The 227,914-nt window shown below is 49.2% G+C and overlaps 2 protein-coding genes across 17 annotated transcripts; one reads left to right on the top strand and one right to left on the bottom strand.

The window, feature by feature from the left end:
- Positions 1 to 15,223: 15,223 nt before the first annotated feature.
- PALD1 (phosphatase domain containing paladin 1) lies at positions 15,224 to 132,175 on the top strand. Of its 15 annotated transcripts, none has more exons than XM_055353535.2 (21): positions 36,102 to 36,355; positions 40,220 to 40,365; positions 83,289 to 83,502; positions 86,587 to 86,689; positions 87,247 to 87,426; positions 88,635 to 88,799; positions 89,963 to 90,123; positions 90,337 to 90,412; positions 91,256 to 91,407; positions 91,759 to 91,858; positions 92,073 to 92,177; positions 95,190 to 95,285; positions 95,659 to 95,787; positions 96,271 to 96,387; positions 96,472 to 96,627; positions 96,961 to 97,143; positions 98,475 to 98,615; positions 98,836 to 98,907; positions 104,709 to 104,849; positions 121,893 to 122,048; positions 124,212 to 126,082. In XM_055353535.2, the coding sequence occupies exons 3-21, from the start codon at positions 83,318 to 83,320 to the stop codon at positions 124,362 to 124,364; spliced, it is 2,571 nt and encodes an 856-aa protein (XP_055209510.2). In that variant the 5' UTR covers positions 36,102 to 36,355; positions 40,220 to 40,365; positions 83,289 to 83,317; the 3' UTR covers positions 124,365 to 126,082. The 15 variants fall into 15 exon arrangements, with proteins under 15 accessions (XP_063566094.1, XP_055209511.2, XP_063566093.1 ...); XM_063710022.1 differs by lacking the exon at positions 124,212 to 126,082 and adding an exon at positions 128,432 to 132,175 and having other exon boundaries at positions 36,302 to 36,355; XM_063710024.1 differs by lacking the exons at positions 36,102 to 36,355; positions 40,220 to 40,365; positions 124,212 to 126,082 and adding exons at positions 15,224 to 15,760; positions 128,432 to 132,175.
- Positions 132,176 to 154,556: 22,381 nt separating this feature from the next.
- Positions 154,557 to 160,032, bottom strand: PRF1 (perforin 1). Of its 2 annotated transcripts, XM_004049547.5 has the most exons (3): positions 159,902 to 160,032; positions 157,582 to 158,124; positions 154,557 to 156,390 (listed from the first exon to the last, which is right to left on the bottom strand). In XM_004049547.5, exons 2-3 carry the CDS (start codon positions 158,118 to 158,120, stop codon positions 155,262 to 155,264), a joined length of 1,668 nt encoding a protein of 555 aa, XP_004049595.4. In that variant the 5' UTR covers positions 158,121 to 158,124; positions 159,902 to 160,032; the 3' UTR covers positions 154,557 to 155,261. The 2 variants fall into 2 exon arrangements, with proteins under 2 accessions (XP_004049595.4, XP_018890978.4); XM_019035433.4 differs by lacking the exon at positions 159,902 to 160,032 and having other exon boundaries at positions 157,582 to 158,212.
- Between the last annotated feature and the right edge of the window lie 67,882 nt (positions 160,033 to 227,914).

Genomic DNA, 227,914 nt, shown 5'->3' with positions numbered 1-227,914 from the left:
TTAGGGAGGATGAGGCTGGCAGATTGCCTGAGCTCAGGAGTTCAAGACCAGCCTGGTCAACATGGTGAAACCCTGTCTCTACCCAAAAATACAAAAATGAGCCAGGCATTTTTGTGGTGTGTGCCTGTAGTCCCAGCTCCTCTGGAGGCTGAAGTGGGAGGATTGCTTGAGCCTGGGAGGCGAAGGTTGCAATAAGCCAAGATCGGGCCACTGCACTCCAATCTGGGCAACCGAGTGAGACCCTGTCTCAAAAAACAAAACAACAACAACAACAACAACAACAACAACAACAACAACAAAAGAACCATAGGCTGCGACCTGAGCAGGTTGTTAGAAAATGGAGAAAGGCCCAGCAGGCTCAACTAGGAGCTCCAAGCCTTTGTCCTCTGTCTTAGGGGAGGAGGCTGTCCCATGTAGCTGGAGGCCTCATCTAAGATTCAGGAGACCTGGGCTGTCCACCACATGAGCCCTGGACAGTCTGTTAGTTTCCTAAAGCTGGAAATGTCTTGTTCATCCTGCTGTCACACAGTATATACCATCATCATCGTTGGAACTCAAAAAATCTGTGTTAAGTAAATAATTCAGGCCAGGTGTGGTGGTTCATGCCTGTAATCCCAACACATGGGAGGCCAAGGCTGGAGGATAGCTTGAGGCCAGGAGTTTGAGACCAGTCTGGTCAACATAGCAAGACCCTCTTTAAAAAAATAAAAATAAAAACAAGTAAATAATTCAGTGAGGCCAGACGCAGTGGCTCACGCCTGTAATCCTAGCACTTTGGGAGGCTGAGGTGGGAAGATCACCTGAGGTCGGGGGTTCGAGACCAGCTTGACCAACATGGAGAAACCCTGTCTCTACCAAAAATACAAAATTAGCTGGGCGTGGTGGCACATGCCTGTAATCCCAGCTACTCGGGAGGCTGAGGCAGGAGCATCGCTTGAACCCAGGAGGCGGAGGTTGCAGTGGGTCAAGATTGCGCCATTGCACTCCAGCCTGGGCAACAAGAGTGAAACTCCGTCTCAAAAAAATTAAAAAAAAATTCAGTGAATGGCACTATGTCTGAACTCGCCTGAAGATACACATCACCTTGGTGTTTGTTAAACTGTTGACTCCCTTTTTTTTTTTTTTTTTGAGATGTAGTTTTGCTCTTGTCGCCCAGGCTAGAGTGCAATGGCACGACCTTGGCTCACTGCAACCTCTGCCTCCCTGGTTCAAGCAATTCTTCTGCTTCAGCCTCCCGAGTAGGTGGGATTACAGGTCCCCACCACCATGCCCGGCTAAAATTTGTATTTTTATTAGAGATGGGGTTTTGCTATGTTGCCCAGGCTGGTCTTAAACACCTGACCTCAGGCGATCCACCCGCCTCAGCCTCCCAAAGTGCTGGGATTACAGGCGTGAGCCACTGCGCCCGGCCAAACTATTGATTCTCAAGTCCAGACCCAGACCTTCGGATTTAGAATTTGGTGAGAGGGCATGGTCATCTACATATTTCACAAGCACTCCAGTGATACTTTTTTCTTTTTTTTTTTTGAGACAGGGTCTCACTTTGTCACCCAGGCTAGAGTGCAGTTACACAATCTCGGTTCATTGCAGCCTCTACCTCCTGGGTTCAAGTGATTCTCCTGCCTCAGTAGCTGTAATTTCTGCCTCAGTAGCTGGAATTACAGGCACATGCCACCACGCCTGGCTAAATTTTTGTACTGTTAGTAGAGACAGGAGTTTCACCATCTTGGTCTCGAACTCCTGACCTCGAGTGATCTGCCTGCCTTGGCCTCCATAAGTGCTGGGATTACAGGCATGAGCCTGGCCCTCCGGTGATTCTGATCAGCCAACTTTGGGGCCCACATGGGCTAGGGTTCTTGTTGCAGTTTGTAACCCACCTCTCTACATTGTTTCCTCATCTGCAAAACATGTCTAGAGATTACTCCTCCCATGTAGACTAAACGAAATGAATGTAAAAATGCTTTACAAGCTCTAAAACCTGATGTCACCGTAGAGGATGATGCATGCGGGTATTATTGTAGGTGGTCCATGGTTGTCATCTGACTTCCCCAGCCTAGAGACTCAGCCTCAGCCCTCTGTGTCAGACCCCTCCCCAGAGGCAGAAGGCACCCTCATCCAGGTCATGCACATATAAATACAACAATGACAGGTTGTGGTTTGTGCTGTGGGAGCCTCTGACCAGGACTCAGGTTCCAAGGATGGCAGCACAGGGAAGGCACAGACAACTAGATGGAGGTGCAGGAGTCAGACTCAGTGAAGCCAATTCCAGAACCCAGGTCTACCAAATCACCATGTGGCCTAGTGTGTAGGTGGTCCCTGTTTAAACATGCTCAGCTCAGCTCAGAGCACCCTCATCCACTGAGACTGGGAAGGAACAAAAAAGATGGCATGCTTTCCATGCTGGACCAGAAGCTTCTTTTTTTAAATTTTTAATTAATTAATTTATTTTTTGAGACGGAGTCTCGCTCTGTCACCCAGACTAGAGTGCAGTGGTGCCATCTCGGCTCACTGCAAACTCCGCCTCCCGGGTTCACGCCATTCTCCTGCCTCAGCCTCCTGAATAGCTGGGACTACAGGCGCCCCCCCACCACGCCCGGCTAATTTTTTGTATTTTTTAGTAGAGACAGGGTTTCACCGTGTTAGCCAGGATGGTCTCGATCTCCTGATCTCGTGATCCGCCCGCCTCGGCCTCCCAAAGTGCTGGGATTACAGGCGTGAGCCACCGTGCCCGGCCGGCGCTCACTAACTGTTTAAGGTAAAATGAATAATAATAACCATAGCTAACATTTAGTGAGCACCTAACGCACCAGACATTCTGCTAATAATTGCATTGATTTTATCCTCAGCCCCACTTCAGAGATGATGAGAAAACAGAAGCTCAGATAATTTGCCCAAAGCCACAAATTTACAAGTGGAAACAGCCAGTATGTGAAGGGTCAGTCTGCTTGTCACCCAAACCCGTTGCTTCCCCATAGAAGAGGAGTGAAAATGTGCCTTGTACTAAGACTTTAAAAAAAACTCTCAAATAACGTCTTGCCTTTCCCAGGGTCCAACAGCTGCAGACAGTTCATTTCTGATGTGTATTGGCTTAGAGCCCTGTGGAGGCCTGGAATTTCTCTCTGACCCACAAGAGCAACTGTCTGACAAAGCTCATCCATCTCTGAACTTTCTTGGGCTCTGGCACTATCCCTGGAAGAACCTGAATCTCTGTTGCTTTTTTAGGACCGAGGCTAACAGTCACCCTCACTTTTTAAAGACATTAGTTAGTCCAGGATCTCTTTCATATAAGAAAGACCAGAAGTGCCCTTTTCCCAGGTGAGGAATGACACCTTCTCGTTTCCTCTGCCCCAGACAGACTGACCGTCAGATTCCCTGACCTGGGAGATAACCTTTGAGGCCATCCCAGCTGGCAAGAGGGTGGGGGCAAAGTCCCTTGAGGTTCTCAGATGCTTTCCATAGAGACATTTTGGACCCTCCCTTGATGTGAGCAGCAATGTGTGACATGGTTAAGTGCTTGGATCCTGAAGTTGAGCTTCCAGGAGGCAGAATCTGGATACTTCTCTGTCACTTCCTGCCTAGGGATATTAGACCAGGCACTTAGCATCCTGAAGCTTCTGCTTGCTCAGCTGTAAAATGGAGACAAATCATATCTACTGACAGGAATGCTATAAATAGTAAATGTGTGTAAAGTGTATAGTGCACGTAGCATTAAGTCATTCATTCATTCATTCATTCATTCATCGAACAAACCTGCTTGTCTAGTGAGTCTCTGGCAGGCTGACTCAGAGCTAGATTCTCAGGGAATCAAGGACATGTATTTAGTGAGCATTTCCTGTATGCCAGGGGTGACACTGGCTGCCTTTGCCTGTATATTGCCTATATAAGCAATCCTGTTCACCCCTCACTGATGTTCTGTGCGGAAAGCCTTTCAGGGATGGAGAAACTGAGGTACACAGGAATTAAAGCATAAGCTTTGTGAGGGTGGAGAGCACCTGCTTCATCATATCCCTCTGTGCCTAGCATAGCTCCTGGCACACAGGTACCAGTAAGTATTTGCTAAGTGACTGAACCCCATATTCCCAAAGCAGGGCCCCCAAACACCCTTGCCTTTCACGCATTCTTTCCTCCTGCTGTTTCTACTTTATCTCCCCTGGTAAACTCCTAAACTCCTACTCGTCTATCAAGACACAGTTTAAAAGTCTCCTCTTCCACAAACCTGTAAGTGCCCCCACAGCAATTTAGCAGAGCCCTCTTCTTCTTCTTCTTCCTTTTTTTTTTTTGAGATGGAATCTCACTCTGTCTCCAGGCTGGGGTGCAGTGGCATGATCTTGGCTCACTGCAACCTCTGCCTCCCATGTTCAAGTGATTCTCCTGCCTCAGCCTCCTGAGTAGCTGATATTACAGGTGAGTGCCACCAGGCCTGGCTAATTTTTGTATTTTTAGTAGAGATGGGGTTTCAGCATGTTGGCCAGGCTGGTCTCAAACTCCCAACCTCAGATGATCCATCCACCTCGGCCTCCCAGAGTGCTGGGATTACAGGCATGAGCCACCACGCCTGGCCAGCAGAGCCCTCTTCTAAGTAAAGCATCAGGGTGGGGTGTGGTGGCTCGTGCCTGCAATCCCAGTGCTTTGGGAGGCCAAGATGGAAGGATCGATTGAGACCAGGAGTTTGAGACCAGCCTAGGCAACATGGTGAGACCCTGTCTCTACAAAAAATTTAAAAATTAGCCAGCTTGTGCCTGTAGTCCCAGCTACTTGGGAGGCTGAGATGGCAGGAGGTCAAGGCTGCAGTGAGCCATGATCACACCACTCCACTCCAGCCTGGGTGACAGAGTGAGACCCTGTCTCAGGAAAAAAAAAAAAAAAGAAGAAGAAGAAGAAAATCAACAAGCAAAATAAAGCATCATAGAGCAGTTGTCTAAACTCTGTTCAGTGAAGGCCACCAGCCTACCAGATTGTGAGCTGCCTAGGAGTAGGGGTGACCCCTGGCTCCTTTCTCTCTGAGGCCCCAGCCCCTGGTTTATAACTGCCCACTGTTTGCTGGAATCTGCAACCTACGTGAATGAATTCAATCTCATAAAGGCAGGTCTAAGACAAGTCTCTCGCTTCTACCTTTAGTCTGTATTCCCAACTGTTGGTCTTGGAGGCTGATGCCCAGGCTGAGAGGTGCCATCCAGTGACTCTGCTGGGCATATGTGGCTCTCTGTGATCTCAAGCTAGAAATGAGCCTCCATCTCCAGCCCTGTTGTCCAGAGCCCTCCCCTGCAAACCCCTTCGAGCCCAAAAGCACGCCAGCCACATGCAAACACCTGCCCTTCCCCAAAGTTCAGAGCTGTTCTTTCTCTGCCCAAAATGATTTTGCCTCCTCTTCATTCAACAAAACATTCCTATTTCTCCCACAGAATCCAGCCCAAGAGTCTTTTCTTCCATGAAGCTTTCCTTATATGATCTCCCTCCCCTCAGGCACTCTCCCCTGAGACCCCTTCCTTATCCAGGCTCCGATCCCAGCCATTCTTTGTTTATGGGACATGATCTTCGAGCCCCTGGGAGTTTCCCACCAGCAAGCCTGGTGCTGGTTTGCACTGTATTCTTCAAAGCGCTGGGCAAAGGGCCTGGTATGCAGTAAGCGGAGGTTGCAAACCATGCCTGCAGCTGGCCCTGGCTGATGCAGTGTTTTGTCTGCCCGCCAACTATGTTTTTAAAAGTTTTTGGCTGACTGCCATGGCTTGCACCTGTAATCCCAGCACTTTCAGAGGCTGAGACAGGAGGATCACTTGAGCCCAGGAGTTTAAGACCAGCCTGGGCAACATAGCATGACCTCATCTCTAAAACAACAAAAAAGTACATCCCGGCCTACATGGTGAAACTCCGTCTCTACTAAAAATACAAAAATTAGCCGGGTGTGGTGGTGCATGCATGTAATCCTAGCTATTCGGGAGGCTGAGACAGGAGAATCGCTTGAACCACGGAGTCGGAGGTTGCAGTGAGCCGAAATGTGCCTCTGCACTCCAGCCTGGGCGACAGAGTGAGACTCCACCTCAAAAAATAAAATAAAATAAAAAAGAAAGAAAAAAGTATCTGGGCATTGTGGCCTACGCCTGTAGTTTCAGCTATGCAGGAGGCTAAAGGAGGGAAGACGGCTTGGGTACAGGAGGTTGAGGCTGCAGTGAGCCATGACTGTGCTACTGTACTCCAGCCTGGGCCACAGACTGAGACCCTGTCTCAAACACAACAAAACAAAAAACAAAAAGAAAGAAAAGTTTTTAAGATGCCAACAGTGTACATTTTTGAGATTGTTCATAAAATACGTTTTTGTTTTTTTTTCTTCATTTGAGAAATGGAAAGAAAGGTCTGGACCCTCATTTCAACATGGAAAAGTTTCCCTAAAGCCAAATAGTCACTATTTCCTTTAGGCAGGGTCTATTCTCTTAAGTGCTAGAGTCAATCCTTAACTTATTACACCCAATTTGCCTGGCCCTGGAGAACCTTGTTATATTTTATTTCATTTTAAAATTATTATTAGTTTTTTGAGATGGAGTCTCACTCTGTCACCCAGGCTGGAGTGCAGTGGACTGATCTCGTCTCACTGCAACCTCTGCCTCCCAGTTCAAGTGATTTTCATGCCTCAGCCTCCCGAGTAGCTGGGATTACAGGCATGCACCAGTATGCCTGGCTAATTTTTGTATTTTTAGTAGAGACGAGGTTTCACTATGTTGCCGGGCTGGTCTTGAACTCCTGACCTCAGGTGATCCGTCCCTCTCAGCCTACCAAAGCAGTGGGATTACAGGTGTGAGCCACTGCTCCCAGCCCCACTTGTTATATTTTAGATGAGAGAAAGACACTCTGGAGTCAGTTAGGAGTGTTTGGGTTGGGCCCATCTCATTGTCCTTCTTCAAAGGGACTAATTCATGCATTGTGGGTAGCTGGCCCAGGATGGATGAGATAGACATAATCTATTATTCTATAAAGGCTTACTATAATGTGTTTGCACTCTCCTATCAATCCTATGAAGTGGATTGGATGGTTACTCCCATTTTACAGGTGAGGAAACTGAGGCTCAGAGAGGTTAAGCAGCTTGCCCAGGTGGAGCATCTAGCAGGTGGTAATGTGAGGGGCCCTAAGTCGTTGTGACTTGAGAAGCCACACTGGATGCTCCCTTGTCCCAGCAGAGTCACTTATTATTACTTTCCTTGCACAGAGAGGTCTTTCCCAGCTTCCCCCATCTAAATTGACATCCTGCACTCTGTTATATCACTCTGTTGATTTTCTCCACAGCTCTTCCATGGTCAGAAATTACCTTGTGGCTGGGCGCAGTGGCTCACGCCTGCAATCCCAGCACTTTGGGAGGCTGAGGCAGGCAGATCACTTGAGGTCAGGAGTTCGAGACCAGCCTGGCCAACATGGCGAAACCCTGTCTCTACTAAAAATACAAAAATTAGCCAGGCATGGTGGCGCATGCCTGTAAGTCCAGCTACTCGGGAGGCTGAGGCAGGAGAATCGCTTGAACCTGGGAGGCGGAGGTTACAGTGAGCCGAGGTCGCGCCATTGCACTACAGCCTGGGCAACAAGAACAAGACTCTGCCTCAAAAAAAAAAAAAAAGAAAAGAAAAAAAGAAATTACCTTATTTTGTTTTGTACTGTATGTTTCTTTTTTATCCTTTCCCCTCCCCAGCACTAGGCTGGCTATAAGCAGCTTCTCTGTTTAGTTCACTGCTGGACCCCCACTCGTTAGCACAGTTCTTGACACATGCAAGTGTTCATAGTACACCTTTGTTGAATGAATGCATTTAACCCGGTGTCTGCATTGCAGGACACAGAGGTAAGAAGGCAAAGACAGGGAAGGTGCTTCTTGGTCCAGTGGCCACTAAAAGGACATAAGTCCCTCAGGTCAGCAGCTTCCACTGCTTTCAAGTTCTTCCACCTCACTCTCCTGAGCACACGGTTGGGTACACAGTGGGTCTCAAATACTGGGTGCACTGTCTTGGCATGCTGACGTCTGGACATCAGCAAGACAATGTCTTCTGTGTCCCCATCTCCTTATGGACATGATTCATGTTACTGCACTTTCTGTGTGCATCGCTCATGCCTCCAGTCTCTCCCGTGGTCCTTGCAGGAGTTATGTGACCTGAGCAGGGCTGGTACCACCCTCAGACAGGGTGACTGGCCCCACATCATCCAGCTGCAGGGCCTAGTCTGTCTGACTGTGAAGCTCAAGCTCCTCCTGCTCCCATGGCCCCCCAGCCTCTTGGGGTGGAGCCAAGTAGAGGCTTGTGCTTCCCACAGGGTCAGGAGGTGAAGGCACAGCCTGGCCTTGGAACCCCGCGGAATGGGAAGGTTTTGTGAAACAAACAGAGAGACCACCAGGAGGGTGCCCTCCCCTCCCACCCCGGAAGCTTCTCAGAGATTCCCACAGCCCAGCCAGCTGCCTCTGCCTCCCACCTTCCCACTTCCCCTCCACGGGGAGTCACTGGTGCTGAAGTTGAGCTGGAGATGACCTAACTCTGAGCCTGGGGGTGGGAGAAAGGCTCTGAGAGAGAGAGAGAGAGATAGAGAGAGAGAGAGAGAGAGAGAGAGAGAGAGAGAGAGAGAGAGAGAGAGAGAGAGAGAGAGAGAGACCATGAATAAGAATCAGAACTGGACGGGTGTGGTGGCTCATGCCTGTAATCCCAGCACTTTGGGAGGCCAAGGCAGGCGGATCACCTGAAATCAGGAGTTCAAGACCAGCCCGACTAACATGGTGAAACCCCTCCTTTACTAACAATGCAAAAATTAGCCGGGCCTAGTGGCACACGCTTGTAATCCCAGCTGCTAGGGAGGCTGAGGCAGGAGAATCGCTTGAACCTGGGAGGCGGAGGTTGCAGTGAGCTGAGATTGTGCCACTGCACTCCAGCCTGGGCAACAAGAGCGAAACTCCTCCCAATAATAATAAAAATAAAAAATAATAATAATAATATAAAAATAAAAATAAGCTGGGCACGGTGGCTCACGCCTGTAATCCCAGCACTTTGGGAAGCTGAGGCGAGTGGATCACGAGGTCAGGAGATCGAGACCATCCTGGCTAACACGGTGAAACCCCGTCTCTACTAAACATACAAAAAATTAGCCGGGCGTGGTGGCGGGTGCCTGTAGTCCCAGCTACTCAGGAGGCTGAGGCAGGAGAATTGCCTGAACCCAGAAGGCGGAGCTTGCAGTGAGCTGAGATCGAGCCACTGCACGCCAGCCTGGGCGACAGAGCGAGTCTCCGTCTCAAAAAAAAAAAGTCAGAACTAAGGGCCGGGCACGGTGGCTCACGCCTGTAATCCCAGCACTCTGGGAGGCTAAGGCAGGCAGATCACCTGAGATCAGGAGTTCAAGACCAGCCTGGCCAAGGTGGTGAAACCCCCTCTGTACAAAAAATACAAAAATTAGCCAGGCATGATGGTGGGTGCCTGTAATTCCAGCTACTCAGAAGGCTGAGGCAGAAGAATTGCTTGAACCCAGGAGGCAGAGGTTGCAGTAAGCCAAGATTGTGCCATTGCACTCCAGCCTGGGCAACATAGTGAGACTATGTCTCAAGAAGAAACGAGGCTGGGTGCGGTGGCTCACGCCTCTAATCCCAGCACTTTGGGAGGCTGAGGCGGGTGGGTCACCTGAGGTCAGGAGTTTGAGACCAACCTCGCCAACATGGTGAAACCTTGTCTATGCTAAAAATACAAAAATTAGCTGGGCGTGATGGTGGGCACCTGTAATCCCAGCTACTCAGAAGGCTGAGTCAGGAGAATCGCTTGAACCTGGGAGGCAGTGGTTGCAGTGAGCCGAGATAGTGCCACTGCACTCCAGCCCAGGTGACAGAGAGAGATTCTGTCTCAAAAAAAAAAAAAGGCCGGGCACGGTGGCTCACGCCTGTAATCCCAGCACTTTGGGAGGCTGGAGCGGGCGGATCACGAGGTCAGGAGATCGAGACCATCCTGGCTAACATGGTGAAACCCCATCTCCATTAAAAATACAAAAAAATTAGCCGGGCGTAATGGCGGGTGCCTGTAGTCCCAGCTACTCGGGAGGCTGAGGCAGGAGAATGGCGTGAACCCAGGAGGCAGAGCTTGCGGTGAGCCAAGATCCCGCCACTGCACTCCAGCCTGGGAGACAGAGCAAGACTCTGTCTCAAAAAAAAAAAAAAAAAAAAAAAGAATCAGAACAAAGAATAAACACTAAACAAACTAAGAATAACACTAAGCACTTAGGGAGTGCTTACTGTGTGCCAGGCACTGACTGTGCCAAAGAGATTTATATGTGCAGTTAGCTCAGTGTCTTCCAAAATTGCTTGATGACAGTAATCACTGGGAGCAATTATTAATCATAAAGAGAGCTCTAAAAGTCCTAGTGCACTATTTTAGTCATATTTAATCTTTAATAACTTCAAAATTATAAGTGATAGAAACTTACAAAACCAGCTTCTGATAATTTATTGAAATTTCTTTTATACTTGTTTGGTTTTGTGATCTTTGAGTAATCTATTTTAAATTTTATTGTTTTGTTTCCGTCAACAGTTGCTATCTTCAAAAAGCATTTATATTAAAAACATATTATTCAAAATTCAAAACCATCCAAAAAACCACGGATAATTCAAGTTCAAAGCTGAACAGATAATGACCAGGTATGGTGGCTGTGATCTCAGTACTTTGGGAGGCCAAAGCAGGAGGATCACTTGAGCCCAAGAGTTCAAGACTGCAGTGAAATATGATCACGCCACTGCACTCCAGCCTGGGTGACAGAGTGAGATCCTGTCTCTTTAAAAAAAAAAAAAAAAAAAAGTGAATGAGTAAACAAATTGTGGTATATCCATATATTGAAATACTATCTGACAATAAAAACGAATGAGCTATTGATACACATGAAGGGGATGAATCTCAAAACAATGATACAACAATGATGTTGAGTGAAAGAAGCCCAACAAAAAGTAGTATGTACTGGATAATTCCATTTCTATAAAATTCTAGAAAATGCAGACTAATGTATAGTGGCAGAAAGCAGACCAATGGGTTGCCTAGGGATGGGGGAGAGGGAGGGATAACAAAGGGCAGAAGGAAAGTTTTGGGAGTGATAAATATGTTCATTTTCGTTTCTTTTTTTTTTTTTTTTTGAGACAGAGTCTCACTCTGTCACCCAGGCTGGAGTGCAGTGGTGCAATCTCTGCTCACTGAAACCTCCACCTCTGGGGTTCAAGTGATTCTTATGCTTTAGCCTCTGGAGTAGCTGAGGTCACAGGCGCGCGCCACTGTGACTCGGTAATTTTTGTGTTTTTAGTAGAGACGGCGTTTCCCATGTTGGGCAGGCTGGTCTCAAACTCCTGACCTCAGGTGATCTGCCTGCCTTGGCCTCCCAAAGTGCTGGGATTACAGGCATGAGCCACTGTGCCTGGCCTATTCATTTTCTTAATTGTGGTGATGGTTATATATATCTCAAAGCTTATCAAAATGCACACTTTAAATATTTGCAATTGTAGCCTAGTCAACATGGTGAAACCCCGTCTCTGCAAAAAATATAAAAATTAGTCGGGCGTGGTGGTGCGTGCCTGTAGTCCCAGCAACTCCAGGGGCTGAGGCAGGAGGATCGCTTGAGCCTAGGAGGTAGAGGTTGCAGTGAGCTGAGATCATGTCACTGCATTCCAGCCTGGGTGACAGAGTGAGACCCTGCCTCAAAAAAAAAAAAAAAAGAAAATATTCACAGTTGTGTGTTGATTATACCTTACTAAAGCTGTAAAAATGAAATTAAATGTAATGAACTTTAGAACTATAAAACTTGGCTAGGCACAGTGGCTCATGCCTGTAATCCCAGCACTTTGAGAGGGTGAAGCAGGAGGATTGCTTGAGCCCAGGACTTCGAGACCAGCCTGGGCAACATGGTGACACAGCATCTCCACAAAAACTACAAAAATTACCCAAGTGTGGAGGCAAGCACCTGTAGTTTCAGCTACTCAGGAGGCTGAAGTGGGAGGATAGCTTGGGCCCAAGAGATTAAGGCTACAATGAGCCATGATCGTGCCATTGCACTCCAGCCTGGGTGACAGAGTGAGACTCTGTCTCAAAAAAATTATATCTATATATATCTTATTTGAAATTCATAAAACTAATGTGTAAAAAATTTAAATAAACTTTGATGTTCTTTGTAAGTTTGTAGCATTTATACTTCTGAAATAGAAGTATACTTAATAGAACATACTTCTATTAGAGCTTAAAAGTGCTTTAAAACTTTTAAGGATATCAGTCTTGTAGGTCTATAGCCTCAGGGGCCCTGGGGTGGGACCCGGGAATCCTTGCTCTTTCAAAGAGTAAGGTGGGAAACAGCATAATCTCTTCTCTCTCTCCATCTCTCTCTCTGTCTTTCTCTCTCCCTCTCTTTAGCTCTCTGGCTTTTCACAAACCCATGAGATAGGTATTTCTAAAGATGAGGGATCGGAGGCTCAGAGAGGCTCCGTGACTTGCCCCAGGTCACACAGCTCATTAACAACGGTGCTGGGATTGGAGTGCAGGCAGTCTGACTCCAAAGCCCACACAGGCAGGGGCTGGGGGCACTTACATCATCTCAAACTCCCCAGTCCCTGTTCCTTGTCGGCCACTGATCGCAGAGCTCTCAAGAGCCCCAGGCTGGTGCATTCCCCACTAACATCAAAGGGCCCCAGGCTTCAAAGGCAGGTGAGGAAGATGCACATACCCCATACCTGGCTGAGTATGCAGGGAAGCCTGGGAGAGCTAATACGATTAAGCAGAGACCCAGTGGGGCCGGAAGTAGCTTCCCTGAGTAGATCATTCACTGGAAGTGGCTTGCATACATTCTCACCCACCAACCACCCTCAGAGTCTTTCATTCTAGGGCTACTAGCAAAACCTCTGGACACTTGGGAATTAGGACAGCAGTGGGGGCTGTGCCAAGTGTGTGTCCATCCCATAAATGGACAAATTTGTTTGAAGCCAATTGTTACCAAATTTGTGCCAGGCATGGTGCTGAGTGCTTCAGACTTGTCTCATTTTTATTCTGAAATTAGGTATAGGGTAACTGTGTTAAATGCATGACTCCAAGGAGCTCCTTTGATGTTGCATTCTGTAGGTATAATTATTCCCATTTTACTGATGAGAAAATGAAGGCTTGGAATACCTGCCCAAGGTCAAGTTGGTACTAAGTGGCTAGAATTGGTACCCAGGACTATTTTGATTCTAAACTCCATTCCCTGCCTTGGCCATCAGGAGGGACAAACAGCTAAGACACCAGCATGTTCTCCTGGCCCTTTCCCTTTACTCTGGGTGTCAGGAGTGTCAGGGGTGGCAGGAGTGATCTGTGCCTGCTTGCCCACAGATCACCCCACATATCTTTAGGGAATGGGAAATGGGCAATCGAAAGCTGAGATCATCTCCTCATGATTCGAGATGTTACAAAACTACAAGGCCTCCCCGACCTTCTCCCATTGCTCCCATGTTCATGCCCCCATCCCCCAATCATTCTCCCACCAACCTGCGCTGCAAACACTCCCTGACCAAGGCTGCTGTTTCAGAGCCAGAAAGCGCTGGGGTTATGAGGAGTGAGGGAGGCTCCAAGCGCAGGGCCACTTCCCCCCAGCTCCTGTCTTGGCCACACCAGCCTCCCTCCCAGGGGCGTTTCCAGCCCAACCGTTCCAGCCTATTCTTGCCTACTCCCGCCCTCCCACCCCACCCCTCAGCTCCGTTTTTCTGTCCTCTCTGTCCCTGTCCGACCTTTCCTTCCCCACTGGAAGATCTAAGGTCACATACCCTTTCTCTGCCTGTACCTGCCTCAGGTCCTGAGCTGCCCCATCAGGGATGGTGGGGTCAGTAACAAAAATTTGGAGGGACCCACCCTGCTGGGAAAATCGTCCTTGATGGGAAAGTGCAGCCAAGGAAACTCCCTGAGGGCAGAGGTGGGGGAGCAGGAGGGTTGTTTAAATCAGTACCAGTTAGGCTGGGGTATGGGGGGCAGCACACCTAGGTCCTGCTCCCAGCTCAACCCTGACCAGCACATGACCTTATTGAGCCTCAGTTTCCACATCTAGGATGATTCCTAGCCCTGTCTCCGCACTTGATTGTCCTATGCTTGGTGGAGCTCTGAGGCCAGCGGGCGGAAGTGTCTCCTAACATTCAGGGCCTGCACAGTTTCTTCTCCCTCTCCTCTACCCACTCTTTGATGAAATGCAGCCAATTCCCGCACACCCCCCTGCCTCCCTCCCCTGCCTGCTTAGTTCTTATGCATTGTGCTATTGTGCTTTTTTTGTTTTGTTTTGTTTTCAGATGGAGTTTCACTCTTGTTGCCCAGGCTGGAGTGCAATGTCGCTGTCTCGGCTCACTGCAAACTCCACTTCCTGAGTTCAACCGATTCTCCTGCCTCAGCCTCCCAAGTAGCTGGGATTACAGGCGCCTGCCACCACATCGGCTAATTTTTGTATTTTTAGTAGAGACAGGGTTTCACCATGTTGGCCAGGCTGGTCTGGTCTTGAACTCCTGATCTCAGGTGATCCACCCACCTCGGCCTCCCAAAGTGCTGGGATTACAGGCGTGAGCCACCGTGCCCATCCCGTATTGTGCTTTTTAAACACAAAATGAATGCCTATTCGCTGTAGAAAATTTGCAGACTATATAACGGTATATACAGGAAGAGAAAAATCCCCTGTAACCCCATGATCTAGATATAACCATGGTTAATATTTTGGGGGTACATTCTTCCTGTCCCCTGCACTTAGGTATTTATGTGCACATGCATTTATGTGCACTTAGAAGATTCACACCATGTGAACTGTTCTGTAAACTACTTCTTTTATGAAACCAGAACATCTTTCCGGGCCATAAAGTATCCTCTCCACTACCATTTAAAAATAAACGTAGGCTGGGTGTGGTGGCTCATGTCTGTAATCTCAGCACTTTGGGAGGCCAAGGCAGGCAGATTGTTTGAGCCCAGGAGTTCGAGACCAGCCTGGCCATCATGGTGAAACCTCGTCTCTACTAACAATACAATAATTAGCCAAGTGTGGTGGCAGACACCTGTAATCCCAGCTACTCAGAAGACTGAGGCAGGAGAATCGCTTGAACCCGGGAGGCGGAGGTTGCAGTGAGCCGAGTTCTCGCTACTGCTCTCCAGCGTGGGCGACAGAGGGAGACTCCGCCTAAAAAAAAAAAAAAAAAAGTTGCTTAATTCTTTAGGCCTCCTCCTCCAGGAAGCCAGCCTGGAGGATTTCTCCAGCCCAGTCAGCCTCTCTCAGGGTCCTTACACCATGTTCCCTGTTATCCACCTTCTCTTAGACTGTGAGCTTCCAGGGGACAGAAGCCCCCTCTGGACCCTTTCACTCAGTGCCCGGTGTACGTAATAGATGTTTAATAAATGAGGCTGGAAAGGGTACTTTTCTTGATTGCTGTCAGCAGGAGAAGGCTGAGGCAGAGGAAAAGAGCACTGGACTTGGAGTCGGCGTGCCTGCCTGCCTGCCTCTAGCTTCGCATTCTTGTTTGCAGCGAAGGGGCATAGTGGTCTGTGCGGCGCGGTGCCCAGTCCCGCCCGCCCCGCCGCGCCTGGCCGGGCGCCTGGCACAGCCCAGGCACTCAGCGGAGGCCCCAGGCATGGCAGGACCTACGGAGCCCGGTGAGGTGAGCGCGCCAGGCCGGCCGGCTGGGCTGGAGGCAGAGGCCCAGGCGCCCGCCCTCGTGGGAAAGCGCGCGGAGGGCGACCCGGGTGAGTCAGCCGAAGAGCAGACGGGCTGCGGAGCAAGAGGACCGAGGCTGGAGGCGGCAGTGAGTGTTCCCGCCGGGCGGGTGGCGTTGTCGCCGCCAAAGGGGACCCGCCCCTCTCCCCTGTTCCCCGCACTGCGGGTCCCGCCGCCGGGGCCCGGACAAGAGCCAAACGAGACTGAGACGCTCCGGCGCGAGCTCCTGCCCAGGCCCCGTGGTCGGGCGGGGTGGGGGTTACCCAGGGCTCTGCCCTCAGCGGGATGTGTCCCCTCCCATCTGTCCCGTCCCCTCGCTGGGCTTCTGTCCAGTGGCCTCATTCTCTTGCTGCTGGTGGGAAGGGTGGGATGTGCCTGCTTGGTAAATTGTGGGGCGCCACCAAACGCGGGGGGCCCCCATTTGGTGCCAGGCGAGGCCTGGTGCGTGGGCAGGAGAGTCAGGATGGGCCCCGCACACCATCACCGCCTTACCACGGTGCTGCACTGCTAAACCAAGGGATTACTGCTGTTCCTGGGCTCAGGGAGAGAGCGGCTCCCCCACCTTTATCCCCCGCCATCCTCCCACCCACTGCTTCACCCTTCCCCCATCCCACCCCACCCCACTCCAAGCTCCAGGGAGCCCAGTTTATAAGAGCCACTGCCACCGTTTGTCCATCGCTCACGGGGACGCTGCTTTGTGATAAACATTTTGCACAGTTACCTCAGTTAGCCCTCCCGCTGGCACTATACTGACGGCTCCCTTTTCGGATGAGGAACCGGGGCTCGGAGAGGTGAAGTCACTTCTTCAAGGTCACTGCAGTCAGAGGCGGAGATGCCCTGAGGCTAATTTAAGCTTAAGTTTCACACCCTTGCAAGGCCCGGACCTAATTTTTGCATTTGTATTTTTGTATTCTTTTCCTTTAAAAGCCCCCTCCCCCGACAGTAGGAGGGTCAAGCCCTTTCAAAATGGATCTCTCTGACCGTGCCTGGTCTGTCTGCTGTCCTTTGTGGCACTGCCTCGGATGGGTGGGGATGGGGGGTTGCTGGGGCTGGGCAGTGCCAACTGGCATGGAGGGAAGGACGTCCAGATTTGGTCAAGGGGCCCACATGACCTTTGCATGAGTCTTGGCAGACTCCAAACAGCCTGCTGTGTGCGGAGCCAGCTTAGGCAGAGCTCCCCCCATTGTGACGTTGGGATCTTCTCTAGGACTCAGCTGTCCTCATCTGAGTTAGGGGTGGTTATTATGGGGTAACTGCAGACACGAGCTGAAAGTGGAAGGAACAGAGGCTGGAAAGCTCGGAGCCCTGCCTGTCCTCCGTTCCCCCACGTACTCCCCCTCAGCCACCCCATAGGTGAACGCCACTCTGCCCTGTGCCCTCATCTTCACAGCCAGCCCTCTCTCCTCCAGCTGCCGCACCTTCTCCACAGCAGTTGTCCGTGGTGCCGTCTCCCTGCACTCCCCGCTTCACGGTCACCCTTCACCCCGTTCCATTGTGTGCCTCCTGCCTCCACCCACCATGGCGTCTGCCCTGGCTTGGGTTGTGTAGGAGAGACTCCGTGTTACCAAATTGGCTCCAGCCCTGCCTGGCCGCACAGCAGCCTTTGACACGGTTGAAATGCTCCCCACCTCTTAGCTTTCGTGCGGCTAAGCTTCCCTTCCGCCGTCTGGGCCCCTGCTCAGTCCTCTTTGTCTTCTGAGCCTCTTCCCCCTGCCCCAGGCCTCTCCTCCCCTCGGCCCGCCCTCCAAGGCTGTGCTTCGACTTCTCTTCTCCCCTGCCGTTACCTGCCTCTCCTGGAGGGTCTCACCCATCCTGGGGCTTAAAAGGCGCCAATGCCCATGGTGCCCGGCCTTTGTCTACCCCAGACCAGTCCTCAGAACTCTGGACCCCTGCACCCACCGGCCTACCCGTGCGTCTCCCGTGGGCTCCCTCACAGTCATCTCCGGCTCCATTCATCAAGACTGAACTCCTCTGCGCCTTCTCCAGCGTTCTGTCTGCAGCCAAGCCCCTGATTCCTGATTCCTTCCTCCCTCAACACCACAACATCCAACCTCATACCAGCCCTGTGGATCCCACTTTCAAAATGGCTCTCTAGAATCCACCTGCTCCTCCCCATCTCTTCTGTCACCACCTGGTCTCAGCCACCATCATCTCTCTCCTGGACAACTGTGGAGGCCTCCCTGCCTCCACCCTGGCCCCCCAGAATCCACTCCTCTCAGGAGCTACTGTGCTAGATGGGATGGCATCACTCCCCTCACCGAAACCCTTCAGTGCCTCTCATTGCCTGTAGGATGAAATATAAGCTCCAGGCTGGGCCAGGTGGCTCACGCCTGTAATCTCAGCACTTTGGGAGGCCGAGGCGGGCAGATCACCTGAGGTCAGGAGTTCAAGACCAGCCTGGCCAACGTGGAGAACCCCGTCTCTACTAAAAATACAAAAATTAGCCGGGCGTGGTGGCATGCGCCTGTAATCCCAGCTACTTGGGAGGCTGAGGCAGGAGAATCACTTGAACCCAAGAGGCAGAGGTTGCAGTGAGCTGAGATTGTGCCATTGCACTCCAGCCTGAGCAACAAGAGCAAAACTTCGTCTCAAAAAAAAGAAAAGAAAATACAAGCTCCAGAACCCCGGCCTGCGGGCCTCAGCCCTCTGGCTCATTGCTGTGCAGCTGCAGCAACCTTCTTTCCGCTTCTAGAGTGTGACGTGAGTGTTCCCATTGCAGGGCCTTTGCCCCTGCTGTCTCCTCTGGCTGGAATGCCCTTTCTCCCACTCTTTGCCTGGCACACATCTAATTAGCCTTCAAGTCTTAGCTTAAGGGATGACCTCCTTGGAGAGGCCTTCCCCACGAACCGCTGTCACACTCCCTAGGAGTACCCCAAGTACTTACTGTCAGCTGGAATTATGTCTTTATTTCTGGGGCTATGGGTTAATGTCTGCCACCCCCACCAGACTGCAAGCTCCATGGGGCTGTCTGGTTTACTGTCTGTGTTGCTCTGCCTCTCCCGTGCCTAGCACGGTGCCAGGCACACAGTCAGCACCCAGGAAACACGTGTGAAGGAAAGGTGTGGAGGCCCAGCTGCCAAAGTTGTCCTGCTGCCATCTGTCCAGCAGGTGGCCTCCCAGACCAGAGCTTCACCTCTGTAGATGGGTACCCATAGCAGTCCTCAGATTCCGGAACAGCTCCTATGCAAATCCCGGGGCCCCCACTTGAGATCCACATGGCAGATGTGGGAGCCAGGCCATGCCCTCTTTTGTCTTCAGTCCCAGAAAGCCCTTGGCACTTGCTTTTTTGAGATTTACGACTTGGCATTGTGATTTTTTTGTTTTTTGTTTTTGTTTTCATTTTTGAGGCAGGGTCTCGCTCTGTCACCCAGGCTGGAGTGCAATGGCACAATCATGACTAATTGCAGCCTCAACCTCCCTGGCTCAAGCCATCCTCCCGCCTCAGCCTCCCGAGTAGCTGGGACTACAGGCATGTGCCATCATGCCCGGCATATTTTTGTATTATTTGTAGAGATGGAGTTTCACCATGTTGCCCAGGCTGGTCTCAAACTCCTGACCTTGAGCGATCCGCCCACCTCAGCTTCCCATAGTGCTGGGACTGCAGGTGTGAGCCACCACCCTCGGCTTGGCATCATGATTATCTACCTGCATGTCCTACAAGGAGACTAGGGGCAACTGAAGCCAGAGACCTGATCTAACCTGTCTCTTTTTCCTTGCTTGTGCAGAGCTCAGAAAACAAATGACTAGTAGGGAAACTGAGTGACTCAGTCAGTGGAGAGACTGCTCCTGGAAGTTAACATTAAGGCTTTGGAGCCCCATTCCTGGGTTCTACTCCCGGCTCTGGGGCTTCCTAGTTGTGAGGCTTAGGCGAGTTTCTTAACTAATCTATGCCTCCCCTGTAAAGTGGGAATACTACGTGCCTCACAGGATTGTTGTGAGACTTGAATGAGGAAATACATGAAAAGTCTTTTTTTTCTGGTGCCTGGCATGTAATCAATGCTCAGTAAATGGGAGCTTTTATCATTGAACAATTCTTTACCCCCTACTGGAAGTCCAGTCTCAGCTGGGGAGAGGCTGCCTACTGTTGCACTGGGCACAATTGTGCATGCTTGTGCAGGGCATGCACACACATATGCAGGAACAACACACAACTCTCCCAGCTGTGGCGTGAGCTGGCCAAGGTGCCTCCCTTGCCAGAACAGGGGAGCCTGGAAGATGCCTTGTGCCCCCCTGGCACTGTGCCTCCTGTGCCCAGTGCCATTGGCTTGGCAAGACAGGTTGCCATGGCAGCAGGTGACTGGGCCTGCAGGCGGGGACAGTGGGTAGCCTTGGCTGAGCTCTCTGGTTTTTTAGAAGGGGGTGGCTTGCTGCCAAGGCACAGGCTTTCCTGTTACTTGGCTGCATCCATGGCCACACCCAGGAGCCCCTGTGGGCTCCCAGCCCTGGGAACTGGGAGACTGAGCCAGCCACTCACTCTGGGCATTCCCCCAGGCCTGGGGACATGCCCCATTGTCCCTCACTCACATTCCACTGGAAAGATCTGGCGTGGGTCTTTTTCCTCTACCCCGTGGTGAACTCCTGGAGAGTTCAGATTGCACCCAGCACATTGTAGGTCTCTCTCGAATGTTTGTGGGGTGAATCAAAAAACAAAAAATGTGCCGGTCACAGTGGCTCACGCCTGTAATCCCGGCACTTTGGGAGGCCAAGGCGGGCAGATCACAAGGTCAGGAGATCAAGACCATCCTGGCTAACACGGTGAAAACCCATCTCTACTAAAAATACAAAAAATTAGCCGGGCATGGTGGCAGGCGCCTGTAGTCCCAGCTACCAGCTACGGGGAGGCTGAGGCAGGAGAATGGTGTGAACCCGGGAGGCGGGAGCCGAGATCGTGCCACTGCACTCCAGCCTGGGTGACAGAGCGAGACTCCATCTCAAAAAAAAAAAAAAAGAAAAAAGAACAGGTAAAGCAGGTAGAATTATGACTTTACTCTCCTCTCACCACCTAGAGGAGAAAAGGTGGTGAGAGGAGCGTAAAGTCTCCAGACATAATTCTACCTGCTCTAGAGATTAATATCTAATTAATAATATTACTTTAGTACCCACTATGTGCCAGACATTGCTCTAGGTGAAGCCAAGATTTGAACCCAGATGGATACATTCCTGCTGTCATGGAGCTAATATCCTAGTGGAGGGAGACAGACAATAAACAAACAGGCAAAAAAAAACCAGGAAAACATCAGATAAGGACTACAGGTGCTATGCTGAGAATTACAATAGGGGGATGCAGTAGGGAGGAACTGAGTGGCCACTTCAGATGTGGGGACAGGGAAGGCCTCTCCAAGGAGGAAACATTTAAGCAAAGACCTAATTGGAAGAAAGGAAGATCTGGACGGGGAGCCTTCTAGGAATATGGACAAGCTGGTTCAGAGGCCCTGAGGACAGACCACACTTGACCAGTGTGGAAAGAAGTGAGGTTGAACTTAGTAGGTGAAGGGGATGACGAAGATACACATACAGTAAAGTGTACTAATCCTAAAGTTACAACTTGATGAGTTTTCACGCATGCATTTGTCCACGTAACCCCTATCCAGATCAAGCTGTAGCACCCCAGAAAGTTCCCTCGGGCCCCTCCCAGTCAGTGTTGCCCCTCACCCACGGGCTGCTCTTCTGGCCTTGATGATTGTCATAGGCTAATTTTGCCTGTCCCTGGACTTCATATAAATGATGAGATCTTATTCTGTATTCTTGTTTGTATCTGGCTTTTTTTTTTTTTTTTTTTTGAGACAGAGTTTCACTCTTGTTGCCTAGGCTGGAGTGCCGTGGCACAATCTTGGCTCACTGCAACCTCTACCTCCCGGGTTCAAGCAATTCTTCCACCTCAGCCTCCTGAGTAGCTGGGATTACAGGTGTGTGCCACCATGCCCAGCTAATTTTTTTGTATTTTCAGTTGAGATGGGGTTTCACCATGTTGGCCAGGCTGGTCTCGAACTCCTGACCTCAGGTGATCCATCCACCTTGGCCTCCCAAAGTACTGGGAATACACGCATGAGCCACCGCACCCAGCCTGGCTTCTTTCACTCATCATTAGGTCTATGATGTTCATCCATGATGTTGCTTTGTATGGGTAGTTCACTCATTTCAGTTGCTGGGGTATTCCAGGCTAAAACTGTACCTCCTTTTTTTTTTTTTTTTTTTTGAGATGGAGTCTTGCTCTGTCGCCCAGGCTGGAGTGCAGTGGTGCAGTCTCTGCTCATTGCAGTCTCTGCCTCCCGGGTTCAAGCTATTCTCCTGCTTCAGCCTCCCGAGCAGCTGGGATTACAGGCACATACCACCACGCCTGGCTAATTTTTTTGTAATTTTAGTAGAGATGGGGTTTCACCATGTTGGCCAGGCTGGTCTCAAACTCCTGGCCTCAGGAGATCCACCCATTTTGGCCTTCCAAAGTGCTGGGATTACAGGAGTGAGCCGCCATGCCGGCCTCTACGTACACTTTTATGTATGTATGTATGTATGTATGTATGTATGTATGTATGTATGTATGTTTGAGATGGAGTCTCGCTCTGTTGCCCAGGCTGGAGTGCAGTGGCATGATCTCGGCTCACTGCAAGCTCCACCTCCCGGGTTCACATCATTCTCCTGCCTCAGCCTCCCAAGTAGCTGGGACTACAGGCACCCACCACCATGCCCAGCTAATTTTTTGTATTTTTAGTAAAGGTGGGGTTTCACCATGTTAGCCAGGATGGTCTCGATCTCCTGACCTCGTGATCCGCCCGCCTCTGCCTCCCAAAGTGCTGGGATTACAGGCGTGAGCCACCGCGCCCGGCCTTTACATACACTTTTAAGTAGCTTATATATGCTGGTGAAAGGTCCCCTGGTTCTCTTCCATTTTACAGGTGGGGAAACTGAGGCTCAGAGAAGGGAATAGACTTATCCCTGGTTACTCAGGCAGTTAGTGGCTGACAGTGGTACTGCTGACTCTGTAGAAGGCAGAGGCCCTGGGTTCCAGGGAGGGAGGAGGAGAGAATGAGTATTTACTGAGCACCTACTATATATCAGGTCCTCCATAAGTATTATGTCATTTGCCGTCATCCTCAAAATAACCCTGCCAATTAGGCGTGATTATGTTAGTTTTACAGGTGAGGGGCCTGAGTCTAAGAAACATATTTACAGAGTGGAGTCAGGACTCAGGCGGGCCAATCTGACTCCAAAGCCTGACACCCTCCAAGACATCACGCTGCCACTCAGGGAGGGGTGAAGTCTCCATACGCCAAGGCTGCACAGGCTGAATGCAGAACTCACAGGTGAATGAAGAGCTTGAGGGGGCTTGTTGGATTAGGCTGGTCCCTCCTCAGGATGGAGGACAGCAGGGAGAAAGGTCCTGGTCTTCTGCTTTGAACCCCTGCCAGGGTCCCACAGACATTTACCCCCTGAGGCCCCAGTTTCGTGGTTAACTTGCTGTTAACCTTGGGCCAGGTACTCCCTCTCTGGCTCCTTTTAGCTCTGCTCTTCTGAGTGGGGTTTGGACTGGGAGTCTCTTGGCCTTCACTGTTCTGATCCTGACTGGGAGTCTCTTGGCCTTCACTGTTCTGATCCTGCCCCATGCCCCAGGGCTGTCACCGGGGAGGCTGGAGGGGAGAGGGGCTTTGGGACCTCCAGGGTCTCTACCTCCTCCACATGCTGGTCTTCCTGATTCAGAGCTGGATCTCAGGCCCCCTTGGGACTTTGTGAGGAGGCCTTTTGTTGGAGGAGGACAATTATTTTCTCACATTCAGGGGGTTGTCTTTTAAAAAAAATTGTGGTAAAATATACATAACATAAAGTTTGCAATTTTAACCCTTTTTTTTTTCTTTTTGAGACAGAGTCTCACTCTGTCGCTCAGGCTGGAGTGTAGTGGCGCGATCTCAGCTCACTGCAACCTCTGCCTCCTAGGTTCAAGCGATTCTCCTTTCTCAGCCTCTGAGTAGTTGGGATTATAGGTGCCCGCCACCATGCCTGGCTAATTTTTGTATTTTTAGTAGAGAAGGGGTTTCACCATGTTGGCTAGGCTGCTCTTGAACTCCTGACTTCGTGATCTGTCCACCTCAGCTTCCCAAAGTGTCGGGATTACAGGTGTGAGCCACCGCGCCCAGCCATTTTAACGATTTTTAATTAAACACTATAGTGGCATTAAGTACATTCTTGTAGCTGTGCAACCATCAGCACCATCCATCTCCAGAAGCTTTACATCTTCTCAGGCTGGAACTCCTTACCCATTAAACAGTCACCGAGGCTTTTAAAATAGTGGTTTTTGGAGATGGCAGGCAGCCCTCCTTGAGAAGCGTGAGGGAAGTTGTGAGAGAATGTGAGAGAATGTGGAACACTCTGGGGAGAAGGCGCAGGAATTTGAGGGGAGAAAGCAAGGGCCCCAGGGCAGTCAGGCTTAGCAAGCTCACCTCCGGGATGCTGCCAGGGCTCCGAGAGTCCCCTGCATGGGCTCTTTCCTTCCTTCCACAGCCACCCCAGCCCCACCATCCTGGCCTCACCCTCTCTCCCTATAAGGAAATGGTGGGCATTTTAACAATTTCGCTGCCTCCTGCCAGCAGCAGCCCACTCCTGCACCCTCTTCAGAGACTTGAAGTGGGTGACAACTACTGATGCGTGGGCCTGGGGGTGCAGAAAGGGACTTGTCCACGGGTCTCTAAGTGTCAAATGTCAGGTAGGTGTGAAGTCAGAGCCAGGAGACCAGCTTCTGGGGGGTATGGGAGGTGTTGAGTGTTGAGAGAAAGCAGGGTTTCATTCTCTTCTTGACCCCCTTGGGAAAGAGGCCCCCTGGGGAGCTGGAGGTAGAATCACAGTTAAGGCCTCTTCTGGTCCTAGAGGTTCCCACCAGCCTTTGAAAGTCCTGGAATGTTTAGCTGGAGAAGCCTGGGGGTGGGGGTATGAGATGGTGTTTCTCAAATATTTCAGAGGCAGCCCCCTGGGAGGAGGTACCTGTGCTCTGGTGGTCCCAGTGGTGGAGGTGGGGGGTGGGAGGTGAGGGGAAGTCAAAGAATAGCTGGAGAGTGAGGGGAGCCACTGAGAAGTGGATGTCGGGTTCATGCGTGGAGAAGGGTGAAGGACGTCCTAACACCCCGCACAGTTCGCGGGGAAGCGGATGGCCTCTGAAGGAGTGAGATCGCCGTCACTGGGAGGATTCAAGTCAGGCAGCAGTTTAGTAGCCGTATACAAGCGCTCTGGAGTCAGAGAGGGCTGGGGAACATTGCGCAAGTTCCTCAATTGCTGTGTGCCTGAATTTCTTCATTTGTAAAATGAGGATAGCAATGGAACCTGCTCTAAGGGTTTTGTGAGGAGTGAGATCATGATTCTAACACAGTAGCCAGCACTTAGAACGCACCCAGGATAGGACAGGAGTGCATGGAGGGGATTCTTGGATGAGGTGGGGAGTTAGATTAACACCTCACTACGAGCCCCCCAGCCTGGATTTTCATGGAAGGAGTGCCCTGGGGCTCATTGTGGCAATGCCCCTGAGTTATCTGAAGTTCGCCACCTGCCACCAAATGGGCAGTTTACCCACCCACCCCCCATTGACGGGGTCTGAGGACAGTACCTTGTGATTACGCACAAGGCAGGGGTTATTTATCCCATTTTACAGATGAAGAGACTGAGGCTGAGAGGCTCCTTGGCTTCCCACACATGGGAAGACAGGAATGAGATGAGGATTCAGGTTTCCAGAAGCCTGGTCAGGGGACTTGACCTGTTGTGATGGCCCTTATGGAGCCTGGCCCCTGGGCTTCCCTCTGTCAGAGTAGTTGCCTGTCTTACTGGGAAGAAGGCAGGTGTGGTCCACCAGGTAAGGTTTTTTTTGAGATGTAGTTTTGCTCTTGTCACCCAGGCTGGAGTGCAATGGCGCGATCTCGGCTCACTGCAACCTTCACCTCCTGGGTTCAAGCGATTCTCCTGCCTCAGCTTCCTGGGTAGTGGAGATTATAGGTGCCCGACACCATGCCCAGCTAATTTTTGTATTTTTAGTAGAGAGGAGGTTTCACCACATTGGCCAGGCTGGTCTCGAACTCCTGACCTCAGGTGATCCACCCGGCTCGGCCTCCCAAAGTGCTGGGATTACAGGCTTGAGCTACTGCGCCTGGTCACCAGGCAAGGTTTTTAAGGAAACTTTCTTTCCCTAGAGCCCAAGTGTGGAGCCCCCGTTCCCTGCCTTTGCCCACAAGGAGCCCCTGCCCAGGACTTCTTATGGACGGGGTGTAGTGGGCAGAGCACAGCAGCCTCACCCTAGCCCATGAGGCAGGACTCTGTGTGTGTGTGTGTGCGTGTGTGTGTGTGTGTGTGTGTTTTGAGATGGAGTCTCGCTCTGTCACCCAGGCTGGAGTGCAGTGGTGTGATCTTGGCTCACGGCAACCTCCGCCCCCCAGGTTCAAGCGATTCTCCTGAGGAAGGACGCTTATTATGGTCCTATAGTAGATAAAGAGACTGAGACTCGGGGCACACAGCTGGTAAGGGACAGAGCTGGGATTTAAATCCAGTAGCGTGGATTTTTAAAGTTTGCCTTTATCTACCCACAGTGGAGGGGGCACGGTACCATCTCTGAATCCATTACCTCTAGCCGCGGAAGGCACCTTGGATTTAGGGACTGCATGTGTTCCTTCTGAGCCTTGGCCAGCACACCCTTAAGAGGAGCTGGCATCGCTGGGGCCTCTGCCAGTTGGAGTTGGGAACATCTCACCCCAGGCTGGCAGGCCGCTAAGGGTCAGATTGGCCTATCAGCCAGAGGATTACCTCGGAGTCCCTTGGAACATGGATTCCCAAATGTGAAACATTCTACCGTGGCCTTAAACCCTCCGAGGGGGCTTTCCCAGGCTCAGCCCTGGAGATTCTGGCTGAGGAGGGCTGGGCGGAGCCTGGGAGTCTGTCGTGTAACCCCTCCACCAGTGATTCAAATGCACACACAGGCAGGCTGGGGAACAACTGTTTACTCCTAACTGCTGGACCGTGAATGCTTGTCTCAGATTGTCTGGGGGTGTCTGGAGGGGCCTTCCAACCAGCGGAGCTCCGGCGGCTGCTAGTTGAAGTGAATGTGCATTGAATGCATTATGCTTCTGAGTTTGCTGTAGAGGTGAGCGGGCTGATAAGCTGGGCTGGGTTCCCCTGGGTCACCCCTGCCTGCTGCTGGGTGCCTGCAAGATGCAAAGGGTGGGTGGGCTGGCTGGTGTCTGTGCCTTCTGAGAAGCCTAGACCTCAGCTAGCACCACAAGAAAGGAGACTGAGTCAGGTCATGAGTTCCTCATTGCTGGGAATAGTCAAGCAGAGGCAAGGGGGTTTAGTACAGGGCTGCTCCAGGTCTGGCAGGGTGCACTGACTGGCTTCTTAGAGTCCGTTTCTTTTTTCTTTTTTTTGAGATGGAGTCTCGCTCTGTCACCCAGGCTGGAGTGCAGTGGTGCAATCTCGGCTCGCTGCAAACTCTGCCCCCTGGGTTCAAGCAATTCTCCTGCCTCAGCCTCCCGAGTAGCTGGGACTACAGGCACCCGCCACCACGCCTGGCTAATTTTTGTATTTTTAGTAGGAACAGGGTTTCACCATGTTGGCCAGGCTGGTCTCAAACTCCTGACCTCAGGTGATCTGCCCGCCTCAGCATCCCAAAGTGCTGGGATTGCAGCATGAACCACTGTGCCCGGCTCTGACTCTGTTTCTTTAAATTGCATTTATTACGTCCATTGTATTGTGATGGCGGAAGGGGTGAATGGTGTGATATTTGGGGGCTGCTTTAAAACACTCCAACAAGGAAAAGGAAAACAGTAGATGAAGCAAGTGTGGCAAAATCTTGATAACTGTCATATCTGGACAATGGGTGTATAGAATCGATTATACTATTCTCTACATTTGTGCATATGTAAGAATGTTCCAAATTAAAATGACAAACGACTTAATTATTAGAATGTCAGAAATGCATGGTGTAAAAAACTCAACTATACAGTAGGATAGTGGGAGGTCAGTCTGCTCCCCTCTCCCAGACCCCAGTCCTCTCTTAGGACTAAGTCCTCTTTTCAGCCTCTTCTACAGCCTTCCAGAGGTTGACTGTGTGTATACAAGCCTATGAGTATAAGTGTGATTTATTATTTTTATTATATAATAAATAATATTATTATTTATTATATTTTATTTTTTGACACAGGATCTTACTCTGTCACCCAAGCTGGAGTGCAGTGGCATGATCTTGGCTCACTGCAACTTCTGCCTCCTGGGTTCAAGCGATTCTCCTGCCTCAGCCTCCCAAGTAGCTGGAACTACAGGCACGCACCACCATGCCCAGGAAATTTTTGTATTTTTATTTTTATTTTATTTATGTATTTATTTTTTGAGGTGGAGTTTCACTCTTATTGCCCAGGCTGGAGTGCAATGACACGATCTCGGCTCATCGCAACCTCCGCCTCCTGGGTTCAAGTGATTCTCCTCCCTCAGCCCCCTGAGTAGCTGGGATTACAGGCATGCGCCACCACACCTGGCTAATTTAGTTTTTTTTTTTTTTTGTGGTACTTTTAGTAGAGATGGGGTTTCACCATGTTGGCCAGGCTGGCTTCAAAGTCCTGACCTCCCTCATGATCCTCCCGCCTTGGCCTCCCAAAGTGTTGGGATTATAGGCGTGAGCCACCGCGTCCGGCCTGAATTTTTGTATTTTTAGTAGAGACGAGGTTTCTCCATATTAGCCAGGCTGGTCTTGAACTCCTGACCTCAGGTGATCCATTGGCCTTGGCCTCCCAAAGTGCTTGGATTATAGGCATGAGCCAACGCGCTCAGCCTCGATAGTATTATACATTTATTACTCTTATCCCTGGATACTGGGTTTCCAAGCTCGCTGCACATTTCTGTGTGTGCATCTGGGTGGGTGTAACTGTCGGACAGGATTCTGTGGTTGGAATCCATGTGACTTATTCATCACCTTAGAGACAGATACTGAGGCTGCCTCCAGCACCCCACTGTCATGGTCAACACCACTGTGGTCATCCTTGTCCATGTCCATCTCTGAATCTTGCCCTTTACTCTAGCAAGCATTTTTTCTCAGCCCACATACATCTGCCTTGGGTTTTAAAATAGCTGCACGGTGTTCCTAGTTTTGGATGTTCCATAGTTTAGCCAATCACCTCTCTATTGACAGACCTTTCAATCTTCTCTTTCAACATCTCACTCAAACTATGAATAGCCTTGTTCAGTTGTCAGTTTGCACACATGCAAGCACATTTCTAGGCGAAAGTCCTAGTGATGGAATTGCTGAGGCAAAGGGTCTGTGCCTTTGTCATTTGCATGGATACTGCCAGAAAAGTGTGAGAATATCTGTTTCCCACCCATCAGCAAAGCTGTCTTCCAGCGCTTAGGTTCTTTGAGGCTCAGAGAGTGGTGGCCTGGCTGGGATAACACAGCCAGTGAGGGTTGGCACTGAGCCTGGCATGCAGGAAACTGAACCCTGGCCAGTGACCTTCCCAAGGCACTGCTTTGGCTTCTTCATGCCCGAAGCTTCACAGAGTCTGGGACCTTCCTAGCAAGTCTGGGGGCCTCGGCCTTTGGAATGTGCCTGGTAAGCAACCCCTCCAAGTGCCCACTAGCCCAGAGCAGTGTCAGCCTTGGAGCTCGTCACACGAAAGCCCCTGGGAGGTTGTGTCAGGCCTGGCCTCCGTAGATCCCTGACCCCTTCCTCACCCCCACCTCCCTGCAGCATCTTCATAAAGGGCTCTGTCGGAGTGAGACATCCTTGGGAGCCTGGAGTGGTGTTGCCTGGAGACAACTGGGCAACAGATCTGAGTTATTTATTTATTTATTTATTTATTTATTTATTTATTTATTGAGACGGAGTTTTGCTCTTGTTGCCTGGGCTGAAGTGCAATGACGTGATCTTGGCTCACTGCAACCTCCACCTCCCGGGTTCAAGCGATTCTCCTGCCTCAGCCTCCCCAGTAGCTGGGATTATAGGTGCCTGCCACCATGCCTGGCTAATTTTTGTATTTTTAGTAGAGATGGGGTTTCACCACGTTGGCAGGGTTGGTCTCAAACTCCTGACCTCAGGTGATCTGCCTGCCTCAGCCTCCCAAAGTGCTGGGATTACAGGTGTGAGCCACTGCGCCTGGCCAGATCTGAGTTATTTAAAGGAGGGAGAGGGTGGGACGGAAGGGGTGACAGCCTATTTATTCAGGGATGGATGGTCCTGCTGCTGCAGGGTTTGGCAGCCCCCTCCCACCCCTTGTCTTTCCCAGTGTCCAGAGCCTGGGACTCTGCAGTGAGACCCAGTAGAAGGCCACTTGGAGCACCTTTCTGACGGCAGTAGTGGTGGGGGATTCTCTGCATGCCCCAGGGGGCTCTGTACGAGTGCTGGCTGGGGGAGCGAGGAGGTGTGGGCAGAAGGACCAAGCATTGGAGAGGAATCTTCTGATGTTGATAACCACAACTCCTATTATGAACTTCCTCTCAGACAGCTATTTGCTAAGAATTTTAAATTTATTAGTTCATTTGATCTCAAAACTCGTCAAGGTAGGTATGACTATCCCCATTTTACAGATGTGGAAACTGAGGCTCAGAGAGACATTAAGTGACTTGCCTGAGGTCACACAGCTAAGTGGCAGAAAGCAAATGAAAACTCAGGTCTTGTCTGATGCAGAAGCCAGAACAAACCTCCGTACATTGCTAGAGATGGCAGGGCCCTTGAATGCACCCACGTCTCCCCACCCCTAGCTGACCCTGCCCTGCTGGGTGCTGCCAATCGTGCTTCCCCAGCACCCTGGCCCCACCCCGACTCTGCAGGAAACACAGGACTCTGAAATGATCCGTGACTTGTCTGCCTCTCCCACAGGTCTGTGAGCACCTCGAGGGCAGGGCAGGGTCTTATTCATCTCTGTGTCCTGAGCCCAGAGTCAGGCACATAGTGGGCACTTAAAGAGCATTTCCACATGGAGCTTGGATGCTTGAGCAGCTCTCCCTCAGACAGTCCCTCCATTATTCCTAGAGCCAGGTGACCTGCGACTCCTTGACGTCGACAACCGAGTAGTCCTTCCAGTTGAAGCCCCCATAGAAGGGGCCAGCTGTCTATCTATGGACCCTCACTCTCTCCCTGACAGCCCTGCAGGGACCAGAAGAAATGATCCTTCTTTTTTTTGTTGTGTACTTGTTTACTGTCCTCCCAGCCCACTAAAATATCAGTTCCATGAAGGCAGGAACTTGTCTGCCTCATTCACTTCTCAGGGGATAGAACAGTCTTGGAATATAGAAGGGGCTCCATAAATGTTTGTTGACAGACTAATTTTTTTTTTTTTAATTGAGACGGAGTCTGTCACCCAGGCTGGAGTGCAGTGGTGTGATCTCAGCTCACTGCAACCTCTGCCTCCCAGTTTCAAGCGATGCTCGTGCCTCAGCCTCCCAAGTAGCTGGGATTACAGGCGCACACCACTATGCCTGGCTAATTTTTTTGTATTTTTAGTAGAGACGGGGTTTCGCCATGTTGGCCAGGCTGGTCTCGAACTCCTGACCTCAGGTGATCCACCCCCCCTCAGCCTCCCAAAGTGTTGGGATTACAGGTGTGAGCCACAGTACCCGGCCTGACTGACTAAATAAATGAATGAAATATTCGTGGAATGAATGAGCCAGGATTCCTCCCTGCTTTTCTCTCCTGATCTGATGGAGCATCTCCCTGTAGAACCTGAAGAATGTTCTGGAGCTAGAATCACACTCCTGCCACATGTCCTGGGTGCTCTTCGGTCAGGCCCTTAAGTGGTCCTGTGGGGAGGGAGGGGAGCAAGATCTGGTCCCTGCTCTTAGGAACCTCATTGTTCTGTGCAGCATGTTCAAACTGGAGGTCACGGGCAAAATCAGTGTAGTGCCCTGCAGTCAGCAATAACAAAAAGAAATAGGATAAAATAGATTAGAGGGCCGGGCGTGGTGGCTCACACCTGTAATCCCAGCACTTTGGGCAGCCGAGGCAGGTGGATCACCTGAGGTCAGGAGTTTGAGACCAGACTGGCCAACATGGTGAAACCCTGTCTCTACTAAAAATACAAAAATTATCTGGGCGTGGAGGCGGGCGCCTGTAATTCTAGCTACTCAGGAGGCTGAGGCAGGAGAATTGCTTGAATCCAGGAGGCGGAGGCAGCAGTGAGCCGAGATTGTGCCACCACCACTGCACTCCAGCCTGAGACTCTGTCCAAGGAAGGAAGGAAGGAAGCAGGATGCATCCAATGCAGTAAGGCTAAGCATTTTTTTGTGAATAACACACATTCACATATCTGTGTAGCCGGCCCTGGTGTAAAATGTATTTCTTACTTTGGGTCTTGATAAAAAAAGGTTTGAACCTTGTGTATGAATTTGGGAGTCGGGGGACATAATCCTTAGGCTTAGACCCAAAGAAGGATATAACCAATAAAATGAATAATCCTGCCCATAATATGATGCCGATAACTGAATATGTATCCTGCGCCAGACGGGGATGCTCAGGTCCCAGGGCCTGGCAGGGAAGGGAGGGGAAGGATTCCAGAGTGGACAGAGATCCCATGGGCAGATAGGGGAGGAGTCCAAGGCAAATTGCCTGGAGGAGGAACCTGAACTCAGCCTCCGAACACCCCTCTGCCCTGGCAGGTTCAGGGCTAGGTCATGGTGTGAGCTTGGGTGGCAACAGTAATGACAGGAACAGCTGTCATCAGTAAGTACTTGCTGAGTGCCAAGCACCTTTTATCCTCCAGACTTTCCCAGGAAGCAAGAACTGCTCTTTGCATCATTTTACAAATGAGGAGACTTGGAGCAATGTGGTAACTTGTAGCATAGGGGTCACATGGTGGTAAAGTTGCTGTGGCTAGATCCAAGCCCAGGTCTGCCCTGCTTAAAGCCCTTGTCTTTAGGATTGCACACAGAAGGGGGCTGAAAAAGTGGGAGTGCTGGATGCTGGAGATGGGGCAGTGGGCCTGGAAGGGCGGATGGCCAGGGCAGACAGGGGATCCGTCTGTATTGGGATTCAGGCGTCACGGATGAGTTTGCCTGAGGCTCAGAGACCACTGGGCTCAGGGCGAAATTGCAGGCCCCAAGACTCCCACCCTGAAGGGTGCACATGATCCCTGTTCTTGGCAGTAAGGTGGTCACAAGGTGGTCACAAGGAGCAAGGCCAGCCCATGTCCTGATGTTGTCCACTCCTCAGGTCCAGTGTCCCTCAGCTGTGGCAGATGTCAGGGGAGTGGGGAGTAGAGAAGAGCAGCGAGGGCCTGTTTCCCATCTTTGATCAAGATTCATCTTTGCTGGTTTGAACCCAGCTCCTCTGCTTTCCAGCGAGTCATTTGTGCCTGTCAGGAAATCATTTCTGGCTTGAGTGTTCCCTGGAGGGAATCTGGGGTTCCCACAGCTCATGTTTCTGCCCAGGAACTGAACTTGGGAGCTCTCTCCCAAGAGCACCAGCACCTTGCTTGGGCTGATGGGGCAGTGGATGGCCACAGGCGAGTCTGTCGGGGCGTGAGTAACAGGTTACTCATATTCTTTGCAGCAGCAGCTTGTCTGGTTTTGGACGGTTGCAGGTGCTTTGTGTGTCTGCTACACGTACACACACATACACACATGCTCACTCATAAAGCCACACTCACTCCCACTAGACACTTGCACAAACATGGATCCCTGCAAATATGAGTTCACGCACGAGCAATACAAGCATGATAACATGGTGTCTTGGATGCTTGTGTGTAGGGGATGTGGGTGCTGGCAGTGCTGGTGGAGTGCTGGGTGAGTGGGGGTCAGTCCCGACCTCTCTCCTTCCTGAGATCCTGTTCTGGGACCCATGAATCTTTTCTCAGGGGATTTTGGGCTTCTGCTCTGAGCTTCCAGATTTCTCAGGAATCTTCTGCTGCAGTTTGAGAGGCTCGAATGGGCTCAACTGAGAGCTGGCTCGACTGATTCTTTCGTTCTGCCTGGGGCTGGGGAGAGAGCAGGATGCCTTCTCTTGGGTGTACCCAGGGCTGCTCTGTGGCCTTCTCTCCTTCAACATTCAGTCCTTGTTCCCCTCCCAGGCCCACGGTGGGGCAGATCTGACTGAATCTTTCTTGTGGTTGGGACTCTCCTAGCCCCACGGCCAGCAGACAGCCAGGGCTGCAGGACTTGCTATTCTGAGTAGGGACTTGGCAGGCCCTCTGGGGGGCTGGTGGTGGGCTGGTGAGGCTGGGCACTGTGGTTTGGATGCAGTCTGTGGCCTGACCCTGAGGAACCTCCAAGCCCTCAGCCCCCTACCTACCAGCTGAACCCCGAGGCTGACTGTTAGACCCAGAAGGGTTGTGACTGCAGGCTGTCCTGAGAACATCTTTGTCCTGGGCTTTTCTGCTTGGTTCAACAGAACACCTACTGTGTGTGTGGTGAGTACAAATGAATGTATGGAGACGTGCCAGGCACTGTGCTGTGGGCCAAAAGACAGGTCAGGGACAGGTAGGACATAGCTTTTGTTCTCTGGGAGCTAGAGAGGCACACCGCCATGGATCCCAGCATCTGCTGGGCAGGGAGGGTGAGGGGAAGCAAAGTGTGTGTATTTGTGTGTGTGTATGTGCATATGTGTATGTGCTATGTTTATGTATGTATATATGTGCGCATGCATACCTATAGGCATGCATGTTTATGTATATATTTGTATACATATATGTGCATGTATGTGTATACATGTGTGCATACACATGCACATGTATGTAAATGTATATTTTGCACCTGCTCACACACATGTTGCCCCTACCTTAGTCCTGGCCTAGAAGAGGACATTATCCTGGAATGCATCCTCAGGATGGCAGGCTTCAGCTGGGGAGTCTGACAGCTGGTGGGATGGGATATGGGGCTGCGGCAAGAGGAAGAAGGAAGGAAACTGTGGCCCAGGATGGAGTCCTACAGTGTGCCACACACGATGCCTGGACATTACTTGCCCAGCTCACTGGCTTCTCAAATACCTCTTTGAAGGAGGATGAAGCCATCTTATGGATGTAGAAGTTGGGAATCTGAGAACTTACGTCACTTTTCCCAGACCACACAGCCAGTAAATTGTGAGCCACTTTGAGCCTAGCTCTGCTGAACTCTGAAGGTCAAGTCTGTTTCCCAAGGCCACTACGGGATTTTCTCTGCTGCTGTCCTTTTCACACACCTTGGGTGGCGCAGGAGCAGGTATGGAGCTGAGGACAAGTCTTCCCTGGGCCTGTTTCCTCATTTGTTAAAATAGGGATCAGAAAAGTACCGACCTTATAACTTCGCGAGGCACTTAAGAGCTAGGTGCTAGGGACATGGTGAGACCACCACAATGAGTCATTTCTCTTGTCTTCAGTTATTCTTAGGGGTCATGGGGAATGTGTTCCCCTCTCCCAGCCCAGCGCTCTCCAGCCTGACAGAGGTGGGGCCTACACTGCCTGTATCCTGGGGCAACCCCAGCTCGCCCAAATCCAGCTCCAGTCCTGAATGGGGGTGAGGCAGGTGGTAACAGGTGAGAAAAAAGGATTTCCCGAGTGTGGAGCAGCGAGAGGGAGGAAGTGACTCACCAACCACAACAAAGCCTATCTCTCCGCGAGGAAGCACCAGCGAGGAGTGAACGCACGCACGTGGGTGCGTTCACCCACGTGCTCGCGGGGGCGTGCGGGGCCGTCGGAGTGGGCCGGGCTGGCTGCCGCCTAGTGCTAGTCCGCGCGTGTGGGGTGAGGAGTGGTGGTGGGGGGCAGGCCTATGGTGCGGGTCACTGCCTGGAGCCGCATGATGGGTGTGGGCGGAGGGACCCCTCTCCATCCAAAGCTCTGCTCTGCTGTTCCCCTCTCACCTCTGGGGGCCGAGGGGCGCGTTTCCTTAGGACCCCGGGGCGTGGGAGAAGCCCCTGCTTGGGGGGACCGTCTGCTGTTTAGGGGCTCCCCTTCGACACGTGGGAGGCAAAAGTGCAGAGCGCACGATCATCCAGCTCCGGCCGCACTGCACAGCGAGGCCGGCCCGGAGCCCGGATGCTGGGCTCGGTCCCGCCGAGGCTCGGCCTGGCTGTAAAGCAGAGGGGGGCGAGGGAAGCCGGGCCAGCGGTTGTCGCGGGTAGCCGGCGTCCGGGACGGGGTGTGGCGCCCAGAGCGCTGCTGCCTCTCGCAGCCAGGAGGCTGGATGTCGGGTTTGGGTGTCTTCCAGAAGGAGCCGCACTAGCGACGAGGGAAGAGGAACTGGCTTCCCGGGCAGTCTCCCCCTCCCCAAACTTTTCCTCCTCGCGGAGGGGGCGGGCGGAGGGAGGAAGCGCAGCCGGGGAACGTGGCGCCCGCGTTCCTCCCGCCCGGGGGCTGCGGCTGGGGTGAGTGTGTCTTTAAATCTGAGCCCCCCGCCCCTCGCGGTGGGGCTGGGGCTCGCGGTCCGGGCGGGGGCGGGCGCGGTGATTGGCGGCCGGGTCGGGTCCGCCCCTCGGCGTTGGGTAGCGGGGCGCTGGGGAGCAGCGCGGCGCGCACGGGCCGGGGCGCGCAGGTCCCGTCGCCGGTGAGCACGGGCTCCCTCTCGCGTGGCCTCGCCTGGTCCGCCTGGCCTGCCCACCTCCGGAGCCACCTCTGCCCCCGCATGTGCTGGCGAAGTTGGGAGGAGCGAGCTGGAGCCAGAGCGCGCGCCGGGCGCGCCCCGTCGCTGCCTGACTCGGCGCCCGCAATTCGGGCGCAGCACGCCGGCCGCAGGAGCACGGATGCCCCCCGGAGCCGCGGGCTGGCAGGTACCGAAGTGTCCTGCCCTGGGGCTGGCGAGGGGAGGGCAAATCTGGAATCCCCCGGGCACCCCCCAGCCCGAGGCTGCTCCAGACACCAACTCCCCATCCTTTGGAGAGGTGAGGTCCTGGGCCTTCACCCCACACCCGCTCAGGATTGGTCCCTGGGAGGCAAGAGGGACTCACAGGGAGCAGTTGCTGGGTGGTTGTGTGTGTTGGACCCTGGGCTACCCCCTCTCCCGAGTTCCCTGGGTTTGGTGTAGGCATGGCCTGGTGACAATTCCACTTTTCATTGCCAGACCTGGGAGCATGGCCAGGAACTAGGGTTCCCCGCGAAGTTAGGGGGAGATTGGGGAGAGGGAAGCCGCTTCATGACCGAGATGGGGTCTTGGGACTCATCTCTAGGGGGCGTGAGGCCCTCAGACCCAGGACGAGTCCAGAAGTCTCAGTGGGCACAGGCTTTGATTCTTGGCCCAGTCTGGCCCTCTTCCTCTGTAGGCCCGGGTCTCCGAGGAGAGTACATTTTTCAGTTTTCAGAGGGTTTTCCTGAAGGGGCAGTAACCTGTCAGAGAGAGAGTGGCCTATGGGAGACCGGGCTCCTGAAGGTGGCCGGGATGGTTGGAGCTCTTTCTCTTGGGTTGTCAGAGATGGGAGTAAAGCTTCATGGCCCAGGGAATCTTCTGGGCATCTCTGCTCTCCCAGCCAGAGGCCTAGGAACCAACTCCTTGGCTTCTGGGTAGAGTAACCTGAACCCAGTGGCCGAGCACCTCTTAAATGCCAGGAAGGGCACTGGGCCGTGCCCCTGGAATGTGTGGATGGGGGAGGATTTGGAGGATTCTGTCCTCAGGAGGCTCAGCCCCTGGGGGCAAGACAGGACATAAACACACAAAGTTCCCCGATACAGGGTTTCAATACCAGTCCTGGACTGGTGATAGTGGAAAGCCAAGAGGCTACACACCATTAATTGCTATGTGAGTAATGTAGGCTGCGAGAGTGCCAGGGCAGCAGAGATCCAGTTCCATGCAAGCAAGCAAATGTGCTGAAATGTTCCAGCTCCATGCCCGCCCTTCCTTATTACCTTGCTTCAAGGGCAGGGAGCAGCAGGGGCGCTGAGGAGGTTCTCCTGCATTCATCCCCACCCACTCCCAGGTTTGTTTGTTTCCTGCTGGTGGATTTCTGAAGTAACCCATTTGGTTTCTTGGCTTGGGCTGAGCACAGGACACTCCTAGTTGCCCTGTGGCTCCTGGGGTTTGGGGTCTAGAGCCAGCCTTGTAGGAGGTTCAGAGGTAAGCAGGAGGAAGTCCTCACTTCCTTTCTGAAGAGCCTCCGTCGCGGGGGGTTGGGGTAGGTCGGGAGGCTGGCAGGCACTGGGCCAGTTTCCTATGAGTGCAGACAGACCCCAGGTGGTGCATGCATCCCCCTCCCTTTCCTGGCCAGTGTTGGGGGTGGGCACAGTAGGGCCCAGGTGGCTTGAGGTGGGTGGTTCCTGGCACAGCTCTGACCTCACTTCTGTGAGGCTCTGCTGTATCTGGGGCCCTGCGCCCTCCCTCATTGTCCCTGGCAGGTTTCTGTTTTTCTGGAACACTTTGTGGAGGTGGCAGTGTGCTCATGCTCGTGGCCTTGGGTGCAGTTCTGGGAGTGGGAGTTGCTGAGCTCACCCCGAAGCCCTTGGCTGGCACTGTGAGAACTTGTGTGAACACACTTGCCTGCCTCCAAACAGGTGGTGCACAGACCTGGGTTACCCAGGCACCTGTGGGGGATGCCCCGTGTGGGCAGAGACGTGAGTGCGTGTGTGTGCTCAGGTTTACAGCTGTGTGGGCAGAGACATAGAGGAGCTGGATACATATGTACATGAGGACAGACACAGGAGGATGGTGGGGGTGAGCAAACAACGCGGGGACACAGACATGTGCGGGGACAGACATACATGAACCCATCAGCGTGGGCCACGTATGGACTGCAGACACGTACATAGAAATACACCTTCGCTGGGATCTGAATCTCCCCACATGGGAGGCAGACATGTAAGTGGACAGACATATAGGTAGACCCACCAGAGCACAGACGGGGATGGGAACCGACATTCCCAGACAAAAGACTCGGAGCCACAGGGAAGCCGCTCAAGTACCTGGGCAGAATGGAGTTGGCTGTGAGCTCCTGGGGGGCACAGACACATATGCTTGCCAGAGCCAGCTGACAGCAGAGGCCAGGAACCAGACACAGGTGGGTTCTGAGAGGTAGGCCGAGGCGCGCATTGCCTGGTTATCACTGTTTCCCTGCGTGGCACAGTGCCCGGAAGTTGTCCTGTTTGGGGTGGTGATGGTACAGGTGCTCTGTGGTGGAGCTTATTTCTAGACTCTCACTTTGGGGTTTGAGGACCCCAAAAAGCTCAGTCTCCTGTGTTTTACTCCGAGAGTCATTTGGCCTCTCCACCTCTGCATTACAAGGCTGTGTTTGTGCCTTAAGTGCCAGCAGTTGCTCTTTGAATTTTGATTCTCATCTTCCCTGGATCTCCAGAGGCTTCCTGAAGTGAGGCTGTGTGGCCTGGGTAGGGTGCTCCAACTGTTCCTTTCCTACCAGAACAGGAGAGGAACTGCCTGGGGATTCTCCTTCTGAACCCAAGCCTGCGTGTCTTTGACAGGGATCCCCCAGGTGAGAGAGAGAGCACACATGTAGCTGCGTCTGTGATGAGAGCCACTGCCCTCTGGGGCGGGCTCCTTCTCTGCTAAGCCCCGGGCTTGCACAGGGAAGGGGTCCCCTACCTGGCTATGCTCAGGTCTCCTCTGCCCAACCTGGCACCTGAGAGACAGCCCAGATTCTAGATATGCTTTGATACTCATGCACCATGCAACCTCCAGCAAGTCAATTAATGTATTGGTTTCCTCATCTTTAGAGTGGGGTCAGTAACCTCTACCTCCTTGTGGGTTCAGTGGGAGAAAATCAGTGCAAAGCATGTGGCCCAGTGCATGGCATGGAGTGAGTGCTCAGTTGATGTGGCGGTGGGGGCCTTTGATTATGAGCCATCCCCTATGGCCAGGACTCTGCAGGGCTTCCTCAGCAGCCAGGTGCATGGCCCTGGGCCTCTGGGTGAGGCCTGGAGCAGGCTGGGTGGGCCAGGCACCTCTCATGTGAAAGCTGGAGGGCTTTGTCCTCAGTCGGTGCCCACTAGTCCCTCCTTAGCCCTGTGGGACCTCCATACACGGGGTCAGGAAATGGCAGGCTGGGCGGGCGTATGGAAGCTTGGGCCTGCTGACTGCTGGGCCTCTGGGAGGGGAGCCAGTGGTTTGCTAAGAATAGTCCCAAATCATGGCTTTCGCCTCCCAGAGGGCAGCCCAGCCATGTGCTGCCCCTGTCTCGGGCCAAGGCACTTGCAGATGGACTTTTTATGTTTCCTGTAACTGGTGCTCAGCACAGGATTGAGCCTGGGAGCAGCAGGCTTAGTCTGGGAGGAGGCTCTGTTTGTCTTCCGAGGCCTTTGGCTGGGACCCGGGGAAAGAGAAGGTCTGGAAGCACTGGCCTTTATAATCCCTGAGTTCCTTTTCCACTTAGGGCTTTTCCTGACACATCTGCCTCGACCATCTTCCTACCTGCAAATAGACCTGTTGTGATTAAGAACACTGGCTCTGGAAAGAAACTACCAGGGTCTGAATTTCTGCTCCCTCCCTCATTAGCCATGTGGCCCAGGGCAAGAAACTTAACCTCTCTGTGCCTCAAGTCCCTTGTGTAACAGGGTTAAGGATAGCAACTCCCTTATGAGAATGTCACAAGGATGAAAGGAGGTAATCGCAGAGAGCTTCCGAGGCTGTCTGGCTCCTAGGAAGTACTCAGTAAACATTAGGTGCTTATGTTATTACCATGATGTTATTCTCTCAGCAGAGGCCAGGATGCTTGCACAGGACCAGATGGTGGGAAGGGACCAGCGTGGCATCTTGATGTGGGTTCCTGAGCTTTCTTGGCCCTGGGTTCAGTATGAGGTGCAGGGGCTCCGAAGGTAGATTAAACTCTGTCCCTGCCAGGAGGTGAGTGAGGTACATGCAGACACCATGTCTGGTTCTGTGATGGGGTCTGTGCTAGTTATGGTTGGAGCCTGAGGGAGGGAATGGCTGGCCTGGGGTGTGTGTGATGCTTCATGTGGGCTTTGAGGGATGGCCAGGAGTTTGCAAAGGAGGAGGGCAAGGCTTCCCCAGCAGAAAGAGCAGCGTGGCAGAGGTGTGACAGCCCTTGGGAAGCATTTTGTGTATTTCCCATAACTGGCATGTGGGCTGACTTTGGCTTTAAGGGGTGCCCCTGCCTGGGCTGAAGCTGGGGCACTGATGAGAGAGGCAGGTGGGGTGTCTGGGTCATCTGCACACCCATGGAAGGCAGTAGAGGACATCTTTGGGAACTGGGTGTGTCACTGCCAATGCTTTGGGCTCCCAGGGAGCTGGGGCTTTCAGAAATTCCCCAGGGAGGGAGGATGTGGTGCTGCGAGGGCTGTGGGTACCCTGGGAAATGGCCAACAGGCTGGGATGGGGCCCATGGGAGGGGAGAGGGGTGGGTGCCCTGAGATGACCTGGGACCCTGCCAGCTTCTGCATCCTGCTGAGCCCCAGGCCCTTCCTCTCTGTGGGCTGTGCCGGCCTCTGTCTGGCCTTCCCAGAGTGGAGGCCTGGGACGCTGGGACATTTTTCGAAGATTCTGTTTAGAAAGCACAGAGGGGACTTCTCCTCCCCTTTTCCTTTTCCTGGAATGGAGAATCTCCTGAAGGAGTTAACCCCTTTCCTGCTGGTCACAGAGTGGCCCATGGATGTGTCCCCCGCTTTTTTTAGGATCACTGTTTTATTGTTGCCCTTTCTGTTACACGGGATGTATACATCAGGTGCTGAAAGGTACAACACATTCTGCAACTGAGCGCCACCTTCCATGACTGAACAGGCAAAGAAAGTACACTGAACATCAGCATCTGGCAATATATTTTTTGTTTGTTTGTTTGTTTTGAGATGGAGTCTCACTCTGTTGCCCAGGCTGGAGTGCAGTGGCACATTCTTAGCTCACTGCAACCTCTGCGTCCCAGGTTCAAGCAATTCTCGTGCCTCAGCCTCCTGAGTAGCTGGGATTACAGGTGCCCACCACCACGCCCAGCTAATTTTTGTATTTTTAATAGAGATGGGGTTTCACCACATTGGCCAGGCTGGTCTCAAACTCCTGATCTCAGGTGGTCTGCCTGCCTTGGCCTCCCAAAGTGTTGGGATTACAGGCATGAGCCACCGTGCTCGACCCCAATATTTTTCTAAAAAGAGACTAAAATGGATTTAAATTGATTAACACTGTTAAATCACGTCTAATATTTGATACTACATGATTCAATATAGCTGAATGATGCAATGATAGAAAATGTGTTTACATCAAAGAATACAACCAAAATTAAGATAGCAAACAAAACCCATATACTTTTTTTAAACAGGAAGATACTTTTGAAGTGTACATGTAACTGCCCATTCTTTTATTTTATTTTATTGTTTTTTTTTTTTTTTTGAGACAGAGTCTCGGTCTGTCACCCAGGCTGGAGTGCAGTGGCGTGATCTCAGCTCACTCAAGCTCCGCCTCCCGGGTTCAAGCGATTCTCCTGCCTCAGCCTCCTTAGTAGCTGGGACTACAGGTGTGTGCCACTATGCCTGGCTAATTTTTGTGTTTTTAGTATAGACGGGGTTTTGCCATTTTGACCAGGTTGGTTTCGAACTCCTGACCTCAGGTGATCTGCCCGCCTCGGCCTCCCAAAATGCTGGGATTACAGGCATGAGCCACTGCGCCCAGCTGAAACTGCCCATTCTTTTAAAGAAAATTTACTGCAAGCAAAGTTATCAACCTTCAGAAAATGCACACATAGTATTGCTAAGCATCCCCCATTCCAATATGCACACTTGGAAAATACAAAGTTAAACAAATTGTAAACAATAGGTGAGCTTCATATTTTTAAGAATATGGAAAGAAATCCCATTTTTAGCAGTGTTGTACAAAGAACTGTCTTTTCATGTGAAATTCATGAATTGTCCTTCTGTTGGGATCATACTTCACAAAACCACCATGTTTTTGAAACAAGATTAGAGAGTACGAACATCTTAGCAATGTTATCTTATTAAAGTTAAATTTTTTTTTTTTTACTATTTTTCAAAACATCTCCCTTAAGTATGTAGGATTCATCTTTAAAATTCTTCCTAGAAATAATATACAAAGGAGAGGTATGTTTATTCCCTGTTATACTTCTGGAAGGCACTTCCATGGTGGAGAAGGGGCTTCTTTCTCTTCTGTTCACTGATTGTTTTTGTCCTTGGTGTGTGTTAAGATGTAAGATTTCAGGTTAGTTGTCTGAGAAAACGTCTTCTTTTTTTTTTTTTTCTTGTTTTTGAGACAGAGTTTCACTCTTGTTGCCCAGGCTGGAGTACAATGGTGTGATCTCAGCTCACTGCAACCTCTGCCTCCTGGGTTCAAGCGATTCTCCTGCCTCAGCCTCCCAAGTAGCTGGGACTACAAGTGTGCACCACCACACCCGGCTGATTTTTGCATTTTTAGTAGAGATGGGGTTTCACCATGTTGGCCAGGCTGGTCTTGAACTCCTGACCTCAAGTGATTCACCCGCCCCGGCCCCCCAAAGTGCTGGGATTACAGACGTGAGCCGCTGTGCCCAGCCACAAACTTCTTTTATTACAACCACGGAAGGGGCACACATGGGTCCTGTCTCTGGTATGGATTCACACACGCGTGCACAAATTGAAGTCCAATAAAAAGCATTTCCCACAGACCCACCATGTGCCATGAAAGAGCTTCTCTCCAGCACAGACTGGTTGGTGTTGTTCTGGTCTTGAGCTCTCAACAAGAGCTTTGCCGTGTTCTTCACAGACGAGGACTCTGGGACTGTGGCTGTGCAGATGTTTTCTCATGGCAGAGTTATCCAAGAACATCTTCGTGCTCCCTTTATGAGGGCAAGCTGTTGTTCTTGGGGCATCATCTTATTTAATTTTTCTTGGCTTCATTCTAGCAAGTTATGCCGATTGTTTAGGATTTGAGAGGTTACTGCCAGGTATTCCTCCAGGAGGAAGTTTCTTTCCTGTCATATACTCTGAAAATCAGGAGGCAGGTTCTCTTCAATGGCCAGTTCTTCAACCACTGTTGAAGTATCAAAGTCAATATCTTTTTTTTTTTTTTCCTCTGAGGACTACATGGTGACCAAAAACTTGCCCTCCAGGTTCTTGATCTGCACCTGCTTCTGCTCCCACTTGTTGTTGCCTGGGTTGGCGCCATCACCACCCACCACATTTCTGCTTTGACGTCTGTCCTGTAGTGACTGAACCCTTCATCCTGGGACCCCTGAGGTTGGTGCCAACCCCTGCACTTCCCAGGGACAGCCCTCTATCAGGGCCCCGGGACCCTGGTTGACAGGGCCTAGAAGACTTCATTAGCCAGTTGGGCACTGTGGCTCACACCTGTAATCCCAGCACTTTGGGAGGCCGGGGCAGGTGGATCACTTGAGGTCAGGAGTTCAAGACCAGCCTGGCCAACATGGTGAAACCCCATCTGTACTAATAATACAAAAATTAGCCAGGTGTGGTGGTGGGTGCCTGTAGTCCCAGCTACTCAGGAGGCTGAGACTGGAGAATAGCTTGAACCCAGGAGGCAGAAGTTGCAATGAGCTGAGGTTGCGCCACTGCACCCCAGCCTGGGCAACAGAGTGAGATTCTATCTCAAAAAACAAAACAAAACAAAACAAAAAACCTCATCAGCCTGATCTGAGTGGTGGTTTAGCTTTGCCTTGACCATCATCTGCAGGTGTGCTCCCTCCCTTCCTCCCGAGGCAGCCCTGTCTGCTGGAGCACAAGGACTTCTGGAGTCTCCTGCAGGTGTTGCCCTGCTGGCTCAGCCCAAGGCCTGGTGGGAATCTGATTTCTGAATGCCTCAAAGAGAAGGGCCCTCCCTAGAGACGAGCCCCAGAGTTGCCCTTTGGGGAGCCCTCTGGGGAGGTGTGGAGTAGTCTCTGCTCCAGGGGGCTCTGAGCTGGGCCCTAAGGCATCAGGTAAATAAGCCCTGGGCTGACATTTGACTGTCCCTCTGAGCCCAATTTTATTTTTTTCTTTCTTCTTCTTTTTTTTTTTTTTTTTTTTGAGACAGAGTCTCGCTCTGTTGCCCAGGCTGGAGTGCAGTGGCATGATCTCGGCTCACTGCAAGCTCCACCTCCCAGGTTCACGTCATTCTCCTGCCTCATCCTCCCGAGTAGCTGGGACTACAGGCGCCCGCCACCATGCCCGGCTAATTTTTTGTGTTTTTAGTAGAGACGGGGTTTCACTGTGTTAGCCAGGATGGTCTCGATCTCCTGACCTTGTGATCCGCCCGTCTTGGCCTCCCAAAGTGCTGGGATTACAGGCGTGAACCACCGCACCCGGCTGTGCCCAATTTTCTCACCTGCAGAATGGGCGTGAACATTTTCCCCTGCCTATCTTTAATGTTTTTTTTTAAAACTGAGGTGAAATCCATTTAAATACAATAAATCATTTTAAAGCCCACAATTTAGAGGCATTTAGTATAGTCACAATGTTGTACAACCACCACTTCTATCACATTCTAAAACATTTTATCACCCTAAAGGAAAACTCTACCTATTAAGCAGTTACTCACCATTCCCTTCTCCACCACAGTACTTTTTTTTCTTTAAAAAAAAAAAAACAAAAAACAGTTTTGTTGAGATATGTGTACCATAAAATACACCTGCGTGAAGTGTGCACTTTGGTGAATATCGGTAAAAGTCATGGGCATGCAGCCAACTCCTAGACAAGTCTGACAGTACTTTCCATCACCTAGAAGGGCCCTATGCTCCCTTGTAGCCGGTCACCACTCCCACCTTGGGCCCAGGCCCACTCATCTACTTTCTGTCACTATGATTTTGTTTTTTCTGGATTTTTCACATACGTGGACTCATATAACAGGTAGCTTTTAGTGACTGGCTTCTTTACTCAACATGATGTTTTTTGAGATTCATCTCTGTTATTGGATGATTTAATCAGTTCCATTCGTTTTTTTATTGGTGAGTAGTATTCCAATGTGTGGGATATGTTAAAAATAGTTTAAAATTTCTCTCTCTTTTTTTTTAAGAAGGGCCTCTTTCCTGTTGCCCAGGCTGCAGTGAAGTGGCTCAGAGTCGACTCACTGCAGCCTTAACTTCTGGCCTCAAATGATCCTCCCACCTCAGCCTTCTGAGTAGTTGGGACTACAGGTGTGCACCACCATGCCCGGCTAATTTTTGTATTTTTAGTAGAGACGGGGTTTTGCCCTGTTGCCCAGGCTGGTCTTGAACTCCTGGACTGAAGTAATCTGCCTGCCTCAGCCTCCTAAAGTGCTGGGATTACAGGCGTAAGCCACCATGCCCGGCCTAAAATAATCTTCACAAAAGATTCAAGTAGTAGCTTCATAGAAAGTAAAATGTCAAAGTCCCCTTTCCCCTCCTTCCCCTCTCTCTGGTCCCCGTAGGTAGCACTGTCAGCAGTGTGCTGAGTATCCTTTGGTCTTTTTTCTGTACCTCTACATGAATTTGTGTGGTTTTTTATTTTTGGGGTGTAAATGAGCTCAAACTCGGTCCATGGCTGTGGGGCCTGCTTTCATCCGGCCATGTATCATGCAGAGGGACCCCACCACTGCCATGGGAGTTCTTGAGCACATGCCCTGAGCTGGGGCTTGGCGAGGCTTTGGGAGAGATGGGAAGAAGTCTTGCTGGAGGTGGTTAATTTAGAGCAGGTTCTGGAGAAGAGTAGCATTGGATCAAAGGGGATCAGTCTGTCCAAAACAGCCTCTGTGGTGACCCGTCCCTGGGGTCTGGGTGGATGTATCCTCCTGCTGCTGGGGGTCTGGGTGGATGTTATCCTCCTGCTGCTGGGGGTTCTGGGCGGATGTGTCCTTCTGCCGCTTCACCAATGACCCTGACTTGGCTGCCGCTGGTGGGGGCTTCTTCCCATCTCTCTGAAGTGTCACTGGAAGGAATAGGCCCAGGAGAGGGCAGTTCGTTGGGTTGACAGAAGAGGGACCCTTGGCGAGTTGCCCCTTGCCAAAGTCTCTTTAGGCAGCCTGTAGGGGCCTCCCAATGGCTATCTTGCCCAGCCTACGTGGGTGGAGGATGGGATGCCTGTGGCCTATGAGGAAGGGGCTGCCTGGGCTCAGATTTTCACCCTCCTGGCCCCACCCCAACCCCAACCAATGAGACTGCAGCCAGTGGGGTCCCAGGTGCTCTGAGTCTTATGTCATGCTGCTTTCCTTGACACTGCCATCGATGTATAGATGAACCCCATCCCCTGCATCCTAAAGTTGGTTGTTTTCATTGTTTTTAAGTTTTCCCTAACTTAACAGTACAAAGTAGTGCCTTAATTGTAAGACATGGGTTCCGGGAGATAGGAATCCTGTGTGGTGGTTCCAGGGCAGCCACCTGCTTACCCATGAAGGGGTTGTCTTGTGACTTGGGGTCTCATCCTGGGCTCAGGAATCCTGTAGGGGGAGGGGAGGACCTGGCGGGGAGCTCTGCATAGATGGGTTTGTGGATGTCTCCCTTTCTGCAGCTCAGTGCTGCTCAAATGTGGGTAATACGTGGACTCCCAATTCACAGCCCTATTGAGATCTAATTCACATGCTGTACAATTCACTCATTTAGTAGCTTTTAGTACATTCAAAGAGCTGTTGTCTCACCACAGTCTAATTTTACAACATTTTCATCAACCTCAAAAGATACCCCAGTACCCATTGGTAGTCACTCCCCACCCCCAGCCCACTAGCATGCTCTGTATCTCTATAGATTTGCTAATTCTAGACATTTCATATAAATGAAATCATACAACATATGGGTTTTTTGTAGACTCCCTCTCTCTCTCTTTTTTTTTTTTGAGATGGAGTCTCGCTCTGTTGCCCAGTATGGAGTATAGTGGCGTGATCTCGGCTGATGGCAACCTCCGCCTCCCGGGTTCAAGCGATTCTCCTGCCTAAGCTTCCCAAGTAGCTGGGATCACAGGCACCTGCCACCATGCCCAGCTAATTTTTGTATTTTTAGTAGAGATGAGGTTTCACCGTGTTGGCCAGGCTGGTCTTGAACTCCTGACCTCAGGTGATCCATCTGCCTCGGCCTCCCATAATGCTGGGATTACAGGCATGAGCCACCACGCCTGGCCCTCTCTCTCTCTTTTTTAAAGGTCTCACTCTGTTGCTCAGGCTGGGGTGCAGTGGTGCAATCACGGCTCACTGAAGCCTCAACCTCCTGGGCTCAGGTGATCCTCCCTCCTCAGTCTCCTGAGTAGCTAGGACCACAGGCATGTGCCACCACATCCGGCTAATTTAAAAATTTTCTTAATAGAGACGAGGTCTTGTGTTGCCCAGGTCTTCAACTCCTGAGCTCAGGACTCCCTTTTGAACAACAACAACAAACCCCTCACTTGCTGATTGACATTATTCTTACTGTAATATAACTGAAATGTGTATAAGACCAGGCATAAGCACCTTAGACTTAAAGTTTTTACAAAACTATTAAAAAAACAGGAAATAGTAGTAAAACCAGAAAGCCAACTCATTTCCAATGAACAATTACTTTAATTGGAAGGATGTTAACTGCACCTACATTGCCAGCCTTGGGTTGATGGTAGAGAGCTGTGCCCTTGGGCCTCTCCTGTGTCCCCTGCCTCTGTTTCTTGGGCTTGTTGTATAGGGAAGTACTAATAATGTTGGGCTGATGGGACGGGTTGGGGTAATCAGACCTCACATTTAAGCCTAGACTACATGTGAGCAATCCCTGAATGTCTGTTTTAATAGGGTATTGCCCGATACTCGGAAAGCTGGCTTGTTTGATTGAAGATAAGCATGGAATAGTGGCATTATTGAAATCTGCTTGTAGTGGCTCTTAAATCCACTTCTTTTTGTTTTGGAGACAGAGTCTCACTCTGTCGCCCAGGCATGGCGCGATCTGGGCTCACTGCAAGCTCCGCCTCCTGGGTTCATGCCATTCTCCTGCCTCAGCCTCCCGAGTAGCTGGGACTACAGGCACCTGCCACCACGCCTGGCTAATTTTTTGTATTTTTAGTAGAGACGGGGTTTCACCGTGTTAGCCAGGATGGTCTCGATCTCCTGACTTCGTGATCCACTTGCCTCGGCCTCCCAAAGTGCTAGGATTACAGGCGTGAGCCACTGTGCCCAGCCTAAACCCACTTCTTGTAGGAATCAGGAATTTGGCACAGAGATGGGCTTTGCTCATTTCACACAGATGCTGTCAACATGCACATGGTCCTGACTGCTAAGAGGCTGGGCCTTTGAATTGGGCACCTCCAGGCTGCCATGGGCTATAGGGTGGCTCTGTTCTCCCTCCCCACCTGCTTTTTTTTTCCTATTTGAATCACAACCTTTCTTTGTGCTGTGTGTGATGATATCATTTGGCCTCCATGGAGAAGGAACTGGATTGTAAACACAGGAGCAAACTTGAGGCTCAAATTGTAGGGCACTGCTTGCTTATGAGATGGTTATTCAGATGACCAGGGGATGCTCTCATTACTTTTTGAAATGACATTAAAATAACCCTTTTAAAGTGTACAGTTCAGTGACATTTAGTACATTTGCAATGTTTTGCAACCATCACCACAAACATTTTCAGTTCCAAAACATTTTCATCACCCCAAAAGGAAAACTCCATCCATCCATTAAGTAATCCCTCCCAGTTTCCCCTCCCCCAGCCTTGGCAACCATGGGTCTGCATTCTGTCTCTGGATTTACCTATTTTGGATAGTTCATATAAGGGGAATCATGTAATATGTGACTTTCTGTGTCTGGCTTTTTTCACTTAGCATAGTGTTCAGGGCTCATCTGTGTTGTAGCAAGTATCAGTACTCCATTCCCTTTTATGGCTGAGTAACTTTCCATTGTATGGATAGGCCACACTTTGTTTATTCGTTTATTATTTGATGGGCATTTGGGTTGTTTCTACCTTTTGGCTCTTGTGAATAGCTGTTTGGCTGCTATGAATGTTCATGTGCAAGTATTTGTTTGGATACTTGTTTTTTATTCTCTTGGGTATATACTTAGCAGTGGGATTGCTTGGTCATATGGTAAGTCTTTGTTTAACTTTTTGAGTTTGATGTTCTGGAATTAGACAGCGGTGATGGTTGCACAACTTTGTGAATATACTAAAAATCATTAAGTCATATACAGACGGTCCCTGACTTATGGTGGTTCCACTTATGCTTTTTCAACTTTACAATGGGTTTATCTGCATATAACTCCCTGGTAAGTCAAGGACCTCCTTACATCCTGCGATTTGTATCACTCTACCATTGTAAAGTTGAAAAAGTGTAAGTGGAACCATCGTTAAGTCAGGGGCTGTCTGCTGTGTTACCAGAATTAAATGCATTTTTGACTTTTTTTTTTTTTTTTTTTTTTTGAGACAGAGTCTTGCTCTGTCACCCAGGCTGGAGTGCAGTGGCACAATCTTGGCTCACTGCAGTCTCTGCCTCCTGGGTTCAAACAATTCTCCTGCCTCAGCTTCCTGAGTAGCTGGGATTACAGGTACCTGCCACCACGCCCGGCTAATTTTTGTGTATTTAGTAGAGATGGGGTTTCACCATGTTGGCCAGGCTGGTGTAGAACTCCTGACCTCAGGTGATCCACCTGCCTTGGCCTCCCAAACTGCTGGGATTACAGGTGTGAGCCACCACCTGGCCTTGACTTATGATATGTATAATTTATGATGGGTTTGTCAGAATGTAACCCCATGATTACATCAAGGAGCATCTGTACTTTAAAGGATGAATTTTATGTTATGTGAATTATATCTCAATTAAAAAATTTCACAGATCCCTAAGCAGGCATTCATGGAGTCTGGATTGAGTCATGTTCTCAGTTTTGGCAACCCAGGGTCCTGCATCACCTCTTGGGAATCCTGGGGTCTCCCTTGGTGGGTGAGGACACCGCGTCTCACTCCGTAGTCCCATTTTTATGGGTAATCGGTGCGAGCTACAGGAAACAAATGGGCTCACTGGCTGCCTGCCCCCCTACCTTGGCTCATTCCGGCCCTTTCCAGCTGCCGCTGCTGCTTCCTTTTTTTGAGTCAGGGCCTTGCTGTGTTGCCCAGGTTGGAGTGCAGTGGCATGATCGCAGTTCACTGCAACCTTGAACTCCTGGGCTCAAGTGATCTTCCCGCCACAGCCTCTCAAAATGTTAGAATTACAGGCATAAGTCACCACTCGTAGCCTGTTTCTGGCACCTAAACAAGAGGTGCTTACTGTAGAACCGTTCCTTAGTTTCCCCACCCGTGAAGGAGGTCTGTGAGCAGCCCAGCCATGGCCACAGCCTGGGCTCTGCCGGACAGTGATGTCTGCAGTGGGTCAGACATGCCACATTGACTTCCTCTCCAGATCCTCTTTTCCTCTGTCTGTCTTTTGTGTCGCTTTCCACAATGGCCTGTGTGAGCCTCGGGACCAGTTCCTCTTTTGGGATGCTGCTTCCTTCTAAGATTGCAGCTGAGGGTGGCGTTGGGCCCCTTGTCTGTCTGTTCAGTCCTCACTGCACACCCACTTCCCCCAGGTCTGGCCCGTCTCAGTTGGTGGCAACCCCATGCTTCTAGGTGTTCAGGCCAAACACTGCAAAGCTGTCCGTGGTTTCTCTCTTTCTCTTACACTTCAGAAAAGATGTGCCAGGAGGTTCACTGGCCTCACCTTCAGCATGGATGCACGGCGAGCCATGTCCTCACCTGTCCTCTGCTGCTGGCCCCACCTCCAGCATCACCTGCACTGTTGCAGTAGCCACCTGATGTTTCTGCTGGTTTCTGCCCTTGTCCCCAACCAAGTCTACACAGCAGCTAGCAGACCTTGTCAGAACTTAAAACTCAGGTCAGAGCACTTCTCTGTCCTAAGCTCCCTAGGGGCTCCCTGTATCCTCACAGTAAAAGCCAGTGTCCTTACTGTGGCTTCCAGGACACCATCATCCAATACCCAGCCTCATGCTTACCTTGTCACAGCCGCACCGGCTAGCTCATGGCTCTTTCAATACCCTAGGAACGCCTCCCCACCCCACAGGACATTTGCATAGGCTAGCCCCGCGACCGGAGGTCCTTTTTCTCCAGAGAGCCACAGGGCTGCCGTGTCACTTCCTTCAGTCTTTACTCTCATGTGAGGCCTCCCCTGCATACCTTGTCTAAAATTTCACCTCTTCCCTGCATCTCCTTGTATACTATTTTACTAATTTGTATAGTTTATTTCTGTGTCTCTTGCTAGTGTGCATGAGGCAGGGATTTTTGCTCTGTATTTCTGGCTCCTAGAACAGTGCCTGACACATAGGTGGTGTCCCAGAAATGTTTGTAGGATAGCTACAGGAAGAGAGAATGCATGAGCCCATTTTATAGATGAGAAAATGATCCTCAGAAAGGTGGACTGGAACCTGGTCTCTCCACTCCCTGCCCAGGGCTCTCTGGCTGAACCACAGTTGCCACCTCCTCTTCCCCATATCCCTGACTCCAGAACAGTCACGTGAACCTCGTGGGTTTGAGCGTTCAGAGCTCCCTTAGAAGCTCCCCTTGTCAGCGGGGTAATTATGGAACTGGCACCTACCTCTGGGCATTGCACGGAAAGGATGGTAAGAGCCTGTTCCCGTGGGCGGGGGCTTGGTCTGTGTGAGGCACTGGGTTTGGCAAGTTAGAGGGATTTCTCAGTTAAACCTCACAGCTTCCTGTGGAAGGGGACTGGTCATGTCCTCCATTCTGCAGACAGTGAAGTAGGGAGCTTTTATATGGGCAGAAATGAAAAAGATTGGTAACATGTTGAACTAGGCAGGATGTGGGGAAACTGGCTTTCTTAAGCATGAAGCAGCATTGGTTGCTGTATACAATGCAACAACCTTTTGGAAAGGTAATTTGGCAGTATCTCTGAAAGCTGTTTAAGTGCACATCTTTAGCTCAGCCTCCTGAATTCTGGTAACCTGTCCTAAAGAAGTAAACTATCAGGATGCAAGGCTGTGTGCATAAGGATTTTGCAGCAGTGAACCGGAGACTCGCTGTCTCCTTTCAGTTCTGTGCTCTTCCCACCGCAGGGCATCTGCACGGGCCGTTCCCTCTGCTGCCGGGCATGTGTCTTCACATGGCCGGGGCCTTCCTGTCTTCATACGTCAGCATAGGCCTTCCGTGACTGTCATATCTAAAATATGTTCCTTCCCTATCTTTCTCATCTAGCTCAGCGTCTCAGCCCCTGGTAGCCCACATCACAATGTATACAGTGTATCATAATCGTGTTCTCTGGTGGACTCCCTCCCTCCCTCCCTCTCCTTCTCTTGTTGGAAGATGTGCTCCATGAGTGTCCGGGTCTGTGCCTGTCTGGTTGACAGGGTCAGTACTTCGCAGCTGTTTGTTGAATGAGTAGTGATGCAATGAAATGGCTTTTGCCACCGTTAAGCAGACAGGGTTGGAATTGCGTGTATTGGCTGGGAGGGGTGTTTGTGTTAAGCAGACGGGGTTGGAATTACCTCTATTGGCTGGGAGGGGTGTTTGTGTTGTCCTGTTAAGGGCAAAAGCTTGTTGCACAAGGAATCTTAAGAGGTGGGCTTGGATGGGGATGGGAAGGGCATAAGCGTTTTCTCTATAGACCTTTGACTTGTGACAATAAGTACAAGTTACTTTTGTAATAAAAAACATCTGGCAGGCCGGGTGCGGTGGCTCACACCTGTAATCCCAGCACTGTGGGAGGCTGGGGCAGGAGGATCACTGAGGCCAAGGAGTTTGAGGGGAGCCTGGGCAGCATAGTGAGATTCTTGTCTCTACAAAAAAAAAAAAAAAAATTAGCCAGCTGCGGTAGTGTGTGCCTGTAGTTCCCCAGATACTTGGGAGGTTGAGATGGGAGGATTGCTTGAGTCTGGGAGGTCAAGGCTGCAGTGAGTCATGATCGTACCACTGTACTCCAGCCTGGGCAACAGAGGGAGACTCTGTCTCAAACAACAACAACAACAACAACAACAGCAGTAACAACAACAAAACCTGGTTAACCAACAAAGAAAATTTTAAAAAAGGGGAAGAAATACCCCATTAGGGAGTATCAGGACTTGAACTCTGGTCTTTCGAACTCCCAGGCCATGTTCTTACCCATAACCCAACCCTTGCCATGTTTCCACACACAGCCTGTTAGTATAGCCTCACTGCAGTCCTCAGGGGAGGGCAGAGTATGAGTTATTAGCTATTTCTGTTTTATTTTGTCAATTGAGATCTAATTTTCAGATAGTGAATCAAGGCATAGCTTGATGAATTGCTACGGTTGTATCACCTGTGTCTCCCTGCCCAGATCAAGGTGTAGAACATTTCCAGTGCCCCAGAGGTTCCCTGGTGCCCCTTCCCGGTCCTTTCCCCCACCCTGCCACCCCTGTAGGTGGTCACTCTCCTGACCGCCTTCCCAAGGATCAGTCCTGCCTATTCTTGAACTTTGTACAAGTGGACTAACACAGTATGAGCTGTTTTTATCTGGTGTCTTTCATTCCACATCAGCCCTGAGGGAGTCACCCGTGTCACTGCAGGTATCAGTGTCGTTCATTTCATTGCTGAGTAGGGTTCCATGGTAGGGACAATTTGTTAATTCTTTTTCTTATTGTTGGGACTTTGCCATGTTTCCTTTTTTGGTGCTTGTGGATAAAGCTACTGTGAACATTTCTGTGTCTTTTGATGAACATGAACACCCGCTTCTCTGGAACATAGAGCCAGGTGTGAACTGCTGGGTGCTGGGGTAGAATCCTCCTTTCACCAAGAGGGAGACCGAGGAGGTTCCAGAGGGTCTGAGAGAGGAAGAGCCTTGCCCAGGGTCACATGATAACTCGATTAGCCTGTCTAACCCTCTTCCTCCCTTCACCTTCCAGTCTTAACAACCTCCCACTCCCAGCTGCGGCCTTGTGGGAGAGTGGGCAGGCTGGAGTTGGGGGTGGGGGGGCTTCTGGAGGGCCATATTTCCAAGTCTCATTTCACTGGGCGTGCCCACGAAGCAGCAGTCTTCTCTGCCTTCCTTGCCCACCTCCTTCCCCATCCCTGGCTCCAGAGCGAGTGGCTGACTGCAGTTTGCCCTACGTGGTGGTTGGTGCTGGGAGAGATGAGGAGGGCTTGCTGTTTGTTGGATGTTGGTGCTGGCCAGGCACAGACCCCGATCAGCACATAGGGGCTGTACTGGCATCTTGAGCCTGGGATGGTGCACATATGTGGATGAAGATCTGAGCAGAGCCCTGCACACACCTTCTACTCACGCGTGCTCCTGGCGGGTGCAGGTGTGCACAGCTGCCTCGCTCAGACCCAGCCTGTCTAGGGCCGGCGCATGCCTGGCCACAAGGCCGCCAACTCCCTGACCCGAGGTAGCGTTTGGGTCATTCCTCAGCGCCACTCGCACAGCTCTCCTGACTGTGCCAACTCTCTGGGTGGTGGTGCCTTTAGCTCTTTCCATATCTGCTCCATCTCTCCATCCTGAGTTCTGCAGGGCTGGAGATAGAAATGAATATAGGCATTAAAAACTTTTTTTTTTTTTTTTTTTTTGAGACAAAGTCTCGCTCTGTCACCCTGGCTGGAGTGCAGTAGTAGCGCGATCTTGGCCCACTGCAACCTCTGCCTCCCGAGTTCAAGCGATTCTCCTGCCTCAGCCTCCCGAGTAGCTGGGACTACAGGCGTGTGCCACCATGCCTGGCTAATTTTTGTGTGTGTGTGTATTTTTAGTAGAAACAGGGTTTTACCATGTTAACCAGGATGGTCTTGATCTCCTGACCTCGTGATCCGCCCGCCTTGGCCTCCCAAAGTGCTGGGATTATAGGCGGGAGCCATGTGCCTGGCCTATTAAAAACATTTTTTAATGAGGCCTTAATTTTCTTTTACCATGGTAAAATATATGTAACATAAAATTTACCATTTTGGGCATTTAAAATTGTATAATTTAATGTCATTAAGAGCATCCATATTGTTGTGCACCCATCACCACCATCCAGCCCCAGAACTTTTCCTTCTTTCCAAACTGAAACTCTGCACCCATTAAACACTAACTCCCCACTCCCTCTCCTCCAGGCCCTGGCACCCGCAGTTCTACTTCCTGTCTCTGAATTTGACCAAGGTATCTCATAGTATTCGAACCGTACAATATTTCTTGTTTTGTGTCTGGCTTATTTAAACATATAACATAATGTCCTCAAGGTTCATCTGTACTGTAGCATGTGTCAGAATTCATTTCTTTTAAAAAATGTTAACATTTATTTTATTTTTCTTTAGAGATGGGGTCTTGCTCTATCACCAGAGCTAGAGCAAGCACAGTGGCATGGTCCTAGCTCACTGCAACCTCAAGTTCCTGGGCTCAAGCAATCCTCCTGTTTCAGCCTCCCAAGTAGCTGGGACCACAGGAGCGTGTGCCACACCTGGCTAATCTTTAAAATTATTTTTTGTCGAGATGAGATCTTGTGTTGCCCAGGCTGGTATCAAACTCCTGACTTCAAGCAGTCCTCTTGCCTTAGGCTCCCAAAGTGTTGAGATAACAAGCATAAGCCACTATGCCTGTCCTGTTTTGTTTTTTTTTTTGGGGGCTGTAATTGTTCTTTTGAGCGTATTTGAAAGGTATCGCACAGACTGGGCGCGGTGGCTCACGCCTGTAATCCCAGCACTTTGGGAGGCTGAGGTGGGTAGATCACCTGAGGTCAGGAGTTTGAGACCAGCCTGGCTAACATGGTAAAACCCGGTTTCTACTAAAAATACAAAAAATTAGCCAGACGTGGTAGCGCGTGCCTGTAAACCCAGCTACTTTTGAGGCTGAGGCTGGAGAATTGCTTGAACCTGGGAGGCAGAAGTTACAGTGAGCCAAGATCGCCCCATTGCACTCCAGATTGGGCAACAAGAGCAAAACTTTATCTCAAAAAAAAAAAAGGTATCGTACGTCTTTGGGATTGAGTGAGGGGGTCAGCTTGATGGTGAGAGTGGCAATAAATAGCATTTGTTATGTTTACCAGGTGCTAGCACTTTCCTTACATTGTCTCATGTAATCCTTACCATATCCCTATGAAGTAAGTATTAACATTATCCTTATTTTACACATAAGGGAACTAGGCTCAGAGAAGTTCGGTAACTTAGCCAAGGTCACACAGTAAGTCACGGGCAAGCTAGGTTTGGATGCCAGTTCTGCCTGGCTCTACAGCCAGTGCTGTGTGTTCCTGACCCCAGCTCTGGCCCTTCCTTCTTCAATACCAGGCTTAGAGTTATTTCTTCAAATCCTTCTTGTCACCTTTCTGGCCTGAGTGTGGAGCTGATTGGTACCATGGTATGGGCCCCTCCTCCCAGCCCCAGGTCCCCTTCCTGCGCCCCAGCTTCTTCTGAAAGCCTCTTTATGCAGCAGCCTCTGGGCCAGGCGGGAGTGTCTGCAGGGAGGTGGGCCTCAGAGCCCGCAGTGTGAGGCTGGCAGGGGTGGCTTGGCCTGGGGTGGCCACACGGCAGGATGTCCCTCTTGGCAGGACCTTCCCTGAAAAAACAGCTACCAGGACTTCAGGATGGAAGGGACAGATAAACAGGAAGAGGGAGAAACTTAAAAATATTTTTCTTCCTCTCCTGTGGCCTGGCATTTTCTCCCTGCTCCTCCCTCTGCCACTGGAGGTTTGAGGTGGTGGAGCGCTTGCTCCCCTGCCCGAAGCTGCCCGGGGGCCTGGAGAGCCACAGCTGGCAGGTGCAGGTTCATTCTTGTGGGTTTTGTTTTGCCTGATGGGCTGGTGTGAGCCTAGGCATTCAGGGCCAGACGGCCTGAGTTTGAATCTTTGCTCCACTGTTTCTTTGCCGTGGGTTCTAGGCCAAGTCACTCAGCCTCCTGATGCATCAGAATGGCCACAATCTGTAGCCGCAGGGCTATTTGGAGAAATGATATGGCAGTGACTCTTTGTCACGCTCCAGCTGTGACACTCAGGTGGATCTGTACAGGGGTTTTCTCAGTTAGTCCTCATGGCCGCAGAGGTGGGTGTGGGCATGGACTTCACTGACAGGTGTTGAAGCATAGAGAGGTGGAGCTTCAGTCAGGGGCATCAGGCTGGTCGTGGCGGAGCTGAGGCTCGAGCCCAGACAGTCTGCATTCAACGCCCTGCTTGCTCATTGGTCTGGCGTGTGGTACCTTGGCACATAGTACTGTTGGAACTGTGAACTTCTTTCTTAGTTTGGGATTGGTGGGGTGAGCTTTGCACCCCAGATGTCCCAGAGCAGTACCCACCCTGTTGCTCAGGGGCCTCCACATGGTGCCTCCTCCCTGCAGCCCCACTAGGTGGACACAGGCCGTGGTTGTGCTTCTCTCCCATTGCCACAGCTGAGCAGCACATCACACCCCGCAGAGCAACACCTAAGATCCTGGCATGGTCCCCAGGGACTGGGGTTCGGCCTACCCCACCTTATCCTATATTCTGGCCTCACAAGCACCTTAATTCTTCCCACAATACTATACAGGAAGCACCTCTCTCTATGCTGCTCCCTCTGCGCAGAGTGTGCTTCCTCCCCCTTCCGGTCTATCAAATGTTGCTCATCCTTTAAGGCCCAGCTCTGTTCGTTTTTCAAGAAGCCTTCCCAGAGTTCCCAACCATTAGTTAACATCTTCCGCCACTGTGCAGCTCAGTATAATGGGAAAGGTGCTGGAGTCCCTGCGCTTCTGTCAGCCTCTCTGTGCCTCAGTTTCCTTATCTGTGGATTGGGGATTATAGGGGTGGGGGAAGGAGAAAGCTTGGACTCTCTTGCTCTGGTCCGTGTGGAGTTGGCTGGAGCCGGTGCAATATGGCCCTCTTAGGGTTAAGTTCCTCCCATGCCAGGGGCGGAAGCGAAGAGGACAATGTGTGAAATGAAGTCACTTCCCTGCCGGGGGTCTGCCGTGTGCCTGGCCTTCTGCAGTAAATCCTGTTTCCTCCTTGGCCTCTGTATGCCCACCCATTCCTGGCTCCCATGACCCCACAGGCCACCAGCAGGTGGGGGCTCCTGATGGAATGTTGGCCTGTCTTTCATCCGGCAAGGTCACTTCCTGTCTGGATAAGCCATCCCACCTTTCCTGCCACTGAGGGAGGCTACATGAGGTCAAGTGCAATGCCCAGCCTGCTCCTTTTACTCCTGGGGATGCTGAGGCCCAGGGAGGGGAGAGAACTTCCTGGGGTCAGGCCTCCGGACCACACTCCAATTGTGGGGAGGACTGTGTGGGCCAGGGTGCCTCCTGTGGTTGTTTCTGGGGAAAACCAGGCCTCACAGGCCTGGTGCATGAGGTGAGGAAGTTTCTCAGCCTCCCTGGGCCTCCATGGAACCTGGGGGAACCTGAGTGTAAGAACCATCCTGAGAACTAACCTGGTCTGGCCAGGACATCATGGCCTTATTTAACCTTCACTGCCCTGCAGGAGAGCGAGGCTCAGAGAGGCCAAGCCATGGGCCTCTGGTGAGGAACAGCGCTGGGGTCTATGCAGCTCCTTCTTACCCCACTGGCCAGTTTTCCCATGAGAAGGTGTTGAGCGTTCCAGCAGTGGCACCTCGGGAGCGTCCTCACCCCGTGGGGTCAGGGTCTCTTGGGCTGTGAAGCTGTTGCAGAACCATGGTTGCTGGTGTCAGCGGCCACTGTGTAGTTCTTTTTTGTCTTTCTTTTTTTTCTAAATAGTGTATGTTTACTGTAGGGAAATGAGAGAAAATAAAGATATCCGGGAAGATGAGAAAAATCATCTGAGATCCCATTTTCCAGAGATAAGCACGGTTCACCATTGATGTTTTGAGATTTGTCCTTCCAGACATTTTTCCTCTGTGTGTGTGTGTGTGTGTGTGTATGTGCGCGCGCGCACGTGCATGCATACCTATGTTCATGCACATTTGTGTACAAGAGGCCTCCCCCTTTTTAATGGAACAAAACTCAACTGTAGTGTCTTTTTTTTTTTAAACTGGACATATAGTAGATATTTTTCTACATCAGTAAATAAGCTGCTATTTCATTCGAAGTTTGACATCCATAAAAGAGCCAAGGACAGTGGCTCATGCCTGTAATCCCAGTGCCTTGGGAGACTGAGGCAGGAGCATTAGTTGAGGCCAGGAGTTCGAGACCAACCTGGGCAACATAGTGAGACCCTCATCTCTACAAAAAAGACAGAGTCCTGTATCCCATCACCACACCCTCTTCCTGCTCTCAACAGGACTTCTTGCCTGACTTTCAACATTATAGACTAGTTTTGCCTGTTTTTGAGTTTTAGATAAATGGAATCACGTAGTATTTGCTTATGTTGGCTTTTTTCGCTCCATGTCCTGTTAAGGATGTTCATCTGCTGCTCCATCCATTTTGATGGCCTTAATGACATCCATGATACATTCAGCTTCAAGTACTGTTGATGTGAAAGACATTTCTAATCTTTCACTAATATCAACAGAACTGTACTGGATACCTTTGTGGCCCTGTCTTTCCCTGTTTCCTTTGGATACATTGATAGAAGGATTGCAGGGTCAAAGGGTCTGCAGGACAGTTTTGTTGATATTAGTGAAAGACTAGAAATATCTTTCACATTCATAGTGATTGAAGTGGAATGTATCATGGACATCATTGTGTAGTCATGAAAATGGATGGAGCAGGGGTGGATGAATATCCCTAACAGGATATGGGGCAAAAGAAGCCAATGTAAGCAAATACTACATGGTTTCATTCATCTAAAAAGGCCATTTTAAAGATATTTTAGAATTATTACCGGTTTACATCCTGCCAGGTGCTCAGGAGAGAGCCCGTCCCCAGTGCCCATGCCCACACGGGTGTTTCCACCCTGGTTCACCTCCGATGTGATGATGGACACTGCATGGTTTTCATTGTTTCTGGGTTCTCTTCTCTCCTCTTTTCTCTTCTCTCTTTTCTTTTCTTTTGGAGTTTCGCTCTTGTTGCCCAGGCTGGAGTGCAGTGGCGTGATCTCGGCTCACTGCATCCTCTACCTCTTGGGTTCAAGCGATTCTCCAGCCTCAGCCTCCTGAGTAGCTGGGATTACAGGCATGCACCACCATGCCCAGCTAATTTTGTATTTTTAGTAGAGATGGGGTTTCTCCATCTTGGTCAGGCTGGTCTCAAACTCCCGACCTCAGGTGATCTGCCTGCCTCGGCCTCCCAAAGTGCTGGGATTATAGGGGTGAACCACCACGCCCAGCCGATTTCTGGGTTTTCCATTACAAGTTAGGTTGGGCATTGTGTCTCATGTTCATTGGCCATTTGTATTTCTTCTCTTTCTATTTTGCTTGTTATTTTTGGTCTGTTTTTCAAAATGTACTTGTTTTCTCATTTGTTTGAAAAATAATCCGTATGTTGAATGACAGATAATAGGCCGGGCACAATGGCTCATGCCTGTAATCCCAGCACTTAGGGAGGCCAAGGCGGGTGGATCACCTTAGGTCAGGAGTTCGAGAACAGCCTGGCCAACATGGCAAAACCCTGTCTCTACTAAAAATACAAAAATTAGCCGGGCATGGTGGTGTGTGCCTGTAATCCTAGCTACTCAGGAGGCTGAGGCATGAATCGCTTGAACCTGGGAGGCGGAGGCTGTGGTGAGCCTATATCACGCCACTGCACTCCAGCCTGAGTGACAGAGCGAGACTGTCTCAGAAGAAAAAGAGAATGACAAATAATAAAAATACGTTGAAAATATTTTTACCCAGTTTGTCATTTGCCTTGTAACTTCGTGTTTTGTTTTTTTCTGATTGGTCAAAAGCTGATTATTTTTTATGCAGTCTGATCTGTCCATCTTTAACTTTTATGTGTTCTGCCTCCAGAATTTTGTGTAGAAAGTTCTTTTCTGTCCCAAGATTATACAAATATTTACTTACATTCTCTTCTTTCATGTCTGTGGCTTCCTTTGTATCACGTCTTCTTTTATCCTTCCGCACTTCCTTTGGGAGCGTAATGTAAGATGAGGGGCAGCTATAAAGAGCATGCCTGGGAAGCCTGGCTGCCTGGCTTTGAGCCCTGCTCAGCCACCTGCGCACCCTTGGGGCAAGTTAACCCGGACCATCTGGGCCTCAGTGTCTGCACCTGCAAAAATGGGAGTAAGGCAAGGGTTATGAAGGTGAAATCAAACTGTAAACGTATTCTCAGGGCTCCTTTACACTTAAAAATTGACAACTCTAAGAGCTTTTGTGTGGCTTGTATACATATATCAATAGCTACCACGCTGGAAATTGAAACAGTATATTTAAAAACACACATTTCGGCTGGGCACGGTGGCTCACGCCCGTAATCCCAGCACTTTGGGAGGCCGAGGTGGGTGGATCACCTGAGGTCAGGAGTTGGAGATCAGCCTGGCCAACATAGTGAAACGCTGTCTCTACTAAAAATACAAAAATTAGGCATGGTGGCGCATGCCTGTGATCTCAGCTACTCGGGAGGCTGAGGCAGGAGAATCACTTGAACCCGGGAGGCGGAGGTTGCAGTGAGCCGAGATCGTGCCACTGCACTCCAGCCTGGGTGACAGATTAAGACTTCGTCTCAGAAAACTAACAAACAAAAACACGTATTTATAAATTCATTTATAACAAACCTATTATGTGGTAACATAAATAAAATCTATTATTTTTCCTGGAAAATAACTGTATGTTCCAAAACAAAAAAATTGAATAGGAAGCGTGGCATTGCCTTTCAGATTTGCAAGCCTCTTTCTTGTCTGGCTTAACAGAAGACAGCTGGATTCTCATGCCTGCCTCTGCATTCAATCTATTGTGATACATTGTTTTGACTGAAGTATGGTGAAGAAAATCGGCTTCACCACAGATATGTGTTGTGAAAAGGGAGGAATATTTATTAGCTTCTAGATATTTTCCTTTGATCCTACGTAAAAATTTGACAGGTGGTTGATTCTTAAAGCTAGTTGAAATGTGGAATCTGAAAGCACATTAATGAACATTTTGTACCTCGTCACATTAAGATCCACTGGACTGTGTTGCAGTGCGAATGGCTCCGTTACGGGATTTTGTAATATCAGGCATCTGTCTTTGGGAAAATATTGGCCCTGTGTGTTACACAGATCTTCCAAATGTGGATACATTTCATGTCAACATTTTAAAAAAGTCACATCTGTTACTATCGTCACACCTATTATCAGAAAAATCTTTCTGTTTTCAGCAGCTTTTGAACTCACAGTGGGTGACACACGCTTTCCAAAATTCTGATTTTCCCTTGAAAGCTCCAAGCTCCAACTTTATTATTGGCAACAAATTAAGTCAGTTGTTTTCTTTGAAGGGACAGGCTCACTTTACTCATTTTTGTGAAAATATCTGCCATGGCCAGGTGTGGTGAATCACGCCTATAATCCCAGCACTTTGGGAGGCTGAGGGAGGCGGATCACCTGAGGTTGGGGGTTCGAGACTAGCCTGTTCGAGACCAACATGGAGAAACCCCATCTCTACTAAAAAAAATACAAAATTAGCCAGGCATGGTGGTGCATGCCTATAATTTCAGCTACTTGGAAGGCTGAGGCAGGAGAATTGCTTCAACCCGGGAGGCGGAGGTTGCCATGAGCCGAGATCACGCCATTGTACTCCAGCCTGGGCAACAAGAGAGAAACTCTGTCTCAAAACAAAACAAAACAAAACAAAAAAACAAATCAGAAACTGTCTGCCAAATACTCATATCTGAAAACCCACTGTTTGTCTGTTGGTCATTCTGTCAAGTAAGAATGTTGTTCCCGGCCAGGTGCAGTGGCTCATGTCTGTAGTCCCAGCATTTTGGGAGGCTGAGGTGGGCGGGTCACTTGAGCCCAGGAGTTGGAGACCATCCTGGACAACATGGCCAAACCCCATATCTACCCAAAATACAAAAGTTAGCCGGGCATGGTGGCACACACCTGTAGTCCCAGCTATTTGGGAGGCTGAGGTGGTGGGAGGATAGCTTGAGCCCGGGTTGAGGATGTGGTGAACCGTGATCGTGCCACTGCACTCCAGCCTGGGTGACAAAGCAAGACCCCATCTCAAAAAAAAAAAAAAAAAAAAATAGTATTCTTTGGACTAGAGCCTGGGTCAGCTCCAACTCTGACGAGCTCTGTGTCATTCTTGGGCCTTACATGCACTTCCCGTTTTATCACACAGAATGTCAAATGGACATGTACCCAAAGGCTAAGATTCAGTGAAACTAATCATTTTTATTGCCTCATCATGGACCCTTACGTGACATTGGTGAATTTTGTCACTGCGAGTGCATATCTCTGGGAACACAGTGAGACCGGCCCATTTTGGGGCTGCTGCCTTGTTCTACTGAGACTCTAGCAGTTTCATCCCCTCCATGGCTTTTGAGCCACCAAATGTCATTCCAGTGAAAGGCAGTGACGTCTTAGTGCTGCGGTGAGAATCCTGTTGATCTCTGGACCCCTGGAAGGAAGGCGCTGGGCCCTGGGGTCTGTGGAACCTGCTTTCAGAACTGTAGGATTAGATGACAGGTGCACGGCTGAGCACAGTGCCTGGCACGCTCTTGGAGTCCAGTACATGTTACCTGCTGCCATTATTATCCTTTCCCCCAACGAACCTGAGTGACACGGCCTGGGGGAGTGGAGGTGGAAGCCATTGGGTTAAGAATTCAGTGTTTGTGATTTCAAATCCTGCTCAAGGTGCTAACATGTTTGGTCCTCAGGAGTGAGTGAAGGGCCCAGGGGACTTGATAGGTGCCCCACTTTACTTGCCCCTCTGAGCTGCAGAGAGGGCACGACTCATCGAGAGACCCAGGGTTCTCAACCAGGCAACTCTCCCTCATGGGTGGAATCTGCCTCTCAGAGCGGAGCCCTCTCAGAGTCACTCTGTCTTCCTTCTGACCTGAAAGGGCTTCCCTGGCCCCTGGCCTCCATGTGTCCTCCTCCTTAGCCTTCTCACCTGGGGGTGGGGGCGGTCAAAGGTCAGCGCCTTCCGCCCAGCATTTTCTTTCAGGCAGTCAACACATGGTGGCCACTTATGGACTGTATGTTGTATTCTGGGACCTGGACTAAAACCTCATCTGTGCCGTCTGGTTTATTCTCCCAACACAGACACCTGCAAAGTTGATCCTTTAAAAAAATTATCTTTCTATTAAAAAAATTATCTTTCTATTAAAAAAATTATCTTTCTATTAAAAAAATTATCTTTCTATTAAAAAAATTATCTTTCTATTAAAAAAAATTTTTTTAGGCCAGGCACGGTGGCTCACGCCTGTAATCCTAGCACTTTGGGAGGTCGAGGTAGATGGATCACCTGAGATTGGGAGTTCAAGACCAGCCTGGCCAACATGGTGAAACCCCGTCTCTACTAAAAATACAAAAAAAAAAAAAAATTAGCCGGGCATGGTGGCGGGTGCCTGTAATCCCAGCTACTTGGGAGGTTGAGGCAGGAGAATCGCTTGAATACAGGAGGAGGAGGTTGCAGTGAGCTGAAGTAGTGCCATTGCACTCCAGCCTGGGCTACAAGAGCGAAACTCTGTCTCAAAAAACAAAGAAACAAACAAAAAATTTTAGAGACAGGGTCTTGCTCTGTCACCCAGGCTGGAGTGCAGTGGTGCGATCACAGCTCACTGCAGCCTTGACCTGGGCTCAAGTGATCCTCCCGCCTTAGCCTCCCAAGTAGCTGGGACCGAAGGTGTGCACCACCATGCCTGGCTAATTTTTGTACTTTTAGTAGAGATGGGGTTTCGCCATGTTGCCCAGGCTGGTCTCGAACTTGTGGCCTCAAGCTATCCGCCAGCCTTGGCTTCCCAAAGTTCTGGGACCACAGGTGCATACCACCACACTGGCTAATTGTTACATTTGTATGTTGTGTGTGTGTGTGTGTGTGTGTGGTGTATGTGTGTGTTCATAGAGATGAGGTCTCACCATCTTGCCCAGGCTAGCTTTTTATTGTTTTAAAAAAATTTTCCCTGTTTTGTTTATCCAAGTGGCTCCTTTGTGCCAAGCACAGGCCGGGCCCTGAGGATGCCAGTGAAGGCCAGCCCCAGCTCCTGCCTGGTGGGTCCCCAGGGAGACCCCTGTGGTGGGAAGGCACGGAGGGGAGGGTAAGGAAGCCTCCTGATGCAGGGAGTGGGCTGGACAAGAAGATTGAGCCAGTCAGGAAGATGTGGAATGAGTGATTGGGGGGCTGGTGTGTGGCCCTCAAACTTCGCTGCTCCACAGAAGAAACAGCAGCATCTTTTCTGTCGCTAGAGGAAAACTGGCTGGGCCAGACCATTTGAGAGACGGCCCAGCCTTGTTGTTTATGGAACATGTCAAGGATCTTCAAAAGCAACATTTCTGCCGTAAACAGACTGCAGAACACCCTGCTCCCACCCCCTGGTCCAGTAAGATGCTCCTCGGCTTTCTCATTATTTTTGTTATTGATGTTGATTATTTGCCAAGGCCTGTTGATGGTGCCCATTCTGGGGACTGTGAGGAGGTGCACTGGCTGGAGTTTAGGGCATGGGAGTTGGGGAGCAGCAGGTTGGAGAAGGGCTGGGCCAGCCCAGCGTGCTCCTGGACTGCCACATGCTGCGCCCTGAGTCCAGCTGATATGCTTAAGGTGGAATCTGCCTCCTCGGAAGCAGGGTCACTGGCCCCAGCTGGACGTGCCCAGTGATGCGCATGAGCAGGAGGTGCCATAGAGAGTGAGGAGCAGGAGACCCCTGTCCCAACGCCACCACCCACTGTTCTTGTGACTGTGGGCAGGTCTCCGGACACCCGTGGACCCCAGTTTCCTCCTTTGTAAAATGAAAGGGTCAGACTTGGGTCTCAAAGGTACTTCTGGCTCTCAACTCTAAGACACACGTGGGTGCCCAGGGTGGGTTTCGACTCTGTATGGTGGGTGGGTGTGTGTGGGTGTGTGTGTGTGTGCAGGCCTGTGGGAGCTGCGGAACCAGTGTGTGTGTGTGTGTGTGTGTGTGTGTGTGTGTGTGTGTGCAGGCCTGTGGGAGTTGCGGGACCAGGCCCAGGGCAGGTGAAGGGCTGGTCTGAGCCCCTGCCCTGGGTACAGACCTGGACGTTTCATGTGCCCTGCACCCACAGTAGGGGAACCCTGCAGCAGGGCAGCTTCCTCTGTGTTTGTTCTTGAGCTGAGGCAGATGTTTCCTCCAGCTGGCCACTTGGCCCCCTGCCATCCCCCAGAGTCGGGCCCTATTTTTAGCTCCATTGTTACTCACCCTGGGCATCTGGCTGCCAGGGGCATGTGAGAGGCCATGGCTCCGGAAGGGGTACTCTCCCCCTGGGCCCCATGTGTTCTTTGCCCCCTGCCGGTCCCTGCTCTAAGCTTCCTAGTGTCCGTTGGGAAAGCTGGGGTGGCTTCAGTGGAGGAATGAGGGAGTGGCAGGTGAAGTGCAGGAAGAGCCAGCTGCGGAAACGGAGGCTGGGCTCTGTCTTGTCTTGTAGAGAACTCTCTGGCCTGTTTTTTCACCTGCTTGATGGGACAGTTGCCCTGTGCTTCTCCCTTCCTCATAAGGTTGTCCTGAAGTTCCAATGTGAAATGCACTTGGTAAAGTGGCATTCGGAATCTACAACTATTGTGGGCTGAATCCTGTTAGTGGGGCTGCCCCACAGAAGGAACATCAGACCCAGAGTGGGGAGGTGAGGCATGTACTTAGGAAACACCAGGCCACCGGGGTCAGGGCCAGGCTGGGTGGAGCACAGGCTGAGTGCTGCTTGGCTTGGAGCAGGAGGCCCATTCATTTCCACTGGATGCTGATGGATGTACTGAAGGGGGTGAGGGTGGGCTGGCGTGCCTGGTTGTGGGACCCACAAGGGTGAGGGCAGGGAAGGGCCTTAGGTCCTGGGAGGGCCTTGAGGGCCTTGAGCAGCTCTGTGGGGCAGCTCTGGAACTTCTCTCTAGGAGGGCACAGGGTGGGTCTGGGGGCAGGAAGCGCTGCAGCTTCTTCTGAGCATGCAGCCAGTACACCAGCTCTGCTCCTGGCTGTTTGACACACAGGGCTTTCAGGAAACATTGATTTTGCACAAAGAATTCAGCCGCTGAAATGTCTGAAAACCACCCATCTATCTCGTCCAGATGGAAATAAGCGTGGGCTGTGCTGAACTCTTGGAAAGTCAGGGCTGGAGGAAAACTTCTAGTGGGGCTTTTTTTTTCTGTTCAACACTACAGGGCAGCTGGGATCTGGATTTGCCTAAAATATTGGGGATGTGTGGGGCAAATTCATGGTGTTGAGATGAGGGTGCCTAAGGGGGTACTTGAGTGCTGGGCAAAGGAGTTTAGACTGGAGGCCACAGTGGTGGGTGGGATGGAGACAGATGCCCAGAATCCAGGTCATGGTTCTCCCCAGCTCCTTGAAATGATGCTTTAGGTGCCTGGGAGATTGCTGGAGGTTGGAAGTGGGGCTGAAGTGTGCTTTCCCACTGTCACTCTGGGTCTAGTCCCTGGTGGCAGCCAGGAGAGTGTCAGCAGGGCAGAGCACTGGGTGAGGTCTCAGGCCACTCTGAGTTTCTGCTGACCTTGAAATGTCCAAATGCCTGACTTCCTGGAAGTGAGCACATGAGCATTCCAGATACTCTTAACCCTATTCTCCCTGGGCCCCCCTCCCTAAGGCATTTGCCCCCAGCACCTGGCTGCATGGAACCTAGAGATGGACAGGAGCCAGCCTTTTTCAGAAGAAGGCATTGCCTTTCCATGAGTTGACCAGCTCCTTCCTAATTGTTACACTCCCCTCCCTCTGCTCCTTCCTGAAAGAACCAACAGGGCAGGGTCCCTCCCATCCAGGTAACACCTTCTTGCTTCCCAGGGACTTCCTTGGCTCAGAAGGCTCCCTAGAGGGAAAAGGAGAGAGACTGCCCTCCAGATGCAGAGAGGCTTGTGGTCTTTCTCTGCCATTTTGGAGCAGTAGAGGGCAGGTCTCTATCTATAAGGTGGAACAAACATTTAGCGGCTTGGGACTTTCGAAATCTCTGCAGCTGACTCAGGGAAAGCTGCTTCACCATGCTGTCTCGCAGTTAGTTGATGGTGCTCTAACGGTGTGCATCTCGTGTGTATATCCTCAGCTATCCTGCAGGTCCTGGTGGGCAGGGATTACGTTCTGTGAACCACACACTTGGATCCTGGGCTCCCAGGATCCTGGAGTCACTCCGCCCAAACGTGAAGCTGCCAGCCCACAGTGTAGCCTGGCATTCACCAGTAGGGAAACTTGACATTCTCCTGCAAGAGGAGAAAGAAATAAATTCTCTCCTGTTCCCATGTGGCATGTGATCACTGAGGGTCAAACCTAAAAATAACAGAGTGCATTAATCAGGATTAGATTTGGCTGCAAGTAATAGGAAAAGCCAAATAACAGTGGTTTACACAACTTGGAAGTTTATTTCTTCGTCCTGTCTAAGCCCAGAGTTTTGCAGACCAGGTCTGGTATAGTAGTAGCTCTACCCTATAGTTTCCTTGGGGAACTTGATGTCCGCTGCACTGTTCCCAGGCTGTGGCTTCAAGGGCTCATGGTTCAAGATGGCTGTGAAACTTAAGTCATCATATCTGTGTCCAGGCAGCAGGATCGAGACAGGGAGGAAAGGGGTCTTGTAAGGAAGGATTCCAGAACTTGGCATCTTATACTGACGCTTATGTCCCTGTCTTAGTCCATTTTCTGCTGCTATCACAGAATCTCATGGACTGGGTAATTTATAATGAACAGAAATTTATTTGACTTACAATTCTGGAGGCTGGGAGGTCTAAGAGCACAGCACTGACATCTGCTTGGCATCTGGTGCAGGCCTTCTTGCTATGTCCTCTTATGGCAGAAGGCAGAAGGGCAGGTGAGCATGTGAAGCAGATAAAACTCACTCCCCAAATCCCAATTTTAAAAGGCATCGAGGGCAGGGCGTGGTGGCTCACGCCTGTAATCCCAGCACTTTGGGAGGCTGAGGCAGGTGGATCATGAGGTCAGGAGTTCGAGACCAGCCTGGCCAACATGGTGAAACCCCATCTCTACTAAAAATACAAAAATTAGCCGGGTGTGGTGGCGGGTGCCTGTAGTCCCAGCTACTCGGGAGGCTGAGGCAGAAGAATCACTTGAACCTGGGAGGTGGAGGTTGCAGTGAGCTGAGATCGCGCCACTGCACTCCAGCCTGGAGACAGAGCGAGACTCCGTCTCAAAAGAGAAAAAAAAAGGCATTGAATCCACCGTGAGGACAGAGCCCTCATGGCCTAATCACACCTCTTAAAGGCCTCTTAATACTATTATAATGGCAATTAAATTCCAACATGAGTTTTGGAGGGGCCATTCAAACCATAGCAGTACTGTTAGCCTGTTAGTCACATGGCCCCAGGTCGCTGCAAGGGAGGTGGGGAATGCAGTCTTGGCTCTGGGCAGCTGTGTGCTCAGCTGGCTGTCCCTGCTTCTGGGGGATGAAGGCATTATGAGCTTTTTGATTAAATCTGGGCCATTCCCAGGCTGAAAAGCTGGACCAGAGCTTCAGGGCTTGAGTCTCTCACAGAGAGATTTCCCACTGGGGACATCAGTCCTGCCTTGGGACCAGAAAGCCACATGCTGTAGGCCAGGAAGGGGGAAGCAGGGGCTGAGCCCAAGGGAGAAAGGCTTTAGAGGTGTTAGCAGACAGCTCAGTGGCAGTGGTTAGAATTAGGGAGGCAGCGACCTCTTCTTAGTGTGGTCAGAGCATGCCAAGAAAGTGTGGTCTGTGTCTGGGCTGCTGAGGCCCGAGGGCAAGGGCCAAGCTCATTCATAGGACAGTGGCCAAGAAGCGGGGACTGAAAGGCTTGGGAAAAGTAAGGAAGCTCTGCAGGTTCTGGGACACAAGTGAACATGGTAAGCAGTGGAAGGCCCACCCCAGGACAGGGTTAGACTGGGAGCACTGTCTCCTTCTAGCCCACAAGAGGCCAGGGCAGGGCCCAAGTACAGTGTGGAAGTCCAGCCTGGTGGACTGCAGGGATCCCTGCCCAAGCCCACCCCCTGCTCACCTCCTCCAGTGGCACCTTGTTGTTGCACATTTTTTAATTCATCAAGAGAAGCCAGAGATCTAGATTTTTATTTGAAATTCATTGATTTCAAACTATGGGTGGCTAATTAGAGTGGAAAATACAAAACTATGAGGATCATACAGATTGCTCCTGAGACCGACCCCTTTTTGCCCGTGGGCCACAAGCCGTCTCCCTCCAGTGAGAATGCATCCTCTGGGTCCTCAGGGGCAGAACCAGGAGGAATCCATGGAGCACTTCTCATAAGACGGCTTAACACTTTTTTCAGTTTTATTTTTGAAATTTTTTAACCCCCATTTTTTTATTTGGAAAAATTTTAAATCTACAGACAAATTGAAAGAGTTCGCCGGGTGCGGTGGCTTATGCCTGTAATCTCACCACTTTGGGAGGCCGAGGTGGGTGCATCATTTGAGGTCAGGAGTTCGAGACCAGCCTGGCCAACATGGTGAAACCCCATCTCTGCAAAAAAAAAAAAAAAAAAAAAAAATACAAAAATTAGCCAGGAGTGGTGGCACATGCCTGTAGTCCCAGCTACTTGGGAGGCTGAGGCAGGAATTGCTTGAATCCGGGAGGCGGAGGTTGCAGTGAGCCGAGATCGTGCCACTGCCCTCCAGCCTGGGCGACACAGTGAGAATCCGTCTCAAAAGATAAAAAAAAGGAAGTATGCAGTAAGTAAACTCCTGTCTGCCAACACCAGGTAAGATTTGTTCCATTTACTTCTCTCTCTGAATCATGAACGTCAGACATCAAGAGGCGTTACCCCCAAACGCTTCAGCCTGTATTTCCTAAGAACAAGGGCATTCTCCTCTTAGCCACAATCTGAGGATGTTAACTTATTTATCCAGCATATACTCCATCCTCAAATTTTCCCAGTTGTCCTCAAAATGCTCATTACAGCCTTTCCCCGCTCCCCAATCTGAGATCCCATAGACAGAGCGGCAGAGCAGACCCACTTGGAGGCAGGCAACTAGGGGTGCTGGAAAAGGTCCTGAATTCCAGGAACCTGCAGGCCCGTGATGGCTGGCCCACACCCGGTGACCCGGTGACCGCTGCTGGCTGCGGGGCAGGCTTTGTCATCCCGAGAACCCGCCTGCCAGGTGAGCTGAGAGGGAGCCTTCCCCCTGCTCTCTGAGGGCGGGCAGGGACTTCCCCATCCCTCCACAGCTTCTGTCCGCTCAGTGGGCCGACCTGATTTGCATTCCCACACTCTGCTGGCCCTGGGTGCTGGCCTCCATGTGCCACAGTGCCTCTGCGGGCCGTCCGGTCATTCTGTCCACCTTTGCCCACTTCCTGCTGCATGCCCACCTTGACTTGTCATCTCAGTGTGTGGCAGCCACGAGGCCTCCTTCCTGCCAGGACTTGGCGCTTGCTTCAAAGGCTCCCCAGGGATTGCAGGCTGAAGCCTGGAAGTCAGAGCTGCCCCCCGCAGTGGCAGCCCCGCCTGCAGAGCAAAGGACTGCATTTCCACACGTCCTCTAATTTCTGTTTTTAACTTTTAAACTATTTTTTTTTCTAGTTTAGAAAAATATAAAAACACTTGAGAAACACATAATTTAGCAGGTGAAGGGTTCCTGTGATCCCAGCCCCCAGACAGCTTTATTTTAACATTTAGATTGGACTCTTCCTAGTTTTAAAGAGAAAGAGGCTGAGGGGCAGAGGTCATGAAGGATGGGTCTGTGGGACCCCCAAGAGATGAAGGAGTCGGGGCCAGGAGCCTCTGCCTCCATGAAGCCTGTCACCTGGGAGGTTCATGTCTTTGACTTTGCTCAGCCGTCACCTCTTCTGTAAAGTGGGGATCCTAATTCTCGGCTCTCTTGAGGGCTGTAGCAAAGACACAAAAATCCTACCAGACTGTACAAGTGGAATTATTGTCAGGGGAACATGCGCTGCAGTGGGCAGAGTGCGCCTGGGCAGAGGGCCAGGGTTAAGGACACGGAGCTGGAGGAGCATGGGGTGCTTTGAGGTGGGTAGGGTGAGGGTTCTCTGGGTGAAGAGTTGTGACCTTTGCCCAACTTGGAAACTTATACAAATAACTAAACTTAAAAAGAAAATGTTCCTAGGGTAATCACGTTCATTGTAAGATATTTAGAAGCGATGGATGAGCAAAACAGAAGAAAATAAATATCACCCTGCAGCTCACTACTCAGGAATAAGTACCATTGCTGTTGAAGTAGATGGCCCCCAGTCTTTGGTGCCTACTTGTTGAGAACCAGCCTTGGCCCATCATCAGTAACCAGACAGGGTGGGGAGGTAAAGTGTTGGAGAGACTCTGCCCTGCCCTCTTGGATCAGATTCGAAAGGGAAGGAGATAGGTCAGTCAGGTGCTAGTGGCCCAAAGCTGGTGGGGGCAGAGGGTTGGAGAGAACTGGGCTGACTCAGGCTGGGCACCTGTTCTTCCAGGGATGGAGGACTTGTGCGAGGGCCCAGAGCAGAGCTGGGGCCTCCTGGTTCTTGAGGAAGGCCAAGAGCAGATGGGAACCTACCCCGAATGGCTTACCAGACAAAGCGGAATGAGGAGAGTGATGTGATGATCGTGGTTGTTAAGGAGGGTGGCTGCTGTGGCCCAGCCCAGCCTGGCTCTGCCCTGCTGGCTGCCTGGGTTGAGAGCCAGGGACTGCTGGCCATTCACAGATGGCTCCCGGGCGAGGCCCCTGGTTCTAGTCCTGGTCCTGAAGGTTCACGTCTGTGGCAGCTGGCAGTTGCTGGGAGTTCAGTGCAGGGTCAGCCATGGTGTAGGGGGATGACGTCAGGGCAGCTGAGGAGTTGGAGCCCTCGCTGTGCTGTGTGTCGGGCCATCCAGGTGTTGCTCTGCACACATTCACTGATTTCATCTTTATACGGTCCAGCAGGGGAGGTACTGGTGGTCCCCAGTCTACAGTTGGGGAAACAGTTTGGGGAAATCAAGCCATGAACCCAAGATAATGTGACTAATGCATGATAGAAGTGGGGTTCAACTGGTGTCCTGCCCAGAGCCCACAATTCACAGAGCCTAAGCCCTGTGTCCCCAGCCAGGGGTCAGGATGTGAAGAGTTGCCACTCCTGCAAGCCCTCGCTTTTCTTTTTGTTCAATGGGAATGAAAATACCAACTTTCTGGGGCTTTTGCATGCCTCTAACAGATATTTATTAAACTCTTACCTGCAACAGGCACTGGGCTCAGCCCTGAGTACCCTGAGCTGAGCAAGAGGTGTCCTCAGGGTCACAGAGGACTTAAGACTCAGAGCAGTGCCACCCAGTAGAAATCTCACAGGAGCCACGTGCAGCACTTTATTTTTAATTTTTTGAGACGGAGTCTCATTCTGTTGCCCAGGCTGGAGTGCAGTGGTGCGATCTCAGCTCATTGCAACCTCTGCCTTCTGGGTTCCAGCGATCCTCCTGCCTCAGCCTCCCGACTAGCTGGGACTACAGGCGTGCACCACCACGCCTGGCTAATTTTTGTATTTTTATAAAAAAGGCACAGTTTTTCCATGTTGGTCAGGCTGGTCTTGAATTCCTGACCTCAAGTGATCCGCCCACCTCAGCCTCTTACAGATGTGAGCTATTGCTCCCAGCCTTGTGTGGCACTTTAAACAGCTGCCTTCAAATACAGATGAATGAGTGAGCTTAGTTTTAATAACATATATTATTTAACTCAGTATATCAGAAGATTATCATTTTGAGATGTAATCAACATAAACTGTGTTTTGTTCTTAGTTTTTTATTTTTTGAGACAGAGTCTCACTCTTGTCCAGGCTGGAGTGCAGTAGTTCGATCATGGTTCACTGCAGCCTTGACCTCCTGGGCTCAAGCGATCCTCCTGTCTCAGTCTTCTAAGTTGCTGCTACTACAGGCATGCACCACCACACCTGGCCATTTTTTTTTCTTTCTATTTTTGGCAGAGACAGCGTTTCTATGTTGCCCAGGCTGGTCTCGAATTCCTGGGCTCAAGCAATCCTCCTGACTCGACCTGTCAATGTGCTATTATGGACATAAGCCACCGTGCCCAGCCCCAATATACATTGTTAATGAGATATTTTACTGTTTTTTTTTTTTTTTGTAGCTAGTCTTCAGAATCTGGTATGTATGTTACACTTGCAGCATGTCCTAGTGTGGACCAGCCAGATTTCCAGGGCTTAGTGATCACAAGGCACACAGCCCAGCTTCAGAGGCCAATGGGCCAGTGTCCCCCAAACACCTAGAATCACCTTACCTTTATTGGCCAGGCCCTTTTCTGAGGTCTTTACCCACAAGATATTACTTAACTTTTGCAACTACCCCATGAAGGAGGTGCTACTGTTGTTCCCATTTCACAGAAGTGGCAGCAGAGGTCCAGAGAGGTTATGGGGCCAAGGTTGCACAGCCGATGAATGACGGAGCTCAGTGGGAAGGTGTCACGAGAGGAGAACATTGTGGGACAAAGGACGGGGACACCTCTTGTCTTTAACAGATTTATTGAGGTAGAGTTCATACAATGAAATCACCCCTTTTTAAGTGTTCATTTTTTTTTTTGAGATGGAGTCTTGCTCTGTCACCCAGGCTGGAGTACAGTGGTGCAATCTCAGCTCACTGCAACCTCCGTCTCCTGGGTTCAAGAGATCCTCCTGCCTCAGTCTCCTGAGAAGCCGGGACTACAGGCACGTGCCACTACGCCTGGCAAATTTTTGTCTATTTAGTGGAGATGGGGTTTTACCATGTTGACCAGGCTGGTCTCGAACTCCTGACCTCAGGTGATCCGCTCACCTCAGGTTTCCAAAATTCTGGGATTACAGGCGTGAGCCACCACACCTGGCCTAAGTGTTCAGTTTGATCAGCATTGGCAAATGTACGCCGTTGTGTGGCCACCACATTCAGTATCCTCAGCAGTTCCATCCCCCAAAATGTGCCCTCATGCAGTTGAGTCCTTACTCCATCGACCTGCTGTCTGCCCCTGCAGTTTTCACGGGGTTATACAGTGTAAGTATAAGGGTAAGTGTAAGTCTGGGGCTTGGCTTGTTTCTCTCGGTAATAGTTTTGAGGTTCACCCATGTTGTTGTGTCTATCTGTAGTCTGCTCCTTTTTGTGGTTGGTTTTTTTATTTTTATTTTTTGAGATGGAGTTTCACTCTTGTTGCCCAGGCTGGAGTGCAATGGCGCAATCTCGGCTTACTGCAACTTCTGCCTCCCGGGTTCAAGCGATTCTCTTGCCTCAGCTTCCCGAGTAACTGGGATTACAGGCATGCGCCATCATGCCTGGCTAATTTTGTATTTTTAGTAGAGATGGGGTTTCTCGATGTTGGTCAGGCTGGTCTCGAACTCCCAACCTCAGGTGATCCGCCCGCCTCGGCCTCCAAAGTGCTGGGATTACAGGCGAGAGCCACCACTCCCGGCCGCTGTGTGGTATATTATGGTGTGGATCTATCACATTGCGTTCATCTGTTCACCAGTTGATGGACATTGAGTTGGGCTCAATGTTTGCTGTTATGAATATGCTGCTGTGTACAAGTCTTTTTCTGCACATATTTGCATTTCTCCTGGATGGGTACCTAAGAGTGGAATTGCCGGGTCATATGAGAAGGGTATGTCTCCATTCGTAAGAAATTACAAAACTGTCTTCCAGGTGGCTGTATGCTTTCACTGCTCGCCAGCAGTGTATGTGAATTCCAGTTACTCATATCTTCCTCAGAGCTCGGTATCATCAGTCTTTTAAATTTGTCATTCTAGTGCAGGACCCTGATGACATGATCCCGAACATCTATTTAATGTGCTTATTTGGCATCTGTATGTATCTTCAAATCTTTTGCCCATCTTTACATTTTAAAAAAATTGACTTGATATTGACTTGTTAAGAGTTGGCACCTCTTTTTTGGGTCAGGATTAAATGAGATAATATATGTCAAATGCCTTGCAGTCAGAGATTCACCCATTGGCCCTCCTGGTGTACCCCTCTCTGCGCTCAGGGTCTCTGGCTCTCTCAGGTGGCTGTTCAAACCCCACCTCACCCCCAGTGAGTCCCCGACCCCTGCCCCCTGGCAGGCACATGAGTCACACACTCTCGACCAACACAGTGACTGACTAGCATAATTCCATACTGACACATCTCTGTGTGTTCACAACACAGTCTTCCTGTTTGCCTCAGGCCAGAGGCAGTGCAGCCCAGCCAGGGAGGCTTGGGTCTGGAGAAAGGAGCCCTGAGTCCTAATTCTGTCCTTGTGGCCACTTGCTGTGTGAATGAGGGCATATCACTCTCCTGTTCTGTGCCTCAGTTGCCTCATCTGTGGAAAGAGAGCATTTTACTATGTTTTATTTTTTGTAAATGAGACAGAGTCTTGCTATGTTGCCCAGGCTGGTCTTGAACTCTTGGGCTCAAGCAGTCTGCCCACCTCAGCCTCCCAAAGTACTGGGATTACAGGTGTGAGCTACTGTGCCTGGCCTCTAATATTTTAGTCCATTCAGGCTGCTATGACAAAACGCCATGAACTGGGTATCTTAAAAACAACGGAAATTTATGTTTCATGGTTCTAGAGGCTGAGAAGTCCAGGACTAAGGCGTTGATTCAGTATCTGATACAGGCCCACTTTTTCATTGATCTTGCCTTCTTGCCGTATCCTCAGATGGTGTGACCAGGCAGCTCTCTGGGGTCCCTATTATAAGGGCACTGATCCCATTCCTGAGGGTTCTGCCCTCATGAATTAATTACTCCCTCTCCCCCAAAGCCTCCACCTCCTAATACCATGACCTTGGGGATTAGGATTTCTTTCTTTCTTTTTTTTTTTTTTTTTTTTTTTGTGAGACGGAGTCTGGCTCTGTCGCCCAGGCTGGAGTGCAGTGGCGCGATCTCAACTCACCGCAACCTCTGCCTCCCAGATTCAAGTGATTCTCCTGCCTTACCCTCCTGAGTAGCTGGGATTACAGGTGTGTGCTACCACGCCGGGCTAATTTTTGTATTTTTAGTAGAGACGGGGTTTCGCCATGTTGGCCAGGCTGGTCTCGAACTCCTGACTTCAGATGATCTGCCCGCCTCAGCCTCCCAAAGTGCTGGGATTATAGGTGTGAGCCACTGTGCCCAGCCTGGGATTAGGATTTTAACATATGAGTTTTTAGGGGCAAAACATTCAGACCACAACAGCAAGATGAACTTCAGGGATGTGGCCAGCTCTGAATCTGCTTTTTGGGGGATACAGGGCAGGGGGTCTTGAGTGGTTAGGCCTCAGCAGCGATAAGGTCTTGCAGCAACAGCCATTTGTGGAGATTGCTGTGGTCTCAGCATCTCTAAGGTGGGACTTGGGATTGTGCCAGAGGGTCTGGGATTCCGGCGGGCGGGGAGGGCAGGAAAAAGGGACGGGGTGGGCGTAGTGTCTGGGGTCAGTGGCAGACAGCCACCTTTCTGCTGCAGTCTGAGAAGCCAGACTCTATTTTGGAAAGGCTACCAGTCATCTTTTTCAAGCCCACTAGGCTTGACATGCTGGGAGGTTGTGGCTGCTGCACCCTGGCAAGGACAAAGAAGGTGGGGGTTTGTAAACTTTAGATTCGAGGTGGGGAAACCAAGATTGGAATGGTGATGGTTCATTTCCCCCCGAACCATACACAAAGCAATGGACTTCCACTCCCAAGATATTTAGGAATCAGCTCTTGAACCTCTTGCCTATTGTTCCTACCCCAGGGCCCAGAATGGGCATCTCTAGCTTCCCCTGGGCTTGAATACTGCCATTGACAAAAGGCTCACCACTCTGGCAGGTTGGGTGAGTATGTTGGAGCATCAGGCAGCTAGTGGGTGAGTTGGAGCTAATGTCCCACCTTCTGAAGCTTGAGTCCTCTTAAGGAAATGAGGTGACCTCTCTGCTAAGGACTCCATAGGTCAGTTTCTTTTCTTTTCTTTCTTTCTTTCTTTTTTCTTTTGCGGTGGAGTTTTGCTCTTGTTGCCCAGGCTGGAGTGCAATGGTGTGATCTCGGCTCACTGCAATCTCTGCCTTCTGGGTTTAAGCGACTCTCCTGCCTCAGCCTCCCAAGTAGCTGGGATTACAGGCGCCTGCCAGCACACCCGGCTAATTTTTGTATTTTTAGTAGAGATAGGGTTTTGCCATGTTGGCCAAGCTGGTCTTGAATTCCTGACCTTAGATGATCCGCCCGCCTCAGCCTCCCAAAATGCTGGGATTACAGGCGTGAGCCACCGCGCCTGGCCAGTTTCTTTTCTGACTGCCATGAGAGGCAGGAGAATGGCATGTCTGTGTGCCAGACTTTCTCAAATGCCATTAGAGCTGCAGCCTGGATGATTCTGTGGCTTTTTAGCTGGATACTGAGGGCTTCCATGGGTGAGATGGGTCCTGGAGTCCCTGACTGTCTATTGGAAGCTGTGTATCTCTCTAGGAGGCCTCGTCAGGATGTTCCCGCAGAGAATGGAGTGGATGGGGTTGGGAGTTGTTCAGATCCAAGAGGGAAGGGGGCAGTGTGAGGTGCTTTTTCTGCTAGGGTCAGCTCTAAAGAGGCAGGGAGGAAGCTGAGGGGCAGTTGTCAACTGCTGCCCCTTCCCAAAGACCAGCTGTCCTCATCTGAAAATGGACACAATGAGGCCTCATCCTTTTAGGGTTCTGGGGATCGATATGACATAAAGCATCCAGCAAGGTGCCCAGCGCTTCATGAGGGCTTTGGAATATTAATAACAGAAGCAGAGAAGATGGAAGAGGGCCTGTGTTTGTGGGTGGGGAATGTTCTTCCCTTAAAGCAAGGTTTCCTCTTTTTTCTTTTTTTTTGAGATGGAGTCTTGCTCTGTCGCCCAGGCTGAAGTGCAGTGGCGCGATCTCGGCTCACTGCAACCTCTGCCTCCTGGGTTCAAGGATTCTCCTGCCTCAGCCTCCCGAGTAGCTGGGATTCCAGGAGCCCGCCACCATGCCCGGCTAATTTTTTTTATTTTTAGTAGAGATGGGGTTTCACCATGTTGGCAAGGCTGGTCTCGAACTCCTAACCTCAAGTGATCCACCCGCTTCGGCCTTCCAAAGTGCTAGGATTACAGGCATGAAGCAAGCGTGGCTGGTTTCTTCTTTTTTTTTGTGCCAAGGACCCCCAAGCAGAAGCCCATGGACTCCTTCTCAGAATGCTTTTAAATACATAAAATAGGTGGGGTTACAAAGGAAATATGTTTCATTGAGAGAACTGTCAAAATATTTAAACACATTGTGTTTAAATAATAAACAGTAAACAAATGGTAATATTTGTCCTTAGGTATTATTGCACTAATAAGATAACCCATTAGGCAAATTAAGGTTACATTTTACTTTTGAAGAGACTCATCAGTGACAAGGCTGCAGTGGCTCAGCTCAATGGGGGTGTCACACTGGGGAGTGTCTTTGAGGGAAAGGCTTGTGCCCCGCATGGTGGACACCCAGGCCGTTGTGATTTTTTTTTTGAGGTTTCCCAACTATTGCAAATCCCACTTTGCAAATGTAATTGCAGCTTCTTTGCAGCTAGTTTTATAAGGCAAGGTCAGGCTTCTGTCTAGGATTGCTAGGATTCTCCAAGCTTGTTGAGTTCACCTGAATCATGAGGACCCATAGCGGGAGTGGGGAGTGGTTTAAAAGCACCAGGTGCAGAATTGCCCGAAGCTGGCCAGGTGCGTCAGCCCAGCGTCTGTAGGCAGGGGACCGGGGGCTCACGTGGTCCCTGGTGGGTCTGATAATGACTGTTGTTTAGAAGAGTGGTATCGTAAGCGACATTTCCAGATCCCACTGTGATGTGGCGTGAAAATGGCCGTGAGCTCCGTGGGCACTGCCTCACACTCCATCGTCACTGCAGGGGCAGCCCTCACTCATGAGCAAAGGAGAGTTAGAAGATAGGAAATAAAGGCATAAACCATTCACCAACTATGCAGGAACATCTCATCCCAACCCACTTCCCCCTGTCTTTCTCTAGCAGAGGTTTGAGCACTAGGCACCCCACCTGCACCCCCACCTTTGCTGACCCCTGTCCCTGGCAGGCGACAGCCGTGCTGTGACCACTGGGACCACTGATCTGAGGCGCCAGATCCCCCTGAAGCTGGAAGGGGCTTTCAGACCATCCCACCCCTCACTATCATTTTACAGTGGCTGTGGACACTGAGGCCCAGAGAGGGGAAGGAAGTGGTCCAAGGCCCTTCAGTGTGTGGCCAGCAGGAGGAAGGCCCCACGCTGGTGAGGTTCTTTCTGGCAGAGTTGAGAGAGATTTCAGGGTGAGAGCTACAGTGTGACAAGCCTGGGGTTGCACCCCCCTCTAGATATTTTGGAGGTGGGCTTGATTTTCAAAGGGCATTGCTCTCCCACCCCTAACTGCCTGTTCTACCCCTGCGGCCTGCAGCTGTGAACATCTGTGTCGTCTCTGGGCCACCCTTGCAGGGCACCAGCTGTAGCCTGTCATTGCCTCTGGAGCCCATGAGAGGTGAGGGTGGCTGGAACTGGAGCTGGGGGCAGGCAGGGGAGGAGAGGCGGAGGTGTCAGGCCGAACCCAGCCCTGTGGGGACGGGCCCTGATGCCTGGCCTTGGCCTGAAGCTGTGGCCAGCTGTTGCCTTCTGCAGACCCTTCTGTGTCCTGCCCATCCTCTCCCTCGGGAGAGCTGCCCTGAGCCCTTGTTCTCCAGGCTATTCCCACACATGTCTTTTTGGCCCAGGCTGCTGGGAGGGGTCTGGGAAAGTTTGATGAGGGCCGTTTGGGGCCTGCCAGGGCTGGTGAGGTGGAGAGAAGGTTCCGCTCTGCCCTTGGCCAGTGAGGGGGCCACTGCAGAGCTCCCTCCCCTCTTTGAGCTGCCTATTTTTCTGTTTGGGAACATAGAGGCTCATTCCCTCCACCCTTGCCAAAAAGAGAGAGAAAGAGAGGGAGAAATTAGGGTGTGGAGCACCACGGAGATGGGGCTCTTTTAAACACAAGGTGTGTGTGTTAACGAAGCTGTCACGAGGCTCCTGGGAGTTTTCAAGGGTGACAGGCGTGAGTGGGGGTGGGGGTGGGGGGATCTTTCCAGACTGGAGAGGGATGGGTAGCTGTTTGAGAAGGTTCTGGGAGGGCCGATGAGTCTGGAGTTGTTCTCTCTGAGAGTCCCTGAATGGGAGGTGGATCTAGGGTAGGAGCCTGAGTGCATGGTCCAGAGGAGGCCTGGGGAACACCCACCTGGGGATCAGAGCTCTGGTTCAGGACCTGGGGAAGAAAGGACAGTGAGCTCAGCCTTCAGACTGACCTGACCTCAGCTTCATGCTGACCTCATGACCCTACCTTCCACTTCTTGAGGTGATGCTGCTGCTTATGGGAGGGCTGGGGGGAGTGTGGATGGTTGGGAGCAGACAGTCCCTACTGATGTGGAGCAGCTTGTGCCTGGTTGAGGGCAGCTGGGAAGGTTGCCGTGCTCTAAGGATGCTTATTGTCCAAGGATGCTTATTGTCCTTGTGCTTCTGCAGAGTCGAGGGGTGGGGGGCTGGCAGGGCAGCTTGCCCTGATCCCCAGTCCTGGACCATCAGTATGTGGGGCCAGTGGCCACTGAGCTCCCAGAAAGTTCCCTGAGCCTCTGTCCCTCCTGTCTGTCGCCCTCTGTCCATGTGGAATTCCCAGCCCCCTCCCTTTTCTGCAGCTCTGGCTCTCGGACCTCTGAGCCACTCCTTCCCCATCCCTTGACCAGCCCTTAAAAGATGTCACAGCCATCTTTCGTAGCCATTCCTTTATTCTTTAAATAGGTTTTAACCATATTACCCAGTGTTTGGAGAAGAAAAATTAGAAAATACAGATAAGCAAAAAAGAGAAAATAAAAATCGTCCATAATCTCATCACTTGCAGATAACTCATGCTAGCATCCTGGTGTCTGTCCCTTGGACTCATCCTGATGCCCTTTCGTGAGTTAAGGTGGGGCTGTGGCCTACGCTTCCTATGCAACCTGCTCTGTCCTAGATGTCTTCCCATGTCAGCCAATGATATTTTTAATGGCTGTTTAACATTCTACCCTATAGATGTCTCATTATTTATTCAGCAAATCCTCTGCTGTGGGCTAGAGGTTGTTTCCAATGTTGTGTGATTATAAACAACACCCCAGTCAACAAAACATCGTGGTACACCACTTTGTGTATACATCCTCAAGTATTTCCTTAGGAGGGAGCCTTGCAGGAGGACTGCTGAATCCCCGAGGTTGCCCGGCGTTCTTCAAGTGGGGTGGGAGCTGTGCCTGTTGAGGATATAGATGTTGATTCAGATTTTTATTTTTTATTTTTTTGAGATAGAGTCTCACTCTGTCACCTAGGCTGGAGTGGCTCGATCTCTGTTCACTGCAACCTTTACTTCCCGGGTTCAAGCGATTCTCGTGCCTCAGCCTCCTGAGTAGCTGGGATTATAGGTGCATGCCACCATGCCTGGCTAATTTTGTATTTATTTATTTTTTTTTAAGTAGAGATGGGGTTTCACCATGTTGGCCAGGATGGTCTCGAACCCCTGGTCTCAAGCGGTCTGCCTGCCTCAGCCTCCCAAAGTGCTGGGATTATAGGCATGAGCCACTGCACCCGGCCACCAATTCAGATATTGATGTTGATGTTGAGTTTGGGGCCTGGTATTTTCTTTGAACACTTGATCTGCTGATAGCTCACCTAACCTGGACTTCCTTGGCCTTATTTTATGACATTCGTGGCTATATGTCCTTCTGCATCCATTCCCATCCAAAGCCTTCAAATCCAAGTCTGACTTCCTTCTTTGCATCTATCTGCCCCTGGTTCTTTCTCGGTGACATTTCCTGCTTCTCCTAGCCTGAAAGGTCTGGCCTTTGTCTATACCACCTGAAATAGTCACTTTGAACTCTAGGCCCTGACCTGCTGTGGATGATTCACCTCTTTCTGTCTCATTTTCACAAGAGGAGTGTAAACTAAAGGGGTTGGGGGCTGCATCTTTATGTCTGTCTATGTCCGTGACTCCCCCAAAGCATCGGTAAAGGGCCGGGTATAGAGCAGGCACTCAGTGAGCATGTGATCTTCTGGGCCCCAGGGTGTAGGTGGCAAGCCTGCTTCTGTCTCCAGCTGCAGAGTGAGCTGCCTTTCTCTGTATGGTGGAGGGCAAGAGGTGGGTCAGGTCTCCTGCTGTAGCTTTTCCCATCCCCTCCTTCACTGCACACCCTCTTATCCTACAGGTCTGGGGTCCTGAGGCTGCCGGCAGACTATGGGTACAACGGCCAGCACAGCCCAGCAGACGGTCTCGGCAGGCACCCCGTTTGAGGGCCTCCAGGGCAGCGGCACGATGGACAGTCGGCACTCCGTCAGCGTCCACTCCTTCCAGACCACTAGCTTGCATAACAGCAAGGCCAAGTCCATCATCCCCAACAAGGTGGCCCCTGTTGTGATCACGTGAGTGGCAGGGGGAGTGTGCCCATGTCCCTGGGAGACATGATGGGTGGGGGGACCTGCTTGGGGGTGCAGTGGCATACAGCACTTAATGCTTGCAGACTGGATTCGGGTTCATAGATGATGACACTGAGGCCCAGGGAGATGAAGCAGTTCATAGGTAGTCACACTGCATGCACCTGGCAGAGCTGGTCTCTGTCATGGGTCTCTGAGCCCATGCTACTCACCACGTCCACAGTGTGAGGGAATGCGGAGGAGGAGGCATGGCTGGGGGACCCCCCTTTTAAAAATAATTTTTGGCTTAACATTTTCAAAAGAAGTTTATGTACTTGATGGATGAAATTGGGATTTCTTTTTCACAGACAGTAATTATGGCTCAAAACTGAGGCTAACACCAGGCTGTTGAAGGGCCTTGGGCTGAAGGAGCTGGAAGCTGCTAGTTGGCTGTCCTAATGATGCCCCTCAGGGCTTGTTCTGGCAGCATGTTCTGGTGTTCTGAGATCTGTACATACTGTGTGCATCCAGAGGAAGAGGGTTATGATGGGTCCCTGAAACCCTGTCTGCCCTGTGGGGCTTGGAGGAAGGGGTGGGTGCTGGAGAGCCATGCTGGGAGGACAGGAAGATGGAGGGGATGTTGGATCCATCTCCTGGTGCGTTGAGAAGCCTTGTACTTTCCACACCTCTGCCCACTGTGCTCCCCTCCTCTGGGTCTTCCAGGATGCAGGAAGCAGGAGATGACTAGCTAGGAATTAAATGTGTTCCGCACATCAAAGTTTGGCAAAGACTTAGCAGATGGGTCCTTCTGTATAAGGAAACCTGAGGGGTGGGAATGATAAACCCTGCCTGCCAGCTCTGGGGCCTGCCAGGAAAACCGTCATCATAATCAATTCTTGGGCTTCTGATAAGGGGAGGAAAAGGGATGTCATATAAAAGAGACTTGATATGGAGTCTCTGTACTGACAAATGACAAAGGTGGGTTTGGGGCCTGAAGGTAGCACGAAGACTCGTGCCCCAGGCCTGGTTCTGCCCTTGCTTTGTTCTGTGACCTTGCACAAGTTCCTTTCCCTCTCTGGGCCTCAGTTTCCTTATCAACATAAGCAGAGATGACATTCAGAATATTTAACCAAGTGATGTGTCTCAGAACAGTTGCTGACCAGCCGTAAAAATCCTGTACACAGGGCTGTGCTTAGGGCCTGGAGCCAGCCATGAGCGCAGCACTTTTTGGGGGTGTAGAATGTTTGAAGTGGAAGGGACCTCTAGAGATCATCCAATAGAGGGGTCAGCAAACTACATCCTGCGGGCCCAATGTGGCCTGTTTTTTCAAATAAAGTTTTATTGGAATGTTGACACTTCCTTTCACTTACATAGTATCTGTGGATGCTTAGGGCCTCAATGGCAGAATTGAGTAGTTGCAACAGGCGCTGTATGGCCCACAAAGCAAGTATTTACTGTGTGGCCCTTTCCAGAAAAGGAATGGCAACCCGTGATCTAATGCATTTTAGCTCAGATGTGAAAACTGGGTTTCAGGGAGGTAGAGAGATTTGCTCCCCATTGGTCACGTGGTAACAAGGAGGCAGAGCTGGAGTGGGAACCCAGGCCTCTTCTAGTGCTCCTCTGCCATACCCCTTCCACCCCCTGCCTTTCTAAAAGGCACTTTTTTTTTTTTTTATTTAAGTTCCAGGGTACATGTGCACAACGTGCATGTCCATCACATATGCACACATGTGCCATGTTGGTGTGCCGCACCCACCAACCCGCCATCCACGTCAGGCATATCTCCCAATGCCATCCCTCCCCCCTACCCCCACCCCACAACAGGCCCTGGTATGTGATGCTTCCCTTCCCGTGTCCAAGTGTTCTCATTGTTCAGTTCCCACCTATGAGTGAGAACATGCGGTGTTTGGTTTTTTGTCCTTGCGATGGTTTGCTGAGAATGATGGTTTCCACCTTCATCCATGTCCCTACAAAGGACATGAATTCATCATTTTTTATGGCTACATAGTATTCCATGGTGTATATGAAGGCACTTCTTTTGTCAAGAGGACCTAACATCAGATTATTAACTCTGGGAGGCTCTATCATATTCATTGTTATCATCAGCACCGGAGCTGTTGTGTCTTGAGGGCACATTAAATCTTGTTTGAGTGTTTGGACTTTTACCTGGTTTAGCATCTACAGAAATCTTGATTTTTATCTGTGGGTTTTGTTTGAAATAGCCCTGTGTGGAGGTAGAACTACAATTATATTAATAAATGCTTACTGTGCCCCAGGCACTGGGCTAAGCACTTACAATCATTAGCACATTTAATTCTCAGGACAGTCTTGGGGGTAGGAATTCCTGGAAATGACCTCCTTGTCCAAAGCTATAGAGTTACCAAGCAGTGGGTGGAGTTGGGCTTCATGCCCCAAGCCTGCGTTCTAAACCACCTCACTGTGTGTGGAGTTAGCAGTGTAGGGACTGTCCCTCCAACACAATCTGATGGAGGGACCATCCAGTGATGTTGTCTTCTTCAGGGTACAGGCTAGGCTGCTGTCATAAAGTAACCCAGATAGGATGCCTTCCTCAGGACGAAGCTCATCTCTTACATGCAAGTCCACGAGGACATCCAGGCTGGGATGGCTGCTCCGTGATCATCCAGGCCCCTTCTCCCTCATTGCTCCAACATCATCAACATGTGGCTTCCGTCTTATGATCTAAGATGTTCTACCTCTGCCATCACTTCTGGATTTTAGCCAGGAAGAAGGGGAGAAGACAAAATAGAAGGCACCTCTTCTCTTTGGGAATGGCCTGGAATTTGCACACACATCACTTTTCCTCACATCATTGGCCAGAACTTAAACCATGTGACCACAATGAGTTGCAAGGGAGGCTGGGAAATGTAGTCTTCAGCTGGGTGGCTCAGTCCTCAGTCACAGCCCTGGGGCTCTCTTGTTGAGGAAGAAGGGAAGAGTGGATATTGAGGGACAATGGGCAGTCTCTGCCACAAATCGTAGCCACAGGGGTTTCCCTGCGGTGGGCTCTGTGAGGGTGGAGCTGGCCTTGACCAAGGAGGTTGCTTGACTCAGTTTCCATTCTGTCCCCCCCAGGTACAACTGCAAGGAGGAGTTCCAGATCCATGATGAGCTGCTCAAGGCTCATTACACATTGGGCCGGCTCTCGGACACCACCCCTGAGCACTACCTGGTGCAAGTGAGCTCAGGCCTTACCCTGCCAGCCCGCCCACCACCTCCCACCCCTATCTCTCATGAATTCCCTCCCTCACCTCCCTCTGGCCCTCCCCAACTTTCCCCGTCTCTCTGCCCATTTTCAGAACTGGCAGGGCCCTAGGATGGAGCTAGCACCGTGGTCCTCTGGTTGATTCCTGGTGCCCCAGCTCTGCCTTCCTACAAAAGCCCCTTCCAGGGGAGCTCCTACCCTAGAGCCAGCTTTGCCTCTGGAGAGCCTCTCCCTGCTCTTTCCTCCAGGCCTGGCTCAGACGTCACCTCCCACATGAAGCCCTCTCTGATGTCCCCTCTGGAGGAGTTGTCTTTCCTTTTCCTACACTTTATGATACCCTTCCCCAGATCACAGAGAGTTATATATTTTGTCTGTTTTTTCCATGAACTGCAGGCAATTTGAGGGCAGGACCATGTTCTTCTTGCCCCTATTTCCCCCCTCCCTGTCCCCTGGAGCCCAGGACAGAGCTCCATCTGCAGAAAATACCCCTGAGCCATCTGAGTGACCTTCCTGTGGCTCTCCTCTGCCAGGGCCGCTACTTCCTGGTGCGGGATGTCACTGAGAAGATGGATGTGCTGGGCACCGTGGGAAGCTGTGGGGCCCCCAACTTCCGGCAGGTGCAGGGTGGGCTCACTGTGTTCGGCATGGGACAGCCCAGCCTCTCAGGGTTCAGGCGGGTCCTCCAGAAACTCCAGAAGGACGGACATAGGGTAAGCATGCCACTTCCCAGGCAGAAGCCAGGTCCCCAAAGCCAGGGAGAGGGGCACCTTGGAGGGGCAGCTTTAGAGGCGCTGGAGGGGCCTGCTGCATGCTGGAGAGGTGGGGTAGTGGCCTGGACCAGGCCCTGCCTGCCAGGATGGTCACTGCTGTTGGTCTGGTTGGGAAATTCTGGTGAATGTTGATTGCATGTCCTGAGTGGATGGCGGGGCACAAGGTCAGAAGCCTTCATAGACCCTACTTGGGAGCCTCAGAGGAAGCAGGGGGCGTGACCGGGTAACAGGAGGAGCCAACTCATAATTTGACAGCTTGCTGAATGGTGATCACAGCTAACACTTAAGTCCTGATGTTAGCCCTGTGATGGAGTGGCAGTTTGTCTCCCATTTTGCAGAGGAGGAAACAGGCCCAGAGAGGCTAAGTGACTTGCTCAAGGTCACACAGCTCATGAGTGGTACCCCAAGACCCAAACCCAGGCAGCTGAATTCCCAAGTGCCTGCTTTCAAAGGCTGTTCTTACCTGTCAGATGTTGAGGCAGGGTTTTGCGTGTCCCTAGGACACAGGCTGAGGGTCTGCTGCGATTGTAGGCTTCTTGAGTGCAGCTGCATCTGAATTGACCCCGGAGTTAAGGTGGAAAGGCTTTGAGTGAGACAGAATGGGGTGGAGGTGTGGGCTGTGTGCAGGTCCCATCTTCCCATCTTGATGATAAGTTCCTCAAGGGGACCATCTGCCCACACATTTCCCTCTGCCTGTATGGTGCTCAGTGAATGAATGATTGCATGGTCATGGGGCATTCATTTCTTCAGCTGATGTTCATCAAACACCTGATTTATCCAGGACACCATGCTAGGAATTATGGGTACATGAAAATGACCAGGACATGATTTTGCCTACGAGGAACCTGTGGTCCATTAAGGGGGAAAAGATGCATTCGTTGATAGTACAAAGCAGGAATTAACGCCAAGAGATTCATATGAAGGACTCCTGACCCTGACAGGAGGCAGGGGTCACTGCTGACTGGGAGGGTCACGAGGAGGTAGCATTTGGACTGAGCTTTGTTTCTTGGGTAGGATTCAGGTTGCAGGGATGGCGTGGGGTGCAGGAGGAAGGAACAGCATGGGCAGAGGCCCTGAGGTGGGGCAGTGGTGCAGGTGTCTGTGCGGGATCATGATGATGGCTTCCTTCCCCCTCGGGCTCCTGGCAGGAGTGTGTCATCTTCTGTGTGCGGGAGGAACCTGTGCTTTTCCTGCGTGCAGATGAGGACTTTGTGTCCTACACACCTCGAGACAAGCAGAACCTTCATGAGAACCTCCAGGGCCTTGGGCCCGGGGTCCGGGTGGAGAGCCTGGAGCTGGCCATGCGGAAAGAGGTGAGGACCAGTGCGGTGTGCGGGAGACCCCAGCCCACAGCCCAGCTTTGCAGATGCTTTTTTTGGGGCCAGGTCACCTGCTCTTACTGGCCCATGTTCCCCCACTGTTGTGCCCTGCTTGGGTGAGTGGCTGGCTGCAAGGCTGACTCACGGGCAGCCAGAGGAAGGACTTCCTATTCTAGCTCTCTTTGCCTCTGCCCCTTTCCCACCCTGCTTGTCTCCTTGATGCTCAATGTCCTTATTTAGAAAGGGGTCTGGTGGGCCGGGTGCAGTGGCTTATACCTGTAATTCCAGCACTTTGGGAGGCCGAGGTGGGCAGGAGTTGAAGACCAGCCTGACCAACGTGGTGAAACCGTGTCTCTACTAAAAATACAAAAAATTAGCTGGACGTGCTTGCGCATGCCTATAATCCTAGCTACTCGGGAGGCTGAGGCAGGAGAATTGCTTGAACCTGGGAGGCGGAGGTTGCAGTGAGCCGAGATCACACTATTGCACTCCAGTCTGGGCTACAGAGTGAAACTCTTTCTAAAAAAAAAAAAAAAAGAAAAAGAAAGGGTTCTAGGTGAGTGAAAAGAGCGCCAGACCAGAAGGACCAAGGCTGCAGTTCAACACTTTGAGAGCCACGAGCCTCTGAGTCAGTTCCCTCGGTGGGTCTGTGGGCCTGTTTCAGGATCCTCTGTCCTCCTCCTCTTCCATAACACAGAGGCTTGTGGAGGCCTCTGAGGCAGCTGACACACCATGAAGGTGTGTGAATAGAGTGTGGGGTCCCAGTGTCCCCAGAAACTTCCAGGTCAGGAACCGAGGCTATGCTGGCGCCCAGCTCTTTGCCTCTCCCATCCCCTCCAGGCCTCCTGTGTGCTCTGCTCCCCTCAGCTCCAGCTCCCAGCTGACCACACCTCCCCCGTCCTGGCACTGGTGGCTTTGTGAATTCCTGCACCCACTGGGCAGAGCCCTCCTGCCTTGCCCCTGTGTAGGCACCCTGATTCCTTCAGAACTCCCAGGAATGGCATAGAGAGCACTTCTGGCTGTGTAGTTCCCTCATGGGGGGCAGAAGCCTGCCTGTGGCCTCTGCATAGTCTGGTCACTCGAGAGCTCAGCCAGGACACTCAGGGAGGGTCTTGAAGTTCAGGCCATGGCCCTCTGACCCCCACACCTCCCTCTAGATCCACGACTTTGCCCAGCTGAGCGAGAACACATACCATGTGTACCATAACACCGAGGACCTGCGGGGGGAGCCCCATGCCGTGGCCATCCGTGGTGAGGACGACTTGCATGTGACGGAGGAGGTGTACAAGCGGCCCCTCTTCCTGCAGCCCACCTACAGGTACCACAGGGCCACCCCCAGCCCTGGCCATGGGTGCTCCAGGTCCTGCTCTCCAGCTGCAGCCTCAGTTTCACCGTCTGCAGGTTGGGCGGAGTCCCCCACACCCATGTTTCCCACAGTGGGGCCCATTTCCAAACAGTGCCCGGGAATAGGGGGTGAGGGGGATTCCCAGAGTGGGTGCCTGCCTGATGGCTGCTCTCCCTCACCTGGCAGGTACCACCGCCTGCCCCTGCCCGAGCAAGGGAGTCCCCTGGAGACCCAGTTGGACGCCTTTGTCAGTGTTCTCCGGGTAAGTGGGGCACGGGCGCGCATGGGGGAGGAGTCTTGAGAGTCGTCCCCATGGAGGTGCTCAGGGTGGGCACAGCCTCTCGCCTTCCTCAGAGGAAGGCTTCGTTCTGTGTTGTGTATGTGAGCATGTTAGGGTGGACGTGTGTTGGTGTCTGTCTCTGTATATGTCTGTGTGTGTCAGCGCCTTTGTGTGTGTCTGTGGGGAGTGTGTGTACATGTTTATGTGTCTGTCTGTGTGTTCCTGTCTGTGTGTCTCTGTGTGGGGATACATGTGTTTCTGTGTGTGTATGTGTCTGTGTGTGTATGTGTCTGTGTGTGTGTACCTGTATGTAGGTGTGTGTTTGTGCATTCTCTTATAGCAGAGTCCATCACTGACCGCTGGCCCAGCTGCTGGCCGTGGCTGGGCTGCCAACTTGCTGTGTGGTCCCGGACTAATCACCTCACCTCTCTAGACCTCAGTTCCTCATTTCTTTAGTGGGGCTAACAACTCTTGCCCTATAGACTCTTCAGCTGACATTTCCTGAGTCCTGGCGGAGTTTCTCTCCAGCCCCCTTCAGGGCATTATCTTATTTCACTGGCATCTTGCAGAAGGTGTTAATACTGGCCTGGTGCCCTCTGAGTCGCTCTCACTTCCAGTTCTTTGAGCTCCTCCAAGGCCTGGGGAGGGAGCAGGTGGAGCTGATCAGGCTGTGGCTTTGACAGAAGAGGCCAAGACACCTGTTGGAGCCCACTTTGCTGCAGACCGTGGGGCAGGGTGGGCTGATGTCATGCTTTTCTCCCTGCTCAGGCCTCAGCCCGGGGTTTCCTGGTCTCACTGGGGCCTGATCCTCATGGTCTTTCCCAGGAGACCCCCAGCCTGCTGCAGCTCCGCGATGCCCACGGGCCTCCCCCAGCCCTCGTCTTCAGCTGCCAGATGGGTGTGGGCAGGACCAACCTGGGCATGGTCCTGGGCACCCTCATCCTGCTTCACCGCAGTGGGACCACCTCCCAGCCAGAGTGAGTGGCCCGGGGCCCAGCGTCCTGAAGGGCTGTGGGGCCGAGGAGGGGACAGGCTGCCCCACAGTGTGGGGACATGTCTAGGAGCCCAGAGCCAGAGCTGGAAATTTGGCATCTGGGGTTCATTTCCTGGTTTGCCACGAGACTTGCTGGGAGACCTGGAGAAAGTCACCTGACCTTTCTGGGCCTCAGTTTCCCTAGTTGGGGAAATGTCCCTTGCTTCCCACAACGTGATTCAGAAGGAACCTGTAGTCTGGTGTCCCCCAGCGGCCATATGAGTGGAGACAGCAGGCAGGTGGCCATGTGAGACCTTTGGAAGAGCCTGCTAATGTACTGACCCTGCCTCGACAGGGCTGCCCCCACGCAGGCCAAGCCCCTGCCTATGGAGCAGTTCCAGGTGATCCAGAGCTTTCTCCGCATGGTGCCCCAGGGAAGGAGGATGGTGGAAGAGGTGAGCGAGGGACAGCAAAGGGCTGGGGCAGGGGTGGTGGAGGGGACGGTCAGTCCTCTCACTGGTCGGGGCTCTCTTCCTTCCCGATACCCTCCCCTACCTCTCTGCCAATCTTTTTCTTTCCCTCTCTTTTCTCTTTTCTCCTGCCGTTCTGCCTTGACCCTGCTCCCCACCCCCGCACCTCCCTCTTACTTGCCTTGGTCTCTGGCACCAGGTGGACAGAGCCATCACTGCCTGTGCCGAGTTGCATGACCTGAAAGAAGTGGTCTTGGAAAACCAGAAGAAGTTAGAAGGTATCCGACCGGAGAGCCCAGCCCAGGTGAGGCATGGAAGGACGTGTGAGCACTCTGCTTCTCTGTGAGCCCCGCAGCCTGATTTCATTAGGCATGTTGACTGGTTTCTTTCAGACTGACTTTTTCTGGTTGCTGCGTCTCCCATGAGAAGAGCAGTTTTCAGAGGAAGGGGAGATAGGGGCTCTGGGCCCACAGGAAGGACAAGGAAGAGGGGAAGTTTACTTTTCCTGACCAGGTCCCTTCAGCTGCAGAATAAACAGGACAGAGGAAGGGGCTGCTGGCCAGGGCTGCAGAGGCCCCTGGACTCAGATACTCCCCAGGCCACTCATGGCCTCCCACTAGTAAAACTCCTGGTGTTTCTTTGGGAAGACTGGGGTTTGGTCCAGCTGGCTGCTTCTGAAAGACTTATGGGCTCTAGGCTGTCTCAGCAGACCCTGTCCCCATGCCTTAGCGAAAGGAGGTGGGCTTGATAGTGTTTATATCATACAGCGCATGGAAGGAATCTAAAGCCACAGAGGCAGCTTCTTCTTCTTTTTTCTTGTTTCTTCTTCTCTTCCTCCTCCTCCTTCTCCTCCCCCCTTTTCCTCGCCCTCTTCCTCCTTCCCCCTTCCTCCTCCCCTCGCTTCCTCCTCCCCCCTCTTCCTCTTCCCCACTCTTCCTCCTCTCCCCTTCCTTCTCCCTCTCCTCCTCTTTCTCCGCCTCTTCCTCCTTCCTCCTCTTCTTTCCTCCTCCTCCTTCCTCCTCCTTCTCTTCCTTCCTCCTCCTTCTTCCTCCTCCTTCTCTTCCTTCCTCCTCCTTCTTCCTCCTTCCGTCTCCTTCCTCTTCCTCCTTCTCCTCCTCCTTCTCGTCTTCCTCCTCCCTCCCTCCTCCCTTCCTTCTCCTCCTCCTTCTCCTTTCTTCTCCTTTTTCTTCTTCTCCTCCTCCTCCTGCTTCTCCTTCAATAGGGTCTTGCTGTGTTGCCCAGGCTGGAGCGCAGTGGTGCAGTCATAGCTCACTGCAACCTCGAACTCCTAGACTCAAGGGATTCCTCCACCTCAACCTCCTGAGTACCTGGGACTACAGGTGCATGTCACCACACCTTACTTTTTTAGAGATGGGGTCTTGCTATGTTGCCCAGGCTGGTCTTCAACTCCTGGCCTCAAGCAGTCCTCCTGCCTTGGCCTCCCAAAACACTGGGTCTTTTTCTTTCTAAAAATATTTTTAAAAGGCTGGGCACGGTGGCTTACACCTGTAATCCCAGCACTTTGGGAGGCTGAGGCAGATGGATCACTTGAAATCAGGAGTTTGAGACCAGACTGGCCAACATGGTGAAATCCTGTCTCCACAGAAAACACAGAAATTAGCTGGGTGTGGTGGCACACGTAGTACCAACTACCAGGGAGCTGGTGTGTGCCCAGTAGTACCAGCTATCAGGGAGGCTGAGGCAGGAGGATCCTGTGAGCCCAGGAGTTCGAGGCTGCAGTGGGCTATGATCGTACCACTGCACTCTAGGCTGAGCAACAGAGCAAGACCCTATCTCAACAAACAAAACAAAACGAACCCAAACCAAAAAAAATCCCATACAGTACTTAGAGCCTGCCACAGAGTCCCTGGAATGTCACCCCTGCTGTGATTTACCAAACAGTCCCCCTCTTCTTGGACAATTGAGTTGCTCCAGTTCCCCATCAGTGTAAATACTTCTTTGTTGAGCAGCTTCATGAAAATGAAGGCTGTTGTGTATTTAGGATTCTTTCTCCCCTTAGTCTAGATTGGGCATCAGCAAACTACGGCTTAGACCAAATCCAGCCTGCCGCCTGTCTTTGTAAATGTGTTACTGGAACACAGTCTTGCTGTTCTCTACTCTGCTGGCCCACGACTGCTCTTATGTTGGGATGGCAGAGTTCAGTAGCTGCAGCAGGGACCCTGAAGCCTGAAAGTCTAGAGTATTTACCGTCTGGCCCTTTATGGAAAAAGTTTGCCGACACCTGGTGGAGATTCCCAAAGATGGGATTAAATTTCACCAAAGGGCGTGGCCCTTCTTTAGGGCCTCTGTGAATCTCACTTGAATCTCACTTGCCCTCCAAAAGGTACTGACCCAGCAGGAGAACCTGGAGATCCGAGGGCCGTTGGGGTTCTCTCGGACAACCCACCATGCAGAGGAAGCTGGGCTGGGGTCAGGAGACTTGGGGAATCTAGCTCTGTTTGCTGTCAGCTGTGTGACTTTAAGGAAGTTACCTCATTTCTCTGAATCTCCGTTTCCCTCTGTAAATTAGGAGTAATTAGGATGGCTCCCCTGGAGCACTGCTGTGAGGGTCTTTGTATTTGTATTTTCTTGTGGAGAGGCTCCAGTTCTTTTTTTTTTTTTTTTTTTTTTGAGACAGGGTCTCACTTTGTCATCTGGGCTGGAGTGCAACGGTGAGATCATAGCTCACTGGAGCCTCAACCTCCCAGGTTCAAGCGATTCTCCCACCTCAGCCTCACGAGTGGCTGGGACTACAGGCATGTGCCACCATGCCTAATTTTTGTATTTTTTTATAGAGATGGGGTTTTGCCATGTTGCCCAGCTTGTTTTGCACTCCTGGGCTGAAGTGATCTGGCGGTCTCAGCCTCCCAACATGCTGGGACCACAGGCGTGAGCCACCGCACCCAGCCAGGTTCCAGTTCTTAAGGGAGGGCCTCTGGCTCGGGGGTGTTCACACACTTGGCTTCCTCAACACAGAGGGTGCACAACCCTGACCTACTGGGTGTCGCTGGAGCTAAGTGAGGGAGCCCCTGCCTGTCTTGGCGCTGGGAGCCTGCTTGGGGAGACCAGCCCTGCACCTAGAACCACAGTGCCTGGTGTGGTCACCCACATATCTCCCCTGACCGCAGATAACCACAGCAACTGGGATAGGGTGAGACACTTAGAAGAACTTACAGCCTGGCAGAACTGTGTCATGAAGGGAGGGGAAGACTGTCTTCTGGGGAGTTCCAAGGCTTAACTCCTGCCCTTGCAGGGATGGGGACAGGGACAAGACTGCCTGAGGAATCTGTCCTTAACACCCTGTCCTCTCTCTCAGGGAAGCGGCAGTCAACACAGCATCTGGCAGAGGGCGCTGCGGAGCCTGGAGCGATACTTCTACCTGATCCTGTTTAACTACTACCTTCATGAGCAGGTGGGGCCTGGGAGGAGCAGACCCACGTCCCCTCCTCCTGGGCCTCTCCCAGCCTCCCCACCGCAGTGACTGGCTTGCTGTGGAGGGAGACCCCCCAAGGAACCGGGGAGGGAAGGGAGGCCAGGAGAGACCCAGATTTGGGAGTAGTCCCTGAGCAGCTGGGCATAGGGAGGCCCCACCTCTCTCCACCGGGCCCTCGTCTCTGTCCTTAACCAGGACACCAGACGTCCAGGTCTTCTCTCAGCCACTCCCTTGTCCCTGCTCTGGGCCATGTTGGATATCTTTTGGGGCTTCCCCTGCCATGGTGTGGGCAGGGAGGGTTCAGGATGGCCCTGTGCCCCTGAATTCCTCGTCTCTCTGCCTCGGGCTGCAGTACCCGCTGGCCTTTGCCCTCAGTTTCAGCCGCTGGCTGTGTGCCCACCCTGAGCTGTACCGCCTGCCCGTGACGCTGAGCTCAGCAGGCCCTGTGGCTCCGAGGGACCTCATCGCCAGGGGCTCCCTGGTGAGTATGACTGGCAGTCGGAGAAGTGGGCATGGCTGTGTACTGGCCCTGGCCCCTAAACACTGGATTCCTGTAGGGTTGGGGTAAGCATTGCCCTTGCAGGAGGTGAAGAAGAGAGGCTCTGGGTGTTGGGATCCTCTTGTGAGCAGAATGGGGTCATGCTCAGGCCCCAGCAAGCATTTGCAGCTTTGGCAGCTGTTCTGGTACCTTCTCCTCAGTCTCAAACCCAAGAGCTCTGGGCAGGGTTCTGTGATCTTTGCCTCCAGCTTCTTCTCTTTGAGCCTCAGCTTCCTGTTCCAGAGAGTGGGCACCATTGCACTTCTTCTTGCCAGGGCCGGGGGAAGCTCCAAGTGTGCAGGAGTGCTTTGTAAACTGTGAAGCTCGGGTTCCACCCTACCCCCTGTCTGCCTTGGGCCAGGTCCTGACCCTTTCTGCGGCTGCAGTCGGCTGCTGTGGGTCCCAGGCTCGGTGCTCTCCCCACAGCGGGAGGACGATCTGGTCTCCCCGGACGCGCTCAGCACTGTCAGAGAGATGGATGTGGCCAACTTCCGGCGGGTGCCCCGCATGCCCATCTACGGCACGGCCCAGCCCAGCGCCAAGGTGACCCCCCTCTCAGGGCCTGGGTCCCCCAGTGGGGTTGGGGAGGGAGGGCTGAGCACTCACTGCCGGCCCTCCTGTGCCCAGGCCCTGGGGAGCATCCTGGCCTACCTGACGGACGCCAAGAGGAGGCTGCGGAAGGTTGTCTGGGTGAGCCTTCGGGAGGAGGCCGTGTTGGAGTGTGACGGGCACACCCACAGCCTGCGGTGGCCTGGGCCCCCTGTGGCTCCTAACCAGCTGGAGGTGAGGCCCCCTGCCCTCTAGGCACCCCTGCCTCCGAGGCTTCTGGGGAGTGGCCTGGGAGGGTCTTCAGAAGGCCTCACACTCCCGCAGACAGATGGAGAATCTGAGGCCCTGGGAGGAGCAGTGTTAGGGAGTGGCCAACTCAGGATTCCCACTAAAGTGCTCTGCTAACCTGCCTGGCTTTGGGGGGTGGTTGTGACCCCTGAGGCTTGGGGGGGGTCAGGGATGGGACTGGAAGCCAGGGCCAGGCCTGGCCATGGCAGGCTGTGGCCTTTCAGGGCTAGCCTAGAGCCTGCCCCAGTGGCCTGTGTCCGCCCTCCTGCCCTTGCCCAGACCCTGGAGGCCCAGCTGAAGGCCCATCTAAGCGAGCCTCCCCCAGGCAAGGAGGGCCCCCCGACCTACAGGTTCCAGACCTGCCTCACCATGCAGGAGATCTTCAGCCAGCACCGCAGGGCCTGTCCTGGCCTCACCTACCACCGCATCCCCATGCCGGACTTCTGTGCCCCCCGAGAGGAGGTGAGGGTGCTGCTCAGGCTGAGGCCTCTGGGGAGGGACAGGAGGCCTCCCTGTCTCCCCTCTGGTCTGGGCTCTGGGAGAATGAAACGACCCCAGCTTCTCTATGGGGCCCGGGAATGGTCTCACGAGGTTTTCCGATTTGGCCCAAGTGGTTTATTCACATCCCTTCCAAGCTTTGTGTGTGTGTACATGTGTTTATTATGTGTTATAGGGTATATGTGTGTGTATTATGTTATAGGTGTGTGTGTATCGGAATGTGTATTCTGTTACGTGTGTGCGTATGTGTTATAAGATGTGTGTACATGTGTTTATGTTGTAGGGTGTATGTGTGTGTATTGTGTTATGGGTGTGTGTTATAGGTGTGTGTGTGTTATCGGGGTGTGTGTGTATTCTGTTACAGGTGTGTGTGTGTTATAAGGTGTGTGTGTGTGTTGAGGGTGAACATGTCCAGGGTGTCCGTGGTGTGTGTGTCTCAGTTGGGGGACTGTGTATGGAGTGTGTGGGTGGCGTGTGGAATGTGTGTATGTGTGCATGTCTTTTTATGGAGTTTGTGATGTCTCCCTTGTCTGTATTGGGGGCTGTGTGTGGAAAACCATCTTTAGGGGAGTGGTGTGGTGTGTGGTAGGGTTTGTGGAGGGGTCGTTAGGAATGTGTGTGTGTGGCATCTGTAGGTCTGTGACTGTGGGTGTCTGTATAGTGTGTGTGTTTACCGGACATGGATCCCTGTGTGGTGCGTGTGTCTGGCGTGTGTTGTAGGTGAGCCACCGTGTGTGTGGTGCGTGTGTTGTTGGTGAGTCGCTGTGTACTGTGTAACTGGCAGTGGGGTCCGTTTCCTGCCTGAGCCCCTCCTGGCGCATCTCTTCGCGGCTCTCACTGCCTGCGGTCTGCTGCCTCCTGGTGGCCTTGTGCTGCAGGGCTCTTCTGAGGTCAGGCCCCCATCCATGGTGGGACCAGGGCTGGGTCCAGCTCAGGTGGGTGGCAGGGCCAGCAGTCTATGTGCAGCCCAGGGGCGCAGTACACAGGGGTGACATACAGGTGCATGTCCTGCCTGGTGGAGGGTGGGCACCTTGAGCCCCAGGTGCATGCTGTGTTGGCTCACACATCCTGTCCAGGTGCTTGGTGTGAGGGTGATTACGACTGCACAGGTGCAGCTGTTTACACGCACATGGTCTCATGCACCCCGGTGAGTTTTGTTTGTGTGTGCAAGCTTAGGAGCCTGACAATTTCTGGCCCGAGGACAGTGGCTGGGGCTGCCACGTGGAAGGGGGCCCTCTTGGGGTCTGTGCATCCAGGAGGCGCCCGCTTACCCAGACCTTGCTTTTCCCGTCCAGGACTTTGACCAGCTGCTGGAAGCCCTGCGGGCCGCCCTCTCCAAGGACCCAGGCACTGGCTTCGTGTTCAGCTGCCTCAGCGGCCAGGGTCGTACCACGACTGCGATGGTGGTGGCTGTCCTGGCCTTCTGGCACATCCAAGTACGTGTGGCCTCTCAAGTGAGATTAGAGATTTGCCTGGAGGAGGGTGGACACTCAGGTCCCAGGCACACTGGCTCCACAGGAGGGTGTGAGGGGCAGAGACAGCCTGGTGTGGTCCCAGAGCCCCTTCCATCAGTCTTGGGCGGCCCCCAAGTCCTCCCCAGCAAGGGGCTCCTGGCGTTGGGAGGGGGCTTCTGTCTCAGCAGCTGTCTTCCCTCAGGGCTTCCCCGAGGTGGGTGAGGAGGAGCTCGTGAGTGTGCCTGATGCCAAGTTCACTAAGGGTGAATTTCAGGTGAGCATGCCTTGCGGGGTCCCTGAGGCACCTTGGGATGGGAGGAGGAGGAGGACTCCTGCTTGCTGGTCTAGGGGTCCTCAAAGCACCTCCCAATGCAGTCACCTCTGCCACCTCATCATATCAGTGCTTCCCTGTTCCCATTTTATAGATGAGCCCAGCAAGTCATGGGACAGCTTGGCTCTGAGGCCCTGGCAGACGGCCGGCTATGGAGATGTGGGCTGGACCCCTCCCTGCCCGGCCTTGCTGTTGGGCTGCTGTGTGCCTTGGGGAGGTCATTGGCCACCGTCTTGTCTGGGTAATGTTGATAACAACCTCCCAGCACCTTCAACCCAGCTGTGGTTGGTGACCTTGTGTGGGTCCCCAGCCTACTTTGCCCTGCCTGTTCCTCTATTTCAGATTAGGGCACTGGATGGCCAGCCACAAACATTCCAGATTTAGTCATCCATGTATTGTGCACCTGCCACACACCACAGGCCATCTTCTCAGGCATCCCGAGAGTCGTGGCAATGTCCCTCGGAGTTGGCCCATGGCTGACCCACAGTCAGCAGCACAGCTGGCTCCTCTCTCACTGGCTAACTTCGCCAGTTGCCCCTCCCCTGCCCTCGCCCCAGTCCTGAGGCCCTGACCGCCATGCAGCACCTCACACTTGCTAAGCTCTTGCAGCCTCTGGGCCTTTGCATATGCAGTGCCTTCTCCCTTCCTTCTTCTGGCTGATTCTCTGATTCTTTCCTTTTTCCTTTTCTTTATGTGGTAAAATATGCATAACATAAAATGTACCATTTCAACCATTTTTAAATGTACAGTTCAGTGGTGTTAAGTACATTCACGTTGTTGTGCAACTGTTGCCGCAACCCATCTAACTCCTTCATCTTGCAAAACAGAACTCTGCTCTCCTATTCAGTAATTATTCCCCATCCTCCCTCCCAGCAGCCCCTGTTCTACTTTCTGTCTCAATGGATGTGACTACTCTAGGAATCTTCTATGAGTGGAATTGTACAGTATTTGTGTTTTATGACTAGTTTATTTCACTGAGCATAATGTTCTCAAGGTTTACCCACATTGTAATATGTGTCAGAATTTCTTTCCTTTTAGAGGCTGAATAATATCCCATTGTATGGATAGACCACATTTTGTTTCTCCATTCCTCCATCAAGGGACACTATTTGCTTCCACCTTTTGGCTGTCATGAATAGTGCTGCTATGAAATGCATAGTGCACGTAGCTGAGTCCCTGCTTTCAGTTCTTTTGGGCATATCTCAGGAATGGAATTGCTGGATCCTATGGTAATTCTGTTTACTTTTTTGAGGAACCACCATGCTGTTTGCTGCAGGATATGCACCATTTTACATTCCCACCAGCAACACACAAAGGTTCTGATATTTCCACATCCTCACCAACACTTGATTTCTTTTTTCTTTTTTCTGTTTTTTTTAGAGATGGGAGTTCACCGTGTTGGCCAGGCTGGTCTTGAACTCCTGACCTCAGATGATCCACCCGTCTTGGCCTCCCAAAGTGCTGGGATTACAGGTGTGAGCCACTGTGCCCAGCCAGTTTTTTTGTTTTTGTTTTTTTTTTTTTTTTGAATAATAGCCATCCTGCTGGGTATGAAGTGGTATATTGTGGCTTTGATTTGCATTTCTCTAATGATTAGTGATGTTCAATATCTTTTTATGTGTTTATTGGCCACTTGTATATCTTCTTTGGAGAAATGTCTGTTCAAGTCCTTTGTCCATTTTTGAATTGGATTGTTGTTGAGTTTTGGTTCTTTATATATTCTGGAAACTAATCACTTATAAGAGAGGTGATATGTAAATATGTTCTCTATTCTGTGGGCTGACTTTTTACTCATTGATAGTGTCATTTGATGTACAAAAGTTTTTAATTTTGATGAAGTCGTTTGTCTGTTTTTTCTTTTGTTGCCTGTGCCCTTGGTGCTATATCCAAGAAATCATTGCCAACTCCAATGTCATGAAGCTTCTCCCTTGTGTTTTATCCTAATACTTTTATAGTTTTTAACTCTTAGGTTTAGGTCTTTGATCCATTTTGAGTTAGTTTTTTTATATGGTGTGAGGTAAGGGTTATCTAAGTTTATTCTTTTGCATGTGGATATCTGGTTTTTCTAGCACCATTAGTTCAAGAGTCTGTCTTTCCCCATTGAAGGGTCTTGGCACCCTTGTTGAAAGCCACTTGACCATATGTATGAGGGTTTTATTTTCCAGCTGAGTTTAGTCTTTGCATCGGTCCCTTGAATGTAATGGTCAGGCCTCTCCTTCTTCACACCAGGCCCTGTGCTGGGAGCTGTGTGTACTCCCTCTGTCCCCTTTCCCAGCTCCCAGAAGGTAGGTGCTTTTACTCCTCCCAGTTTATAGATGAGAAAATGAGGCCTGGGGAGACAAGTTTATTACCCTAGGGCCACATCAGAGAGGTAGGGCTGGGGTATAAGCCAGGCTGTAGACCTCAGAGCCTGTGTTCCAAAGTTACATCATGTGACCTGAAGACACCCCTGTACACCCTATCCTCACCCACCCCCAGATAATCTAGACGAGCTTCCTTTACAATTAGTTCAGCATTTGCTGAGCCCACAGTCTGTTGGGGAGAAAGGATCAATAGAGCGTGAAGAGGCCCAGAGCAGACACTGGTTCTAAGGGCCAAGAGTGCAGCTGAGGGAGCCTGAGAGGACTTCATAGAGGAGGCAGCATTTGAGTGCCTTTGGGGAAGATGAGTGAGTATCCTTGGTGAGGAGGGGAGTGTCTAGAGGGATCAAGTGTGCAAAGGAGGGATTCTAGAAAGGGCAGGAACTATGTAAGGCTGTGATTTGTCAGAAGGGAAGCAGGCAGGACTGAGGGGTGGGGGCCCATATTGTGAAGGCCCTGGAGATTTGCATTATGTGTTTGACCTTGACCGTGAGGCCAGGAGGGAGGCAGAGGAGGTTGTGATCAGGCTCTCAGTCTGGGAGCCCCAGCAGGCAGTTATGTGGATTGGGGAGTGGAGGGAGAGGCAGGAGCTGAGTGACGAGGGGCTGCAGGGTGAGCAGGAGCAGCCCAGTCCTCATTGGTAGGTCTTGAGGGCTCCTGGATGTGGGGTGAGGAGGGCACCTAGGATGACCTCGAGTTTCTGGCTTTGCAGTAGTGACAGCTGCCGATGTGGTCAGGGGAGGAACAGCTGCAGCAGAGGTCAGGAGTTGGGTTCCCTGTGAAAAGCTGCAGCCCTCTGTCTGAGGTGGCCCCCAGAGGACGCAGTTCCCTGCACCCTCCTGGGGACCTGCCTAGAGCTTGGGATTGGGGGTGTGGACTGGACAGCTCCCTCCTACTCCCCTGGGCACAGCCTGAGCCAGATCTGCCACTAGTTCCAGACTATTCCTTTTTCTCCTCCCACTTGGTTGCAACTCCATGCCTGCTGGGGTGCCCAGCACCAGGCCAGGACTCTGAGAAACGCAGGAGTTGGGGAAAGGCCCTTCCCTGTTCTTAAGTGGCAGCCAGAGAGAGAAGAGGGCGAGTTAGGTGTTCATTCATTCACTGGGCAGCTGTTGCTGGGGCACCGGGCAGGTGCCAGGCACCACTCCAGGTGCCGGCAGAAAGCCCCTCACTTAGTGGGGAGCGGGTGTGAAAGTGGAAGCAGATGAGCAGGTGGCTGTCGACCACGGGACAGGGCGCTGTGGGGACCTTGCAGGGTGGTGGGGGTAGGTGGTGGGAGGGGTTATGGGTGATGCTGGAGAGGTAGGCTGGACCCAGTGGTGCGGGGAGCCTTTAGACCCCAGTTTCTGTGCTGAGTGCAAGAGAGCCATGAAGAGATCAAAGCCCGGGAATTATACAAACATGGGTTCACATTTATACTTCGTAAGACCTCTCTGGCCACCAGGGAGAGGGAGGGCGGGGAGGAGGTGGAGATGCTGGTCAGAGGGGTACTGCTGTGGAGGCAAAGGGTGATGGGGGTCTGGATCAGGTGCCAGCTGCAGAGAGGTGCAGTGTAGACAGATTTGGAGGGGAACTCAGCACAGGGTGGCTGGGAGGGCCTGTGGGGGAAGAGCCATAGAGTAACCTAAACAGGCTTCAGTTTTCCCAGCAGTAAGGGGCAGATTATATCAATTTTTTTCTTTTTTCTTTTTCTTAATACTCAGAGATGGGGTCTCACTACGTTGGCCAGGTTGGTCTTGAACTTCTGGCCTCAAGTGATCTCCCCACCTCGGCCTCCCAAAGTGCTGGGATTACAGGTATGAGCCACTGCACCTGGCTGGGGTGGGGAATTACATCAGATGAGTGGTGTCCAACTCTGAGCATCTGCACAGTGCCTGGGGGCTGCTGCAGGTTAGGAGGAGGGTGGGGAGGCTTCTTACACCCCCTCCTCACCCCTCCAGCCCTAGTATGTGACAGCTATCTGTTTTATAGATCAAAGTTCTGCATGAGGCCTTGTTTGAAGCAGGATTTCTACTGCTTAAAAAATAAGCACCTCGACCAGGCGCGGTGGCTCATGCCTGTAATCCCAGCACTTTGGGAGGCTTAGGGGGGTGGATCACCTGAGGCCAGGAGTTCAAGACCAGCCTGGCCAGCATGGTGAAATCCTGTCTCTACTAAAAATACAAAAATTAGCTGGGTGCGGTGGCAGGTGCCTGTAATCCCACCTACTCGGGAGGCTGAGGCGGGAGAATTGCTTGAACCCAAGAGGCAGAGGTTGCGGTGAGCCTAGATCTCACCACTGCACTCCAGACTGGGTGACAGGGCGAGACTCCATCTCAAACAAAACAAAACAAAACAAAACAAAAATAAGCACCTTAGATCAGCTTAACATTCCATGGGTGCATTGGAGTGGTTTTTGTATCGTGTAATACAAAGCATACAAAATGGCAATTTGGAGTCACAGTCGTGCATTTAATATGTCTTGAACATCTTAAATGACTTATATTCCCATGTTTTTTTTTGTAGAATTATTTCTAACGTAAACCACTTCTTGATTGTGGCTCTCCTGTGAGAACTGTGCACTCTGTGATGTCTTTGGCTGTGGCAGTCCCGTTTTCCTAGTAACTCTATTGATGTGCTTGGACACTGAAAATCTGTGTAGTGTGCAAGACATTAAGTTGTGGATTGGTGGGGCTTATGCCACAGTTTATCAACACTTGAAAATACTTAATATCTTCTTAAAGAACAATTTGCCTCCAAATTTTAAGCTGGAAAGTTAATGGAATAACTTTCCAGCACTTTGGGAGGCCAAGGGTGTGGATTGCTTTAGCCCAGGAGTTTGAGATTAGCCTGGGCAACATGCCAAAACCCTGTTTCTACTAAAAGTACAAGATATTAGCCAGGCGTGGGACTAAAGGCATGGGCCTTTAGTCCCAGCTACTCAGGAGGCTGGGGTAGGGGGATCACCTGTATCCGGGAAGTTGAGGCTTCAGTAAGCCCTGATCACGCCTCTGCACTCCTGCCTGGACGACAGAGTGAGACTCTGTCTCCAAACAACAACAACAACAACAACAATAAATGTCAATGGAATAACTAAAAAGGAATCATAATCCATGCCTTTTTTAGATTTTCGGTACAAATTCAATGTCTGTGTACTGATCCTCAACACAACCAATAAATCCCAGTTGTGGAGGAAAAAGAAAAGCATCTGGGTAGCCTGGCCCCGGAGATGTTCAGGATCCCCCTGTCCTCCCTCAGTCTGAGAACTGAGGAGCAGGCAGGGCTCTCTGTTCAGCGCCTGGGCCTTAGGCCTGGTGTGGCCTTTTGGTGAGGGTGCAAGCCTGGTGCTTGGGCTGTGGGCTCTTACCAGTTTTATGTCTGCTCACCCCCCTTCTCTGGCCCCAGGTAGTAATGAAGGTGGTGCAGCTGCTACCCGATGGGCACCGTGTGAAGAAGGAGGTGGACGCGGCGCTGGACACTGTCAGCGAGACCATGACGCCCATGCACTACCACCTGCGGGAGATCATCATCTGCACCTACCGCCAGGTGAGCCCCCACCCCACCCCACCCTGCCCCGCCCCGCCCCAGCCACCCTTCCAGGTGTGCACAGCCAGGGAGTGGCTGATGTGGCTTTGGGGTTGCTAGGGGTCCTAGGGGCCCCTCCTTGGCTCGTGGTCACTTTTCCACCTTCTGGAAGTGGAAGTGATCCATGAAATGGACACATCCCCAGCCCCGACCCACTGGTATGGGTACCGGATTCTGGAGTGGTAGGGGAGATGCATGCAGGGGCCATGTTCAAAGCATTCAACAACTGCTGTGGCCCTGGGACCAATCAAGGATGTGGCCAATCAGAGTGAACACCCAGGGGCCATTTTCAAAGCATTCAACAACTGCTGTGGCCCTGGGACCAATCAAGGATGTGGCCAATCAGAGTGAACACCCAGGAGCCCTGTGGTGCCAGGCGTTAACCCTCTTGTTTCTGGGTCCTGGTGGGGGGACCAGAGGTCCCAGACAGGAGTCAGGTAGTGGGTGGGTGGAGACCCTCAGGGTCTTGGAGTGGCTGTTTCACAACTAGCACGGAGGCTGTCATCTCAGAACGTGGGTATGTCTGTGCTGCCCTGGGGCTGGGGCTGGCTCCCAGATGGGGTGTTTTTTATCTGTAAAAATTGTTTTTAAATAACTCATTACATTATAAAAATAAAGTTTTGGCCAGGTGCAGTGGCTCACCCCTGTAATCCTAGCACTTTAGGAGGCTGAGGCAGGCAGACCACCTGAGGTCAGGAGTCGGAGACCAGACTGGCCAACATGGTGAAACTCCATCTCCACTGAAATACAAAAATTAGCCGGGCGTGGTGGCAGGCGCCTGTAGTCCCAGCTACTCGGGAGGCTGAGACAGGAGAATTGCTTGAACCCGGGAGGCGGAGGTTGTGGTGAGCCAAGATCGTGCCATTGCACTCCAGCCTGGGCGATAGTGAGACTCCTCAAGAAAAAAAAAAAAGTTTCATACTAGTCCAGATTTCATGTAACAATCTGGATTTTCAACCTATCTGGAAAGAATGTGCCCTCAAGCCTGCCTGGGTCCCCAATACTCCCTGCTCTGTTGCACTCGGCCCTACTGGACCAGTCCCATGACCACAGGCTAGTGTGGGCTCTGGAGTTTTTGGCCTGGGTCTCTGTGTGGAGTGTTCACTTCTGTTCCTCTCTGGCCCATTGAATCTGATTGGCTTCTGGAACAGAGGCCGGTGCTGAGTGGGAGGGGCAGTGGTGGGAGCCGGTGGGTAGGGGGTAAGGACTCCATGGTGCTGAGAGAGGGCTATATGTACCAGCCATGTGTTCCCCACTGCTGGCCAGCAATTCTCAGAAACAGCTCTTGCCTGTGGCCCCTGCAGAGGGGGCCTGCCCCAAGCCAGCCCTATGCTCGGCTGCAGCTGTGCACACATTGGGGAAATGACTGATTGGGCCCAGCTTTTGCTCAGGGTCATGGATCAGGCCCTGATTGGGGCAAAGGGTGGATGCCTAGCTGGAAGGCAGGGCAAGGCATCTGGGGTCAATCTGGGTCTAAGATCAGAGGTCATTTGGGAGGGGAGTTTGGAGAGATAAAGAGGCTGCGAGGCCAGGGGAAGAGTGGCTCAACCTGTAATCCCAGCACTTTGGGAGACTCAGGCAGGAGGATCACTTGAGGCTAGGAGTTTGAGACCTCCCTGGGCAACATAGCAAGACCTTGTCTCTACCAAAAAAAAAAAGGGCTGTTAAATGTGGGGAGGGGAAGGTGGTTAAGGAGTTTCAGAAGACGGACTTTGGTGAATTTAGGAAGAACTGTTTTCTTCAGGGCCACAGTTAGATTGGGTCCTGAGTCTCCTTTTGAGTTACCTTTGGGTCCCACTCACAATGGTCTTTTGGCAGCAATGAGCTAAGAAGCTGAGCTCCTCCCACTTTCAGAGGATGAGGGCTGAGAATGGAAGCTTCCAGTTCAGTCTGGAAGCTGGAGGCCCAATAGTTGAAAAAGGATGCCTGCTTCAGAGCATCTTAGACCTTCCATCCCATGCTGGCCAGGCTCTGTTAGAGAGCCCCTACCTCCCTGACTCCTGAAGCTGATAGGCCCCCCTTCCTCTGAGCTCTGCAGCCCTCGATGGCCATTGCGAGGCACCCAGAGGGTGGAGCAGGGAGCGTGACAGGGCCTGAGCCATGGGGGGAGAGGAGGGCTCCCCCAGAGCTGGCCTGGAGCAGTGTCCTCAGAGACAGCCTGGGAAGGCACATCAGGTGGGAGGGGATGCATGGCAAAGGCCAGGGGGCCAAAAGGTGCAAAATGAGTTTAGAGGCAGCAAAGGTGGTTCGGTGCCCGCATCTGATGACACAGAAGTTGTTGATGAGTTGGTATGGGTGAGTTGGCACTCCTCCCTGGACATTGGAGAGGGAAGGGTAGTTGGGGCTGCTAGAGGTGACTGCTTGACTCTTGGCATTGGAGAAGGAAGGTGGCTGGGGCTGTTAGAGGTGGTCACTCTGGCTGCCTTCTGGATGTGAAGTGTTTTTTAATGAGAGAGGAAGCAGAGCCAGCTAGGATTCTTACCCGCTCCCACCAGGTCACCCACCCCCTTTCCAAAGGCCAGGTTGGTTGTGACCTCTGCAGTGGGAGGACGGAGATCCCTGAGCCCCAAGGCCCCTTGGAGGGCCCAGAGGCAAGATGTAGAGTCATTCTGGGATATGGCCACCAGGTGGCGCCAGTGACCTACCTGGCCAAATTCTTAGAGGCACTGAAGAGCAGAGGGACTGAGATGAGACACCCTCTAGTTCAGGGGCTTGCACCCCACATGTCCAAGAGATCTGAGAGCTTTAAACCATGCTGTGGCAGAGCTCCATCCCTAGAGAGTCTGATTTAGTTGGTAGGGGTGTCTTGGCCAGGGCACGGGTCTTGTTTTTGAAGTCTCCCAGGTGATTCCAACACACAGCCAAGGCTGAGAGCCACATATTCTAAGCAGCGGCCCCCAGCTTTAGTGGGCTTCAGAACCACATGTTAGACTTGTTAAAATGCAGACTGCTGGGCCCCACTCTGGAGCTTCTGATTCTGTAGGTCTGGAGGTCTAACACACTCCCAGATGATACTGATGCTGGCGGGGACCACACTAGGGGATGTATACAATTCACGATGTATACAATTCATGTGCCATGCAATTCATTTATTTATGGTGCACGAGTCCCTGGTTTTTAGTACATTCATAGAGTTGTGCATCCAGCGCCACATCAAATTTAGAACATTTTTCATCACCCTAAAAAGAAACCTCACACCCGCTAGCAATCCCTTCCCCTCCCCCACCATCTGGCAGCCACTGATCTTTCTGCCTCTGTGGATTTGCATGGTCTGGCCATTTCATATAAGTGGAATCATACACTATGTGGTCCTTTGTGTCTGGCTTCTTTCACTTAGCATAACGTTTGAAGGTTTATCCGTGTTGTAGCATGTATTATTACTTCATTTTTATGGCTGAATAATGTTCCATTGTATAGACATATCCCATTATGTCTATCTGTTTATCAGCTGATGGACATTTGGTTTGTTGTAGAACTTTTTGGCTGTTATGAATAATGTTGCCGTGAAAATTCATGTACAAGCTTTTGTGTGAACGTATGTTTTCATTTCTCTTGGTTATATACCTAGGAGTGGAATTGCCGGATCATATGGTAATTCTGTGTTTAACCTTTTCAGGTTAACCACCGTGAGTTGGTGGCTGAGTGGGGATGAGAGGCAACGATCTTCACTCCCAGCCCACGCTCCTCCCCAGACCATGTTGTCCTTGACGCAAGGATCTCATCCATGTTGCCCCAGTGGGCTGCAGGGAGATGTGCGGAGTCTCTAGAAAGGCAGCGGCCCCTACCACCCCTTCCCTCTAATGGTGACTTCTGGAAATTGGCAGCTGGGTCTCACCTGTGGTATCAGCTGTTTATTTAAACTTCTGCCCTCTGGTTTCAAACCAGAAGTCCCCAGGTGGCCTCCAGCAGGGTCTGTGGTTCTCTGCTCAGAGCCGGGTGCTGTCCGTGCGGAGGATGCCATCAGCCTGGTCAGATCCCCCACAGCCTCTGGATGTAAATGGACCTGAGCTCAGGCTTGGGTAGGGCTTTATCCCCTCCATCGGCTTAATTTGCCCGGGAATGTTCTAGGACCGGTCCACATTTGGCCCATCTGAAGTTTTCCAAAATCCCAAGAGTCCACTTGGGATCCTGAAATTCAGCAGCATGTGTCTACTTGGCTTCCTGCCCCTCACTCCCCAGAGCCCCCAAATGGTGAATTTCCTTTTCCTGGCCCCCTGCCGGCTTCAGCAGTCAACTTATACTTTAGTAATAAGCAGTGAAAAACACAGCTCCTGTGATATGGCATTTGTGCTTCTTCAGCAATAAAGCTATTCCAGGGCCCTCAGTTGGGAACAGTGGAAGAATTTGGAGGTCAATTTCCTGTTGTGGATCAGAGAGGAGGGCTCAGAATGTGCATGAATCTTCATCTGCACCCTGAGGTTGCACAGCAAGAATAAGGACAGTAAGTACCAAAAGCTTAGGTGGCTCAGGTTGAGCAAAGAGTCTCCAGAGTCTCCCAGAATCCTGCCAACTCAGCGATGATTTTACTTTTGCCCGTTTCCTTCTGGGCTTCGTGCACTTGCACGCAGCTCTCTGGAAGCTGTGATTGTGGCAGGCCCACGGGACGTCTCTCGCTGCTCACCTAGGCTGTGTTTGTGCATTTCAACATGTGCCCAGCCAGCATGTGCTGCCTCAGTGCTGGGCCCTGGGCGGACACTGAGTAGGGACCGGTGACAAAAGGTGCGCAGAGCTGACGTTCTCGTAGGGCAGAGAGAGGCAAAATTAAGCAACAGCTCCGGCTTCTGGGCATTTTGTCATGTTTGCTGAGGAGCCCTTACATCATCGCATTCCGTGTTCACATTCCATGCAGTGAGTGGAAGTACTGTTTCTCACGCTGTTCCTGTGTGTAGCACGCGCGGCCCTTCACATTCTTTCCTGTCGTCTTCTGGGATGGGGGTGATGTGGACCTTGTAGCGCATGTGGCTCTTCCGTTGTGTGGATTATTTTTGTAAAGCTAATACTTAGAAGTAGAATTACTGAATGAGTCAAAACTTAGGAACTTGTATTTTTAAGTATTTTGGAATGTTTCAAACAGAAAATTTCAAAGCAGAGAGCATAATTTCCTCAGCCCTCATGTGCCCACCTCCCAGCTGCAGTAAGTACCCATCTCAGCCAGTCTTATTTTATCTCAAGCCCTCCGAGCTCTCACTGAATTATTTTAAAGCACATCCCAGTCCTCATGTTACTTCTTCTGTGCATATTTCGGTACGTACCTCTAAAGAAGGGGGATCTTTTAAAGAAGGCAGTCACACCGCCATTATTGCCTCTTAAACAATGGACAGTCACTACTTACCAGCAAACATCTGGTCAATGTTTAGATGTTTCCACTAATCTCACAGGCTTTTTGCAGCTGGATCAGGATCCAAACAAGATCCACATGTTGCATTTGGTTGACGTGGCCCTAAGTCTCTTTTAATCTCATACAGTTCTCCTTTTCCCCCCTGAAATATATTTGTGAGGTAAACTGGTTGTCTTCCTGGGCTTCCTGGAGCTAATTTTCCTAGTTGCACCCCTAGGTTTAAGTTGGCCTGTGCTTCCTGGAAATGGTTCGCATCCAAGGCTTCATGAGATTCCAGCTCAGTGTGGCCGGAATGGTTACTGGGGGTGCCGTATGCTGCTGTTGGGGCTGGAAGGTCCTGTCGTCTCTCCTTTTATGACTGGCTTCCAGCAGTGTGCATCGCCAACTTGCAGAATGGTGATCTGCTGGCTCTCTCATTCCATCTACTTTAATTAACTGCGATACTTCCAGAACGAGAGACTTCCCCTCAGGTGTGTTGGGGACAGACAGGCAGGTCCCATGCTTGCTGTTTCCTTTGATTTCCCTGTCTCCAGTGGATGGGTTGGTTTGGGAGTTGCTTGTCTAAAAATGAGGGAAAGTTGTTGGCTTCAGCAAGGCCTAATGTTCCTCCAGATTTGGATGTGGTTGGAGTCTGTGAGGAGAGTCTGGGTGACTGGAGTGAGAGCCAGCAGGGAGTGGGATGGGGTAGAGACTCATGCAGAGGGACAGGGAGTCACTAGAGACCCAGTGCCGGCCACACATGTCTTGACATCTCCTTAGCCAACTTGGAAGTAGTCCGAGAGGTGCCCATGCTGGGCTGATAGACATTTTTACGACCACCATCCTCACTTTGCCTGTGTGTGATAAAGGATGTGCTAATGTTGGTTCCGGTTTTACATTTGAGGAGGGAGGCACTGAGCTTGCCCAAGAACACACAGCTGGCAGATTTAGGAGGGGGACAAGACCCGGCTCGTGACTCCCAGATTGAGCCTCTCTGCCATGCCACATGGCCTCCCAAGTGGGCGGAGGCACCATTTCACCTCTTCCTGCCCACCTTGAGCCCTGCTGCAGGGAAACAGAACTGGAAGCCATGGTCCTTGCCTTTGAGGAAGTCGCAGACTGACCAGGAGAAGGACAAGGACAAGAACACATCCCAGACACAGGTTGTGGGTGCAGCTGGGAGGTAGTAGAGCCAAGCCTGGGCACATATTTTCCACTGGGACAGACCTTCCCTGAGGGAACAGCCTCGACCCTTCTCTCTATGCCTGTCTCAAGCAGCCTGACTTCACGGGGCTGCAGCCCACGGCGGTGCCCCTCTGTTCTCCAGTGTCTGCAAGGTTGAGTCAAGGCTTGGATGCCTCGTGCATGTGAAGGGGCCAGATGCTTGGGGCATTTTAAGAACTGCCTTAAGGCCATGCCTCTGGCTGATGCCTGTAATCCCAGCACTTTGGGAGGCCAAGGTGGGAGGATCACCTGAGGTTGGGAGTTCAAGACCAGCCTGGCCAACATGGTGAAACCCTGTCTCTACAAAAAATACAAAAATTAGCCGAGCGTGGTGGCGCACAGCTGTAATCCCAGCTACTTGGGAGGCTGAGGCAGGAGAATCACTTGAACCCTGGAGGCAGAGGTTGCGGTAAGCCGAGATCATGCTGCTGCACTCTAGCCTGGGCGACAGAGTGAGACTCCATCTCAAAACAAACAAATAAACAAACTGCCTCAAAAGGAAAAAAGAAAGAAAACCCATTGAACTAAGCCACTTCCGGCGCTTTGGACGGAAGTTAGAATGCCGGGCCCTGGCTGAGGAGAATCCAACATGGCCGCCAGCCCAGGGCGGTGACACCCGCGGTAGACTTCGTTGTTTCCTTTTGGGCTTGGAAAGGGAAAATATTTATGACAAAAACCAAAGTCAGGGCACCTGGAGGAAGCCCTGCTAGAATCATTAATGCCAGCGGCACTTTTCCTGGGCTTTGGCTGGTGACGTTAATTCTTGGTGTTGGGTATTTAAAACAGCCTGTGTCTCCTGCTTTCCTTTCAGAAGAGTTTGAAGAACAGCTGAGGTGAAGGGAGCCACACAGGGAGAAGGAAACATCCTCTGGTCTCAAAGCGAGATTTATTGTATAAAGACTGTAGTGCTTTAACTTTGAGCAGTGCTTTTTGAGCCTCCCCTCCTCTCGCCTCCCCTCCCCCACTCCCCTTCCCTCCCCCACTCCCCTTCCCTCCCCCACTCCCCTTCCCTCCCCCACTCCCCTTCCCTCCCCTCCCCCTCCCCTCCCCTCCCCTCCCCTCCCCTCCCCTCCCCTTTCTTTGAGACAGAGCCTTGCTCCGTTGCCCAGGCTGGAGTGCAGTGGCACAACCTTGGCTCACTGCAATTTCTGCCTCCCAGGTTCAAGTGATTTTCCTGCCTCAGCCTCCTAGGTATCTGGGATTACAGGTGCCTGCCACCACCACTCCCGGCTAATTTTTGTATTTTTACTAGAGCCGGGGTTTTGCCATGTTTCCCAGGCTGGTCTCAAACTCCTGGACTTAAGTGATCCACGAGCCTCGGCCTCCCACAGTGCTGGGATTACAGGTGTGAGCCACTGTACCTGGTTGCTATTTGAGTTTTCTAAGAACTCACCTTTTGTCTTTTGTGGTCCTCAGACAGATGGTGAGAACAGGACAAATTTTATTAGACCCATTTGACTGAGAAGAAACTGAGGCCTAACGAAGTTTTGTGATTGGCTGGAGGCTGGACCAGAAGCTGGCTCCCAACTCCTCGACTTGCATCCCTTTTCCGCCGCTGTGGCAGCCACGACCTGGGGGCAATCTTGTGGTGGCAGAGAAGGGAAGCGTTGGCAGGGAAGCTGCCAGCCACTACTGTGTGACTGCCTGGATTGGTGCAGAGTTGGTCCTGCGACCAAAGGAGCTTCCAGGAGGTCAGAGAGACCAGCTCCGTGCCGCAAGGGCTGAGGTCATTTCTTAAGAAAAAAGACCAGAGAGCTCTGGCTCTGAGCCCCAGGCAGGGTCTTTCTCAGCCTCTTGAAAACTCTGGCTGTTGGCCGGGCGCAGTGGCTCCCGCCTGTAATCCCAGCACCTTGGGAGGCTGAGGCGGGCGGATCACGAGGTCAGGAGATCGAGACCATCCTTGCTAACACGGTGAAACCCCTTCTATATTAAAAATATAAAAAATTAGCCGGGCGAGGTGGCGGGCGCCTGTAGTCCCAGCTACTCGGGAGGCTGAGGCAGGAGAATGGTGTGAACCCGGGAGGCGGAGCTTGCAGTGAGCTGAGATCGCACGACTGCACTCCAGCCTGGGTGACAGAGTGAGACTCCATCTCAAAACAAAACAAAAACCCTGGCTGCCAAAGTTGTTCCCCAGAGACATGGTTCCAATAAGTAATGTGTCTTGGGAGCAGGGCCGGAGCAATTAGGGCAGCCCTGCAGTGCTATGAGCTGTCACATGAAATAGAACCCAAGCAAAGGCTGCTTACTAGGCTCTTTCACGTGAACCCAGCCTAGAACGGCTTCCAGAACGGAGTGTGTGTGTTAGTGTGCATGTGAGTACCCCTGTGCTCTCGTGTGTGTAGGGCACATGTTCTCAGTAGCCGAGACCTCTCTCTCTCTCTCTTTCTGTCTGTCTCTCTCTCTCTCTCTCTCTCTCTTTTTGAGACAGGGTCTTGCTCTGTTGCCCAGGCTGGAGTGCAGTGGTGCAATCATAGCTCACTGTAGCCTCAACCTCCTGGGTTCAGGTGATTCTCCTGCCTCGGCCTCCTGAGTAGGCGGCACTACAGAGATGCGCCACCATGCCTGGCTAATTTTTTTATTTTTCTGTAGAGACAGGGTCTTTGCTGTGGTGCCCAGGCTGGCCTCAAACTACTGGGCTCAAGTCATCCTCTCGCCTCAGCCTCCCAAAGTGCTGGGATTACAGGTGTGAGCCACCATACCTGGCTGCTGAGACCGCTCATCTCTCTTCCTTCCCATTGTAGGGCAAGCTGGTATTTCCATTCTCCAGGAGGACTTTCCTGCTTTATTCAACAACAAACATCCATTGAGCAGCTATGGTTTCTAAGTGTGCACCATTGGGCTTAGAATTGTTGATGGGCTTGAGGGGATTAATCTCAACTCCAGCACCACCGCCTCCTTCACCCCTGGGTAATCCCGAGACCCTGCCTTGGTGCCTGCTGCTCTCATTGTCCCGATTGTGGTTGTTACCAGAGGTCCTTGTTTCTGCTGCAAGGTCCACCTCTGAAACCCTGACTCCAGGACCCTGCCTGGCACAAGTAGGGGCTCCACAAATGTCTTTCTAGTGAGTGGATGGAGGGGAGGTTGAGTAAATCATTGCATAAATAAATAGGAAAACCTGACTGTACCTTCATTATTAACTGTTAGTCTTCCAGGACAGAGCGTTCTTCTGCAGCAAGCAAAAGAGCCCTGGGTCAGGGGTTGGAAGCCCTGGCTGCAGCCCTGGCTCTGCCAGTACCTCCCTGTGGAACCTTGGGCAAGTCACTTTGGCCTGCCTGGACCCCTGTTTTTCCACCTGTCACCTGGAGTTGTTACCCTTGCTCTGCGTGCTTTGAGGGGTGGTGGTGAGGACCAGTCTGGGGTCCATGGCAGGTGGGATGGGGTGTGGGGTGTGCAGGGTGGCTGGGCTGCCAAGCAGGCTCTATGGGCTACATGCGGACACAGTGGGCCTCTTGAGGAACGAGACTGTGTCCTCTCAGCATTGAATCTCTGTGCCTGGCCTAGAGATGCTGCTGAACAGCGTCTGTTGAACTCACAGCATGCAGAGTGGCCCACAGCACCAGGTCAAGTCCCTTCACGCTTTGAAATTACTTAACAAAATATGATGTCACCTTTGGAAAGTGGGTTACTGGTAGGGATTGAGGGCAATTTTGTCCTTCCAGGGTTTAGGTACAGAAAAGCATCCTGTACTGGGGCCCCACCGCTGGGCTGGCCTGAGGATGCAGTTTGCAGGGACTCGGTGGGGACCCACCACACGCAGCAGCTGGTGCTGCACGTGGGAAGAGGGTGGGCTGCCAGCCCTGGAACCTGCCCTTCAGCCACTGGCCATCTTTGGGGACTGTCACTTGCCTCCCCACCTCAGCTGGAGGCAGAGGTCACCAGGCCAGGTTTCTTTCTGTTGAGTGGATGAGCGAGGGGATACTAAGGAGGCTTCAGTAATGGCAGGGGGTGGCAGGGTGGGGAGTGTTGCTGTCTGGCTTGGCTTGATGAAGACCCTGAACCTGGCCTTGTTGGCTCTTCCTTTTTTTTTTTTTTAGAGACAGAGTCTTGCTCTGTCACCCAGGCTGCAGTGCAGTGGCGCAGTCATGGTTCACTGACTGTAACCTCCGCCTCTTGGGCTCAAGTCATCCTCCCACCTCAGCCCCCAGGCCTGAATGACTGGGGCTACAGGCGTGTGCCACCACACCTGCCTCTTTTTTGTTGTTCTTTTGGTAGAGACAGGGTCTTGCTCTGTTGCCTGGGTTGCTGGCTCTTCTTATTTCTCCTCTGGGGCTGTCTTCTCCTGAGCCTCAGCTGAGTCCAGGTCTTCAAGCATGTGGCCTCCTTGGTGGACAGGAGGACTGGGTTCCTGCTTGGGCTCTGTTGCCTACTCTCCATGTGACCCTGGCAGGTCATTTCACCTCTTTGACCTCAGCCTCCCTTTCTGGAAGGCAAAGGGGTTGGCACAGGCAACCGAGGTGTCCTGTGAAGCTGGAATGAATGAAAATGCAAGGTGCACGTTTGTCATTCATTGATTTGACAAGCGGTTATTACACACCTACTAAGTGCACTGCGCTAAGTGCTGGAGATGCCACACAAAGGGCAAAAGCTCTCGTCCTCATGGAGTCTGCACTCTGGTGACAGAGATCTGCGGCACGCAGCACACACATCAGGGCTGTGGTCTGTTGGACAGCGGGGTATCCGTTGGGAGAAGCGGAGCCTCTAAGTGTCACATGTTGCAACTATCTGAGGCTGGTATTACACGGGGAGTAAGAAGAATTTTAGCAAATTCTTTAGTAAGAATTTGCTAAAATTCTTCTTACTAAAGAAGGTACAGAAAGGCACGTTTTAAGAGAAAGTATGTAAAAGGTAAAGAAAGGCAGATTTTTAGAGAAAGTATGAAAATACATTGCAAGGGTGCAACGGGCAAGTTAGCAAGAGAAGTGCTGGTTGCAAGGAGACAGAGGCTGGCTGGGGATTTTTTAGGACAGTGCTTGTGCTGTTTGCTGAAGAGGGCTTTGTGCAGTACTGATAGTGCCGAGGTTGCAGTGAGCTAAGTTGCATTTTTCTATCAGCCGAGGGTCTGGTGATAGCTGGGCACTGGAAGATTGTGTCATTTGCATAGGAGGGCCGTGTCCTGGACCATGAAGAAAGGCAGACTTGGAGCTTGTCTGCTTTCTCTCTTTGCTTTCTCCTGGTCCTGCCAGCCTTACCCCTTTCCCTAATTAGGACTCCACAGTTATGAGGTGCCGACAGGGCGGTATGAGGGCTTGCAGTTAGGGGTGGTTAGGCAGGGACTCCATGAGAAAGTGGTGTTGAACAGACCTGAAGGAGGAGCTATGCTGGCATCTGGGGGAAGAATGGTTCAGACAGAGGGTGTGGCTTGCATGCAGTCCCCGAGGTGGGAGCTGTCTGTGTGTTTGAGGAGCAGAGCTAGGGAACCGGAGGGCAGGAGAGGAGGGCAGAGGTTATGGGGACAGGAGGCAGACTGTGGGGCCTTTTCTGGGATTGCTGGGACTTTGGCTTCTACTCTGAGTACAAAGGAAGAAATCGCAGGGTTTTGGGCAGACACTTACTGTTTGTACAGTCATTTAGGTGCTGTGTTGAGAATAGACAGCAGGGGGCGGGAGAGGTGGCAGGGGGCCAGCCAGGGACTGTCGCAGAGTCAAGGGTGTCTGGGACCAGGGTGGTGAGAGGCGGTCAGCCTCTGGAGGTGTTTCGAAGTGGAACCAGTGAGGTTTCCTGATTGACTGGCCATGGGGTTGAGAAGGGCGAAGTGAAGGAGGAGTCCCGGGTTCTGGCCTGTGTACCTGGGAGGTTGGAGTTGCCACTGAGATGGGCAGGCTTATGGACGCAGCAGGTTTGGGGTGTGCTCAGGAGGTTCACGGGGACATGCTTTGTGGGTTTGGGCTGCCTGACCCTTATCCATGCGGAGCACTTGAGCCGCTGGCATGTCCAGTCTGCAATCCTCAGAGTCTGTCTAGGATCAGGATTCAAGATGATACTAGAAGCTGTGAGCCAGGACAAGAGGGCCTGGGGAGGAGTGCTCACTGAGCGCCTGCCACATACCAAGTTCTCTGCAGACCCCCAGGGCGGTGGGGAGAAGGGGGAGGTGTAAACCTGGTTATTGGCTGGTGCCCGCCCCTGGGTTTATGGTTGTTTTGAGACAGCCCCTGCCTTGATGAAGCAATTAGAATCTGTTAAGATGGAATTTAGTGCAATGTTTAATTGAAAGGTTCAGCCTGAGGGCAGAGGAGGCTAAGAAGGGCAGGGCTGTGGGGCTGGAAGGCCCGGAGCAGGCTGGCACTTTGGGAGAGTGGGGGCTTGTCATAGGCCTGGAGGGAACCCGACCAGGCAGGAGGAACAGCATGGGTGAAGGTACAGAGACAAGAGTGAGCAGGGAGTGGTGGGCTTGCTTGACTGTGGCCAAGTGGGGGAGGGTGGTAGGAAGAGCTGGGGTCTTGGGGCTCAACTCCCACCTCAGAACTCTGAGTTTGGGCAGGATGCCTACTGTTTGAAGGGTTAACTAAGCATGTGCTAAACAAACAAACAAACAAACAAACCAAAAACAACCTTGCTGAGCCTCATCTGCAAAATGGGACGGTCCACCTCCTTCACAGGGTTGCTAGGAGAATGTGTTAGGGTCTAATCCTCAGGTCAGGATGTGACGTGCTCGGCCCGCGGGTGGCACTCAGTAGACCCTGACGCACGTGTTCTGCTTGTGTGGTAGCCTGGGGAGGCTCCCCAGCCCTGCCTCAGTGGGCCTCTCCCTGGTGGCCCGGCAAAGAGCAGAGCTTCATGAGAGCCCCTGCTGGCACTGCTGGGCTGCCTCGATGACAACCAGGCTGGAGGTTTGAGAGGCCCGAAGTACCCAGTGCCCCGGCCACCTCTCCTGGCCCTCTTCTATTTTAGGGCTCAGTCCAATGGATGAGGAAGCCTTGTCCGGCTCCACCACAGCTAATGACAGCCTGGCAGGCCATATATAAACAGCTCCACTATTTTTATCGACAGGAGGTGGCTGACCCGTCCTCCCCAGGCAGTGGTGCTAACATGGGACGGTGTTAAGGAAACCAGGGCCTTGATAGGAAGATGGGCAATTGTCTCAAATCACAGACCTGTAATCCAGCAAGATGTGCCCTCGGAACCTTCTGGGGGCGGGGGTCAGGCGTCACCTGTACACAGTGGTCTGAATTTGGAGATAATTCTACCTTTGCCAGTAGAGCTCAGAAGGAGCCAGTCCACCTCTTACCCCAGAGAATCTTTCTCAGACCTAATCCTTACCCGTGTCTCTTGCAACAGGCAGCCTCCATCCCCACGGCTGTGGGAGAGGATCGTGCTGGTGCGGTCGTGTCCATGGCACAGAGCCAGAGCTGAGGGCGTTTCACGCCCATAGCACATTGCCTCTGAGCTCTTTAATTGAAAGCAGTTTAGAATGGCTCTTGCCCGGTGGAACTGTGGGTGATTTCCTTTTCTTCCTTCTAAGAAAATGTTTTGAAATAGGCTCCAGGCTTTCGGATGGAGCTTGGGGAAGGATAGAAGCAGCCTAAGGGGTGGGGTGGAGAGCGGCCAGTTGCATTGTGGCGCAGACCGTCCATCCTTGCAGATAGGTGGGGTTGCGTTGTATTGGCTGCGGTTTATATTTAGGTAAAATCTTTGTTGTTGTTCACTCCCCAGTCTCTAAGCAAATCCTGCCCCCAGCGGCCCCATCACTTCTGCGGCCCCATCACTTCTGCGGCAGCCATGGGCCATTCCCGCCCTCAAATCCCCAGAAACCCTCACTGGCCTCTGTCTGCAGGGCCAGGCCTCGGCTTGGCCTCCATACCCACTCCAGGCCTGGCCTCTCACCTTCACCCCTCCCCTACCGCCATGAGCTCCTCTCCCTCTGCCCACCCTGGGAGGGGGTTCCCTGGGGACTCACCTCATTCTTGGGCCCCCTTCCTGCCTTTCGTGCCCTCCCCCACTCAAGGCACCGTTCTGCCTCCTCTCTGTAGACTTCACCCACCCTAGATGTCCCCTCTTCCTTGAGCCTGCAGCTGCTGTGGCTGCTTTGAAGTTATTTCCATCCCCCTCCAGGCACGGAGGGCAGGGCCTGTGAGTAGTTCATCTTTGCATCCCCAGTTTGTGGCTTGGGTGATGGGCACGGTGTAGTGGTCCCTCCCTGCTGGATGGATGAGCGGATTAGTGAGCTTTCTGTGGTGCACACGTGCCTTCTCATCCCTCACTTTGCTGAGAAATCCTACTTCCATAAACCTGGGGCCTGTGAGTTTAAATGGCAGAACCAGGACCTGAACCCAGCTCATGAGACTCATGTCTCCCAGGGAGTCACAGTGCTGGCTCTGGTCCCCTCGCCCCTCTTGGGCACAGCCTGCTGTCCACCTTTCACCCCTGTCCCCATCTCCAGGGCCCCAGAGCTCCTTCTGGTTGGATGGGTGGGCAGGCTTTGCAAGTTACCATCTACTCTGCGACCCTGGAGGCAAAGACAGCAAAGGCCATGGAGGTAGAAGTGGGAGGCTGGGGACCACAGGCCCTGCTCAGGCTACTCCAGCTCTGATTCTTGGGACTGTGGGCTGTGCCACGTCTGAGGCCGCAGAGCCCACCCTGGGGCTAGGGAGGAGATGCATGTAGGCTGACGTCGTGTTCCTGTGCGGAAGGGCTTCCAGCTGCAGCCCAGCTGTGAGGAGAGCAGCCCTTTCCGGCTCCCAGAGGCTGGGGCTTGCTGTGCCCTTGCACAGATGTTCCTGGTGCCCGAGGGATGACCCCTGTGCCACGTCCTCTTCCTGGAGCAGGGAGAGCTGCTGTGGGTTTGGGGGATGGGGTGAGAAGGGGATGGGTGTGAGGCGAGGTGTGGCCTTCGCTTTCCAAACTCCCCTTCCATAGCATGCAGGGGAGGGTGCTGGGTGGGTGACATGTCTGTGAGGGGTGGAAGGAGCAGGGTGGGCAGGGTGCCCTGTAGGAGAGCCTGGCTGTGCATGTCCTGGGCCTTATCCCCTGGCCTGTGGCCTGTCCCCTGACCCCCCATATCATGGAGAACCTAGAAGGGACCCTCTTTAAGTTCCCTTCCTCCTGAGCACAAATCTCCCATACATCTTCTGTTGACAAGTCACTCATACTCTCAAACCCTCAATGGCTCCCCAGTACTGAAGCCATAACGTGTAACCTTAGCTATAGAGAGTCACCCAGAGGGATTTTGACAATCCCGATGCCCAGGCTATACCCTGCTGAGATTCTCATTGGATTTTTCTAGGTGGGGCCCAGGCATCTGCATTTTAAAGTTCCTCGTGTTTCTCATGGACAGCAAGGTTGTGAACTGCTGACCTGGGATAAACTTTCTAGGTGACAGGTGGCTTCCATAATAGATCCAGCCCAGCTCCCCCTCTTGTCCCTCCTCATCCTCCCTCCAGACAGTCCAGCCCCTCTCAGCCCCCACACTCCAGGCAGCAGCCTCACTTCTGTGTTTCCCCCATCTGGTCCACATTCTGTCTGTGCAAATCCACCAGGCCTCCACGGCCCAGCCCTCCCACACTCTCTAGGAAATCTCTCTTTAATTGGCTTTGCTGTCCCTCTCCGCCCCAGCACGTGGCCTGGTGCCATTTCCCATGTAGATGCTCAGGCTTGCTTGCTTAAAAGATCGATGCCCCACAGCCTCCCCTGCACCCACACATCCTCTCCCAACCCCTCTCCTGAGCCACTTCCTCTCTTGCTGCTCCTCGGCCAGGTGGCCTTTCTCTGTTACCTGTCCCCAGCCTTGGAGAGGGTGAGGGCTGGGGGATCTGAGGGCTTTATGTGTACCCCTTTCACTTTTGGAAGTCACTTAGGGACCTTTGGGCTCAGAGGCCAAGATGGGGTTTCTCCCCTTCAAGGCTGGAGGATGAACTCACCCACCCAGTAGGCCCAGTGTGGGGGTGGATTGAGGGGAGGAGATTGATGTGCGTCCACACGGCAGAGCCTCGAGAACGTAGCCTTGATGACCCCTGCCATCGGCGCCTCCCAGGCCACTGGTCAGAGCCCTCATACCCTCGCTGAGGGAGGCCTGAGGGGCAGCAGAGAGAGGAGTGAAGCCTTTCCTCTGATCCTTGGAGGATTGGGGGTTGGCAGGAAGTGGCAGTAAGGGTCCTCCCACCCTGGGCATTGGTCCTGCCGTGTGGGAGGGCCTCAGCATACCTCAGGCGCCATGCAGGGTATCTACAATGAGCTCTCCTGCTGTCCCCGTTCACCCCTCAGAACAGGACAGTGGTTATGATTCCATGGCGAGGAGAGGGAGGCTCAGGGAGGCCAGGAGGCTTGGCATGCCTCTCAGGTAGGAAGTGGGCTCCTGACCCGCGGCCCCGGCTTGCTCCATTGCTCATCCTGTAACCCAGGTGGAGGCAACGCCCTTAGCTCTGAGGCTGGATCACCCTGCCCTGGCACTCAGGGCAGCAGGGTGGCATGTTTGTGTGTTGGGGGACACGGATCCCCCCACACTGACCCCACCCTGTCCTGTCCTCCAGGCGAAGGCAGCGAAAGAGGCGCAGGAAATGCGGAGCCTGCAGCTGCGGAGCCTGCAGTACTTGGAGCGCTATGTCTGCCTGATTCTCTTCAACGCGTACCTCCACCTGGAGAAGGCCGACTCCTGGCAGAGGCCCTTCAGCACCTGGATGCAGGAGGTGAGGGGAGGCTGAGGCCGAGAGGGGCCGGGGTGATGGCTCCTGCAGATGGAGCGGGGTCACAGCCACGCAGTGCCTGTACATGGCCTGCGGGGACCCCGTGACAGGCGGGAAGAGCCCCCATCCCCCTTTCTGCAGGAGGCTTCTGTTTGGCCAAGAGTTTGTCTAATCTGACTTTGGGTCCCGAGCTGTTTGTCTGTGCCTGGCAGGGAGTTGATGAGTTTGATGAATGAACAAATGAATGAGGAGGGAGGGGACAGAGTGGTGGGGGACAGAACAGGGCAGCCTCTGGGGCTGGGACCCTGTCACCACAGCCACCCTTGCGTGCATGACAGCTCTGGGCCCACCTGGGCACTTCATGCCCACAATTGTGGTCAGCCCTCACCTGTGCTCCGCGAGGGCCTAGGGTGAAGCTGTAGTGGCCCTGCCCCTTTCTCCCTCCAGTTGGGCCAGTGAGCCAACTCCTCCACAGCTGCTGGCCTTAGCACTAACATGGAGGTGATGTGGATCCTGTGGGTGCCAGCCCTGAAGGCTGCATTGGGGACTCGGGGAGACATACAGTGCCATCTGCTGGAGCCTGTACTAGGCAGGTCTAGCACGCTGTGATTGTCGCTCTCCCATTTTACAGAGGCAGAGACTGAGCACAGAGAGGGTGGGTGACTTGTTCAAGGTTGGCATTAGGGCTGATTGATTGGCTCCAGAGCCCACCGTATCCTGACCTAAGACACCACCCTTGCTGTCTGGCCTCCTGGATCCTCTCTGTCTGGCCTCCTGGATCCTCTCTATCTGGCCTCCTGGATGCTCTCTGTCCGGCCTCCTGGATCCTCTCTGTCTGGCCTCCTGGATCCTCTCTGTCTGGCCTCCTGGATGCTCTCTGTCCGGCCTCCTGGATCCTCTCTGTCTGGCCTCCTGGCTCTTCTTGCACTCAGTTGTTGTAGAGGCAGAGCTGCCACCTTGGCACCTCTAGGTCAGAAGAGAGGCCTCCTTCCCTCCTTGGCAAAGCAGCCTGTAATTACTCCTCTGCCAGGAAGCTGGCCCCTCCAGACCTCACCAGCAGATCCTGGCAGTTCTAATCTGGACTGGAGGCTGGAATTAGCTCCTGGGAAGTGGGTGGGTGGAGAGCAGGGGCCGGTGACCTGGCCAGAGTGGGCACAGGAAGGGTATGGGGGCTGAGGCAGGTGTGAAGTGGAGTGGAGGCAGAGTGGCAGGCTTTGAGGGTGGGCCTTGGGACGTCAGGTGGAGAAGCATTTGAAATGCCCCCGGTGCATGTGATGTGTGTTGAGTCAGGAGACCGATGGGGTCACACCAAGGCAATGTCGGGGTGCCTTCTTGAGCAGGCCTGGGCTCAGCTTCCTCTGCGAGCCCCTGGGGAGGGGTGGAGGTGGAAGGGGATGAGGACACTTCCTGCTTGGGTTGTGCTTGGAGAGCAGAAACTGGGGGAGCCTGGGGCCGAGAGGAAGCTTGATCCCCTCCCCAGCTGAATCCCCCACTGGGGGAGGTCAAGGAAGGAGGGCTGCCGGTCCAGGCAGAAGTGTGGGTTCCAGCCTCGGGACCTCAGCCCCTCTCTCCTGCGGATGAGTGGAGGGTAGCAGTGAGGGCGGCCCCAGAGCCAGAGCGGGATGGACCCATTCCTTTGTTCTAAGTGGAGGCTGCACCCTCCCCTTCCCCAGGATGGTGGAGAGAGAAGGGGACTGGTTGTGGATGGTTTGAGTCTGGTGCCAGGGTCTGGGCTGCTGGGCGGCAGGGCTGAGTGTCCAGGGGTGCCTCCAGCTAGCCCACCTGGGGCAGAGGCTTACCTGCCCCTGCATCCACGTTCTTCCTCCAGCCGTCCCTTTAGGCCCTGCTCCTGGGCGTCCACATGGGAGCATCAAGCTGCACAGGGCCCAGTGTGTGCCTGGCCTCCCTCGCTGCTCTCTGCGTGGAGCACTCACTGTCTGCCCAGTACTTTCTGTATGTGTAGAGTCCTCCTTGAGACAGTCCTGTGAGGTAGAGTCTTTTCCTTGCTATGAGGAAACTGACGCTCAGAGAAGTTAACGGAAGTCAAGGTGCAAACTTGTTCAGGTCACCAAGTTCACAGGCCACAGACTCATCTTCAGAACTCAGTGGCCTTAGTGGCACCCTTCCTCCCCTGAAACACTGCTCCTGCCTCTGCTCTCCTCCCAGGTGGCATCGAAGGCTGGCATCTACGAGATCCTTAATGAGCTGGGCTTCCCCGAGCTGGAGAGCGGGGAGGACCAGCCCTTCTCCAGGCTGCGCTACCGGTGGCAGGAGCAGAGCTGCAGCCTCGAGCCCTCCGCCCCCGAGGACTTGCTGTAGGGGGCCTTACTCCCTGTCCCCCCACCCACAGGGCCCCACGCAGGCCCGGGGTGTCTGAGGTGCTCTTGGCTGGGAGTGGCCCTGAGGGGTGCTGGCCTTGAAATGATTCCCCCGCTTCCTGGAGAGACTGGGCGGAGTTGGGAGCCTTTTTAGAAAGAACTTTTTATAGGACAGGGAGACAGCACAGCCATCCCTTGCAAACCACCAAGGTGTATGGCTGACCTCCAGGGAGGAGCACTCACTGGAGTGCTCACAAGGTGCACACTGCTGTGTGCACCTTGCAGACAGGCCAGCGTTCAGCCTCCAAGGGGCTCACTCCCCCAGTTGCCAAACACTGTGGATCTCTCTGTCCTCTTCTCCCCGCTCTCAGATTGGCCTGGCAGCCCCTGGCACAGAGCAGACCCGGCCACTGGTAGCTCCCCACTTCCTTACTCCTGCTGCTCTGCCATTGCCGCTCCCCTTCTTGCTGCCCAAGCACTGCCCTCGGGCGTCTGGCAGCCTGAGGTGGGTGGAGGGGACAGTGTTCTGGATAGATCTATTATGTGAAAGGCAGCTTCACCCAGTTTTCTGGACTCTCATGCCTCCATCTCCAACCTGGGAGACTTCAGGAATGACAACCTACCCAGCCTGGTGGGGCTGGCAGGATGGTGGAGGTTTCTCAAGGAGCTGGAGACTTCAGGGAGCCCCTCTCATGGGGAGGAAAGAGCTTCCAGGGGGCGAACGCAGCACAGAGGAAGAGGCCTGCTCCACTTGTCTGGGAACCTGGGCAGGAGGCACAGAGGAAGCCAAGGCCTGGAGCTGCAGGTCCCCCGGCATCTCTCTCTGTCCCGGCAGCCCAGGATGGCCTGGTGCCCCCACCTGCTGCAGCAGGAGCCCCAAGGAGTGCTAGCTGAGGGTGGTTGCTGGGGTGGTCCTCATGGACAGTGAGGTGTGCAAGGGTGCACTGAGGGTGGTGGGAGGGGATCACCTGGGTTCCAGGCCATCCTTGCTGAGCATCTTTAAGCCTGCCTTCCGGTGGGAGCAGAAAAGGCCAGACCCTGCTGAGTTAGAGGCCGCTGGGATCCACTGTTTCCACGCAGCGGGAAGGCTGCTGGGAACAGGTGGCAGAGAAGTGCCATGTTTGAGTTGAGCCTTGCAGCTCTTCCAGCTGGGGACTGGTGCTTGCTGAAACCCAGGAGCTGAACAGTGAGGAGGCTGTCCACCTTGCTTGGCTCACTGGGACCAGGAAAGCCTGTCTTTGGTTAGGCTCGTGTACTTCTGCAGGAAAAAAAAAAAAGGATGTGTCATTGGTCATGATATTTGAAAAGGGGAGGAGGCCGAAGTTGTTCCCGTTTATCCAATATTGGAAAATATTTGACCCCCTTGGCTGAATTCTTTTGCAGAACTACTGTATGTCTGTTCACTACCTTTTCAGGTTTATTGTTTTTATTTTTGCATGGATTAAGACGTTTTAATTTCTTTGCAGACAAGGTCTAGATGCGGAGTCAGAGATGGGACTGAATGGGGAGGGATCCTTTGTGTTCTCATGGTTGGCTCTGACTTTCAGCTGTGTTGGGACCACTGGCTGATCACATCACCTCTCTGCCTCAGTTTCCCCATCTGTAAAATGGGAAAATAATACTTACCTACCTACCTCACAGGGGTGTTGTGAGGATTCATTTGTGATTTTTTTTTTTTTTTTTGTACAGAGCTTTTAAGCATTAAAAACAGCTAATGTGAGTGCACCTGGCTGCTAATATGTCTTTAGTGTCAGACAGACGTTCTAGAACTGGTACAACAGGCTGGGGTCCCTGCCCCTTCAGAGTAAGGGTGGGCAGGCAGAGTGAGTTGAGAGCACCTGTTCTTGGCACTTCCAGCTCTAGAGCAGGCGGGTTTTTGCAGACATGCATCCCCAGTTTTGCCTCACCCTCTTACACTGGATGTCAGGCTGAGCTCCTCCTTGAAGAAAGCAACAGAACCAGCGAATTCTCACTAACGTATGAAGGATTGCTGCATCTAGGGAAACAGTATAGAGCAAAGTGGAATTGGGGGCCTGTGAAGGAGCCTGGATCTCAGCCTCCATTTTCTCCCCTAACCCCTGTAGGCCCCATCTGACCCCTTCGGGCCTCTGGTTGATTGAACACACCTCACCCCTGGTTGAGTGCTGGCATTTAAAGAGTCAGTGGGGAGGGTGGGGTAGAGACAGCACTGACTCCAGGCCTCTTCCCCCATGCTTGCAGGGTTAGGGGAACAAGGTTGTAGTTCCGAGGTCAGCTGGGGTGGGCAGAATGGAACCCAGAGCCCCCACCGCCCCTAGGGTTGGTGTTCTCCCCAGACTAGGAGAGAAGGCCCCGGGGGTTCTTTCCCAGCCCAGCAGGGTATGGAATTTGCCTTCTCTAGGTGCAAGAATGCTCTGTGTGGCTTCTGGACACCAGTGTAGAGCTGTGTACACTGGGGTGGGGGTGGGGGTGGCTCTGCCATTCTCTCCCTGGGATGTGGGGACACACAGGAGTGAGTGGGTGTGCCTGTGTGTGTTCCCGAGTTCCCCTGGGCCTGCTGTAGCCTGTGGGAGGGCGCTTAGCAATGACATGAATGGCACTGACCCACATTTCAGTAGCTCCTGCTGGTCAGCAGCATCTCAGCCCTCATGTTAAATGAGTGAACCCCGCACAGCAAAGGAGCAATCAGCAGAGTTAGGGAGCCTACCGAATAGGAGACGGCATTTGCAAACCATCCATCTGATAAGGGGTTAGTATCCCAAATCCATAGGAAACCCAAACAATACAATAGTAAAAAAGCAAGTAACTCAAAAGAACACACACAAATGACCCACAGGCATATGAAAGAAATGTCTGGTATCACTAATCACCAGGGAAAGGCAATGGAAACCACCTCACACCTGTTAGGATGGCTGCAGGAAGAGACAGAAGAGAAGTGCTGGTGAGGATGTGGAGACAGGAAACCCTCGCACCCTGTTGGTGGTATTGTCGGTTAGTACACACGTTCTGGAAAACACTGGGGTGGGGGGTCCTCAGAAAACCAAAAATAGGACTATGTATGATCCAGCCATCCTACTCCTGGGTACACATGCAAAGGAAATGGAATCCGTGTGTCAGAGAGAACATGCACCCCATGTTCACTGCAGCATTATTCACAGTAGCCAAGACGTGGGATCAGTGTGTCCATCAGTGGATGAATGGATAAAGAAAATGTGGTCTGTATACAATGGGATACTATTCAGCCTTTAAAAAGGAAATCCCGGCCAGGCACAATGGCTCACGTCTGTAATCCCAGCACTTTGGGAGGCCGAGGTGAGTGGATCACTTGAGGTCAGGAGTTCGAGACCAGCCTGCTCAACATGATGAAACCCCATCTCTACTTAAAATACAAAAATTAGCAGATGTGGTGGTGGGTGCCTGTAATCCCGGCTACTTGGGAGGCTGAGGCAGGAGAATCACTTGAACCCGGGATGTGGAGGTTGCAGTGAGCTGAGATCACGCCACTGCACTCCGGCCTGGGCCATGGAGCAAAACTCTGTCTCAAAAAAAAAAAAAAAAAAAAAAAATCCTGTCATTTGTGACAGCATGAGTGAACCTGGGGAACACTATCCTGAGTGAAATAAGCCAGGCACAAAAAGACAGGTATCACATGATCTCATATGTGTAGTCTAAAAAAATCCAACTCAGAGTAACATGGTGGTTACCAGAGGCTGGGGTGGAATGGGGTGAGGTTGGGGAGATGTTGGTCAAAGTTCACAGCATTTCGGTTAGAGTAAGTTCAAGGGATCTATTGTATATCATGCTTACTACAGTTGATAACAATGTTGTATATTTGAAAATTGCTGAGAGAAGATTTTAAGTGTTCTTGTAACTTGGTAGCTATGTGTCACCAAATGATAAGTATGTGAGGTAAGGTGTATGTTAAATATCTTGACTTAGCCACTTCACAACGTATATATACCTCAAGACATCCTTTTGTACACCGTAAACATATACAACTTAGCAGCTCATTTTAAGAAAGTACCATTTAGTCTGATCTTTCCTCTGTGTTAATCTAAACTAGTGATTTTTTTTTTTTTTTTTTTTTAGATGAAATCTTTTTCTGTCGCCCAGGCTGGAGTCCAGTGGCGCGATCTTGGCTTGCTGCAACCTCCACCTCCTGGGTTCAAGCGATTCTCTGGCCTCAGCCTCCCAAGCAGCTGGGATTTTAGGCACGCACCACCACACCCAGCTAATTTTTGTATTTTTAATAGAGACAAGGTTTCGCCATGTTGGCCAGACTGGTCTCAAACTCCTGACCTCAGGTGATCCACCTGCTTTGGCCTCCCAAAGTGCTGGGATTACAGGTGTCAGCCACTGCGCCTGGCCACTAGTGATGTTTTGATACATTCTTTGTTATGTCTCTTTCTTAAATACCAGTACATATTGCTGAATTATAATATTAAAAAATGAGTTAATATACATGCAACCTTTAGGACAGTGCCTGACAGTGCCTGTGAGTATACAATCAGTTTTAGCTGACTTTGCCCAGTCTCTCTCTCCAAGCCCTGTGGGTGCTCAGAAGGAGTCCCCCATTGACCTACATGTGTGGTCACTGTCATGTGGCATCCTCATTGCTTCCAGGACTTCAGACATCCCTGACCCTACCCCCACCCCCATTTCAGGTGCCCAGGCTGTGCCGTGTCAGGCGGGACTTGACCTTGGGTCTGTGCCTACTTTTAACCAAGGATTTGGCCAGGTCCCTGGTTAAGCCTCCACCCTGTCTTCCCTGCTGCCCTGGTGGAGACCCGGTACCCCAGGCTAGCAGCCTTGATATGCCTGGCTCCCACTCCCTTAAGACATGTTCTTTCCTGGAAGCCCCTCAATCTTCTGGGGGTCCTGTCACACCAGTTTGCCCAGACAAGGCGGGCCTTAGCTGGGTCCACCTGGGACGTGCACCCCTTAGTGTGGTGATGAGTGCCCTTAGTGTTCTGTGTATAAGGGGACATGTGCAAGGGGGAGGTCTGTGCATGTCAGCTGTGGGCAGTGATGCAGCAGATCACTGCAAAATTGGGCATCTACACAGACCAGGCACCATGCCAGGCACCAGGGAGCTGTGGACGGGGACAGCCTGCCTTCCAGGAGCTGGTGGCACTGCAAGGACAAGAGAGAATGAACAAATCATTTTCACCAGGTGTCGTGAGAGCTAGGGTGGGGCAGGGTTTGGAGAACAGTGGCGGTGTGATAGGCCAGAACCAGCCAGGACCCCACTTCCCTCTCTTCTGGAGCTTCTAGAACAAGGAACCAGCGATGTTGTGGACCCAGGGGGAGCCAGGGGGCCTGTGGTGTCGGGTGGGACCACCGCACCCCGGAAACCATATAGCATTGATGGTCTGAGCTCTTCTTAATCTCTGCACCCGCTCTCCCATCCTTTAGCCAGACTTGAGATCTGGCCAGACCCTGAGAAGGGCCCATCCACAAAGGGCCTTTGGTTTCTCTACTTGTCACAAGAACTGGTTTTGGATGAACAGGAAGAATGAAGCCGCCCACCGGCCATCGCCTGCCTGGTCCTTTCTTGTGGTGTTCAGTGTGGAAACCTCAAACTGTATCTGCAGAATTGGCACGCATGTATTGTAACTGGTTTTCTCTTACAAAAAGCTGTTCGTCTTTTATTCATACAAGTACAGTGTAACCATCCACTAGTTGTGAAAATTCAACCAGTATCTTTATCTCCCTCCCTGTTCTCACTCCTACTCCCTGGGCTCTGGTTTTAAAAGGTATCACTGTGACCCATGCAGCCCCGTGGGTGGTTGGGCCTTTCTCCTCTCTGTGCTGTCCCTGGCTGTGTGGCATCCCCGCCTGCTTCTCTGGCCACCTAATACTGTGTGCTACACACACCCCTTTCTGCTCAGCCAGCAAGCGTGGTTTCAGCATCCATCCACACAGTGAAGCAGTTCAAAAGAGCTTGGGTAAATCACACCGCCTCTCTGAGACACAATGTCCTCAATTGTAAGTGGGATTAAAATGCTTATTTTGGGCCGGACGTGGTGGCTCATGCCTGTAATCCCAGCACTTTGGGAGGCCGAGGTGAGTGAATCACCTGAGGTCAAGAGTTCGAGATCAGCCTGGATAACATGGTGAAACCCCATCTCTACTAAAACTACAAAAGTTAACTGGGCATGATGGTGGGTGCCTGTAATCCCTGCTACTCGGGAGGTTGAGGCAGGAGAATCACTTGAACCTGGGAGGCGGAGGTTGCAGTGAGCCGAGATCATGCCACTGCACTCCAGCCTGGGAGACAGAGTGAGACTCCATCTCAAAAAAAAAGAAAAAGAAAAAAATGCTTATTTTATAGGGTAAGTGGAAGGATCAGAGTTAATGGCCATGAAGTTCCTATTGCTGGGCCTTACACACAGCAGGTACTCACTGCAGGAATTGTCTTGTTCTGTAGAGTATGTTATTAGGAGCCCTGGAGCAGAAGAGTCCATCTGAGGAGTATCTGAGTTAGTGGTATGGAAGTGACATTACTCATGAGTGATGGCAGGGGGTCAGGGGCAGAGGGCACCACTGGCTCTCGGAATGCAGCACCTCAGCTTGGGTGTCCTCTGGCACTAGAGGAGCCAGTAAGAGGCATGAAGGCATTTCTTAGTATTTCTTGGGGGAAGCCATGCAGAATTCTCTAAAGATGAGAGCAGAGGTGGGGTTGGTGGGTCAGGGAGAGTCGTTGGGAAGGACTAACTTGGTGGTTTCCCAGAGGAAGCCAACAGCGGGAGAACCCTTGGCACATCGGCCCTGGGAGAGTGTAGCAGGAATTTCCATAAATGTGTTCGGTTGGGTTAGGGCAGACAGCCTGGCTTCCAGAAAACCTGCCTGCTTTGCATTGCTCAGTACAGCAGGTTTGGGACAGGAAGCTCCAGAGTGACTTTAATTCTAGAGCCTGCTGGGGACCTTGACCAGTCACTGCCTTCTCTGGGTGGTGTCCCTTCCTTGGCAATAGCAGACTGATCCTTCCCCCTCTTGCCTCTACGTAGCCTGAGGGAAAAGGAGAAAAAGCACTTCTCCCTCTCCACCTTGGCCTAAAGGAGGGCAGGACAGATGCCAGGGTCTGTTGCGCACTGACTGTGTGCTGAGGCCTGCACTAAGTTCTTTACACACAACATTGAAAACGGGCTAATTCCATCAGGTCTACCTGCCCTGCTTGCTTTGGGTTGCTTTTTTAATTCTCCCCCTCCCAAGCTTTTTCTATGAAGCTGAAGGCTGTGGTAGCTGAAGGCCTCACCGCTGAACACTGGAACTTAACCTTCACTGGCTACTTTATAGATAACATTCATAGGTCACCATGGTAATATTCACTTCAGTGTTTTTCAGGAACTTGGCCAGCGCCTGTCTAGTTCAAACTAGCTGAGACCCCGATCCTTCATCCTAGACTGCCCAAGTGCCTAAGGGGTGGCCTTTTGAAGTCAGAGGGCCGACAACTCCACCCTCAGATCATGCAAATGCCACCATTTTTGTTACATGTGCCCTGTGAAGTGCCGTGAAGCCTGACTACCCTTGCTCAGGAGGAACCTGTCACTTCATTTTTTTCCCACTGCCAATCACCTGTCCCCATGATTTAGATCATCCCACTTCCCTTACCTGTAAATATCCTTAAGCCTTATCCTCAAGGGTCGGGTGGGGGTGGTTTTGAGAGCTGTTCTCCCACCTCCTCATGTATTGCCCTTGCAAATAAATCTTTCTCTTTTGCAAAACCCATGTCATCATGATTTATTCACTGTGCAGAGGCAGAATGAACCTGGACCTAGCCAATCTTACTTAACAATTTTTGTATTTTTAGTAGAGGCGGGTTTTCACCATGTTGGCCAGGCTGGTCTTGAACTCCTGACCTCAAATAATCCATCCAGCTCAGCCTCCCAAAGTGCTGGGATTACGGGCGTATGCCACCGCGCCCAGCCCATTTGATGAGTTTTTACAAATGCATACACCTGTGTAATTCAAACCTCTAACAAGATATATAGACTTGCATTGGGGTTTTTAATGTCAAAACTTACAACAATACTTCAAATAATGTCTTCAAACACAAATCTTTGTACAGGTAATAATTAGACTCCTTTGGGTGACATATTTCAGAAAACAGCCCCAGATAGCTTAAGCAAAGAGGGAGAGTGTAAAAAATATGACTCCATGGCACGGTGGCTCAAACCTGTAATCCCAGCAATTTGAGAGGCTGAGGTGGGTGGATCATGAGGTCAGGAGTTCAAGATCAACCTGGCCAAGATGGTGAAACATCTGTCTCCACTAAAAATATAAAAATTAGTGCCAGGCACCTGTAATCCCAGCTACTCGGGAGGCTGAGGCAGCAGAGGTTGCAGTGAGCCAAGATCGCGCCACTGCACTCCAGCCTGGGTGAAAGAGAGAGACTCTATCTCAAAAAAAAAACAAAAAAACAAAAAAAAAACCATATATATATATATATGACCAGCAGAGGACCATGGCAGGAATGCAGCAGGGACTGGGACTAGGAGGCTGCCCGGGGAGTCCTGGAAGCTCCCTCTGTGTCCTCCATAGGGGTGCACCACTCACTTCTCCCCTCAGGACAGCCTGCTGCTGCTGCAGAGAGAACAGTTGGACCACCTTCCAGCAATTGCACCTCTGGATCCAACACAGTGTTCGTGCCAAGGCCTTGCTCCCCCATCCAGCACACTCCACCCACAGGCTGCTGACTGAGCAGGGCAGGGATATAGAGCTGGCTGTGTCTGCCCCTCCATCCTGCAGCCAGGCTGGGAGCCTCCCCATTGGTCTGACCAAGAGTTGCCCAGAGCTACCCTGCAGTGTCAGGCTTGTTGTGTCTACTGAGGAAAGATGAGGTTCATACACATTTGGAAAGGAGAGCTTTATTTCTCATAAAGGGTTGCAACCTGCTGGGTGGTCATTCTGACAGGCTGGGAAACGTAGCCTCTGGCCAGAAGCCAGAAACAGACACTTCGAAGGTGGGGAGAATAAGACAGGGATTTATGCTGAATAGGGTGTCCAGATATACATATTCAACAGGTTATAGGAGCAGCAATGAATATTCACAAAGGGGAGGCAAGGGCATTCGTAGTAGGGTAACATGTATGTAACACGTGTCCCAGATTCACTTTGGGGTGGAGACTTAACATTTAAATGTATTACAGTTAGGCCCTCTACATTAAAACGGGAAGCAGAGGACACGAAGGCCCTCTGGGTGCAGCTTCTGGAGACTGGCCAGAACCACTCTGTGGCCAGGGTTTTTTTTTTTTTTTTTTTTTTTTTTTTTTTTTTTTTATCAGGAGGGACTGCTTAGCGGTTGCTGTGTCAAGCTGCAAAAGGGGAGGGGCTGTGTTAGGCAGTTGGTTGGTACCAGCGTGAAGCAGTGGTTTCTGTTTAACCCTTAGAGAAGAAAGCCTAATGGTTAGGGAGGGAGGGGGCATAATGAGGCCTGTCCAACCTCCTGTTCCATCATGTCCGGGAACTCCATTTTTAAGGTTTCTCGGGGGTTCCCTAGGCCAAGAGGTGGTCCATTTGGTCAGTTGAGGGGCTTAGGATTTTATTTCTCTGGCTCTTTCCCTCTCTCTTTTTGTGGGTATTAGAGCCACACTGTGGTTTGAAGGCCCTTCCTGTTGCCTTCTGTTTCCTCCTTTGTTCTTCACAGGTGTTTCGCCAAATAGCTTTCTTGCACAGACCTGAACAACCCACCCTCTGCCTTGTCTCAGCCTCTCTGGGCACCTGCTTTGTCTCTGAAGGCCGGCACTGCTGTGGCACTGCTTGGTGAAAATGACCACCCTGGTTTCCAGCTTCACATGGTACAGTTCCAGCAGACTAAGAGCTGCTTCTTGCCCTGCCCTGTGCTGCCATCTCAAGAGAGGGGGCAGGTCCTGTCCACGATGGTGGTCATGGGTCAGGGAACTGTTGCTTAATCTTCCCTGTGGATGGAGGAGGCTGTAGCCATCTGGGTTGGTGCCTCCAAATCTGTGGATGGAAGTGCAAACCTCTGGTTATCTCCTAAACAAAGGGAAGCTTCATTTTGAAGGCTTTCCATATGTACCTTCAGTTTGTCCTTTAGAAATGCCCTGTTTCAGAGTCTCAGATAGCAGTGAGTGGGCATGCTCTTTCCCAGCCTTGCTAGCACTGCCCACAGTTTTATGACTCAGAATGGGATCTCATATTTGTTCAATTTTATTTCTTTTTAACTAATAGTGAAGTTGGATTTTTTTCATGTGTTTTGGCCATTTTTTTTTCTGTTATGAATTGTTTATGTCCTTTGCTGACTTTTTTGTTTGGGCGTTTGTCTTCCTTCCTTTCCTTCCTTCCTTCCTTCCTTCCTCCTCTTTCTTTTCTCTTTCTTTCTTTCTCTCTCTTTCTCTCCTTCCTTCGTTCCTCTTTCTCTTTCTTTCATTCATTCATTCTTTCTTTTTGTTCTTTCTTTCTTCCTTTTCTTTCTTTCCTTCCTTCTTTCTTTCTTTTCTTTCTTTCATTCTTTCCTTCCTTCCTTCCTCTTTCTTTCTCTTTCTCCTTCTCTTTCCCTCCCTCCCTCCCTTCCTCGCTTCCTTCCTCTCTCCCTCCCTCCCTCTCTCTCTTTCTCTCTCTTTCTTTTCTTTCTTTCTGCCCTTCTCCTTTTCTTCTCCCTTTCTCCCTTTCTCTTTCTTTTCTTTTCTTTTTCTTTTTTAAATTCTGTGCTGCTTCTGGGACAGGGTCTTACTTTATCACCCAGGCTAGAGTGCAGTGGTGCAATCATAACTCACTGCACCCTCGACCTCCTAGGCTCAAGTGATTCTCCCACCTCAGCCTCCAGAGTAGCTGGAACTATAGGCATATGCCACCACACTCGGCTAATTTTTGAATTTTCTTTTTTTTGTAGAGATGGGGTCTCACTATGTTGGCCAGGCTTGTCTTGAACTTCTGGGCTCAAGTGATTCTCCCACCTCAGTCTCCCAAAGTGTTGGGATTACAGGGTGAGCCACACACTTGACCCCTTTCCTATTGATTTGTTAAGATGATAACTTTATCATATATGTTGCATTTATTTTTTAGCTTTAAAATACCATTAGATACACATGCTGTCTTAGAGCCTGTCCTCTCCATTCCTGTGTGTCTCGGTCTATGCTGGAGCTGACCTAGTTTCAGATCAATAACCTTTGCTTATTTTATGATGTCCTTTATTAGATTACTTTGTCAAGCATTATATCTGGTTTCTTTTACAGTCGTCATCTCGTTCAACCCTCCAGCAATACCACAAGGTGTTATTTTACAGCTAGAGATACCTGTGTCTGATGCCAAATCCTTGCTTGTTTCAGGGCTGGATATGGTAATCCTCTCTGCCATTTTCGATGACAGGTTGAGAGGAGAGAAAGGTAGATCCTGGGAGAGTGCCCAGGCTGGGGTGACTCGGGGAGGAGACTAAGGGGAAAGCATGATGACTTTGAAAGCCCTCCGTCAAATTCTTGTGGTTCTCTGACTTGATGTTATTTAAACCCCTGTGTACTTTCAAGAGGTTCCCCTCTACAGCCACAAGAATGGGAAATGGCTTGTGTTCTCTGAGTCACTGGTAGATTATCTATGGGCCTTCTGAGTTTCACTTTGCACCCCCTCTTGGCTATTCTTTCCTTTTCCCACATCCGCCCACCTCACCATCAACAAACCTGCACAGTGTCTTTGCCCTTCAAAAGTAATTGTTATTCTTTCTTTGAACTAAATGACGGCATCTAAGCTGAATTAAACACTCATAGCCTTTCACAGTTTATGAAAGTATCCATTTCCCCATTCCTGCCTTAACATTTGAGGTCGCCAATCCTTTTAATTTTTGCCAATCTGATAAGAAAAAAAGTCTTTTATTTTTACCTTAACTTGACTTTTCCAGATTAGTAATGAGGTTGGAACATCCTTTCATATGTTTACTGGCCATTTGAATTTATTCTGTTATGTATATGCCCATTTTTCTACTAGATTGTCTTTTTTTAATTAACAGGCATAAAATTTTAATATAATTTGTTTTGTGGGTAGGTAGATAGATATACAGTCAGTTCTTTCTCCCAGTTTGTCTCAGGTCTTGTAACGTTTTTAGTGTATTTTGTCGTAGAGAAGTTGTTCAATTTATACATGGTGTATTTTGTGACTTGTGTAAGCAAGCCTTCCCTACCCAAGGTTCTAGATCTCTTTCCTATGTTTTCTTTGAATATTTCTACAGTGTTGTCTTTTATGTTTAATGCTTTAATTCATCTGGAATAAACTTTTGTGAATGACATGAGATAGTGAATTTTTTTTTCCGAAATGGATATCCAGTTGGCCCACATTTATTATTATTTGTTATTATTATTTTAGAGATGGGATCTTGCTATGTTGCTCAGGCTGGTGTTGACCTCTTGGCCTCAAGCAGTCCTCCTGCCTCAGCCTCCCAAGTAGCTGGGACCACAGGCACGTGCCACTGCACCAGGCTGGCCTACATTATTTATGGAATAGCCACATTTCCCCCCTACTGGAACTATGGTTTTCATCACATGTGAAGTAAGCACTTATACCTGAGTCCATAGAGTAGACGGGGTTGTTGTTGCTCCTGGCCTCCATTCATCCTTCTGGTAACCATGTCTGATTTTCCCCATCCCCAGCAGGAACAAGAACCAAGGCTTGAGCCAATTTGTGCATCTCATTGTCCTGGCACTGCCATTGGCCCAGGGCTGGCCATGTGACTCAGCCGGCCAATTACACCCAATGAGAGCTTATCCCTGGCATTTGTCTGAGTGACTGGAAGAGTGTTAACTATTCTTGTGGAACTTAAAAGGGAGAGGCCAGACGTGGCTACAGTTGTCACACAGCCACAAGGTGAAAACAAATATGAAAATGAAACCAACACACCAAGGCCAGTGGAATTGAGCTGAGGCAACTGCTCTTGCCCTTTAGCTGCCATACCCCATCATGTCTAGAGCCAGGTTACCCCTATGCCCACAAAACTTTTAACTGACAACCCAGATCCTTTTGTGCTTAAGTGAGCTGGGTTGGGTTTTCTGTGATTGCAAGGGAGACATATTCTATATCTGTACTCTAGTCTCTCCATTGATTTTTTTGGAGGTCTTCTCAAGTTCTTGTTCTTTCTCCCTTCCTCCTTCTGTCTCCCATCCTCATTCTCTCCTTCTTTCATTCATTCTTTCTTTTTCATTCTTCTATACTTCTGGAGTGTTCCAGTGTACTTTCATTTCCAAATGGATTTTAGAACCAGCATATGGACTTCTATTTAAAAATCTCGTTGGTATTTTGATTGAAATTACATTTAATTTATTGACTAATTTAGGGAGAATGGGCACTTTTATAATATTGTGTGTTCCCATTAAGGAATATGTTTTTTCCCTATGTTTATTAAGGTTTCTTTTGTGTCTTTTAATAATAAAAGTTATTAACACTCCTCTTTTAAGTCATACCTACTTCTCATGAAATTTATTCATGGTTTATTTTTTGAAATTATGTTTTTTTTTCTATTACAGTTTCTGATTGACTAATTAATGCTCATGCGGGAAAAAATAAATATTTCTTTTTGTTTGAATTTGGCCATATTCTTGAACCCACTTAATAACTAAGTTTTCTGATTGATTAGTGCTCATGTAGGAAAAAATAAATATTTCCTTTTGTTTGAATTTGGCCATATTCTTGAACCCACTTAATAACTAAGTTTTTAAAAACTTGTCTTGGATTTTGGAGATAGATGATGATATTATCTGCAAATAATACCTATTTAATTTCTTTCTAATATGTATAATTAGTATTTCTTTTTCTTGTCTTTTGTTATAAAGGCTAGACCTTCCTGTACAATATTTGGAATAGTGACCATTCTTATACTTTCTAAGTCTAATGGGAATATTTCACCACTGACTGTAATTTTTGATCTAGGTTTCAAGTAGGCACATTTGTCAAATTAAAGAAATTTTCTTTTATTACTGGTTTGCAGATTTTAAAAAATTATAAATTGATTTTTAATTTTAAAAATGTTTTCTTGACATCTATTGAGGTGGTCATATATTTTCTCCTTTAATATGTTAATTTTAAAAAGTACATTAGCAGATTTTCCAATGTTGACTGATCCTTTGCATTCTTTTTTTTTTTTGAGATGGAGTCTCACTTTGTCACCCAGGCTGGAGTACAGTGGTGTGATCTTGACTCACTGCAACCTCTGCCTCCTGGGTTAAAGCTATTCTCCTGCCTCAGCCTCTCTAGTAGCTGGGACTACAGGTGTCTGCCACCACGCCTGGTTAATTTTTGTATTTTTAGTAGAAACAGGGTTTCACCATGTTGGCCAGACTGGTCTCGAACTCCTGACCTCAGGTGATCTGCCCGCCTTAGCCTCCCAAAGTGCTGGGATTATAGGCATGAGCCATTGCGCCCAGCCTACATTCTTAAATGTTTATTACTTCGTCATGGTGTTTTCTTCTTTTATCATATTGCTGAAACTAAATTTCTAATATTTTATTTAGGATATTTGTGACTATGTTTATGAGTGTTTTTTTTCCACCATGTTATCCTTTTTAGTTTTGTTGTCAGGGTTATGATAGTTTTATACATGTGTTAGGTAGTTTTGTCTTTTTCAACATTTTGGAATAGTTCATATAACTTGTGGATCATCTGTGGCTTGAAGTTTTCATAGAACTCAATATTGGACTGGTCTTTTTTTAGGTGTGAATTTTTCATAAAGTTTTTTTCTTCTATGTTTATTAGTCTTTTTGGGCTTCTTACTTTCCGTTGGGTCAGTTTTGGTAAAATGGCAACATTTTCTTAGAGTAACACATAGATGGCAATCTTTTTCAAGATTTTTGAGCCAGGAGTGGTGGCTCACACCTGTAATCCCAGCATTTTGGGAGGCTGAGGGAGGAGGATCACTTGAGGTCAGCAGTTCAAAACCAGCCTGGCCAACATGTTGAAACCCCATCTCTACTAAAAATACAAAAATTAGCCAGTCGTGGTGGTGCATACTTGTAGTTCCAGCTACTCAGGAGGCTGAGGCAGGAGAATCGCTTGAACTCAGGAGGCAGAGGCTGCAGTGAGCTGAGATTGCGCCACTGCACTCCAGCCTGGGCAATGGAGCGAGACTCCGTGTCAAAAAAAAAAAAAAAAAGGTTTTCAGCGAAGTGTGGTGGCTCATGCCTGTAATCCCAGAACTTTGGGATGCCAAGGTGGGAGAAGTGCTTGAGACTATCGGCTCAAGACCAGCCTGAGCAACATAGCCAACACTCCCCTTCTACACCCCAACCCCTAGAGTGGTGGCTCTCACCTGTAGTCTTAGCTACTCAAGGGGCTGAGGTGGGAGGATCACTTGAGCCCAGGAGTTCAAGGCTACAGTGAGCTAGGATTGCACCACTGCACTCCAACCTGGGCAACAGAGTGAGACCCTGTCTCCAGAAAAAAAAAAACAAAATGCCTCCCCTGCATCTGTATTTTTGTCCCCATTCTCAATTTTAATGTTTATGAATATTTTACACATTTTTTTCTTGGTCACCTTTGCCTATTTTATTGTCTCTTTATTATTATTATTTTAAATTTTTAGATGAAGTAGCTTTAAGACACTACACTGTCCTTATTTTGCTCACTTTGCCCATGACTGGCGACACGTCACTGTGCCCAGCATTTGGAAGCCTTGCTCGAAACTGAGAACTAGCTGCTTAGGCTTGTGTCCTGGCAGCTCTGGTGAGTTCTCCCCAAAAAGACGTGTCCTGGGACTGCCTGGGCATGGGTTCTGTTGGATCCCTGGGTGGCATTTCCATTGAGGTGGCTGCCTATGGCTGTTTTCTGGGCTTGCAAGACGGGAATGAACTTGGGTGTGTTTGTACTTCCCATAGGGAGGTTATGTCATTGCTCTTTCGGCTAAATTTACAAGGGTTTTGAGAAAGAATTTAAAGCACACAGGCTCTGAGTGACCAAAGCATCCTGCTGCTTCCAACCCCTTGGGAGGGAACCCCTGGGTGGTGGGGGATTAGGGGAGGCGTGGAAGCCCTGGGTAGGTGGGTACATCTAAGTCCTAGGTGCTGGAGGGGACCATGGAACTCCTGTGTGGGGAGGGTGCCATGGAGTTCCTGGGGGGACGGCTGTGGCCATGCGAGATGACACTACCCCCTTGGAGTTGCCTAGGTCCCTCCCTCCCTCCCTGCCTGCCTTCGGTACCAGGCTGTTGCAGTGGGACCAGGCCCTTGGACTGCCCTCTGCCCCCACCTCTTTCCCGGGTGGCTGACATTCTCCCACTGTCTCCTTCACTGAGGACAGGCAAGGTCATAGCTTCATAAAGAGATTTTCCAGGGAAGATTTTAGGCAGGGGAAAGTTGGCCCCTGCTGGAGCAGGTCTCTTGGCGAGAGGTGAGAACAGCCACAAGCACAGAAGCCATTTGCAGACGGACGGGTGTGTCTCTGTGTCCCCATGGCACCGTACACAGGAGAGTCCGTGAGTGTTTCCTGAGTGAATCGCTCCACTTTCCCGGCCTCAATCCCTTCATCTCTAAAATAGAATTGATAATGCTTTCCCCCCAGACACCCCTCAGCACGGGCAGGATTTCCCAGCCGTCAGAGGAGGTAGGGCAGGACAGGCATCAACCCAGAAGCAGAGGCCTTTCCGGTGTGGCTCTGAGAAAGCCTAGAGCTGCTTTTACATTAGGGCCTCCTACATGTGAGCACATGTGTGATCTCAACTGCTTTCACTGATAATGTGCCCAGGCTGCACACGAGTAGCTGGGGACTCGGAAGGGAAGCTACTTGCTGAAGGACACTCAGCATAAGGGGCACAGCCCACCCCCCACTTCTGGTCTGGGAAGGCTTTGGGAATGCTGTCCACACCAGATGGTATCAGTAAGGAACCTTTTGTCCAGTTCTGTTGAACAAAGAACAACAAAGATAACCAATAAACAAATGCTTTTAGGAAATAGCTGGGAGACATAATTAGGGGAGAAAGTCTAAATCATGAAGCCTTTTCAAGAAAGTCCTAGTATTGTTAGAGGAACCCCTGCTTATTAGGCCTCTGGTTTAATAAAACATGACTAGAGTGACTCTATCTTAAAGTGAATAGCTGGGCACTCACAAGGCACCTATAAGGTTAAGGCTTATGTTCTGAAAATAGCCATATTCTAAGCTGACTACCAATTATAACTCCAAAATATTTACGGCCATACAGGACATCTCCCACCAAGGCTGCAGAATGTCCAAATGGTCTAAAAATACAACCCTCTTTATGCATTTTTTTTTTTTTTGAGACAGTCTCACTCTGTTGTCCAGGCTGGAGTGCAGTTTGGAGTGTAGTGGCACCATCACGGCTCACTGCAACCTTGACTTCCTCGGGCTCTGGCGATCCTTCAACTTCCGCCTCCTGAGTAGCTGCGACTACAGCCGCTTGCCACCAAGCCGGGCTAATTTTTTGTATTTTTTGTAGAAACAGATCTTCACCATGTTGCCCAGGCTGGTCTTGAACTCCTGGGCTCAAGCAATCCGCCCACCTAGGCTACCCAAAGCAGATGTGAGCCACCAAGCCCGGCCTGTTTCTTTTAAGTGGAAACACTAACAAAGGCAGGTGCGGCCTGTTTCTTGTGAGTGGAAACACTAACAAAGGAGGGTGCATTCCTCCTCCTGCTTTCTGAGGATGCCCTACTCTGTAACAAAGGAGTTTCCAATGCATTTACTTCTTTCAGTGTGCTCTGTGACCTGCTCCCAGTTCTTTCCTGCACAAGATCCAGGAACTATCCCTGGGGGTCTGGATCTGTACCCCTCTTTTTCTGGCAACAGTATTATTTTCAAATACACTACAGATAATAAGCAAGAATGACCTACTGCATCACCCCATGGGGGTCCCTGCAGTACCAGCTTCCAGGAGCATGTCAGAGTCACGAGGGATTGCTTACTCAGGGTTTGTAAACTGATCTGCATGGTTTGCTTAATAAGCAAAACTGCATGGTCTAAATGGTTTCCAAAAAACTTGAAAGCAATTTAGGTTCTTTAGAAAGTTACATAATTCCTTGCCATCTCATTTGCCCTGTCGTGGGGTCTGAAAATCTTGTTTTAGTTTTGGTTTTTAAATCATAAACGGATGTTCATGTCTAGACTGCAGGCTCCGGCTTAGACCTGGGCTCTTCATGTCTCCTGTGCCCAGCTTGCTCTGTTAGCAGTGGGGAGGGGCTTCTGGCAGACTGGAGACCTGGCCACTCCCTCAGCACTCAGCCTCCCGAGAGAGGGAGGGTGTGAGTGCTGGGGAGTGGGGCCTTCTGGCCCATCCACATATGGCCTGGAGCCAGCTCTCTTCCTGTTCTGCCTGTGAGGTCCTCACTGCCAGCTGAGAGGGTTGGAGTGACAGAGAAGGGGTCCAGCATGCCCAGCATGGTGACTGACATGGGTGTACTCAGGGCACACTCCTTACTTTTCCTTCAAGCTCCCTGTAATTCCCATTTCCAGCCTTGCCCACCTTCTTCTCCTCCCAAGAATGGGCATGGGAGCTGGGGTCTGCTCAGTGAGTGCCCCTAGCTCTGGCCCCTCGAGAGCTGGCACTGTATGCCACCTGTGGGAATCACTTCCAAATGCCCAGGAGAGTAGGGAGCAACAGCCAGAGGAGCTGAGATTAACCAGTGTGGAGGGAGGGCCCTGAGGAGTCCCCTCTGTCCTGCAGAAGGAGAAGAGTGACTTAGGGCAGGCGGGCACTGCCTCAGGCCCTGCAGCAGCTGAGGGGAGAACATACCCAGTGCCGTTGGCTGCAGACGCTGCTTGTCCAAATCCTACCCTTTGCAGCAATAAAGTGAGCGGGGGACTTTGGGCAAGCTATCAGACCTCTCTGAATCTCAGCTTTCTCATGTATAAAAGAGGCCCTTAGGAAAATAAAGTGAGATCAAGCATTTATGCAGGGCCTGTCCCACAGTAGGCACTTAGGCAGTGGTAAGTAAAGGTAAATACACGAAAACCCCCGAAAGTGCTTGGCATTTATGATGAGTTTGTGCCTCCTAGGCGTGTGTGGCAGGGGCGGGGAACCTTGGCTGGCTCTGGGCCAAGTCCCTTCCTCCAAAAATATTGTCTCCCTCAACTGTGAGTCTCCAACCATTTCCAGGTAAAAAGGAGAAGAGCTGGCCTTTCTGGGTGGGAGAGAAGCAGTGAGAAGGGGGCTGCTCCTCTCTGCAAGGGAGCCCTGAAGATGAGGAGGTGGGAGGGGAGGGGACAGGAACCCAGGCCACCTCTTCTTAGCTTCTTCTCAGGAGCAGGGCTTGGCATTCCTCTTTCTCCCCCACTTTCTCCCTCTCTTGTTCTCTTTCCCCCACCCCTCCAACAATCTGCTCTCAGTTCGCAGTCATTTTAATTCACTTTGGTCCAACAGACGTTTTCTTGTTTGTGAATTTCCCTTTCAGACCAGGCTTTGTGGGAATACTGGGATGAACAAGCCGTGGCCCCTACCCTCCATGAGCTCACAGTCCTGTGAGGGGGCGAGGTGAAGTGGGAATACATGTCAGCATTCATTCATTCATTCATTCATTCATTCATTCATTCATCAATCAATATGCTGTGCCAGGCCCGTGCAGGGGCTATGGAGACAGAGAGGCATCAACAGAAGGAGGTGGTACCAGGGAAAGAAGCCCCGGACGCAGCGTAGATGCACACCCATGTAGCTTGCCATTCTCCCCTCCTGGCCAGGGCCTCTGCTCCAGGGGAGAGCTTAAGGTAGGGCAGTGTGTGTGGTGGGGGGTTGGCTGCAAAGGCCTTCCTTGAGTAGAGGGTGGACTCCCTGATGCTGGGGAGCTGAGCTGGACCCCTGGTCAAGTCCTGATCTGATGGGTGTGTTAATTCTTGGGACCCCAATTGCTTAGTGCAAATCTGCCATCTATTCAAAGTTATCCATCTGCTCACTGAGATTAATGAGTATCTGATTGCCTCCTTTGGAAAGGCTAATCAGAAACTCAAAATAATGCAGCCATTTGTTTCTTATCTACTTATGACTGGGAAGTCCCCTTCCCACTTCGAGTTGTCCTGCCTTTCAGAACCGAACCAATGTTCATCTTGCTTATACTGATTGATGTCTCATGTCTCCCTAAAATGTATAAAACCAAGCTGTGCCCCGACCACCTTGGGCACATGTTCCCAGGACCTTTGAGGCTGTGTCACACACACACACCCTTAACTTTGGCAAAATAAACTTTCTACATTGACTGAGACCTGTCTCAGATATTTGGGGTTCACAGGTGGGAAGGTGGGCTCAGGAAGGCCAAGGCAGAGGCTAGCTAAGAAGCAAGAGGCAGGCTGTGGAAAACAGTTTGGTGGCTTTTCACAAGGTTAAACATAGAACTACCATATGACCCAACAATTCCACTCCTTGGTATATATTTAAAAGAATTGAAAGCAGGGACTCAAATAGATACTTGCACGTCAATGTTCACAGCAGTGTTATTCACAATAGCCAAAGGTGGAAACAAGCCAAGTGTCTGTCCATTGATGAATGAATGGAGAAACAAAATGCGCTCTAGACATACAATGGAATATATTCAGCCACAAAAGGAATAACGTTTTTCATTTTTATTATTATTTTTTAAGAAAGAGTCTCACTCTGTTGCCCAGGCTGAAGTGCAGTGGCGTGATCTCAGCTCACTGCAACCTCTGCCTCTCAGGTTCAAGCAATTCTCCCACCTCAGCCTCCTGAGTAGCTGGGATTCCAGGCACCCACCACCACACCTGGCTAATTTTTGTATTTTTAGTAGAGATGGGGTTTCGCCATGTTGGCCAGGCTGGTCTTGAACTCCTGACTTCGGGTAATCTACCCATCTTAGCCTGCCAAAGTGCTGGGGTTACAGGTGTCAGCCACCGCGCCCAGCAGGAATAAAATTTTGATACATGCTACAACACGGATAAAGCTTGAAAACATTGTACTAACTGAAATTAGCAGAAACGAGAAATATTGCATGATTCCACTTATATGACGTACCTAGAATAGGGCAAATTCATACAGACAGAAAAAAGAACAGAGGTTACCAGAGGCTAAGGGAAAGCCATTTTTTAATGGCTGCAGAGTTTTTGTTGAGGATCCTGAAAAATTTTAGGTGTAGATAGTGGTGAATGCATTTAATATCACTGAATTGTACACTTATGAATGGTTAAAATGGTGAAAATGAAAAATACTGTGTTGTGTATATCTTATCAGATTTTTAAAAAAACAAGTGTCAGGGTAGCTTGGGGAGATGGCCCCCCAAGGACATTCCCCTAAAGTGAGTCCTTTCCAGCCACTGTGTTGAAGATGGCTGTGGGGACCAGGAAGGGATGGCGTTAGGGGAGGCTGCGAGGAGCACACTGTGGGCGTTCAGGCGTCCTGCAGTGCAGCTGCTGGAGGAAGTTCCAGGCAAATGTGAGGGGAAAAACCAGAGCTTTCTGGGCTACTTTGTTTCTAAAATGGGAATAAGTATTAGGTTGGTGCAAAAGTAATTGTGGTTTGTGCCATTAAAAGTAAAGTAATTGTGGTTTTTGGCATTAAGAGTAATGACATTACTTTTAAAAAGTAATGCCGTTTAAAAGTAATGGCAAAAACCGCAATTACTTCTTTTGCACCAACCTTATTTGCCTTACAGCGTTGTTGGGAAGACTAAAGGAGCTAATATGTATTACATATACATGTTGTATTTACATGTCATGTAAAACAACATGTGTTCCGTGTATGGTCCTTAAAACATTATAGTAAGTGCTCAAGAAATGTTATTTTTTAGTATTTTACTTCTGGTGTTTGTGAGAGAAAAATAATGGAAGTGAAGGGCAGGGAAAGGGAGTGAGGTCTCTCCATTTCTCCAACTTGGAAAAATGCTTTATGAAATGAAATCACATGAAGTCCTAGAACCCACATTACCATGGTGGAGGACAGGCATCTGCAGTAGCTATGTCCTCTCTCAGTTACTGCCTTCTGCCACTGGCAGAGCCTTGCGTGAAGGTCCTAGTGCCTGATGGTGCTGATTCCTGTGAATAAATGTAACTGCGAAAATGAACCCCAAATGCCCTGTGGGTTCATTTTGCCGGCTGCCCAGATAGAGCTGATTTTCAAGACAGGGGAATTGCAATGAGGAGTTTAATTCATACAGAGCCAGCTGAATGGGAGACTGAAGGTATATTACTCAAATCAGTACTCCCGAAAATTCAGAGGCTGGGGTTTTTCAAGGATAGTTTGGCGGCAAGGGAAGAGGGGCTGCTGATTGTCTGGGGACACAATTGTAGAGGTGTGGAAAATGGTCTTCCTGCTTGTTGAGTCTGCCTCTGGGTGGGGACCACAGGAGCAGTTGAGCCAAGAGTCATGGGTCCAGGTGGGGCCATCTGGTTGTCAGAAATGCGAGTCTAAAAGAACATCTCAAAAGGCCAATCTTAGGTGTTCTTCAGTAGTGACGTTATTTATGTGCAAGAGTAATTGGGGAAGTTGCAAATCTAGTGTCCTTTGGAATAATAGAGGTTAATCGTTTCTGTCTACATCTTAGCAGAATTCAGGCTCCTCCCATCCTTCTAACCTGTTGGTTTTTCATTAGTTTTACAAGGCAGTTGAGTTTTGGGGAAGGGCTAGTATCAGTTAGACTGTAAACTAAATTTCTCCCAAAGTTAGCTTGGCCCAAGCCCAGGAATGACCAATGGCACTCTGGAGGTTAAAGGCAAGATGGGAGTTAGTCAGATCAGATCTCTTTCACTGTCATAATTTTCTCACTGTTATAATTTTTGCAAAGGCAGTTTCATAAAGAGGAAAGAGAGACAAGTATGTTTTCTTCAGGGTCAGCCTCTTTTTGTGATGGTGGAGTCTCACAAGGAGTTTGGGGCTCCCAGGGAAAAATCCAGTGTCCTGCCAGCAAGCTGACGTCACTGCTCTTTTAAGAGGAAACTGGGAACCAGCTGTTGTGGAGATTAACTATGAGTGCAGATGTACAGTTGGAGCCCTACAATAAACAAAAGGTTCTGATTCTGCCCCACCAAACAACAGCAGCTGCTCTTGTTCTGGTTGGGCAGGGTTGAGTATCTGGGCCTTTGGGAAGAGAAAGTTAATAGGATCAGGGCTTCTTCCAGCATGAGAAAGATGGTGTTGTTCATGAGATGTACCCATTGTGCAGACTGGCGAGGGCGGGGCTGCTGGGTCCACCTGTTACCGGACAGGGGTCCCGTTCCAGACCCCAACGGAGGGTTCTTGGATCTCATGCAAGAAAGAATTTGAGGTGAATCCATAAAGTGAAAGCAAGCTTAGAAGTAAAGAAACAAAAGAATGGCTACTTCATAAGCAGAGCAGTCCCAAGGGCTGCTTGTTGGCTATTTTTGTGGTTATTTCTTGATTAAATGCTGAATACGGATGGATTATTTGTGAGTTTTCTGGGAAAGGTGCAGGCAATTCCTGGATCTGAGGGTTCTTCCCCCTTTTAGACCATATAGGGTAACTTCCTGACATTGCCATGACATTTGTAAACTGTCATGGCGCTGGTGGGAGTGTCTTTTAGCATGATAATGCATTATAATTAGCATATAATGAGCAGTGAGGAAGACCAGAGGTCACTCTCGTTACCATCTTGGTTTTGATGGGTTTTGGCTAGCTTCTTTACCACAACCTGTCCTATCAGCAAGGTCTTTGTGACCCGTTTCTTGTGCTGACTTCTTATCTCATCCTGTGACTTAGAATGCCTAACCTCCTAGGAAAGCAGCCCAGTAGGTCTCAGCCTCATTTTACCCAGCCCCTATTCAAGATGGAGTCGCTCTGGTTCAAACACCTCTGACACACCAGGCCATGCCACTGAGTGTCAGGGACTAAACAGCTTGTGGGATCAGGGCTGAGACTCTCCATGCTGAAAGCTGCAAATAAATCACGGTTCCAGCCCCCTCATTTGCAGCTGGGGGACTCAAGTCTGGAGGGGGAGTTTTACGTGCTTGCAATGTACAAGAGAACTGATTGAGGTTGGGAATCTGTCTTGGACCAAAGTCGAAATTCATATGATTGGACTGGTTTCTATGACTGGGTCTCCAGTGTGTGGCTGGGGTCTTTTCAATGTGGCTTAGGTTGGATGTCAGTCCTTGGCTCCTCTCCAGGATCCTGTCTGTGACTGAGACTATCTCTGTGCATCACTAACTCTAACCACCCCCTGAGAATCTCACCTGTGACCTTGGTCTCAACTGCACCAGTCACATCCTCCTGTCCTCAACGGTGAAAACCTGGCAGATGCTCAGCCTGCCCCTGCCCCAGGAGTGCTGTGGTCAGCTGAGCTGTGGAAGTCGAGGCTGGAAAGGACCTCATCAGCCAGTGGAGGGGAGGGGAAGGGAGGAGATCCTGTGAGCAGGCTAAGGTGGTAGACCTTGCCCCTCTGTGGCCAGAACCTGCCCAGGCCAAGTGGGCATCAGCTTTGCCCAGAGAAACAGCTGCCCTAGCTGCAACTGACCCCAGTTGGTGATGAGGTCTATTGAGGAACAAAGAATCAAGAGCAAACAACCAAGAGCATCCATCCCTCCCAGAAGGGGGTCTCACTTCTGTTGTCAGCTACAGAGAAGAGAGGCGGCTGGCCCAGCTCCACCTCCACCTTCTCCTGGGCAGTGTCTGGCCCTTCCATGACTCCTTCACGGAAGGAGAGTGAGGGGAAGCTGCTGCATGGACTGGAATCAGCCCAGTGGTCCTTCTGCCTAACCACATTGAAGACAGGGCCAGTGATTTATGTATGTAGTATGTATGTATGTATGTATGTATGTATGTATGTATTTTTAGAGACTGGGTCTCACTCTGTTGCTCAGGCTGGAGTGCAGTGGCATGACCATAGCTCACTGCAGTCTTGACCTCCTGGGCTCAAGTGATCCTCCTGCCTTAGCCTCCCAAATAGCTAGGACTAACACGGTTGGCTAAAACCAAAGCTTTAAATATGTAGAATCCTTGAGCCACAACCAGGAGTGGATGTTAGGCTTCTGTGGTAGGTAGCCTACTGTGTAGGCTCCTATGTAGGAGGTACGCCTCTGTGTAATATGAGAGCTCATGGCTAGAACCTTCTAAATGTGGGACAGTTACCTTAGGAGGTAATGAGCTATCTGTCTCTGGGGGAGTTCAAGCAGAGGCTGGAAAATTCCTTGGTGGGGTTCATTCATCCACTCATTCATCTTCCATCTACTCATCCATCCAATATTTTTCATTTATCAAATTTATGCCAGGTGCTGGACTAGTTGATTCAACCATGAATAAGATAGAAATGGCTTGTGGCTTCACAGTGCTATGATGGGGAAACGCTGGGGACTACAGAAGCAGGGTAGAGGGCGGCATGACCTAGACCTGGCAGTCAGGGAAGGCTTCCTGGAGTAAGTGATCTTTGAAGCTAAAGGCTGAAGGTTGAGAAGGACTTAGCTGCAAGGAGTCAATAGAGTGTGAGCCAGTCAATGACACAGTCAGATGTGTGTCTTAGCTGGTTTCCTCAGAGGCAGACCCTGAGGCAGGGATCCAAGGGTGTATGGTTTCCACTGGGGGGGTGACTCCAGAAAATACCAGTGAGGGGGTGTGGTAGTGAGACAGGAAAGGGAGGCAGCCAAGAAGGTGTATGTGGTCAAGCAAGTCACCTCTGTGTGCAAATGGAGCTTCCACCTGCTGTAGAACTCTGGGAGCCAGTGTGGCATATGTCCTGCAGTTATTCCCTGGACAGGGAGTGAGCTGGGGTATTTGTATACCAACTTTCCTCAGCCACTGGTTGTGGGTTTTTCTGGACTGAGTGGGACATGGACACTATTCTCAAATAATTCTGGCCTCCTGATGGGGCAGGCAGAGTGGGCCCCAGCACAGGCCTTAGACAGAGGTGCAGGGGCTAGTGGTTGTGGTGGGGTCTGAGGGGATCTGCGCAGGGTGCTGGCATCACCGTGGCTGCAGGGTGAGTGAGGGGCATGCACGAGCCCTGAGATCAGTGAGAAGGCCAAAGGCGGAGTGGGCCAAGCAAGAGATACTGGCAACCAAGAGAGGCTGTGGTTATGAGGAAGCGACAGATGTCAGGATGTGGAGTGGCGTGGAGGAATGGAGATGCTGGTGAGCAAGAGGAACCACAGCCTCCCAAGGCTGCAGCAGCCCCCTCACCACAAGGAACTCCCTCGCTCCCTCACCCCTACACCACCTCCCCCTCCAGCAGGCATCTCCTCCGTCCAAACACATCAGGGACGCCAGGTTCACTGTGCCAGCTTGTCAGGACCACGAAGGTGTGTATGGAGGGAGATGATGGTGCTGTGGCAACTGCTTAAAAAACAAAAGCTAGGGCTGGCTCATGTCTGTAATCCCAGCACTTTGGGAGGCCAAGGTGGGAAGATCACTTGAGGCCAGGAGTCTGAGACCAGCCTGGGCAACGTGGAGAGATCCTGACTCTGCGAAACATTAAAAAATTAGGCATGGTGGTGCATGCCAGCTACTCAGGAGGCTGAGGTGGGAGGATTACTTTAGCCCAGGAGTCAAGGCAGCACTGAGCTATGATTGTGCCGCTGTGCTCCAGCCTGGGCAATAGAGCAAGACCTTGTCTCTAAAAAAACAAAAAACCTGGGTTGTTGTCAATGCCAGCCCCAAGTCTTGGAAGAGACCCCTTGGACTGTGTGCGCATATGAAAATGAATGTCATCCTGACTACCTGTAGCTTCCAGTGTGCCCATGTCTGTCTTCCTGTTGGATGCAGCCCTCAAGGGGACAGGCGCTCAGCATGACTTTCTGTCCTTGGGGGCCCCAGGACCTGGATCATAGAAGGCACTCAGTAACAATCCGTCAGATGATGGAGAACGTGAATGGACCCCTGCTTCCGTGCTTTCTGCCATTGGGAGGGAGGGGCTGGGGGACAATTGTGTGGTGGTTTTAAGGGCAGGATCCCACTAGCGTTGGGGAAGGGGATGGTGTTGTCAACCAGGGTTTTTAACTGCAGGCAAAAGAAGCCAAGTCTGGATAGATAAGTAGAAAAAGAATGTATTGACTGGGCATCTCACAGAGTCGCCTGGGTGGCTGGGCAGCCTGAGCATCCAGGAACAGTGCCCCTAAATCCTGCCTCGGGACTGGCCCAGTGGGGACACTGCTGCAGAGTCGTAGCTACCTCTGGTTGTTCCTCTGACCCCATAATCCCTAGACACTCTCACCAGCAGCCCCAGGAACTCCCTCTTCCTGCAATGACAGCTCCAGATTCCATGGGGAGCAAGGTCGGCACCTGCATCCCCTGGGCAGTATCCTCCCAGCGCAGGTCCCTACATTTGGACTCAGCCTCTGCCTCTTCCCCTGAGGGTTTTCCCTGGCCATTGGACTCTGCTCTGCCTGCCCCTTTGGTGGAGTGAGGGGGAAATTAACACCCATGTGTGGAAGCAGACACACATGGTGTATGAAAACACCCTGGCTCCCTCAATGCTAGGCTAGAGGCATGTGTTCTTCTTTGTCTCCAGGACAGCTCTGGCTGCCCACAGTGATGACTTGTGGGAAAATGCACTTTTTTTTCTTTTTAATTTGAGACAGAGTCTCACTTTGTCACCTAGGCTGGAGTGCAGTGACATGATCTCAGCTCACTGCAACCTCTGCCTCCTGGGTTCAAGCAATTCTCCTGCCTCAGCCTCCTGAGTAGCTGGGACTACAGGCGTGTGCCACCAAGCCCAGCTAGTTTTTTTGTATCTTTAGTAGACAGGGTTTCACCATGTTGGCCAGGCTGGTCTTGGACTCCTGGCCTCAAGTGATCCGCCCGTCTTGGCCTCCCAAAGTGCTGGGATTATAGGCGTGAGTCACCACGCCCGGCCAAAAATGTACTTTTTATTGGCCAGCCTCCCTGCTGGCTCACTTCCCCTCTCCCCTACTGGTGCCTCCTGGGATCACTTCTGCATAAATTACCTGCACTCAAACCCTCATTTCAGTGCCTGCTTCTCAGGAAATCACGTATCTAGGCAGCTGTACCTGACTGGCAGCCCCAGTCCCATGTTCTTTCCTAGGTATAAGGGAGGGTGCGGAAGACAGAATTGGGCATTTTCAGCTTCAGGGGGAGGTGGGCTGTGCTTCCCACCAGACTCATAAGGAGGATGACCCTGTCATCCAGGGCCCCAGTAGGACGCCAGTGGCATATTCAAATTACAATAATTGGTGGAAGGTTTATTCAGACTTAAGGGAGTGGAAGAGATAGTGCAGTGTCTTAGGATGAGCAGCGGCAGAGTTTTGCAGCCCTAGGTCTGAAGGGACAAAGGGGCACGGGCAGTTACTAGAACTGGGAAAGAAAGAGACATGCAGGCCGGGTGTGGTAGCTCACACCTGTAATCCCAGTACTTTGGGAGGCTGAGGTGGGAGGATTGCTTGAACTCAGGAGTTCAGCAACATGGAGAAACCCCACCTCTACCAAAAGTACAAAAATTAGCCAGGAATGGTGGTATGTGCCTGTAGTCCCAGCTACTCAGGAGGCTGAGGTGGGAGGATCACCTGAGCCTGGGAGGTCAAGATTGCACTGAACCATGATTGTGCCAATGCACCTCCAGCCAGGGTGACTGGTGGTGTTGTGGCAGAGGAAAAGATAGGACCAAACAAGCCACATTTGAAAAAAAAAAAAAAAGAGAGAGTGAGATGTGCAGAGGTCCCCTGGAAAGGTGCAGTGACATAAGGGACAGAGCCAGCCCAAGGCCACCTCACTAGGGACATGGAGGGGAGCAAAGGCCTTACTATTTGTACTCCACCTCCCTAATCTCCTGCCCACTGATAAGGCTCAGACAGGTCAGTCCCCTGGGTCGGAGCAGGATGAAGCAGGTGGGGACAAGACCTGGAGGGCAAACGGAAGGAGGCTAGCACAGTGGAGACTTCCTCAAACAAACAAGGGGGCCTCAGGTGTGCCAAAGCATCCCAACGTCCAGGTGGGGTGGAAATGAAAGTGTCATGCTGGGTCTTGAGTTAGGGCTGGCTCTTTCTGCCACTAACTTCTTCTGTGACTACAGTTGAATCCCTTCCTCCTGCTAGGTCTCAGTTTCCCTGTGTATGAAACCAGATGAACTTTCAGCACCCTCCTGTAGCACTAGGAAGGTTCAAGACAGTCCTGAGAAGGGAGTAAAATAGACTGTCGTTTTGGAGAAACTGGGGCCCGGGAGGCAGAGAGACTTGCTGGGGGTCACTGATCACATAGCTATTGAGCAAGACTTCCATTTCTTGTCAGGGCTGTCCCCTGAGCCAGGCCCGCCCTGGCCTTTTGAACCTGCTTTCCCCGGGAGGCACCACCCACCCCCATGTTTGTTTCCAATGAGCGCAGCAGCCACCGTGAAGTGTCGAGGTCTCTCTCATGCTCTGGTTTGAGTGTGTGTCTGTGAATGGGACATGTGGTAACAGTAGTTTCACCAGGCTTTTGGACCTTGGCCACCCCTCCTGTCCCACCTGGGGATTTAGGGTTAATGTAATGTCACTGCTTGGCATTTGGGCCTATGAGTCCCATACAAACTTCAAAGAACTTAATTTATAGGGAGTTTCAAAGAGAGTCGGGAGGGCTGTGCCCGCTCCTCTGGACCCTCTGACAATGACCCTGCACAGCCTGCACAGCCGTGTCCAGGAAGCTGCCTGGAATCTTGCCATCCACTCCACGGGACTGTGTGCTGAGGCCTATGTCCCAGGCACATGAAACAAAGACCATTTCATCTTACGTTGGAAGCCGAGACTCTGGGTTTTTCTGCATCCAAGGCCTAGGAGGCCCACAGAGCCCACCTTGTTGGAACCAATGCTCCTTTCCTTGAAATCGTGAGACAGGGGAGAGCTTTTCAGCTTTGTGCAAAATGGTTCTGTTGAAAGTAGAATTTTCAAAACAGATAGCCCTGGATCAATTATGGCCCACATGCATGTTCTCTTTGGCTTGCACCATGTTTGCCCACAAAGGTGTATTTTCACAAAATGAAATTAACTGCCACAGTTAGAAGTCAAATTGTGGTTTGACTTTAAATAAGTAGAAGACCTGGCAGCATGGGGCTCATGTTCCTGCATGAAATGTTTGGCTGGAGCAGCACTGCAGCCCCTCCCCCCGCACAAAAGATATGCACTCTTTAGTTGACCACAGTCCTTACCATGCCCTATTGTCTTCCAGCTGGGAGCTGAATGCCTGTTGCCATTTATCATGTTTATGTTGCTGCTTTCTTGAGTCAGAGAGTTATGAGGAAGGTAAAATATTTTGGGTCCCCACGTTTCTGACAAAAGTGGAAAAGCAGTTTATATACATTACCTGCCAGCCTGTTTTCACTGGGTTGCCAATGTAGAAGTTTATCTCTGGGGTGTGTTTGGTCCCATCTTTTCCTCTGCCACAACACCACCACGATGATCACCATAACATCATATTTATTGGCCCTTTATCAAGCTATGTACATGGTGAGACAGGTCAGGACAGGCCTCCATTTGTCTCAGGGGCAAAGCATTGTGGGCAAAGAAGACAGAGCAGCTGGAGCTGATGGGGCTCCAGTTAAGGCAATGAAGGCTTTGCCACACCATAGAGGGCTCAAGGGAAGGGTCCTAAAAGACCAGCCCTGAGCAGCCTGGTGGGAACAGCCTCTTGGCCTTCTGCCCAGCTCCTGGCTGAAGCTGTGATCTGTGTAGCTGTGACTGCAGGGCTTGAGAATGGCGGAGGGCTTAGGCAGTTTGGACAGCGTGAATCGGGATTAGCGTGTAAACCCAGCCACCTCCCTGAAAAACAGTCTGAATCTCCCTTTTCCATCTGTCTGATGCGTATCCAATCTTTTGGCTTCTCTGGGCCACATTGGAAGAAGAATTGTGTTGGGCCACATGTAAAATCCACTAGCACTAACGATAGCCGATGAGCTAAAAAAAAAAAAAAAATCGCAAAAAGAAACTCATAATGTTTTAAGAAAGTTTGCGAATTTGCGTTGGGCCGCATTCAAAGCCATCCTGGGCCGCATGCGGGCCTCGGGTTGGACAAGCTTGGTCTAATGGGAATACGAAGACAGCCCCGGCTCCCACTGTGAGAACCCCTTCAGTCCAAGCATACTGGTCCTTTCCAAGCTCACGGTTCTCACCACACGGCCCCACTCCGGTTTCCTGGAGGCTCCCCCAGAAGCATTTGGGGGACATAGTCCAGGCAGGTGCCTCCTCCCAGATGGGGCAAGCACCTGGCATGATAGCGGAATTTTAGGTGGCCATGATTCAGGTTGCATCTCACCTCATGGGAACCAGACTTGGGAGCCTGATCACAGGTGCCAAGGAGGTCATCGTCCCCGCCAGAGTCCTGATCCCAGACCTGCAACCTCAGGGGCCCCCCTGTGGCCAGGAGCACATCCCCAAAATCCAGCCGCACTGACCAGATGGGGTTGTTATTGTCCCACACGGTGCTCGTCCTCAGCTCCTGGCCACCAAAGAAGAGCTTCACATAGGCATCCGTGGCAGTGAACCAGTCCCCCCACAGGCCCCATGCTTGGATGAAGGTCACCTCCAGCTGGGCCAGGCCCCTCTGCCGAGGGCAGCAGTCCTGGGTGGTGACCGCTGAGCCATGGCACACACACTGGCATGGGTCTCGGGGGCTCTTCTGCCGCCCTGGTGGGCACGGCCGGCTGCAGTCCCTCCAGCGAGCCCTGTCCGTCAGGTACTGACTCAGGGCCCTCCTCAGTGCCTCCCGCCGTGGGTCCTGGCTGTCCAGCAGCACGTGCAGGGGTTCCAGGGTGTAGTCCACCAGGCCAGGGCTGCCGGGCAGCGAGTTTACCCAGGCTGAGTACTGCTCGGGCCCGGCCTGGATCCCGAACAGCAGGTCGTTAATGGAGGTGTGATGGCCGCCAACCACTTCCGAATGGCGCTCCCGGTAGGTTTGGTGGAAGGAGGCCGTCATCTTGTGCTTCTTCTTCTTCTCCTCACAGGCCTTGGCTTCGGCAGAGGAGCTGCCGTGGATGCCTATGTTGACCTGGGCCTCGACAGTCAGGCAGTCCTCCACCTCGTTGTCCGTGAGCCCTTCCAGGGCCAGCTCGCAGGTGCGCAGGGCAGTGAGGGCCGATATGCGGCCACCCAGCTCCACAGCCCGGATGAAGTGGGTGCCGTAGTTGGAGATGAGCCTGAGGTAGGCGGGCTGGGTGGAGGCGTTGAAGTGGTGGGGCAGGTCTCCGAGGGCCCTCTTGAAGTCAGGGTGCAGCGGGGGAGTGTGTACCACATGGAAACTGCGAGAAGAGAGAGACCTCAGCTGGGCCCAGGGGAGTATTTCCCCCATTCAATCAAATAACTCCTTCAGGACTGCTCAAGGTCACATGTAAGTGGGCAGAACTAGGACTGGAACCCAGGGGCCCGGCTCCAGAGCACAAGCACAGTGGCACGGGGCTGGCAGGGATGCCTCTGCTCTCACCCCTCAGGGACCTCAGTGCTCTGTATAGGTATTTTCTCTTTTCCTTTTCAAAATAACATTTTTTTCTTTCCTTTTAATTTTCTTATTATAAAAGCAATGATCCTGGCCGGGAGCAGTGGTTCATGCCTGTAACCCCAGCACTTTGGGAGGCCGAGGCGGGAGGATCACTTGAGCCCAGGAGTTTGAGACCAGCCTGGGCAACATAGTGAGACCCCATCTCTATTTTTTTTTTTTTTTTTAAGAAAAAGGAAAAAAGAACATAAAAGCAATGATCCTGCACTGATGGTATCTGTTGAACTTTGGAACCTAGTCATGTGGCCTTCATCCATCTGTCCCCCTGGATGGGTCCCACATGCCCGGGATCCTGACAGCCTGGGCCATGCTCGGCCTCTCTGTGGAGGAAACGTGGCCCCCAGGTCTGATGAATCAGACCAGGTGACTTGGGTCTGGCCTACAAACACTGTGCCTTTCTCAGACGTGGAATCTGGGTCCCAGACTTCCTACTCCCAGGGGCTAGGGTAGTGACTGCTGTCGCTCAGCAGTGTGGCCCTGCCACAGGCAGGTGTGAGTATTGGTTGAGTGGATGCTTGAAGCTGAGAGAGAAGTGGGATGCTCAAGGTCACACAGCAATGAGGAAGGATGACCCGGCCAGGTCTCCTGCCTCTGTCCCTATCCAGGAAGGACTCTGTGGAAGCCTGGCTGTGCCCAGGAAAGGCAGGGTTCAGTACTCACTAGACCTAAATGGCAGCCTGCTGGGACTCTCAGGCATGGTCTCACTCACTTTCTCTCTACTTGATGTCTCACTGGGCACTCCCAGATTTGGGACCTCCTGGATGAGAAGAGGCCACAGGGCTGAATCGCCTGAAGTCTGAGAGCCAGGATTGCAGTTTCTTCCTGGTGGAAGCAGCCTCCGAGTTTGCTTGGGGGACTCTGCCTTTCCAGGGCTCCTAGACCACCCAGAGTTTCCCGCACCTTTTCCAGCCCCCCACCCCCTAGCCCCAGCTGTCACCTGTAGAAGCGGCACTCCACTGTGTCAGTGCTGAAGCTGTACTGGTCCTGGTGGGTCTTCTGGGCTGCAAAGTTGGCTGCCTGTGAGTGTGAGCCGGCCACGGACACATGCACATTGCTGGTGGGCTTAGGAGTCACATCCAGCCCGACCTTCCAGTCGTTGCGGATGCTACGAGCCGCATCCCGGGCCACAGCTTCAGTGGAGCTGACTTTGGCCCTGGTTACATGGCGCTGGCAGCCAGAGCCCTGGGCCCGCCAGTTGGTGAGTGCCAGAGGCAGGCGCTGGAGGGTGCCCTCCTGTAGGGCATTTTCACAGAGGGTGCAGGTGCCGTCGGGCCGCAGGAACCTTTGTGTGTCCACTGGGAAGGAGCCCGAGCGGCGGAGGCTGGTCACGTCCACACCCTCCCCGGCCAGCCATGCACCAGGCACGAACTTGTGGCTGCGCTTGCACTCTGAGCGTGTGGCTGTGTGGCATGGGGCAGGGACGGGCAGGGGCAGCAGCAGGAGAAGGATGCCCAGGAGGAGCAGACGGGCCGCCATGGAGCTGCAGAGACAGGGGGCACTTGGGCTCTGGGAAGCCATGGGTGGAGGGATGGAGGATGACTGCTCCTTTCCCCCACAGCCACAGATTATCAGGGCACATGGAAGGGGAGGGGCTGAGATATCTCTTAAGTCATTATTCAATGAATGTCAGAGCTGGTATGTCCCTTATAGGCCTGGTTCAGCCCCCACATTGTACAGATGGGCCCAGAGAGGGGAAAAGCCCTGCCCAGGGTCACAGAGCCAAGGGGAGCCCCTTTTTAGAATTTCCCTAAGGCCTAATGGGGATCTAGGTGGATGGCTCTGTCCGCAGGACACAACTGTGGGTGGTGGGGAGGGGGCTGTGGCCACAGAAGAGGGGACAGAGTAGCTGTAGCAGGTTTAGGGAGGGGTCTGGGGACCTGAGGAAGCCTTCATTCTGAAGAAGTGTCATTTTTGGCCCCAGAACAAGCCACCCTTTGCCCACCCTGACTCTCACTCTGTTTCTTTGTCTCTGTCACTCTCTCTAACCTCTCTCCCTCCCACTGAGCCCTTAACAGAATTGGAAGAGAAATAAGGTCCTATATTGCACCTATTCTTCCCATTTTCCCTTTGGGGCTCTCCCTCTGAGCTTTATGGAATAACATCAGCCCGAATTCTAGAATAAAATCTGCCGACCTGGCCAGGTGTGGTGGCTCACACCTGTAATCCCAACACTGTGGGAGGCAGAGGCAAGTGGATCACTGGAGGTCAGAAGTTCGAGACCAGCCTGGCCAACGTGGCGAAACCCCCTCTTTACTAAAAATACAAAAATTAGCTGGGCATGGTGGCGGGTGCCTGTAATCCCAGCTACTTGGGAGGCTGAGACAGGAGAATCGCTTGAACCCAGGAGGCGGAGGTTGCAGTGAGCCAAGATCGTACCACTGCACTCCAGCCAGGGTGATAGAGTGAGACTCTGCCTCAAAAAAAAAAAAAAAAAAAAAGAGAAAGAAAAAAAAGAAAAAGGGGCAGACCTGACCACACCCTTGGATTTTGTGTGGGGAGAGGCCTCGATGGTTGCTCTTCAGATCCTTTCTTGCTGCCCCTCCCCTCTTTGCCACTCCCTGCCAAGCTCTGTGGCCTTCGGCAGTGACAGGGGCCCCCCATTGCCTACTATGGACAATGATTGTCTGGAAGGTTCTTCCTAATTTTAAGGTGTTTCTGGGGCCTTGCCTGGGCCTGTTTATGATCTGGAACCTCCTTTCTCTAACCTTACCCAAGCCTAACCTTATCCAAGCTGAGCTCTTCAAAGGCCTTTGCCCTTGGGTACCACAGGTTCTGAGACAAGAGGGCTATGGAGAGCCCCCATTATAGCTGGAGCCTCCTGCCCTGCCCAAAGGTGTGACTTGAAGGGTGGAATTTCAGGCAGCGTGGCTCGCCCCAGGGAGGCAAAGAGGCCAGGGGAATCTTCAAAGGCCCTGGGCTCATCCCAGCTAGGAGGCGGGCACAGTCATAACCCTAATCCAGGGAACTCAGCCTTCATCCTGACTCTCATGGTATTCTGTCCCAGGGAGCCTCTTTCCAGCTTTCTTAGAAGCTTTAATGTCAGCACTTGCAGGGCCTTAGAAACTGCATGCTACCTCTTCATTTCATACACGAGGAAACTGAGGCCCAGGGTGGACACAGGGCTGCCCAGCGAGTTAGTGATGGGCACCGTCTGTGACCCAGGTGTCTTGTCTTATAGGTCACGGCACTTCCTGCTCCATCAGGCTCTTCCCCTCCACCCAGGGCCCCAGGCCCCCCAGTCCCTGCTCTCTCCTTACCTGGAATCCCGTATAGAGAAGCGGCTACACGGACGGATATCCTCTCTTCACCGAGGCTCCTGGAATGGTGGCATCAGCCCCCCAGGCAGCCCACTGTGGCTCCTTGCACCAGCCACCACTCACATCACTTCTACTTCCTGCCCCGCCCCCAGCTGTGGTCACAGGTCCTTTGTGCTCTCCCCTCCCATGAGCACCCACCCTGTCCTCAGCCCTCATCCGGCTCCCCACTGACAGCCCTCAGGAAGCGAGCAGCAGGGCCAGAGGCTCATCTGCCGAGTAGAGCTGCTGGGGCTCGGGGACTCAGGGCACACAGGCGGAGGAGGACGGGGCGCTGAGGACTTTGAGACTCGGCCCTGGTGTTGATGAACAGGCCAGCAGGGCCATCTCCTTGCTTCTGATGCACAGCATCGCATGTGTGGGATGTAAGAGGCAAGCAGAGGTGGCGGCTGAGAGCATGGGCCTACACGCCAGACCGCCGGGGCTTGGGCAGCTCGGTTATGCACCAGCAGTGTGGACTGGTAGGGTTCTTCAGCCTCACTGTGCCTCAGTTTCTTCACTGAACAATTGGGATTGTAGGTCATGTAGACCCTAGGGGTTGTTGTGAAGTGCTTGGAACTGTGCCTGGCCCTTCTTGAGTGTCAGTGCCTGTGGCCATTCCCTCCTCCCTGAGTGGGAGAAGAGAGATGTTGCTCTAATCTTGCCATCCACTTCCTGCTCAACCTACATCCCACCCTAGCCCAGGCTCCGAACTCCAAGCATGTTCCTCAAACAGGGGCTCCTGCTCCTCGCTTTGTGAGGACAGCCAGTGGCCTCCACGCTGGCTCCAGCCCTGCTGAGGTCATGGGTGCTGGTGAGAGTGGTCTGGTAGCACCAGAGGACGTGTCTTCTGCACTCTTTGCCTTGCTTGAGGTCAGGGTGGGGTGAGGTTTCCATGGGTGGAGTGACTCACAGGGCATTGGGGGGCAAAATCACACGGCTTCTGGGGTGGGGGCAGCTGGGTAAGGGAGGAGGTGGTTCTCACAACTTGTTCTCATAACTGTGTATATGATGGGAAGAAGTGGCCGCAGGCTCCAGACCACATGTGACATCATGTCTCATGGGTCACACTTTGGGGCTCATCCCTTGCGTTTATGTCCCTGCTTCCGTCCCTGCTCTTACAGGAACAGGGGCTTATGCTGTCTTCTCGGAATCTGGCCCCATCTTCTCTCCGCGGTGTCCCCACCCTCTTCTAGAAACTGCAGCCTCCTGATCGCTTTCCAGCTGTCACCCATGGCCTGACTTGGATGCTGAGGCTGTGAGGAGTTTCTTTCCCGACCATGACAGGAAGGCCAGTTTGAGGGACATAGAAGTCCTGCAAAGTATCTGCAGGAAAAGAGAGGCAAAGTCTAAACAGGTTCTGATCCCAGCTTCACCAGAAACTTACCGTATGCCTCACGGCGATAGATATCAACCCCCTTTCTGAGCGTTAGTTTCCTCACCTATAAAATCAAAGAGAGGACTTTGGAATTCTACACATCCTTCCAGCTAATGATAAAATGTATATTTGGCAGGTTTCAAGTGGCTTATGAAGTGGCTAATGCCCAAGAGATGCTGGTGGTTGTTAGGGGATCCATTAAAGAGCCGAAATGACATTGAGGGTGATGACTGTTTTTGACTCGTTTAACTGATGACAGCTGTCCTTCTGAAACTTGACACTTGAATGTGCATTAAGCGGAGTTTTTCCTCAGAGACACAAGTTTCAACAAGTGCGTAATTTGTTCAATCACCAGACACCATGTATATGGTTTTCTTTAGTAACAACAATCTTTAGATGTAATTCACATACCATATAATTCACCCATTTCAAGCATACGATTCAATGGCTTTAGTATGTTCACAGAGTTGTGCAGCCACCGCTACAGTCAATTTTAAAACACCTTCATCACTTTCCAGAAATAAAACCTATACCCACTGGTGGTCATTTCTCATTTCTTTTTCTTTTTTTTTTTTTTGAGATGAAGTCTTGATTTGTCACCCAGACTGGAGTGCAGTGGCATGATCTCGGCTTACTGCAACCTCTGCCTCCCAGGTTCAAGCGATTCTCCCACCTCAGCCTCCCCAGTAGCTGGGACTACAGGCATGCGCTACCACGCCTGGCTAATTTTTTTTTTTTTTTTTTGTATTTTTAGTAGAGACGGGGTTTCACCATCATGGCCAGGCTGGTCTTGAACTCCTGATCTGCAAGTGATCTGCCCACCTTGGCCTCCCAAAGTGCTGGGATTACAGGCGTGAGCCACCGTGCCTGGCCATTTCTCATTTCTTCATAACGCTAATCTACTTTATGTCTCTGTTAATTTTCCTATTTTCGACAATTCATATAAAAAGAATCATAGCATATGTGGCCTTTTGTGTCTGGCTTGTTTCATTTAACATAATACTTTCAAGGTTCATCCATGTTGTAGCATGTACCAGTACTTTAGTCCATTTCATGGCTGAATAATATTATATTATATGGACATATCACAATTTGTTTACCCATTCATAATTGATGGATTTATTGGTTGTTTCTACTTTTTAGCTGTTATGAATAATGCTGTTATGAACATTTGTGTACAGGTTACTGTGTGGACAATGTTTCCATTTCTCTTGAGTATATATCTAGGAGTGGAATTGCTGGGACATGTGGTAACTATAGGTTTAACTTTTTGAGGAAGTGTTTTCCAACGTGATTGCATTGTTTTGCATTTCTCCAGCAGCTTATGAGAGTTCTAATTCCTCCTTTCCAAATCAAACCAAGGTTCCACTAGTTCCTTGCCAAACCTTGATTATAGCCATCCTGGTGGGTGTGAAGTCGTACCTCATTGTGGTTTTGACTTGGATCTCCCCAGTGGCTAATGAAGTTGAACATCTTTCCATATGCTTATTGGCCATTTGTACACCTTCTTTGGAGAAATGTCTATTCAAGTCCTTTGCCCCTATTTTGAACTGAGTTGTCTTTTTATTGTTGAATTGTAATAGCTCTTTCTACGTTTTGGCTTCTAGACCCTTATCAGATATAGAATTTGCAAATATTTTTTCCTATTTTGGCAGTTGTCTTTCTTTTCACTTTCTTGAGGGTGCCCCTGAAGTATAAAAATATTTTACTTTTGGCCAGGCATGGTGGCTCACACCTGTAATGCCAGCACTTTTGGAGGCCAAGGTAGGAGGATCGCTTAAGTCCAGGAATTCAGGACCAACCTAGGCAATGTGGCAAAACCCTGTCTGTACAAAAAATACAAAAATTAGCCAGGCATGGTGATGTGTGCCTGCTTTTTGGGATAGTTCCAAATAGTTCCAGCTATTTGGGAGGCTGAGGTGCGAGGATTGCTTGAGCCCAGGAGTTCGAGACCAGCCTGGGCAACATGGCAAGACCCTGTCTCTGAAAAAAAAAAAAAAAAAAATTAGCTGAGAGTGGTGGCACACACACACGCCTGTAGTCCAAGCTACTCAGAAGGCTTAGGTGGGAGGATTTCTTGAGCCTGAGGGGTCGAGGCTGCAATGAGCCAAGATCGCACCACTTTACTCTGGCCTGGGTGACAGATTGAGACACTGTCTCAAAAAAAAAACAAGATTTCACAGGCCGGGCAGGGTGGCTCACGCCTGTAATCCCAGCGCTTTGGGAGGCCGAGGCGGGCGGATCACCAAGTCAGGAGATCGAGACCATCCTGGCTAACACAGTGAAACCCCATCTCTACTAAAAAAATACAAAAAATTAGCCGAGCGTGGTGGTGGGCGCCTGTAGTCCCAGCTACTCAGGAGGCTGAGGCAGGAGAATGGTGTGAACCCAGGAGGCGGAGCTTACAGTGAGCTGAGATCATGCCACTGCACTCCAGCCTGGGCAACAGAGCAAGACTCTGTCTCAAAAAAAAAAATTTTTTTTACTTTTGTTGAAGTTCAATTTAACTGTTTTTTTCTTTTGTTACTTATATTTTTAATGCCATATCTAAGAAGGTTCTGCCTAATCCAAGATCATGAAGATTTATTGCTATGTTTTCTTCTAAGAGTTTTATAGTTTTAGCTCTTATATTTAGGTCTATTATCCATTTGGAGTTAATTTTTGTGTATGGAAAGGGGTCCAACTTCATTCTTTTGCATGTGGATATCGTATATGGTTTTGATTTTTTTAGGTTATAAAATACCTGCTTTAGATAGAACAGTGCCATAAATCTTGATATCTTGGAATGTTCATGTCCCTCCAAGATTCATGTTGAAACTTAATCCTCAATGCAATAGTATTAAGGAGTGGGGCCTTTAGGAGGTAATTAGGTCATGAGGGTTCTGCCTTCATGAATGGGATTAGTGCCCTTATAAAAGTGCGTGAGGGAGTCTGTTTGTACCTTCTTGCTCTTCTGCCCTTCCACCATATGAGGTCACAGCAACAGGCACCGTCTGTGGAGCAGAGAGCAAACTTTCACCAGATACCACGTCTGCTGGTACTTTGATCTTGAACTTTCCAGCCTCCATAACTGTGAGAAATACATTTCTATTATTTATAAATTATCCAGTCTAACATATTTTGCTATGGCAGCAGGAGTAGACTAAGCAAGAAATTGTGCTGGGAGTGGGGTGCTGCTGTAACAAATACCTAAAAATGTGGAAGCAGCTTTGCAGCTGAGTAATGGGTAGAGGCTGGGAGAGTTTGAGGTTCATGCTGAAAAAACTTGTATTTCTGTGAACGGACTATAAAGGGTTTTTCTAGTGAGGGTTCAGAAGACGAGGAGAACTGTAGAGAGAGCTTCAATCATTTTGGAGATTATTTAAGTGGTTGCAAGTGGAACATTGGTAGAAATATAAACGGTAAAGGCTACTTTGATGAGGTCTTAGATGGAAATAAGAAACATCTTCTTGTTAAGTGGAAGAAAGGTGATCCTTGTTATAAAGTGGCAAAGAATTTGGCTGCATTGTGTTTGTGTTCTAGTGTTTTGTGGAAGGCAAAACTTATGAGCAACGAAATAGCATATTTGGTAGAAGAAATCTCTAAGCAAAGTGTTGAGGATGCAGCATGGCTTTTCTTGATTGCTTACAGTAAAATACAAGATGAGAGAAATGAATTAAGGGTGAAATATATAGTTAAAAGGGAAGTAGAACTTAAAAGAGTTGGAAAGTTCTCAGCGTGGCCAGGTTGTAAAGAATGAAAAAGTGTTTGAGAGAGAATACCAATGGTGTGGCCGAGTGAATGTTTGATTGGGAGATTTATATGGCTAGAAGAATGCCAGGTGATATTCATCAAGACGATGGGAAAATGGCCCCCAAGGCATTTTGGAGATCCTCAAGGCTGCCACTACTATTACAGGCCCAGAGTGCCAGGGTTTTGTGGTCCAAATGGTTTCAAGGGAGGGACCCAGGATGCCTTTGGGGCTTTGGGGTTTGCTGCCCAGGGCTGCATCAAATTTCTACTCCATGCATTCTGGCACAGAGCTCCTTGGTCACCTCAAGTGTGGCTAGTGGGCCTAGGTGCAGTGTGGTCTACAGTGGTTGTCCCTTTGGTTGCCCCATGGATACCATGCTCCATGGCTGGAGCACCGTGCTTCATGCCCACAAGTGTAAAATTGGATACATTGGAGCATGGTATCCATGCAGTGTTAAACTGCAGTGGGGGCATGGCTATGACCACCTGGATTTCAAAGGATGTCCTATAGAGGCTTGGGGCCCAGGCAGAGAACTATCATAGATGTGAGACCACTTCAGAGAGCCCCCACTAGGGAAATGTCTAGTGGACCTGTGGGGTTGGGGCCACCTCAGAAATCCCCCACTAGGGCTCCCAGTGGAGCCATGGGGGCAGAGTGACCCTGGAGACGCCAGACCAGGAGAGCCACCAGCATGCAACTCCAATCTGGGAGATTCTCAGGGACTGGACTCCAATACATGAGGGCCACTGCATGGGTGGTGCCAAGCGAAGCTGTGGGGACAGTGCTGCCTGGAAGCATGACTTCCACCCCAGTGTGTGCAGAAGGTGGGGCATGGAGTCAAAGATTATTTTCAAGTCTTAAGATTTACTGTTGTTTGCTCTGTTGGGTTTTGGACTTGGTCAAGGCCTGTCACCCCTTTCTTCTTTCCTATTGCTCCCTTTTGGAATGGGAATGTCTATCTATGCCCATCCCACCATTGTATTTTTTTTTTTTTTTTTGTGAGACAGAGTTTCCCTCTTGTCACCCAGGCTGGAGTACAAAGGCACCATCTTGGCTCATTGCAACTTCTACCTCCCAGGTTCAAGCGATTCTCCTGCCTCAGTCTCCCAAGTAGCTGGAATTACAGGCGCCCACCACCATGCCCAGCTAATTTTTTTTGTATTTTTAGTGGAGACAGGGTGTCGCCATATTGGCCAGGCTGGTTTCGATCTCCTGACCTCAGGTGACCTGCCCACCTTGGCCTCCCAAAGTGCTGGGATTACAGATGTGAGCCACTGTGCCTGGCCCCACCATTGTATTTTGGAAGCACGTAACTTTTTTTATTTTGTAGGTTGACAGCTGGAGAGCAGCTTGCCTCAGGGTAATTTTATTTTATTTTATTTTTTTGAGACAGTCTCACTCTGTTGCCCAGGCTGGAGTGCAGTGGTGGGAACCTTGGTTCACTGCAACCTCCGCCTCCCAGGTTCAAGTAATCCTCCTGCCTCAGCCTCTCGAGTAGCTGAACTACAGGTGCATGCCACCACACCGGCTACTTTTTTGTATTTTAGTAGAGACGGGGTTTCAACGTGTTGGCCAGGCTGATCTCGAACTCCTGACCTCAAGTGATCCACTCGTTTCAGGATTACAGGGGTGAGCCACCGTGCCCGGCCTGCCTCAGGTTGAATTATACCTTAAGTCTCATCCATATGTGATTTAGATGATACTCATTTTAAATTTTTCATTTCGTTTTATTTTTTTTAAGTGACAGAGTCCCACTGTCTTGCCTGGGCTGGAGTGTAGTGGTACAGTCTCTGCAGCCTCGAACTCCTGGGCTCAAGGGATCATCCCACCTCAGTCTCTTGAGTAGCTGGGACTATTCAAGATGATATTCAGATGAAATGTTGACTGGACTTAAACTTTAAAGTTGATGGTGAAGTGAATTAAAACTTTTGGGGGTATTGAGATGGAATGAATGTATTTCGTATGTCAGAAGGACATGAATTTGGGGGGCACCAGGGGTGGAATGCTATAGTTTTCTTTTCTTTCTTTTTTTTTTTTGATATGGAGATTTCCTCTTGTTACCCAGGCTGCAGTGCAATGGCGCGATCTCAGCTCACTGCAACCTCTGCCTCCTGGGTTCAAGTGATTCTCCTGCCTCAGCCTCCCAAGTAGTTGCAATTACAGGTATGTGCCACCACACCCGGCTAATTTTGTAATTTTTTTTAGTAGAGATGGGGTTTCACCACGTTGGTCAGGTTGATCTTGAACTCCTGGCCTCAGGTGATCCACCCGCCTCGGCCTCCCAGAGTGTTGGGATTACAGGCATGAGCCACTGCGCCCGGCCTGGAATGCGATATACTTTGAATATTTGTGTGTCTACAAAATCTCTGATGACACCCCTCAGTGCAATAGTATTAAGAAGTATTAAGAGTATTAAGAGCCCCGCCCTCATGAGTGGGATTAGTGCCCTTATAAAAGGGCTTGAGGGAGTCTATTAGTCCCTTTTGCCTTTCTACCCTTCTGCTGTGTGTGTGAGGACACAAGGTGTCGTCTATGGAGTAGGGAAAGCCTTCACCAGACACTGAGTCTGCTGGCACCTCAATCGTAGACTTCCCAGCCTCCAGAACTGTAAGTAATAAAGTTCTATTATTTATAAATTACCCATGCTAAGGCCTTTTGATATAGCAGCAGGAACAGGCGAAGGCAGCACTTGACATAGGATGCACGAGGGAGATAGAGCGTGATTGTGTCTGCTGAAGTGCAGTACCTACCACATAAATGACAGCTGTGACCTGAAATCAAAGAGGTCCTTTAACAAAACTAGTGTTTAGATGCTAATTATCATGCATATATTAAAGAGCCAAAATGCAGTCACATGTGGTGTTTTCTTCACCCTGCGATAATTCTTTAGTGCCTTTTCTTTACAAGTTTGTGAAACTTTGAGGTTCTTCTCCCACAGCCCTCAACAGTGTTAACCCACAGTTCTTGTTTTGCCCTTTGTCTCATAAAATGAGACAAAAGAACTGAAGAAATCTTTACTCTTTTTCCACTCTGCAAAAAGGCTTCATAGAAGATTGGCACTCTGTTGGTGTAATTGGGTAGATTTTATTCAGGTTTATTGGGTAGCTTTATTCAGGTTTTCTGTTTTGTTTGTTTTCTGGTATCAGTTTTGGCAAGTTATGTTTTTCTAAATCCTTCACACTGTCTAAAATTTCACACTTGTGGGCATGAAGTTGTTTACAATGTTCTTTCTCTTAAAAACAAAATCTTTCTGAGTTGGTAGTGATGCCCTATTTTGATAAAAGATTTTTTAAAAAATGGCTTTAGGCCGGGCATGGTGGCTCACGCCTGTAATCCCAGCACTTTGGGAGGCCGAGGCAGGTGGATCACAAGGTCAGGAGATCGAGACCATCCTGGCTAGCACGGTGAAACCCTGTCTCTATAAAAATACAAAAAACTAGCCGGGCGTGGTGGCAGGCGCCTGTGGTCCCAGCTACTCAGGAGGCTGAGGCAGGAGAATGGCGTGAACCCAGGAGGCGGAGCTTGCAGTGAGCCAAGATCGCGCCACTGCACTCCAGCCTGGGCGACAGAGCAAGCCTCTGTCTCAAAAAAAAAAAACAAAAAAAGGCTTTTTTCTTTTTCATGGATCAGTCTTGATAAAGATTTATACATATCACATTAATTTTTTCAAAGAACCTACTCTTGGCTTTATTGATTTTCTCTATTGTATCATTATTTTCCATTTTGTTAATTTCATTAAAAAATTTTTTTCACTTCCTTCCTTTTCCCTTTTCTTTGGGCTTCTTCTGTTGTTCTTTTTCTAACTTCTTGAGTTGAACCCTTAGCTCATTAATTTTCAGTCTTTCTTTTTCTTTATTTTCAGTAAGCAAATGCTTCTTTAAGTAATCATTTAAGCCTCTACATTTCTAAGAATCTTTTTAACTGTGTCTCTAAAGTTTTGGGATGTGGTATTTTCATAATTGCCTAGTTTTAAAATATTTTCTTATAATTTCTTTTTTGGCTTGCAAGTTATTTATAAAGTGTGCTTTCCACGATTTCAGTCATAGGGGTTTTAAATGCTATCTGTTGGTTATGAATTTCTAACATAGTTGCATTGTAGTCAGAGCATGTTGTCTGTGTGACACCCATTCATTAAGGTTTATTGACATTTTTTCTATGGTCTACCGAATGTTTAGTTTTGTAAATGTTCCTGTGTACTTGAGAAGAATATGTATTTGCTAATTTTTGGATGCAGCGTTCTATGTTCAAATCTGTGGTCTTTTGAAACAGTCATTACTGAGAGAATCATGTTGAAATCTTCTACGATGAAGGTAGATTGTTTAGCTTCTCTCTATACCTTTCGTTCTGTCAGTTTTTGCTTTACATATTTGGAAGCTGCTTTATTAAACAAGTTTAGTATAGTGTTGTCTTGCAGGATTGAACTCTTTATTATTATGTAGTGGCTCTTTTTATCTCAAACAATGCTTTTTGCCTAAATGTCTGTTTGGTCTGGTATTAACAGAGCTGTTCCAACTTTCCTTTTTTTACTATTATTTTTAATTATGGTAAAATATATGTAACATGGAATCTACCAGGTTAATTTTTTTTTTTTTTTTTTTTGAGATGGAGTCTCGCTCTGTTGTCTGGTTGGAGTGCAGTGGCGCTATCTTGGCTCATGGCAACCTCTGCCTCTCGAGTTCAAGTGATTCTCCTGCCTCAGCCTCCCGAATAGCTGGGACTACAGGCACACGCAACCATGCCCAGCTAATTTTTTTGTATTTTTAGTAGAGACAGGGTTTTACCATGTTGGCCAGGATGGTCTCGATCTCTTGACCTCGTGATCCGCCTGTCTGGGTCTCCCAAAGTGCTGGGATTACAGGCGTGAGCCACCGCGCCTGGCCTATTTTAATAATTTTTAAGTGTACCAGCTTTCTTTTGATTCGTTCCACCATGGATGTATTCTACCTTACTTCCAAATTCCGTGTGCTCTTATATTTTAGATAGGCCTTTGTTAAACATAATTAGTTGGAGTTTGTTTTGTCATCCAGCCTGAGGGACTGTTTAACTATGTGTTAAGTCCATGTATATTTGTGATTACTGTTCTAATAGAGTTTGTTTCCACCATCATGTTTTATATTTGTTTATTGTATTGCTTTTTTCTGTGTATCCTTCCTCCCTCCCTTCCTTCCTTCTTTTGGGTTGACTGAACTTTAGAAAAATTACATTCTTTACTCTCTACTCGTTTAGTTCTTGCACCCTCTATTTCTGATTGTTTGGTGGTTACCCATAAAAAATGCTAACATGCATTCTAAACAGTCTAAAATTGTTTACCACTTCCCTCCTTCCCAAGGATACAAAGATCTTAGAATGCTGCTAACTAAAATCACCTTTTGGCTGGGCGCAGTGGCTCACACCTGTAATCCCAGCACTTTGGGAGGCCGAGGCGGGTGGATCACCTGAGTTCAGGAGTTTGAGTCCAGCCTGGCCAACATGGTGCAACCCCGTCTCTACTGAAAATACAAAAATTAGCTGGGTGTGGTGATGTGCGTCTGTAGTCCCAGCTGCTCGGGAGGCTAAGCGGGGAGAATCGCTTGAACCCAGGAGGCAGAAGTTGCAGTGAGCCACGATTGCGCCACTGCACTCCAGCCTGGGTTATACAGTGAGACTCCATCTCAAAAAATAATAATGATAATAAAATAAAAAAATCACCTTTTGTCATTCTGAAAGTTATTTTTGTCCAGTATTTTAGTTCCATCTCATTTTTCCTCTGCTAAATCATTTATTAGTACTATTGCTTGATATAATCAACATTTGTCTGTATTTATGCATGTTTACCAGTGTCTTTGCTCATTTATTCTTTGATCTAGCTTTCTTTGGAGATAACTTTTCTTTTCCTTGAAGCGCCCATTAGAAAAGTGCTTTCAGTGAGTCTCTCTGGTAGCACATGCTCTCAGTTTCTGTTTGTCTGAGCTGTCTGTTTCATCCCTGTTCTTGAATTATCATTTGAGCTGGTTGACCCTTTGAAGTTATTGCTGGTTCACTCCCCTCGGTGCTTCTAAGTTATTATGTCACAGTTTCTGGCTTCCACTGTTGCTACTGTTTAATTGTTATTCTTCATAGAGAATTTGTCTTTTTTGTGGGGGAGGCTGTTTTTAAGATCTTTTCGGTTTTGGTTTTCTGAAATTTTACTATGAAGTACATATCTAGAGATGACTTCTTTAAATGTATTCTGTTTGGGATTTGTGGTGCTTCCTGAGTCTGAGGATTCACATCCTTTAACATTCTGGAAAAAATCTTGGCTGTTACAGTGTCATATATTCCATCTCCCTCATTTGCTCTACCTTTTGCCTTTTTTTTTTTTTTCTGAGACAGGATCTCTCTCTGTTGTCCAGGCTGGAGTGCAGTGGCACAATCCTGGCTTACTGCAACCTCCATCTCCCAGGCTCAAGCTATCCTCCCACCTCAGCCTCCTGAGTAGCTGGGACTACAGGCACACGCCACTGGACCCGGCCTATTTTTGTGTTTTTGGTAGAGAAAGGGTTTCACCATGTTGGCCAGGCTAGTCTCGAACTCCTGAGCTCAAGTGATTTGCCTGCTTCGACCTCTCAAAGTGCTGGGATTACAGGCATGAGCCACCATGCCCAGTCTACTTTTTGCCTTTTTGAATGCCATTGGTGATATAATAGTCCATTTCACTCTCTCTTCCATGTCTGTTATGCTTTTTTTCTTATTTCCCACTTTCTGTCTTTTTGTACTGAGTTGCCATTATTTTTCTCCTGTTCTTTTCAATTCATGAATTGTTGCTTCAGATGTGTCTAATGTACGATTACTTCATACTTTGGGTTTTAAGATTAGGTAATACACTTACCAAGATGCAAAAATCAAAGTGGTGGAAAATATATACAGTGAATAATCCTTCTCTGGCTCTTTCCCCATTTGCTCCAGTCCAACTGACCTCCATAGGTGCCACTGTTGTTTTTTTTTTTTCCTAATTTATTTGGTGGCCTCTCAGAGTTTTATCATGCAAATAAAAGCAAGTGCAAACATAAATAGTTTTTTATTCTCCTCCTTTCTCACACAAAAGGAACCCTATTATACATCTTGCTGTGTACTTTGTCTTTATTTTTACTTAATACAGTTTGGAAATCTTACCTTGTAGCACATAATTTCCTCAACCTTTTATTTAAAAAAAATGTTGCATAGTATTTTGTTATATGGATGAACCGTAACTTATTGGGCCAGCTTTTTAATGATGGCCATTTGGGTTATTTATAGTCTTTTGCTCTAATGAACAATGTTGCAGTAAATAACCTTGTACACGCCTCCTTTTGGACATGTGGAGGATATCTGTAGAATAAATTCCCAGGAATTGAATTGCTGGAACAGAACCTTACACATTTTTAATTTTGTAATAAATTTGTTATAAATAGCCCCCATAAGGATAGCACCAGTTTTCACTCTTACCAGCAAAACATGAGTGGCCTCATTTCCCTCAGTCTTACCTATGAAATTTTTTTGTTTAGTTAATTTTTGCTTTTAATGATTTATGTGTAAACTCTGTTTCATTCTTTTTCAAAATTTCATGACTATGTCTTCTAGTTATTGAAACAAATTTTAAACATGTCAACATATTCATTTTGGGTTTTATATCTAGTTATGCCAACACATAAAACCTTTGGTGCAGCTCATTCTTTATCTTGTTATACAGCTGAATCTTCCTGGTTGGTGGATTGTTTCCGTGAGGGTTTTGTTTGCAATGTTAGATTGTGAGCTCATTCTTGGCTGCCCTTCACCTGTGGGAATCCTGCAAAGCTTAGGATTGAGAACATTCCTCCAAAGTGGGTTTGCATGTGCTTTTATGAGACACCTCCCGTTTTTACCGACTCAGACCTATTTATGCTTATTTTTTGGCTTGGCATGTTCTGACTCACGCAAGTGGCATATGGGAAGGTAGACCTGTGGTTCTGATGTTTAAGGAGAGACCGTCCTTCCACTCAGATTTAAGACTGAGAAAAATGAGTTTTTTTCTGGACTCCCTATCCCAGTAAATAGATCCTTTTAACAGCCTATCCTTTGATTGACATTATTAGCCCTTTGAGTATTTATTTAGTTTTTTACGTGGAGTGGTCTCAGCTTCAATTTCCCTACTCTGCAACCCTGCCCAACCTTATTTCCTGTTGCTCGTGTGGTCACCGTAGCCTGAGGTTCTGGCTTCCCTGGCCAGGCCTGTGTCCTCAGGGTATCCCTGGCTGTTGGCCTGCTTTACCCTCTAGTTTTTGCTTCTTTATTATTTTTGGCTGCTTAGAATTTCCCTTACTTTTTTCCAATTTTGTTTATGCTTTTTGATATATGTATTATGTACATTCTTGATATATGTATTTAATTCTGTCTTTCTAGGTAACAGAAGTGGGTTTTCTGATAGAGAGCTTTTAAGGATAGCTACTCTGTAATATTTGTTCTTTATTCTTTCAGTCAGTGAATATTTATTGATTGCCTACTATGTGCTAGATTATTCTGTTCTTTCTGTTTTACTTTAAAAGACTCAAAGGACTCTGGTAGGTATAGCAATCACTAGTTAATTCAGATGAAGGGGTTTTTTGTTTGTTTGTTTTGTTTGCTTGTTTTTTTCCTGTTTTAACATAGAGATCTTTTTCATTGTTGTTGTTGAGAGGGAGTCTCATTATATCACCTAGGCTGGTCTCAAACTCCTGGGATCAAGGGATCCTCCCATCTCAGTTTCCTGAGTAGCTGGGATTATAGGCATGAGCCACCATGCCCGGCTCCTAGCACAGAGATCTAAGCCCACGGTGGTGAGGGCTATGAACAAGCCTATGGTGGTTACAAATTCATACTGACAACATTTTCATATGAGATTGACCCAATTTAGGGAGCACAAAGAGAGCATTTCTAACACCTTTGATTTGAGGTCTACCCCGCCACATCAACTCTATCAGCTAACCAAACAAGAACCTAGAATGCGAATGTGCATGTTGTGGAAATGAGTGGTAGAAGTAGAATCTCCCGCTGTAATGACTGAATGTTTATGTTTCTCCCAAAATTCATGTGTTCAAATCCCAACCACCAATGTGATGGTACTAGGAGGTGGAGCCTTTGGGAAGTAATAGGCCATGAGGGTGGTAATCAGGTCATAATCCCTTATGAATGGTGTCAGTGCCCTTATTAGAGAGGCTCCAGAGGACTGGAATGAAATGAGGAGACAGCCGTCTGCAGCTCAGAGGAGGGCCCTTGCCAGAGCCCAGCAAGCTGGCACCCTAATCTCAGACTTCTGGCCTCCAGAACTGGGAGACATCAATTTCTGTTCTTTGAAGTCACCCAGTCTGTGGTACTTCTGTTATAGCAGACTGAACAGATGAAGAGACCTGCATTTGTTTTGTTTTAAATCAATGGTAACACTGAGGATTGCTATAAGGATTACCGTAGGAATCTCCCCAAATGAACCTATACTTAGAGGAACTGGAAAGACATCAGGGTCCCCTTCTCTCCTGTCCTTTCTGTATCTCCTGTTCAGATTTTGTAGGCTTTTACCTCCCTTTCTTTCTCTTCTTCATTCTTCCCTTTCACCAGATTGCCTTCTTGCCCCTCATTTGCTTCAGGAGACCCATGGTAGCTGTTTAGAAATGGCAGCCCCAATCGTCTCATTTGGCTCCATGACCCCCACTCTTGATTTTGTCTGACACAGACTTTACAGTTTACAAAGAATTTTGTGTGTGTTATTTCATCTGCACCTAACAATGTTGTGACATGTGCAAAATATTGTTATCCCTATTTTTTTTTTAATTAAAAAAACTGAGACCCAGCAAGAAGTACTTGCCCAATGTTATACAACCAACAAGTGGCAGAGCAGGGAGCAGACCTAGGTTTTCTGGCTTGAGGCCAGTGCTCTCGCAGGAGCCCAGCTCATACAGCTGTCTAGCAAATCCACGTTCAAGTGAAATTCCAATGTCTGGAAAAACTGGATTTCTAACTCATCCCTGAGCTCCCAGTTTTCTGATATTTCTATTAAAGAACAGTGGGTCTGTTACTTCTCTGTGAGAGCAATGCCCTTAGATTATACAGTTTAAAAATTTGGTGTGGGTTTTGTGAATGTTCTGACAGTCTGCCTACCATTTGGTCTGGCCAGCCAGCCATGCTGAGCCGTGGCTGGGTTTTTTTGATGGATTGCTAGTGGCCAAGGGCTTGTGAAAACATAAATGTCTCACTGAGCGCAAACCTGAATGGAAAAAAAGAAAAGAAGTTCTGAGTAAGAGTCTGACTAATGACTTCTTGGAAGAAACTGAACAGTGTCTGAGACTTTTTCATCTGCCTTTAGCTAGCAAAGTTTCTTCCGAAAGCCCCACAGCCCCACGCATTTGACTAGCACTGGTGGATGTGTACATTCATCCACCATGCCACGCATTGATGGAGTCTTTAATGAACACATACTATGCACCAGGTGCTAATAATCATAGAGAGGGCTACAAAGACACATAAAATAGGGTTCCATCCTTAAAGGAGCCTACCATCCAAATATACATTTTGGCATCATAACTGAACTTATAGTTCTGGGAGCCAGAGTGCCTGGTCAAAATTCTGGCTCTACCGCTTTCAACTAACAACAGTTAACCTTGTATCCGAGTATTTATCTCTTTAAGCTGCAGTGTCTTCATCTGTAAAATAAGACCAACAAAGGTACCCATCCAACTATGCCTCTAACTCAGAGCACTGCTGTGAAGATGAAATGAGGTAATAATGTGTTTAAAGAGCTTGACGCAGAGTAAAAGATCAAAATAAAACTGAAGTCATTGGCATAAAACCTTAAAGGTGGTTTGGGATGTGTGGCTTAGCAATGAAGAGCTACCGTGGTTCGGAGGGGAGCAGTGGGTTTGGGTCTCTATGTTACCAGAACAAGATGCATGCGAAGGACCGGCAGGTAGCAAAGACTGTGCAGAGGTTTTCAGGGAGGAGAACAACAGGGGCAAAAGCATGGAGACAAAAAAGAGCGACTCACATGAAGGAAACAGCATGTGTTTCTCGGTTGGACTAGGATGTAGGGATAAATGAGTGGGTATTAATCATTATAACTGTAAGCATCCCATGTTTAACATGCACTCTCTGCCAGACACCTTGTGAATTTATAATTATCATGTAAATTAATCCTCCCAACAACCCATGAAATCTCCTCATAAAATCTTGAAACTTGCCAGCTAAATATCCTTCTAGGACAAAGTCTCACACAGAGGCAAAATGGCTGGGACTAGACTCTAAACTGAGCAAGACAGGGAGCCATGTACAGATAAGGTCCAGACAAAACTGGGGGAAGGCTACAGACGAAGTCATTCCCAGACTCTTCAACCCATTTCAAAGACATTTTTCAGTACAACAGAAGAGGGAGCCCTAGAGTCACGAATCTAGGCCAAGAAATCTTTTCCCATTCTCCCCATTGAGGACTGCCCGAAAAACTAACTCACTTAAACATAAGTAATGCAAAAGGATTGCAGAGGAGAAATCCAGTCCCGTTCAGGTTTTTTGTTTTGTTTTGTTTTGTTTTTAAAGAAAAAGAAGTTGATTAGCATAGTAACAGATCATCAGGCAATGATCTCTGGAAAGACATGCCCTACAAAATACATAAAATTTTTCATTTGATATTTTTAAATGAAGTAGAAGAGTTTTTAAAATGACAGAATTTAGGAAACTAAAGCATAAGTCAGGATTATAAAAATTAAGAGATGAGATAATTGGACACAAGGAAAATTTGAAAAGAGCTCACACAGAATTTAGTTAGGAAAAAACCATTTTTCTTTTCTAAAAAAAACCTCTAACCATTTTAGAAATAAAAAGAAGCTAGAATGAATAAATAACATAAATAATGTCATAAGATAAATAGAAGATGAAACAGAGGAAATTTAAAAAAATCAAAAGTGGAGACTGGTTAAAAAAAAGATATAAAGGTGATAGATATGGAAGATAGAGAAGATCCAACCCATGTATAAAAGAGACCTTAAAGAAGAAAACTGAAGTAATGAAACAGAATAAATACATACTGTAGTGAAATATGTTAACGTACCTCTCTTTTTAACTGATAAAACAAGTGGACAATAAAATCAGTAAAGATACAAAAAAATTGAACAATGCAATGATAAGCTTGACCCAACTGACATATATAGGACACTGTACCCATATACCAAAGTGTTGATGAAAAGGCTAAACTTTGTAAAATATTTAAAGAGGCTTATTCAGAGCCAATATGAGTGACCATGGCCCAGGATACGTTCTCAAGAGGTCCTAAGAAAGTGTGCCCAAGGTGGTTGGGCTACAGTTTGGTTTTATACATTTTAGGGAACAAGAGTTGCAAGCAAAGACATAAGTCAATACATGGAAGGTGTACATTGGTTCAGCCTAAAGAGGTGGGATGTCTTATGGGGAGGGGACTGCTTCCGGGTCATATAGGTAGATTCAAAGATTTTCTGATTGGCAATTGGTTGAAAGAATTAAGCTTTGTCTAAAGGCTTAAGAAGTCAGTAGAAAGGAATCCTTGAGCTAAGACAAGGGGGTTGTGGAAGCCAAGGCCCTTGTTATGTAGATGAAGTCTCATAGGTGGCAGCCCGCAGAGAGCATGTGATGCCATACCAGAGTTAGGTTGGAATTTTGTGTTTTATTACTACAAAGAGTCTGTTTTGTCGGTCTTATGATCTCTCTTTTAATATTAATGCTGGCCAGTTGTGCCTAAACTCCAAAAGGGAGGGGGCATAATGAGGCCTCTCCAACTTCCCTTCCCATCATGATTGGGAATTCATTTTTTCAGGTTTTCCTTGGCCCAGAGGGAGTCCATTCAATCAGTTGGGTAGCTTAGGATTTTGTTTTTGGTTTACAAAAGAAATATGTCTTTTCTTCAAGTGCGTACTGAACATTTACCTAAATTGGACATTTACCGGGCCATAAAAATATCTCAAAACATTTCAATGGATTAAAAATTTACAGAGAATGTTACTCAGTGGATTAAGCAAGAAATCAATAACAAGAACAAAAAAAACAAAAAAAAAAATCAAAATGTTTGAAAATAATACAAGGGTTAAATTACATTTAGCCTAAAGCTGCCTCCTTACATAGTTCAAGTTTGGCCTAAAGGTTTCTCAGTAAGTAATGAACTGTAACCTAACTGGATGTGTAAACGGACTATAACCTACTCTTTTATTTTATTTTATTTTTTTGACACAGAGTCTCACTGTGTCACCTCGGCTGGAGTGCAGTGGCACAATCTTGGCTCACTGCAACCTCCACCTCCCAGGTTCAAGTGATTCTTGTGCCTCAGCCTCGCAAGTAGCTGGGATTAGGTGCGCACCACCATGCCCAGCTAATTTTTGTATTTTTAGTAGACACGGGGTTTCACCATGTTGTCCAGGCTGGTCTTGAACTGCTGACCTCAGGTGATCCACCCGCCTTGGCCTCCCAAAGTGCTAGGATTATAGGTGTGAGCGACCATGCCAGGCCTTGTAACCTACTCTTGTAACAAGTAGGTCTTAGCCAGTCACAGCAGTCATATTTCAACCACTTACAGGCAGCCAATGGTTCAAACCATGCTCAGATAAGGCAAATGCTTAGTTGCCTTTTGGATTGGCTGCCAAGCAACTAATCTGGTTGTTCCTGCGTCTCACTTCTGTTTTCTGTATTTCACTTTCCCTTTTCTGTCCATAAATCCTTTCCAACCACCAGAGTCACTTTGAACCTCTTCTGGTTCTAGGGACTGCCCAATTTGTGAAATGTTCTTTGCTCAATTGAACTCTGTTAAATTTAATTTGTCTAAAACTTTTCTTCTAACACCAATATCCTTCAAAATAAGTTCCAAATCAAAGAATAAGTCAGAAAATACTTTTAACTGAAAGATAAAAATATGATACACTAAAATACATGGGATGCAACTAATATTATGTTTAGAGGGAAGTTTATGGTCATAAATGCACATTTCAGAAAAGGAGAAAGATTTAATATTGTAAAAAAACAAAATATGTTACTCTAAAATATGGTTTTAGCAGATCAGAATATGCCACTCCAAAATATGCCTCTGGCATAAGAATGATTTTGAGCTGATTATTATTATCTATTTATTTTTGAGACAGAGTCTCACTCTGTTGCCCAGGCTGGAGTGCAATGGTGCGATCTCCGCTCACTGCAAGCTCCGCCTCCCGGGTTCACATCATTCTCCTGCCTCAGCCTCCTGAGTAGCTGGGACTACAGGCACCTGCCACCATGCCCGGCTAATTTTTTTTTTTTTTTTTGTATTTTTAGTAGAGACGGGGTTTCACCATATTAGCCAGGATGGCCTCGATCTCCTGACCTCGTGATCTGCTTGTCTTGGCCTCCCAAAGTGCTGGGATTACAAATGTGAATCCCATTGAACGCCTGGCCAAGCTGAGTATTTTTGATGGCAGTGGCTGCTGCCATCATGCTGGCTGCAGCAGGGAGGCACGGCTTTGGCTGCACACTCCATAAAGCTGGTGGGAGTTGGGAGGAGAGCTCTCTGGGTGCTGCTGCAACTGCCCAACCAGCAGCTTCAGACCCAGGCCTCCTGCTCTACAGAGCACGCAGGAGACTCACCCTCCTGGGTGGGGCTACAGCCGTCCAAATTGCAGCTGTGCTCTTTGAGGAGGTCTGGGAGCAGGTAGGATCTGCCCTCCTGGGTGTAGCTGTGACCGCCCTCCCAGGTGCAGGAGCTGGTGTCTCTGCAGCCTGCACCCTCAGTGGCCTTAGGAAGGACACTCCTCCATCCCTCCAAGCTCAGAGGTGTCTTTTCCCACTGCCTGGCTTCTCTTCACTCATGGTGCCTCCTCTGATCTTGGAGGGGGTGTTGGGGCCAAGCCCAGGGGCCATGAATGGCAGTGGGAGGCAAATTGATTTTTGGGTGGAAGGAGGCAGGTCCCCAGTAAGGCCACACCTTCAGGCCAGGGAAGGTCTGAAGGCTGGGGACCGGGCTGCCAGTCCTGCAGATTGGCAGACTGGTGGGGGCACTTGTGGTGCCTCTTCTGGGCCTCCCATGGCCACCCAGGGACCAACTGGCATGTACTTCCTTCCCTCCAAGGCCCATAAAAGCCCAGGGCTCAGCCAGAGTGGGGCAGAGGACGAAGAGGGCAGAGATGATGGGAGGACCACCTGCAAAGAGGAGTACTTTCTCTGCTGATAGCTGCAGAGACCTGCAGAAATGTCCAAATGACCTGCCTGCAGAGAGGAGTTATCCTCTCCAGGGCCTCCTTTTTGTGGAGAGCTGAACACTGGATGGGATGACCTGCCTACAGAGAGGAGCTACCCATTCCTCTAAGCTGTTCTAACACTAAATAAAACTCTTCTTCACCCTTCACTTGTCTGCATACCTCATTCTTCCGGATACAGGACAAGAACTTGGGCAATGGTGCTGTGGCCACAGAGGTTTCTGGCCAGAAAAGTCACCACCCCAGAGATCCCTTAAAATTTTGAGAAACTGCAGACATAGGAGAAGCTCTGAAAACACAGTAAAAATTACCCTTTTATAAGGGAAATTAAAAGCCATAAAGGAAATCTCCATTTGTAAAGATGTTTCCTGCTCGGTACCAGAAAGAGAAGAATGATGCTAAATCACTGGAAACTCTTATCAGTGGAGAAGGTATCAACTTAAATCTGCCTAACAAACCTTATCCTATTTTCTTTTCTTTTCTTTTTTTTTTTTTTTTTTTTGAGATAGGGTCTCACTTTGTTTACCTAAGCTGGAGTGCAGTGGCATGATCTAGGCTCACTGTAACTTCCACCCACTGGGTTCAAGCAAGTCTCCTGCCTCAGCTGGGATTACAGGCATGTACCACCATGCCCAGCTAATTTTTGTAATTTTAGTAGAGATGGGGTTTCACCATGTTGCCCAGGCTGGTCTCGAACTCCTGGCCTCAAGTGATCCGCCTGCCTTGGCCTCCCAAATTGCTGGGATTACAGGCATGAGCCACTGCACCCGGCTTGAGATTTTCTTGGGCATCTCCCCACAGCTGGCCTTCTTCACACCCTTGTATTTTTGTTTTAGCTGAAGATTATATCTAAGCCTGAACTCAGAGCCATCTCTTTGAGATTTACTCATTTACTCTAGGTATCTTATGTATGTTTGACCATAAACAAGTCTGTTGCAGTATACATGATAAGTCAATACATCAACACTGAGAGTTGCATCAGAGAAAAAGTTTTAATCATAGGGCTGCCCAGCAAGGAGGCAAGAGGAAACTTCAAATCTGCCTCCCAGAGGAGTTGGGGGTTAGAGATTTTAAGGAGTTTGGAGTGGCCAAGGTGTGGAGATTGTTGATTGGTCAAAGAGTGCAGCGTGAAATCCTGGGATGGGGAGATGAAGAAACTGCATTCTCATGTTGATTCAGCTCCTCTGTGGGAGTCTTCAAGCTGATGGGCATCAGCTGTTCAGCTGGAATTCAGGATCTGAAAACATCTTAAATAATTCTTTTTTTTTTTTTTTTTTTTTGAGACGGAGTCTCACTCTGTCACCCAGGCTGGAGCGCAATGATGTGATCTCGGCTCACTGCAAGCTCCGCCTCCCGGGTTCACGCCATTCTCCTGCCTCAGCCTCCCTAGTAGCTGGGGACTACAGGTGCCTGCCAACATGCCCGGCTAATTTTTTGTATTTTTAGTAGAGACGGGGTTTCACTGTGTTCACCAGGCTGGTCTTCATCTCCTGACCTCGTGATCCTCCCGCCTCGGCCTCCCAAAGTGCTGGGATTACAGGCATGAGCCACCGCGCCCGGCCATCTTAAGTAATTCTTAAACAAAAGCCTTAGGTGTCAGAGATCCTATCTACAGGAACAGTGGGAATGCAGATCGTCGGGATCTAGTGCTACGTGACTTTAAATTACAAAGAAGTGCCGGGCTCAGTGGCTCGTGTAATCCCAACACTTTGGGAGGCCGAGGCGGGCGGATCACATAAGGTCGGGAGTTCGAGACCAGCCTGACCAACGTGGAGAAACCCCGGCTCTACTAAAAATACAAAATTAGCCAGGCATGGTGGCACATGCCTGTAATCCCAGCTACTGGGGAGGCTGAGGCAGGAGAATCGCTTGAACCTGGGAGGCGGAGGTTGCAGTGAGCCGAGATCACGCCATTGCACTCCAGCCTGGGCAACAAGAGTGAAACTCTGTCTCAAAAAAAAAAAAAAAATAGATAAAAATAAAAAAAATAAATAAATTACAAAGAAGTGGGCCAAAGTGCAGCCTGCTTAGTGCTCCTAATGCTTAATAATGAGTATATTTCTGCCCAGAACCCTGCATGTATTTCTTGTTAACCCTGAAAGGATGGTTTTATATGCATAAAGTATATGTGTTATTAAACTTCTGTTTGTTATTCTCTTGTCACTCTTTTGTTCCAGGGATCTGTCCTAACTAAGAACTATGAAGGTGTAAACCAAAATAAAATCCTAAAAGCTGGGCATGGTGGCTCATGCCTGTAATCCTAGCCTTTTGGAAGGCCAAGATGGGTGGATCACCTGAGCTCAGGAGTTTAAGACCAGCCTGGGCAACGTGAAACCCTGTCTCTACCAAAAACAAAAACAAAAACAAAAACAAAAAACAACTGGGCATGATGGCATGTGTCTGTAGTCCCAGCTACTTGTGGGGCTGAGGTGGGAGGATCGCTTGAGCGCAGGAGGTGGAGGCTGCAGTAAGCCGAGATCGCACCATTACACTCCAGCCTGGGTGACAGAGTGAGACTCTGTCTCAAAGAAAAAAAATCCTAAGCCCCCCAGTAGACTGAATGAACCCTTTTGGCCAAGGGGATCCTAGGGAAACCTGAAAAACTAAACTCTAGGCCATGACAGTAGGGGAGGTCAGACACACCTTTTTATACCTCCTCCCTTTTAGAGTTTAGGAACAACTGACCAGCATTAACATAAAATAGAGATCATAAAGCTGACAAAACAGATTATTTGTAGCGAATTCCAGTCTGACTCTGGGATAACATCACATGACAGATAGCAGACCCTGAAGGAAATAAAAATATTTTAGTCTAAAATATAATTATTTGACATATTTTAAAAGAGTCCTACAAAGCCATCTTTTCAGGAAGCCTGCTACCTGGAGGCTTCATCTGCATAACAAGAACCTTGGCTTCCACAATCCCCCTTAACTCAAGCATTTCTTTCTACTGACTTCAGATTTTTAGACAAAGCTTAAGTCTTTCAACTAATTGCTAATCAGAAAATCTTTGAATCCACCTATACCTGTAAGTCCCTCCTTCAAAATGTCCTGCCTTTCTGGGCTGAACCAATATACATCTTCTGTGTATTGATTTATGTCTTTGCTTGTAACTTCTGTCCCCCACAAAATGTATAAAACAAAACTGTCAGGCCTCTGAGCCCAAGCCTGCACATATACATCCAGATGGCCTGAAGCAAGTGAAGAATCACAGAAGAAGTGAAAATGGCCGGTTCCTGTCTTAACTGATGACATTACCTTGTGAAATTCCTTTTCCTGGCCCAGAAGCTCCCCCACTGGGCACCTTGTGTCCCCTGCCCCTGCCCACCAAAGAACAACCCCCTTTGACTGTAATTTTCCACTACCTACCCAAATTCTATAAAACGGCCCCACCTTCACTGACTCTCTTTTTGGACTCAGCTCGTCTACACCCAGGTGATTAAAAACCTTTATTGCTCACACAAAGCCCGTTTGGTGATCTCTTCACACGGACACGCGTGAGAAAAACTATTACTTGACCACTTTGGGCACACCTTCTCAGAACCTCTTGAGACTTTTCCGGGCCATGTTCACTCATATTGACTTAGAATAAACCTTTTAAAATATTTACAGAGTTTGGCTTTTTTTTCCTCAATAAACAATAGAGAGAAAATTATTTTTCCTCCCTTACAATATCAATAGTCAAAGTATACATCTAAAGATGTTTAAAAGAGGACAACAGATTAAATCCAAAGAGTGGAGGAAGGAAATACTAAAGAGAAGAGCAAAAGTTAGTGAAACAACCAGCTGTCATGGCTCACACCTGTAATCCCAGCATTTTGGGAGGCTGAGGCAGGTGGATCACTTGAGGTCAGGAGTTCAAGACCAGCCTGGTCAACATGGTGAAACCTTGTCTCTACTAAAAATACAAAAATTAGCCAGGTGTGGTGGCACGCGCCTGTAGTTCCAGCTACTCAGGAATCTGAGGCAGCAGAATCACTTGAACCCGGGAGGCAGAGGTTGCAGTGAGCTGAGATCATGTCACTGCACTCCAGGCTGGGTGACAGAGCAAGACTCTGTCTTGAAAAAAAAAGAGAGAGAGAGAGAGAAGGTACAAATTAGCAATATCAGAAATGAAAAAGGAGACATTACTACAGCACCTACAAACATTAAAAAGGTCATAAGGAGATATTATGAACAATTTTATGCCAATAAATTTGACAATTTAGATAAAACAGTACATTTCCTTAAAACAATAGCTTACCAAAGCTAACACAGAAATATATTAAAAATCTGGGTAACCTATAGCCAGAAAGTAAATGTTTTCTTTTTAAAAAATTGAGACTTGTGTACCATAAGACTTACGCTTTTAAGGTGTAAGATTCAGTGGCATTAAGAACATTCACAATGTTATACAATCATCATCATTATCTAGTTCCAGAACATTTTTACTATCCCAAAAAGAAACCTACTAATTAGTACTCATTCCCCATTTACTCTTCCCCCATCCTATCCCTGTGGCAACTGTTAACCTACTTTCTTTCTCTGTGGATTTGCCTATTCTTGACACTTCATGTAAGTGGGATCATACAAGATGTAGCTTGTTTGTTTGGCTTCTTTTACTTAGCATAATCCTTTCAAAATTCATCTACGTTGCAGAATTTATCAGTATTTTTCTTGATATTTCTGAATAATACTTCATTGTATGGTTATACCTCATAAGTTGATGGGTTGTTTCTATTTTCTGATTATTATGAACAATCGGGCTATGAATCTTCATATATAAGCTTTGTGTGAATATACATTTTCATTGCTCTTGGGTATGTTACTGGAAGTGGAATTGCTGGTTCTTATAGTAATTCTGGGTTTGATATTTGGAGGAATTGCCAAACTGTTTTCCAAAGCAGCTAGCTGCACCACTTCACATTCCCACCAAAAATGTATGAGAGTTCCAGTTTCTCCACAACCTAGCCAACTATCTTAGTCAGTCTGTTTGAGCTGCTATAACTAACTACCTTAGACTGGGTAATTTATAAACAATAGAGATTTATTGCTCATAGTTCTGGAGGCTGGGAAGTCCAAGATCAAGACACCAGCAGATTTGGTGTCTGGTGAGGGCTCACTCACTCCTTCATAGATGGCACCTTCTTGTTGTATCCTTACATGTGAGAAGGGGCAAACAAACTCCTTTGGGGCTTCTTTTATAAGGGCACCCATCCCATTCCTTAGGGTAGAGCCTTCATGACCTAATTATCTCTAAATGCCCCATTTCCTAATACCATATTGGGAATTAGGTTTCAACATATAGATGCAGGGGCTGGGGGACGCAAACATTCAAGACCACAGCATTGTCTTTTTGGTTGTAGCCATCTTAGTGGGTGTGAAGTGACATCTCATTTTGGTTTTGATTTATGTTTCCCTAAGGACTAATGTTGAACACAGTTTCATGTACTTATTGGTAATTTTGTATATGTTATTTGGAGAAATGTTTATTCAAATACTTTGCCCATATTTTATTTCAGTATTTGTCTTTTTATTTAGTTGTAATTTTTTAATGTATTCTGGATACTAGATCCTTGTTAGACATATGATTTGCAAAAACTTTTTCCCACTCTGTAGGTTGTCTTTTCACTTTTTTGATAATGTTCTTTGATGCACAAAAGTTTCAAATTTTGATAAATTTCAATTTATTTATTTTTTTGCTTATGCTTTTGGTGTCATATCTAAGAAACAGTTGCCTAATCTGAAGTTGAAAAGATTTGGGCCTATGTTTTCTTCTAAGAGTCTTATAATACAGTTGACCTTTGAACAAGACAGGTTTGAACTGTGCAGGTCCACATATATGTGGATTTTTTCCAATAAATATATTGGGAATTTTTTTGGAGATTTACAACAATTTGAAAAAACTCACAGATGAACCACATAGCCTAGAAATATTAAAAAAACAGAAGAAAAAGTTAGGTATATCATGAACGCATAAAATATATGTAGACACCAGTTTATTTTATTATTTACAACCATAAAATATACACAAATCTATTATAAAAAGTTAAAACTTATCAAAACTTACAAATACAAACACCAACCTTATAAGGCACCATTCAGAGTTGAGAGAAATGTAAACAAAAGTAAAGGTACAGTATTAAATCATAATTGCTTCAAAACAACTGTAGTCCATACTGCACTATTGTGATAACTGCATAGCCACCTCCTGTTGCTATTGCAGTGAGACCAAGTGTTGTGAGTATCTGCCTAAAACACCATGTGATGCTAATCACTCCATGTGGGCAGCTCATCTCTCCAGTAAAATTGCATATCACAGTAAAAAGTGATCTCTTGGCCAGGTGTGGTGGCTCATGCCAGTAATTCCAGCACTTTGGGAGGCTGAGGAAGGAGGATCACTTGAGCCCAGGAGTTTGAGACCAGCCTGAGCAACATAAGGAAACCCTGTTTCTACAAAAAATAAAAACAATTAGCCAGGTGTTGGCACCGATCTGTGGTCCCAGCTACTAGGGAGGCTGAGGTAGGAGGATTGCTTGAGCCCAGGAGGTTGAGGCTGCCACTGCCATGATCATGCCACTGCACTTTTTTTTGGTGGGGGGAGGGGGAAAAGGTCTCACTCTGTTGCCCAGACTAAGTGAGAATCTCTATGGTTCTCATGTTTTGTTTTGTTTTTAATTGCATTTAGTGCAATACCATAAATCTTGAATAACACCAGGGGACCCATATGAAGTGCCACTAGAGATGCTAGAGGTGTTCCCAAGTATTAGAGAAAAGTCATTACATTACAAGAAAAAGTTGAATTGCTTGATATGTACCATAGATTGAGGTCTGCTGCTGCAGTTGTCCATCATTTCAAGACAAATGAATCCAGGATAAGGGCTATCGTAAAAAAAAAGAGAAGGAAATTAGCAAAATTGTTGCTGCAGCCACACCAGCAGGCATAAAAACTTTGCACTTGTTTTGAAATACCCTTGTATTTAATATTTAAAATGCAGCTTTTATGTGGGTGCAGGATTGCTGTAATAAAGACATACCTATAAACTCTAATATGATTCAAGAAAAAGCAAAGGCATTACATGACAACTGAAAGCAAAAAGAAGGTGAAGGATCAAAAGCTGGAGAACTTAATACTAGCAAAGGATGGTTTGATCATTTAAGCCAAAGAGGTTTGGCTTAAGAAATGTCAAGATGACAGGAAGAGGAGCTTCTGCTGATCAAAAGGCAGCAGACGAGTTTCCAGATGCCTTTAAGAAAATCACTGTGGAGGCTGGGCATGGTGGCTTATACCTGTAATCTCAGCACTTTGGGAGAACGAGGAGGAAGGATGGCTTGAGCTTAGGAATTTGAGACCAGCCATGGCAACATAGTGAGATCTCATCTCCACTAAAAATAAAAATAGCCAGGCATGGTGGCATGCATCTGTAGTCCCAGTTACTTAGGAGGCTGAGGCAGAAGGGTCATTTGAGCTGTGAGGTCAAGGCTGCAGTGAGCCATGACCACACCATTGCACTCTAGCCTGGGAGACAGAGTGAGACACTGCTTCAAAAAAGAAAAAAGGGGGAAAAAAACGAAAAGAAAATCATTGTGGAGAAAGGAAATCTGCCTGGGAAGATTTTTTTTTTTTTTTTTTTTTGAGACAGAGTCTTGCTCTGTCACCCAGGCTGGAGTGCAGTGGTGATCTTGGTTCACTGCAACCTCCGCCTCCCAGTTCAAAAGATTCTCCTGCCTCAGTCTCCCGAGTAGCTGGGATTATAGGCATGTGCCACCATGCCCGGCTAATTTTGTATTTTTAGTAGAGATGGGGTTTCTCCATGTTGGTCAGGCTGGTCTTGAACTCCTGACCTCAGGTGATCTGTCTGCCTCAGCCTCCCAAAGTGCTGGGATTACAGGCACTTTGAGCCATTGCACCCGGCCTTGGAAGGTTTTTAATGAAGACAAAAGTGCCCTATTCTTTTCCCACAAAGGACATATGTTAGTAAGGAGAAAAGTCAGCATCAGGATTTACTCCAGGAAGGGATAAATTAACTCTACTATTTTGTGCAAATGCAGTCAGACATATGATCAGGACTGCCTTTATCTATAAGGCTGCTAACCCCTGTGCCATGAAGAGAAAAGATAAACACCAGCTGCCAGTCTTTTGGTTGTACAACAAGAAGGCTTGGACAATGAGAACCCTTTCTGGATTGGTTCCATTAATGCTTTGTCCCTGAAGTTAGGAAACATCTTGCCAGTAAGGACTGTCTTTTAAAGTTCTTTTGATATTGGACAATATTCCTGGCCACCCAGAACCCCATCAGTTCAACACTGAAGGTATTGAAGTAGTGTACTTGCTCCCAAACACGTCTCTAATTCAGCCCCTAGATCAGGTGGCCATAAGAACCTTTAAGGCTCATTACACACCACACTCTATGGAATAAAGGATTGTCAATGTGATGGAAGAAAACCAAGACAGAGAGAATATCACGAATATCTGGGAGGATTACACCATTAAAGATGTCATCATTGCTACAGAAAATGCTGTGAAAGCCATCAAGCCTGAATCAATAAATTCCTGCTGGAGAAAACTGTGTCCAGATGTTGTGCATGACTTCGTAGGATTTATGACAGAGCCAATCAAAGAACTCAAAACAGAGATTGTGGTTATGGCAAAAAGGTCGGGGGATGGTGGTGAAGAGTTTCAAGATATGGATCTTGGAGAAATTCAAGAGCTAATAGACACCACATCAGAGGAATTAATAGAAGATGACTTGATGGAGATGAATGCTTCCAAACAACTGCAAGATGATGAGGAAGAAGACACAGAACAAATAGCGCCAGAAACAAATTGACATTAGACAATCTGGCAGAAGCGTTCCAATTATTCAAGACTACTCTTGACTTTTACAACAGGGACATTCTACAGGCACTGAAACTAAAGCAAATGGTGGAAGAAGGCGTGGGACCACATAGAAACATGTTTAGAGAAATAAAAAAAGCAAAAAAGTGAGATAGAAATTAGGATGTATTTCTGTAAAGTTACACTGAGTGTGCCTTCCTCTCCTGCCTCACCTTCCACCTCCTCCATCTCTTCTGCCTCTGTCACCCGAGACAGCAAGATCAACCCCCTCCCTTTCTTCAGCCTACTAAACGTGAACATCAAGAGGATGAAGACATTTATGATGATACACTTCTATTAAATGAACAGTAAATATATTTGCTTTTTCTTGTGATTATCTTTACATTTCCTTTCTCTAGCTTCCTTTATTGTAACAATATAGTATATAATATACACAACATACGAAATATGTTAATCACCTGTGTATGTTAATGGTAAGGCTTCTGGTCACCACCTAATCACCTCTTAAAAGTGCCACCTGGTCCCACCTCTTTTTTTGTTTGTTTGTTTTTTTAAATTTGAGACAGAGTCTTACTCACTGTAACCTCCGCCTCCTGGGTTCAAGCAATTGTCCTGCCTCAGCCTCCTGAGCAGCTGGGACTGCAGGTGTGCACCATCACGCCCAGCTAATTTTTGTATTTTTAGTAGAGACAGGGTTTAACCATGTTAGCCAGGCTGGTCTAAAACTCCTGACCTCAAGTGATCCGCCTGTCTCAGCCTCCCAAAATGTTGGGATTACAGGCGTGAGCCACTGTGCCCGGCTTGGTCCCACCTCTTATACTGTCCCAATGACAATTAAATTCCGACATGAGTTTTGGAGGTGACACGCAAACCATAGCAGTCCTGAAGACAAGAGGTGCAGCACACCGTGCAGGTCCACATGGGAAAGATGCCAGGGAGGGCAGGAGGCAGAAGAGAGGAGCAAGGGACAGACTGGGGTCAGAGCCTTTCCTGGGGCTTCCTTGGAGAGGGAAGGCAAGGCAGGATGAACAGTTTAGGATTGGCTGTGTTGAACCATTTCAGTGGGCTTTGGGCTCTAAGGGTGTACCCAGCCGTCTGCCACCTGGCCCTGGGATGAGTGAGGCAGAGGGATGAGTGAGGCAGAGGGATGAGTGAGGCAGAGGTGTGGCTCTGCGTTGGCTAGTTTGCATTTAAAAGACCCACTCCCGGCAGGGCCCTTTGCTGTCTTTTAGAATTGGCTAATTAGTTGGAGGGGAGGTCTGTCCCCAGTTAGAAATGTTTTTTTCTTTGTCTTTATTTTAAATTTGATTTTTAGGATGTCAAACTATTATAATATTGTTATATACAAAGTTTTGGTGCCGCAAAAGGAATAGCACTTGAATATAAAATTTTCTTTTTAATTCTCAGCAAGGCAAGTTACTTCTATATAGAAGGGTGCACCCTTACAGATGGAACAATGGTGAGCGCACACTTGGACAAGGGAGGGGGAAGAGTTCTTATCCCTGATGCATGTGGCCCCTGTTGCTGTGTCGTTCCCCTATTGGCTAGGGTTAGACCACACAGGCTAAACTAATTCCGATTGGCTAATTTAAAGAGAATGGGGTGAGTGCTTTGGCGGGAGTCAGGGTAGAGCAGGTAGCAGGTAATTGGAATGAGTTAGGGTGGAGCAGGTGATTGGAATGTAGGGTGGAGCAGGTGATCAGAATGAGTCAAGGTGGAGTAGGTAATTGGAATGAGTTAGGGTGGAGCAGGTGATTGGAATGTAGGGTGGAGCAGGTGATCAGAATGAGTCAGGGTGGAGTAGGTAATTGGAATGAGTCAGGGTGGAGTAGGTAATTGAAAAAGGTTGCTTCAAGAGGAAGTTAAGTTTAAAGGTAGGAGGCAAATAATTGAACATACTGACATATTAATTATTTGAAAAGAAATTTAGAACTCATATCTAACAATATGCAGAAAATTTAAAACATTTACAATACAGTTTATTTCTGGATTCTCATTTCATTTTTTTTTTGTCACTCAGGCTGGGGTGCAGTGTCGTGATCTCAGCTCACTGTAACCTCTGCCTCCCAGGTTCAAGTGATTCTCCTGTCTCAGCCTCCCAAGTAGCTAGGATTACAGGAGTATGCCACCACATCCAGCTAATTTTTGTATTTTTAGTAGAAATGAGGTTTCACCATGTTGGCCAGTCTGGTCTTGAACTCCTGACCTCAAGCGATCTGCTTGCCTCCGCCTCCCAAAGTGCTGGGATTACAGGCGTGAGCCACCCTGCCTGGCCTGGATTCTCATTTCTATCCCATTGACCTTTTATGTTTATCCTTTGGCAATACCACAAAGTCTTAGTTATGATAGCAGAAAATCCATTTATTTATTTATTTTTGAGGCAGGGTCTTGCTATGTCGCCCAGGCTGGGGTGCAGTGGTGCCATCATAGCTCACTCCATGTTCCATGGCGTCCCTCTTCAAACTCCTCGCCTCAAAGGATTCTCCTATCTCGACTTCCCACAGTGCTGGGATTATAGGCCTGACCTACTGTGCCTGGCTAGAAAATCAATTTAAACTTTTAAAAAACAAATACACACACACACACACACACACACACACAAACAAACAAACACAAACACATTCCTACAAAGATAACTCTAGGCCTAAACCGTGGGTTTCATCCAAATATTTAGGGGCAATAAAACATTAATCTTACCTAAAACTTTCCAGGGAAAACAGTTCCTTCATTTTATGAGGTCAGAATCACCTTGATCACAGAACTTCACAAGAATAATATAAAACATAAAAATTACAGGTAAGTCTCTCTCATAATCATAGATGTAAAAATTCCAAAAATATTTTAGCAAATTGAATCTGGCAGTATATAAAAAAGATAATCTGACATGACAAAGCTGGGTTTATTCCAGCTTTAGAACGGTTGCAAGGATGGCTTATTATTTGGGAATCAATCAACATAATTTATCATATAACAGAGTAAAAGGATAAAAAAATCATATGATAATCTCAGTAGATGTAGACAAAGCATGCAATAAAATTTGATACTCTTTCACGATTAAAAAACTCAACAATTTAAGAATGAGAATTACAGGTAGCATCATACTTGAAGTTGAAATATTAAATAATTTTTCTTGGAAAATGGAATAAGACCAGGGGGCTTGCTTTCACCAGCTGTATTCAACAGGCACTGGGTTGCATCCAGTATAAGCAAGAAAAGGAAATAAAGGCCTATGATTGGAAAGAAATAAAACAATCATTTTTTGAAGATGACATATTGAGTAAATTGAAAATGGAAAGAATCTAATAAAAAATGATTCAATTAATAAGTAAATTAGTAATGCCACTGGATTCAAAGTAGACATACCAGCAACAATCATAAAATGAAATACAAAGAAGGATTTCATTTATGGGAGCATCATAATACAACAAATTCCTAGGGATAAGTTTAATGAAGGATGACTGCTATACAAAAATCCCCAAAACACGTACCGAGGGAAATCATGTAAGGGAGAGATATGTCAACATTCATGAATTAGAAAATTCAAGATTGTAGACAAGTCATTGCTTCCTAATTTGATCGGCATTTGTAATGCAATCCCAGTAAAAACCCTAAGGTTCTGTTATGGAAATGTACATGCAAATTCTAAAATTTATAGAAAATGTAAAGAGCCAAGGCTAGTCAAGAATAGATAGAAACCAAAGCTGGAATGGAGAACTTGTACCACCAAATATAAAGACTTGTTATAAAGCTACAATAACTAAGTCAGTGTGGTATTAGCATAAATATAGTAAAATAGGCCAATGGGCTGAATAAGGTCCAGAAACAAATACCCACATATGGTCACCAGAATGGTGACATACAAGTCACTGAAATGCAGTGAAAGAATGTTCTTTTCAATAAATGGTAGATGAAATTTGGATACTCAGAGAGGAAAAAGATGTATCTTGAATCCCACTGTACCCCATATGAAATAAATTCCAGCTGGATGTAGAACTAAATGTGAAAAACAACAAATCCATAAGAAAAAGGCAAAAAGCGGCCGGGCGTGGAAGCTCATGCCTGTAATCCCAGCACTTTGGGAGGTGGAGGCGGGTGGATCACTTGAGCCCAGGAGCTCAAGACCAGCCTAGGCAACACAGGGAGTCCTATCTCTACAAAAAATACAAAAATTAGCCAGGCGTGGTGGCGCATGCCTGTAGTCCCAGCTACTAGCGAGGCTGAGGTAGGAGAATCACCTGAGCCCTAGGAGGTTGAGGGTGCAGTGAGTTGTGGTCACACCACTGCACTCCAGTCTGGGCGACAGAGTGAGACCCTATCTAAAAACGAACAAACAAACAAATCAAACAAACAGAAAAAGAAAAAGGAGGCAAAAAACATCAAACTGTTTAAATAACTATTTAGTAATTTTTTAAAAGGTAAACATACATATACCTAAGAGCAAGCAGTCCCACTCCTGCCCCCATAGAAATAATTGCTTATGTCCAACAAAGGATATGTACAAGACTGGTCATGGCGGTGCTGTGCATAAATAGCCCAAATGGAAACAACCCAAATGCCCATAAACAATAGGATGGGTGAATAAATGATAAATATTCATGCAATGGAATTTTATACAGCAGCAAAAAAATGATGAATGACTGATACAAGAGACAAGTATGGATGAATCTCACATAAAAATGTTGAGTTTGAGACCAGCCTGGCCAACATAGTGAAACCCTGTCTCTACTAAAAATACAAAAAATTAGCTGGGTGCGGTGGCGGGCTCCTGTAATCCCAGCTACTTGGGAGGCTGAGGCAGGAGAATGGCTTGAACCCAGGAGGTGGAGGTTGCAGTGAGTCGAGATCACACCATTGCACTCCAGACCGGGTGACAGTGTGAGACTCCGTCTAAAAAAAAAAAAAAAAAAAAAAAAAGTTGAGTGAACAAAACCAGACACAATAGAATACAAACTGTATGATTCCATGTAAATGAAATTTAAAATGGGGAAAATGAATCTATGACGACAGAAGTCAGAAGACTGGTTATTTTGTCAAGCAGTGTTAGGGATGGAGAGGGTAGTACATGGAGGGGCTTTCTGGACAGCTTATGATCCTTCCTTCCTTCCTTCCTTCCTTCCTTCCTTTCCTTTTTTTTTTTTTTTTTTTTTTTAAGACAGAGTCTCACTCTTGTAGCCCAGGCTGGAGTGCAATGTGGCACGATCTCAGCTCACTGCAACCTCTGCCTCCTGGGTTCAAGCGCTTCTGCTGCCTCAGCCTCCCGAGTAGCTGGGATTACAGGAAAGTACCACCATGCCTAGCTAATTTTTGTATTTTCAGTAGAGACAGAGTTTCGCCACGTTGGTCAGGCTGGCCTCGAACCCTTCAGGTGATCCTCTGCCTCAGCCTCCCAAAGTGCTGGGATTACAGGCGTGAGCCACCCTTCCCGGCCTATTATCTTGTTTTTCATGCCACATATATAAAGGAAATTTGTCAGTTGCATCATTCTTGCCATGAACTCTCATTATACCTTTACATTTAAAAGTTATCAGGCACAAATTAACCACAACCTTTTTTTTTGAGATGGAGTTTTGCTCTTGTTGCCCAGGCTGGAGTGCAATGGCGCGATCTCGGCTCACAGCAACCTCCGCCTCCCGGGTTCAAGCTATTCTCCTGCCTCAGCCTCCCGAGTAGCTGGGATTACAGGCATGCACCACCACCATGACTAATTTTGTATTTTTAGTAGAGATGGGGTTTCTCCATGTTGGTCAGGCTGGTCTTGAACTCCCGACCTCAGGTGATCTGCCCGCCTCGGCCTCCCAAAGTGCTGGGATTACAGGCATGAGCTGCCGCTCCCGGCAACCATTTTTTTTTTTTTTTAAATAGGCTGGGCATGGTGGCTCGTGCCTCTAATCCCAGCACTTTGGGAGGCCAAGGCGGGTGGACCTCTTGAGGTCAGGAGTTCGAGACCAACCTGGCCAACATGATGAAACCTTGTCTCTACCAAAAAAAAAAAATTAGCTGGGCATGGTGGCGTGCTCCTGTAGTCCCAGCTAGTCAGGAGGCTGAGGTGGGAGGATTGCCTCTACCTGAGAGGCGGAGATCACACCACTGCACTCCAGCCTGGGCGACAAAGACCGTGTCTTAAAAAAAAAAAAAAAGAAAAAAGGAAAAAGTGAAAATAATTGTCCCATTATAAAATAAGCACCCTTGGGAGGTAGTGAGCTTCCCATCACTGGGGAGATGCAGACAGCTGCTGGCGCCTGAGCACTGGGTAGAGGAGTCGGCAGGGGCGGAGTATGCGCACTGGGGGAGAAATGGGGCAAATCAGACCAGTGCATGCTGAGATTCTACTTTTTGGAGACTCTGCTTCTCACTATAAAGTGGCGTTCTGAGATTTTAGATGCTTTTAAGTTTTTTTTTTTAAATTATTATTTCTTTTTTATTATACTTTAAGTTCTAGGGTACATGTGCACAACGTGCAGTTTTGTTACATAGGTATACATGTGCCATGTTGGTTTGCTGCACCCATCAACTTGTCATTTACATTAAGTATTTCTCCTAATGCTATCCCTCCCCCAGCCCCTTACCCCCTGGCAGGCCCCGGTATGTGATGTTCCTGCCCTGTGTCCATGTGTTCTCATTGTTCAACTCCCACCTATGAGTGAGAACATGCGGTGTTTGGTTTTCTGTCCTTGTGATGGTTTGTTTAGAATGATGGTTTCTAGCTTATCCATGTCCCTGAGAAGGACATGAATTCATCCTTTTTTATGGTTGCATAGTATTCCATGGTGTATATGTGCCACCTTCTCTTAATCCAGTCTATCACTGATGGATATTTGGGTTGGTTCCAAGTCTTTGCTATTGTGAATAGTGCCACAATAAACGTACGTGTGTGTGTATCATTATTGTAGAATGATTTATAATCCTTTGGGTATATGCCCAGTAATGGGATTGCTGGGTCAAATGGTATTTCTAGTTCTAGATCCTTGAGGAATCACCACACTGTCTTCCACAATGGTTGAACTAATTTACACTCCCACCAACTGTGTAAATGCGTTCCTATTTCTCCACATCCTCTCCAGCATCTGCTATTTCCTGACTTTTTAATGATTGCCTTTCTAACTGGCGTGAGATGGTATCTCATTGTGGTTTTGATTTGCATTTTTCTGATGACCAGTGATGATGAGCATTTTTGCATGTCTGTTGGCTGCATAAATGTCTTATTTTGAGAAGTGTCTGTTCATATCCTTTTCCCACTTTTTGATGGGTTTTTTTTTTCTTGTAAATTGTTTAAGTTCTTTGTAGATTCTGGGTATTAGCCGTTTGTCAGATGGGTAGACTGCAGAAATTTTCTCCCATTCTGTAGGTTGCCTGTTCACTCTAATGATAGTTTATTTTGCTGTGGAGAAGCTCTTTAGTTTAATTAGATCCCATTTGTCTATTTTGGCTTTTGTTGCCATTGTTTTCGGTGTTTTAGTCATGAAGTCCTTGCCCATGCCTATGTCCTGAATGGTATTGCCTAGGTTTTCTTCTAGGGTTTTTATGGTATTAGGGCTTACATTTAAGTCTGTAATCCATCTTGAGTTAATTTTTGTATACAGTGTAAGAAAGGGATCCAGTTTCAGCTTTGTACATATGGCTAGTCAGTTTTCCCAGCACCATTTATTAAATAGGGAATCCTTTCCCCATTGCTTGTTTTTGTCAGGTTTGTCAAAGATTAGATGGTTGTGGATGTGTGGTGTTATTTCTGAGGCCTCTATTCTGCTCCATTCGTTTATATATCTGTTTTGGTATCAGTATCATGCTTTTTTGGTTACTGTAGCCTTGTAGTATAGTTTGAAGTCAGGTAGCGTGATGCCTCCAGCTTTGTTCTTTTTGCTTAGGATTGTCTTGGCAATGTGGGCTCTTTTTTGGTTCCATATGAACTTTAAAGTAGTTTTTTTCCAGTTCTGTGAAGAAAGGCAATGGTAGCTTGACGGGGATAGCATTGAATCTATAAATTACTTTGGGCAGTATTGCCATTTTCATGATATTGATTTTTCCTATCCATAAGCATGGAATGTTCTTCCATTTGTTTGTGTCCTTTTTTATTTCATTGAGCAGTGATTTATAGTTCTCCTTGAAGAGGTCCTTCACATCCCTTGTAAGTTGGATTCCTAGGTATTTTATTCTCTTTGAAGCAATTGTGAATGGGAGTTCACTCATGATTTGGCTCTCTGTTTGTCTGTTATTGGTGTATAGGAATGCTTGTGATATTTGCACATTGATTTTGTATCCTGAGACTTTGCAGAAGTTGCTTATCAGCTTAAGGAGATTTTGGGCTGAGACGATGGGGTTTTCTAAATATAAAATCATGTCATCTGCAAACAGGGACAATTTCACTTCCTCCTTTCCTAATTAAATACCCTTTACTTCTTTCTCTTGCCTGATTTCCCTGGCCAGAACTTCCAACACTATGTTGAATAGGAGTGGTGAGAGAGGGCATCCTTGTCTTGTGCCGGTTTTCAAAGGGAATGCTTCCAGTTTTTGCCCATTCAGTATGATATTGGCTGTGGGTTTGTCATAAATAGCTCTTATTATTTTGAGATACGTTCCATCAATACATAGTTTATTGAGAGTTTTTAGCATGAAGAGCTGTTGAATTTTGTCGAAGGCCTTTTCTGCATCTATTGAGATAATCATGTGGTTTTTGTCATTGGTTCTGTTTATGTGATGGATTATGTTTATTGATTTGCATATGTTGAACCAGCCTTGCATCCCAGGGATGAAGCCAACTTGATCGTAATGGATAAGCTTTTTGATGTGCTGCTGGATTCGGTTTGCCAGGATTTTATTGAGGATTTTCCCATCGATGTTCATCAAGGATATTGGTCTAAAATTCTCTTTTTTTGTGTGTCTCTGCCAGACTTTGGTATCAGGATGATGCTGACCTCATAACATGAGTTACGGAGGATTCCCTCTTTTTCTATTGATTGGAATAGTTTCAGAAGAAATGATACCAGCTCCTCTTTGTACCTCTGGTAGTATTCAGCTGTGAATCCATCTGGTCCTGGACTTTTTCTGGTTGGTAGGTTATTAATTATTGCCTCAATTTCAGAACCTGTTATTGGTCTATTCAGAGATTCAGCTTCTTTCTGGTTTAGTCTTCGGAGGGTGTATGTGTCCAAGAATTTATATATTTCTTCTAGATTTTCTAGTTTATTTGCATAGAGGTGTTTATAGTATTCTCTGATGGTAGTTTGTATTTCTGTGGGATTGGTGGTGATATCCCCTTTATCATTTTTTATTGCATCTATTTGATTCTTCTCTCTTTTCTTCTTTATTAGTCTTGCTAGTGGTCTATCTATTTTGTTGGTGTTTTAAAAAAACCACCTCCTGGATTCATTGATTTTTTTGAAGGTTTTTTTTGTATGTCTATCTGCTTCAGTTCTGCTCTGATCTTAGTTATTTCTTGCCTTCCGCTAGCATTTGAATGTGTTTGCTCTTGTTTCTCTAGTTCTTTTAATTGTGATGTCAGGGTGTCGATTTTAGACCTTTCCTGCTTTCTCTTGTGGGCATTTAGTGCTATAAATTTCCCTCTACACACTGCTTTAAATGTGTCCCAGAGATTCTGGTACATTGTGTCTTTGTTCTCATTGGTTTCAAAGAACATCTTTATTTCTGCCTTCATTTCGTTATTTATGCAGTAGTCATTCAGGAGCAGGTTGTTCAGTTTCCATGTAGTTGTGCGGTTTTGAGTGAGTTTCTTAATTCTGAGTTCTAATTTGACTGCACTGTGGTCTGAGAGACAATTTGTTGTGATTTTGTTCTTTTACATTTGCTGAGGAGTGCTTTACTTCCAATCATGTGGTCAATTTGAGAATAAGTGAGATGTGGTGCTGAGAAGAATGTATATTCTGTTGATTTGGGGTGGAGAGTTCTGCAGATGTCTATTAGGTCTGCTAGGTGCAGAGCTGAGTTCAAGTCCTGGATATCCTTGTTAACCTTCTGTCTCGTTGATCTGTCTAATGTTGACAGTGGGGTGTTAAAGTCTCCCATTATTATTGTGTGGGAGTCTAAGTCTCTTTGTAGGTCTCTAAGGACTTGCTTTATGAATCTGGGTGCTCCTGTATTGGGTGCATATATATTTAGAATAGTTAGCTCTTCTTGTTGAATTGATCTGTTTACCATTGTGTAGTGGCCTTCTTTGTCTCTTTTGATCTTTGTTGGTTTAAAGTCTGTTTTATCAGAGACTAGCATTGCAACCCCTGCTTTTTTTTGCTTTCCATTTGCTTGGTAGATCTTCCTCCATCCCTTTATTTTGAGCCTATATGCGTCTTTGCACATGAGATGGGTCTCCTGAATACAGCACCGATAGGTCTTGACTCTTTATCCAATTTGCCAGTCTGTGTCTTTTAATTGGAGCATTTAGTCCATTTACATTTAAGGTTAATATTGTTATGTTTGAATTTGATCCTGTCATTATGATGCTAGCTGGTTATTTTGTCCATTAATTGATGCAGTTTCTTCATGGCATCAATGGTCTTTACCATTTAGCATGTTTTTGCAGTGGCTGGTACTGGTTGTTCCTTTCCATGTTTAGTGCTTCCTTCAGGAGCTCTTGTAAGGCAGGCCTGGTGGTGACAAAATCTCTCAGCATTTGCTTGTCTGTAAAGTATTTTATTTCTCCTTCACTTATGAAGCTTAGTTTGGCTGGATATGAGGTTTTGGGTTGAAAATTCTTTTCTTTAAGAATATTGAATATTGGCCTCCACTGTCTTCTGGCTTGTAGGGTTTCTGCCAAGAGATCCGCTGTTAGTCTGATGGGCTTCCCTTTGTGGGTAACCCGACCTTTCTCTCTGGCTGCCCTTAACATTTTTTCCTTCATTTCAACCTTGGTGAATCTGACCATTATGTGTCTTGGGGTTGCTATTCTCAAGGGGTACCTTTGTGGTGTTCTCTGTATTTCCTGAATTTGAATATTGGCCTGCCTTGCTAGGTTAGGGAAGTTCTCCTAGATCCTACCCTGAAGAGTGTTTTCTAACTTGGTTCCATTCTCCCCATCACTTTCCAGTACACCAATCAAATATATATTTGGTCTTTTCACATAGTCTCATATTTCTTGGAGGCTTTGTTCATTTCTTTTCACTCTTTTTTCTCTAATCTTGTCTTCTCGCTTTATTTCATTAATTTGATCTTCCATCACTGATATCCTTTCTTTCACTTGATTGAATCAGCTATTGAAGCTTGTGCATGCATCACAAAGTTCTCATGCCATGGTTTTCAGCTCCATCAGGTCATTTAAGCTCCTCTCTATGTTATTTATTCTAGTTGGCCATTCGTCTAACCTTTTTTCAAGGTTTTTAGCTTCCTTGTGATGGGTTAGAACATGCTCTTTTCGCTCTGAGAAGTTTGTTATTACCAACCTTCTGAAGCCTACTTCTGTCAACTCGTCAAACTTATTCTCCATCCAGCTTTGTTCCCTTGCTGGCGAGGAGCTCCAATCCTTTGGAGGAGAAGAGGTGCTCTGTTTTTTTTGGAATTCTCAGCTTTTCTATTCTGGTTTCTCCCCATCTTTGCGGTTTTATCTATGTTTGGTCTTTGATGTTGGTGACCTACAGATGGGGTTTTGGTGTGGATGTCCTTTTTGTTGATGTTGATGCTATTCCTTTCTGTTTGTTAGTTTTCCTTCTAACGTCAGACCCCTCAGCTGCAGGTCTGTTGGAGTTTGCTGGAGGTCCACTCCAGATCCTGTTTGCCTGGATATCACCAGCGGAGGCTGCAGAGCAGCAAATATTGCTGCCTGATCCTTCCTCTAGAAGCTTCATCCCAGAGGGGCACCTGCCTGTTTGAGGTGTCTGTCAGCCCCTACTGGGAGGTGTTTCCCAGTCAGGCTACACGGGGGTCAGGGACCTGCTTGAGGAGGCAGTCTGTCTGTTCTTGGAGCTCAAACGCCATGCTGAGAGAACCACTGCTCTCTTCAGAGCTGTCAGATAGGGACGTTTAAGTCTGCAGAAGCTGTCTGCTGCCTTTTTTTCTACTATGCCCTGCCCCCAGAGGTGGAATCCGTAGAGACAGTAGGCCTTGCTGAGCTGTGGTGGGCTCCATCCAGTTCGTGCTCTTTGTTTACACTGTGAGCTACTCAAGCCTCAGCAATGGCAGATGCCCCTCCCTTCATCCAGCTGCCGCATCGCAGGTTGATCTCAGACTGCTGTGCTAGCAGTGAGCAAGGCTCCGTGGGGTGGGACCCACCAAGCCAGGCATGGGAGGGTGTCTCCTGGTGTGCCAGTTGCTAGGACTGTGTATAGCTCAGTATTTGGTCAGAAGTGTACCATTTCTCCAGGTACAGTCTGTCATGGCTTCCCTTGGCTAGGAAAGGGAAATCCCCTGACCCCTTGTGCTTCCCCGGGTGAGGCAATGCCTCGCCCTGCTTCAGCTCACCCTCCGTGATCTGCACCCACTGTCCAACGAGTGCTAGTGAGATGAACCAGGTACCTCAGTTGCAAATGCAGAAATCACCTGTCTTCTGTGTTGATCTTGCTGGGAGCTGCAGACTGGAGGTCTTCCTATTCGGCCATCTTCGAAGTGACCTCCGACCCTTTTATGTTTGAATGCTTTCTGTCAATAAACAAAGGAAATGCCATTTTAAATTTATGAGCAGCTTTTTCTTTTCCTTTTGGTTTGGGGTAGAGTTACAAGGCAATTTATCTTTGGGGTAAATATAGAGCTTTTGTTAAAAAACAAAAACAAAAACATTAGCCTTTGGAGATGCAGGGGTGCAAGTCAGATCTTTGTGACCCTGGGCTGGAGCCTCCGTTTCCACATCTGAAAACAGGGGCATTAATATCCACCTGCCCAGCAAATCAGAGGGTCACTGTGAATGTGAAATGACCTAGTGGGCTGTAGGCATCATGGCCATCTTCACCTTTTGCTCTTACCCTGGTGGTGAGGGCTCAGTCTGTGGTCACCTGGCCCTCACCCTGCTGTAACTCTGCTTAGGGCTCTGCTTTCAGGCCTTTGTGATGGGAGCGTGTTTGTGCACCCTATAGTCATGAACAGCATCTCCTCTGTCACCTGCATAGCTCTGTACAATTGTCAGGGGGCTTTCATGCTCATCCATGATCTCATTTAGAAAAAAAAACTGAGCACAGAATCTACCAAAGCCCCCAGATCTGGGTGTCTTATTTTGTAATTTGCTCATTTAAAGCAATAATATCAAATGCAGTCAGATTAACAGCCATTTGTTGAATCCTTACAATGTACCAGGTGCTCTGCTAAACACTTTCCATACATTTCACCCTAACCACAGACCAAGAAACTAGGTCTATGATTTCCCTATTTTCCATATGGAGAAACTGAGGCTCAGAGGGTTTAAGAAACATCCCTTAAGTCACAGAGCTGTTAAGTGGCAGAGCCAGGACTCAAACTGACCTCTGTCTGACCCTCATGAGCATAGCTTACTTGCCTAAAACACTTCCAGATCCTATATGTATCAGGGGCAGTGTGTGGAATCCCCCTGCTGAGGGATCTAGTGCCCAGGTAGGGGTGCAAAGCTGCTGAGGTTGGAGAGAAGATGGAAAAAAGAAAGCGGAATTTGTCAACAGGGCACCCCTGGCTGGAGTGGGTACCCTGGACAGGACGTTGGGGGACCTGGTTTGGAATATCAGAGCTTACATTCTCCCACAGCATGACCTTGGCCCATTCAACTCCACTTTCTGCCTTCAGTTTTCCCTCCAGAAACACTGTTAGGATCACAGCTGTCATTATTTGTGGTGCAGCTGCTTCATGATTGCTTAGCACGGCCCATGAATCATTGGATTCATCTTTAGAAAATCCCTCATGGAAGGATGCAAAGGCATAAGAATGATACCATGGACTTCGGGGACTTGGGGGAAAGGGTGGGAGCAGGTGAGGGATAAAAGACTACACATTGGGTACAGTGTACACCGCTCAGGTGATGGGTGCACAAAATCTCAGACATCACTACTAAAGAACTCATTCATGTAACCAAACACCACTTGTTCCCCAAAAACCTATTGAAATAAAAAAAGATGGCTCATAAGTGGATATCATTATTCTTTTAATTTTACAGAGAAGGAAACTGAGGCACTTAAAGGTAAAGTAACTTGTATCAACTCACCTGGATGGTTAGTGTTGGCACCAGGGCTTGAACCTGTGCCACCTGATTTCAGAGTTTTGTGGAATTGTGGAATTGGTGGAGCCCTCAGGTTCCCACTGTTATGGGTCGAAGGTATCTGAGTCACCTGGCAGGGAATCCATACAGGTCTGTAGCAACCTCAATTCTTGCCTCCTCAGAAAGAAAGAATTCAACTGAGGGGCATAAGGCAGAAGGAGAGACAAATGCAAGCTTCAGAGCAGGAGTGGAAGTTTATTTAAAAGGCTTTAGAAAAGGAAAGAAAGGAAAACATGCTTGGAAGAAACCCAAGCAGGCATATGAAGGTCAAGTGCAGTGTTTAGCCCTGATCCTAAGACTTTCTAGGCTGGCCCCTTTCCCATGATTCTTCCCTTAGGGTGGGCTGCCCACATGCACAGTGCCCTCCTTACACTTGGAGGTGAGCATGTACAGTTTGGTTAGGAAGTTGTATGCACACCCATCTGAAGCTTTCTTCTCTTTTCTGGTGGAGTGCCCCCTGAAGGTAATACTCCACCATTTTGTCTCTTGATGCACACACCCAGGCTCATTAGTCCAATACCTGAGATTTTGTTGGAAGCCCCTTTTTGCTTCTCCCTGGCACCTGCATTCAATTAACACTTTAATGCAACAGGTGTGGACCATAAGGAAACAGCCACTCCCTGGTGCTGACTGCCAGTTTATCACTTTTAGAGAGACAATGTGACAACAGCCAAACCATCACTCAATGTAGTAGGTGGAGGAGAGCTCTCTCTTGCCCCATGCATGTCTGTCTACCTGTAACACCACCAGCTGGAGTTCCCTGGGACCTTTTCTCCTGCTAGGATCAGGGAAGTAATGAGGGACCCTGGGGCAGAGGAGGAAGCCCTAAGGGTAGGTGTCTCTGTGGATGGTCACCAGGGTAGGGGTCCTCTGTCACCAATGGCCAAGAGAAATGGAGGAGGGGCTGTCAGCTAAGTCAGAGGCTGCCCCTCAATGGCCTCTCCCTTATTAGTTTGATATGGTCCTGGAAGTGCCCACCCCTGCCCTGGCTGCCTTCCTTCTCTGCAACCCAAGGTACCTGGCTCCCCTACTAACCCTCACCCAGATGGTCTCAGATGCTGCTTCTGGGTGCTCTGGTCCCATGCAAGGCCCAGAGAAGAAAAGCCTGTTGCTCACTGCTTGCCTTTGTACTTAAGGAGACAGGAGGCCTCTTCCCTCTCAGCTCACAGGCTCACATTAGCCCCCCACAGTATCTGTTGGGAGACAATTCCCTTGGATCTTTTGTGTCATGTCACAGCTTTTGTTCCAGACTATCTTTTCAAGGATTTTTGTACAGCAAACAGATTGGAAATGGCCTTGGAAGATAAAGATCCTGTCTCCAGGGTGGAGGTCAGATTTGTTTGCTGTCCCCCAGGGTGGGGATGGGGCAGTATAGGGTAAATGGCTGCGCTTTAGTCAGGAGTAGGCTGCGGTGGCCTTCCAGTGCAGCATGACTCAATGGGTTTGGAGTGCAAGTGCACAACTCCACACATTATGTAACCATGCTGCATAAGGCGCATTAGGTGACCACTCATGTGAGCTTGTGCTTGGCTCAGAGCCACTATTGTCTATAAAAGGTATCATTACCCTGATGACACTGTATGTACAGCTCTTGCCCAGGCTCATGCCCACAGAGAGAATAAAGCCATGTCAAAATTGCCTACAATTCCTTAGGTGTTTTTCCAACTGCCTGCCACCTGCCCACCAACTTCCCTCGGACCCAGTTTGGTCTAGAAACTGACAATTGGCACTGGAAGCAGGATCCCAATGTAAGTGAGCCTTCTGTCCCCACCAATTCCAGGTTGGCCATGTGGCCACATAGACTGTGGTACTCGGTGGCAGCTGTGCTTCTTAGATGGGCTCTGGTGGAAACCTGGGTGGCAGTAGATGGGTTCCCCTACAAGCATGGAGAAGGTGCTGAAGCAGCTGGAAGCACAGAGCATCAAGAAGGAGCAAACCTTTGCTGGCAGAGTTGGATGGGCATTTTTGACTGTGCAATGGGAAGTATACACCCTGTCTCTGAGGGATGTAGTGCAGGTAAGGGACCTCCAGGCTTAGGTGAGGCACCTGGAGGCCCAGCTACAGAGCTCAGAAAGAGTTAGAGGCTGCTGTGAATGGGGACCTCCAGGTGCAGGTGGGGTGCCTGGAGGCCCAGCTACACTGATCAGAAAAAGAATTAGAGGCTGCGGTGAATGCAGGCCTGGGTCCACCGTTTCTGTCTGAGGCCCCCACTCGGTCTGATATTGAGGAGGAGGAAGTCCTGTTGTGGGCTTACCCAATGGTCTGTCAGAAGATAGATCATGAACAGCCGATAGGGCCCCAAGGGCGGGCTCAGGGACCCCCCCCACCGTAATGCAACACACTTCATATATTCCCTATACCCCAACTGAGTTGCAGAAATTAGGCAAGCAGTGCCACCAGCATCTAGGGGAACTCCTGACTGCCTGGATGCTTCGTTTGTGGGACAAGGCAGCAGATAGTATCTCTTGTTCTGTCTCTGAGTTGGAAGAGCTGGCCTCCATCATGACTCATCCCTCCCTCAGTCAGCAGTTGCAAGTGAGCAGGTGGTGTGCAGCAGGGCAAGGTGACCACACCCTGACTAAGTGGCTATGGGCAGCCATATAGACTGTGTGGAACAATGCTGGTGAAATACCTAAAACTGTGAGCAAATGGTAGTCATGTGCCAATTTGGTGCAAGCCATCTTTGAGATGGGTATGCGGCAGGCTATGTTTGACCTGAATACTTGGGGGCCAGATGATGAATGTTTCACCTCCCACATGAGGGATCTCCTTTTGGGTTCTGCATCCCCAAGCTGCTGTTCTCACCCCATACATAGGGCACCACATACATGAAGTGATCACTGCTATGGCGGCCCTCGGGGAAGCAGAAGGCTGTCAGCAAGACTGAGGGGTCCATGCTGTAAAGAAGGGGAAGGTGCCTTTCTCATAAAGGGCTCACCCATGGGACAAAAGGGGGCCCAATGAGTGACATGCTCATAGATGTGGATACATTTGATTTTGGCCAGGGTTGACTGAGAGAAAATTGATAAGCAGCTCAATGAAGTACTCTTAACTTTGTGGAGACACTTGTCTCTAGAGCAGCAATTCCAGAAAATGCTCAAGGGGGAGAAGGACATTACTGCACGACCCAGTCCCAGCTGGGTGCTCCAGATCAAAGACTACTTGCTGCAGCCAGGTGGAAATGTAGAGCCTTTTTTGTTTGATTAGGGAACTGGCTGAGGTGCCCGGCTTGGGGGGACATCGGATGACTGGAGGCCACATGTAAAATTGGCAATCCACAGGTCCCCCACCAATGTACAGTGGGTACTGGCACTGGTAGATACTGGAGCAGACAGTAGCCTTGTTTATGGGAACCTGGGTAAGTTTCTGGACAAAACTGCATACACTGATGATTATGGAGGCTGGTCAGTGAAAGTGAAACTGATGTCTCTACACCTTGGCATCGGCCGTTTGGCTCCCCGTTTATATACTGTGTATGTCTCTCCCATGCTAGAATACATTCTCGGGGTGGACATTTTACATGACCTGGCATTACAAACCACGGCTGGGGAATTCAGACTCTGAGTGCATGTGGTGAAGCTGGTGCCATGTGGACATATGCATCAACAGCCTCAGGTCCTGCCACAACCCCGATGGGTTACTTCCACCCATTACTACTGTTTGCTGGGTGGGTAGATGGAGATAACAGAGACAATTAAAAAGTTGGAGCAGGTGCAGATAATGCATGGCAATCACAGCCCCTACAATTATCTGGTGTGGCCAGTTAGAAAGCCTGATGGAACTTGGGAGATAACGGTGGACTATTGGGAACTGAATAAAGTAATACCCCCTTTGCATGCATCGGTATCATCGTGAATTTGATGGACTGTTTGATGATGGAACTGGGACAGTATCACTATGTAGTGGACTTGGCCTTATGTACCTGCCACTGTTCTCTCCACATTGCCCAGATACCCACGTAACCAGGAGGCTCTATGCTCTTGGGTTCTGCAAGTACGGTGAACCCCTTGGTGGTTCTATCCCCTGGCAGTGGCTATCCCTCAAGTGGGTATCATAACGGTAGAAGCACAAGTTACTGCTCTTGCAGAGCACACTGCTCAGGCTCTGAATTACATCTGAGTGGCCCTCCTCCTGTTAACGGATGAAGTTGATCAGATCAGAAAGGTATCATTGCAAAACCAAATGGCCTTAGACATAGTAACTGATGCCCAATGAGTCACCTGTGCTCTTTTAGGAACACAATATTATACTTTTATTCCTTACAACACTTGGCAGAACAAAACAGCACCCTTTAAGGGGTCTCACAGGAGATTAAGGCAGTTGAGAGCCTTACTGACAACTCCCAGCAGAGATGGTGGGCATCCTTGGGCTCTGGCCTATGCTGGGCCCTAATAGTCATAAGTAGCATAGCTGGGATCCTAGTAGTGAGCTGTTGCTCTCTGTATTGTTGTTGTGGGTTGTGGATTCAGAAATCTGCCCTATGGGCATGTATCCCCACCTTGAAGATGCCCTTGGTCTAGAAGGTGGAGTGTAAGGGCAATGGCTGTGCTTTAGTCAGGAGTAGGCCGAGGTGGCCTTCTGGCACAGCATGACTCAGTGGGTTTGGGGCGCAGGTGCATAACTATACACATTATGTAACCATGCCATGTGAGGCGCATTAGATGACCACTCACCTGAGCTTGTGCTTGGTTTGGAGCCACTATTGTCTGTAAAAGGTATAATTACCCTGCTGATGCTGTACATATGGCTCACGCCCAGAGAGAGAATAAAGCCATGTTGAAACTGCCAATGATTCCTTGAGTGTTTTCCCAGCTACCTGCCACCCAGTCACTGACTCCCCTCAGACCTCAGTTTGGGCTAGAACCTAACAGGCATGTTTGGCCACAGCCTCCTTTTAAGTTTGGAGGTTTCTTCTGCTGTGTCCCTCAGCTGTGACACAAAACTGTGGTAGCATCCACATGGGCCTGCCTCCACATTGGCTCTGTGGGACTGAGAGTGTGAGGGTAACATGAAGATCTTGCTGCCTGCTGTCCCCTGAGCAACAGTGTCCTTAGTCTCTGACCCAGGACTTTCGTGTCTTCTTCCAGGATACTGGATTAGCTTAAAAGTAGAGCAACATCTCTCACACTTCATAGCTCTTTACAGTTTTGACAACAAGGATGGGTGCTGATGGAGACATGGCTTTCTGGAAGACCCCTTGGATCTGGTAACAAATGCTCTCCCCAAGTGGTGGGTGAGGGTTGTGGAGTAAGGGTCCCCCACTGTTCTTATTAATGAGGCTCTCACTTTGCCTCAACAACACTTTTCTTGTTTTTTATTATTATTATTATTATTATTTTTGCCTCCTGCAGGTAGGAGGAGGAAGGGCCAAGGAGTCCCCAAAGCTGATAGAGACCTCCAGGTGGGTCCAAACTGAGCCTAGCTGGCCACAGGGCTGCTAAAAACCAAAGCATGGGGGCATTGCCCTCCCAGCAGATGGACTACCCGAACTTCCACTACTGACATTTCTTCAGACTGATAAACCTAATCTGTGTCTTGTGTTTGGCTTTCTGGACATTGACAATGGTGCACCTTTCATTACAAAAGCTACTCACTGGGATTGAATTTCTGACTCTACCTCCCTCCCCACCCACCCCATCTTAGTAAGAATCTTAGGTCATGGGGTGTGGCAGCCTCCAGAGACAGAGATCTCCTCCTCTCAGCTGCTCTCTAGGCACGGGGGCTGGGGTGGTATGCGCACCTATTTTGAAAATTCAGTGGTCAGGCACTTCCGAGTAGGAGGAAGCTTCCTCTTGGATGGTTGGAGAGGACTCTGGGAAGCACATAGCTCAGGGGCCCTAGTTTCACATCTCATAACGTGCAATCTAGAGTCCTTATTTAGCTCGTTCCGGATTTAGGCCTGCACACTGTACTTTACTTCTCTGGGTGCTTTGCTGTCTCCATGACCTTGTCTTTCAATGGCTCTCTGTAGCCATCCACCCAAGGCCTCTGCTCTGCTCCACTGGCCTGAGGTAGCCATCTGCTGACTGAGTCAGGGGCCCTGGGAGAATTCCTGACCTGGTTCCCACCCCACAAGCTCCCAGCTTCCCAGTGCTGACTTGGCTAATTGATCTGGAGGCTTTGCCAAAAATCATATTCTGCAGGCCTGTGGAGCCTTAAACGTGGAGCGGCTATACAGCCCCGCTGGGCTCAGCTGCTCGGAGTTATAAAAAGAACTGCAGTGCATGTGGTGGGCCGGTGACTAACGTGGCCACCTGGGGAGTCGTCATCAGCTGTTGGGTGAGGTGATGTGTATCAGGCCGCACTCAGTTCCCAAGGTTCAACCCTGGAGGCTGATCTCCTTTCTCACCTCCTTAGTCCAGGCTGCAGGAGAGATTTCTGCCTTGAGCGCAGAACTTAATCAGTGGCTCACTGTCTATCCTGAGATATGGCTGTGGTACAGCCCAGCTCTAGGCACTGTGGCAGGCCCTGCACTATGAGGAACTGTCATGAGGTGAATGATTTGGCGAGAAATGATATGCTGACAGTTTGCGGACACTAAAGGAGTGTGAGGAATGGGGAGTGGATTTTGGAGTCTGAAGAGCTACCTCCACATCCCAACTCTGCCACTTACTAGCTGTGTGACTTTGGGCTGGTTATTTAACTTCTCTGGACCTCAGTTTGCCTTGTCTGTGAAATGACAACAATACCTACCCCATGAGGGTTACATGAAAAAAACACAGTGGAATCCATTTTAATCTGACCTTGAGTCCTAAGAGAAGGAAGAAGGAAAAGTTATCCCTGGCTGGGTGACACTTGGCATATCCAGCTGTCCCGGGTGGAGCTCTTAGCAGAAGCCCCTTTTTTTTTTTTTTTGAGATGGAGTCTTACCCTATCACCCAGGCTGGAGTGCAGTGGCATGATCTCAGCTCACTGCAACTCTCGCCTTTTGGGTCCAAGCGATTCTCATGCCTCAGCCTCTCAAGCAACTGGGATTACAGGCATTCACCACCACACCCAGCTAATTTTTGTATTTTTAGTAGAGACAGGGTTCCGCCATGTTGTCCAGGCTGCTCTCAAACTCCTGACCTTAAGTGATCTGCCCACCTCGGTCTCCCAAAGTGCTGGGATTATAGGTGTGAGCCACCATGCCGGACAAGCACAGCCTTTTAACAGCAGCCTACAAGACCCACACTTTACTCCATGAACATATCAATATTACTGTTGTTGTGTTGGTAGGAGATGTTGTCTCCCTGGGAACCTTTTTACTTAAGCCTGGACCATAAATCATGGTAGTAATGGTTCTCATGTTTGTGGTGGCACATCCTAACAGGTGTGCAGCAACGTCAGTTCTTGCCTCCTCAGAAGAAAGAATTTGACTGAGGGGCATAAGTCAGAAGGAGAGACCAAGGCAAGTTTTGAAGCAGGAGTGAAAGTTTATTAAAAAGCTTTAGAGGCTGGGCGTGGTGGCTCATGCCTGTAATCCCAGCACTTTGGGAGGCCAAGCAGGCGGATCACTTGAGGTCAGGAGTTCGAGACCAGCCTGGCCAACATGGTGAAACCCCATCTCTACTAAAAATACAAAAATTAGCTGGGCGTGGTGGCAAGCGCCTGTAATCCCAACTACTCAGGAGGCTGAGGCAGGAGAATCACTTGAAACTCTGCAGTGGGGTGAGATCGTGCCTCTGCACTCCAGCCTGGGCTTCGGAGCGAGACTCTTTCTAAAAACAACAACAACAACAACAACAACAACAAAACCCCCAAAGCTTTAGAGCAGGAATGAAAGCAAGGAAAATACACTTCGAAGAGGCCCAAGCAGGTAACTTGAAGAACAAGTGCAGGACTTGACCTTTTGACTTGGGGTTTTATACGTTGGCATGCTTCTGGGGTCTTGCGTCCCTTCTCACTTGATTCTTTTTTTTTTTTTAAATGGAGTTTTGCTCTTGTTGCCCAGGCTGGAGTGCAATGGTGCAATCTCAGCTCACCACAACCTCCACCTCCCAGGTCCAAGTGATTCTCCTGCCTCAGCCTCCTGAGTAGCTGAGATTACAGGCGTGCTCCATGCCTGGCTAATTTTGTATTTTTAGTAGAGATAGAGTTTCTCCATGTTGGTCAGGCTGGTCTTGAACTCCCGACCTCAGGTGATTTGCCCACTTCGGCCTCCCAAAGTACTAGGATTACAGGCATGAGCCACCATGCCCGGCCTTCTCGCTTGATTCTTCCCTTGGGGTGAGCTGCCCGCGTGCGCGGTGGCCTGCTAGCCCTTTGTGGGGGAGCATGTGCAGTGTGTTTACTGGAGTTGTACACATGCTCACCCGAGGAGTTCTTCCCTTTTACTGGTGGAATGCTCCTGGAAGGTCAACTCCGCCATTTCGTGTCTTAATGCACATGCTTGAGCCCACTCGCCCAGCTCCTGAGATCTTATAGGAAACTGATGATCACCAGTTTTAGGTGTTTTCTATCTACAGGCAGAATGCCTTTTCCTGGTGCTGGTTGAGACCTATTACTATTTTAGAGAGGCAGTGTGACAACTGCCTAACCATCACCTAATGATCGCCTGACTTTCCTGGTGGGGTGTAGGGGCCCTCTTCTGCCCTGTTCATGTCTGACTAGCTACCCACCGTAACACTCCTGAGCACACTATTGGAGCTGGTGGGGTTTTCTTTGCAAATGACACCATGTCACCCATAGCTTGGCCTGCAGGTCCCTGCACTAGTGCCAATGTAGATATTTTCTTTCCAAATCTAATCCCTAATTTACACACCCTTTGTGATGATGAGTTCAAATTCTTAGAGAAATTGTTTAGCCCCCTGGAGAGACTGCTCTCCCACTGTGGAGGGCTGGGGCTGGGGTCGGGGTCATATGTCAATATTGTTCAATGTGACACATATTTACTGAGCACCTACGCAGTGCCTATCCCTGGTGAGACAAAAGGTGAGTGAGGAATGGCCCCTGCCCTTGAGAAACATACAAGAAATGCTTCAGCAAGAAGCCTGTGTCTTTCTCTTGACCATAATGGCAATCTCCTAACACTGGAATAGGGTTAAGAAATCATAAAGAGTTAGTTCATGCATGTGTTCGTTGATTCATGAAGGCTTTATAGGGCCTCTACTTTGTCCCAGGCTCTATGCTAGACAGTAGGTAAAGCTGAATTGAAGCTTTTATTTTGCAGTTATTAAGCCTGTGAATAATTTCAGTACAGGAAGCCTACTGTGCCTTTCAGCACAGTTGACTTATGTCCAAGGTACAGATGTGGAACAGAAGAGAGAGTATTGAATGATTTTCTGGTGGGAGAGCAGGATGGTTCTATGTCTGGGAGTGCTTCGCAGAGGAAGTGGCTACTGAAAAAGGATTCAAAGGAAGACTCAGCTTGCCAGGTGGGTGCATGGGGAAAAGACATCCTAGGCTGAGGAAACAGCCTGTGCAAAGGCCTGGGGGCTGAGTCATGGACCAGCAGGGCTCAGAGGCTTCGCAGAAGTGATCTCATCCACCCACTCATAGTTCAGATGAGGCTGGGATGCAGAGAGCGGAAGGCACTGCCTAGAGCTACTCAGCCAGTTAACCACAGAGTTTTGATGGGAACCTGGCCTCCTACCTCCCAGCCACAGCTGGTATTTTCTCCTGCTGGGGAAATGCTACACATCATACACAATACCATTTTTACCGCTTGATGAATCACAAGCAGGTATACATTTAAGTCGTCTGAATTTAGTTCAAAGTTTGCAAATGGAGAGCAGAATTAGAGGGGCTGGCTGTGCTTTCCATGGGTCCAGATATATAGTGGGTGCTCAGTAAGTGTCTGTGCCCTCCTCCATGGCCAGATGTGGTCGGGGGGTGGGGGCGGGAAGTAAAGGCAACTCCCTGTTCTAAAGGAACACATGGATGACAACTTCCAACTTAGGATGACTTGAAGTTGGGCTTGTGAAGGCTCTGAGCAGCTGGGCTTGGAAGGCAATAATTTCTCAGGTAGAGCATGAGTACCTCTGTGTCACCCAGTTTGAAAGGGAGCAAGTCATCCTGAAAATAAGCAAATGTCACTTCACCTCCGACCTGGCTGCCCTTTCAGTGGGTGCAGCGAATAAGGCCTTCTCGGTCATTCCGGGCTTTCAGTTTATGCGACTAAGAAAAAGGCAGAAATGCCAATAGTATACAATCATATCTATTTTATTGTGCTTTGCTTTATTATGCTTGGCAGATACTCCATTTTTAAAAAAAAAAAGTAAAGGTTTGTGGCAATCCTGCTTTGAGCAAGTCTATTGGTGCCATTTTTCCAACAGCATGTGCTCACTTCATGTCTCTGTGTCACATTTTGGTAATTCTGGCAATATTTCAGACTTTTTCATTATTATTATATCTGTTATGGTAATCTGTAATTATTGATCTTTGATGTTACTATTGTAATTATTTTGGGGTGCCACAAACCGTGCCCCTAAGACAGCAAATTTAATCAATAAATGTTGTGTGTGTTCTGACTGCTCCACCAACTGGCCATTCCTTCATCTCTCCCTCTCTTTTGGCCCCCCTATTCTCCAAGACACAACAATATTGGAATTAGGCCAAGTAATAACCCTACAATGCTGCCTTAAGCGTTCAAGTGAAAGGAAGGGTGGCATATCTCTTGCTTGAAGTAAGAAGCTGGACATGATGAAGCTTAGTGAGGAAGGCATATGGAAAGCAGAAAAAGGCCGAAAATGAGGCCTCTTGTACCAAACAGTTACAAATGCGAAGGAAAAGTTCTTGAAGGAAATTAAAAGTGCTACTTCAGTGAACACAGGAATGATAAGAAAGTGAAGCAGCTTTATTGCTGATATGGAGAAAGTTTGAGTAGTCTGAATAGAAGATCAAACTAACCATAACATTCCCTTAAGGCAAAGCCTAATCCAAAGCATGACCCTAACTCTCTCCAGTTCTATAAAGGCAGAGAGAGGTGAGGAAGCTACAGAAAAGAAGTTGGGGCTGGGTATGGTGGCTCACACCTGTAATCCTAGAACTTTGGGAGGACGAGGCAGGTGGATCACTTAAGTCCAGGAGTTTTGAGATCAGCCTGGGCAACATGGAGAAAACCTGTTGCTACAAAAAAAAAAAAAAAAAAAAAAAAAAATTAGCTGGGTGTGATGGTGCATGCCTGTGGTCCCTGTTACTTGGGAGGCTGAGGCGGGAGAATCTCTTGAGACCGGGAGGTGGAGGTTGCAGTGAGCCATGATTGCACCACTCCACTCCAACCTGAGTGACAGAGTGAGACCCTGACACACACACACACACACGAGAAAAAGAAAAGGAAAAAGAAAAAAAAGTTGGAAGCTAGCAGAGGTCAGTTTCTGAGGATTAAGGAAATAAGCTATCTCTTTGATGTAAAAGTACAAGCAGCAAGTGCTGATGTAGAAGCTGCAGCAAGTTATCCAGAAGATCTAGCTAAGACCATCAATGAAGGTGGCTACACTGAACAACAGATTTTCACTGGAGACACAGCAGCCTTATATGGGAAAAAGATGCCATCTAGGACTTCCATAGCTAGAGAGGAGAAGTCAATGCCTGGCCTCAAAGCTTGAAAGGACAGACTGGCTCTCTTGTTAGGGGCTAATGTAGCTGGTGACTTTAAGTTTAAGCCAATGCTCAATGGCCATTCTGAAAATCCTAGGGCCCTTAAGAATTATGATAAATCCACTCTGTCTGTGCTCTAGAAGTGGAACAACAAAGCTTGGATGACAGCATATCTGTTTAGAGCATAGTTTACTGAATGTTTTAAGCCCACTGTTGAGACCTACTTCTGAGAAAAAAAGATTCATTTGAAAATACTACTGTTCACTAACAATGCACCTGGTTACCAAGAGTTCTGATGGAGATGTACAAGGAGATGAATGTTGTTTTCGTACCTGTTAACACATCATCTGTTCTGCACCCACGGATCAAGTAATTTTGACTTTCAAGTCTTATTACTTAAGAAATACATTTCATAAAGTGATAGCTGCCATAGATAGTGATCCGTCTGACTGACCTGGACAAAGTAAGTTGAAAACCTTCTGGGAAGGATTCACCATTAGAGATGCCATTAAGAACATTCATGACTCATGGAAGGAGGTAAAAATGTCAACATTAACAGGATTTTTTTTGGCTGCCCAGTGCATATAAAAGTTATATTTATGCTATTACATGTACAATAGCATTATGTCTAAAAAACAATGTATGGACCTTAATTTAAAAATACTTTACTGCTAAAAAATGCTAATGATCATCTGAGCCTTCAGCAAGTCATAATCTTGCTCAAGTCTGGAAGTCTGGAGTTTGTAAGAAGTTGATTGCAACCCTCATGAATGACTCTGAGGGATTCAACATTTCAGTGGAGGAGGTAACTGCAGATGTGGTAGAAATAAGCAAGAGAACTAGAATTGGAAGCAGAGCCTGAAGATGGGACCGAATTGCTGCCATCTCATGATCAAACTTGAATGGTTGAGGGGTTGCTTCTTTATGGATGAGCAAAGAAAGTGGTTTCTTGAGATGAAACCTACTCCAGGTGAAGATGCTGTGAATATTGTTGAAATTACAACAAAGGATTTAGAATATTCCATAAACTTAGTTGATAAAGCAGTGGCAGGGTTTAAGAGGATTGATTCCAATCCTGAAATAAGTTCTACTATGGGTAAAATGCTATCAAACAGCATTGTGTGCTACAGAGATGTCTTTTGTGAAAGGAAGAGTTAATCAATATGGCCAATTTCATGGTTGTTTTATTTCAAGAAATTGCCACAGCCACCTCAGCCTTCAGCAACCACCACCCTGATCAGTCAGCAGCCACCAACATGGAGGCAAGACCCTCCACAGCAAAAAGATTATGACTTGCTGAAGGCTCAGATGATTGTTAGCATTTTTCAGCAATAAAGTATTTTTAAATTAAGGCATGTACATTGTTTTTTAGATATAATGCTATTGTACATGTAATAGCATAAATATACCTTTTATGTGCACTGGGCAGCCAAAAAAATTGTGTGACTCACTTTATTGCAATATTTGCTTTATTGTGGTGGTCCAGAACCAAACCCGCAACATCCCCAAGGCATGCCTGCATGCCTTTACTGTCCTCGGGGTTTTTTTTTTTTTTTTGAGACAGAGTCTTGCTCTATCTCCCAGGCTGGGGTGCAGTGGCATGATCTCGGCTCACTGCAACCTATGCCTCCCGGGTTCAAGTGATTCTCCTGCCTCAACCTCCCTAGTAGCTGGGAGTATATGTGTGTGCCACCATGCCCCACTAATTTTTTATATTTTTAGTAGAGACGGGGTTTCACCATGTTGGCCAGGCTGATCTCGAACTCCTGACCTCATGATCTGCCCACCTTGGCCCCCAAAGTGCTGGGGTTACAGGTGTGAGCCACCACGCCCAGCCGCCTTTTCAATCTTAACTAAGCATTTATTATGTACTGTGGCTGTCACTTTTGCAGTTTCAGGTGTGACAGCAAAACTAGCATGAACTTCTTTTTCCTTCTTCACAATTTCACAGAAGATCTTCGTAATCTCATTGTACAATTTTTTTTCTTTCCTAATTAAGTTGAAAACTTTCACCTTTTCAGTTAAAAGAAGCATGATACAGCTTCTCTTAGGCACAGCTGCATTGTCAGTATCACTACTCTTGCGTCTTGGGGCCACTGCTATGTAAAGTAAGAGTTACTTGAACACAAGCAAGATTGCCTAGCTGATCTGATAACTCAGAAGGCTACTGACTGACTAATGGGTGGGTAGTGAAGACAGCATGGGCACGCTGGACAAAGGGATCATTCATATCCCAGGCAGGATGGATTAGGACAGTGCAAGATTTTGTCACACTACGCTGAACAGCATGCAACTGAAAACATGAATTGCTTGTTTCTGAAATTTTCTATGTAATATTATTGGACTGTGGTTGACCATGGGTAACTGAAACCACAGAAAGCAAAACCATGGATAAGGTGCGACTGCTGTATATAGAATAGTCTATGATATGATATATTAAATACACCATAAATAATACATTTTATAATATAATGCTTTATAGTATAAACTATATAAATTAAATATTAAAATAGAAATTACATATTTAAAATATAAATATAAAATATAAAGACATGCATTTAATATATATGAGAAATATTTAAAGAAGGCAGAGCATAGTGTGATAAACACCCTCCCACTGCATCTTAACAGTTTACCCTGTTGTCTCTACCCCAGTACAGGACTATGGTTGACTGTAACACCTCGATGTGAGTGAGAAATTTGAATGCAGGTTTTACATCTGTAGCTTTTTAAGTCCCAAAGCTGCTCCTGCATCCTCATAGAATCCTCCAGTGGCTACTGAGAGCCTTCCGGATAGGCCAGACTCCCGCACAGGGTCTTTGGAGGCTTGTGAGATTGGATCTCTGCCCACATCTCCCCACCAGCCCCTCACGCTCTGGCTCCTGTTTTGTTCCTTCCACCAGGCAAGTGGCTGTCTCCTCCTGGGACGTTCTGTCCTTCTTTTCCCCTTGCCAACTCCTGATTATCCTTCAGGCCTTGGCTGAAATGGCACTTCCTCCAGGAAGCACTTTATGACAGCTCCAACATGGCTGTGGCTACCGCCCTCCAGCACCGTGCCTGCCCCGGGCCCAGCATGTCAGTCCTCCCTCCCCCAGGGATTGCCTGACCCCTCCTCTGTGACTTTCACTGTTTAGTGAGCTCCGGCACAGGGATTGGCCTGCTAGGCTCACCTCTGCACCCCGTGTGTCCATCGTAGAGCTTTTAACAAGTTGGTGGGTACATCACCTCTACTTGTTACATGTTAAACATGAGCTGGAAGGTGGCACAGGGCGTATCCTGGAGGATGAGGGGACCCTGAATGGGTAAAGCCTGCTGAGGAAGGCTTGGCCACCCCTAGCATTGGCTAAGTTGGCCCATTTTGAAAGATTGGAACCATCCTGGTTTCCCAACTAGTAACCATTCACTTCCTTCCCCTCTTTCTGATAGAAACCCGACTTTGCTCATCTTCGTATGAGCAGCCATATGTTTCCAAAGAGGGGGCTCAGCCCTCATCAGGAACTGGCCAAGGCATGGGCTGGTGGGGGATCTGGACAGTAACACTTGAGGGTGACTCTGCCGCTGGGGGGTCCCTGAAGCCTCACCTTATTCTTCAAAAGGGACACAGGAATGTGGGGAATTCTGTAGGACAAATGTCTTGGTTTTCTTGACTTAAAAAAAAAAAAAAGATGTTAGGGAGGGGAAGAGAGGGAGAGAGAGAAACTGTTTAGATAAGGGGTTAGCAGATTTTTTCTTCCAAATTCCAAGCAGTAAATATTTTAGGCTTTGTGGGCCGTACTGTCTCGGGAGTAACTGCTCAGCTCCGCCTCTAGCAGGAATGAACCATGGAGCACATAAACAAGCAGAGGCGGCTGCGTTCCCATGAAGCTGATTTACAAAAACACACGGCGGGCTCACTGGGCCCCAGGTGCAGTTTGCCCACTTATGGTATAGATGAAAAGAGACTTCTGAGGTATACTGGCCAGATGAGATGTATGGACTTTGCTTGGATACCCACTTGAACAAATCAAGTCTTTTTTTGAGACAGAGTCTTGCTGTGTCATCCAGACTGGACTGCAGTGGCAGGATCTCCTCTCACTGTAACCTCTGCTTACTGGGTTCAAGTGATTCTCCTGCCTCAGCCTCCTGAGTAGCTTGGATTATAGGCACCCACCAGCACGCCCGGCTAATTTTGTATTTTTAGTAGAGACAGGGTTTCACCATGTTGGCCAGGCTGGTCTTGAACTCCTGATCTCAAGCAATCCACCCGCCTCAGCCTCCCAAAGTATTGGGATTACAGGCATAAGCCACCACATCTGGCCCAAACCAAGTCTTAAAAACCAAACAAGACAAAAATGTTTGTGACAGTTGGGGAAATTTGAACAATGATCAGATGCAAGATGATTTTAAGGAATTATTGTTAATTTTGCTAGGTGTGACAAAGACATGGTTTTCGTTGTTGTTGATGTTGTTTTGATTTTGTTTTTAAAGAAGAGAGAGTCTTTATCTACTAGCTGCTGATACTAAATGGGAGATAATGTAGGGGGTTTGCTCTAAAATGACCTCGAGTGTGGAGGGAAGGGGTAAGGATGACACGGAGCTGGCCATATGAGCATAATGATTGAAGCTGGGTGATGGAATTGGGGGAAGGGGCCTCTATACTCTTCTGTCTTCCTTTGTTTATGTTTAAAAATCTGTATAATAAAGTCTCAGTCAGCCACGGTGGCTTACTCCTTTAATCCCAGAACTTTGGGAGGCCAAGGTGGGTGGATCACCTGAGGTCAGGAGTTCGAGATCAGCCTGGCCAACATGGTGAAACCCCATCTCTGCAAAAAATACAAAACAACTAGCTGGGCATGGTGGTGAGTGCCTGTAATCCCAGCTACTTAGGAGGCTGAGGGCAGGAGAATGGCTTGAATCCAGGAGGTGGAGGTTGCAGCGAGCTGAAACAACACTATTGCACTCCAGCCTGGACAACAGAGCAAGACTCCCTCAAAAAAAAAAAAAAGAAAAAAAAGAAAAGAAATAAAGAAAAAGAAAAAGAAAATCTGTATAATAAAGTCTTTAAAAAGGAGAGACAAGAAAGAACTCCCCGCCAGTTGTGGTGGCTCACACCTATAATCCCAGCACTTTGGGAGGCCGAGACAGGCAGATCACCTGAGGTCAGGAGTTCAAGACCAGCCTGACCGACATGGTGAAACCCCGTCTCTACTAAAAAAAAAAAAAAAAAAAAATTAGCTGGGCATGGTGGTGCACGCCTGTAATCCCAGCTACTCAGGTGGCTGAGGCAGGAGAATCACTTGAACCCGGGAGGTGGAGGTTGCTGTCAGCCAAGATTGTGCCACTGCACTGTCACTGGGTGACAAAGGGAGACTCTGTTTCAAAAAAAGAAAGAACTCCCTCTTCCACTGCCTCTGGTCCCCATTGCATCTGGTGAATATGTGATGCCTGCAGCTAATGCAGTCATTTTACAGCTAAGAGGGAACAAGCCTGAGGATGAGACTAATCCTCAAGCATGACAGAGTGGAAGAGGAAGGGACTGAGATGCTGGAAGATCCTGAGAGGCTGCCAAATTAACCAGGTCCAGCACTGGCCTGCTTCAGGATTCCTTTTTATATGAGATAATAAATTAAGCCATGTGTCTGGTGACATGTAAGCCAAAGTCCCCTTACTGATCTAAAGAAAGGAACAGTATAGAGGTCTGGCCCCTCTTTGCTGCAGAATGTCACCCATGGTATCTAAGAGGATGTTAGGATTGGAAGAAAAGCTGGTAAGAAGCGTGCCCTGGACGAATCTCTCTGAGTCCTTCCATTATACCATAGGGGCACCGGGAAATGGGGGAGATCACTGCTTCCTGCCTTACTCTCTGGAACCCCAGGCAGCCAATGCCAGGGGCCGCACTGGACTTTGCTTAGGAGGATGCTATAGGAGACCTATGGTTTTAGAAGAGGGTATGGCAGAAACAAAACTCCCGAAGGACAGCTGGGCTTTTTGGCATCCTTCCTTACAAAGACAAGGAGACCTCCTCTCCCCGCACTCCCCAACACGCAGTAACCACAGCCACACAATGTCTACACACAGGGCACAAACAGCATTGTTTCTAACTGATCTCATGGTTCAGCCAGTCTCGGGGGCATCAGCTGTTCTGTAATGCATGACAAATCACTGTGGTTAACTTAACCCATCCTTGTCTCCTAGCTACAGTCATTAGACACTTGCCAAAAAATGTGCAGAGGGAATGCTGGGGAAACAAAGGAGAAGGGTCATGTGGAGAAGGCCACGAGGCCCAGCCCCTCTCCCGCACATCTGGAGGCTTCTGGAGCTCTGCCAGACTCCTGGAGTTCAGATGCAGCACCAGCCCAGGCTTTGGAGACAGGGGATAGGAGATGAGAGTGGTGGCCTTGAATTAGGAGCAAGTCACAGATCTTCAGTTAGTGAGTTTGCTCTCAGTCTTCACTTGGCCCCAGTTTTCTTTTTCTTTTTCTTTTTTTTTTTTTCTTAAGACTCAGTCTCACTCTGTCATCTAGTCAAGTGATCATGGCTCACTGCAGGCTCGACCTCCTTGGGCTCAGGTGATTCTCCCACCTCAGCCTCCCCAAGTAGCTGGGACTACAGGTGCACCGCCATGCCAGGCTAATTTTGTATTTTTTGTAGAGACAGGGTTTTGCCATGTTGCTCAGGAAAGTCTTGAACTCCTGGGCTCAAGTGATCCACTGGCCTCAACTTCCCAAAGGGCTGGGGATTAGAGGTGTGAGCCATTGCTCCCAGCCTGGCCCCAATTTTCAAGGCTTTGTTTAGAACAGTGATTCTTAAATTTGAGCATGCATCAGAGTCCCCTGGAGGACAGGTTAAAACAGATTGCTGGGCCCCTTCCCCAGAGTTTCTGGTTGAGTAGGCTTGGGGTGAGGCCTGAGAATGTGCATGTCTAAAAACTTTCAAGTGATGCTGATTCTGCTGCACAGGGGGACGCTGATTTGAGAACCACTGGCTTAGAGCTGCTGTGCATGACTGTGGCTCTCAGGTAGCAGCAGGAAGAGACTCAGACTCTTCTTCCTCTTCCTTCCCTTTGGGCTGAGGTAGGAACTAACGATGAATGACCAAAGGGGGAACCAATATCACCAATACTCTAAGATCACTGTGAACCAGGAACCAGGAGACTTGAGGTGTTATCCTGCCCCTGAATGATCTTTCTGTGTGGTGTTGCAAGGTCAACTCTGCTCTCTGGGTCTCAGTTTGCCCCTCTGTACAATAGGCAGGTGGTGTTTTTCTGTATGTGTTGTCATTTCCGCTAACAAACAGTTTTATAAAATAAGGAGGCTGGGCACGGTGGCTCACGCCTGTAATCCCAGCACTTTTGGAGGCCGAGGTGGGCAGATCACCTGAGGTCAGGAGTTCAAGACCAGCCTGACCAACATGGTGAAACCCCATCTCTACTAAAAATACAAAAATTATCCGGGCATGGTGGCCCATGCCTGTAATCCCAGCTACTCGGGAGGCTGAGGCAGGGGAATCGCTTGAACCCAGGAGACAGAGGTTGCAGTGAGCCAAGATTGAGTCATTGCACTCCAGCCTGGGCAACAAGAGTGAAACTCCATCTCAAAATAATAATAATAATAATAATAATAAAAACCAAGGAAAACAAAATGAACTAAGTGATCTCCAAGAAGGTGGAGGTGGGAGAATCTCTTGGCAGCATCACCGTGTGCCTGGAAGCCTGGGAGCTGGAATCTGACTTGGGTTTGAATATGGCTCTGATATTTACCAACTATGAGTGCTGTGAGCACTGGCGGAGCTGCCCAACCTGGCAGAGCCTTAGACTCCTCTTCTGCAAGTGGGGATGAGGATGCTGACCTTACAAAGTTGTTGCAGGAGTGGAGGTAAATGTATAAAGGGGCTGGCCAACAAATATTAGCTATGATGATTGTATTTGTTATTTTTAATATCTTTTCAAGGCTTGGCAACTCAGAAAGGCAACTCATCTCCTGCATCCGTGCCTGACTGTGGAGCCTGGTGATGTTTGTTGATGGCCGCTCAGAACTTACACACATGTGTCTCAAGTTTTCCCCTGGAATGATTATTCCGGGAAATGCTTGACTTGCCAAATTTTCCGTGAACTGTTCTTTCTCCAACTTCCGTTCATTTGATTACTAATTTAACTAGTATTTATTAAGGGCCTCCCATGTGCCCAACACAGGGTAGCCACTGGGGATACAATGAGGAGAGAACCCCAAATGTGGTCCCTGTTCCCTGTGAAACTCAGTCTGGGGGAAGCAGGTGTTCATCTGTGAATCACAGAGAATCAGGAGAAACTCAACAGCAAAAACTGCTGTGCAGGGGCCCAGAGATGGTACAACAGCAGGTGGATTTGACCTGGTTGGGAGGCCAGGACAGGCGTGGGGAAGAGAGAACTAAAAGGATGATGTCTGAGGGTAGCAGGCATTGACTGGGAGAAGAGAGAGGGTTGGGCATTACGGGCAGAGAGAACAGCCTGTTGTGCAAAGGTGCCTGCAAGGAGCTAGGCTGGAGGGTGGTGGAGGTGTTACCCAGTGTATGTGACCTCAGTGACTTTTCACCCCACCTTAACTCTGCTTATCTTTAGAAAACAGGACATCTGAGGTCAGAAGTTCCCCCTCGTGACTAAGCAGCTAAGACTGGTGGGATCCAAGATGACAGTTCCCTTGACCTCTGAAGAACCTCTAACTTCATTATAATCTAATTTCCAGGCTAAATGACACTCTTACCAGCATGACCACAGTTGATAATCACCATGCCAATGGCCAGAAGAAACCACGAAAGGACAAAAAGGAAGATGGAAACTCTGGTTCCCAGAAGTTCTCCGCCCATTCCCAGAAAAGGCATGAATATTCCTCCCCTTGTTTTCAATGCTCAACATCTTTATTAAAGATGTCCTATATCTGTGACTTCCCAGCACTCACAAGCTGAGCAGTGTTGTGGGAAGTCAGGAACCCCGAATGGAGGGACCGGCTGAAGCCATGGCAGAAGAACATGGATTGAGAAGATTTCATGGACATTTATTAGTTCCCGAAATTAATACTTTTATAATTTCTTATGCCTGTCTTTACTGCAACCTCTGAACATAAATTGTGAAGATTTCATGGACACTTATCACTTCCCTAATCAATACCCTTGTATTTCGTATGCCTGTCTTTACTTTAATCTCTTAAGCCCATCATCTTCGTAAGATGAGGAGGATGTATGTCGCCTCAGGACCCTGTGATGATTGCGTTAACTGCACGAATTGTTTGTAGAGCATGTGTGTTTAAACAATAGAAAATCTGGGCACCTTGAAAAAAGAACAGGATAGCAGCAATGTTCAGGGAACAAGAGAGATAACCTTAAACTCTGACCACTGGTGAGCCAGATGGAACAGAGCCATATTTCTCTTCTTTCAAAAGCAAATGGGAGAAATATTGCTGAATTCTTTTTCTCAGCAAGGAACATCCCTGAGAAAGAGAATGCGTCCCTGAGGGTAGGCCTCTAAAATGGCCGCTTCGGGGGGCAGCCGTCTTTTATGGTCGAAGCTGTAGGGATGAAATAAACCCCAGTCTCCCGTAGCGCTCCCAGGCTTATTAGGAAGAGGAAATTCCCGCCTAATAAATTTTGGTCAGACCAGTTGTCTGCTCTCAAAACCTGTCTCCTGATAAGATGTTATCAATGACAACACGTGCCCGAAACTTCATTAGCAATTTTAATTTTGCCCCGGTCCTGTGGTCCTGTGATCTTGCCCTGCCTCCATTTGCCTTGTGATATTCTATTACCTTGTGAAGCACGTGATCTCTGTGACCCACACCCTATTCATACACTACCTCCCTTTTTGAAAATCACTAATAAAAACTTGCTGGTTTTGTGGCTTGTGGGGCATCATGGAACCTGCTGACAGTTGATTTGTGAGCCAAGCTCCCACTTCTCAATTCCTTGGCCATTAAATAAAGCCTGCACTGCTTGATGCTCACTCTCAGTTTTTTGTACTGGCTTTGTGACACCAAACAGAGAATAATACCTCATTTTTTTGAGAGGACCAGCTTTGTCCGCAACAGAGGCAGGAAGGTGGGCACAGGGAGTCTGATCTTTGTTCCAAGAGGAACAGAGCCTTTGGAGGTTTAATAGCAGAGAGGGCCATGTGATGTCTCAAACATCTCTGGGTGTAGTTGGAGGAGAGATTCCGGGGCCCGGAGAAGAGTGGGGATATCTGTTAGGACAAACCTACAGCAGTGTCCACAGAGGGCTGCTGGTGGCCTGCTGGGAGAGGGGGTTGCATTTGAAATGGAAAGAAGTTACTGTATTTGGAATATCCTTTGGAGTCAACTCCACAGGACTTGGAGGGGATTGATGTGGTGGGTGAGAGAGGTGACTAGGGTGGTCCAGCTGTCTGACTTCCTAACTGGCTATCCAGGGTGGATGGTGATGGCTTTCAGTGAGCTAGGGTGGAACTCCTCTTCTCCAGAGCATTTCAGAGCCCTACTGGTCACTTGTCACACCATGGGTTAGAAGACAAGGACCCTCTTCCTGTGTTTCAGAGTACTCATCTCCTCCAGGTGTGGATAAAACAGGTAAACACTTAGCACAGCAGCTGGTTCTCAACAAATGATAGCTGCCTGCTGGACCCCTGCCTCTGGGTCACTCTCGTGGAGCTGTTGGCCTCTTGCTGCAGAGACCTATCACAAGCTGACACTCTTACTTCCTTGTGGGGGCATCTGGGACTCCTGCTGAGGTGGGGATATTTTGTCTCAACCTTGAACCTCCTCATCTTTATCTTGGAAGATGGAGCCAGAGGGGAAGAGAGCTGGCGCTCAGCAGAGGTTGTGCTTTTCTGAAGCCAGGGAAACTGGCCCTCCTCTAAACTAGCTGTGTGACCAGAGGCAAGTCTGCTTTCCTCTCCAGACCTCAGTTTACCTAACTATAAAATGGAGTGGGGCACAGGACTGGAGACTGCCTCTCAACCCCTCTACCTCCAAATCTCTGCATTTTTGTTTATGCTCAAAGGAACGTGGGTGGAGGCTGGGACCACCTTGCTCCTCAGGGTCAAATCCTGGGCCATTGCCCAAGCCCCAGCCCACTCATTACATCTGTTTCAAACTCTTGCCACAGTCATCTTTTGGGGATAGACACCTCCACTTTGTCTTTCTGGCCTACCTGTCACAGGAGCCTTCCATGGGCTCTAGCTAGTCCAGCCTTTTCTCCTCCTGCCTGGGAGGCTCATGGCAGGCTGCCCCCTCCTGCCCATGCTCGTGCCATTCCCAACCAGGAACACTGCTTCCTCTCTGTCTCCCCTGTGGAAGCCTCAGCTTGGATCCACAGCAGTGAAATCTCCCTCTAAGCTTCTCCTTCCCAGAGTCCCCAGAGTCCCTGGGGTCCCCCCTGGCGACCTTGCATGTTCATTTAGAGCACATTTCTCTACCCTTTCCTTACCTGGTTTTCAGACTTTCTCTTGCCCATATCAGGTTTCTCAATTGGTTGCTGGCTTCATGCAGCCAACACAGACTTTCTGCATCCCTCTCCCCCAGGGCCTTAGACTGAAACTGTTGTGTTAGGTGTTGGGAGAAACACCTAAGACATTCTCTCCTGTGCGAAGACTCAAGGAAGACACTGGGAAACCCAGACCTTGACTTCCTAAGAGGGTCCCCAGCTTACACCTGGGGATTTCTTTCTTTGGCCCCATTCACCTCCAAATCTGGGGCCACCTTGCCCTCTCCCCACCTTCTGGCCCAGACTCTGAGCTAGGCCCCCATGTCCCCTTTTCCTAACAAAGCCTTCCTCAGTGGAAGAGAGCTTGGACACACAATACTTGCCAATAAAAGCAACCATTGTAGCCCCAGGGAAGGGGGTGGGGGTAAAGAAACAGGGAGAGGTTTTGCTCTCTGCTTGCCAAGGCTGGCTCCAGGGAAGGCCGCAGCCCACTCCAGTGAAGCAGGCTGCTGGGGCCCCAGCTGTGACCTGCTGCTCTTGACTTGCTTTCCTTGAGGCAGGAAGAAGGGGGTGGAATGGAGCTGGGGCCCCTGAGTTTTCTAGGGGAGTCTTTCTGAGATGGCCCCACAGCAGAAAAGGGGCAATCCTTACGCCATGACTTTTTCCTTCTGTCCCACAGGGTTCCCACTCTGCAGCTTGGAAAACTGAGACCCTGAGAAGGGAAGCCATTTTATCCAGAGATCATTTGGTGGGCTTGGGTTTGCAGAGGGCCAGAGCTGTGAAGCTCCAGCCTGGTCATCTCCCAGCCTTCTCTCTCTCTCTCTTTTTTTCTCTCTCTCTCTTTCTCTCTCTCTCCTATCTCTCTCTCTCTTTCCTCTCTCTCTCTCTCACACACACACACACACACGCACACACACACACACACATACCCTCTAACTTTCTTGCTCTGTCAGCCCTCACACACAGAATCCTGTCTGGACCTTGACTTTGCACATCTTTTTTTTTTTTTTGAGACAGGGTATTGCTCTGTCACCCAGGCTGGGTACAGTGGTGTGAGCTGAAGCTCAGCTCACTGCAGCTTCAGCCTCTCAGGCTAAAGCAACCCTTCCGCCTCAGCCTCCCGAAGTGTTGGGACTATAGGCGTGAGCCACTGCACGCAGCCAACACATATCTTAAAAGACCAGAAAGAGGAGAAAGAGGAACTCTATTCTTCCTGGATTTAATATAGATCAATTTGGTTGTGGCATTTCCAAATAACTGGATGCTCTGATGTAGCTTGGAATGCTTGGAATATAATATACTTTAGCTTTCTGAACCTGCTTCTTAAATGCACTGGTCCTCCAAAACCTTGGCATCATTTCCAAGATTCTTTATTCCATGGTTATTACAAAAAAATCTCCTTTCCACAACTCCCACCCCTGGATTGCTTGAAATATAGTTTATTTGCAAGTTATTAGTTACATATTTACAGAGTAAAGCAAGAGCATGGATCTTCTGTTGGGTTGTTTGTACTGACTCCTGACCTGGTCTCAACACCATTGCAAGACCAGCATCAAGTGCTCATCTCTCAGACTCTTGGTTCTTTCCACCTTGGGATGCCACAGTTGCTACTGGTGTCAGGGATGGAAGTGGAGGGCAGTTATCACTTATTGAGCATCTATTATGTGCTGTAGTTAACACCCATTTCACAGATAAGACAACTGAGGCTCAGAGCTAGGATTTCAATCAGGGCTGTCTGACTCTGAAGCCAGGGCTCTCTCCTCACCGGCTCAGCCCTGCTCTTGGCTAGGACAC

This window comes from Gorilla gorilla, chromosome 8 (genome assembly GCF_029281585.2).
Source record: "Gorilla gorilla gorilla isolate KB3781 chromosome 8, NHGRI_mGorGor1-v2.1_pri, whole genome shotgun sequence".
NCBI classification, from domain to species: domain Eukaryota; kingdom Metazoa; phylum Chordata; class Mammalia; order Primates; family Hominidae; genus Gorilla; species Gorilla gorilla.
Note: the sequence above shows the minus strand (reverse complement) of the source record. Positions and strands in the feature narration are given on the sequence as shown.

Bases quoted from the DNA above. Each gene is read 5' to 3' on its own strand.
- PALD1 (XM_063710024.1), top strand. From the start codon at position 83,318: ATGGGTACAACGGCCAGCACAGCCCAGCAGACGGTCTCGGCAGGCACC. The intron at 87,427-88,634 runs GTAAGCATGCCA...GGCTCCTGGCAG, and splicing joins TCCAGAAGGACGGACATAGG to GAGTGTGTCATCTTCTGTGT. The intron at 88,800-89,962 runs GTGAGGACCAGT...ACCTCCCTCTAG, and splicing joins AGCTGGCCATGCGGAAAGAG to ATCCACGACTTTGCCCAGCT.
- PRF1 (XM_019035433.4), bottom strand. From the start codon at position 158,162: ATGGCTTCCCAGAGCCCAAGTGCCCCCTGTCTCTGCAGCTCCATGGCG. The intron at 156,391-157,581 runs GTGACAGCTGGG...CTCTTCTCGCAG, and splicing joins GTGGAGTGCCGCTTCTACAG to TTTCCATGTGGTACACACTC.